The 285,357-nt window shown below is 45.8% G+C and overlaps 11 protein-coding genes and 1 long non-coding RNA gene across 27 annotated transcripts; 1 reads left to right on the top strand and 11 right to left on the bottom strand.

Annotated features, from left to right (window-relative positions):
- Positions 1 to 17,588: 17,588 nt before the first annotated feature.
- Positions 17,589 to 26,536, bottom strand: LOC125701433 (uncharacterized). The gene is made up of 5 exons (XR_007380243.1): positions 26,276 to 26,536; positions 25,842 to 25,899; positions 25,195 to 25,422; positions 24,207 to 24,364; positions 17,589 to 17,677 (listed from the first exon to the last, which is right to left on the bottom strand). It is a non-coding gene; the product is annotated as an uncharacterized LOC125701433 (long non-coding RNA).
- A 52,564-nt stretch (positions 26,537 to 79,100) lies between these two features.
- Positions 79,101 to 106,647, bottom strand: LOC125701421 (probable ATP-dependent RNA helicase DHX35). Of its 3 annotated transcripts, XM_048963466.1 has the most exons (23): positions 106,568 to 106,647; positions 104,846 to 104,979; positions 104,392 to 104,484; positions 103,556 to 103,633; positions 101,497 to 101,601; positions 100,222 to 100,283; positions 99,528 to 99,597; positions 98,891 to 98,950; positions 98,199 to 98,311; positions 97,091 to 97,187; positions 95,829 to 95,987; positions 94,345 to 94,555; positions 92,801 to 92,925; positions 92,010 to 92,064; positions 88,818 to 88,913; positions 88,302 to 88,396; positions 87,607 to 87,684; positions 86,545 to 86,674; positions 85,774 to 85,855; positions 85,202 to 85,273; positions 83,660 to 83,798; positions 83,058 to 83,158; positions 79,101 to 80,852 (listed from the first exon to the last, which is right to left on the bottom strand). In XM_048963466.1, exons 1-22 carry the CDS (start codon positions 106,605 to 106,607, stop codon positions 83,105 to 83,107), a joined length of 2,148 nt encoding a protein of 715 aa, XP_048819423.1. In that variant the 5' UTR covers positions 106,608 to 106,647; the 3' UTR covers positions 79,101 to 80,852; positions 83,058 to 83,104. The 3 variants fall into 3 exon arrangements, with proteins under 3 accessions (XP_048819423.1, XP_048819424.1, XP_048819426.1); XM_048963467.1 differs by lacking the exon at positions 83,058 to 83,158 and having other exon boundaries at positions 79,108 to 80,852; XM_048963469.1 differs by lacking the exon at positions 83,058 to 83,158 and having other exon boundaries at positions 79,114 to 80,852; positions 83,687 to 83,798.
- Positions 103,298 to 144,059, bottom strand: LOC125701432 (probable ATP-dependent RNA helicase DHX35). 5 transcript variants are annotated; one of them, XR_007380242.1, is made up of 5 exons: positions 143,935 to 144,059; positions 142,222 to 142,355; positions 141,768 to 141,860; positions 140,543 to 141,009; positions 103,298 to 103,390 (listed from the first exon to the last, which is right to left on the bottom strand). XR_007380242.1 is itself a non-coding variant. In XM_048963492.1 (5 exons), the coding sequence occupies exons 1-5, from the start codon at positions 143,972 to 143,974 to the stop codon at positions 137,190 to 137,192; spliced, it is 354 nt and encodes a 117-aa protein (XP_048819449.1). In that variant the 5' UTR covers positions 143,975 to 144,059; the 3' UTR covers positions 137,011 to 137,189. The 5 variants fall into 5 exon arrangements, 4 of the variants coding, with proteins under 4 accessions (XP_048819449.1, XP_048819448.1, XP_048819445.1 ...); XM_048963492.1 differs by lacking the exon at positions 103,298 to 103,390 and adding an exon at positions 137,011 to 137,198 and having other exon boundaries at positions 140,932 to 141,009; XM_048963491.1 differs by lacking the exon at positions 103,298 to 103,390 and adding an exon at positions 137,206 to 140,471 and having other exon boundaries at positions 140,932 to 141,009.
- LOC125701429 (protein FAM83D-B-like) lies at positions 106,942 to 110,979 on the bottom strand. Its single transcript, XM_048963486.1, has 4 exons — positions 110,501 to 110,979; positions 109,608 to 109,775; positions 109,078 to 109,202; positions 106,942 to 108,886 (listed from the first exon to the last, which is right to left on the bottom strand). The coding sequence occupies exons 1-4, from the start codon at positions 110,942 to 110,944 to the stop codon at positions 108,496 to 108,498; spliced, it is 1,128 nt and encodes a 375-aa protein (XP_048819443.1). The 5' UTR covers positions 110,945 to 110,979; the 3' UTR covers positions 106,942 to 108,495.
- On the bottom strand, positions 111,479 to 118,282 carry LOC125701426 (protein FAM83D-B-like). The gene is given in 5 exon segments (XM_048963483.1): positions 111,479 to 114,094; positions 114,454 to 114,578; positions 115,446 to 115,613; positions 117,718 to 118,170; positions 118,172 to 118,282. Coding segments are annotated over 5 exon segments (1,746 nt in total). The 3' UTR covers positions 111,479 to 113,205.
- Positions 125,821 to 130,378, bottom strand: LOC125701494 (protein FAM83D-B-like). The gene is given in 6 exon segments (XM_048963589.1): positions 125,821 to 127,765; positions 127,957 to 128,081; positions 128,487 to 128,654; positions 129,380 to 129,832; positions 129,834 to 129,948; positions 130,371 to 130,378. Coding segments are annotated over 6 exon segments (1,260 nt in total). The 3' UTR covers positions 125,821 to 127,374.
- Positions 130,061 to 136,778, bottom strand: LOC125701425 (protein FAM83D-B-like). Its single transcript, XM_048963481.1, is given in 5 exon segments — positions 130,061 to 132,576; positions 132,936 to 133,060; positions 133,928 to 134,095; positions 136,214 to 136,666; positions 136,668 to 136,778. Coding segments are annotated over 5 exon segments (1,746 nt in total). The 3' UTR covers positions 130,061 to 131,687.
- A 230-nt stretch (positions 144,060 to 144,289) lies between the features above and the next one.
- Positions 144,290 to 147,961, bottom strand: LOC125701431 (protein FAM83D-B-like). The gene is made up of 4 exons (XM_048963487.1): positions 147,778 to 147,961; positions 146,974 to 147,141; positions 146,444 to 146,568; positions 144,290 to 146,252 (listed from the first exon to the last, which is right to left on the bottom strand). Exons 1-4 carry the CDS (start codon positions 147,910 to 147,912, stop codon positions 145,862 to 145,864), a joined length of 819 nt encoding a protein of 272 aa, XP_048819444.1. The 5' UTR covers positions 147,913 to 147,961; the 3' UTR covers positions 144,290 to 145,861.
- A 2,753-nt stretch (positions 147,962 to 150,714) lies between these two features.
- On the bottom strand, positions 150,715 to 156,359 carry LOC125701427 (protein FAM83D-B-like). Its single transcript, XM_048963484.1, is given in 5 exon segments — positions 150,715 to 152,164; positions 152,524 to 152,648; positions 153,516 to 153,683; positions 155,795 to 156,247; positions 156,249 to 156,359. Coding segments are annotated over 5 exon segments (1,746 nt in total). The 3' UTR covers positions 150,715 to 151,275.
- Positions 156,360 to 156,504: 145 nt separating this feature from the next.
- On the bottom strand, positions 156,505 to 205,429 carry PPP1R16B (protein phosphatase 1 regulatory subunit 16B). The gene is made up of 11 exons (XM_048963485.1): positions 205,323 to 205,429; positions 190,285 to 190,685; positions 170,837 to 170,907; positions 168,550 to 168,695; positions 167,467 to 167,570; positions 167,049 to 167,173; positions 165,399 to 165,524; positions 164,985 to 165,060; positions 163,800 to 163,929; positions 163,088 to 163,256; positions 156,505 to 162,148 (listed from the first exon to the last, which is right to left on the bottom strand). The coding sequence occupies exons 2-11, from the start codon at positions 190,529 to 190,531 to the stop codon at positions 161,627 to 161,629; spliced, it is 1,716 nt and encodes a 571-aa protein (XP_048819442.1). The 5' UTR covers positions 190,532 to 190,685; positions 205,323 to 205,429; the 3' UTR covers positions 156,505 to 161,626.
- An 18,125-nt stretch (positions 205,430 to 223,554) lies between these two features.
- On the bottom strand, positions 223,555 to 234,282 carry ACTR5 (actin related protein 5). Its single transcript, XM_048963480.1, has 9 exons — positions 233,784 to 234,282; positions 232,942 to 233,171; positions 231,934 to 232,103; positions 230,885 to 231,102; positions 230,372 to 230,554; positions 227,259 to 227,381; positions 226,610 to 226,749; positions 225,190 to 225,322; positions 223,555 to 224,164 (listed from the first exon to the last, which is right to left on the bottom strand). The coding sequence occupies exons 1-9, from the start codon at positions 234,162 to 234,164 to the stop codon at positions 223,907 to 223,909; spliced, it is 1,836 nt and encodes a 611-aa protein (XP_048819437.1). The 5' UTR covers positions 234,165 to 234,282; the 3' UTR covers positions 223,555 to 223,906.
- Positions 234,283 to 234,345: 63 nt separating this feature from the next.
- On the top strand, positions 234,346 to 278,866 carry ARHGAP40 (Rho GTPase activating protein 40). Of its 10 annotated transcripts, none has more exons than XM_048963474.1 (18): positions 234,346 to 234,389; positions 235,390 to 235,422; positions 237,164 to 237,453; positions 238,479 to 239,534; positions 262,150 to 262,343; positions 266,124 to 266,341; positions 267,627 to 267,702; positions 268,355 to 268,506; positions 268,965 to 269,130; positions 269,479 to 269,570; positions 269,700 to 269,777; positions 270,003 to 270,162; positions 270,887 to 270,969; positions 272,143 to 272,349; positions 272,619 to 272,759; positions 274,155 to 274,315; positions 275,281 to 275,336; positions 276,121 to 278,865. In XM_048963474.1, the coding sequence occupies exons 4-18, from the start codon at positions 239,296 to 239,298 to the stop codon at positions 276,225 to 276,227; spliced, it is 2,130 nt and encodes a 709-aa protein (XP_048819431.1). In that variant the 5' UTR covers positions 234,346 to 234,389; positions 235,390 to 235,422; positions 237,164 to 237,453; positions 238,479 to 239,295; the 3' UTR covers positions 276,228 to 278,865. The 10 variants fall into 10 exon arrangements, with proteins under 10 accessions (XP_048819431.1, XP_048819428.1, XP_048819429.1 ...); XM_048963471.1 differs by lacking the exon at positions 234,346 to 234,389 and adding an exon at positions 234,662 to 234,742; XM_048963472.1 differs by lacking the exon at positions 234,346 to 234,389 and adding an exon at positions 234,796 to 234,814.
- The last annotated feature ends 6,491 nt before the right edge of the window (positions 278,867 to 285,357 follow it).

Here is a 285,357-nt window from a genome sequence, read left to right as displayed (position 1 = left end):
CAAAGAACATTGTCTCGCTCCAAATCACATGGCAGGAATGGAAGTGAAGCCAAGCCTGCTGGCCCTCATCACACCCTGATTCCTGATCTCCTTCATCATGACCTAAGGAATCTGGGGACTTTTTCCCCTTTGTTTCTTTTTCTTCCTGTACTCAGAATGTATTTATGTTTTATTCTAAACCTTTTCCGTCCAGCCCTTTAGGCTAGAACCATAACCACAAATACACAGCTCTGGAGTTAATGCTGTCCAGTGACTTCTCTAATTCTTACCGGCAGGATTGGATTGCACTGCAGCCTCTGTATTTCCTGATGATCTGAAATGCATACACAACAGGTAATGTGCACAATAACTCAAACCCCTCGATTAAAACAAAATGGCTGTGGTCCCACCAAGGTCAATTCAGATATGCAGCACATGTAATTCTATCTGTTGAATTATACTTCACAATAGGGCACTGTTGTTCCCTATTTCCCAGATAGATGTACTTTAGAAGACCTGGCAGGAGCCTGCTTTCTGCACCTTTATCCAACCAACCTTAACCAAACTGTTTGCATTTATCCCTTTCCAACAGAACAGGTTTGGACGACTCCTGATTTTCCAGAAGCATTCTTCTCACCTTATACTTCTCAGACAGGGCAGCTCACACTGCACACCCTTGCAAGATGTTTTCCCAATTTATCAACTTCTGTCCTTAAGTTTCTGTGTGCATGAGCTCCTCAACTCCTTCTGACATTGCCAGCCTTGGCTCAGGCCTTGGAACCTCCCACCTGAAGTGGAACACGGCATTTTTCCTCCTAAAATGAAGAGCTGTCTGTGCAAAGGACCTGTCTGAAGCCACAGCCAGTGCAGCTTTCCACATGGCACAGAAATGGAAGCACAGCCAGGAGGAGGGAGAAATCCAGCATTTGGAAGACTGCACCTTTGTCTGAGTATATAAATAAAGCAGGAGTTTATCATAATTTATTTATAAAAACTATTTCTAATCTAATTCTTCACATATTATCTGGGGGCAAGAGAGATGAGACAAAAAAAATGGCTCTTAATCAGGAGTTGCCACATGGAGTGGTTTTGATTAATATGCAAAACATAGATTATAAATAGATTTATAAATAAATGATCAACTACGGCTGCTGCTTTATTTATCTATGGACTTGCAGAAAATTTGAAGGCTGAATTCTGATTAAATGAGAATCACCACTAATGGCACACTGGCTGGCTCAAAGGGGCCAGTAAAGCAAAGTGAGAATGCATTTGCATAGCACCTTTGATTCATAAGAACTCCCAAATGCTTTGCAGAATTAATATTATGTTTTAGGGGTCACTTCATCCATTACTGAAATACAGCCTCTGAGGAGGAAAGGTAACTGTCTGCATGTATTCCCTCAAAGATCTCGAAGCACCCTGCACATTAATTAAGCCTCACATTGTTTCTATGTAATCCATCCCTCCAGCAAATTGCTAAGCCTATGCTACCTGAAGTACTGGGAATAAAACCAAGGGAAATTCATCAGCTCTTCCTTGGTCTGACTTCTCTTCAAGTCCAGATCATCTGGCTGATGTGATGTCAGTGGGCACCTCAAGGTGTTCCCATCCGAGTGGCAATGCAGATCCCAAAGCACTACATTCAAACAACTCAGACCCCTTTTGCTCACTGTTAGCCCAACCCAAATTTCACAACCAGTAGCAGTGTAGGACCCTGCTGCAGACAACCCTCAGCCCCAACATCTGCAGCTCTGATCTAGGAGTTCTCATCTCCAATTCCCACATTCCTCCTGCCACAGAGGCATGCACATCACTGTGAGGCTGAAGCTCAGCACAGCACCAGATGCCTCGTTCCATCCAACAGCACTCAGAGGGCACAGGAGAAGCACATACCTGCTGAATGTGCCCACGACTCGATTCAGCTGCTCCCATTTACAAAGCCTTTTAAAAAGAAGAAAGTCAAAGCATTTTTTTTTTCACATGGCAAAGCTGTCCTGCCAGTCATTTTTCACAGCTGAGCACTTCCCAAGGTGCCAGTTCTGCGATTCGGGGCTGGATGTGATCCCCTGAGCATGATGTGTAGCTGTAGGATGAAGACACAATGAGCAGTCCCAGCTGTGCAGGTGCACACAGATCAGCATGGCTGTACCTCTCTTCTTCTCCCATCCTGTGCTGGGGGAAAGTTCCAATGGCCAGGGAAGATGTGAGAGCCCACAGACATTGCTGGGGGCTCAGCCACATACAGGTCACACCTCACCCAAATGTGAGCCTGTACTTATTGGGACCAACAGAATTTCCTGTTACGTGGCAGGTTTGGAATACTCTTCTTCCATCCCATATTTTTGTCCACCTCATTGCTGATTTCTTCATCACAAAAGCCAACACTTTCCCCCTACTAAACCAATCCAACCTCCAAGCTTACCCCTCTTCCACTTCCCTCTCCACATTTCCAAATGTCCCTACAAAGGGACTTCATTCCAAACTGATTTGATTATTGACAGTTTCCATGCTGAGCCCAGATTCCTCTTCCATAGTTGGACTCCATATGGAAGAAAATATGTGCTGACAGGGCCCTGCTTCCTCTCCACCCAGCAAGTTAGCGACATGGACAATCTATTGCCTAAACACAAAGAATTTTACCACAGTGATAATTGTCTGTCTGGAGAGGACATTACCAGTCACTGCCCAATTAGAAGACTGTTGAATGCACGGAAATGCCTTTTGAATAAACACTTGATAACCCTCAATAAAACTGTAAGAGAGTTACTGCAGATTTACTACCCAGGAAAGAAAAGCTTTTCACGGCACCACTAGGAACTTATTGCTTCTATTTAATGCTGTTGAATGCAAGAGATTCCCAGTTCCACTGCAACCTGGGATAGACCAGCTTAGCAGGAAAATAAAATCAAGGTCTTATGATCTGCCCACAGAGAGATGGAGGAGAACTACATTGCCACCACATCTTCAAGTTGCATGTTCTGCATAGCACTGCATGCATGGGACACACTGTTCCTCAGGAAGCTGGCAGACACGTGGCTGGTGCAGATAGGTTTGTCCCAGGCCCTGCCAGAGCACAGTGAGCTTGGGTGGGTGGGAGCACCACAGGAGGGATCCCCATCCCTTGGTTTCTGTATATCGGTGGTTCTTCTCCAGGAAGCACAGCTGTGGCATCTGCAGCAGTGACAAGCCTCCTCCTGCCACCTCACATGAAGAAAAGGAGCACCATGAAAGGAGCCCAGTGAACAGCCCTATTGCCTCTGCTGTGGGGATGCTCAAGCAATGTTTGGATTTTCTAAAAAAATGTGACTGGCGAGGAGGAAGGAAGGGGTTGGCTCTATTTGTGCTAACCCATGTTTCCCAGCTCCCCAGGCAGCAGTCCTTCCTGTACCAGCTCAGTGGGGATATTCACAGCCCCGGGGAGGACACCACTGCACATTTGTTCCACAAATGAACCCTGACATAAAGGTCTTGCCCTTGCTGATGAGCACTGATGTACTGTTCTCTGTATTCACAGTTCTTGGTGATAGGGAAATATTTACAGGATAATTTTTTTCCCTTCTTTAAGAAAAGAACAGTGGGGAACAGCCCAGTTCTCAAAAAATAAACACTCAACCAAAATCATTACTACTTATCATCTTGACTTAAACATATTTCCTCCTTAGAGACCCAGTACATGTGTCTGACCCTCTGGGGGACACACAGGGCTGGGGTGCAGCCGTGCCCCACAGCACTATGGCCATCCTTGGCAGGACGAGGGGCATGCTGCCATTTCTAAGGCAGTCACTGAGATGGCACTGCATGGATGGAGTGCAAAAGAACCCCACAGTCCACTTCTGTGTCCTACATTTGCTCTAAACTACAGATTTCTTTTCATTGGGCATTTATACACAGGCATTGGAAAGATTTTGGTCTCCACCGAATTGCTCATTAAAGCGAGAGATCTAAATGTAATCACTTACGTATTCACCCTGCACACCCGAGAGGTCAGAAGCCCTACGTGATGTGTCCCATGTACCTGTTGCATGGCAGTGGATTGACTCTGGTGCTGCATTTCTAGACCAGGATTGGTTCTTTTCCAAGAAAGGGTCTGGGATTGGGCCAACAAAGAGCAGCCTCCAAGGTCCAGCCACTGGTGTATAACAGAGCCTATCTGGCCTCTTCAGCTGATGGCAGCTCTTCCCACAGCATGGCTGACAATGGCTGATATATGTTTTATTTCAGCAGTGGCTGCTGCAGATTAGAATTGAGCGAGCGGGTAAACAGTGCTTTGAAGACCTTCCCTCCTCATGTTGTTAGTGCTCCAGAAAGCAATCTCTGGGGTAATGGTAGAGGACGGGCAATGAAAATTTCCTTCTAGGCCACCACTATTATTTCTTGTCCAAAAATAATACTAACTGTGATCCAAAATTGTAGTAACTAAAGGAATAATGCCCAAACTTAATTATTGGACCCCTCACACAAGTAAATGGAATTATCTCCATCCATGGTGTTCCAGTCACTTGCACAGTGCAAAACCATAACAAACATCACTGAAAGGTGAAAAAGCTGAAGCTGTTTGAAATGACACTACAGGATTGCAGTGTGTCAGAAGGTGAAGCATTGTTACATAAGGTTGCATCAGTAGCTTCAAACATTTCCCCTTTTAAGTCTTTTAGTTGCTCTGTACAGTAGAGATGGAGCCCCGATGGTTTTCTATATGGGGAACCTGAGGCAAGATGAAGGAAAGAAAGAAGAATGCATCAGGATCATAAATGTGAGAACAAGATCAGATTCCTTGACTAAGATGGGTGCACATTTAGGAAGTTATTACCCATGTGGCTTTCAAAAGCTGGGGTGCCAAGAACAGAACAGCACTAAACCAAAACTATGACAAAGAAACAAAATCTCTCAATAATGAGTCCAATGGCGCTGGATTGTCCAAATTATCTAGTGATCATTTTCTGCTTCTATAGCAATGTGAGAGGGATGACAGCTCCTGTATCCCCTTCGCAATCTACATTTTGGAAAACACCTTCAAAATATAGGTCCAATTTTGTGTAAAAAGTGAAGATACCCCCTTGCAGCCACTTACACGTTCCTAGAAGGCTTTTGCAGCTCTTCATACTAATTCAGCAACAACAGTACATTAATTGGATACCACGTCAGTGTGTGATCAGACTGTGTATGCACTCACAGTGACAGTATGTCCTTTTACTCCCTCTCCTGCATCAGTAAATAGAAAGTAAAAGTCTGCTTTCTGTGGTATCAGAGCAATTGTCTTGTTGAGATCTGAAAACAGGAAATGTTCAGACACCAAACTGCCATGAAAGCAAAGGCTGTCAGACGACGATCTTTGATGCTGACATTTAGGCTGGAATTGGTTAAAAAGCAGAAAAAATACAGAACTTCTATTTTCACAAAAACTAAAACACACATCCAAACTGAATTTGCAATGCTTTCAATTAATAATATAAAATACCCCTCTAGGCTCCCACTGTTGTTTCTTGTCCAAAAATAATATTAAACATGATCCAAAATTGCAGCAATTGAAGGAATAATGTCAAATTTAGTTATTATTGGACCTCTCGATTTCAATTAATACTATAAAAATTCTGGCACTGGTTTTAATTTTTTTTATTATATTGTGGATGCTGAATATGGTTCATATCTCACAAACAGGAGAGGAGTCAACTCTTCACAAGGGTAGATAACAGCAGAACAAGGGGAAATGGTTTTAAGTTGAAGGAGGGAAAATGTAGGCTGGATGTCAGAGGGAAGTGCTTTACTATGAGAGTGGTGAGGTGCTGGAACAGCTGCCCAGAGAGGCTGGTGATGCCCCGTCTGTCCTTGGAGGTGTTCAAGGCCAGGTTGGATGGGGCCCTGGGCAGCCTGGGGAGGTTGGTGGCCCTGTATGCGGTGGGGGCATTGAAGTTTGGCAATCTTTGAGGCCCCTTCCAACCCAAGCCATTGTATGATTCAATGACTCTCTTCTTTCCCTTCACTGAGTGCAGTAAAGTAACTGTTGTCCTGGCTCTTGGCTCTTGCCCTGTTTCCCCTCATCTAGAAGGACTTTTTTTTTCCTGCACCATTTCTCTCAATGCCAAATGAGGTTTTAAAAGTACAGGAAGTTTTGAAAAGATATTGATGAAAGAACAAAGTGTAAAATGGGGCAGAAAAATGGAGTAACGCCTGACAACGTTATTTCAGTTGAAGGGAAGAATATTTGGACAACGAAGGGAGAAAGCCTGTAAGCCCTTCTAGTGGAGTCTCTTGCTGTTTTGCAGAAATCTCTCTAGAAGAGCAAAAAAAGAACACGCCCTGGAGATACGATGCAATTTTGGTTTAGAGATATGCAAACATTTTTGTTGCAGAGCAAATTTTATAATTTAAAATATTTTAAAGCATCAGAGCCAGAATCAGTTGGGAACTGCAGTTTGAGATTCCTTCTGCAGTTTGGTTCATTTCGACCGAAGCAGCAAATGTTGCAGTGGACTCTCACTCAGCTCCACGCTGCAAGTCTCTCATTTTGTTTTAAACCTTCCTCAATCCATGACCCTAACTGAATCTTCTGCTTGAGAAACTGGGGCAAAGATGAAGAAAAGAAAAAAGGATTCATCAGAATGATAAAAGATCAAGCAGGACCAGATTTCCTGACTGAAGATGGATGCAGATTTAGGAAGTTATCACCCAGGAGGCTTTCAATTGCTGAGGTGCTTCCTCATCAGATGTCTAGCACATTCTATTATTCCTATGTCCACATTGCAAAAGATGCAGTTTACAGTGAGCAAGTTTTTATTTCTCATGATCTTTATCTTCAAAGATAAAGACTCATCCCAGAAAAGTCAGACAAAAAACAGGCAAAGGGGTACAAGCTCTGCATCAAGGCAATACTACTCTGCACAGCCAAGGAAGTTACTTCTCCCTTCCACTTATTTATTCCCAAAAAAGCTGCAGTGGATGCTGCCACGTTTGGAAGTACACAGACACTTGCTCTCACTGCCAGTCAATGAATGCTGCAGCTATGCAGTGGACCAACACACATCACCTATTTCAGGAGTACACATCCATCCCAGCACTCCTGCATGCATTAATACAGCATCTTGGACAACAGCGCAGGATCCTCGTGCTGCAGAAGGGCAATATTAGCTGCCCAAAGAGACAGATTGAGAGAAAAAGCAGCAGCTCTTCTCAGCTCATAGGCTGGGCAACGGGGAAGAGGCTTGATTTCACAAAGAAAGTCTTCAGGAGGGCTATGGAAAAGCTGGGAGTGGGCTTCCTGTCGGCAAATCACAGCGTAAGCGTTAATTGGAAAACTGGCTAGCTTAGGATTGTACATAGATTTCATTTGATGAGCCAAATTCTGACAGTTTGTTCATCAGTGGAGCTCCTGCTCTAAATTACCAAGTGCTCAAGGTAGGCAGTACAACAGTAACCATGGATTATTGGAAGGTCCGTCTCACAAAGTCTACGGAAAATTTGGCATGTAGGGCAAGGAGAAAAAAAAGCTGCATCCGTAGGAATCATTTTGAGCTGACACAGTGCACTGTGGTGGCTTTTTCCCTTCGCAGCTTGTGTACAGCAGTTCAGCTCATTCTGTTTTCCCTACCAGCTGCTCTATGAACACTGCCCCTGTCAGCGGGAAGTTACAAAGAAATGAATGAAGACTGATGATTAACGAAGAGAGAGGGTGAATATTAATCATGGAGTCAACATTTGATGGGAGCACTGATGGAATAGTGGTCCCACTGGAAGTTGTTAGGAGTTGATTTTTATGCCCCTGGGCAGTGGCTTTAAACCACGACTCATGATGGAAGAGAGGTAGCTCATAATGTTTTAAACAGGCCATGGTGGAAAACATACCTTCTCCCTCCCCTCCTCAGCTCCTCTCTTTGTTGTGCTACAGTGAGAACAGAGGTCCACCGTGCATCCTACATTCACCCAGAACACCCAAACTGTACAGATCAAACCTTTAAGCAGGTTCAAAGAGGGAAAGGACGTTTCCATTTTTCCTTGCTGTTATACCAGAAGTAGTCTGTGACAACATACTTCATAGCTAAATAACTGAAGAATGAATTTTGGCTGTTTGCAACATGATCCAAACCTCTTTGAAGGCAATAGGAATCACAGCTCCACTACTGAGCAAAGCTCTCCTAACCTTGGCTGGAATTTCCTGTACCACACAAATTAATGAGTGTGCTTGCAATCAATACCATATATGAAGTGCACAGCTGATACTCTCTTTCTTTGATATTGTACAAAATCATTCATTATACCAGATCATTCATTTTTCTGATGAAAAAAAACAACTTGCAGATGCTGCCTTCAGGCAAGCTTTATCCACATCCCAGACCCCACTGCTAGAATCCTGATGCAAAATAGAGATATCAAATACTGTATGGATACTGCAGATTTACTGCACGCATCAACTTTAAGTGAACAGTCAGAAAAGACTTGCAAAGTCACTCGAGTGTGGCTGCAGCCCAAAAGTGAAGTTAATGTGAGTTGGATGCACACCAACATCCAGCTCTTTTAGCAGTCCCATCATGCAAAATATACTACATGCATTTTACAATTTCTCCTGCAATTGTTTCAGGGGGTGTTTTGGAGGGGTGGAGAAAGAGCAAGAAAGGAAGAGGTATAATCAGAGCTGATACTAAATGCTGTAATTCTGCTGAAGTTAACAGGATACTGATGTGTCACTACAACATCTTTTCAGCTTTTTATGTGGTCTTCACTAATCTGAGCTCTGTCGGTATTCCAGAAGAATGCAGAACTCATCGCACATGGACTCTTCCATGAACTCTGCTCTACAATGGAATCTGTGCCATAGGACATTGCATCCTCATTTGGTCATTCACCAGCAGGTGTGTAAAGGCCAGGTTATTTGTCCAGAGAAAGTCCTGGATTTCAAAACAAGCAGCTTTCCTACTTGCAGCAAAATGCCAGGCAGATGACATTAGAAACCTGATGGGGTTTGCATACATTTTTCTGGAGATTTAGGCTGTGGTCTCTTGCCATTCAGCAACAATTCATTCAACAATTCCCAAAATGAAGTGACTGTTCATAGGATGGCTACAGTTCCACTTACGTGTCCCACAGGAAGAAGGACAAAGGCAGAAGTGCCCCTTTAATTTCAGCAACAGTAAAGACAGAAGTGAGCCACAGCACAACTACTCCCAAAGAATCTCAGCAGAGAAAGTCTTACAAGCGCACTGAGGCCATAAGGAGCTGAACAGTAGAAATCATTTAATCCTCAGTGCTGCATTTTATCCACAACATTGGGCCTTCAACAGCCCAGAACCCTTCAGGTGAATTTCCAGAGCTGGTTACTGCTGTTCCAGGCAGGCAATCTGCAGACACCCAGGTGATTTGTTGGGAAGCTGCCTGCTGCTGCTCTGGGACCCTGCTTCCTTTTTTGCTTTTCAGTTCCCAGAGCATCTTCTATGAGCTAAAAAATGCTCAACGCTTCTCCTCTTGCTTTCACAGCAGCTGCTAACAGAAAGCCAGCAGTACAAGAGGCAGCAGACACAGAGGCAGCCTTTATTCTAACACTCTTGCAAAACTGGGTGCTACCTTGCAAAGGGTACAATGCATCGCAGCTCCCCTACATAAATAACTTTTTAATGCACCTGTCATTTCAGATGTCACACCAGAGACAAGGTCGGGCTCGGAGAGAAATCAACCTGCTCCATCCTTGACCTGTCATTCATCATGGCATTTGTCCACAGCCAAGCAGCCCAGCTGGTTAACAGAGAAAAAAGCCTTATCTGAGCTCTAAAAGGGTCCCATTTCTGATAGGAAGAACTTATTAATAATACTCTCTGGAAAGCAGCAGGAGTTCTGATGGACAGCTTTGCAGGGACATTTTTCAGTAGAGAAGCTTAAAATCCTATATCTATGCACCAGATCAGCAGGCTAGAGGAGATGAGAGGTTAATTTTGCAGACAGCAAATGGTGACTGTTTGTAAGTTATTAGAGAGGGAAATATGCTTTCAGTGTTATGGGGATATATGAGCCTTGCCTTCACCTTTCCCCATGTATCATGCTGCGTGTCATTTCAGGCATGTTAGCACATTGTGCAGGTCCCCTCAAATCACTGGGCAATAATTAGCATTGCAAACTGCTGGTTCTTACCTCTGCTTTCACAGGAATAAGTGCCATTCTTAAAACACGCACCTCCTGAATTCCTGTTAATTTGGGGAAAAGATTCCTAGGTCCTGTGGATTTAAAACTAAAAAAAAACTTCTAAAATTGAAGCTTTGTCCATAACGCAGATAACTGTGTGCATACAACAGACTCAGAAGCTTCTGGCATTTGTGCGAGGGTTTGTGATTTTGGGGTATGTGAAAGGAAGGAAAGAATGAGAAAAGGGAAAAGAGAAAACAGGGATAGATTTGCAGCACCTGAAAGAGCACTGACTGTGTGCTCACCAGCTCACTGACCTCATTGCAGCACTGAATGCAGGGCACAGGAGCCACATGGATTGGGTGTGGGTTCAGGCTGACCTCTGCTCGATTCCTTTCCCCTGAGAAATCTGCACTTGCAGCATTTTGAAAAGTGATCACTGTTAGACTCACAGACTGAGGCAGTTCATGGGCTCAAGTACATGCAAGCAAGTTCCCATGGCCTAAAAAGTTTCCAAATTGCATGGTGAAGGCTCACATATGAACAATTAAGCCATGGCAACACTAGAGTTTTCCACTTAGTTCAGCTTTCATTGCAAGCTGAATTAAACTGCTGTATTACGTTAGCAGATGTACCCTAAAGAGCACTGCAGACCCTATCTACAGCTCACAGAACAACGCTGGGCTGGTTGATGTCCACAGCATTGCCTTCTATCAGCTTTAACATGGCTCCTGATATGGAGGTTGGTGGCCCTGCCTGCAGCAGGGGGGTCAGAGCTTGATGATCCTTGAGGTCCCTTCCAACCCAATAAGCCATTCTATGGTTCTGAGGGTGGGGTGTTACATGTTAAACGTGTCTGACTGTCAGCGCAGGGAGGCAAACATTAGGAAGATATATGCAGTGTTACCTCTTGGGCATGATGAGAGGATCATGGCCATGCCCTAAGGACCTCTTTGGTCCTCCTGTGATCAGCTGCCAGGTTTCACAGGCTCCACAGTGCTGTGCCACAGTGGTGAAAACATTCATTCATACATGCACATGAGTTGAGCTCTCCCAGTATTCCAAGAAACTGTATTTTGAGATGCGGCGTGACCATGTCTTATGACTACCTAAGACACTTGGTATAAGGATGTTAGCTGAACTGGCATTGAAGAATATGTCTTCTGCTCTGCTTACTTAAAAAACAAGTTCTCACCTTGCCAGTGCAGTGCAGTTATTTAAACTATGGCTGGGATTTTCAGAGACATGCACTAGATCCCAAACTCCCCATGGATGGCTGTATACATGGCAGCCTCTTTTGAAACCCAAGGCCATGCACAGAGCCCTGCCTCACTTTCAGGAGAGCCACTCTCGCCCTCCAGCACTTGCTACCCCCAATCTTTTCGCATTCCTCGGCTCAGCTCCCATCATCGCTCTCCCTGTGCCGACTCAGCGTCTCCCTTAGCACTCATTTGTTTGCTCCGAAATGCCTTCCTCTGCTTTGTTTCCCTGGACCTAACATTTTTATTTTTTTGCCTCCTTTCTCCCTCCACAGGGTGACAGCTATTTTATCACCTACAACAAGAAATGCTGAGCCTGTTGTGCAGGCAAAACATTTGCAAAGGGGCAGGGGGTACACAGAAAGCAGTAGGAAATTGATAAGGGTTGTAAAGTAGCTTTATAAAAATGCCGACAAGCCTGCTCAGGGCACAGAGCACCTGCACCTCTGCCCCCGGCAGCGCTTCCTTCAGATGCTCCTATTGTTTTCATTACTATTTGTGACTTGATCATTAATAAATTACTATTTTTTTTTCCTGTTGGCTCCAGCCACCAAGGGAGCCAGCAGGTGCACCACTTTTACAATTAGCCCTTCGTAATGCATGGTTGGCAAGAAAAGTTGTCCACAAGCTGCAGAGTTTACCAACTGCTTGATGGCCGCAGCACTTGGCACAACTAGAGGACAGTGTGCAGGAAAGCACCTTCACGTGTCAGCTCACGTGGCCAGAAATTCTGACAGAGGGGTTCAATCTCAAACTTGGGGCCCTGCTTGTGAAGGTGGGTGTACAGACAGGGGAAGAATGTGCACAGGCCATCTATGGGGTAATGAGAGCATGACAGGTCTTACTGAAACCATTATTTCCACCATCTAAGATGCTACCCTGGCTAGAGGCAGCAGTACTACACATTAAACTGTTTGGGTTTTGTTTTGAGGAGGAGAAGTTTAGCAGTGAAATCAGAAAGTTGCTTCACTCCATCTTTAGTAAGATCAGGTTCACTCACATGTGGGGCTCTGACTTTTCAGGTCAGTGCTGTTCTCTGCGTTTGTGTTGGTAAAATTACAGTTATGCCAAATTCCCTTTGTGATAGAATATCATTTCCTTAAACGCCATCATAATTGCAATATCCTTTCCAGCAGCAGCTAAGTGGCACAGGCTGGGTGTTGTTTCAGGTCAGTCACATCAGCGACTAACAGCACATGAAGTGTGCTGAGCTATTATGTAGTTTTTCCCCCAAAAAAGACAGTGCAAAGCAGAAGGCATACATCATTTGGTGATACCTATTCAAGGCAAATGAAAAGTGAAAAATCCAATGCAAAGTAAATGACCACAGACCTCAGATCAGGCATGCAGCTAGCAATCCAGGGAAGTTGTGCATCTTTATCTCTGAGGCAGTTTTCCTCCAGTCCCAATGAACTCAGGTGTTTCACATAGCTCTGATGAACAAGCAGGTTGGCAGCTCTCTTACAGGAAGTCAGCTGGAAGTCAAAACTTCTAAAAAAAGAGGAAAAAAAAGTATACATTTAAGATGACATGCTGCTGAAAACGATCAAACTCAGAGCTTGCATTGAGCAGACCAGTTTCTACTGAAGCTGCTGTTCTGCCTTTGATAGCAGCTATAAAGGGTGCTCCTGTATAGAGAAGAAAAAAGCAGCAACCCTGTGACAGTCTGCCCCTTCCACTGCTGCAGGCATAAATCCAATCTAGAGACTGATTCATGCTTTGAATCACAAGATTAGAAGTTTTCTCCAGAATTTCCTTCCATAGAAGGAAATCTAACATTTCCATAAGTGGCTTCCAAATGAACAGCGAAACTCCTTGCACCCTGCTAATTTGAACTGGACATCAAGCCAGCAGCCAAACAGAAAGATTTGTTTTTCTCACACTACATAGTACCACAGCAAGAATGCATACAATCAAAAAAACATTTCCTAATAATGTCTTAACTTGCAGACACAAGTCACCATGAATTGACCATAACAACTGCGTGAGACATTGAAGACTCCTCTCCAGTGGCTCTGAAGGTCCAAGTCTCTAATCGAGATCTTGGTCACTGTATTATCAGGTCATTGCAATCAAACAAGCATTTCTGAAAGAGCAGAAAAGCTAACAGGAGAATGCTGTCACGTCAGTAGCTTTTCTAGTGAGTGTAATGAATGGAGACAACACAAGAGTACTTTGACAGAGGAATCCCATCTGTGCCTAACCAGCATATCCATGCCTCTCAGTTTGCATTTGGTGCGGCTTCTGTTACCTTCCAGAGAAAAAAGCACATCAGGAGACTCGAGGTAGAAACTTTAAGGCAGAACCAGTTGGGAAGGTCTTTTAATAGGAAATCCACTGCACACTGCAAGTCACAGAATGAGGAATTACTGAACTGAGGTCAAACTGCTGCCTTCTGGATGGCTGAGCCACATCCTGGCAGAGCTGTGTGCATCACGGTCATGTCCTGCCCACTGCACCCCCTGTGTGCCTGTTCTCTGGAACCTCCAGAACAAATCACCAGTGAAAAGCAAGTTTTCTACAAGGAGATTTCAGTCTGGGGTCCTTAGTGCTGGCAGTACCACTGGCATTAAGCAATCCTACATATAAGGTAGCTCTCTGCACCAGAAGGATCAGTCTAAAATTATTTGACAAATACTTTACCTTAAGACATGACTTGTTTATAGCAACATACAGCCTCATTCAGAATAAATACGAAAGCTCAAGGCAGATTCTCTTGTCCCAGTTGTTGTAATACATATTATAAATTAAGATCTACAGGTATATACGATGGCATTTGTGAAGGTAGAGAGGGAAAAAAAAAAAAATCACAGTGGATTTAGATACAATTAAATATGTTACATAAAGGGCACAACTTAAAAAAAAAAAAAAATGCAGCCTGAAAACTTCAAAACTGAAGTGTAATGAACAGTAGCACGAAATGTCAGAATTGAGCTAAATCTCAGGTTCACAATAGGTCCTCGATTCAGCCAGAATAAGTTACCCAGCCTTCATCCTGCCTAATCTACATGGTTTGTTGAAGTATGCAACTCAAGAAGTTAAGACCAAAAGCTACCCCTCTCCACTGCGGCTCAAACACACCATTCTCCCTACTGAGAAAACACCAACGTTTTCTGTTTTCTCTTGTTCCCTTCCAGATTTATTCTTCCCATGCCCAGCTGTGAGCAGGGCAGTGGGCAGGGGGTCGGGGCTGTGCAGGCTCCACGGGGCAGACCGGGCACCAGCTCCTGTATGCCTTGTGCAGACCCCATACCATGAAACCATTAGAATTCCTCCTGCAAGCAGCATGCTGAGTCCCTTAGCTCCTTCCTTTCACTTGACCTGAACTGTAGGTTCTGCTAGTTGTGAGCTCAATCACTGTCCTCCCCAGGTCTGCTATTAAACCTTGGCTCTAAGAAACCAAGAAATTAATCTCTGGTGCCTGACTTTCTGCAGCCCAGCGTGCTCTACAGCAGCTATGCACAACCTCTGATCCCCAACTGCACGGCCTCATCCATAAACAAAGGTACCTTGTGGTGTCTGGTGAACCCAGCTGATCCCTCACTAATATCTCCTGGTGCAAGCAGAGCGCAAAGCCTTCCAGCTTGGAAGTTTTGCATTCTCGTACTCTTGGATGAAAAAATAAAACAAATTAAACCAGACCCCCAAATGCCTATGGGCTTCATTTTCTAGAGCACACCTATTTGTGTCCATTGCAATAGGTGAAAAGCACTGCTTTTGCCAGTTGCCAGACAGCGTGTTACTGGGTGAGACAATGCCATGCATCCCTGTGCACTGCAGACCCAGAGCGTGTCACTGGCAGTGCAGCAAGGAACAAAGTCACCGTGCATTTGTTAGCCTGTCATTCACACTGACAGCCACGGGCAGGGGACAGCCACCAAACCACAGCCAGCAGCACAATCAGAGCGGAGCTGAAGCACCGGCACCTCAGACAGGTCAGGCCTGTCTGCAGTAATTTCGTTTTGCTGATAGTTACAAGGATTGCTGCAATATAAATTCCGTACAGAGGGCTGACAAAGGAACGAGGCCCCACTGCACCAAGTGTGGTGTTAGATAGGAAGAGATGCCCATGTAAATAAATGGGGCACAAAGGAAGTATTTTTCCCAATTTTACAGGTGAGGAACCATGTCTGAAAGCCATAAATCAGTTTTATTGAGGGGTTGCAGGGTATTTACAGGAGAAACAAGAACTGAGCCTCAAATCTTTATCCACTGCTCAGTCCCATTTTGTTCCTTTTCTGCTACGAGCACCAGCGAAGCCCAGCAGAACCACCCCTCGTGTCTCTCTGTACAGGATGAAAACGACCTGTTTTCATCCTTTGCATGGATAGTTCACCTGCAATAAATGCTAACCCTGAGCACAACACAGGCTACTTTAGCACAGCTAACCGCTCACTTCGGGATCAACGCAGCCTAATATTTACTGCCTCTTTATTTTTTTTTTCCTAACTGCAAACAATAGAAGAGCTCCCTCTGTTCTGTAAGGCTCTCTTTTCTTCTCCATATAAGCTGTTCATCAGTCACCACTGTACCATTTTGTAAATTTAATAATCATCAGTTTATCTTTCTTCATTTTCACGGGTTCTCTGGAGACCTTTCCCCTCTCACCAGACATGAACACACAAGCGGTAGATTTGGCATTTGCCACAAGTAAGGAAACAAAAGTCTCCACTATGGGAGAGAAAGAAAGCATTGGGAACCCTGTTGGGACAGCTCCACTCCCATGTGCTTCTATCCCCTCTGAATTTCCACCTCCCCTCTTGCACTGGAGGCTGCACCAACTGCTTATATGGCTGTGCTCTGACCCCGAGGGCACAGCGGTAGAAACAATAAGCCAAGTTTTACTTTTTTTCAAGTCAAACATCAATTGTGCTTACAAGGCAAAAAATCAGCAGTCCTTTTCCTTCTGTCTTTATACTCAGAAATTCCAGACAGAGAACTCACTGCCTTGCCTCCCTACCCCCATGCTGCACAGCAGTGCTCTCGCAGCGGGGCTGCAGGTCTCCAGCAAAGACTCAATTCCAGCAAGAAGATCCCAGCCTCAAAGGGCATTTACAAACCCAGAAGGGAAAAGAGATGTGAGATCACCAGCAGAACTACTTGTGCAGTGCTGCTGCTTTGCCATCTAAAGAGCAGCCTTCAGTAAATTCATTCCTTTTGAGGCCTTTGTCCTACGAGTTTCCCTCCTTGCAGCCCCCATCCAAAAGCACATGGAGCCGTGACTCTCCATTGCAGAATTGCTGTCCACAATATTCCCACTCAATAATCCTTGTCACAGACTTGAGACTATTTTTGGAAGCTTTAAAAATATCTAAGGGGCACCTTTTCTTTTTATTCAGACACAGCATCTTTTTATGTTTAATACAGATTTGAAAAAAAAATCTGCTTAGCATCAACATGCCTTTCTATTAAAAATAAAACAGCTGAGTAAGCAAGATGACTTGGACAGGAGAAAACTCTATTTATAGAAATGTTTACAACGGTTATCACAGGGTGATTGGGATGACTGTTCACCAAAGGCTCTGCTAAGGAGTAGGGCAGTGATGAACCAGTCACAGGAGGAGGCAACACAACGCAGAAGGGATCAACAGCTTCTGAGGTCATGCATAGACAAGGACATTGGTGTGTGCTGTGGAGCATGGAGAAGAGTAGCACTGCAGGAACCCAAGGAGGTTGTGGATGCCCATCCCTGGAGGCATTCAAGGCCAGGCTGGATGTGGCTCTGGGCAGCCTGGGCTGGTGGTTGGCGACCTGCACATAGCAGGGGGTTGGAACTGGATGAGCATTGTGGTTCTTCTCACAGAATGGCCAGGGTTGGCAGGGACCTCAAGGATCATGAGGCTCCAACCCCCTGCCACACGCAGGGCCACCAACCTCCCCATTTCATACCAGCCCAGGCTGCCCAGGGCCCCATCCAGCCTGGCCTTGAACACCTCCAGGGATGGATGGGGCATCACAGCCTCTCTGGGCAGCTGTTCCAGCACCTCACCACTCTCATAGTAAAGAACTTCCCCCTGACATCCAGCCTAAATCTTCCCTCCTTCAGGGAGGCCTTTTCAACCCATGCCATTCTATGAACACTCAGGATCTCTCCATGCTCTTCCCCAAATTCAGCAAGCCCAGGAGCTGCAAGAATCAGTATTAATTCCTGTTCCCCTAAGTCACACTGCCTCTCTCTTGCATTTTAAGCAGCCAACTAACAGAAAACTATTTGTGCTGCTTTACCTGCAGGTACAGCTGCAGCAGGGGAGGACATCTGAGAAGCTCTGCAAGGAATTCACTTTCTTGGGAGCATCCACTTTTCTTGTGCAGCACACCAAGCCTTCTCCATTCTGCATCAAAAATTAGAGAAAATTCAGTATTTCTGAGTTATTGGCAGTGAAACTGGGGGCAAAAAAGGAAGAGAAAATGCCTTTTTCATTTTTCTTCCCGTTATAGAGTGCTACAAAATTATATCCTCAGAGCCATGAACAACAGGAAGGTAGGACAAGGTCTGATTTGAAACAGTAGAGTGAATAAGATAATAACACAAGTGAAATAATGACAGGGATGTTGGAGAAGTGAGTCAGATCAGTCGGATTCTCTTCCAAGCCCTGCCACCAGATCACTATGTGACCTTGCACAAGTCACTTCATCTGTTTGTGCTGAAAGTGGCTCATCTGCAAAACTATATTTACCTTTGTTAGAAAATGCAGGGATTTATAGATACAGAACGCTGAACACGAGCCAAATACTGCTGCCATCTTGCTACTCCTGGCTTTCAATAAACATGTCCCTAAAAGGATAATCAAGTACCTGATAGACAATGTTCAGAAACTCTTCTAGAAGAAACTGGACCAAATATTGACTATAGAGATCCTCTCGACTCCAGTGGAAGCCAAGTGTTATTTTGCAAAAATATTCATGTTAAAGTTGATTTTATGTAAAGCTGATGCACTTTTTTGGGTTTTTTAGTTTCGTTTTATAGTTGTTTTTTCCCCCCACAACATTGAGCAAGAAAGCAAGATGTGAAAAAGAGCAGCAAAGAGAAAGGGAGAGGTAATCAGAGACAAACATTTAAAGTGCCTTTTCATGGGATTTCTCATTTCTGGATTCCTTACACAGTTGCCCTTTCTTTGACTACATCATCTGGTAGTTTTCCCACCCTTAATAGTCAGGGGTGCTTTTAATGGCCTGTTTTCTCCAGGTTTTTTTTTTATGGCATCTGTATAAAACAATCCAAGGAAACTACAGAATCATCTCTCCAAATTTCTCATCACGTCATTATACCAAAATCAACAGAAGCATTTGCAAGCAGGTTGGATTCAAAGCCTTCCAGAGAGGTCCCAATGTCCCACCTGCACCATCACGTCCCTGCTCTGCTGCTCAGGAGTTCCTGCACACAGCCATACCACTCTACAGAGTTCTTGAAATCGTCCTCCTATATTTCTCTGAAAAATGACCATTCCCTTAAAATACGGCACCTCCTCTTGTGGCACACTGTGATGTGACTCAACGGCACCAGAGTCGCAACTCATATTTCCACAGGGTGCCAGCATCTCAGCATCAGCGTGCTGCTGGCGCTGGACTATCATTTGTGCTGTAATTAAATTGAATCCACTCCTTGGCTTGGCTTTATCCCTGAACAATACCAGCGTTTGAGTAATACATTCTCAGGGCAATAATACATCACCTGGGCGAACCCTGGCCGTGATGTATTGGCGCAATACATCAGAGTGCACTCCCGCTATAAGGATCTATGGGCACCATACATCATCAAGGTGAGGCTGAGTGGTGATGTATGGCTCAGAAGATGGTACCGTGCAGCAGTGGACCAGGCCAGGACCAAGGGGATAAAGGTTGGCACAGCCATTAGCCGATTCTCCAGTGCTATAATGCTGGCACTGACCCAGTGTCTAACTTTAGCTCCTTATTTATTTATCTATCCCAAAGCATCCTACCATTGGAAGCGCCTCTCCTCGGATGCATCATTCTCACAGAGGTCTCAGGGGACTGCTGGTACACAATTAGCAAGAGTATATTCTCAGCTTGATGTGGAGAGGTTTAGCCCATTAACACTAATGGCAGCTGCAGCACCAAAGCTCTGTATATCACAGGAGACACGGACACACGCGCACGCTAAGCTTTGTGCACATCTCACCCATTCAAGAGGCACCTGCAGATTATTGGGAATAAAATAACCACAGAAAATTGCTGGAAGCAACCACTCCATTGTTTTCTGATAATTACTTTCAAAAATATAAAAATCGAACATATAGAAAATAGAAACACAAACCCATCCAGCACACGGAGGCAAAGCCTTGGCCAGCCTGTAGGACATGAGGGGCCATGCAGAGCTCATTGCAAAGCATTGCTGGAGTGCCTGGGGGCACGATCAGCTCAGGGAGTAGTGCTTTAACCCACTGAGGCAGAAAGGAGGCAAAGCAGCATTTGCTGACAGAGTCCTTCCCTTCACCCCTTCATTTTACAAGCAGCAAAATGAAATTTAAGTATAGAGCAATATAAGGCTCAGTAGAGACACTTGGAGATGTTTGCTCAGGAGAAAAATGGCAGAGAATATCCCTAAATGAGCCCCAAACACAGCTCTTAGTAAGAACTCGAGGAAGATGCCCTTGCCATGCATCACTGGAGCCTGCACCTGGGCACAGTCATCCAGTGCTTTGGACAGCAATGTCCTGGGGAGCAAAGGTGGCTAAAACCAATCTCTGTGCTCCATACAGAGTCACTCGAGGTCTCACATAAAGCAGACTTATTGCCCCCATGAAAGAAATAATGGAGCTAATAAAATACTTACATCCTGGCCAACACCTCTGCCCAGCCTGGCGAGCCCCCAGGGGCAGTGAGTGGACAATGAGGCCAACTTATAATGTGTCCTCCTACCCCTCCAGCTCTGCAGCATGCAGCTACTGCCCCCAGAGACCACCACAAGGAGACCATCCTCACAGCACACAGACATGAGACTGGCACGGCCAGGGCTGCTGCAATTTGGGCACAGCCCTGTGCAACTGGCTGCCTGGTTGGTAGCACGTGAACACCTGCTTTGCATCTGCATGAAGAGTTCAAGGCTGGCAGTCATTAAAAATATAAGCACAGCTGCTTCCCTCCAGAGATATCCTCAAATCAAACAACCAAGATAACTTTCTGAAAGAAAAGAAAGGAACGAGCTCTCTTAAGGCACTGAGTGAAATAATTTCTCAAACGCTCAATCTAGTTTTTGAAACAATCTGGAAATGACATTCTCATTAATTACACACCATGTATCTGGAAAATGACAGCACTACTGAGCTGACAGTGACAAGAAATCAGAAAATAGCTTGTGCAGGTGAAACAAGTCACAGACAAACCTTCACCTCTATATGGAGGGGACGGCCAGCACTGCGAGGGGCAGCACTGCAGAATGCCCAGAGACCTTTTCTGCAGCAGATCACAGTGGGTAAAGGCACCATCCTGACATGCACAGAGAGAACTTCAAGCAGCATTTCTCCTTTAAAACCCAAGACAAGCTCAGCCCGGACAAGTCATTCATCTTTGCTTACTCCTTGAGCTGCTCTTGGTGCAGTGATTGCTTGCTGGGGCTGGGAGCCTCCCTGCCATGCCATAGACCAAGAGAAAAGTCAGAGGTCTTCCCTGGGCTGACTCCTGAGTAAGTCAGTGGGAAGCAAATGTAAACCATAAGCACTGAAGTAAGTGGAAAAAAACTGTTTGGTGTATGCTTCCACAACGACGGAAGTCTTTGCAAATTCATAAAATGGAGAACATGAAAAGCAGCAAATCCTCTTTAAAACAGGAAGGAAACCAGCTAGGTGAGCAGGAAAAACACCCCAGTAGTTAATGTGCTAATGTAGGACCTGGAAAACCTGAGTTTACAGGCCTGCAGTGGACCCATAAACTTCTACATGCTATCATTGAAACTGGAGAACTGCACTTACCCCAAAAAACTCAGGAATTGCTTACAAGAACTTTAGGAATTGGCTTAAATCTCACCAAAAAGGGAAAACATGCCTGTTTGATGGAAGCCAACAGCAGAAGGCAGGAAAGCTCACATCACCTGAAACCACAGCTTGCAAGGAACCCGAGCTGCCCAGGAGAACCAAGCTCACAGCTCCATGCAAAGCAACCAGTCCCTTTCTACTTTCTCAGCATACAAGAAAACAATACTCTGACCTACAGTAACAACTAAAGTTGCATCAAAAAACTAAAGTGACTTGAGAGCCATTTCTCTTGCTCCCTGGAATAATTTACAAAGGGATTTTTGCACCCAGGCAGAGCACGCAGGCAGGTGGCTGTACCCAGGAGCAGTCCATGCAGCCAGAGTTTGTCTTGGCAGGGAGCTGCTGGCTTCCTCTGCACACAGGGAGCGACCTGGTTCCGCTCAAGAGCTGCTTGGTTTAGGAACACACACCTTAACAGGTTGGAGCCCTGCAGACAGGCTGCTTTCGTGAGAGAGGGCGTGAAAACAGATCAAAGTTTCAGAAGAAGTTTATTTTAAAGTATTTCCTACAGCCCGGCAGATTATATTTTTAAAAGTTCAATTATCTTCTGATAAACTCACCAGCCAAATTAGGAAACTAAGTACAATTATTAAAGCATAAGAGAACAATTTCAGATTTGCTTCAAGTGCCAATTCAAACTTAACAAGCACACAGATCCTGCCAAGCAACTCCACACAGATCACTCAGCTTCATTTCAAACTAGAAGACCAGATGAATGCCTGGGATATGACTTACATTTATTCTCATGTTTTTAATCAAAACTTACACAGCCCTTTTAGCTGGCCAAACCCAGAACCAAGATTTTGTAGAAAGGTATTCAGTTTCTCTATGGAATTGGGGGATTTGAGCAACTCCGTGCTGAGCTATCAAAGCAGTGCACAGAGCTTACCTCCAGTGTGCAATGCAAAGTCTGAAAACTTGGAAGAAATATTCCACATACTGCAGCGTTTTGCAGAGCAATCTTTTATCCAGATGCTATCCCAGCAGCTGGACTGATCTCCTCAAGAACTCTAGTACAGTTAGTTGGGTTTTTTTTCCTGAAGAGAACTTCTAAACTCACATCTTGTTGGCTAAGAATTCCAAATTCCCATTCACAAAGCAACCAGCAATGCACCCTGCCATATACCCTATGGCCATGCACCCAAGTGAGCATGGCAGCTAATGTCCCACTGCACACACACATTCATCAGAAGGGAGAAGATCACAGCTGAGGTTTTTCAGGAGTGGAAAATTCAGTACGCAACAGTGCTGCAGGTGAATTTTCATCAGACACATTTAACCTTACATATCTTTGCATTTTCTCTCTTCCTGTGGGCAGTGTGGGCTCCTGGACATCACACCTCAGTGGCACTAAGGAGGAGCAGTGCAGCTGCTGACCACCAGTCATGAGAAAATGATATCTAACAAAGGGAGTTAGCTCACCAGCTCAGTTTGTGGATTACTGATACCATCACGTTTAAAGGGCAAAGGCCAAAAAGTGCGAGCACTTGCCTTTAACAGGGCTGCCAGATATACCCAGAATAAAACATACTTTTTAGCTGCTTGCCTTTATTAATTTTTGAGGCCCATATTCCAAGGAAAAGGAAAACGTTCCAAGCTGACAACTCCTCCCAGCAAGTTACAGAAAGGAGGTATTTAGGGGAGAACGTGAATTCCAATTCCTGCTGGAAAAACACACTCCTCTTGCAGCGATCTCTGTTGTTGTATTTTTGTATGGGGGTTAAAAAAGGTTTGATTTTGCAGTTTAGCATGTTGAGGCCTCTCAGTGCTCGCTGTCGGAGGGTGCCGACTACCCAACTTCATTCATCAAAGTGTCACTTTTCTGACAGCCATTAATAAATATACTGCCAGAGCCCCTCACACCTGGCAGCCATGGCACACTGCAACACACCGCTAACCTAATTTGCTAATTGCTGCTTTCCCCATTAATTTTAGTCCTGTCTTGTTTGGTGTTGACATGGAGGGAAAAAGAAAGAAGAGTGGGGAAAAAAAGTAGGCAAGAAAGTAAGTGTTGGATGATTCCTGATTATTTCTTCACTTATTCTTCCCCCTCCATCACCATTTACTTGGGGATATCAGCTTCCTATTTATGCTTGCCCTTTTGGAGAGGACTGGGAACAATGGCAATTTGGGCACTGCAGTGTGAGGACTTCACAACCTGCACACCATGTGTTACCCACATAGGAGCCCAGACTCTGGCTCTGCATTTCTCCCTGCCTCCCCCTCCCCCCAGCCCCTCCAGAGCTCCCAGCCTATGGCTGCATAATACTGGGGCTTTGGGTGCTTTGTCTCCCAGACATCATCGGTCTCAGCTTCACCACACTTCACACCTGCCAAAATCCCTACTCTGTTAATTCAATTCCTGGCCACTCTCAAGCGGACATCACTCTGTTCCATTAATCATGTGATTTTCTGATAAATATCCTCTTCAAGGCCCAAGTACAGCCCAAGTCCTTTGTGACTAAGCTGGACTGAAACGCAGGTCTCCAGCCGAGGTCAATTAAGACAAGGAGTACCAGACCCATCAAGCCTTCAGGCAGTGATGAATTATTGTTGCAGCGCTAGTAAAAGTCTCCCTGCAGGACACTCACCAAGCTGTTGTACTTGGACCACACATTGGGGTCCATATGCTCCAAAGCTTTTCCTTGCCTGATTAGGTCTAGTGACGACTGCCCACACTCACTGCTCCAGCTCTGCCTCCCCTTCTCAGGAGCAGAGTACCTGGGATACTGGGTAACTGGGGGACAGAGTTGCACAGCCATCGCTTGGCCACCAACGCTTGGTTAAGGACACAGACACCTGCGTTCTGAGGAACTTTCCAGATCATTCATCCTTTGCCCTAATTAATGCAAGAAAAAGGTGCACTTACCCCATAGGTAAGGCCTGGGCGCATGCTCCTGTCCCCTCAGCCAGGCAGCTTAGGTCCTTCTTTTTGGGTAACCAGAGCTTCCCACAGCCAAGGCACTCAGACCACAATCACGCAAATTGAGGAATGGTCCTGAGTCTGGGACAGCATCCACTGCCAGCCTGTGCCAAATACAAGAATTTTGAATGCTTCCTTAGCACTGGCAGAAGAATGAAAGTGCTAATGGTGGCCAAATTCCACCTTCAGCAAGGGATTGCAGTCTGCTAAACCCACAGTGAATAACCCAGTCTCAGCACAATCCAAACACAGGGTGTGTTTTAAAATTGCTTGCAATGAGACAATAGTAGATATGAACAGAAGTTATACTTCTTCTGAACAGACTTTAGTGCACAACGCATGTTTTTCCCTAAAAGAAGCAGAAGGTTTAAACAGTTTTAAATCAGATAATACTACAAGAAGGGTCTAAAATAATAGCTCAGACTGTTTTGAAATGATGAGTTGACAGGAAAACCCTTCTTTAAATCAGGATTACTATGATGATACCAGGGGATTAGCACAGGTCTGGAAGCAGGATGCAAGCAAACTTGCCAGTTCCGGACATCAGACATTTTGATGCCTTTGAGCCCTTTAGCTATCTGACACTTAAAACTGTGCTGCCCTGGCACAGCTCTGCTCCCAGCAGTTTCCCTGAGTTCTCCCTGAGCCACAGGTGAGATCTGGCTGCATTTCCTTTAGCCCAGAAGGGCCGGGCTGGCTCACCTCACCCTTATGGCTCTGCCAGGAGCAGGCCCCACAGGCCGGGCCTTCCACTTCCAGGGGCCTTACAAGTCAGATGCACTGTCCTGTTCCAAATGGAGTTAAAAAGGCCCGGTAAAAAGTAACAGCACTTCAGCTTTTAGCCAAAAGCTTTCATTCACGGCCCTTTAAAGTTAAATTTACTGTCTGCATTTAGCAATGTCCCTCGAAACTCCCTCCTGGCTCAGAAAAAAACCTGTGTGCAGTTCAGCTGTGCTGCGGCAAACAAAACGCTTCATCCCACGGATCCAGCTATGCATCTGTCTGCCCTTATTTAGGTCTCCGCGTCTCTTTATTCCCTTCAGTGTTCAAACAGCTCCAAGCAAGCAGACAGCACAGCTCGTCCTGCTCCCCACTGCTCAACTTCCTGCAATTGCTGAAGAGCTGATCACAAGCAGGAAAGCCACCAACACGTCTTTTTCCCCTGTGACAGGAATGGATACAGCTTTATAGAGCTCCCTGGGCTGCGTCTCCCACTGCAGGCAGATCAAGAAAAACTAGACAGCACAGAGAATGAGTAAAATGATCAATGCTCTACCCCGGAGTATGATAACTCCCATTTTTCAGAAGTCAAGGTTAGCTCAGGGCTTTAACTGCTCTCAGGATCACCCCTGCCCTTTGAAGAACCAATTCATTTCCTTGCAAAAGCCTCAACGTGCCCTGACCCATCACACCACTGCATGTGCTACATGCTTTCTGCACACACACAGCCTTCATGCTGAAGCCAAGAAGGTTTTCCCCAAAGAAAGTTTTATCAGAGTGAGTACATTTGCTGTTAAAAAAAAGTTTAGAGCATTTCCTAACGAAAGAGAAAATAAAGGAAAACATTCTGTTGAAAAATACCAGGTCAAATGGAGAGGGAGTCCTTTCATCTTCCATGCTCTGGGTTGGTTTTATTACACTGTGAAGCCATTTTACTGAATTAGTATCATAATCATGGCAGTATAATGGGGGTATGGAGCACTGCAGCATGAGCCAGATCCCTCAGCTGGTACAAACCAGCATGGCTCCATTAACTTCAGTGGAGCCAATTTATATCAGCTGAGGATCTGCCCTTTAGTTTTTACTACAGGAAAGCCAGACTACAAATGGGAGAAACCTATATTAAAAACAAATATCTTCAATCACAGCAGCAAGAACGCAGAAAATATTGGCTGAGTCAACTTTTATAGCAATATTTTCTTTCACTCCCAAGTGCTCAATTTTGAACACTCCCCTATAAAATTTTCCAAGCCTAGAGCAACTTTCCTCCTTCCTTTGGTTAAAACCCACCTCACCTGATGGAGGCAACAAGGCTCTGGAGATGCTCAACTCCTTTCCAGAGCAAAGCAGGGCTTAGGGAACTGGTAGCATCCCTGCACTGAGCCATCTCAGACCTGCAGCCAGCCAGCAGGGCAGTTATGAAAATGGAGATTGGGCCACAAAACATCTGCTCTCGTTGAGAAGCGTGACCCTTCCCACAAGGAGAAGGTTACTTTACCAGCCCCTTTAGGAATGCCACTGGGTCCCTCAAATGAAAGCACACTGAAGAGCTCAGGGCCCCTCAGCAGCCTTACTGTAAGCACCTTTTGTTCAAAGCCCAGAGCTGTTAATTAAAGACTGGTGATTAATGATTAAACTCCACGTGGTTCCCATCTCAGGCTTAAAAAGTCCTCAGGATGCTGACTTTGCTGAAGGTTTCAGTGTGAAGTTCTGGGATGCAAGGAGCTATTTATAGAGAAGTCCATCAGAGTGCTGAAAGGAAGTGCTCCTTCCACATAATTAAGAAGGAAAAAAAAAAAAACAATTTCCAAAAAGCATAAAGGTCAAATATTTAGATTAGGTAAAGATTAGGTAAATAAGCCAGTAGGAGCTGCAGCCAAAAATGAGAGACTGTTTGTGTGTGTGCTTTCCCCAGCTGGGCACGTTCAGCTCTTGGACTCGGGTTTCTATAGCAAGTATTCTCTCCCAGGGAGTTCTGAATTCATTGTCCATAAAGATCATGGATCCTCATGCCATATTGCATTCATGAATAATGAATACAAAGGATTTCTACATGCAGAATCCGACACGTGGGTAAGGACAGCATTTACTCAGCCTGTTTGCACCCCAGCCTCTCAATGCACCCAGCACAGCCTGAGTGGCACAGGCTGTGGAAATGAGAGCTGGAGATCTTGGAGTTCTACGTTGTTGTGGATGAATGCTTTTGGAAGTTTTGAAAACTGTTTGAAGTTTAAATTATTTTAAGACTCTGGTAATATAAATAATTTGGGTTCCTAGTTTTTGGGCTTTGCTGACCCATGACAGGCCAGGTTTCTTTCCTGATTATAAACTCTTTCTCTGACCACATTCAATTAAAGAAGGTTGATTTTTCCTATGAATGTTTGGAAAAAACCTCTCTTCTTACAGAAATGTATATACTAGAACTTTCCCAAAACCTAATAGCTCTTCATGGCACTGAATAGCTGAGTACTGTACCAAGTCATACAAATGTTTTCACAGCTCCTCATCTGCTTCAGCTCAGCAACCCACAAAATGTAGGAAATGATGGTTGGAAGGGCTCTCTGATCCCACCTGCTGCTCTGAACTGTTGCCAGCATTAGGCCAGGCCAGGCCATGGTTTTGGTTCCACAAATAAGATGAGCCACTTTGTCCTGTGCTACACTCATACTGTTATTTCTTAATCAAAGGCAGCTGTGCTGCTCAAGCATGATCTACCCTTCTTAAACCCATGCTGATTTTTTCTGATTCTCACCTTGTCCTTTCAAACCCACAGGTTTGAAGCTCACCTTTGGGTGGATTCTCTCTGATCCCATAAATTCAAATACTTCTCTGAGAAGTCCCTAAACATTCGTTCCTCCTCTTTTGGCTGCCCTTTTCCTTCCCATGATGGTTTTGACAATGCACCTTTTCTTTGGTTTCACAACAAATGTATAAACAATAAACCCCTGCTGAAACACCGTATTTTCAAAATGCAAGTTAAAACAAATCAATGTCTGCTTACATAAATATTGTCAAGTCTGAGTCCCACTGCCACCATTTTACATTTTCAAGTGTCCCTGTGGAGCAAGAATTTTTAATTGTGGTTTTGGGTGTTATCCTTCCCTGGCTTTCAGTCATGCTTATGGGATGCACGTTAGACATATACTTCCATTGAAAACTTAGGTAGGAAATCTCAGAGCTTAGTTATGCCATATCACAGCACTGTATATCCTAGATAGCTTGCATAGGTTTCAAGAGATTGCAGATTATTTTTATCCCCTTTTGTCCTCGATAGTTAGCCAAAAAAAGTGGGTACTTGCAAGTTTTTCTCTAGCGTAAGGGGAAAAGAACTGACAGTGGAGTCAAGGAGCAGATCCTGGCTGTTCACAAAGGACATTGGAAGTGCCTTGCTCTCTTCCATGGCATTAACTGTGAGAAAAGATTGCCGTGCAGAGCTGCTCACACCATGGCTCTTCTGATCAGCACTCACATCCAAATCCTCCCTCTAGTTTTTCTGACAAAATTATTTTCACAATATATTTTGCAATGCTATCACTTTCCAATTTCATGGTCTTTCTACAAATATGGTTTATAAACCAGTCCGTAGCTTTTCCATATATTCCACATGTGCCTGTTTCATATGCAGAAATATTTTGGGGTTTTGGCTGGTGGCTGCTATCATTTGAGCTATGTGGTTTCAAAAATGTCTTCTCACAACTATCCTAGTAAAGGAGTGGCACTTCTACTTAGTCCGTAATGTTACATGACTGGAATTCATTATATGGTTTTCTCTGCTTTGCTTTAGCTTGTGAAAGAATGCATTTGCAACACAGTGCCCCGGGCAGTTCATCAGCACCAGGGCTCAATCCCAGCATGACAGACATTACAGAGTCATGGAATATTCAGAGATTATATTAAGGTTACAGACGCTGTGTGTATATCCTTATCCGTCCTAGTGATAGTTCTCCTGGCTCCATGATTAAGATAAAAAGTGCTTCCAGGGATAGGAAAGGAAGGAAAGGTGCCGTTCGTGGTTAATTAATGCAAGTCCTGAATACTAAAATGGGATGAGTAATGTGTCTTTTGAAGTTCAGCCACACGGAAGGAGAAAAATCTCACATATGGGTTTGTCCTGGTTCAAAGCTTTAACTAAAAAAAGGCCTAAAAAGACATGAAATAAAATCCCTGGTCTAGATAAAAATGGCCATTTATGTTTGATCTAAGATGTCACAGGTCCAAAATTAGGCTAAGGAAGATTCCCTCTCTTTCCAGTCCTCCAGGACATATGCAGAAACTGAAGTCCTCACTGTGTGGTGGAAAACAGAAGAGTGAAAACACAATCAAGCTGCTCATTTTTCAAAATAGGTTCGACTTGAATTACTCCTGTTTCCAACAAATAGCTCTGTACTGTCAACAGGCTGATCTGTGACCACCCTTTCTGTGGACCCTACAGGAGGACAGCAGGTTTCAGAAGAATGAGGAAGAAGATCAGGCTCTAAACCTATGTTTCACTCAGACTGGGTGTTTTTGAGTACGGTCCAAAAATGTCAGAAGAAAGGTAACCTACTGAGCAAGTCTGTTACGTTTTGACAGAGAAAACTATCTGCTACTACTAGTGCAAAGATTCAAGAGCTTTGCATGACCCACAGAGCCAAAGAAAGCAAGCATAAGTTACATTAAAGATCTTAAACTGAGTGTAAAAGAATAACACTTCACATCAGACATATTCCATGGACATGTTCCATGGACTGCCATTCTGAAGTAAATCCAGCAGCTCTTTGGAAATCAGTGGGTTACTCCTTGTTTAACTGAAAGAAAAGTTTTGCCTGATGCTCTTAACAGTTGTAGCGGAACACAGACATCTGGGTCCAACTCCCCACTGATAGCAGCCCTTAGTTACCACAACTGTAAAATACCTATTTCACAAGAAAGTTAGAAAGCCAGCATGAAGTGCTTTTTTGTGCTGACAAATGCCATTACAATGAAGTATCACCTAAACTCAAGTCTAGCCAATTCCCTTTGTTTCCAATTTTCACACACACCAAAGACTTAAGCAAAACAAGTCAGTAATGTGACAATGGAAGATAAATGTGTAACGCATGAACACCAGAGGAAAAGAGTTAGAAAGCAATTGCAAGTACAACGAATAGGTCCGTTCCAGAATGGGAATAATTAGCCCTTTAATTAAACTTATCTTGCTGCTAGACAAGAGCAATGCTCAGCAACACCTGGCCTGGAATGTTCCTGTCTCTGCAGGCAGCAGATGGAGCACGCAGACATGATCCACCTCCCTCCTACCAGGCCCACGGTTGCCTGTGCCAGCAATTAAGGTCTGGGACAATGTCTGAATTATTGTGAACACTGCCAGATATTTCCTTGTCTGATTTGTTTTCGGTAGGTAAAGCAGGTCTTTTCTTGCTACTGATAAGTCTCCTCTTCCTTCCCCTCCTTTCTGAGACACACTCCTCTTTTCATCCTTGGCAACACAAATACAAACTCAGATTTTGCAGCAATTCGCATGCAAGTATTTCTCAGAGACTTCAGCAGGACTTTGCTGGAACAAACCTATCCAAATGGCAGCCAGTGCAGTCCTGAAGGTGTTAACCTCCAAGTTAACTGCTTCTTTGACCCTTTGATACACTGATGGGGAAATCATTGAGATGTCAGGCCTTGGGAGGTCCTTTTCATGTCCCTCCTGAAATCATTACAATTAATGACAGAAGCAGGGCAGCTAAAAGCCTGCCTGCTTCTGTGACCTTCCTCCAACAGCAGCCAGCCTGGGAAAAACAAAAAGTAGGAGCAAGTCAAGCAGCCTTAGCAAGATACATAACAACATATTTAGTATCTAGTGATAACATTATTTCCAGGTATCAGGATATCAGAACCCAGGCAAACTTCCATCTTCCAGTACCACATGGCAAATAGCTCCTTAATGTAGCCATATGTCATGTGAAAAAGTATCATCTTTTGTTTATATTAAATTTGCAACCTGATAAATCATTATGATGTTTTTCGTTTTCTCTTGTGAGAAACACAATGATCAATTGCTCCCTACGTGCTTTCTCCTGGCAGCTCAGACTTTTATTCACTTCTATCACAGCAGGGATTCCTTTTCCAAGCTGAAGAATCCGAAGTTCACATCTCCATACAGTGTGACCAATTATTTTGTATTTTTGCATCACCTTTATTTCCCTTTGCTCTACCTTTTCTATTCCCAACGTGTATTTGAGATAGGAGGACAAAAACATCATGGTCTATTCAAACTGGATGCACCCCAAAGATTTCTACTTTGAGTTAATAAGACATTTCTGTGAAAATGCCTCCCAGATCTCTTTCCAGAGTAGCAACATCTTGTTCACAGCCCATGACCAAGCATACAAAGTTAGGATTATTTATTTCCCCCATTTCCTTTTCTTTGCACTTAACAACTTGAAATTGTAGCCACCTCTTCATCACCCACTCAGTGTCCACAAGTTTCCCAACTCTGCCTGTGTAATGCAGCAGTTAATCTTAGCACATTCTCAGCCCTCTTGCTTGGAGCTGGCAGTGCTGACCGCTGACAAAACAGCTTTCACAAAACAAAACTCACACTGATTCAAAAACTGAAGGTCACATTTTAACTGAAAATTTCATGTAATATTTTAATTTCATTGACTCGGAGTTCATTGTGGGAGAAGCTCAGCAAACTGTAGAGCACACTGAAGTGTGATGGATTTTAACCTAAAACTACCCGAAATTTAGGCCGTAGCTTCCCTTGTACCAGGCACAACCAATGCATGTTTTTCTCCCTAAGACACGCAGCTTGGAAAGGCTTCCTGGTTGGTTTGCAGCAAAAACCTGCGTGAATAATCCATCCAACAGATCCAGTTTTAATGAGTAATGTTCTTTATCTGAGCATTTAGTCAAGAACCAAATAAAAGATTCATCTAGCACTCTCAGTATAATAGTTTTGCCTATCCCATGTATCTACAGCATCCATAACAGGGGGACTTAAGATTAAATGGCACAAGGAAAGTGCTTTCTGTGATAGTACCATCAGCACACAGGGGACTCTTAAAGTCCCGAAAAGCCAAAACCTGCTGTTTTTAAAATCTAGGTTGCAAAACCAATGAGAAGAAAAAACGTTCTGTAAGGATAAGGACAGAGACACTGGGAAATGTAAGGCTCACACTAAGGCATTAGAACTGGTTGAATAATAATAAAACTAGACTCATTAATACGTTCACAAATAAGCATGCCAGATTTCTGGGGTGACATTAATCATGGCTTGCAATTTTTCTCTTGAAAAATCAGCATGAGAAAATGAAACATGATGTTTCATCCATTTTAGTACACTTTCACTCTGTGAAAATTCGTACCAGAATTTAGTGACTATTATTCTCGTGTTAGGAAAGGTTCTCTCATCCTATGCAGCAACATAGATTTGGAGTCTATTAGAACTAACCAAAAAAGAAAAAACAAAATAGTTTTCTTACGTGAGCTCATCCAATTGCAAGAAAAAAAAGGCATTTTAATAAATTAGAATATTTACCTCTAGACAGAACAAAGCGACTGAATTATTTGGAGCACTATGTATTTTTCAAGCGTGAGACAATCATTGGCCATAAACAGGAGTGTAATGGCTAACAAAATGATCTGTAAGTCAGCTGTGTCCATTTGTTAGAATATTCTGGTTTGTTACATCCGTTGTTTAAAGGAAGGAAGAGACAGATAAAATAGAAGTAGAGAAAGGCTCTGCACACAAACCGGCCAGCTGAAGGGAGGTGGCTGATTTTTATACTGAACTAAATTCACCATTTTGTTACCGTGATGGAGATATTTGCAGTTCAGTTAACATTTGTGCACCAGCAGCTGCTAATACTGCACCCCAAAGCCCACAAACCCCAATATTTTCAACTGTCCAACACAAGCATCTGCAAACATGGTGTAGTTGGGAACAGAAGTTGTTAGGCTTTAAGAGAGAAATGCATTTTTTTAAGAATTAGCCAAAGGTGACTTTATTCACAACAAAAAAGGAGACAAAATCTCAAAACCTACATCTTTCTTCCAAAGTATTTCTGACAGTATCCTGGAATCATGATCCCTGTCAGTGGTGTATGACCAACGTTCCTCAGGGCGCAAAAGGAGAGCCGGCTCTATATTTATATTATATCCAAAATACCAGTTGTGTATCCAAAATACCAGTCAGGAGACAAAAGCCAATACTGATCACCAAGCAATAAGGAGACCATAGGGTGGAGGGAAGCAGATGGTCCTACCTGAGAAAAGGACACAGCCCTCACAAAAGCATCTGTTGGATCATGGATCCATTTGCAGTTCAGACCTCGCCTCCAGCCCCATTCCCCTTGCAGCGATGCAGACGTGCCTGGAGAACAGCTGTGCCTAAAATACAACCAAGGAGCAAAAGAGTGGAGGAGCAAACACGGAGCTGATGTGAATATGAGCACATCTCTGGTTTAAGCAAAAGGTCATATTTGAGAGCAACGGCTGGTTTGCCCAAATCCCAGTGGTGAAATGGGGACTTGCTCCCACTCCATGCCACATTTCCCTTCTTTTGGCTGTAAGAGCCTGCAGCAAACCCCAGCAGCCCAATGAGACACTCTGCCCATAGCATCCACAGTCTGGCCACTATTAGAAACACAACCATTACGTCCTTTATTAATCTACTCTAATTTTTATGATGTGAAAACACCTAATTCCACTGCTTTGGCTACTGGCCCCAAATATAACAAGTTACATGGGACTTGTCTCATCAAAGTATCATCATGTCTAAATAGAGGATCTGTCTGAACCACAGTGAAAATGAGTAATGATCACAATTATGGGCCGTATAACAGTCCAATAAAATCTAATTAAAATGATCCACATCCCATCTGCCAACAGCACATAAGCAACACCAGTCATGGGGGGGGACAAGGGGGAAAGTAAATAACACTGTCTTCTTTTTTAAAATACCAAATATTTCAAGATGAAAAAGCTACGTATATTTTATCACCAGCGCCAAACTGTGCTGCCACAGAACTTCTGTGATGATTCAGAGCAATTCCTTGCCCTACAATTATGAGATATTTGGGGGCAGCTTCTTGAGCGAGCATCCCATGAAGAAGTTCTTAAAGACAAACTTTTCAGCAAGTCTGTGCAGTTTGAGTCCCCAGGCATATTTTCAATCAAATTTAAGCACTGAGAATCCTGGCTTTCAGTAGATCTTAACGACATAAGTACATCTGTACCAGAAATGACTTTGGGGCACCATTCCACTGGTTGTTCTATTCTCAGGACAGCAGGCAAATAAAAATAGCATCATGTCTTACTTTCCATACTTAGCGCATCTCCAAATTTGGAACCTTCCTGGGCTTTCTACAGCCGGTAATAAATACAGTTCAAGTGACTTTTCACCTCCCTTTCTCAGGCATCTGTTCTCTGTTTTGAGTCTGTGAAGCTAATGCTATGCTTTCTGATTACACAAACTATGAAGTTACCAATAAGTTGTCAATAGGCAAAACTGTACCACCTTACTACCCAAGAGCAGAAAACATTTAGACTAACAACATGTTCCACTTTCTTCCTATATGTTTAAGGAACCAAGAACCAAAAGAGAAAGTACTGAAGTTTAGGGAAAAAAAGGGTGCTGAAGTCAGATTTAAGATGGAAGCTAAAATAAGTTTTCTCACTCGGAAGTGCTATGAAGTGCACTACAAAGACATGACTGGAGAGAAACCAAGGTGAGGGTAAACAGGGAGCAAGTTGGAGACCAGGAAGGGGAGGTGCTTCAGATGACACCCAAAGGTTACACCCAAAGCAGCACTCAGAGTTTGAATAGTTTTACATGTAGTAAAGATGCAGCCCATCCCAAACCACATGCAGCAAAAGCTCATGGTATGTTTCAGCATGTTTGTCTGATGCAGCTTGAGCTTTGTTACAAGAAACCAACCAGCTTTGGATCCAGCTTCTGTCTAGAACCCACTTTGCAACAGACTGAGGGAATAGCAGCAAATGTGCACTGCTTTAGCTGAGCTATTCGCCAATGCCAAAAGTTAGGATCACTCTTTTAATACTTAGTTTAATTGCATTTGTGTTCTGTAACCAATAGTTTGATAGAAAGATGAAAATTTCTCCTTTTCTCCATAATGTGGCTGGTCTTTACAGTTGGCTTAGGCCTTGAGGAGTAGATGGTTCCTGGTGATTTGATCTGCACAGTTGACCTGTTGCTGATACCAGCATTCATCCAAGCATGGATGACAGTCTGCAGCATTGGTTCCTTGAAATTAAACCATTCTGAGCACACTCTGTGTGCTAAGTCCAAAAATATTGCTTTTATACTTGAAGTTAAGAATGTTATCTCTTGAAATTTTATTCAACAATCGATTTGTATATACAATCTTATGAATATTTCTACGACAAGATACCAAAGCCATCCAAAATTTTAAGTTTCCTGAAGAGGAAAGTGTCCAAAATAAAAATGAATTTTCTTCTAGCTGAATACCCCAAAGATGGAGTCTATTTTGGCATGATCTACTTTTAGTCTCCATCCATCCGCAAAATGTTTCTGTCACAGCTGCCCTGCTACTGCAGACTTTTAGCACCTTACTGCTTATTTATGATACAGGTATGATCCATTTACATACTTTCAGGCCAAGCTGAAGTAGTGCAATTTTCTTTTAAAGGATGCAGAAGGCTTCACAGCTTTGCTTTTACTGTGCTTGCTCAAATCTCTATAACCCCTGACTGACAAAGAAGTTCAAGAATGCAGAGACACAACAATGGTCTCCAGCATAAGTGTTTTGATAAAATGAAAGAGGGAAAATACATATTATACACATCACCTCTGGGAAACAGTAATCACAAAAGTTATTAAACATTCTGTCAAAGGCTCTGCAGACTCCTTTTCTCTTTTGGTTTTGTTAGCAATAAAGGCAGGTTGCTAATATTTGTCACTTTCAAATTCATAATTTACTACTCAAAAGGCAGCAAAGATACATTATATTTTCATAAAAGACTATGAAGTTGTCCAATTTTCCAGAGCTGCAGGAGGACTGAAACGCTGTACGGTGGCACAGGTCCTTTCATGCATTATGAATACAGCAATTTTACAATTCAAAGCAGCAGTTCTCACCTTTCCCACTGCCTGGCACTGTTTGGCAATGCTTTAGGAGGTGCTGAGTCTTTCAGGATCAACAAATGCACACCCCTCATGAAGGCAAAGGGACCGATGGGAGAACCGATGGAGGCACTCAAAATGTGTTTGAGGATGGAATCTGGTGCTTTTGCCCAAGAATCTCCTCTAGTAGGAATAGTAGTACTTCAGCGGTATCAAAAACTGTGTTGGAAATCACCGGGATCCAAGTTTTCACTGCTAACTCTGAGTAAGTAATCTTCAGCAGAGGCAGGTGAATTTTAGAAACTCTCTTAGTATACATTGGTGGCACAGATGTACAGGATTTGGCTACCCTAACTTCCATGGCCACAGCCTATTATCTTCAAGTTGCTCCACGAGTTACCACACCTTACAGATTAACATAATATTTTTGCATCTCCCCATTATAACATGCTTTAATTGTCTTCTGGTGAGGACATTCCTTTTGGCTTGGTCTCACGAAGCCTCAGATGTAAAATTAGGAGTTGCATCCACAATGCAGCTCTTTCTAGAGCTAGAATCCAGAACTCACCAGGCACCCTATTGCCATGAAATTTGAATCAACTTAATATCCTTCAGACCTACACACAGTACATGCTTAAAACAAGCTGAAAAGGATTGCCAGTTTGCCTACTGTCTGCGATCAAGCTTCAGCTTTTTCCAGTTCTTGAAACAAAATCTTGCATCTGCACATTCACTGAAGCCAGCTTTGCCTGACACATCAGAGCAGAGAGCAGAATTTCATTTTTTCCAAGCTCAATATAGACATAGAGCACAGTTTCTTACTATGCAGTTAACTCAGATTGGCTCGAGAAAGGTTTATTTAAATTCTTTTAGGGAAATTGGAACCCATAGACACTGAGTTTGCTATCCATATACATTCCAAGAGACACGCCAAGCCTCATCACATCCTGCAAAAAAAGCTCCCATTTAAAAATTAAAGACATGTTCTGAAAGCTCTCCCTTCCTGAAGCGCTGATTTTGCTACATAGTCAATTCTGCAAAATGTGAAATTTTACTCTCTGCTTTGATGTCCTTCTTGTCCTTCTTTTCCTAAAGCCTTGAAAATGTCCATTGACAGCCATTTGCGATGCTCTTTTTCACTATAAATTAAACCTTATTCCCTGTTTTCTCCACTCCCATTTTGAGAGAGTTTACTTCCAAAACTGTATTTGGTACACTAAAGAAACCTACAATAATTCTAGATCTTAAGTTTGGTCAGTAGAAATATTTATTGATGAAAAAGTTCACTGTAAATGGGTCCACCTACAGAGAACAGCAGCAAGCAAACTGCAAACATAGAATGGGCCATATGACAAACATGCATAATGGGAGGGAAAGCAGAAGGGGCTGTATTTGCAAAACAAAAAATCTGCATTTCCTATAGCACATGAAGGTCCCCACACTGCCACATAAGGAGGGCAGCGAATCCTTCTATGGCCAGAACTACGGGGGGGCTACAACCACATGAAAAGGATTGGAAAGACCAAGCAGGCAAGGGAGAAGGAAGGTTTATTATATCAAATGAGATTCAATACTAACACAGCTCACTGCTATAGATCCTGAATCCAATATCCTACATGAGACGGATAATGATATAGCCAGTGGGAGGTCCTTCCAAGAAGGGGAAATCTGCAGTTATATTCTTATATAAATATTTTTTATCCCTTTCTATCTTGAGCCTTTGCAGAGGAGATGGGACGTTTGTCTCATCTCTGCTTTTATCACACACACACAAGAGACCAAAGCCAGAAATCTACATGAAAGTGGCATTCTATCAGGAGCGTGAGAATCCAGCTAGGAAGAGGAAGCAATGACTTCCAAATTAATTCAGGTACTAAATAAGCATTCAGGTGTAAAGGGCCAAATTCCCAGCTTGTGCAAATGAAAGCTAAAATAACTGAAGTAAAATTAATTCCACTAATTAACACCTAAATCCCCTGATTTATTTCTGACCCATCCACAACATTACAGACTGCCTCTGCATATTCACATGTGCCTTTGCATACGAATAACAAATTCCCATTTTGTAACCATCAGGACAGCAGAGAGAAGATATCCTCAGGTCCTAACGAGCAATGTTAAGATTACATCTGGAATTTTGATAGATGCTGAAACAGGGTCCTTTGTGTACATTCCCATGCAGTTTCCATGTTGGCTCACTGCCACTTTGCAGAAAGCAAAAGGAAGATGGCATTGCTCTGATCATCAGCATGAGTTCAGCAACAGAAAGGCTCCAGTACTTCCCAGCACGGATCCAGAAGTACAGTAAATATGACTCAAGCAGTGGTTTACAAGCAGTTTCCAGGACAAGTGGATATATGTGTATGTATTACACATCAGTGGCTGGACTAGATGATTGTGGTGGTCTTTTCCAACTTTAAAAATTCTATGATACATTGGGAGCTAACTTAGCTGTGTTCTTTCTACTGTATAAAAATAATCAGCTCTAATAGCGAAGTCACATAACACAAAAAAGAAATTAAACTCATTAAGCCAGAAGCAAATTGGAACCCTTCCTTTTGATCAGTGCAGGCTTGTTTTAGTACAACATACTGATGTTGGTTTTACGTTTGGCATTCCCAAAAAGCTGTGTTGGGGTTGCTACTGCAGCAAGTTATATCAGCACAAACACGTCTGTCCAGTGGCACATCAATACAAACAGGACTTCTGGCCGCTGCTGTATGGGATTCTGCAGACACCATTGTGTGCAGAGCATAAATATTTATATGGAACGTGTTTGTGAATGCGTGTGCATATTCAGGACCAGCCAGACCTAGTTAATCAGCTAGTTTGAAAACTTCATTGCTTTCAGATAAAAAAGAAAATTGTATTAACATATCAATAGTACATACATGCTGAGAGAGTGATTACCCCTCACATCTTCTGGATATCCAAGCACCCAGACCCAGCTCCATTAAGGCCCTATCTTAGATGTTCTGTCTCGGCATCTCTCATTTCTCTCCCACTCTTTCTTCAGACTTTCTTCTCTCTTATCTGCCATTCCTCTTTACCCTCTTCCATCCGTCTCATTTCTCCCCTTCCACTTTCCTTGTTCACCCATCTTTCCCTTCCATCATTCATCACTCTCTTGTCCTCCTTTCCCTTCCCCCTTCCCCTCCTGCTCTCTCTCTCTGTTTCTCGCAGCCTCTCTTTGCTTGAAGTTTCCACCTTGTGGTTGTGTACTGCTGACTTCACATTTGCTGTGGTGTGAACTTCACATCTGTGAGTGGATGACAGGAAAGATTAATAACCCCGCGCTCCCCTTCTCCTTGACTGTGGGCCTATCTAATGAATAAATATATAAATAAATAACAGAGCTTAAAATCACTTAAATAGAGACCCAGAGCCTCGGAGAAAACAGCATTTTGCTGAATCTAGACTTTAAAACAAAAATAAAAACAGCACAAAAAACCCTGCAACCTCTAATGATCTTTAGTTTACATACTCTGCATTTTTTTTTCTGAAATACTTTATAGGGGAAAAAAGAAAAGTTAGAGGCAGTGGAACGAGCCCTTCCTCCTGAGCCAATTAAAGGAAGAGTGGTTTAAAGGCAATGATATGGAAGGTGTAGGAGAAGTGTGATAAGTCATCCAGATGCCCTGCAAAACACCGAGCTGTCACACAAGGCATCAGCTCAAGAGCCATCAGTAATGATGCACACTGCCACAGTGCTGGAACAAGGCCTTGCTCATGGCCAGCTTCTCCACGCAGGACAAAAAGTCCAGACCTGTTCACACCACACACAGCAATTTGTCCACATAGTTGTTTCCATTCATGGTTTAGGTTTCACTACTTTAGGGTCAATTCCTCATTTGTAAGTTGATCATTTGACTTAATTAAGCCTTAAAAAAGCCAGAGGTGGACAGAGCGAGGAGCTCAGCCTGCAGCCCCTCTTCAGAAAGGTTGGAGAGAACAGAATGGAGTTTTGCACCTAGCCCTTCCTACCTCATCCCTCACTCCTCTTCCAGGCTGCAGAAGGTCTTAACAAGATCTTCTGAGGGAAGGGGCATCCCACCAGAGGTTGATGTGGGAGCTGTTTTGCAGCAGCAGGGCATGGGAGCAACCGGCCAGCCTGTTTGCATCTACATCCTGCCCCAGCCCACAGGCAGCCCGCAGGTTTTGTGCTGCTGAGGCTGAGCTCTGGCTGCCCTCAGAGAGGCAGCAGCAGCTTCCTCCATCCCAGTATACCTCCAACTTTAATTCCTCTCTGAAGAGTTTTTACTCATACACAACCTGTCTTTTTTCTAAGTGAAGAAAATCCCCATTCTCCCTATTTTTAAGTATTACTCACTTTAAGTCTCACTTTTCATAAGTGAAGAATAATCAAGGAAGGCATTCTGGTTGAATGCTACACAACCTTTCTTACAAAAAAACCCCATCTCATCACCTGCTGGCCCCAGCCCCAGGCACAGAATCACCAACATAGGAAAAGACCTCCAAGATCATCTAGTCCAGCTGCCCACCTACCACCAATGTTTCCCCACTAAACCACGTCCCTCAGTACAACATGTCCACGTTTCCCAAACACCTCCAGAGACAGTGACTCAACCCTCTCCCTAAGCAGCCCATATCAGCACCTGACTGCTTTTCTGGAGAATAATTTTTCCCTAATATCCAACTTGAACAGACTGGGGGAATCCCCACATCAGCACCTCTTGAATATGTTGCGTTTTTTGGGGGTTTTTTTCCACAAGAGTGGTGGAAGGAGAACAGAGGTAGAAACCGTCATGTTTATGTATGGCCTCAAGAAACAAAAAGCCACTGCCTGAAAGTCCAAACACAGCTATAATTCAACCTCTGTTTCTCGCAAGTGCGCACCCTGTGTTTGCAGCATTACTGCCTCCTGACTCCCATGGAGATAGACCTGGCCTCGGTGAGCTGAGACCTGGGTTAGCCTTCAAGAGACACCACATCAGCCACCACCATCTCACCCCATACCTCTTGCAGCAGGCAAATCTCGTCATTCAAGTACCTGCCTGCATTACTGCAATAAAGGCTGCTATCTTTAACAGATAGCTTCTTAGCTGTAATGATAACAACAACAACAGCCCACGTGACAGACATAAGCCAACCTGCCTTGTTTAACTGCGGCGAGGAGGTCAACAGCTGTCCATAACCTGTGGCCTTCCAGAAGTCGAAGCACAGAGAAACGGACGCAGGGCACATCCCTGCCGACGCCTGGGGGCTTTCACTTGTGCAGATTTACCTGCTCAGTTTCTTACAGCCTGCTGGGAAAACCCTTAGAGAAAAGACAGATATCCTGTCATCTTTTCATAAATATGCATGCATCACACACGTACACGTTATTTAAATGCTACTTATAAAATTGCTGTTGTTAACGAAGAAAAATACTGGGCCTAATCCTGCAGTTTTCCTTTAGTAACACACCCACAGCCATGCCCTGCGAGATCAGGCTCCATGCACTTCATTTCAAAATTCTTTTCCTGTCTTCTAATTTTAAAATAAAGCAATTTTTCCCCCTTGCAATTTTGCAATATATACGAATAATAAACTGCTCCAAAATGATAGTGACCTTCAGGTTTTAAATTTGAAAAGAATTCTACATGGGAGAAGTAAATGCAGTGTAAATAACCATTGGGTAATTAAATTTATTTTGAAAAACATCAAAGTTCAGAAGAAAGAGAATAACAAAGAATCTCTCCTGCAGACACGCACAAAGGCTGTGTCTGTATAATTAGTTATCTAGCAGTAACCAAAGCCTTTTTTATACGGATTGATTATTTTTGAGATTGCATCTTGCAAATCTGAAAAAGAAATGCTTTTTGTGCAGTGTTCAAACATGAAGATGCCTTTGGTAACACTACAGGCTGAGGATCCCAAACAGATATTTAATTTAGATTGAGCAGGACACTCATGCCACAGCAAACAAATCAGTTTATTAATGAAAGTCTTTTCATTGATGTTTGATGGCTATAATATCTATGGAATTGCTGTTAATCCAAAATAAATGTGTTTAATAATCAATTGATAATTGTTTATCATGCAATAATTGCCATATTAGATCACAATTAAATGCCTGTTAGGATATGTTAAATTGAAGTGTAACTAAGACTTTTAAATAAGGGTATAATTAATAATTCTCTTGCTTCTTGAAAAGGAGTAACAAATTAATTGTCAAAATATTGTAATGTGTGTTGTGAAACCCCATAAACAAGGACTTTGAATTGTTAAGTACAAAGAAGGAATAAATGTTCCTAAGAGCAGATTCAAAATTCTACATGATAATTATTACATTTAGTAGATTTTCTCTTGCTGGATTTTAATAAAGTCTTTTTTTTTTTTTTTTAAATCAGACTGTTTGATGCTTCGGAGAAGAAGAAGAGAAGAAGGGAGATGGTAATTCCCTCGGTTACGTGCAGAATCGCTGCTCTCAGTCTGAGCGGATTTTTCGTTCCGAAGGCAGTTCTGTACTACTGAAAATTCCAACGTTTTTTCTTTCTGATTCCTTATAAAAGCAGGTTTGCTTTCAAAAGAAAAAAAAAATTAGTTAACTCATTGGCTTTAATTGCAAACACATCCCTTCCTATAAGCACAGCGTTTGATCGAAACGCCAGCAATAAACACGTGAAGGCATCCATCAGTTTCATGCCTCTGCTTTCCTGGTTTTTTATTGCTATTTTTTCCCCCTGAAGTTGCAGAACGCCGCTGTTCCCATCCTGAAGGCTGAGTCGGGCTGTGCTGCTTTCCGGCAGCGCGGGGCCGTGAGCAGAGCCGGCACAGCCGTGCGGGAGCAACGCAGAGCCATCAGACGGCCCCCAGCAGCTGGGGGACACAGCGGTGAGTTGGGGCTGGGGGAGCAGAGCCCTGCCTTCCACTCATAATGCTTGTCAGTCACTGGGACTGTCTGAGCACCCCTAGAGTGAAGTGAAGCTGTTTTGGAGATGAACTTGTGTATCACCAAAGACGCGCTGGGTTCCTGCGTTGCCCCTGGTGCATGCGGCCACGGTGCTGGCAATGGGGCGTAGGGCAAGGAGGAGGGCAGAGCAGCTCATTTTGACCTGACAATAGTGCTTTATAGGGGAACCAGAAAGTTGAAGGAAAATGATGCCTTTTTTATTTGCTGCTGCTCAGGAAGCTGCAGCCTCGTCCACTCCTGACGGTTCCCTCTGTGAGCCACATTTAGATCCTAACCTTGCTCTTTTCCCGAACACTTCAAAACAGAAGAAAAAATTAAGGAAAGGAATTCGGTGCATTTCCAGGTCCTTTCAGACAGCTGTTGGGTTACAGAAAGAAATAATGCCCACCAGTAAGCGGCCAGTAAAAAACAAAATAACCAAATCTTCCCTTGGCTTAGGAAGCCAAACTGAAACAAGCACGGCTCTTTTTTCCCCCTCACTATTTGTGAGGACTTTTAGCACAGGCGTCTCCTAGCACGGATTTTTCTAGGACCCACTGGTTTGGGTCACACTGAGCTGAGAACACAAGATTTCAGTTTACACTTTTGTCTCCAGGATAGAAAGCACTGGGTGACCTCTGCCAGCCCAGAGAAACAGGGCTGAAATGTTCAGGAAAAGGATCAGTCTCGGAGCAGCCGGCACATAACGAACGGAGAGGCACATACAAACAGCAGCCTGTTCTAACAGCTTGCAGATAGAAAGAGAATAATTTCTATGAGCAAATCATTCAGCTCTACCTCAGGCCAGATTTACCTTCCACTGGAGCAATTGCAGCTCCCCGTAAAGTTGAAGGCAATTCCAGCATCAGACTCGTTGCTGAGCTCATCAGTGCGGGTTACACCGGAGACCCACTGCTCCACCAGCCTCTGCCGAGTGGTTCAGGTTTCTAATAAAAATGTGAACTTCCACAAATGAGAAACGTACATTTTTGGTAACCAACATTGCACACCCTGGCCCAGAAGCATTTCATAAAGCCATCAGAAAATGTTTGCTTGTGTTGGGTAAGTAATTAGCAAGCCATACACCGCGAGGCTGTCAGCTACCACAATCTCATTGTCCTCTCTGCGTGCAAAAAATACATTTCTTGCCACTTGAAGCTGCATGCAGGCACACTGCTTACAGCCCAACTGCAGCAAGTTGGATGAACCCCCGTGTCCACGCCATACAGTCACAATTAAGCACTCACACCCTGCCATAGCACAGTCAGCCTGCACAGCTCCGGGGCAGGCAGCACCTCGCAGGAGAGCGCACATCCTTCTCAGAGGGGAAGCAGAGATGAGAGGAAGGAGGAAAAGCTCTGATTTCCCACAGCAGAATATTGAATTTTTCGCTCTGTTGTAGATAGATAATTTAGGATTTTAAATGCTGTTGTTTAATTGGAGAATCTGCTTTTTTTTCTATTGCACCGCTGGTTTAAATTTTCCCAGCTAAGTGTTCATTGATCAGCACGGACGAGGGGCGCTCCAAAACATCCTTTACTTCCCCACGCATAGAAGAAGGCTGGGGCTCAATATCTGCGTACAGACCTGGTGAGGGCTGAGCTTCCCCACGCAGTCAGGTGTCATTTAGAAGAATTACACGGTGAGCACCGTCCCTGGGACTGCAGCCTCCCAGGAGATGGAGAAACATTCCTGGTACCGTCGTAAAGATAAAAATTAAAGTTCCCATCTTAAAAAAGTAAATACCTCTGCCTAGCAGCTGTAAATTCCGCTTCACAATTACGATGTCGAGAATGTTTACCATTTTTAAATGAAGGTAAAAACATATATATATATATTAAACAGAGTGAAAAATTAATAAAAACTGTAATTTCAAGGTCTCCAAACAGCTTTTTACCCGTGAATGCAGGCAGGCTCTCCCCGCAGCCCCAGAGCTCCATCGTGTGGCCCTGCTGCTCTGAGGCAGGCAAAAGAGTTAGAAATAAAAGTCATTTTGTTATTAAATCACTCTAAAATGCAATTCCTTTTGCTGGCATCCCATGCAGAAGCAAGGCAGAGAAGAAAAACGGCCAACAAACTGTTTTTCGCTCTATTTTTCTGTGCAATGTCATCTCCTTTTTGCTTAAGGAAAAACTCTCTACTTTTTCCTAACCCGCAACCCATTGCAAGACCATTGCCAACAGCAGGACCTAAATTAAATAAATCTGTGGTCTGCATGAGAAAGCTGCTGGGCTGAGCAGGGCACGTCACGGAGTGGGGAGCCCAAAAACATGCATGGAAGCCACTTTGGGGCTGTTCACCGCAATTGCTTCGCTTTGCACAAGCACTCTCCTTAATTCTGAAAGCAAAAGGGCCATTTTTTTGGGCCATTCCTGGGTTCTGCAGTCCTCATCTGCTTCTGTTATTTACTATTTTACAGCCTTTACAGCACGCCATGGAGCGTTTCTATATGCCAGCCATGGAGACAGCCTGCCTTGTCTCATCCCACTGTCCCATCCGCAGCACAGCTGGCCGTGCCCTGCTGCCATGGGAAGCTCCAAGTGAACGTGGAGATGCTGAGGGGAAAAGAGAGAGGTGACCAAAGAGAAATAAAAATTAAGAAGGCCCAACTCTTCCATCTGATGGAGAAAAACTTCTAACTCTGCCATCAAATGGGGCTGTTTTACTATCATGACATGCAGTTACACTGCAAATGAAGACCTTGCTTGGAGTTTACTCAGATTTGGGTAACACAGACAAGGCTACTACCGCAGACTTTTGTAATGTGGTTTTTGTTTTTGTTTTCCTAAACCAAGAACAAAGAAATCCCAACTTAATCGTTACTTTCCTACTCTGAAACAAGATCCTCCTTATGCAGTATTGATCTGTTTCCAACAGGATGCCATGCTCAAAATCCAGATCTGCACTCTGCATTCAGTGCCACCAAGGGGTGTCCCTGAAGATACAGTTTTGGAGGCTCATAAAGTTTTTGAGCCTCATTAACTTAAAATTAAGCCAAAAAAAAAAAAGTGAATTCTGTTAGAAACATCTCCATAACATAACAGAAGAGATAGCACTGGGCCTTTCGTGTCAAAACATCACCCATGGAAAACCAAATAACCCCCGCCATCACTCAGCCCCTAGCCATCAGCACCAGCCCAAGGGCGGCTGAACAGAAGCAGGCAGGCATCCCTGCTGTCCTTGGGAGGGCTGAAGGTTGTCCTGGGAGGAACAGCTGGGTCACCCACAGCTAAAAATAATCAGCATTTTCCTACATATGATAGGGATCTTAGGAAACGCATTGTCAAGTGAAGGGAAGGGCTAATGGGCATTTCTCCTTGTCCATTTATCTTCTGTCACTAGGTCATGCAACCTTTACTCACGCTGGCACAGGGCTTTGCTTCTTCAGGGCTTCCACTGGGACTGTTGTCACTCTCCTGGATTAAAATAATTATTTATATGAAAAGGAGGGAGCAAGAGAATGTTGGGATGCGACTCCAGAGATGGTGGAGGACATCCACAGAAAGCCCAGGCCAACTCACAGCTCAAAGTCCTCCATTAAAGATACAAGACAAGGAAAGGGAGAGTGCAGTGCAGATAGAAAGGAAAAGGTTGCTCTCAAAGAGGTGGGTGTTCTAAGGGAATGTTTCAGAGCTCCAAGGGAGAGGAGTGGAGGCAAATTTCAGGTAAATATGCACACAGATATGGATTTGTATCTCTCTTCTTCCTGCATTCATTTGTACAATGGACTGCGTATTTCAAAATACTTTCCATTAAAAACAAAACAAGAAGAGAAAAGAACAACAACCAAAGAAAAGCAGGGGGATACAGGAGTTGACTGACGTCTTATTTCTCTGTGTTTGCATTTTTTTGCCATGCAGGGCATAATCTGGTTCTTAGGGAGTTAATGCACCTGCCATTCCGGTGCTGACAAGCAGTTTTTCAGCAGAACATGGAATTTTATTTATTTATTTATCTAAGGAGCCCTGAAGATTGCACTCAGGAGACTCCTCGAGTACTGCCAATAACGCACAGGTACCAACACATGTACATTTTTTGACTGCGCTATGATTGATGGTGCTTATTTGTGGCTGGCTGCCTAAACCTCTCTTTTTCCTTTGCTTTGTATCTGTCTCCCTTATTAGGGCTTTTCTGTGTATGGTGGGTTTTTTTTAAATAATAAAGACACTTTAGCTATTCAGGCTGGAGGGGGAGAAGCAGGGGAAGAATGATTTACCTGGTGCTTCTGTTGTCTTTGAGCTGCTCTGTGGAGACTTTCAGAGCAGTGGGTGGTTGGTGGGGGAAACAGAGATGTCCTGGCAGGAGTGCTTTGGGCAGTGGAACCAGAGCTGGGGGCACGGCCTGGCCAAACACACACTATGGGCTAGGGGACAAAGAGCCCCTTGCTGTTGGACTTCTTCCACCCCTGAAGTCAGGGGATCTAGGCAAAATCAGCCCTTGTTTCCCTGCTCCTTCCCAGTCTTCACCTCCTTGAAGTGGTGAGTCTGGGGATAAGAAGCCCATGCAGAAGACAAACCAGCAGAAGCCTTTGAAATCCCACTAGAGCAGACACTTGGATCTGTGAAAGGTGGACAGACAACCATTCAACAACTGAGCCCTAATATTTCTGAGGCTAACAGCAAACACATGGGGACCATGGAGCCGGATGCTGCTTCTCCTTCAGTTCCACAGCTGCCCAACTGTTCCACCACCCTTCCCAAGCCCCTCTGCACCTGCTCAGCACACTGGTGAGAGGCAGGTGGGTGTTTTCCATTGCCTTGCATGCAGGTTAACAAGCTACTTCTCTTTCAAAGCAAGAAAATTGATCTGATGAGAGCTTAGGCATGAAGTGCCTGGCTCAGTGCCGCAGGGACCAGCTGCACAGCCAGATCAGAAGAGACAAACACCTTGTCCATGTTGCAGCTGAACCCTGAGCAGCTGCCCTCTCCATGCAGGATGGAGTAAAAGCGCAGAGCAGAGCTGAAGGGAAAAGTTGAAAGAGAGATCATCTCATACTTCATCAGCTTTAAGGGGACAATGGGACTTCAGGACAGAAATTCAGTCACAGGCAGAGGGAGGGAAGGACACAGTGCATCTCACTGCAAAGAACCAAGGACCTGTAGCTCTATAGTATCGTGCCCAAACAAAGGAAAACTGCAACAGATGGAGCAGAACCACTGACAAGGTATATAAGGCTGGGAAAGATGAAAACTTCTTTCCAGACTTTTGCAGGTCAGGAACAACTCCAGGGCTAGTGCCATGCCTTTAAAGCTGGCTGGTGAACAAGCAAAACACCACGCTGCCTATCACACAAACCTAACCAGAAGCACGAAGCACGCATATAAAGTTCTCACTGTCCTTTCTTGGCCTTGTGCTCCATTCATCTGTTCCCAAAAGAGATTAGACAACAGCCAAAGTCTCCAGAGCCCTTTCCCAGCTCAGAAGGCCACTGGGAGCTCATTAAACCCCACAGAAGCTCTGGCCATCCTCCCTTGAAGAGCTGTTGAATACCCAGGGGGAAAAGTTATTGCCCAGTGCCCCAGGCCACCTACTCCAAGGCTGCTGTTCTGGTAGGGGTCATGCACACAAATCCCTCCTGTACTTTCTCAGGGTGCTCCCCATGCAGATGGCCTCTCCACATCCACCCACTGCACTGGGTGTCCCGTGGGTAAGGCAACACCTTGGCCCTGCATCGAAGAGCAGCAGGTGCAGGGCCACATTCAGCCCTGCTGCTATGCTAGGATCTGTGCCCTGGCGTGCTAGTCAGACTTACCCGAAAATCAGCAGTTACCTGCAGTGGGTGGCTGCAAAATGGTCAAACAGTACCATCTGCAGGGAAGAGGGAAAGCTGCACGAGGTGCCTGGCAGCCAGGAAAGGTGTGACTTCGGCTAGAGTGGGTTCTCACTGCCCAACTGCCAGCTGGCATTGCTCACGTGAGAACAGGTTAAACAGAAAAGCTTCCTTGTTTTCGTTAAATAAACAAGTGGCAAAGCAATCTTTAAAACTTGCTAAAGCAATCCAAGTATCAGAAACACAGAGAGGCACAAGCAGAGTGCACTGCACGCTGCTCCTAGGAGCATGCAGAGGACCCAGCACACTCGTGGGAGATACAGTTTGCACAGCAGGTGAGGGCATAGCTGTGCAGGGAAAGATTCAGGGGAAGAAGATTAGAGACAGACTCACAGAGCAGGAGCATGAGGCCAAGCATCTGGCTCCCCAGCTGACTGCAAGAGAGGGAGGTTTTCAGAAGCACACAGATATCACCTGGGCTGTACACTGGCAGCAAAGGACTCCTGGGTTTGTTTGGTACCCACTGTCAAATTTCCTGATAGAAGACACCTCTTAGGTAGAGAACATAATATGAATACAGCCATAGCAAGGCTAGTTCATTACAGATGATGAGTTTATCCCATTAAATAGAACACTTTAGAACACTGATTGAAAGACATTTGTAAACTGCACACCTTATGATGTTGCAGTACCATCAAGGTGTGCAGCGAGGTGCCCACAACTCCCCCCAGAAATGAATCTCTTGCTCACCTGGTTTGTTTCCTCCTAAGAAGCAGCAGAAAGTAAGCAGAGCCAAGCCTGTCACCAGTCACATCAGCTCGCCCAGAGCCCCAGAGGGCTCGCTGGGAGCCATCAGTAGCTGCCAGTAACCTTCAGAGAGCACACAGCATAGAAATCCCACTGACGGGACACAGAGACGTCAGGGTGACCCCATCTTCCTTCTAAGGCCACAGACACTACCTGCTCTGTGCAACACATGTAGGTGATTTGAAAAAGCTTTTTCGAGGGAAAAGCTGTGTTTTGTCAGATTTACAGTATTTTAGCAAAAACAATCATCTCTAATTAATATCTGAATAGCAAAAACATTTACTGAGTTAAAAGCTAAGGCCCAGGGAGGTCAGGTTGTCTATCCCAGCACTACCTGGGATGGGACCCAATGTGATGCAGCACACTGAGAAATGTCTCCAGCAGTAAGAGGGAAACAGCCCTGCAGCAGATCTCTCTGTTGAGTCCTTTAATCATAAACATGTGTTTTCTTTCATCCTGCTGATTTACGCTGCACAGCTTACCTGGTAGGGACACACCGCCCTGCAGTCCTCCATATCCTCAAGTCCTGACCTCAGTGGCTCTGTGGTCCAGGCTGTGTAGGCAGAGAGCAACCAGTCTGTGAGCTAGTGGGAGAGCCAGAGCCCACACTGCTGCTCTACCTGGGGAACCTGCTAAGGAGGAAAAGGACACACATGCTTCATTTGAAGAGGTGAGCAGAAATAGGACCAGGTACAGCAGTGATGCCCCGCAGCCAGCAAAGCACTGTTTAGGAATTGGGCAATTCAAGTAAAAGGGATGTGTTTCTTAAGCTGTTAATTTGTGGTGCTTCCCCTAAAACCACCGCTATAATAATCCTAAATAGCTGCAGCCACAGCATTTATTGCACATTATGGCATTCGAGAAAGTGCTGACAGGGACAGCTGACAACTGCTCTGCGATGTAATTCACACCATAACATCAGCTCCCAGGCTCCTGGATTTCTCATTGAAAAATTATGTGATGCTTTTTTGGAAATTCACTGCCATTTTACTGATACAGAGCCTTGCACCAAATAATGAAGCCCCCACCAAATCAGCTAAAATAAAACCAAATAAAAATAAAGGTCTGTTTCAACTCCTCCACTCAGAGTGTTAAAAGTGAATTAACTCTACATCTATAGGAAATATGTTGTTGGTTGTTCTTTTTCTACCATCTACCTCTCCCCACGTGAGTAACTCTCTCTCTATGCAACACTGCCTGTTCACTCTCTGATTTCCGTCCTGAACATTTTGATTTCTCAAACTTATCCCAAGCCTTAGCACACAAAGACTCTAACTCCCAGCAAACTCTTTTTTTGTTTCTTTCACTACATAAAATGCATCTGCAGGTGAGAGCCTATCAGAGATTGACCTTTTTACTTAATAGATAAACCTGAGATATTCTTTACATCACATACTTTATCTAGTCTACAGTCTCTTTGAATCAGAGACCATTCAGTTGCAAAATACAACCCTTAATGCTGGCTTAAGTTCCTGAGCAGCACTGCTTTCCCCATATCAAGCCCCATATAGGACCTGCCACATCAAATAGTCTTTTGTTTCATTGGATTATAAATCCTACACAGGCAACATGGTGCTGCAGGCACCTCAGAAAGCCAGTGACCATTGCCCTCCTTGTCCAGCAGCACATCCAGAGCTGAGATCTGTCCTACTCCGGTGCACCAAGTTACTAACACGATGGCTGTGAAGTTATTGAGGAAGAGACAAGAATGGTGATCCTGAGATCAAGTGTAACCTGTACTCATAGCATCTCTGCCTTTCATCTTTGTGCCTGCACACTGACCAGGAATTCAAACAGCAGTGCCCCTGTTAGACACAGCTTGGGCTTCATTTTACTGAATTTCATGTGAACAGCAAAGGGTTTCCCTTAAGGAGCACCTTGCCAGAGCTCACGAGCTCTCCCCTTTTACTTGTCACAGGAGCCATCTCCTGCGGTCGGCTGGGAAATCATGCAACCAGCCCCAGGAGACAAACAGGTTTAATTCATCCACAAGTGAACAGACTTCTCCCATATCTTTGTACCAAAATCTGCTTCAGTGTCAGCCTGGTAGAGTTCTCGTGTACTTAAGCTCAGCTGCTCCTGTTAATTTTAATAACAATAGGGAGAGTTTTCTGGAGACAGTATTAGATACTGTGTGCTCAGCTGCAACTTCAAGTTCTGCTCAGGAAAAGGCAGCTTTACAAACCCAGACAGACACCTCTTTCAAAGCTGGAAATCACACCTGAATGCATTTGGGAGGAGCACCTGGGCTGATGGTGGTGTGTCACAGAGCATCATGACCTGCTGCCTGCTGAGCTGCTGCCCCATCACACAGTAGCTGCATGGCACTGGGCTGGAGCTGCACTTTTGGAGGCTTCAAAGCCCACAGCAAATTTCCCTTGCACATGGAATGCAACAACTTTGCAAAGCACGTGGAGATGGTGATGCAAAATGGACAAAGAGCTCTCAATGTCCTCGACAAGAAAACCAAGGCACTGAGTGGGATCTGTGCTCCATGCTGACTTCTAAGGGCTCTCTCCCACCAGTTCATGCTATTCTGACACAGTTTTATTTTTGCTGCTGACAATGACAGCTCCCTATATTGACACTGCATAGTATATTTATTCTAGTTTAGCACAATTGCTGGTCCACAGCATCTAAAGCTACAGTCCGTGTTCAATCTGTATCAGTTTAACATGCCACCACCATATGGCATCCTATAATCAGCTGCAGCATTGTACTTCAAACCCACTGCTGCACTTATAGTATTATTGGTGTTTGTGCAGCATACAATATTTAGAAAGAAAAATGTCCTTTTTATTGGACTCCTGCTGATATCCCAGCTGTGAGCCAACACACGCAAAGAGTTTCTCTTTTTTTTGCAATCAAGAAAGAGCCCGAAGCATTTGTAAAAAGTCTTACATCTGAGAGGTACATTTTGTCCTGCCCCAGTAGGTCTGTATGACTGAGTTAAAATGTGCTTTTTTATTAGATGAATTGCATCATTAAATTACATTATAAAAACTAAAAATGCACCATTAATTTTCAAAAACAATAGTAAATACATCTCATTTCTGATACATGATTCTGCATTTAATTTTTGCCCTGGGCCACATTTTTGTAACGGGCTCACTGTCTCCCATTATGCAGACTATACAAATGGAGCTAAATTGCTGAAGTTGGGGGGGATCTGTTCACTGGGGGCAGGGAGGTATTGGCCAAACGTCTAATGTGAAAATAAATGAATTTCTAATCGGCTGTTGCAAAAAGAAAAATTACTTTTTGATCTCGGCTCAACCAAGCAAGAACCTCCCGAGCTCAAGTAATAAGATGCAATGGCATTGTGTAGGATGCAGAGAGAGACAAAAGGCCAGACAGAGAGACAGACAGACATGGCAGTAAATTAGGTTAGCGCATTCAGTTCTGTATGAGTAGCATTTCTTAATTAAATGGACAGAAGTTCCACGGAATTCGAGCCTCATTGCTGCAGGGTCTTCCCTGCTAATGTAGTTCTGACTCTGAGCACCCATAGATCACTCTCGTTGGGGAGAGAATTAGAGGCAGCACATCTGTCTGCATGCTGGCATGTGAGCAAGGGGGCAGGAGCGGGAGAGAAACAAAACTTTCAGTTGTGCCACAAACAGGGGAGACAAACCTCACAAGAACTCTCCTAAGCCCACAAAAGGCAGAGGATGTGTTTGGTTGCTGTGCTCTGCTGTAACAGCATGCACGGGGCCATTCGCTGAGACGCTGCCTGCCAGCTGCTGCCCCTGGAGAAAGCCATCCGTCAGAATGGAGACTTGAAGTGCACAAGCAGCTCCCAAAGCACATGTAACCAAAAACATTCTTTTACTCTGTTGCCATTAGGGAAAGACGAAGTGCAGTGTTTCCTCTGGCTCCTTGTCGTGTCACCATCCCATTGCCTTGCTCAGCCCTACCTCCCTGCAGCTGCTTCACAACACCCCAAAGCTCCCCCCAGTCCTCCCCACCCACCTCTGCACCACAGTCCTGCAGGGACATGCTACGATGCACGGCCCAGCAGCAGGGATAAGTCTGTGCTACGCTGCATGTTACCTCTGAGGCTGGTGCTTTCATGGCTGAAGGTGAACTGCACCAAGCAGGGCCTAGATGGCCCCATCAGATCACCAGCCTGGGTCCAGCTCAGCAGGTGATGGCCCCATCCCAAAGGGACGCGTCTGTACAGCCAGAGAAGGCAGACCAAGGGAAGAGGAGCTGCAGAGAGAAAATCCTGAGGACCTGGCATCCACACTAGCCACAGCTCAGACAGGGCTCTCCTCCAGATGAGCCCCAGCCTGGCTCCACAGACTAAACGCCCCTTGGAGGCTGCAGCCATTAGCCATGCTCCTTGAGAGTGTTTTCAATTTCAGCTGGTTTTAAAGCAGCTTAGGCCAGGCACGCCGAGATGTGACAGCCCCCTGTAACCAGGAGACGTGTTTCAGAATCACCTTCCTGCTCCAACCTGCACCCCAGCCAGACAGCCCCTGAGCACCAACACCCTGAGCTCCTAAATACAAAGGAGATGTTATTGAGCCGTGGGGCTGAGAGCTGAGCATCCCACAGAGGACAAGCAGGGAAGAATCAGACCCTGGGTTTATAAAGCCAAGTCCATCAAAAGAGCTTTATGAGCCATTTCTCCTGCTGCCACCTACCCCTAGTAAAAATTACTGTGTTCTTTATGGTAAGAATGAAACCTACCTAGTAAAATTGACAAAAGCTGTGGTGTTTAGGACTGTAACTACAGAATAATGCAGCAATATTATAAGGTAGTTATGGCTCAGAATCGTTTTACACATAAAGAGATTGAATCCTGCTTTTCGTAGGAATTGCACACAATAACTGCACAGAATTGTATCAGTCTGAATTTAGCACTACAGTAAATAGTTTACAATTTATATTAGCAGTCTTTTTTATTAGGGTAGTGATGAGGGGTCAGTGCAGAATGAGGTCTCATGCAGTTTCCTCTCCAGACTCGACAGCCAGGTCAGAGCACTTGGGGGAAGGCAAGGAGAGCACAGACTGTGCGCAGGTCACCACCCACCAGCCCAGGCTGCCCAGAGCCACATCCAGCCTGGCCTTGAATGCCTCCAGGGATGGGGCATCCACAGCCCCCTTGGGCAACCTGTGCCAGTGCACCACCACCCTCTGAATGAAAAACTTCCTCCTAACATCCAACCTAAACCTCGCCTGTCTCAGTTTAAAACCATTCCCCCTTGTCCAAGCATTATCCACCCTTGTAAACAGACGTACCCCATCCTGTTTATACTCTCTTTTCAAATTCTGGAAGTCAATGTGCAGCAATCTGATGTAAAAACTCTACATGAGTAGAATGGTGTAGAGGTGGGCACACTTACCTTGTGAAAGTGTTCAAGGTTAAAAGAAGAAAGCCTCCTTAGTACTTGGGTGAGAGAACTTTAAAAAGAAGAAGAAAAAAAATTGAACTTAATGCAAGTTATCTCTAAGAAACATTCCACTCAAAAGGATCCATTCCTGGGAGAAATCCATGTTATAAGCTATCAGCATTTCCCCCAAACCAGCTTGGGTCATGTTGCCTCTGACCAGCTGGAGAAGTGATGGAGCTGATGGCTGCCACAGGTGTCAGCAAGTCCAACTGCAGTGCCAGCTGGGCAAATAGACCACAGACAGCTGTAGGCAGCTGGGGATCTGGGGGCCCAGGGCTTCTCATTCTCCTGCCCTGACACGGGGCAGTAAGGCTGGCAGCGAGCTGCACCAGCACTACTGCAAACCCAGCTCCTCATCTCTCCATAGAGAGGCACCTTAAACACAGCTTCTAAGCCAAATGCAGAGGGAAAGCAGCCTCTCTGCTTTGGAAAGTGGCTGTGAGATCATCTCAGCCCTCCTGTGCGTACAAGCTGCCCTAGCAGATCACTCCTCAAAATGCACAATTTCAAGTCGATGGCACCTATTCATTAGTCATTAGTGTGACAGCACATGTACCACCCCTCTTATTTCACAAGTGTGAAAGAATATTAAATATGTGAACAAATATATATGTTTTTTTAATGAAGGAAACCAATTCCAACTGCAAGGCTCCCCAGGAGCAGGAATGGCACTGCAGTGAGACACGAGTGGATGCAGCACAGCAATGCACTTGCAAGCATAAGTCTGATCCTCAAATGGATTTTATTTTATTTTTGAGCAGACTCTCTATTTTTAGGATGCATATTAATAACCCTTAAGCAGGTTCAAAATCAACTTGTTTATTATTTCTTTGAATCCTTAATGGCATTTACAGGCAAATAAATCCAGTTAATGCAATAAAAGGATTTATTGTCACCCAAATTTACGCCAACAGTTTAATCATAACACCTTTCCATCTGACAGACTTTCTTGAGAACAATTTGCCCCACAATTTGTCAACAAGAAAATGGCCTTGTATAAATGCTGGAAGAAAATAAATGCTAATATGTGGCACAGTCTTTCATTCTTCTAATAGCCCAGGGAGTTTGAGGAAGACAGACTTATTTACTCACAGTAGGAAGTGTGCTGTAATAAATTATCACCATTATGGGCCTAAATAAGTCTCTGACAGTGATAGAGCCAAAGGTGGAAGGGAAGTGAGGGGGGACGATGGCATCCTGAAAATTTACATGTTGCTAAATGGCTGTGCAATGGCATGTGTAGCAACAACAGCACCAAGGGATTAACATTCAGGATCCATAAGAGAGCACTGCAAGACACTCCTTGCACTCTAAAGGGACTTTCAGGGCTGTCTCTTCTAAAGAGAGGCCATTACATGTGCATCCCCCTTCTTGCATTGCGTGCCGGCTGCAGGAGGCTGACCTGCATCTGGAACCTGCATCTCGCCTCCTCCAGCTGCAGCACATCTGGGATCCCACTGCCTTCAGGAACAGAGTGAAGGCCACCCTCCCAAGACCAGTTGTGCCAGTGCAGCATCCTCCTAATGCCTGGTGGCAGCCAGGGCAGGGGCAGGCCTGGAGAAGCCCACTTTGACCCCCCAACATGTGACCAATGCCAGATTTGAAAGGTGAGTAGCCCTGTCTTGTACATCCAGATGTTCCTATGGACTTCTCAGTAAGTTTAAGTGATTGGCTTGAAAATCTTTTCTGCCTGCCTGTAGCCAGCACAGCCAGTTCTTAGCTCTTTCAGAAGACCCCTAGACACATAAATAACATAAATAACCCCTAGACAACATAAATAACATAAATAATAATTACCTGAAGGGAACCTACAGCCAGGAGGGGAGTAAACTCTTCAAAAGGGCTGACAACAGCAGGACTAGGGGAAATGGTTTTAAGTTGAAGGAGGGAAGATTTAGGTTAGATGTTAGGGGGAAGTTCTTTACTAGGAGAGTGGTTAGGCCCTGGAACGGGCTGCCCAGGGAGGTTGTGGATGCCCCGTCCTTGGACGTGTTCAAGGCCAGGTTGGACGGGGTCCTGGGCAACCTGATCTGAATGTGTATGTTTGGTGGCCCTGCTAGGCAGGGGGGTTGGAACTACATGATCCTTGGGGTCCCTTCCAACCCGGGTGATTCTGTGATTCTGTGAACAGGAGATGCTGGGCAAACCAGAGGAGCAACAGAAAGGAGCAAACAGAAAGGCAGCATTCCCATCCCCAGACAACTCCTGGGGACCCTCATTGGATGCAAGGCACAGACAGGAGCCAAGGACCCCCAAGCCCGTCCTTGAAATGAGATTTGCTATTGCCATAACAACAGGCTAGCGTTACCACAATAAAGACAAGCTTTGGGCTCTTCCTCCCTCCTCCCCTTATTATTATTTCTTTATTTTCACTCTTTTTTTCTTTCTTTTTTTCCTTGTGCCCCTCTCTACAAAGAACCCCTCATTTCTCTGAAACAAATTGCCCACAGCTTGCTTTCCCATACATCACAGAGTGAGGACCGGGCCTTATCAACATTGCTCTGCTTTTCCCATCTATTACCCGGTTTGTTTGCACTTTTATCCCATCGTCCTTGCACAAGGGAGAAAACATCCATCATCTGTACATCTGCCAGCTGTCACGGGGCTGTCAGCACTGTGACAGCCAACATGACAAAACTGTTGTAACGCTGCAGTGGCTCTGGGACTTTGAGTTGAGATTAAAGATTGTGCAAGAGAAAAGGGAAAAAAAGAAAAAGAAGAAGTAGTCATAGCTATGGATGGCAAAAATAAATAAATTAAGAACTGCATTTTACGTAAAGAGGAGAAGGGAAAAAAAAACAGTGAAGAATGAGCTGAGAGGTAGTGCAGCGGGCTTTATTTTCAAAGAGGAGGTGGCAGAGGGCCGCCTCTCAGAGGACAAACCACACTGATACAAACCTTTTAGTCCAGTTCAGCTACACCCCAAATTTCAGAACTACTGTACATCTGTGTCCTGTTTTTAAACAAACTTCCCTGAAGGGACAGACACACTGAAAAGGCAGACATGCAGAAAAGGCTTTCTTTCACTCATTCATTATACCACAGGCCTCCCTCCCTACTTTTCTGCCCAAAAATCTAAGTTAGGCAGCATCTCACCTCTATCACCCAATTGGCCACTACCTGAGTAGATACCAGTTACAAATCCTCAAGATGGATGATGGCCACAGGATGGAGGTGGGAGAAAAATCACCATACAATAACCAGCATATGACAACCAGACCCTCAGGACATTCACGACCTGCCCTGGAGAACCCAAACACCAGGGGCAGCTCAGAGGGAAGGCAACATGACTGCCCTGCTGCAAACAGACAAACCAGCACTGCTGACAGCAGCCATCAGGCAGCACTCATAGCCAGTTTGCTTCCAAACCTGTGGGTCTCTCTTTTAAAGCTAATACAAAAATAGACCTTGAAAAATAGCCAACATTACAACAGTTGCTGTTGCAGCCTCCCACATCCACAGCACGTACACCAAAGCCCTTTGGGACTAGCACCTCCATTCCCTTGGACAGTTGTTTGTTGAACTAACAGAAGTACACCAGGGTTCCTTAGACCAAAGACAGGGGCCAGAGAAAGGCAGATGTCTTCCAGGTCCTGGGCACCACAGGGCAGATCAGTGGGCAATAACAGTTCCCAGGTGCTCTGAAGGAAAAGGTAGAGCATGAGGTCAACAGACAGCCAAGCAGCAAGTCTAAAAGTAGGAAAATGGAGGCATCTTTCTATCACACAACATGTGAAACAGTGGAAGTTATTCCCATATTATACTGTGGAAGTCACAAGCATGCATACGTTCAACTCAGTAAATTCAGAGGAAAAATCCATCAGGGGCCATTAATAATTGTGTTCCTGTTGGCTCATGAGGTCCTACATAATAGACTGCTGGAAGGATGTACCAAAAGAAACATTATATGCATATAACACTTACGCTGTTTCACTTCCAGCCACAGTGACCACAGCTCTGAGAGAACAGCCATGTTTGGGTTATTTTTCAAACTTATTTCCATTATCTCTTCAGAAAATCATTTAGAAACAAAAGCAACTCAATTTATTTTAAAAGTAGCATTTCTTTCATAAAATAAGTATTTAATCAAAATCTTCTCAGACACTTTAATATTTTAAAGTGCTATTAAAAACCAAAGTGAAAAAGTTGTTCATTGGAGATGGCAAAGGCCATGTCAGAACTGGATGCAAGCCTGTCTGTCTGCACCCATCAGTTTTGCAGTTAAGAACGTTCTTGTTTAATGTTTCTACCCAGGCAAGACTGTCTCACCTACTTTTACTTTCCTATATTCAGAGACAGGCCAGGCACACCAAGCAGTCCATCTAGAACAAAAAACCTGGTTTACAAAAAGTTAATTAGTTAACCAGCTTTTATCATATGATGACTCACCCTACTCAGATATAAGTCTAGAAGGATTGGTGGCAAAACCTGTCACCAAAGTGTATGGGCAAGAGAGAAGAACACCATGGCCTGGTGCCACCGCTTCCTCAGCATCCAGAGGAGCAAATCCAGACAAGGTGCCACACAAACTCAGATCAGAGTTAGGGGTTGGGGACTACAACTATTGTAGTTTAGCCAAACAGATGCCTGACGTGGTGGCTCTGTAGGAAATAAGGATTGTTATGGTTAAGAACGCATGGAAAAGCTTGTGTGTTCCTTTCCCCAACAACTTTTAGTGTTTCTGCTAAATAAAAATCCATTTTTATTCTTAAGGGAGCTGAGCAGAGAGATGTTGTTTTACGTCCTGGCTTTTGCCATGATGATGTATGTCCCTTTTACAAACTTATCTCTGGGTTTTTGCTCAGTTTATAAGCTAGGAGCAATCTTTCTTTCCTAAAGCTTCCTTCTCTCACAGTCTGGAGGAACCTTGAGATTTCCTGCTGGTGATTTAAAGGGCTATAATACTCGCAGGCTAGATTTGTTTTAGTGTCCATAAAACTCAAAAATTTCATAAAACAATTGGTGAAAATAAAATTACCAAAAAATGATGTACTGCCAGCAGACTGTATAATAGTTACGGGGGAAATGGAGAATATGATTCACTGGGGTATAAAAATGACAATGTATTTATTGCAGCGCAGTGACAAGAAACTAATTTGTCCCTTTTACTTTTCAGACAGGGCTTGAATCCCGATTTTTCTCCTCTAGTAGCGATGTGCTGGCTACAGCCACTCAGTTGCGGGGCAGATGCAAGCTATCATGTTGCTGCAAGAAGAAACAGCAGTAAGAACTGACACTGCAGAGTTAAAGACTCGCGAGAGCTGCAGCTGTAGCTACAAACAAACAACTTGGACTAAAATAAGAAGGCTTTCCAAATAAAAAGTCCAGTCAGCCTTCTTGGATGAGTGAAAGAGAGTTCAGCTAACTCTCCTCAACTCCCCTCAACTCTCTTTCAATCTCTCTTAAGGATTGGACTTAAAAAAAAATTATTTAATGGACACAGAAAGTTCAAACACCAATAAGGAAAACTCAGTGCTGGTCAGTAAGAATGCTTGGCACAATCAAGCCAATGGTACAGGGCACACCAGCTTCAAATTCCTTCTTTGGGGGGTATTTTCAGGTGACACTTGCTCTAGTTGTTCTATCAAATGCTAATACATTCAAAGGCCCTGGAGAAGGGGTGAGTATTTTGATGGTCCGTACAGAAAGGTTCTCTCTGCCCCACAGCAAATATTTATGTCTACATATTTGCTTCCTATCAAACATAGCAATATGTATGTGAATGCAATAGCCCTGGTCTATGTCCCTTTGATCATTTAGTCCCATGCCATAAAGTGCTTCCACTAGCAGGCCCTGTTCTTGAAAACCCCAGAACAGAGCAGCATTGTGTCCAAGAATGTATAAACGGGGTTTTGTGAGGCAAGTGAAGTGGATAAACACATTGCCCATGTCACTGTCCTAAAATACACCATAAAAAAGCCCTAAATTATCTGTGTTTTGGGGATGGAATGAAAAGTTTACATTTTCTTTCCTGCTTGCTCAGGTCTCTGAAGTTAATAAGTTCCTGTAGATTATAAAACCCCAGAACAGGATTTCAGTGCAATTTCAATTTGCTGTTCCATTCTATGCCCTTAAGTATATTTGGTTTTATGAGCCCCCGTACTCCCTTCAGTCCCCAAAGCATTGGGCACATCCTGCTGTTTGGTCCTGGCCCATAACACTGTGAGCTCTCTTGGGCCCCACCAAAACCTGTAAGCACTCCTGTGTAACTCAAGGCAGCAGACCACCTCTGTGTGAACTGGTTTACAGGCTGATATTCTGGAGATAGCTCTAAAAACATGATTGTAAGCTAAGAAAATATAACTGGAAGAGGCCCTGCACACCAGCCTGGTGAGCAAAGTCTTAATCCACTGACCCAAGAACCTGGTGCTTGACATCACCTGCCTCTGCTCACTGGGGCTCCTTTCCTCCACAGCATCTTTCCTCATGTGAATGACTGCAGGTTTTCCAGCTAGAAAATTGCTTACTAGATACATTCATTCAGTTGCTGTCCTTGAGATTTTATTCATTTATCTGCTAGTTTTGATTGTTTCCCACCATAGCCCTAAGAGAGAAAAAATGTAATTCAGGTTCTGCATAGGCTGTAACCTGATGAGAGAGCAGCTCACATTTGACATAGGTTGCTATTGCCAGAAGCAAGATATAAACCTGGGGGAGGCCAACAGTGCTACTGAACAGTTTGTGTTCTACCTGCCACCCTCACTGCTAACGGATACCTGGCCTAAAATCTAGGAAGGAAGGGAGCAAGATCTTAAAATTAGTTAATTCAGGTACAATTCAGGTACAATACACAGAAGGCAAAAGTCAAGAGTTTGAATATTACCTGCAGAGAATGGGCCCAGGTACTGCTGATTCCTCCCATGTACTCAACAAGCACTCTATGGCAATTACAGAAATTATCTAAAAGCATCTACTCTCCATCTGCAATAAACTGTGCTTCTAGTACTTCAGGTATTCAGTACTACTAAGGCAAACTCCTTATACACCTAGAAGAAAGGCAGGAATTGCTTTGTGACTGTTTCTAACCAAAGGAGAGATCCAGGCAAATAGAGTTTTGCTGTTCCCCGTGAAAAGGTTAAGATGGCTTTACTTTGGATTTTATTTTCATTTTTTAACAAGTGCTAAATTACAGCTGCATCATAGAATCATGGAGTGGCTGGGTTGAAAGGGCCCTTACAGCTCCCCAAGTCCCAACCCCTGCCCTGTGCTGGCTGCCCCCCAGCTCAGGCTGCCCAGGGCCCAGCCATGGCCTCAGGTACCTGTGGGGCACCCACAGCTCTGGGCAGCTGATGTGAGCAAGCAAAACAGTTCAGACAGGGAAAAAAATCCCTATTAGTCTCCCTCTGTTTCACAGACCTGACACAAAAATACAGCCTGTGAGTCCATGGTGGATGTCCTCTCCACAGAGTGCTGCGATGGTGAAGCTCTCCCTGTGCTCTTGCGCTTGGCCACCCTTTCTTCCCCTCAAAGAGGTTTCTCCTCAAATGTTATTGTATTTGCATTATTAATGTCACCGTCTGAGTTCCCCAACCTACTTAGGACAGCCCTTAAATCCCAATTTATTATCCAAATGCCAAGAGTCTCATTATCACAAATGAACTTTGGGAAGAAGGAGAATACATACACGATGATCTGAGCTTATTTACTCAGCTGGCATCTTCTAACTAGTGAAAAATCTTACCTCTCTAAATCATGTGGCCCCAGATACATCTGTCTGCTCACAACCTGGTAACTTCTGAAAAAAGGGCTGGTGATCCTCCCCAGTTGTGGTGATCACAGCTGATGGCCTCTGGAATCATGATCCATAGATGAATTTCCTAGACCTAGGATACATGCATATGGGCTTCAAGATTAGCATGCTGTTCTCCTTGCTGCCATCCAACTTCGCTCAAAGAAAGGAATAGTGTGTTTTGATTAGATAATTAAACAAACTACTTCATTAATTTAACGTATGCTACTGTACAGACTGCAATACCGTGACATATGGAGCAACTTTGTGATCAAACAGGTCAGTAGCAGATTGGATGTGTCACGTCATAAATATTAGTGCTGGTCAAAAACTGTGAACGTAATACTTTGATTCACACATGCAAACTATTAGTTTGGGTTATGGAGTACTGCTGCACACAACCTTAAACTTTATAGGGAAAAAAAAGCTTTCATACCATCAGGATTTTATAGTCCCAAGTTTCCTGGGGAGTACTTGATAGAAAGGCGTGAACACAGCTGAAGCAAATTCACTAAAGATGTTACACACCTCCTTAAAACTGCATGTGTTTGGGAGTTCTGTGCTGGGCTACAGACCGAACAACAGCCCTAGAAATCCTTGTTATTCAAACTGACATTTTGCTTTAGAGAGTTTTGGTCCATCCACTCATGGCTGGTGATTCTGAAAGAGATTTGCAACGTTGGAGCTAAGGTCCATCACAAGCATCTCATGTCTCGTTTGTGGACAAGGCCAGCTGCTATCAGGCAGACGCCAGAAAGATGGGGTGCAATATGGACTTTTTAGATGATGACATTCTCTCTCCCTTCTTTTCTGGTCATGTCTCTTAGCAGCTGGGACACTCACCACCGCCCAAATCTCCCATTGCCACATCACATCCTGTCCCTTCAGAGCCCGAAGTTCATTTCCTTAATTGTTGCAGAATTTCTTACAGCTGCTTCCAGCTTTTCAAAGTGGAAATAAATTCACCATGAAAAACTACTTCTGCAGCCCAGGGTTCTGCTGCTTTGGCTTGCATTGGAATTGCAGCAAGTGAAGCAACACTAGAGGAGGAGAGCAGTTTCAGATATTTCTGTTGTAGCTGATGGCAGCTGTTCACCAATGTCTTACTTGGACCTAAGTTTTAGAGTGATAAAAATACAGGTCAACATCTCTGGACAAATAGCTGAGTGATTTATGCACAAGTCCCCCACAAACAGAAAATAGCACAAGTAGGTAAAAAAAATAAAATTGCTTTTTTTTCAAACAGAAGTTTTTATTTGCCTTCTAGTTCCTGAGTCTTTACAGCAGAGCCAGATCACGTTTAAAGACATTCTCTTGAACCACAATTACTAGAAATGCTTTAAAACAGAAGCCAAGATTCTCCAGCAGCCATTCGCCTCCAGGAGCTATAAACACGAGACCAAATATCTTAGGACTCAGTAAAAGTACAAGAGCAGGCAACGCTGTCTCCATTCCAAAACTTTAAAAGGTATTAAAAGCTCTGATCACTAGAGGATGTAAACCAAATACGAAAGGATCTGTGACTGGAGATCCTATTACACAAATTGATCTGCCCAGCTCTAATTTTATGGATAAAGCTCAAAAAATAAGTATGCCATGTAAGGGGCTGTTGATCAGCTTACCTGGGGCAAGTAATCCTTGCATTGATGGGCACAGGCAGAGGCCGTGTTTGAGCCGTGCGCCAGGTCAGCGCAAACCCCAGCAGCTGGATTGGGCTTCATGGCTGTGAGATCCAGGCAGGTCCTCTGCTTGACTTCATGGCCAGATCTAAGAGATTCTGCCTGCTTTTTCTCTGTTTCAATGCTCTTGGAAGGGAATAATAACAAGAAGATGGAGAGGGGAAGTTGGCTTTACTGTGACAGTTTCAGACCCAAACCATCTGAATGGTTCTGCTCTGTTTGCCAAGAATATTGATTTTTGGTCCGTCCAAAACTCCTTAACGCACCAAAGCGCCACAGAAAGTTGATGAATTAATTTGCAGTTCCTCACCTGGCCTTCGCTCTGACACCTCACATACTCAACAAGAGGAAAAGATTTCCTCTTGCAGGGCTGGTGTGCTGTGAGGAAAAGTACATTAAGATGGAAGGGTTCAGGATGAGGAGATGAAGGATCAAAGAGCTAAAGGTGCTCAAGGGCAGGAGGTCCTTGCCCAGAAGCCCTGTGGACTTTTAAACGAGGTAGATCCAGAAACACTTTGCACAAGTGCAGTGGCTTTTCTCATTTCTTCTCATCTCCTTCTGCTTTTAAACTGTGTGCCATTCATATTCACCCAGTAAAGAATGAGCAAAAATACAAGCAACTAAACAAGGAAATACATCCTGTAGGAACATCTCAACACAGATAAATGCAGGCTGAAGTCCTTTTATCTCCGTATATCGAAGAAGCATTCAGAAATTCTCATCCTTGGCCTTTTAACAGAGCACAAACCTCCCCACTCCTGGGTCCCAAATCCTCAGAGCTGTACGTATGTCCCTTCATCACCTTATAGTTCATATACCAAAATAGTTCAGCTCATTTATTGAATACTAGTTACCTTTGCAAATCATAACACCAAGACATAGCCAGTCCCTGAGCAGAGATGCTCGAATTTGCAGTGCATTCATCTAAGTTGTAACTTCAGCATCCTTGGATGAGGAGAATATAGGCTGTGTACTCACAGCTCTTCCCAAAATATCATTCAATTGAATTAGTAAAGGACTGACTCATGTTGTGCACCAACCAATCTCTGTTTTTAGATAGAAGAGAGACATTACTGATGAAGCAAAGGACAGAGGACTCAGTCCAGCTAGTTATGGAAGTCTGGGAGATCAGCAAACACTTTCAGCATGCCATACTGCTGTCCTGTTGTGCGTGCTGAGAACTGGAGCAGACAGAAAGCATTGCATAGTGAAATCCTAACTGGCTTTACTTTCCCACTGATGTAGCATTAATTACATCCTGATTAATGGTTGACTTTAAAGCTATCTTCTCTAGAAGTTCTCCAAGGGCCCTGCCACCACTCAAAGATTTTACACGATTTCTCCATACTGTTCTATGAAGAGCTAGAAAAAAAAAGCTGGGGGGATGCTGGGACCGTAGGATGGCATAAGGGAAAGAACCTTTGCTCCCAGGTCTGTACTGCACGTCAGGACTTCTAAAGCTCAGCTCATGGCACTGAGAATAAGCAGCCAGCCAGTCCGCTTAGGTTACCCCTGTATGCACTCAGAGTCCTAAAAATAAATCTGCAAAATAAAAGCTCCCGCCTGCTGCACCAAAACACAATGGGCATCAAATTGCATTAGAATGTTTATATTGAGGAAAATTGCATCCTGCAAACTTAAATTATCTCTCTCCTCCCTCTCCCCTCCCACCTGCCACGGCCCATTTCCTATTATATTTTTCTAACAAACCAATAGATGCTTGAAATCACGGAAAGCCATAAAGAATTGGAATCAAATTAAGTCTACATTCTAACTGCATTAGGTGCTGTCAAGCATAGTTTACTCACTTTTCACAGTTCTATCTAGAGGCTAAACAATTTTGTACCCTTTCTCTACTAATCAAAACTGATTACTCTGATAATGGACCCCTGACGCTGAACACTTTATGAAGGTAAATTATGCCATATCGAACAGGAAGGGGAATGGAAAAATCACCCAGAGATAAATAGGCCTAAAGATGCATATATTGATCTCGCACTCACTCTTTCTCTCTCTTTCAATGCCTGCAATGGCTAAAGGTTTAATCAATACTTTCAGAGCTGTAACGCCATCTTTTATAATACCATCATAATTGGCCGTTACCACAGTTTGCCCTTAGATTGGCTTGTGCTGGGGCCTTTCAGAGCCAAGCTCTTTTGTTTCTTCCCTTCCAGGGCACATAACTGGTGGGTGGGTTGAACACAGTCCTGGCATCCTTCAAGCTAAGCCCTCCTTGTGCAGCAGGGCAAGGAGAAAAGAGATGCTCAGTCATCAGCTGAAGCTGCTGAGAAATTCAGCCGACAGGCATCTTCTAATTCACTTACCAAAAAATATTCCAAGGAACAGAAATCATGATCAAGCACATGGATTTTTGACTCTGAAGGCAGAATATAGCTTCACTATTCTGGAACTTCAAAACTCTTCCCAGCCCAAAAAGAAAGAATAGCTTTGGTTTATGAGACCTTCAGCAGCTAATAGGACAGTTGGCTCAAGGGAAAGAAATTTTGATTAGGTGTCTGTGTAGGATGAATTTCAATAATCCTGGGCTATTCTGTCAAAGAACAGAACTGTAACCCACACCCATCCCAGCAATTACCAGCTTAGGTTCCCAACATGGTACCTTGGTGCCTTTCCCTGGTGTTGTGAAGGCCTCACCTTGCTGAGCACAGCTCTGCACCAGCAATGGAAGCCTTTGCTATTAGAACAGCTCACAGAAACCTGCAGCCACCAACAGCAATACAGGCATGAAATTCTCTATGACCTCAGGATAGGGCATGATATGAGCTCGTACAAACTTGAAGAGACCTCTTCTTGGAAATCAGTTGGGGAAAAAAAAAAAGTAGATAGAAAAATAAAAATAAATCTGCTGGTTGTTCCAAGTGTATGCTCCAGGAAATAAAAATGAATCCTGATACAATTCCTGTACTATGGCCATAAATATTCCATGAGATTCCTTCATTGCTGCTACAGATAACCCTCGTTTAACTCCCGTCTGTGAAAGAACAAAAGCCAGACAGCATGCACATGAGCTTGTCTAGTTGTAGGTATTTCAGTATTGCTCAAAAGAAGAGGGGTGGCACTTCTTGCAGCAAATACAGGTCTACTACAGAATGTACAATCTGCTCTTTACTACATGGTTGTGGTCAGGAAAATCCAACTTCCACACCCATGTAATCATTTAGGGTACTTGTTGCAAGCGTGCAGCATTTAAAGATATCACAGTTTATTTGTGTGAAATAAATAAAAATATTCAATTAACAAAAGTGTATCTGTGCAGATATCAGACTAAGTTCTATTTCCACACATTCAGATTTCTCACTTACATACGTCTCTGTGAAGCAGAGATTAATGTGCCTTTCTCTACCCTTCCAAAACACAGTAAACCTCAAAGAGGCAAGATACTTTGCACTCCACTGAAACAGGATAACTGGCTCCAAATCAGACTGTAGAAAACCACAGCAGTGCTCCCACTGGGAGGTCTGCAATACCAAAAAAAAAGCACCAGGGGTCTGTTTTCCACCCACTACAGCTGGCTTAGACAAGAACATAGACTATCCAATCCAAACTACTGGGGCAACTGCTTTGACGTAGTTGCCAAAGTGCTTGACCAAAGGAAGGCTTGTCACAAAGCTACAACCCAACTCAGGCAAACATTTCTGCCCCAGATAATCTCAAGTCACCTTTGGCTCTGGGAAGAAAAAGCGACTGTTAAATGTGGTTGAACTCACTGAACTATAATGCAAAACGAGTGATTTGAATTAGCAAGAATGAGCACAACAGCTTGGATCAAGACCAGAAAGCCTCCAATGTTTACGGCTCCCCAGTGTCCCAAAGCTGGCTTCTCTCAATACAACCAGCTCATTGCCCAGCCTTGACCAATGCAAACACAGACTGCAGCATCACCTCAGCACCCAGCCAGACATCTGCAGGGTGACCCCCACGCAGCTCTGACGGCCAGGGCTGCTCAGAGGCTCAGCAAGATAAATGCCCTTCTCCATGAGATGAGATACCCCTCCCACAAATCACCACTCTCTTCCCCCAGCACCTTCCCTTCCCTCTAACCCTCTTCCATTACTCATCTACTGGAAGCAAATGCGAAGAGTAATAATAATTAGACAAGTACAAATAGCCGAGCTGTGCCATGGACGGCCGTTGCCATACCAACGGGTGGGCCGAATGCTGCTCACAGGCACTCCGGCAATGGCACATCATCTGTTATCCACTGCTCGGCCTGGCCTGGCCCACAGGGCACTGCTGGGTCCCTTCCAGCTGGTTGGACCTGCTGCCTCTTACAAGTGATGTGCTAGAGGTCTCTGTGCTGGCTGCGGGTCAGGCCACAGCTCAGCTCTGCTTTGAAGGGGGAGGATGGGGATGGAATAAGCCACCGAGCTGCTCCTGGGCTGTTCGTGTCAAAAAACTTTAAAGCTTGGTAAATAGGGAGGGTGGTGTGGGAAGAGCTGGCCAGGGCATCCATATGGCGTTGTCCTGATTGGCTGGAATGCCCAGGGAGAGATGGACCTCAGGTCCAGAAGGGCACATGTCACACGCACTGTCTCACCTGCACTTCCCAATACCTGTACACAGACTGGACAGACGGGGTCTCTCACAAACAGCCAGAAGTTGTAAGACACTGTAAGACACTGATGAATCGGCAGAGAGAAAGCTGGGGAAGGATTGATGAGCTTGGCCTTTGAGACAGCAGAAAGTCTGCTAGATTCCTCACACTGCCAGTCATGGGTCCAGCACAGAGATCTTGCTGAAAGCTTAAAATGCTTCATTATGTTGCAGACACGAAAAAGGAGATCAAATAATGTTGGCTGTTGGATCTCTGAGCCCACATAGCTAAATAAAAATCATACGAGGTTGTGTTTGCAAGAACTCAGCCACACAAACATGTGGATGCTCTGGAGGAAAGGAAAGCCTCTGTTTTAAAAGCAGACATAACGAGCTTTCTCTGTGATCCTGCTATTAAAGTTAACAACAAATCAAGTTCAGATGGTTTTGGAAGAAGCCCCTCGCAAAGGAATGATGCTCTCTGAAGGTCAGTACACACCTCCTCACGTGTGCGATGCTGCAAGGCATCCCAGCAGGCGCTCCTGCTCCTTCTGAACTTTTCCTACCTGCCCAAGTGTCTCAGTTAATGCTTTCCAAGGACATAAGAGCATTAAACCCATCAGGTCCAGCAGATTACAATAGCTAATGGTGCCTGCAAGAAATACTTGAGCGCTCAGAATCTGCACACTCAGGATCAGCAATCTTTTAAAAATCTTGATAATTGTGCCCAGATTACATAATAAAGCCTGAGACATCATTTAAAAAGGTACAATTGTCCCTTTCTGGATGGACAGAAATTCAAAGGCTCAAAGGGGAGGGGTTTGTCCCTGGAGGCACACAAGGTCAGGCAGGACAGGGCTCTGAGCACCCAGATCCAGCTGCAGGTGTCCCTGTTATCACAGAGGAGGTGGACTTGGTGACGTTTAAAAGTCTCAAAAGACCCCATGATTTTATGATTCTTCTGTGCACCCTTCAATGCTGGACAGCTGACAGCAAGAGGAAAACCTCTGAAATCCTGGTTACCAGCTTTTCTATCATGCAAAGCAACACACAACGGAGAGAGGAAGAAGTTAAACTATTGAATTTAATTTTGTTAAACTACTGAAAAAGTATTTTGTGAACAAACAGCTGTTCCATCTCATGGTCTGTGAAGGTAATCATTTTTTTCCTCCCGAAGTTTTTATTTAAGATTTTATTATGAGGCTTAGAGTTCACATATTGATTTAATTAATTTAATCTCTCTTTGCTCACTGATCTGTCCTTGCTGCACGTAAAATAGTCAATGTCCCAGTTGAAATTTGCAATACATTTCCAATGGTAATATTATCCACCACAATAAGCACTGTCTTCTGGTTTCAGGGCCTTCAAACATGAATTTAAGGTGCAGCTGTTTCTAGTATCATGCAGAAACCTGATGAAGAGAGTAATTAAGTTAATCTTTCTTCCCCATAGCTGAATAAATTCCCTTCTCTGTCAGCTTCCTTCCTTTGCGGTCTCTTCTCTTCCCCCACTACAAAACTTCCTCAAGAGAACCTGGCAGTGTCTGTGCTGAAATTACTCAGGGTGCACACACTTTTAGGATGCTTCATCATCATGACAACAGAGATCTCACACACACCTTCAGCGAGAAAACTGGCATTTGTTCTGCCTTCCTTTCCTTCTTCACTCTGCAAGGGAGGTGGGCAAAAGCCAGCAGTAGCATCACCAGAGCCAGGGAGAAGGAGCATTGCAGGAGCACTTGTTTTGTTTTGTCTCAATCCTGGGCATGATTGCGGCCTGAGATTGCTGAGCAGACCTATGTTGGCCCTATGGAGCCCCACAGCCCTTCCACATGCAGCCTGATGAGCCATCAGCCCCCACAGGCATCACTCACTCCTTGCTCCCCCCTGGAACAAGACCCACTCAATTTGCAACCCCCCTTTTAACACCGTAGCAAACCTTCATGCGTTCAGCTCCCCATCTGTGCCTTTCCTCAAAGCTGCCTCATCCCCTTTGCACTGAACGAGACAAAGAAGATGGTTAACAAGAACTTTTGCAGATACATTTTATTTTTACTTTTAAGACCCTCGCAAACCAACTCATCTGCTCTCACGGGCTCCTTGCTGATACGTCTCACTTTATTAGTGACTTTGGCCTTGAGCGTCTCAGCTGTTTGATCAATACTGCAGGAGGTCAGTGATATTTTCTCACTTTTAGTGGCTCGCTGCCTTTAACTTTGTCACCTGATGAACAGCACTACCCCTGGAACGCTTATCTCGTATCGATTTTCTCCAGGCTCCTGCTGCATTTCCAGCCATCCCACCATTTCCCCCCCTGTCACCGCACGCCCATTTAATGTTAACTTATCCCCTTTCTCCCAAGCTCCTCGTTCTTACAGAGGATTTTTTTTCCCCACACACACTCCAGCAGATTGTAAAAAAAAAAAAAAAAAAAAAAAAAAAAAAAGCAAAAAAGCAAAAAAGCAAAAAAGCAAAACCAACCTTTCCTTTTTCCACCTGACTCATCGTTATCCTTCAGCCCATGGTTGTTTGCAGTCGGACACCCACAGCTCTGCACTGGGACGGTCCAAGGAGAGGAGCAAAGGTCTCAATGGAAACCCCACATCCTCTGCCTCCCCAAGGTGCACGCCTGCCCTCAGCTGAATAGAAAAAGACTGTAACCAAAAGTTTACCCTCCTTACCCAGAGCAAAACCTTTCTGCTTGCCTCAGTAGCACAGAGTGCAAAACAACACGTGTTTCGTGTGGGTTGGAAAACCAAACAGCCCTGCCAGCAGCTTCCAAATGCCGCTCACTAAAACAATGTTGACTTAAACCAAGTCCAGAGGAGATACTGGGGAGCCCCACAAAGTGCAGGGCATTCAGTCACACCATACACACACTGCTCTGAAGCAACTGGAATATGGGAAAGCCTCTCCAGTCAGGTCACCGGCAGTATGCAGCTGGTTGTAAAACTAGCCTGGTGCTGCCCAAGGAGAAAGCTCGTTCCATGTCCAGCATCAGGGAAATAACGCAGGTACAGAAACCACTGCCCCCTCTGTCCTGCCTCATTTGCAGGGCTTGACGGCCCCTGCTGCACCAGCTCTAGCAGGTGGTAAGGACACTCACATCACAGAATGGCCTGGGTTGCAAAGGACCACAATGCTCATCCACTTCCAACCTCCTGCTGTGTGCAGGTCGCCAACCAGCAGCCCAGGCTGCCCAGAGCCACATCCAGCCTGGCCTTGAATGCCTGCAGGGATGGGGCATCCACAGCCTCCTTGGGCAACCTGTGCCAGTGAACCATTCTCAGCTGAGAAGTGATTTCTGCTTAGAGATGGAGAACTTCAAAACAGCTCCACTTACAAACGTACCTCCATTTAAAATGAATTAAGAGAACAACACGATTCACCTGGAGTAAAAAATCAATTTAAAAAACCTGTAGTATCCATAACAGTATCAGTGATTTTGCATTCCAACAGAAAAATACAAAACAAAGTTATTTCCTTTGATATTTAACTTTTAAATTTTCAGCTAATCTGGAAAAGCAAAACAAACCCCCCCCCCATCCCACCTCAATGATTTACACAGCTCTCCTTCTGCCCTGTTAGAGCCACAGCAGTGCGGGGAGCCCTTGGATTTCACTGGACCTGATCAAACAACGTTCCACAGTGCAATCCTACGACTGCTACTGACCTGTGATTGTCAGCCATTAGAAGTCATGAGCTCAGGGATGGTGAGAAGTGATTGCTTACCTTGTTCTGTTTTTACGGCAGGCCAATGGCTTGAATTCCCCTACTTTTAGGCAATTAGCATGGTGAATTTGATGGGAAACACTATATTAATAAGGACAGTGAATGCTGCTGTGCTGTACAAAAAGAACTAAAACCAGTCCAGATGCTCAAAAGGAAGGTGCTGCACTGGGCAATGGCTGGGGCCAGATAATCCCCAGCCTGGGAAAGCCAGAAGGGAGAGCACACATACAGGGCATCCAGCCAAGAGCTCAGCAAAGAAGCAGAAGCTCAGGGCAGCAAGCAGGAGTCACAGTGAACAATTTCTAGCATTGAAGGGTTCAGTGAAGCTTCAGTTTCCCATTGTAATGAGTGGGAAAGGAATCAGAGGCAAAAAGAACCCTCCATGCCAACAGGAAAATCAGAGTCCTCAGGAGTGGAAGAAGAGAGGAATGGCAGATGGTGACAGAGGGCATCTCTCCTAACACAGAGATGTTTGACAGAGTCTGCCCTCCCAGCTGGCTGATGCCACTCACTCCCTAACAGTTACGGACAGTCTGTCTTCTCTCACTTCGTTATTCCTGGAGCAAGTTACACCACCACACAGGGCAGCTGGGCAGCTCATCCCCCTGCAGCCTGTAAGAAGCTTTGAAACCCTCCAGGTCTCCAAACGTCCCCTACCTGCCACACTAGAGGCTCTGCTTGTCTTTCAAGCAGCTGTACCCACATTCCCATCCCTCGGTGAGGTGTAGCCTTCTCTCCCCAGCATTAGACTCTCAGATTTAATGTACACGTGCTCTTTTATTCATCTAACAAGTTTATTTCTTTGTCAGGTGCAGTCTCATATCAGAGGGCCGTGTCTGAGATGGCTACACAGGGAATTTATTGCTAGAACAGGTTTATTCTTACAACACCTACTCATTTATGCAGACTCCCTCCTGCTTGGCATCGCTGTGCATAGCAGCAGCTCCCAGCAGCAGTGAGCCTGCATTGCCCTCCTGCGGCCAGCCAGCTCCAAGAGCCCGCTCATTAATCACAGCAGCAGGAGTGTAAAATTCAATTTTACCTCTCCATTCATTCTGAGATGAGTTGAAGGCCGGCCTTGTACATATAAACCACACTTTACTTCATCAGAGCCCCGGTAACAAATGGAGTGTCTTCTTCGGGGAGTTTAACCATCAAAAAACACCGCGCCATTTAATTCCACGCGTGCCTAGGGTCAAAGCAGGAGCTCTTGGCATCAGCAAATGCTTCAGCCCTCAGCTGTGCAGTAAACTATGTTTTAGAGATTGTTCCTCAATACGAAATGATCAGTCCATTTATCTGCTCAAGCAGCCTGTCTCTTTGTTCGGTCTCCCAATATTTTTTCCGCTGACCTGATCTGGACAATAAACCAGAGTCATCTTAAGATATTCACTGTTCAATTTGTTACTTGAGTGCCCCTGAGCCCGGCTGTCCCTGCTGCCAGCACCGCACACTGCCCAGCACCCGCTGCCACGCCAAGCACCCATGCTGGAGCCCCCTGGCCCACAGGGGGAACAGCAGTGACACTGCCCATCGTGCCCAGCTTATGGGGACGGGCTCCTCAGTTGCAGTAATTGCACAGCCCCAGCCCCTGCCACATCCCAAAGCCTGCACGTGATGCTCTTCTCTCTGCCTTCCCTCTCACACTGTGTACACAAGCAGCACTCACTCAGAGGATGGGGACCCTTTGCTCCACGGGGAGCTGCTCACAGAGCTGCACTCACACTCCTTCCCCAGTGCATGTCGGCTATCTGCTACAGGAGAAGCAGACCTGTATGCAGAGGATGCAGTGTCCCTCTTTATCTTTGAGCCCCTCCAGAGGCAGTGAGTTTTACCACCTTCTACCAAAGAATTAGAAGCCTCACTGCAGGCATGGAGCCATCACCCAGAGCAGGGATTTACTGCCAGTGCATCCAATCCTATAGACATAACGATGAGTCTTCCAGCAGTGTGGTGCTGAGGTACCACAGGCTAAATCCAGCAAGTCTCCCACGTCCTTACAGATCTCTGTACATCTACTATCAAAGGTCAATAACATGGTGTGACCATGTTTATCTGCCTCAGAAAGGCTCTGTAACCTGTGTGCACAACTGTATCTCTGTTGGACATCAGCATGCCACTGGCGCCTGGACTTCCAATTTTGGAGCTGGTTCACAGATGTCTTTATCACCTTACTGGAAGGGCTCTAGAAAATCAGTACCAGAAGTTTTCACAATGCCCCAAAAGCTGAACTCCCAGACTGACTACCGCCACAAACTCACTTTTCCTTGGCTGTCATAGGTGGGTTCCCTCTAAGTGGGCTGAATGTCACCAGCCTTCTCCTTTGGCATCAGCAGTCCCTTTGCATTGCACTGAGGATTAGACACCTACACAAGGCTGTGGCGTCCACTGCAGGAGCCAGACATGCCCAAGTCAGACCTTACAGATCCCTGACTCACCCCCAGAGCCCTTTCATGCATGTAGCTGTAAATAACTAATGCAAGTTTACACTACAGTGATGGAGGGATTTAATCTTCAGAGATGTAAAAAGTGCATCCAAACCACAGAACCCTACTTGCTACTCAGACAAGAAGTTTCTTAGGGAAGCTGCTCCTCATAATCATTAGTTTTGATTCACTTGCCCTTTTTCATTACACATTTGCCTCCATGTTGCCCCACTGAGGAGTCCCACATTGCCTGTTTGGCACCATGCAAGCACCAAGATGTTCACAGCAGCCTGCTGATAGCAGGAGCTTTCTCAATGCTTCCCACCTCCATTGCATCACACCAAGTACTTCAACCCAAGCAACACAGGTGCAGCAAAGCAAACAAGTCATGCCTGAGGCCTCACACACGGGTGGCACTTTCATTGCCTAACAAAGGGCCAGGGGCTGGAGTGCTGTAAGCATGCAGGTGTGCGCACAAAACAGCCACAGAGAGGAAGCCTGAATGGCTGCACAGTAGCAGAGAGGGCCACAACTGGTATTCTTCCATGAAGCCCAGCCTGTCTGTGCAAAGAAGTACAGATCATCTGCATGCATGGGACCCAATGGCCTTCACCAGGCTGGACTCTGGCAGTGTGAAAATCCACGCTGATCCAACCAGAGCTGAGCAGCCCAGAGGATCAGACACGTGTAACTGCTCCCATAGTTGCAGCACATGGGATCACGGCTGCTGAACACAGTAAACTCTTCATCCCCCAGGACCTGTATAATGTTTTCTTCTTTCTTTTTTCTGCCCAGAAAACTGTTCATTTGAAGGGTTTGGGACCTTCTTAATTTTTTTTTTCCCCTCCTTTTTGGAAGATTCTAAAGCTTTATCCACATTTTGAACTTAAGCCTATCTGTTTCTGCCATGAAAAAAGCCATGGGGGAAGAGAGATACATGGCAAGCTGCTTTCTCCCACCTGGCCACATTGGGAAAAGGAGAGATGGAAGCTTTGCTTCCTCTACTACTTTTCCTCCAGTGACCACAAAGGGAATCAAATGGTGACAAGTACAATAAATAAATGCAATCATCTAAAACAGAAATTGAAGAGAAGGAAAAAGTGCTACTCAAACCAAGCGTAGCTCATGAAGATCATTCAGCACTGAAAAGTACCAGATGTCAGCAATCTGCTAATTCCTATTTCAGAAGAAAGACATTTTCCTCAAAATGTTTCAACCTGCCTCGGATAGAAAACAAACAGCGTGCAAAGCCACTTCCCAAAAACATTTCTGCATTCCAGAAGACATCATATTGGTGGGTGTCAGTGCATCTGATATTACAACCTCATAGTGCTGCAGGAGGTACAATTTCACCAAGGCTTACACTTCAGTAAAATGAAAGACAAGTGGATTTACTGAGAGACAAAGCCAACGCCAAAACTCAGATGTTCTAGTTCTAGTCCAGTCTAAGACTCCAGAAAAAAGAACAACAACAAAAGCAATAATAAAAGACATTTATCCTCTAAGTTCGGTAAAAAAAATAAAATAGAGAGAACAGCCCACTACACAGCAGTCTGCAGTACTGCTGGACTCCATGAAGGAATGTCCTCCTTGACATTCACCCTTGGGAAGCCCAGCAGCAGTGCTGAGCTCAGGCTGCCTCTGTGAGCTCCACAGAGTGCCACCAGCATGGCTTTGTGCTGAACAAAGCTTTGTTAGCTCAGCTCTACTCTTCCTCCCCGGCAACTGAACTAGGAATTATGGTCCAATCCAAAGTACCTGTCTTGCCAGAAACTACTGCTCATTTAGGTGCAAGGGCTTCTGAAAAGCTTTCCAATGGTCACTCAAACGGTGAAGGACTGAGCAGCCAATTCACTTATACTGGAGTTATGAAACTATGCTGACAAACACGAGTTCCGAGCTGCCTTCAATGAAGTTACTCAAAAGTGATAAACTTTTGAGTTCATGCATGTGCATATGCATGCAGCAAATGACACCAGAATGATGGGATGCCAACAGTTCCCCATGCACATTCCTGTTCACAAGTAGAAAAATGACAGCTAGTTTTAGTTGGTAAAGAAAGAAGTTGAAACATAAGGAATGAAACGTAGAGTAGAATCACCCTTCAGATCCAAAGACAGCGCACAGCCCCGATGGTTTCCACCTGCAGCATGGCAGGGTGGATTCTCACATCTGTGTTTGTGTCAGCAGCAGTCCAACCCGCAAACAAACAGCACAGCCCTCAGCTCCAAGAGTGCAGGTCAGTGATACTTTCACAAGATACAAACACTGCACACAGGGGACACGCGGGGCGATGCTCTCTGCTCATCTCTAATCAGCTTACAGTAGTTCAGTTTCCCACTGAACAAACCAGCAGCTCAGCAACCAGCAATAGGCAGAGGAGCAAACAGGCAAGGCACTGCTGTGAGTCACTACGTGAGCCAAGGATGAAGTTCTGCACTTATCTGCACCTTCCTGCACATCTCTCTGCTGCTCTGCTCTTTTCCCTCTCTCCTTGATCAAGGTTCTCCCAAAAGGACCAGAGAAGCAGCACACCTCTGCAGTCAAAAATACCCCAGAATACAGCCACAATTACTGAAAGCATTCTAGCATGTTGCAGCCATCTTCCCTCGTGCACTCTCCCATATTTACACCCCTGCCCTATTTCTCCATTCGCTGGAATAGGAAGCGATTCACCGTTTGCACTTGCCCACAAGCTAGAAAATCACCAGATCTAGGCTGAGTCACATGGATCTCTGACTCTGATAAGCTTCTTTTCCAGTCCAAAGACACACACACAGGCTGACTTACCGTTTTCCCATGCTTATCTGCAGGATGCTTATTGCAACATACATAAAATTAATCCATCTTAAAAAATAACTTTTGTATCTTGAAGTTCTGATAACATGCATGCAGCAATAAGAGACAATTATTCCACTGTATGTGCCACTACTAGTATTCTACTACACAGGTATTTTTATCATAAAGGACTGAGAAGTGCATATCCCTAAACATTTGATTTAGTTGCTTAAGGACTGGTCTTTCTTCAGATTAAAGAAGCAGAGCTGTGACTGTTTTCCTATCCACTTAACTGAATTCTTTTTGATCTATAAGAAACACATTCCAAATAACAGTTTTAGTTGAATTTCCATTCAAATTCAGCAACATCTCTTTTTACTACTGACAATCCCAAAGTCACAAGCAGAAACACTGAGTGCACTTTCTGATGGGTTTCTGGAACATGGCTTTTTGGCCACAATAATTTGAAACTAATAGCTTGTAGGCTTAGATTTGAAAAATACTTACCTCCTCTTCAGTGGTGGCACAACTTTTTTTCAGACAGCATTTTAATTCCAGACTGCAGCACTTTAGCATCACTCCCCAAAGGCCAGGTTTTAAATCTTTAAACTGTTCCATAAACTTCTTTTCATTCATCTTCAAATGCCACCAACTTCTCCCACAGTAACACACCGACTGTTTCTCCATCAGAGTGCCAACAACAAGGCAGGTACCCACCTCCTCCATCAGATATTTACAGCACAGAGCTATGTACAGAACTAGCAGAGAGCTGCAGGTCACAGCTGTAAAAAGATTCTTAGTCCTTTCAAGCTTTGGGTCTCTGCCTTGAAGCACCTTCAAAGGGTGCACATTTCTGATGAAAGCAGTGCTTTCTCTCTAATGACACCTTATACAGATACTAAAAACATTTCCTCTTAGCCTGCATCTCACACATAAGTTCTATGCATTCTATCTGTGTGTGCACCTCTGGCAATGCCCACAGTGAATACAAGCCTCCATTCCTGCTTTTGTTTACAAAGACCTGCTGTGCCCATTCTTACACCAGTACAGCTGCTCTCAGCACGGCATGGAGCTTTTACATCCCTGGCTGTTCAGCTTGGCAAGAGTAACAACCATTGCAAGAAAAAAAAACAACCAGATGTGCAGCTTTACAGGCAGGCAGAAACACACCTGGAGAAGAGAATCAGCCAGATCAGTCAAAATTCCCCAAAGCAGCCAGTGACAGCAGCCACCCACCACGTGCCCATCACCAGTACTGCCGTGCTAGGGAATCACCTCTAGTCTTGCTGAAGTGAGGCACTCTCAAGCTTCCTTGATTCAATGCCTTTATTTTTCTTAAAAATATTTCCAGAGGACGGAGGGACACAGACGTTTTAAAAGTCTTCGTATTCAGTTCTTTCTCTGAGCCTTTAAGAGAAAAGAAAAATAACAAAAAACTGTAAATTGAATCTTTTTAGTAAGCGCCAACAGTGCTCTCAGCTCTGGTTGGGAGACAGTCCCTGCCCCAAAGAGCTTCCATTCTAAAAGAGAGTAATACAAAGGTGAGGCTCACAGTGAAAATGACAAAGAAGGTGATGTTGTTTGTAATGCTGCTGGTGCCATCCACGGGGACCAGTACATCTTTCTGTGCTGGCCATCATGGAGGCACTGCACACTGCACATGATGGAACATGCTTTCTGCAGTGGTTGGACAGGAGAACATAAAGAAAAATCCAGGAGAGTTTCCAAGGCAGTCCTGTAATAAAGGAGGCATTTCACTTTATGTAATTTGTGTCTATTTACATACTTCAGTCTCTTTTTTCTTAATTAAAAAAGATCATGGCTAACATGTCAAAAGCATTCATCAAATCAACTGCTTTACAAAAATAAAGTTTTTAGACATGTTTCTAAAATAAATATTGATAGAAAAAAATAAATATATGTATACATGCTGTCTTGTTGAAACACACTAAAATACAGCTCTTTACTGAAAAGTAGCCATGGAATCCCGATTAAAGAAGCAAATGTTCAGAGCATTCTTCTCTTACAGAAACACATGTGGTCCCAAGCAGCAAGGGACAAATTCTTCATTAGAAAAAATACAGAGGACTGTGGTTTTATACTTTCCTAAGAAGAATATTTTCATCTCTGCTGAACAAGAGGCCAAAACCAGTGCTCTCTGGTTTCCAAGCAATGAGAGGTTAACAGCTTTTCTTATCAAGGGAGAGAAAAAGAGTAAAGTCTCAGCAGTGAATTTGAGTAACTGTGAACATGTGTGATTTCCCCTGATTGAGGAAAAAAGCTAATCCTCTCAAAAAGGTTGAGCTACTCTCCCTCCCCTTCCCCAGACAAGGGCTCTCAAATATTACTGTATGGAATTGAGACGTTATACTTATTGAAAGACAGGGAGCAAGAGGCAGCTCAGCATCAGGCAAGAGACTTTTACTGCTTGGGAGCACAAGCTGCACCACTTTGCTATGGTCCAACATGAAAGCAATGTTTCCATGGCAGTCCCTTGCATTTCAAGGGTGGTTCATTGCCCTGAGCTACCTGCTGTCAGGAGTCAGCCTCAGTTTGGCTGGCAGTAGTCACAGTGCTCTAGGTAACAGGAGGCAGGGTACCCTATTCCCCACTCTCATAAGGCAGACATCACTCCAGGAAATCCATTTCCCTCTTGAAGGATTTTTTTTTTTATCTTTTCCTTTTTTTGTGGTCCTGCATGTCCTCTTTTTTTTTTTTTGTCTATCTATTTAAAAGGAGCAACATGCCTAGATTAACAACAGTGGTCAATTAGGCAAAGAATAAAATGTCTGCAATGCAAGCTCTACATAGGTTTATAGTGTACTGGTCATGCACAAATCCCTACAGGTCCTGGCAGGCATTTAACATTTAAGTTGATGTAAGATCACGTTGGCAATGAACTGGCTGCTGGGTGGACTGTAGCCAGCTCCAAATCACTGGTAGATTCAGCGTCTGCCATCACAAGGCTTAAGTCACATCAAATCAGTGGTCGTCTACTTTAGCCCTTTTGGCCTTCAAGGAGAGATGCTGCAAGGAGAGAGAAAAAACACTCAGCATGTGCACCACAATTACAAAAAAGTTCAACTGGAATGCTTCCACTCATTAATCCAAATTAAAACAAATGCAAACATGTCAGACCACCCTTCCCAAGCCCCTGCTTATCCTTGATACAGCTGAGATAAAGCCATGAAATCAAACAGCCTCCATGCATCCAAAAGTAACACCTTGGCTTGGTGTAAAATATCTTCAGGTACTTTGTATTAACTCCAAGCACAGCAACAACTCAGCACTTGATGCAGCTTGTCAACAGGTAAAAATGCACTGAGGGGTACATATGTTCCCAACACAGACACCAGGAACACGTGCATAAAGAACAAGATTTTAACAGATGCATTAAGGCTGCAGCTATAGTTTCATTGGACCTTGGAACCTACATGCTCTGAAAGAAAAAGGCACACAGCAACATGGAATGAAAACATGAAAATCATCTTCTTAAACCACTGCAGAAGTTGAAAAGAGACAGAATTGTCTAAAAACATAATCAAATTGTAGGAAAAAGTCTTGACAGAGAATCCTGTTCAGGTTCAATTGGTTTTGTTTTGTTTTGTTTTAAAACCTGATACAGGAATTCAAACGATCCTATTTCAGGGATACATCAGCAAAAGGATGCGTCCTTCAGAAGAAAAAGGGTCTGAATTACAGTACTTTAGCAGTGAACTGTTTATTCAAAAGTTACAAGTATAACTCCAGTTTCATTTCTGATTTTCAACACTTTTATCGATACACCTAAGCCTCCTGACTGATGAGGATAACTGGCTAAACCAAAAGAGGTGCTTTCCCTCAAAACTAGCTCTACCTCCAATAACTTTCATCTACTCTAGGATGAAAGTAATGCTTCTGCCCTGTTGCAAGCTAAGTACAACTGTATTGAATCAAAAAGGCTGCAAGCATGAGAATCAGCTTCTGAGGTGATCTTGTAGAATATCCACAACAGTCGCAGCACTGCCTTGCAAAAACTGAAGACAACTCTCCTCTTCCAAAAAGCAATTCCAGTTCTGCCTGAATGAGTCACCAAATCACATGTCCCAGCACCACCTATTTAAAGGAAAACCTCACACCACGCTGTAGCCCACGGAGAGGTTCTATGATAATAAGATGCTGTGTTACCTATGGGATGTTACAACATGTAAATATGTGAGTCAAAAGGCGAACTGTTCCAGTAGCAGATTTGATACAACAGGAACGCTGCCTCATCCTTCATCACCACACCTGCAGAATATATCTGCAGCTAAAGGCTCAAGGATGTATCCTGCAGTCATTACTACCTTTGTCAAAGGCATTAGAGTAAAAGGCAGAAAATATTCAAGTACTTTGTAAAGGTATTTATAGCTGGCAAACGAGTACACAACTGAGATGAATGATCAAAGCTCAGCATCTATTAAACAAAAAACCTCTCCCAGGTCAATTACATGAACACCAGTGTTCTTATATACTGTAGCCACATGCATACATTTTAAGATGCTCCATGCAGTACAGTGTTTTTCTTTTTTCCAAAAACCCCAGGAAGTGAAAGCAAGCAAGCATGAAATTCTTACAGAAGTCCAATAGTGAGACAGATCAAAATACAGATCAGAAACAGTATTTTTTGCAATATGGCTGCTCATATGCTAATAGATCTCTTGTTTTGCATCAGTCTGCTATTCAAGTGCCTGTTTCCCCTCAGCATTTTGGAAATAGTCCACTAATTCATAACATAAAGCTCAATAATTATTAATATCTCATGGGAAACTCACATGCAAGATCAGTTTGGTAATCTTGTCTGTATTTACTTACAATGCAGTATCTGCAGCTTCAGCATGACTAATATTTAGGTAGTATTTATTGCCAATCCAGATCTCTCAATTATCAGAAGGAATAAGACTAAACTGATGAGTTTGCATGGGACAGAGTTGATAAAGAACAGTAGAAAAAAAAAAAAAGATGGCAACTGTTAAAAGATGAAGTGAAGAACAGAATCACAGGGTGGTTAAAGTTGGAAGGGAGCTCTAGAGGCCATCTGGCCCAATCTCTGCTCAAGTAGTGACACCCAGAGAAGTGTGCCCACAACCAGGTAGCTTCTGAAGATCTCCAAGGAGACTTCATAGTGGGCACCTCTGCCAGTGCTCCATCGCCTGCACAGCAAACCAGTGCTTCCTGACATTCAGATGGAACTTCCTGTGATACAGTTTGTACCTGCTGCCTTTCATGCTGGCACTGGGGACAACCGAAAAGAGCCTCACTCAGTCCTCTTTCTGTCCTCCCTTCAGGTTTTTGTACACTTTTCTTTCTTCTTCCTCTAAGTATGTATACTGCACAACAGAACTTGCAATAAAGGTTGTACAAACAGCAGCTGTCCCTTACGTTTCATGCTTTTAACAGATCAGAGGTGACTTTTTGGAGTAGATAATCAAAAACAAAGGGCTTGGGATTTGCACAAACATTTGCAAATGATACAAAGACTCTTGTGAACGATTGTGCAAACTGTGACACTGTCAGTCACAGTGATGCTCACAGAAGAAACACCAAATATCCATATTTAAGTGCAGAACAGCTGAAGATTTCATCTTTTGGAGGGCTATGTTGTTCTGTAATTTCTCAGACACATCTGTTGGTTGGATAATAGGGCAAAAAGCTGCCATGCATCAATTTACTATTTTCTTTCTTTACAGTAAAATGCCTAAAATGAAAAAAAAAAAAAAAAGCCTACTTTTTTTCCTACTATTAAATAGATGAAAACAATAACAAAAAAATCACTGCAAAACTCAGATACAAAGCTGTTAACACAGCAGTGGTACCGTTTGGGCTTTATGCCGATTCCGTACCGTTCCTTGCTGGTAAAAATGAGGTGCCAGCTCCACGAGCCATGCAGATTCAATGGCAGTCACATCTCTCATGTAGTACTTGGCGGTCTGTATGACTTCGTTGTACACTACCCTAGGAGAAGGAAAAGAAAAACATGTTTGTGCTGTAAGGAGACAAGGGAGAGAGGTGATTAACACCATATTAAGGTACATGTACAAGCTGACACAGAATATTCACAGCATGATAAGAAAGTCTGTAGATTATGCAGTAAGCTCTTGCCTCTTTTTTCTGGGTTGTTCAGAGTACTCTTAATTAATTAACCACCATTAAAAACAACTTCACATACTATTAGGACAGACCACAAGGTATAAGAAGAGATAATGGGACTAAGGGGATTCAGCAAATCCCCTACAGCAAATACTTTGGAAGAGAATGTTAGTTATTCTGTGCTGTCATGAGAAAGGATGTCAAAGACACCAAAAGCCTGGGTCCACAACAAGCTGGGCTGAAGTTACAGCACGAACATCTCTCATGCAGACAGAAGAGATAATGATTAGAGCAAGAAATCAGCTTTAGCTGCTGCCAGGACATCCTCTGGAAGAGATTCAGAAACAGCCAGCTATATGGACTTAAACATCCATGCCCACAAGAACAGAAAGGACAACCTAACTCTGAAGACACCCTAGTGCAGGGAAAGTCTACCAAGGGAGTGCAAACCCACGCTCTGAACAGTTAGTCACCAAAGCCATAAGTCATTATCAGCCTCCTATACACAGTAAAGCTGCCACAAGGTTTGTGGTTTCTCATGAATTGGGATTTTGCTCTCAAAGCAAAGGAGTACAAACATTTCTTTTCTGCAAAACGGAGCAATACAACTAAAAACAAATCTAAGAAAAAGCAAGAAGAAAAAGAACAGATTTTATACACATCTGAAACAGATGGAGAACTGAAGCCCTCCATACAGGAGATGCTCCCAAGCAGTTGGAATTAGGGTTGCCAGGTAAGGTAACCCACAGGAATCGTACAGGATTCCATGAGAACAGTGTTCAGGCTGGCAGTGGCGATCCTATATGGCCTTGAAAGACAGCTCCAAGCAATAGTGCTGCCATCAACACCAAACAGGTGGTTTTCAGAGATTTTGACCATGAACTGCATGCACATGCCCTCTCCTAGGAAGTGGCAGCTGCTGGACAGTACATTTCTTTATTAGGTCTAATAAAGCCAATCCCAGCTCTATCTAGGTACAGAGACTGCTCACAGACCAAGCTATAGTACAAGACACCTATTAAAAAGGGTCAATTTGCTCTACAACCTCTCCAGGCTTTCTGATAGTTAGACATCACCATCTTTCTTTGATTTACTTGGATACTGCCTACCAAGTGTTGCAAAGGAAATACCATCTGAATTCTTCCTGTGGGAACCATGACTTTCTATGTTTATTCCTCCAATGATAAAGAAAGACAATCATAAAAATGTCTGGATGCCAGGAATGCCTTACAAAGATCACAAAGCAAGCACAAGTTGCTTTAACTTACCAGCGTGGAGGTTTCTCTGCATACAGTACTGAAGTAGGGTGGATATGAAGTTCATGGTCATCACGGATAGTCCTTAAAAAGATTTATTATTTAGAATTTGATTCCTTTCATCCCCAATAGGAATGTTAATAAAAGGCAACAGTGAAAGAATTGGAGCAAATTTTAAAGACTTCTATTTAATGAAGAAGCTTTCAGTTGAAACCAGGCTTAAATCCTGGTCAAAGAAACAACTGATAATGTAATGATCTACATGAAATGAAGAAGCAGTGTTTCAGAGTTTTATTCAGTTCACTGGAAGCAATAGAACAAATGCATGGTGCTTGCTTGCATTAACATAAATTAATTACTGTTAGTAACAGATTCCCCATTATCAATAACTTATCTGTATTTGACAAAGAAAAACATCACTGCAGTTTAAACATACAAACCTCCAAAGATGTAGTAAATCAATCACCACGTGTTCCTTAGTGCAAGCATCCAGAAGCACACTCATCTGTTGGCTGTGCTTAGATTTACCCAATCAAACAAGCTTTTCAACTAAGCAGGAGTTGTAATGAAACTACTTATATTACCTGTAAGCTCCAGTAGAGTGGAATTTAGCTGCGTTAGCAAAGAATCCAGAAACTATGCATCTTAGAACAGGATCTGGATCACCTGAAGAAAAGAATTTTTCTGTAAAATTAGTCAATGGAAAGGTAAAAATCCCTTCAGCATCATTTGATCATCTCAGACAACTTCTCACGCTGCGTCAAGCTCTGAGAGCAAATAAAGACGAGTCCTGCAATCTCTTGTAAAAAACAGAAGTTACTGAAGCCTCCAAGATAGATACAAAGTCCTTAGAGCAAACCTGTGTGACAGCTAAGCATTAAGGTCTGATTGTTCAGAGCTGCTAGAAATGAGTGCTGAAAACCAGTCATGGCATTCATGTCCACACAGCAGCTAGCAATCAGATCTCAATGTCTATATACCATTATGAATACAGCAGAAAACTGGCCTTTTGTAAAGGACAGAAGAAGAAGAAATGTTTCTTTGGAAGAAGAAATGAGGTGACGTTCTTATAACTTCTTTGTAAATTTGTCCTTTAAATCCAAGATCAAAGGTGATGATCTCTTATTGGAAACGTAACTAACGAAGGCTGGACTATGTGTTAATTGTAAAAAATACACTAATTTGCTCATTCACAGTCATTTTTAGGAAAAAAAATATATGGACTTAATTAATGTTATTTTTAGGCCATGAAAAAATACAAGAAAGGCAAGAAGCACACTGGCAATTTAGAGTCTACCCTCAAAACGTGCAAAAGAATTAAAAGAAAATGAAGGAAGAAAGAAGGAAACTTTCACCTTCACTGGACTTCTTTGGCACTTTAAAGCGTACAAGAAGCTTTTTGAGCTGCTCCCTTACAACAGAAGCTCTAACAAGTCCTTTGTAGTTCAGAAAGTGTTCCTGACACCACTGAGAGCTTTTGCTGTGCTGCAGAGTAAGGAGAAAGAAATTACCACGAAAAGCCACCAGTAAAACAACGATCAATCTCTTCTGGGTCACAATCTTATTAAGTTTTCTTTTGTCTTCCACAATGCTACTTATTGTCCTTTTTGCTGAAAATCTTCTTACACAGCAGCTATCAAGTGTAGGTAGCAACAGTAATTACAGAGCACGTTTCAAACAACCTCTAAATGGCAGACAAATGCATCATATCAAAAATGGGTCTGTTTTTAATCTCAAAATGTAAACAACATTTTCCTTATACTGTTTTCATTGGTCTCCTTCTCTAGAAGCCAATACTTCATTCAAGAATCTGCATTCAGCTGCTTTAAGAGATGTGCAGAATCAAAATCTGATGGGCAAAGTTTCATTTAGTGCCTGATTGCTTTGGGAATAGGAAGAGGAAAGTTTTCTTTTTAAATCCTAGAGTGGTTATATAGGTTCAACTCAAGACTTTAACAAACACGTTGTTATAGAAGTGCTCCATACCAGCAAAATAACGAGGCAGTGTTTTACGGAAAGATTGCTAGAGTTGGATGCAGTTTATCATCAGTACAACTCAAATATTTCTATAAAAAGTTGTAGAAACACAAATTTCAATCAAAATTTGAATACTTGTTTTTTTTATTAGACCCTTCCAAAAATCCCCATCTCTCTGAAAATACAGTTACATACAGATAAGAATCCTGGGCCATATCTGAACTACAGAATTTTGTTCCATGATCAAATGAACTACAGAAGATCTGTGGCAAAGTAAGGCCAGAGAATCTTTTAATGCAGAACTATCTCACAATAGACTTGGCAAGTCCTTGGCTTTGAGGGTTCTATATCCAGAAATTCCAGAACCAGAACAGGGGACACCCAGGTTCTTCACATTCCCACAAATCCACTCGTATTGACTTACACTTGTATTGACTTACTTTGACAAAGGCTTCATAAACATTAAGCATAGTGAGATGATCTCCTTCCTCCACAGCAAACTTTCTGTGTTGCCTGGCCTGGAGGAAGATAAATGCATTTTAAAAGCAGTCATGTTTAATGACCTCAGTATTAAACTGGTGTATTTCCTGGTGACTATCGGAATTCTTACCATAAAGAACAGTTCTTCAACATGACATCTACATTCTACCACACACATATATTGAGGTGGTGTTCTTAAACTTGAATTAGAAAAATGACCTGAAAATAAATCCCACAAAATCTAAGAGACACCCATTAAAATTAGGCTCCTGATATCTATCAAAAGCTCAGTATCACCTAATACTTTCTTTTCTGTTCTCTGAAAAAGAAGGAGAACTTGTGGAAGTTTGCTTAGTTGCTCGGCTTGTTTTTCTATTTCCCTCCCCCTTCTTTAACATCCTCTCATGCTGGCCAATATTGGTTTATAACCCTTCACATTTCTGCTCCTCAGAAGGAGTCAGCTCATACTAGCAAGGGACACATGGACTCCACCATTACTCAGTTTCCCCTTTTACCTAGAACCACTAGGTACAGTTCAAAGCTTTGCTTCATTCTCAAATGAATTTGCAATCTGTTGCACACACCAATAAAATACTTGATGGAAAACTAAAAATATAGAATGTACCAAAAAAAAAAAAAGTGTGACTGAACTTACAGCTTGAGATTTTTGATTCGGCGGGATCAAAAAGATGTTCTGAATCTGCATCATTGCAGCAATTGTTAAAATCTCCTGGGAGCAGCCAAAATTTCCTGAAAAGCAGGTGGAAAAATTCAGAAAAGGAAATCGTCTTCCATTCAACTTACCACCACACAGAATAGAATTATATATATATATATAATATAAAATATATTATATATTTTATATTACTATATATACTATATATATTTATAGTATAACAACACAAAATATCTAACTCAGATTTTTTTGCAAATATGAGTGAATGTTTTCATGGAAAATTAAGACAGTGTATTAATCTTAATTATTAATGTGTTAAATGTTGGTCACTATTAGAGAGGCCCATGAGTTTAATGGCTTTTCCTACTCAACACTATACCAAGACAAAACTTGCTGCAAGTTTAGCCTATATCTAACAGCATGCTACTATTGCTAGAGCAATATCCACTACTCATCACAAGACTATGAAGAAAATTTTGTTTTTTCCCCACCTACCTGATTCCAGAAGCATCTTTGCAAACATCGGATTCAGAGGAAACTCTGCTATTCTCATTCCCAGGGGCTCAGTTAAACGGCAGTGCATATCCAAACCTGCAGCACATTGATAAACGTATTGGTGATGCAGGTAAAAGTAGCACAGAAAGACTTCTTTAGAATTGTGAGCTAAAAATACAGCAAATACACCTAGGAACACTGTCAGTTTTCTGAGTTACATCTGTTTGGGTCATAGAGAGGTAATTTAATAGCATCTAGAGAAGCACAAATGATAAAGATTGCCTGCCTGGTGCATCAGCAACTGAGCTGCCAGCCATATTCCAGCTGTAGCCTTTTTACTGGAGCTGGAGTGGTACAGGATGAAGGCACAGCAGCTTGGTTTGCAGAGCATGAGAGAAACCACACAAGGACAAACCGATTGGAGCAGTGCAGCAGACACTGGAGCACTGCAGACTGTATAAATAACCATAACCAACCAGAGCACAGTGAGGAACCAACGGTGGCCCACACCATACATAAACATGCTATTTGTCAGACTGGGTGGTGGCAAAAAGCCACACAGAGAAAACCCAAACCACAAATGAAGTCAAAGGAGGACAGCACCAACAACTTACGTCAGCACACCTAACGCCACAGCTATCTCTCAAATGTTTACTTTCCTTTATTACTTGATAAGACCTTTAATGAACTTTTTATGTTTCACTTTTTATGTCACATACCACACCCCTATTCTAACACAAGATACTGCACCTAATGTAAAAAAGTTATCCTTGGAGACAGTTACAAAATGCATGCTGTGTATAGTGATGAAATAATATATTTAAACATGCAGTCAGAGAAACTGAAAAAATTAAGGTATGATTAGTTACCATTTGACCAAGGCTTAAGTGCTATCTTAGAACATGGAGCACCTAACTTAAAGAATTTCAAGAAACAAAACTGGGTTCTGAAGTGAGGAGGAGGAGAAATCATCATCTTTTTTAACTTTCTACAGGTATATTAAGCCATAGGCTATTGGCTTCTGCTGAATTCTGTGTCAGTGCAATTGTATATGGATATATACAGCTTGTGTGCAGATGTCTTTGTAGATGTAAGCCTGCATTTACAGGGAAGAGCTACAATGGACACAAGTTTGGAACAGCTTTACTGAAATTACCTTAGAAGCAACTGCTGTATATAGCTATGAAAGCTTAGATAAAGATATTAAAAGATTACTAGTGAGCATGCTTCAACACCTTGTCACTAAAAAGCTTCAAGTGCAATCACTAGTCAGTGATGGGTTAAGGGAGGAGGACATCCGATTTTAAACCCGGACAGCAACACAAAAACAAATCTTCAACAAAACACTGGCTCTGAAATGAAGCTATAAACAAAGTCACTTCTTGCCAGCTTATCTGTGCTCCTCTAAATTATGCTTAAAAATAATAAACTCCAGCTGACAACTCTGACTTTCAAATGGGCATCAAAGGAGAAGGCTGAGAAAAGGTCCTCCTGATGAAATCTGTTTGCGTCACTGCAAAAATAATCAGTCTGAGAACACTGATGTGTTTATTCAACAGAACTATCTCAGTCTGCACAAGTTGCTCCGCAGGGTCCTGACCCTAAACTGCACATTTACATGATATTACAATGCAAGTGTTGAAATAGAGGTTCATACTTGCATAAGAGAAATACAACCTTTACTGCACTTGCCAACTCCTGGGCAGCTTTATCTCTGGAAAAAAAAGAAATCTTCACAAAACTAGCAAAAACCTGAAACTTCAGCAAAAATCTCAGAGCTAACCTGTATCACAGGCACGCATGCATTCCTTCCTACCTCAAACACCAACATCAGAGCTTCTCTGTCTTGCTACAAAAGCTGGACAGCCAACAGAGTAACAGCTCCATGCTCTCCCGTGAAACTACCGTGAGCATAATGCTTATGCCAAAACAGCAGACAGCTGATCAGTGAGTCTACTGACCTTTCCTCTCAATTTCCCTAAGGTGGCTTTGGCTGCAAATCCATCCTTGCAACACGCTTCAGAGCCAGCACAAAGGTACTTGTTCCAGGCTGAAATGGCTGCCATTAACCCAGTGCCTCAGGTGGAACCCTGCTTTTCAAGATGCAATTGAACCAGCACAGAACAAAATCCCAGGCAACGAGCTACACAGCTCCACGAGAGTAAGAATCACACCAGCTGCCACAAATTATAACACAGCATTTGTAAGTGATGTAAAATATGGCCACAGACCACTGGAAGCTTCCAAAACTTACACAAACTCTTCTATACTACCTTTTTCCTCTTGGTTACATTATCACAGAATCATAGCCTTCAAAAAGCCTTCAACATCTTACCAATGAAAGGCTACAAAAACTAATAGGTGATCTCTGTTTTCTGAGCTATTGGGAAGCAGACTTTGCTAGATCTTGATTCCAGTCTTTGGTGACTTTCTGCTCTCAGACTCAAGTATCAGACTGTACTTACAATGCACAGCAGAGTCAAGATCAGATAATGAAAGGAACACGTTAACAGAAAAACTGAAAATGCTTTCTGTGCTTCTTGAAGTCCAATCAAGGAAGAAATAAAGCAACAGTTATATTGAATATGATAAATTCTGAATTATTAAAATTAGTCTGACCACAAGAGATGTCACACCTTTACTCCCAACTTGTTTTATTCTTGTTTATACTTGAACTTTCCATCACTGGTATAGTAACACAAAATGAAAGACTGAATATCCAACAACCTATCCAAATGCATGTGAATTTAGTGTCTTACGTACTGGTCTAATTAGTGACCTACCTCCTTTTATAACTTTGTAACTTTGTTCTTAAAGAACTGGAGAAACACAAGATCTGCCTGAACAAATCAAGTCAACACTGTCATCAGCTCAGAATCCTGTTCCTAGCAATGGCAAATACTTGATTCCTCTCACGAAAGCACAAGTTAATGCACAGAAGGATGGCAGTAAAATCTGCTTTTGCATAATCAAAACAGATACACTCTAGTTTATACGCTATGCAGTTTTCTAGATCCTCCCAGAAAGTCATTTCCTTTGCTTTTCCTTTGCTTACCTGTGTGAAGTAACCACTGAACAAAAGAAAGGAAATTCTGAGGAGGCTGAAGTACGTTAAAAAAAAAACAACAAAAAGCTTCAATTGAACAACTCCCTTAAGAAAACTGTAGGTAAAACGAAGTATAATATTCTCACCTCCTAAAGCATACAGTAATTCTAAAGCTTGTACCATAGACTGTGCAGGAGGTGGCTGTGGAAAACAAAAACACGGATTGTTTAAAGTTCTCATCATAAAACCTAAAAGTTTTCACAGAAGTTCCTAGATCTTCTTCACAAAATCATTCTAATGATCTTTCCGCACATACAAAATGAAAAGAGTTCTCAGAATCTTCCTGTCAACCTTTCATTGACCACCAGTGCTGCAAGTCAGAGCCATCTCAACAGGTTCAGGATCATCACTATGACTCTCTCAAGATCCTATCAGTACACAGAATTAGGCCAAGCTCTCTTTATTCAAAGGCAATTATGACATCAATTACTTCTCAACTTTCTCTTCTATCTTCTCTTTACATAAGGGTAGCTAGAAACTTTAGAGAAACCTAATAACTGCTATTGCTCTTTTTAACAAGGTGGACAAACACAGGTTTAGTTCTGTAGATTCTTCCCCCCCAAATTCAGTGCAAATCAAAATCAAATTAGCTATAGTTTCACAGAATCCTAAGGACTTTTTCTTTCCAAACTGCTCTCAACTGCTCCACACTTGTAACAGCAAACTCTAGAATACAACAGCTGTTGTTTCTGTTGTCACATATTACTTGCACTAGCTGATTCCCAGGAGGATACTCTGCCACCTGATAGTGGTCAGTGAGGTGTAATTCCCAAATTAGCAAAGCAATAGTTACTGGTTCAGTGGGTTACCAACAAGTCACCCAGTGATCACTGTTGGCATTAAAGGAAGATGACATGCTTCATTGCATAGGACTCACCGAAAGGAAGGGGAACCTGAGCACGTTGTCAATTCCCAGAGCCTTCAGCTGCAAGATGACAGGTGCAAGGTTGCTGCGCTGCATCTCAGGAACAGTGGACTTGGGCAACTTCTCAAAGTCTTCCTCTGTTACAGGAAAGCAAAGATATTTGGGATCGGGTTTCAGCTCTTCCTGTGTGCAAGTCACCACGATAAAACTACCCTTTTCAATTTGAAACTATTGACTATGAACACTTCATAGGTGTTAAAAGAACTCTTTCTCAAAATGACATTATTTTAATGATTGTATTTTCAGTCACTTTAATGTGAAAATTCTATGTTTATCACACATGTACTTGACCCACATTTTAACTTGAAATATAAATTCTTCACAGAAATCTGGAAATACTTTTTCTTCCAATAGTTTGATATTTTTAAATCAGAAAATTCTCTAAAACACCAATTTGAAAAATGCTGCAGATCATTTTGGGGGAAGGTGCTTTATTTTACTTCATTTTCAAAGGGTGCAAGACCACACTTCTGAAAGACAACTAGGAAAAAAAGATTTTTTTTAAATTCACAGTGTATCAGCAATTGCTCCCAAAGCAGCCAAAGACCTGTCCCTGTGAAACACAAGCACATCTCACACAGATGAGTTTTCACTCTGTCACCCAAACCCAATGACAAATTGTTAACCTCCATGATCTAGTAAGCATTTCCCTTAGTCTGCAGGCTCTTATAGTCCATGGAAAGGTCTGTTAAATTTAAAGCAAGAGCAATTGCATTCACTCTTGAATCTTTAGTATAAACACACAGATTTAGGGAACAAAGCATGTCTGTCTTTAACGTAGCAACTGCTGGCAAGCACATACACTTTTCAAAGTGATTTGCTTGATATCTCTAAGTCACAAAGCTTGATAACATCAGATGGAACCTGAGGCACACATATGCAACTGCAGTGCTCAGCTGTAAGGCCTTTCCTATTCAACAGCTGAGAAAAGAGGCAGTTGGATTGCAGCATTCTGAGCACTGCCGAGTGGCTGACAGATTCATTTGTAACAGTTATTTTTGTACACTGCCAGCTTCAATATTTCAAGGCAGCATTTGAGATTGGCACCTATTGCTATGAAGACCACATCAGGACGTTTTCCTCTGTCATCTTACAGACGTCTGCAATCCTTTGTCAGACGCACGGTTAGCAGATACTTCAGTCACAGAAGAGTGTGGCACAGGTGGCTGCTGTTCAGTGATGCGAATCTTTAAAAATCAAACTCACTGAAAGGCAGAATTCTGTGCAGAGCTGCCACTCTCAAAGTTGTATCAACACTGCAAGTTGGCAATTAGTGAAACTTCCCTGCTAAGCTCATAGTTCTGTTTCATAAAAGGATCCCATTTCTGGTGCTTAGCAGGTATGAACAAAGCACTTCTAAATAAGCCAGAGGAGTAACTATCTCTTGCTGAAAGAAGATGCAGTTTTGTTCTCCTTACACCAATGCTAAAGCCACTGTAAAACAAAACGTAAGTCATGTCAGCAAGCTCACCTTCCCAACACACGCCATTACTGACCTGTATAGAGCCTGTAACACTTCCCAGAGCGGTTCCGGCCTGCACGTCCTGCTCTCTGGTTAGCTGAAGCCTTGGACACTGGTACCACCACAAGGCATTCAATGGCTGTTTTGGGATTATAGGCTCGAAGCTTCACAAAACCACAATCGATTACATACGCAATGCCATGGATGGTGATAGAAGTCTCAGCAACATTGGTGGCTACTATCACCTGCAGATATGGACACAGCCATGACACTGTGAACCCTGCAATCTCAACTGTGCTGGCACTAGCATCAGTGCACCAGGGCTCACATACAAGATACTTAAAAGATCCCAGATACGACAGTTCCAGTAAATGCACTCTGGAGTACAAAAGGATACAGTAAAAGCAGCAGAAATAGTCCTCAACTTGATGTAACTATTTTTTACAGTTTCACAATCTATTTCTTATTCAGGTTTATCTCCTCTTCATAAACGCAGAAGAACTTGGTGTGTTTGCAAAGAAAAACGTTATCTAACTGTAAACCAAATGTTCTTAATTAGTGAACTAAAATATTGAATTTATGCTTCTCAGTTATACTGAACTTGTAACACAGGAGCAGGGCAGGAGACGGGGGAGGACAGAGCTGATTAATTGTCCACGTTTAGTATTCCTGCTCTTGTATACTTATATATGAGTCCTAGAATATTAAAAAAGAATTGCTGCCAAGTGACAGAGGGAAATTTAATCCTTATTTCACATGAAAATAAAGAAGTAAATCTCAGCAGTTAATCCTCCTGAAGAGAAAAGAAGTATTTATCTGTCAACAATCTCCAGCATGAGATGAACAACTTTACCCATTAGACTCCAGCAGGCACAAGAAGTATAACAACTCACTCCATGTAATTGTCAGTTTATCTCAGCCCCAACACAAGCTCTGCTCAAGTAGAAAGCACTAATCATGACCAATTAGATGACAGTTCTTTGATGTTAAACATCTAAACAAGGCTTCCAGAAGTCAAAACAAAGCTTTTTTTTTTTTTTAAACTCAAGTCAAGCAAGGTTTAACTTCTTTCTCACATGCAAATTTACCCACTCTGTCCTTAATTTTTCTTTCTTGGTACTGAACAGCTTAGTCTAGGTACCTTGTCCACAAAAAGGAATGATAACAGGTGAAAGCAGACTTCAGAGTGTAACAAGCTACATCTGGACATAAGCAAAAGCTGCAAATGGACAAAGATAAATACGTGAGGTATGTAAAAAGACTCCCAAAGATTGAGAAGCTGAGGTAGAAAGGAGAATTGGAACTAACATATCTTGCACTGATAGATGATCAAAAGGGAAGGCAGAGAAAATGCTCTGGGCTCACAGTGTGAAAGATGACAGGCACTATTAGGAGATGCAAAAAGTTTTGCTCTGTAGGAGCTCACAACAGTCTCACAATGTGAACATTCTTTGCATTAAGCTGCAAAGCACAGGCAGCCTTCTGGATGGCAGAGATTACATTAAATTAAAACTTTACCTTCCTGACACTGCGAGAAACTCTCTCAAATACTTTCATCTGATCAGGAGAAGGCAGCCCAGCATACATGGGGAGAACACGGAGGTGCTTTTTCATTCCAGTGCGAGAAAGGGCCCGAGCCTGTTCTATAAGCATAGAAACTACAGTCTCCACTTCCTCCTAGAAGCACAGCAAGATGAAAGAGCGTGAGAGAGCTTTCACTTACAAATATCCTACAGATATCACCTCTATGAGACCTGCACCAAAATAATCCAAACACAATTTTAATTTTTCAAAATCTAGAACCATCTGACCAGGTCCCTCAATTTTGCAATATTCTTATATTAATTACTACTTATATTAATGTTGCTATTTATATTAATTACAACGGTTGTTGTTCAAGACAGTGTCCCACCACAAATATATGAGAAAAATCATGAAAGATGTGCTGAACAAAGTTCAGTAATAAAGAAAAAGACCCATTTTCCTCTGCATCTCTCAATGTGTGAGATCAAAATGAGGGGCTGATCTGTTCTGACTGTGCTGTAGGCCTCGGTCTAGAATGACATAGTAACAGCATTAACACCTATTGCTCAACTTTGTGTTTCATCTCAGAGATCAGCTGTGGCTCTCAAAACACAACAACAAAAAAAGAATAAGGTTTAGATATATTCTCTTCAATTCTCTCTTTCAAAGTCAAATCAATTATAAGCATGAAGAATTTCTTATAGAAACATGCAGGATGCTAGTGAGGCCATTCAAGGTAGTCTGTTCTGCTCTGTGGAATTGTAAGCTATCTCTAATTTACTCTTCCAGGCTCCAAAAGTAAGCTAACTGATACATAGCAGAAAAATACACTTGTTTTTTTTTTTAATCTAATCATATAGCAATTTGTTTCTCCTGTCAAAGACTTCAGATTTTAAGACTATTATATGTAAAATTCCATTTGCACTAATTATTAATATGACTCACTGTCAAACTGAGAACTTTGTAGGTGTGACTATCACTAAAAAGCACACTGTTCATGTATTAACAAGGCCAAGCCACACAGTATTAAATGAGAAAAGCCATCCTTATCAGCTGTGATAAATTCAGCTCTGATAAATTCAGACCATTGCATCAGTACATTTTCTGGAAGTCCTTGGGACCAGTCTAATTCTGCTCTCATTGACAGAAAGGTTCATCATCTTAATGACAGTGAAGAAAGGAAAGCAGGAATCTGAAAAGGCTTCACAAAGTCAACAGTACAACACTGTCGAGCAAAAAAGTACTGTTGTCTATACCTGGCCAGTCAAAAATGCCAGTATATCACCATCATTCTCCATCTGGTGAATTTTCATTGCAGTTTCCACAGTTGATTTTATATAATCAGGAACAGGACTGTGGAGAGAGAACACAGAGTATTGTTACTTAGGGTAGTATGGTTAGGTTGTGGTTGGACTCGATGATCTTTAAGGTCTTTTCCAACCTGAGCAATTCTATGATTCTATGATTTTGTATCTATTTGCTTTTTAAAAGATAATAAAAATTTAAAAAACAGCAACTCATTTTTTTCCTTGACACTGCTTTGAGTTTAAAAAGTCATTCTGCACATGTTCTGCTGCTATAAGCAACATCCCTCCACTTCAAGAGCTTTTTTAACGTCATTTTCTCAAGCAAATATTCTAAAGCGCATACTTCAAATATAACTCATGACCATGTGTCTGCTCTAAGAAGAAAAATGTAATTTTGAGGTTTTACACATGCTATTTTATTTTTTCCATATGATTCATGTACCAATCATTAGAAACATTTCCCAGCACATGCAAGGGTAGCATCTCCCAATGGGAAGTGACACAAGTAGAACATGATTTTCATTTGTACAAATGTGAGTTCACATGCACACATTTGAAAGTTCTTCTGAGAACTCTGTTCTAATGTTTTCCATTTATGAAACTGCCTTTAAAATCCTCAGCTCCCTCACAGAAAAGCAGAGTAGAAATTGGAAGGAACTTTCAAAGATCATCCAGACCAACTGCAAAAGAACAAATCACTTGCAGAATGGAGACCACTAAAAACTAAAGCTGAGGAGGTTTTTGACAGGCTCTATGCATCCATTTCAAAATAAACTCGGGTGAAAAAAAGTTCCTTTAATTTGTCTATAGCTTACGATGTTTCATCACCTTTGTACTTAAATGCATTCCTGCTGCTCACAGAAGTGGAAAATTCATTCAATTTTGTATCTATACTTATGCCCTTAGTTTCTTGGTACCAAAACTATGAAAGCATTTTGAAAGAATGGCTATGTTTGCCAAACTGAACGTTACACCTTATTATAACTGATCTGGTACGTTATGGCACCACAAGTTAGACATTCTTAATCACCGCCGAAAAGATCAAACAGAAACACACCTCTGTATGTAAAAGATGTCAACTGGAAACGTCCTCCCCTCCACAGTAAGGATCACACTGGTATCTTTGCTGGGGTCACTGGTATCGTTTTGGTTGAAGAAATCCTTGAATTTCTCCATTAAAATAAAGACAAATACTTTCAGTTTGAAACTTCAAAGAATTGAGGGGGAAAACTAACGACATCAAGAAGTCAAATTATTATTACTTGAATATAGCTTCCATAAATTTGAGTCTTTTGATAAAGTTCTACTTTAAAAAACTTAAAAGTTGGATTTTGCTGCCTCAGATTCAGGCAATGAGCACCTCCAGGGATGGGGCACCCACAGCTCTGCGCCTCCTGCGCCAGTCTCACCACCCTCTTAGTAAAGGATTTCCTCCTCACATCTTCCCTAAACCTCCCCTCTTTTCATTTAAAACTGGTCCCCTTGTTCCATCATTATCTGCCCATGTGAAAAGTTAGCCTCCCTCCTCATTATAAGCACCCTTTAACTACTAGAAGGCTGGAATGACGTTTCCCCAGGGACTTCTCCAGTCTGAACAAGCCCAGCTCCCTCAGCCAGTCTTTGTAGGAGAGGTGTTCCTCTCTTCTTCAGCACTCAAACAAGAGCAGCACAGAGGACAAGCTCCACATGAACACAAGTGGAGCTGCCACTTAGGGTCACTTCATTTTAAACCAAATTTGGGAGATATACCTCTGCATCCAAGGTGGCTGAAGCCACAATCAGTCGAAGATCTCCACGCTTCTTTTGAATCTAGGATCAAAAAGACAAAGAACATCTAGAGTAAAGACTGTCTTCAGAGCTATAAGGCTAGACCCAAGTTTCAGAACAGCCAGATTACCAGTGACTTCTCTATAAAAATAGTTTGTGATCAAGACAGCTGATGAACTGCAGCACCTGTATTGCCCTGTGACCATATCAACCTGAGAAATGCATGTGGAGCTTTTTATATTTAAGGCTAAGAAAGAATTGAGGGTATTCGAAAGGAAATCATAGTTTACTCTCAATTTCTGGTGGAAGTCAGATCACTGATGGCTTTGAAGTCAGCAACTCCCTGCAAGGTCACTTCTCATACTCATCTTCAGTTGAACAAAGACTGTCTTTTTCCTTATGTAATACAAAGATAAAATTCAGCCTCGGGGAGGGAAACAGAGGGTCCCAAGTGTCAGATGTGTAAAGTAAACAGCTGATACATACAGTGAGCTGTGGGATAAATGAAGAACTAGAAATCTCCCTCTCTCAAATGAGTTTACTAACAAAACATCAGGAGCAGAAGTTTAGTAAAGATGACGACAGCAGAAAATCTTGCAGACCACATCAAAAAAATAACCTTTTTTAGTAATCCAATGGCAATATCTGTATAAAGAGTCCTTTCATGGGCTTCATCCAGCATGAGAACACTGCAAATAAAGCAGAAAGATAAGATATATAAATGGATTGAATGATGCTAGAATCGGTATCTTCCTATGTTAAATATCAGTGTTTAAATTTGTTACTGAATTATTGCTTACATTCATTTAGAAAACCACTGAGATAAAACAAAAAACAAAAAAACAACAACAAAAAACCAAAACCATAGAAGCAAACAAGAGAGAAAAGGTAGATAACAACCAACAAGCATGCAGTACAAGCAGAGCTTTCTTTATTCAGGTTGTTTTGGAAAGGGATGGAATAACCAAGGTTTATTATTTGCATACTGCAAATGTTTTCTATATATCAGAATAAAGCCTGCTCATTGTTGATTGTTTAAATTAATTAAAAAAAGTTTAAAACTAGCAGATGAAACAGTTCAGACTCCACAAGGCCCATTTATGTTATACTAAAAAATCACAGCACCAAATCCTGCTGGGTTTGGCACTGCAGCTATCAATTTTCTAACAAGTTTCAAACATACGAAGGTCAGAATTCGGAATAATTTTCACATTTTTTAACTTTAACTTCTACTAATCATACCTCAGCCTAAAAAAAACCCCAGTTGTTTACCAAGATGCACTTGAGCAAACGTTCAGCCCACGTTTCCTTACCTGTATCTTGTTAACAGAGGATCAGCCATCATCTCCCTTACCAGCATACCATCGGTTAGGAACTAAAAGTGAACGCAAAGAAAAATGGTAAAAAGTCAAACAAACAAAAAAACCAAACAGCAAAGCCTAGGAGGTAATCCTAATTACATGTGTCATTTATTTACTTGAATCATTTTCTATGCTTTTGCCTAAATTTTTACTCGTTTTTCATTTTCTAATGATCTTTGAAGTTGTTCTATTTCCAGCTATGGAAGCTAAGTACAATTCTGAGTGCTATCCTGGAGATAAGCAGAGAAACTGGTACTTTTCATATTGGTTTTTGAGAATTAGTTGTTCTTCACTGAAAATCACACAGACTGGCAGCACTGGGATGTGGTAATAGAAGCTTCTTCACACTTGTCTTAACATGACTGAATTTCTCTACAAGTAACATTCTCTGTATCAGTATAGCTTAGATTCTCTCAAGGTACTACTTAAGATCTCTCTCACATCTCACCAGAACACAAGACTTAACATTACAACTAATTCAATGTTTTAACTTAGTAATTTTTTTTATTTCTAGCCAGTAGAAACCCACCAGCTTTAATTAGCCCTCAGAGTATGACCTGGGACTATAAATTTAATCAGCAAGAACTGATTTTCAAGATAAAAATCCCAAAGTTTCCAACCTCAAACAACGAATCGGACTCCAAAACATCTCTATTTCTTTCAGTTCTAAAGTGTTATTAGTCTCAAAAAAAAAAAAAAAAAGTAAATTGTTTCATTCATCATCATTCCAATCCCAACATAACTAAAGCAAACCCTTGTCTGTCCACAATACAAACAACATTAATATCATTCATAGGGCTAAAGAAGAGCTGCAAAGCTTGCTATTAAATCCACATCAAATTACTCTCAGCCTGCCCATCTTCTGTTTTCTCTGCACTTCAATCAAAATCTGTTTTTGGGGTGGTGAGGATACTTCAGCTTTGATTCACTGCAGGCTTTCACAATGACTTTGAGTCAGATGGGGTCACATCAGCGCTGTACCAACAGCTGGCAGCAACTAACTTGAAAATCTGCTTTAATTTTACAACAGTGGCTGTCAGAATAGCACAGTGAAACATCCTAGTTCTAGATAGCCACAACCACCTCAATACACTCCTAGGGTATCCATCTGGAAAACCAAAAAGCTATCTACTCTCCATACCGGGCATCACAACTTTCCCACTGATTTTGCAAAAGTGCTGTAGGAGTTTCAGCTAACCTTCCCAGAATGACCACACACTATTTCACCTTAATTCTTGTAGCCTGTGGATCCGTGCAGTCATCAAAACGAATGCAATATCCAACTTCATGACCCAACACTGCACCCCTTTCATCAGCAACTCGGCCTGCAACCTGACAACAGAGATTCATGTCAACAAAAAGCAGCTAATAGCAAAATTCCTCATTGCACCATTGTTTTGTCCGTAGAAAGTCAGCATCAAAACAGAAACAAAGCTACTGCTTCTGAAGTATGACTTGATCTTAAATACAAAATTCTGTTTCATGTCGTAGTGCGTGCTGAACGTGCAAGTGGTAAATAAACCTTGAAGATGCTTCAGCATAACTTAATCTGCTTCACACTTCTTCAGACAGGTTTTGAAGTAATTTTCTGTGAAAAGTTCTGTCAGACCTACAAAGGTTGTCCTTCAACCAGTCACAAAGCTGGGGAAAGACCACACGTCAGTAACTGAGAAAGTACAGTTTCAGAACACAGCTGGCATGCAATAAGGAGGAGTACACACACGTAGCATGCAGAAGAAGTTATTTGTTAAGCTGGTATGCCCCTGAATTTACTCAGACTTTGACTTTTTTTCTTGTTATCTAATGATGCTAGTCTCCTTCTCATAACACAGAAATTTCAATGTAGAAAACAGAAAACTGGCAAATAATTCAAAGCAGAACAATTTTTGGAAGACAAATGCCCTGGATCAGTTTTAAGCCAATGGCTGAAATCCTGATTTACTACTCTACAGAATATTAGGTACTGGCAGGCTATGGTTTCAGCAAACTACAACACAATTAAAAAGCTACAGTCAGAATAAAACCCCAGAACACACACATTAGTTCTATTAGAATAACAGCAGTAAGCTTTTCCAGTCATTCAAATGACAGCCTAAACCATACGGACATTTATCACTTTCAGGCAAACGTTCAGAGTAACTGTCAGCCTGGGTAATGCAAGCAGAACTTCAGGTATTTCTTAACTAAGCAACCTTGGCCAACTACTGCTCTTCACTTGGGACAACCTCCACATTATACCTGAGAAAGTAGGTAGGACATTAATTAAAATTAAAAAGTCTATTTCAGCTCAAGACAAAGCAATAAATCATCATCTCTCACCTCCCAGCAATAGTTATGTGATGCAGGCAGTTTCATTCTCAAAGAAAAATCCTCCTGTGACCACACACTAAGACCTAGCTGAGTAATCCTATTTTAGACTTAAAAGCAGTATGTTAAGACATCAAGGGAAAAGAGAAACACATCTGTTGTGAGAGAGAAATCATTGCAGCATACGCAGCATCTCCTGTAGAACTGCTCAATGTCAACTGAATGTTCTTTGAAGGGAAGAAGGAAGGACACTGCAGGCAAACTGCCCAAAGCACATGCTGCAGATCACTGCTACAGGCTGTTTCTTTAATGACAGTGGATGTAGTAAAAGAACACTGGGTGAGGTGAACCTTTAAAGTGGACAACTGCTCAATCTACAACACTTTTACCAGAAGCGTGCACTGACACACTGCAGGTACAGTTAAACATCATTAATTTAAAAAACAAACCGAAACAGGCAAAATGAGGATTACAAAAAGGCACCTCAATTTACTGTAAGAAGAGGAACTGGCAGCAGAAAAGCTTCAGCCCACCTCTTCAGTGCTTGGTGGCAATTATGAAAACAAGCAGCACTGGCTGCTTTCTGTGCATATTATTAACACAGAGTGCAAGTTGTTGTCCTCAGCATCCCTCCTCCCTCTCCTAGTACACCTAACTTACAATATGTGCTCCTAGGCATATCAATTAAATGCAAAGATGATAAAATTGGTTTCTTCTTTTCCCCCACCCTCTTACCAGGGGAAACTGTAAAAAAAAAAAAAAAAAGTTCAAGAAAATTAGGCATGAATTGCTAGAAGGAAAAGAAGTATACAACCTACTCCACTGGCCACGTTCAGCATGCAGTATCAGAAATTCTGGAGGGAAGGTAAGCATTCATTCAGGAGTTGAGTTGCCATTCCTGTTATTCAGCAAAAACCACTAATAAATGGAGAGTTATAATGATAATTAAGTGGGAAAATCTGGACATGGAGAAACTCACTGAAACAGCAGCAACTCGACGAGGCTGTGTCACCCCAACCACTCTTCCTTCAGCTGTCCAGCCAGCTTCTGCTAGGTACTGCAAACAAATATTTAGGGAAAGAAGGCGTTGTGATTAAGAGGTGCTAGCTCTCCACACTGCTTGGTTCAGACACAAGCTTATGCATGATCTCCAGAAGACCAGTTACTTTTTGTGCATTATTTGTCTCACCATTAAAGACAATTTAGGTTTCTGTAATTGTTTTTAATTAAGAAAAATATAGTATGATAACTACTTCTAAGAACATCAACTGTCAGAAGGTATGCTAAAAGCAGTTGTTTGAGTCTCAAGTATTAATGTGAATTGCTTCATTTTTTATTTTCTTTCCTTCATTTTATAACCACTTTGAAGACAAGCAGCACAAGTCAAGTGCTCACACTGAAACAGGTGGCTTTCATCATTAGCTTGCAGTCATTTAAGTTAAAATCAAGAATCGTTTATAAAAAACTTGCAGGAAACCCACACTTCCTTTCCTTCTCAAAATTGTGTTTTCAACAAAATTTTAAACTTAATTCTGATAAAGTTATAAAAGCCTTCACTTTAGCAGAGTAATTCTTTGTATCAGCATAAATGTAGGGTGTGTTCCTTTCCAGGAGTGAAAGAAGGCTTTCTGTCTCAGATACGCCAGTTCCTGCTATCAAACATGAAGCTTTACTTTTCTCTCCTTTTGGTCATGCACACACACACAACACTGGCAAATTCCATTCTTACAGCATAGCTCTGGGATGCTGGTTTAATATTTCATGCAAAATCCTCTGAGGGAATACCAGATTTTACCAAGCTGAACACACACTTACCTGTGGAATTTGCGTTGACTTCCCACATCCTGTTTCTCCAACAATCACCAGAGTCTGATAGCTCTCCACTAGATAAAGTATGTGATTTCTTAGCTGAAAGACATAACATTTAGGCACCAAAACCAGATTTGAACAAAAAAAGAAAGCTAACATTAGTGTTTACCTAAGCAAAGTCATTTTACAGAGAATGTACTGTCAAAAGTTAAGAGAATCTTTCAAATCTACAAAGATTATGCATACAAAATACAGTAACTAAATTAAACCTACAAAGCCCATAAAACTGTTGGCAACAGCTGTCAATGAGAACGATCAGTTTCAGCAAATAAAGAGAATGAGATCACATAACTGTGCTATGTTGTAAAGGGTTTCCATACTGCTTTCTCAAATACAGACAAAACCACAAAAGCCAGGCACCATCTAACTGATTTAATATCCCCAGAAAGAACTCTTGTACCTTAAAAACGGGCAGCTTTTGTCTTTGTTGTTCAATAGACAGAGAAGCATAAGGATTATAGATGACTGTTACACCACTGCTCTCTGCAGGGCTCTGCCTCTCCTCCGAGACGCTGACGCCAGGACCTTCTGTGCCTACATGACAGCAGTTAACTTTTACAACACAACCAAAGTCAAGATGCTCCTCGCAAGGAGGAATTGCATGCATCCTAGCATATATCAAGAGACCGATTTTTCTAGAAAATTAATCAAAAATATTCCATACCTGTAAACAAGCAAAAATTGTGTCAAATCAAACGTCTTTCTCCTGCTATTAAAAACCTAACATGAATACATACTAATATGAATTTTTAAAGGAAGATAAAGGAGAAAAAAAGCACATGGGAAAAATAAACAGCAAGTCTTAGGACTGTTATTCTTCCATGCAGCAGTTCCGATATAGCTTCAATATCAATCTCAGAAATAAGGCCACGAGTTTCAAGCCAGCCAGCCATGTAACAGGACTCCTTTGGACTAACATGAACCACAAAACTGCAGCCTTGCCTACTGATGAGATACACCACTGCAGCTCTACATTTACCTCAGTATCTGAAATTTGATTTGTTTCTGCTGCTGTGTTAAAATAAAAAAAAACTAGGGACAACTAAAAATTCCAAATAATGCAGACAAACCAAAAGCAAAAACTCATCTCAACAAAGGAACGTATTGTCTTCAGCTGCAAATTCAACTGGAAAAATCTGAGAGCAAAGGGGTTTCTCCTGTTTTGTAGGACTTGCTCATTTGGGGTTTTTCCCATTGTTTCTGCTGTTTAAATCAACTCACCCCAAGTCAAAACTGCTAAGTAAGTTTCACAGCATACCGAATCAGTTTTAACAGCAATTAGCACTGACTCTGATAACTATCCACTTCCAGAATGGGTAAGGTAAGAAACAGGAAGATCCAGGAGCCCACTGCCACTCAGAACATAGAATTATTTGAGATGAAAGGGACCTAAAAGGTCATTTATGCCAATTCTCCTGCAATGAGCAAGGACACCACAGCTCCATCAAGTGCTCACAGCCCCATCCAGCCTGACCTTGAATGTCTCCAGGGATGGGGCATCCACCACTTCTCTACACATCCCACATCAGTGCTTCATCACCCTTAGCATAAATAACTTCTTCCTTATATGCAACCTAAATCTCCCCTCCTGTAGTTTGAAAGCTTGCCTTTGCCCTAACGCAACAGATGCTGCTGAAGTCTGCCCCCATCTAACAGCCCACAGAAACACCCCTCAGCCCCCTCTCGTCATGCCTGACCTGCTCCAGCCGCCCTCGTGTTCCACTCTCCGATCTCATTCACGGCCCTTGCCGATCGCGCTGCTTTAAGCCCACGTCTGCGTGATGCCGGGAGCCCCCCAAGCTCCCGACGCAACCTCAGGAGCGCTGCAGGGCTGCTCTCTTCCCCCAGTTCTCTCTCAGCGTAGCCCCCGCCACTCCCCAGCTACAAGGGCACACGGTGTCCGCTGGCCGCAGAGCGCCCCCGGCACCGAGCAGCGCTCACAGAGGCCTCCCCTCCCGCACCGCCGCCGGCTGAGGGGCAGAGCGCTCCTCCGGCAGCGCAGCCCGTGCGGTTCCCCGCCACCACCGGGGCCAGAAGCGCTTTAGCTCACGGAAGAAAGGATAAAAAAAGGGAAAGAAGGAAGGCGCAAGCCTCCCCTACCACACAGACGCGCCGCCCTCACCCGGCTTCCAAAACTTCACCGGTCCCACGGGCGCCGCCATCTTGGGGTGAGAAGGTAACCGGAAGCGGAAGTGTAGAGCCCACATGGTTCGGCGCCCGTTGCCATGGCGCCGGCCCGCCCCGGCGCGCGTTGCTGTGGGCTCGTGAAGTGAACGGGGCGGGGCCTGGGGTTTAACTGCGGGCAGGCTCTCACCCCAAAATGTCTGTCGTTAATTAGCAAAGCTAATTGCTTCCTCACCCACCGTGACGGGTGCCACCGCGCTAGCAGTGTTGTGGTGGCTACAGCAGCACACGTCGTAATGCTATAACTCCACAGGCACTCGCTGAGTGTCTGCATAACCACCCGATAAGAACGTTATTCAGTCATAATTAGACACGCTACAAAAATTTATTTCAATGTCCTTGTTAAACGACACCCATCCTATCAAAAATAAGCTCTACTCTTATCGCAGCACCATCACTGTATCAGGCGCTGCTGAGAAGAAAATCCTGCTGCTGGGACACGGAAATGGAGTCCTGTTAACATCAGGAGATGAACAACGAAGTTAAAAACCTGTAATTGTGATAACAGACACACGGGGGATCATCACTGTGAGAGTACGGTCACACAAACAGCATTTTGCATAGAGTACAAAACTGCCTTCTTAAAGGGTATTAATGGCAAATGTCCAAAATAAGAATAAAAATACATATTTAAATTTGCTTTCATCAGGATAAAAGTTAACGCTATTAAACTATATAAACTATTGAACATTTACAAATCAGGAATCAAAACTATTACACTAGCACGGTTGTAAGCAGAGAAGAAAAAGGACACGTTGGCACGATGCACTGGCAGGAAATACCACTTCTGTAAGATCCACATGTCCACTTTGATATTCTCCCACTGGCGGATAGCACAGATCCACATGAACTTCCCCAGCTAAGTATACAGATTCCCCTTGGAGGCCCAGAATCCACAAGCACACATATTGCTAAGATTTCTGCTGCAGCAGAGTCTTAAGAACATCTACAAGAAATGGCTCTATTTCTCACTACCATGAGGCTGCCTGTCAGGTGGAAGCTTTTTAAATTAGAAGCATCTTCGCAGATTTCAGATCTACTCAGCTTTTCCTATAAGATCAGGCAGCGGTAGCAACCGTAAAACATATAATGCAGAAAAAAAAAGTCTTTTTTGGCTTTGCTACTAATATTAGTAGGTTGTTAGTCATATAGCCCCTTGACTTCAGGCATTTAGAATGTGTTTATTGTGATGGTCACAATCCAAGTGATAAGAATTATCACTTTTTTAGTGATTATTTGAAAAGATTATTTGAAATTAAGTCATGGCAGAAACATTAATCTGATACATTAAATCGTTCTGCCTAGCTGCTCAGCTTCATGTAAACAGTACTAGAAACCAGGTACTGACCTAGTTTCTAGCTTACAGCTACTCCCATCCAGTTCTGCATCATAGAACTGTTTGTGGAACACAAGACTAAGCTCTGACTGACTTCAGAGCCATGCAGCAGTCCTGCTATCCATCTTTAGAATCTTAAGGAATGTATTTTTTAAGGAATCTACATATAGAAAATGAGATTTGAGCTACTGAACTAAGACGTCACCAACCCGTTACGTTAAAATAATCAGAAATAGGTTGAAAAATGAGAAACTGACAGAACACCAGAAATCAGTAATGGCTTCTCAGGTATTAAAGAGTTTTGTTTTGTTTTTCAAGAGCACTTCTGCACGTAAGACAATACCATAATTGTGTCTGCTGAATGACATGGCAGAGGTGTTCAACTGAACTCACAATTCCGGTATTTCTTTCTCTCAGCTTGAGGTTGCCTTCCCAGCTGCTTGCACAGACACACTGTAAGGCAGTACAGGACATGGACCACAGGACATGGCTTCTGAGGTTTTGCATCTTGCTCTGAGTGAACGTGCAATTCATCTCTCTATGATCCAGTGTGGCCTCATAACTAGAGAGCCATTCCTCTTAGTCAGTGGTGGAGAAACATGCATTGCATTACTTGACACATAGACTGCTTCCCTTGAGGCATGCATCCAGTTTCGCTTCCTTTTTAGATTTCCTACAAATGCTCTAAGATATAAAAACTCCATTCTCAGAAAGTTTTCCCTGGTTAAGTCTCTAGAAGCCACTGTAATCCTGACCAGCTCATCAAACACCTTATTCTTCTCGCTGCCGGAGAACTCTTTAAGGTCGACAGGCTTTGAATGTGCATAAAGAGTCCGAAATTCCTGGTCAAAGTGTGCAACTGCAGGACCCGACAGGATCAAAATGTTACTGCTGTTCAGCTTCCCATCCATCCATGTAAAACTAGCAAAAGAAGGAGAAAGTTCCAAGTTAATTCAAAGTAATAACAGATATCCAAGCACTAACTGAAAATTCTCATGGTAGTGTGCCTTATTTTGAGGCCAAACATTACAAGCAATGTGCTAGTAAGGAAAATGGTTTTAAAATGTTACTGTTTCCTGTTTAAAGAAATCATATAAAAACTCGACACTTACCTATAGGAACCTGTTGTCACTCTAATGCCATCAATTAGCATGAACTTTTCACGGACTTTTCCAACAATTTTGGCACCTGACCTTGTGTAGTATGTGTTCCCAGTGATATTTCGAACTCTCATTAACTGTTAAAAAGATACAGAAGGCAATACATGAATTTCAAAGTTATATGATTGTAATACATTTAAAGAAGCAACACATGACAGTAAAGATCACTGATGAACTAGCAAAGGTTACTGTACAGTGGCAAAGGATTCACCATCTAGAAACAGTTTTGAATTGGCTTAGCCCACAGAGACAAAACTCACAAAGGGGCAGAGCTATACACTGATGGTGCAGAGTGCGGCTGTTAAAACTGCTGTCTGATCTCAGAGGGACTCAAACTCCAGAGAATCTTGGGAACGTGCCTCCCATCAGCCTTCGCAGTCTCAGCAAGCCCGAGCAGTTCCACATGCCCTTTTACATACTGGACATTCCCCCTTCACTTTCTTGAGCAGTACTTTTGTCTCTAGAAGCATTACAAGGCTTACCTTCTCCTGCTCCAGATCAACTCCTAGATCCCTGCACATTTTCAGAAAGTGGGAAAATGAAGACTGATCCAGAAGGATATATGCTTTGACTTGCCGCTGGCTACAAGCTTCCAAGAGGTCCGTGAAGATATCAGTATCTGTGAAGGAATCCATGACCAGGGCAATCATCTGCAACAAGGTTCAGAAGAAATCGTTAGGTTGTTTCCACAGTATCCCAAGGGAGATGGGAGGAATTTGACTTTCAATTTAAATATTTCCCCACCCCCCACAGCCCTTTTTTTCCCTCCTGGTCACTGCACATGCTACAGTCCTCTGCAATACATCCTTCTGTTCTTCAGAGAACGAACGGAACATTTAAAAGACGTGTAAGAAAGTGAAGAGAAGGGAACAATAACTGTGAATGGACTAAAGATCTGAGATGAGAATCGCATATTGATACAGATGATTACAGCCCACAGCTCACCAACACACATCACTTGTTGTTATCATCACTTTTTCACATCCCTGTGTTGTTAATTTCCCCTGAACTTATGGACAGAACCCACTGTTGTTTGTCCCTATTTTAGTGCTGCTTGTTTTATTTATAGCAGATAACAGCGCTCAGGATTTTCTATCATCCCCATGTGGGATTTTCTTTCACTATTTCAGTGGAGCACTACGAAGCTCACTGCCTGGACACGGACGGCTGGGTGCACTGGTCGCAAGCAACGCGCCTGCAAGCCTATCGCCGAGAGCACCGTTTATCGACAGCAAGAAGCAACGCTCTTTATCACACAGCCTCGCCTTCAGGGCACGGCGACACAAATCTGAGCGCCTCTGCCTTCCCCCCACCCCTGCGGCACTCGGGAGGCTGCGGCGGGCACAGAGGACGTGCCGACCCACGGGGCACCCACCTGCCGCGCGGAGCGGATCTGCCGCCGCACCGCCTCCTTGCAGCCGTACGGGCTGTCCCCGCCGCCCGGCTGGAAGTGCGCCTCCACCCGCGTCAGCCCGCGGAACGCGCCGCTGCCGAAGCCCGGCCAGCCCAGCTCCAGCGCCGGCGGCTCCGCGTCCGAGCGCTCGGGGAAGTAGGTGAGCGACGACGCGTCCAGGGACGCCTCGGCCGCCGACTCGTCGGCCGCGGCGGGCGGCACGGCGCCCCGCGCGATGGCCTGCACCTCGGGCTCCGACAGGAAGGGCGGCAGCCGCTCCCGCCGCAGGAAGGCGCGCAGCGCCTCGGGGCCGCCCGCCACCAGCTCCTCCAGCGCCAGCCGCTGCGCCTCGCTGTACGGCCCGGGCGGGCGCGGCGGCCATTGCCCGGCGCCCTCCTCCAGGCACTGCGATGTGTTGGCGGCCATGGCGCGGGAGGGCGGGCGGCCGCGGGCAGCGCCGTTACGGCGCCTTTATAGCGGGCGGCCGCTCCCCGCCTCCCGCCCGGCCCCGCGCCCTCGCACCGCCGCCGGCCGCCCCCCCGCAGCGTCCTCTGCGAGCAAACCGGGAATTGAACGGCGAGAGCTGCGGGCTGCGACGCGGGGTGTCGGGGTGCCCGGTGCCACGCGAATAAAAGACGACTCACAAAATTTCAGAGCCTCCCGGCAAAGTGAATTTATTTGTAAACAGCGTATCGCCCCTATCAGTACCAAAACAATCCTACAGTGCAACAACGTTGAGGAGTACGCAGAGCAAAGGTTTTCGAGTTCATTTTACAGGCATTCAAACGCTGCCCAATGCCAGCTCTTAAACACAAAGCCTTGTCAGAGAGGCTTTGAGCACTGCTTACTGCTCCTCCAGGGCAGGGGAAAGGAGTGGATCATCTGACAGCCTACAGCAGCAGCCGGGCCTTCACCAACGCAGCCTGAAAAGATGGAAGTGCCACAGCCGACAGGATAAAGCATGTCTGCCTACGCTTCCATTGCAGCCCAGCTGTTTTGGGTGTTTTCCCACTCATTCATTTCTTCTTAGGGAAATGAACTTAACAGCTGAAATGTGCCATCTACTGGACAGATGCTCCCATAAATAAGGAGGAAATACCTTATCCAGACTGGTTTCACTGTAGAATTCAGTCTGGTTAGTTACCAACGTAATGGTATTCAGGTGTAAAGCAGCACAGGTCAGACCTCAGAGAGGTGATCCATCAAGCACAAACACACATGCACCTGCTGCAGACATTCAGGCAGTGTCTCTGCAAAGTGACTTAACCCACAATCCATGTAGTGTTGAAGGTATTTTCATAAGCTCTAGTGGCTCTCTGGTTCCCCAAACCAGTATCAGTGGATAAAATACAGACAGAGCAGGAAATACAGAATAAATTCTGAAAGCCCAGTTTAAAGAGAGAAAAAATTATTTGTAAAATAGTCATGGCAAACAACCTATAATATTTTTGTACTTTCTTTGAGCAGAGACTTTGTCATGTGTCCTTGGGGATCATCTCACCTCCAGCCTGACTCCAAGGCAGGCAGGCACTTACAGGTCTCCTACCAGAACTAAGACACACGTCCCAGTTCCAGCTGAGACAGTTCATTTTCTTCTTAGCATCTGACATGAAGCTACCTTTAGATTTAAGAGAAAAAACTGTTGGTAACACAGTTATGTTACCGTTGTTACGTGCACACCTTACATATAGCCATGTAAAGGCATATGAGGACAATCAAATTGAAGACCTAGTTAGATCAGAACCCACAGCTGTTCCAACAGACCTTTCACAGCTTCAGAGATGAACACATTTTACTCTTCTACTGGAGTGAGAATGAAGTTATTTTCCCTCATTCTGAACATGTAGTGAAAATAAAACCTATTATTAAAAAGGGGAAATAAATATTACCATTCTGAGCAAGATCTGACTCATATTTTTCCAAGTTTAGAGAACTTAACGCCAGAGTGTTAGCAATCCTAAAAACAAAACTTAAATGCTTTCTAAGTCAAATATTCAGAAGTACAATAAACCTATACCACTAATGTGTATAAGGGAAACATGCAAGTGGTTTCAGTACATGTGAAAAATCTCACTGACTGAATTGCACAGTAGAAAACAAAGTGCTGGACAGTGACGTGTGTATGGGAACTGCTGAGTCACGGCCTGAACCTCTGATTGATCACCTGAGGTGAGCCATGAGTCAGCCAGAGGAGCACAGGTGAAGGTCCAGCAAGTCCACCCCTCCTGGACCTATTGAAGAGCTGGCTACCAGAGGGGAAGGATCTCTTCTGGAGATCCTCCTCTTTGATATCTTCTAGTGAGCTCAACCCAAGGGTAAGCTCTTCCACTTATTCTCTTTTGTGATCCTTGTTTGCTTTGCCTCACTCTTTTGATTCTATTGCAATTATAACATCTTGGTTATACAGCTTTGCCTTACTCTTTTGATTATATTGCAATTATAACATCTTGGTTATACAGCTTTGCCTTACTCTTTTGATTATATTGCAATTATAACATCTTGGTTATACAGACGTGTGCATGTATTAAAGAAGAGTAAAAGTACTAGAAGGAATTACAAGAATCAGCAGATGTAAAGTGCTTGCATTTTGTGACCAGAGCTTTCAAGCTCTGCATTCAGTGCAGCATTTATTCAGACAAGAGTGAAACATCTCAGAGGCTGTGCAGGCTGGCACTGATGTCTCACCTCTACTTCAGGTTGTACCTTCCCCTGCAGTGGTTCACGTAGCTTTCAGGAACACGTCTTCTCCTGGACAAGATACCCACCATGTGGCTAAGCTTTGATCTGATGGTGGAGTAGTGGAATTGCCTCTCCGTATGCAGTTTTTGGAAATACTCTGCCCTGTGAACACTAGGGTATTCAAAGGACCTAAGAGAAGACAGCGAGCTGGTAGAGCTCGTACGAGACAGGTGGGATGATGATGAAGATAGCGACCGCAGGCTAGAATTTGATGAAGACTTTCCAGGTTGAAAGGATTCTTCTTTGGAAAACTTCCTGTAAAGCAGAGGGGTTTCCACATACGCATCTTCCCTTGTCTGCATCACTGCAGCCTTCAGCAAAACTGAAGTCTGAGTCCCAGTCGTTCTTGTAGCAGTTGAAGTTTGAGTGTCAGCTTCTTCTGTTAAAACATTGGTCTGCATGCCAACATTACACACGGCCACTGCAGGCTGCTCTTCCCATAAGCCAGTTTGAGTTGATGCATTCTTCTGTCCCACTCTGGCCTCTGGATCGCTGAGCCACTCCTCTTCACTGAAGTGAGAATGTCCCAGGTCATGAGGTTTGCGTCTTGGAGTGTCTGCAGCCACATCTAGTTCTTTTAACAGTTTTTTTGGAGTACTAGACAGCCTGGCAAATTCTGCCCTCAAATTGCTCTCCACAGTGTATTCTTTAGAGGACTCTCTTCTTTTCTCCATGTGATCAAATATTCCACTGTTCCTACAGCTTGATCGGCACTCAGGACTGATAGGGTTTGACTGGGCATAAAGAATTCGAAACTGCAGGTCAAAGTGTTCAACAACTTGACCAGACAGTAGCAGCAAGTTACTGCTGTTCAGCTTCCCGTCAGTCCATGTGAAACTGTTGAAAACAAACCAAGATTCACAATTAAACTCCAGTGCACTTCAACACGTAGTAACAGACAGCAAGACTCAGCCTGGAAGCGTTGTGCGTAAGGAAGGCATAGACCTGATCAACTGTTCACTCGCTCCTTCAGGAAAATCTCTGCACAGCCACAGCCAGGTTCTTTGCTAATGCCAAGACATGCAATACAAGTTTCCCAAAGGTGCCTCCTGTTCTGTGTTAGTCCCACTCAGGTACCCACTTGATATTTATTAGTAACAGCAAACACAACACAATCTTCTTTAACACAATCTTCTTGCAGAACACCCCCCTGCTTTTTTTAGCATAATTACACACTAATGCATTCCAGTACTTGCCTGTAGGAGCCTGTTGTCACTCTCACGCCATCAATCAACATGAATTTTTCATGGACTTTCCCAATAATTTTGGCACCTGATCTCGTGTAGTAGATGTTGCCAGTGAGAGTTCGAACCCTCATCAACTGTTTCAGGAAAAAAAGGGAAAAAACTAGCATCAAATTTAAGTTTACGTCCAAAAAGTTTTGATCATTAATTCTGCTTAAAAGCAACAAGATTAATTGTGGAACATAGGAACGAAACAAGCTTCCTCAAATTGACCTGCAACTAAAGTCTTACTGGTTCTGTAGTGCTAACTTTCTGTTAGATCATAAAAGGCTGTAGAGAGTTAATCTGGAGAGAATGGGGAGCACCAACTAATTACTGCCCACAGAGCTAGGAGTGCCTCCCATCCAGACAAGCACTCACTTGGGTCAACATAAGCCAGGACGTAACACAGTCGTGTCAGCTTACATTCAGAGGAATCAAGTAAGCTACCTGGGTCACATCCTCCAAATCCTGAAGATAAAAGATGTTCCCAATGCCACACCACCCTTGAGCTTCCTGTTTGCTTTCCTTAGAGTTATTTGCCTTGGCAAACAGTTCCTTGAGCCACAGAATAAAGTTACTTAGATCTTGCAAAATTAAACGCTTGGAAATAGCCACTTCTCCAGCAGGGATCACAGGGATCCACCCAGCACGCCGGGGAGCTGCACAGCATGGCTGTCATTCCTACATGCAGACATGTGAGGTAGAAGGAAGTGTGAAGGTAAACGTGCCTTTTCTGTGTGGTTTTTGATTACGTTGTAAGAAATTTCACCCCTTTGGGTAGAGACTGTACTGAAACCATCAAAATGGGCCATAACCTTCAGCACCCTCTTATTTCAGTGTCCAAACAGACAGGGTGCTTTAGACTTTTAGGGAAATCTGAGGATTTGCAGAAAGGTGTCTCTGATGTACAAAACCAAAGCAGAACCACAAGAAGGAAAAACAAAACCACTTTTAGTACTTACACTCTCCTTCTCAGGACAGACACCCAAGTTTTTGCACATTTCCAAGAAATAAGGTAGAAAGTCCTGGTCAAGAAGGATATAGACAGGGACCTGGCGCTTGCTGTAGGCATTCTGAAGGTCACTGAAGATATCAGTATCTGTGAAGGAATCCATAACAAGGGCAATCACCTGTAAAGAGAGGCAGCAAGAGTTCCAGAGCTTTAATTCACACAGGACAGAAGTGGCTCAGAAGGCCTCCTGCACAGCTCAGCATCTACAAACATTCTCTGTTTTCTCCTCAGGCCACCTGATAGAAAGGCAGCACCGTCCCTATACAAATGACCAAGACAACAATCAACTGGATATATCTCCTAAGAGCTGGGAAGAGCACATTCTGGGTTTCCATCCAACACCTTCACAAAAAAAACTCACAAGCAGATGCAAATTCGCCGTGAGAGTTCTTTTGAACAGACAAGCCCAAAGATGGAAAGATTCAGCGGGCCACAGACAAAACGTTCTTACATTTGTAAACAGCCTCTCCATTCAGAGCAACACCACACAGCATTGCCCAGAATCCCAGCCCTTTCAACCTGGGAACGCACAGCTGCGTGGGTGCAGACACAAAGCTCTGGCTTCATGACTTACTGCTGTCCCACCAGATGTGCAACAAGAGCTGTTGCTCTCACCTGCTGTCTCAGCTCTCCTGGCACACACCCCCTGCTGCACAGGGCCCGGGCACACAGCACAGCTGCTCTGTGTGTGGCACTGCTGGTGCTCACAGGAAACATTTCCCACAAGAACAGTCTCAGCTCTGCATTCCCACCTGAGCCCTGCTCCTTACAGGGTTAGCTCTAAACAGGCCATTTCTTAGTTATAGAACACATTTCTAGGCTACATTTCTAGAAGAAGTTAGCTTATGCTTGTGCTCCTCTTGTAGTGCCTCTGGTCTTCTCACTCTGCCACTTCTCTAAGTGCCAGAGCAAGATGGAGAAAATTAAGGCACTGTTGATGAGGTGAATAAGAAATTAACCCCTGAAAACAGAACAATAGGAACACAATTCCTTGGAAATACCGCTGCCTTCAAACGGCCGCTCAGTTAGCAGCACATGAGCTCTAATCCCAGTATTAGCAGCTGAAAAAGACAGAAAAGCTGTATTCAAACTAAACAAAACAGTTATAGCAGATAGAGAAAACTCTCTTCTCTGTACTGGGCTCTTCCAGATGCGCAGACAAGGCAGCAACTGCACCCACCTCAGTCATAGAGCATCCTAAGCTGGAAGGGATCCTCAAAAATACAGCGCCCAACCCCCAGCTCCACACAGCAGCACCCCAACCCAAATCCTATGGCTGAAAGCGATGTCCCAGCCCTCCCTGAGCTCCAGCAGCTGGGGGCCATGCCCACTGCATTCTGGGGCAGAGCCTTTCCCTGATATCTCTGCTGTCACAGCTCCATGCCTTCCCCTCAGCTTCAATTGCTGGTCACCAGAGGTCAGTCCCTCAAGCTGACAGGGAACTCAGCAGCATCTGAAGCTTTCCTACTCCCCACGTTAATCCTAAGGATGCAGACATGACCAAGCAGAACATCAGTCATTAATTTCCAGGGGTCTCTCTGTTTTTTCACCCACAAAAGCACTTCCCAGGCCAGCACCTGGCAGCGAGCAGAACAGCGCGCCTGGCTGCTGCCTTGGCCTAAAGAAGATAACAAAGAACAGCTCTTGGGAAAAACAGCCGTTCGATGGTGCAATTCGATGAATCACCAGAAACCTTCGGAGCGGCTCTTCCTGCACAGCAGCCGCCCAGCAAAGCCCGTGCCATCCTCACTCGCTGACAGCCTCACCTCGGTGCCACGTGGGAGCACCGGGCCGGGGCCGGGGCCGCCCCACCCAGCAGGGAGCCGCGCTTTTCAATTTCAGCGGAGCCGACGGGACCGCGGTGGGAAAGGAGCTGCTGCCGGGCACAGCCACTACGGGCGCTGTGCACGATTAATGCAACCGCTCACACGGAACGGTCACCGCTCCGCGGGGCGTTCGGACCGCGCTCCGCATCGGCCCAGAGCCACGTGCAGCCACGGCACGGTGCGCGGCCAGGGGCGGCTCTGCGCTGCGCTTCGGGCCGATTGGGAAGAAAGGAGAGTGCGGGCACGGCGCTACCTCTGCACGTAGCGCCCTTCTGACGAGGCAGGACACAAGAAAAGCTTCCACGAGGAGGCGCCTACGAGCGAGCCTGGCTCGCAAAGCCACGAACCCGTCCTAAAGCGGCTCGAACCCGGCCAGCGGTCCCACGGGGCACCCACCTGCTGCGCGGAGCGGATCTGCCGCCGCACCGCCTCCTTGCAGCCGTACGGGCTGTCCTCGCCGCCCGGCTGGAAGTGCGCCTCCACCCGCGTCAGCCCGCGGAACGCGCCGCTGCCGAAGCCCGGCCAGCCCAGCTCCAGCGCCGGCGGCTCCGCGTCCGAGCGCTCGGGGAAGTAGGTGAGCGACGACGCGTCCAGGGACGCCTCGGCCGCCGACTCGTCGGCCGCGGTGGGCGGCACGGCGCCCCGCGCGATGGCCTGCACCTCGGGCTCCGACAGGAAGGGCGGCAGCCGCTCCCGCCGCAGGAAGGCGCGCAGCGCCTCGGGGCCGCCCGCCACCAGCTCCTCCAGCGCCAGCCGCTGCGCCTCGCTGTACGGCCCGGGCGGGCGCGGCGGCCACTGCCCGGCGCCCTCCTCCAGGCACTGCGATGTGTTGGCGGCCATGGCGCGGGAGGGCGGGCGGCCGCGGGCAGCGCCGTGACGGCGCCTTTATAGCGCCTTTGAATCCAAACGGCGCCGCGCAACGCCGCCACTGGAGGAGCTGCGCTCCGCCCCCCGCCGCCATTGGCCGCTCGTCCCGCCCCGCCCCGCCTCCATTGGCCGCTCGTCCCGCCCCGCCCCGCCGCCATTGGCCGCTCGTCCCGCCCCGCCCCGCCGCCATTGGCCGCTCGTCCCGCCCCGCCCCGCCGCCATTGGCCGCTCGTCCCGCCCCTCATTCGTTACAGCCCTCAGCTGCGAAGCCCAGAAGAACCAACGGCACTTTCTATGTTATTAAAAGAAATTTAATATATATATATGTTTTTAAATTAAAAAATTCAATCTCTCTATTAAAGACGCAGGTCAGGTGCTAATACTGTCAGACATACCCTTTTGGCATGAGTTTTACATAAAATTTAAGATTTTATGCATTGCTTCAACACGTTAAGAAACCATCTCTTCATACTTACAGTAACAATAAAGTCAGCTCCATACAATATCAAATATCCTTTAAAAAAAAAAAAAAAGTTTTAAATATATTAGACTCTGACTGCCAAAATGCCATTTTATACACAAAGCTGCTAATACAACAAGCAGTCCTCACGTTCTTTCTCTCACATAAAATACACCTGGTCGGCTGGGTCTGTACGCTCTGCAGGATGGGGTGAGGGTTACTGCAGAAGGCGCCCTGTGCTGCAGTGCCAAGGCTGCTCTTGCTGTAAAACCCGTATCTGTCTCCCGGTGGAGGTCAGTGTGTTGGTGAGGTCAGAACACGCTCCTCGAGCGTTGTCTCCTCTACCACAGCTGGAATGCAGCACGATGTTCTGGGTCAGACGTTGCCTGAAGAGCCCCGCGGTACCCGGATGATGAGGGGGGCCTGCAGCCCAGTGCCTGCTTGGGCAGGATGAACACAGCCAAAGAACAACCGGCTCTGTTGTACGGCCGCAAAGAAAACAAAACTCCAGATATTAACGGCACTCTGAGCACGTGTTGGATTCTGCCTCGGGAGAGCTGCTATACCAAAAGAGGTCAAAAAGATTTGTTAAATTATCCTGATCATTTTCATTCTGGGTATTATGAAGGGAAACAGTGATCGTGGGAGAAACAAACAAAAGCTTCGATGTCAGGCTCTGAACTGCTTTCCCTTGCAATAGCAAACAGCACCGCACAGCACTGCAAGCACTCCAGAGACCAACAACAGAGTAATTTTAGCAAATATAAGGCACAGAAATACCCAGACACAGGGAGGACACCTTCCAGCAGATGCACAACAGTTAATCCACGGCTCACCACAGACCAGTACTGTTGCTTTCTCAGTTAAGTTATTCTTATTTCAGGATACTGCCAGCTGTATTTCAGTGTGCAAGATTTGGGTGACCAGAGGTCCAAGATTAAACCAAAAGCACACCGAACAAAACTTGTAAAGCCAGCTGGGAGATCATAAGTGCTTTCATCTGCAACCCCATGAAATAAGACCTTGCTGAGTGCACCAGAGAATTCAGTGCCTCTGCCATGGACTGCACCGATTCCTTATTGCCACTGCCCTGCCATGCTCTGCTCCTTCCCTACCGGGAGTTCCTCAGTCTCTGGTGCCCAACCACACCTGCTACAGCATCCCGCCAACTGGACTCCAGTTGGAGTCCTTTCTTGGCTGAACAGAGGGTTGTAGGATTCCAGAGCACCACAGAAGTGACACTGAGCTAAAATCACATCACTGGGTATGCCAAGCACAGATCCAGGCCTGAAGTCACACAGATCCCAGCAATAGTGCTTGAGCCCTTATCTGACATTTCATTGCTGGGACTTCCTCGGTTGAGCTTAGTAAAACAGAGATGCTATTCTGAGAGACGTTTCTTTTTGCAGTTAAGTCAAGTCTTTCGACGTAGAAAGCAAGGAAGATTCTGCAAGTAGGGAGGTCATTCCCACATGCAGCTCCACCTACAGCAGGCCAGCACTGCACTCCCCACATCTTTGCATAGCCTTCATGAACCACCACAACCTTAGGCTACTGCTGATGCAAGTGTGACCCTGATCTGACCTTGAATCTGCATTTAGAGTATTAACGAACCTAGAGTCACTGGTTATAGTGTAAAACCCCTATATCTTTCTCTCATAAGCCAAGTGCTTGACATGCCAATCAACACAATTCACAGCGTCCACGGCTGTTCAGCAAAACGAAGATCTAGTGAATTAGCCAAAGCGCCTCCTGCTTTGTACTTCAGACCATTCCACTAGGATAGCCTTTACTCAAACACAGATACAGAAAGCACTACTGTTACAACACTGCTAAGTTTTACAATTAAGAGCCCTGCTCCTAGAGATGAGTTCTGTCAGACCTACAAAGGTTGTCCTTCAACCAGTCACAAAGCTGGGGAAAGAGCACACGTCAGTAACTGAGAAAGTACAGTTTCAGAACACAGCTGGCATGCAATAAGGAGGAGTACACACACGTAGCATGCAGAAGAAGTTATTTGTTAAGCTGGTATGCCCCTGAATTTACTCAGACTTTGACTTTTTTTCTTGTTATCTAATGATGCTAGTCTCCTTCTCATAACACAGAAATTTCAATGTAGAAAACAGAAAACTGGCAAATAATTCAAAGCAGAACAATTTTTGGAAGACAAATGCCCTGGACCAGTCTTAAGCTAATAGCTGAAATCCTGATTTACTACTCTACAGAATATTAGGTACTGGCAGGCTATGGTTTCAGCAAACTACAACACAATTAAAAAGCTACAGTCAGAATAAAACCCCAGAACACACACATTAGTTCTATTAGAATAACAGCAGTAAGCTTTTCCAGTCATTCAAATGACAGCCTAAACCATACGGACATTTATCACTTTCAGGCAAACGTTCAGAGTAACTGTCAGCCTGGGTAATGCAAGCAGAACTTCAGGTATTTCTTAACTAAGCAACCTTGGCCAACTATTGCTCTTCACTTGGGACAACCTCCACATTATACCTGAGAAAGTAGGTAAGACATTAATTAAAATTAAAAAGTCTATTTCAGCTCAAGACAAAGCAATAAATCATCGTCTCTCACCTCCCAGCAATAGTTATGTGATGCAGGCAGTTTCCAACTACATTCTCAAAGAAAAATCCTCCTGTGACCATACACTAAGACCTAGCTGAGTAATCCTATTTTAGACTTAAAAGCAGTATGTTAAGACATCAAGGGAAAAGAGAAACACATCTGTTGTGAGAGAGAAATCATTGCAGCATATGCAGCATCTCCTGTAGAACTGCTCAATGTCAACTGAATGTTCTTTGAAGGGAAGAAGGAAGGACACTGCAGGCAAACTGCCCAAAGCACATGCTGCAGATCACTGCTACAGGCTGTTTCTTTAATGACAGTGGATGTAGTAAAAGAACACTGGGTGAGGTGAACCTTTAAAGTGGACAATTGCTCAATCTACAACACTTTTACCAGAAGCGTGCACTGACACACTGCAGGTACAGTTAAACATCATTAATTTAAAAAACAAACCGAAACAGGCAAAATGAGGATTACAAAAAGGCACCTCAATTTACTGTAAGAAGAGGAACTGGCAGCAGAAAAGCTTCAGCCCACCTCTTCAGTGCTTGATGACAATTATGGAAACAAACAGCACTGGCTGCTTTCTGTGCATATTATTAACACAGAGTGCAAGTTGTTGTCCTCAGCATCCCTCCTCCCTCTCCTAGTACACCTAACTTACAATATGTGCTCCTAGGCATATCAATTAAATGCAAAGATGATAAAATTGGTTTCTTCTTTTCCCCCACCCTCTTACCAGGGGAAACTGTAAAAAAAAAAAACAAAAAGTTCAAGAAAATTAGGCATGAATTGCTAGAAAGAAAAGAAGTATACAACCTACTCCACTGGCCACATTACTGCACACAGATTTGTACCACTACTTTACTCTGGGAAACAAGTTAGAGACCATACAACCATAATCCTAGCCCAGAGTCAATCACAGCTCAACCTTGCACAACCTTGCACAGTCCTAAGTCCCTGTATAGTTTCTGCTGATGCAACTCAATTTTATTTCTAAGCTTCTCCATCTGCTATTCTGGCCTTGAAATTGTTGGCAAAACCGATTAATCATGCTGAATTCAGCATACAGTATCAGAAATTCTGGAGGGAAGGTAAGCATTCATTCAGGAGTTGAGTTGCCATTCCTGTTATTCAGCAAAAACCACTAATAAATGGAGAGTTATAATGATAATTAAGTGGGAAAATCTGGACATGGAGAAACTCACTGAAACAGCAGCAACTCGACGAGGCTGTGTCACCCCAACCACTCTTCCTTCAGCTGTCCAGCCAGCTTCTGCTAGGTACTGCAAACAAATATTTAGGGAAAGAAGGCGTTGTGATTAAGAGGTGCTAGCTCTCCACACTGCTTGGTTCAGACACAAGCTTATGCATGATCTCCAGAAGACCAGTTACTTTTTGTGCATTATTTGTCTCACCATTAAAGACAATTTAGGTTTCTGTAATTGTTTTTAATTAAGAAAAATATAGTATGATAACTACTTCTAAGAACATCAACTGTCAGAAGGTATGCTAAAAGCAGTTGTTTGAGTCTCAAGTATTAATGTGAATTGCTTCATTTTTTATTTTCTTTCCTTCATTTTATAACCACTTTGAAGACAAGCAGCACAAGTCAAGTGCTCACACTGAAACAGGTGGCTTTCATCATTAGCTTGCAGTCATTTAAGTTAAAATCAAGAATCGTTTATAAAAAACTTGCAGGAAACCCACACTTCCTTTCCTTCTCAAAATTGTGTTTTCAACAAAATTTTAAACTTAATTCTGATAAAGTTATAAAAGCCTTCACTTTAGCAGAGTAATTCTTTGTATCAGCATAAATGTAGGGTGTGTTCCTTTCCAGGAGTGAAAGAAGGCTTTCTGTCTCAGATACGCCAGTTCCTGCTATCAAACATGAAGCTTTACTTTTCTCTCCTTTTGGTCATGCACACACACACAACACTGGCAAATTCCATTCTTACAGCATAGCTCTGGGATGCTGGTTTAATATTTCATGCAAAATCCTCTGAGGGAATACCAGATTTTACCAAGCTGAACACACACTTACCTGTGGAATTTGCGTTGACTTCCCACATCCTGTTTCTCCAACAATCACCAGAGTCTGATAGCTCTCCACTAGATAAAGTATGTGATTTCTTAGCTGAAAGACATAACATTTAGGCACCAAAACCAGATTTGAACAAAAAAAGAAAGCTAACATTAGTGTTTACCTAAGCAAAGTCATTTTACAGAGAATGTACTGTCAAAAGTTAAGAGAATCTTTCAAATCTACAAAGATTATGCATACAAAATACAGTAACTAAATTAAACCTACAAAGCCCATAAAACTGTTGGCAACAGCTGTCAATGAGAACGATCAGTTTCAGCAAATAAAGAGAATGAGATCACATAACTGTGCTATGTTGTAAAGGGTTTCCATACTGCTTTCTCAAATACAGACAAAACCACAAAAGCCAGGCACCATCTAACTGATTTAATATCCCCAGAAAGAACTCTTGTACCTTAAAAACGGGCAGCTTTTGTCTTTGTTGTTCAATAGACAGAGAAGCATAAGGATTATAGATGACTGTTACACCACTGCTCTCTGCAGGGCTCTGCCTCTCCTCCGAGACGCTGACGCCAGGACCTTCTGTGCCTACATGACAGCAGTTAACTTTTACAACACAACCAAAGTCAAGATGCTCCTCGCAAGGAGGAATTGCATGCATCCTAGCATATATCAAGAGACCGATTTTTCTAGAAAATTAATCAAAAATATTCCATACCTGTAAACAAGCAAAAATTGTGTCAAATCAAACGTCTTTCTCCTGCTATTAAAAACCTAACATGAATACATACTAATATGAATTTTTAAAGGAAGATAAAGGAGAAAAAAAGCACATGGGAAAAATAAACAGCAAGTCTTAGGACTGTTATTCTTCCATGCAGCAGTTCCGATATAGCTTCAATATCAATCTCAGAAATAAGGCCACGAGTTTCAAGCCAGCCAGCCATGTAACAGGACTCCTTTGGACTAACATGAACCACAAAACTGCAGCCTTGCCTACTGATGAGATACACCACTGCAGCTCTACATTTACCTCAGTATCTGAAATTTGATTTGTTTCTGCTGCTGTGTTAAAATAAAACTAGGGACAACTAAAAATTCCAAATAATGCAGACAAACCAAAAGCAAAAACTCATCTCAACAAAGGAACGTATTGTCTTCAGCTGCAAATTCAACTGGAAAAATCTGAGAGCAAAGGGGTTTCTCCTGTTTTGTAGGACTTGCTCATTTGGGGTTTTTCCCATTGTTTCTGCTGTTTAAATCAACTCACCCCAAGTCAAAACTGCTAAGTAAGTTTCACAGCATACCGAATCAGTTTTAACAGCAATTAGCACTGACTCTGATAACTATCCACTTCCAGAATGGGTAAGGTAAGAAACAGGAAGATCCAGGAGCCCACTGCCACTCAGAACATAGAATTATTTGAGATGAAAGGGACCTAAAAGGTCATTTATGCCAATTCTCCTGCAATGAGCAAGGACACCACAGCTCCATCAAGTGCTCACAGCCCCATCCAGCCTGACCTTGAATGTCTCCAGGGATGGGGCATCCACCACTTCTCTACACATCCCACATCAGTGCTTCATCACCCTTAGCATAAATAACTTCTTCCTTATATGCAACCTAAATCTCCCCTCCTGTAGTTTGAAAGCTTGCCTTTGCCCTAACGCAACAGATGCTGCTGAAGTCTGCCCCCATCTAACAGCCCACAGAAACACCCCTCAGCCCCCTCTCGTCATGCCTGACCTGCTCCAGCCGCCCTCGTGTTCCACTCTCCGATCTCATTCACGGCCCTTGCCGATCGCGCTGCTTTAAGCCCACGTCTGCGTGATGCCGGGAGCCCCCCAAGCTCCCGACGCAACCTCAGGAGCGCTGCAGGGCTGCTCTCTTCCCCCAGTTCTCTCTCAGCGTAGCCCCCGCCACTCCCCAGCTACAAGGGCACACGGTGTCCGCTGGCCGCAGAGCGCCCCCGGCACCGAGCAGCGCTCACAGAGGCCTCCCCTCCCGCACCGCCGCCGGCTGAGGGGCAGAGCGCTCCTCCGGCAGCGCAGCCCGTGCGGTTCCCCGCCACCACCGGGGCCAGAAGCGCTTTAGCTCACGGAAGAAAGGATAAAAAAAGGGAAAGAAGGAAGGCGCAAGCCTCCCCTACCACACAGACGCGCCGCCCTCACCCGGCTTCCAAAACTTCACCGGTCCCACGGGCGCCGCCATCTTGGGGTGAGAAGGTAACCGGAAGCGGAAGTGTAGAGCCCACATGGTTCGGCGCCCGTTGCCATGGCGCCGGCCCGCCCCGGCGCGCGTTGCTGTGGGCTCGTGAAGTGAACGGGGCGGGGCCTGGGGTTTAACTGCGGGCAGGCTCTCACCCCAAAATGTCTGTCGTTAATTAGCAAAGCTAATTGCTTCCTCACCCACCGTGACGGGTGCCACCGCGCTAGCAGTGTTGTGGTGGCTACAGCAGCACACGTCGTAATGCTATAACTCCACAGGCACTCGCTGAGTGTCTGCATAACCACCCGATAAGAACGTTATTCAGTCATAATTAGACACGCTACAAAAATTTATTTCAATGTCCTTGTTAAACGACACCCATCCTATCAAAAATAAGCTCTACTCTTATCGCAGCACCATCACTGTATCAGGCGCTGCTGAGAAGAAAATCCTGCTGCTGGGACACGGAAATGGAGTCCTGTTAACATCAGGAGATGAACAACGAAGTTAAAAACCTGTAATTGTGATAACAGACACACGGGGGATCATCACTGTGAGAGTACGGTCACACAAACAGCATTTTGCATAGAGTACAAAACTGCCTTCTTAAAGGGTATTAATGGCAAATGTCCAAAATAAGAATAAAAATACATATTTAAATTTGCTTTCATCAGGATAAAAGTTAACGCTATTAAACTATATAAACTATTGAACATTTACAAATCAGGAATCAAAACTATTACACTAGCACGGTTGTAAGCAGAGAAGAAAAAGGACACGTTGGCACGATGCACTGGCAGGAAATACCACTTCTGTAAGATCCACATGTCCACTTTGATATTCTCCCACTGGCGGATAGCACAGATCCACATGAACTTCCCCAGCTAAGTATACAGATTCCCCTTGGAGGCCCAGAATCCACAAGCACACATATTGCTAAGATTTCTGCTGCAGCAGAGTCTTAAGAACATCTACAAGAAATGGCTCTATTTCTCACTACCATGAGGCTGCCTGTCAGGTGGAAGCTTTTTAAATTAGAAGCATCTTCGCAGATTTCAGATCTACTCAGCTTTTCCTATAAGATCAGGCAGCGGTAGCAACCGTAAAACATATAATGCAGAAAAAAAAAGTCTTTTTTGGCTTTGCTACTAATATTAGTAGGTTGTTAGTCATATAGCCCCTTGACTTCAGGCATTTAGAATGTGTTTATTGTGATGGTCACAATCCAAGTGATAAGAATTATCACTTTTTTAGTGATTATTTGAAAAGATTATTTGAAATTAAGTCATGGCAGAAACATTAATCTGATACATTAAATCGTTCTGCCTAGCTGCTCAGCTTCATGTAAACAGTACTAGAAACCAGGTACTGACCTAGTTTCTAGCTTACAGCTACTCCCATCCAGTTCTGCATCATAGAACTGTTTGTGGAACACAAGACTAAGCTCTGACTGACTTCAGAGCCATGCAGCAGTCCTGCTATCCATCTTTAGAATCTTAAGGAATGTATTTTTTAAGGAATCTACATATAGAAAATGAGATTTGAGCTACTGAACTAAGACGTCACCAACCCGTTACGTTAAAATAATCAGAAATAGGTTGAAAAATGAGAAACTGACAGAACACCAGAAATCAGTAATGGCTTCTCAGGTATTAAAGAGTTTTGTTTTGTTTTTCAAGAGCACTTCTGCACGTAAGACAATACCATAATTGTGTCTGCTGAATGACATGGCAGAGGTGTTCAACTGAACTCACAATTCCGGTATTTCTTTCTCTCAGCTTGAGGTTGCCTTCCCAGCTGCTTGCACAGACACACTGTAAGGCAGTACAGGACATGGACCACAGGACATGGCTTCTGAGGTTTTGCATCTTGCTCTGAGTGAACGTGCAATTCATCTCTCTATGATCCAGTGTGGCCTCATAACTAGAGAGCCATTCCTCTTAGTCAGTGGTGGAGAAACATGCATTGCATTACTTGACACATAGACTGCTTCCCTTGAGGCATGCATCCAGTTTCGCTTCCTTTTTAGATTTCCTACAAATGCTCTAAGATATAAAAACTCCATTCTCAGAAAGTTTTCCCTGGTTAAGTCTCTAGAAGCCACTGTAATCCTGACCAGCTCATCAAACACCTTATTCTTCTCGCTGCCGGAGAACTCTTTAAGGTCGACAGGCTTTGAATGTGCATAAAGAGTCCGAAATTCCTGGTCAAAGTGTGCAACTGCAGGACCCGACAGGATCAAAATGTTACTGCTGTTCAGCTTCCCATCCATCCATGTAAAACTAGCAAAAGAAGGAGAAAGTTCCAAGTTAATTCAAAGTAATAACAGATATCCAAGCACTAACTGAAAATTCTCATGGTAGTGTGCCTTATTTTGAGGCCAAACATTACAAGCAATGTGCTAGTAAGGAAAATGGTTTTAAAATGTTACTGTTTCCTGTTTAAAGAAATCATATAAAAACTCGACACTTACCTATAGGAACCTGTTGTCACTCTAATGCCATCAATTAGCATGAACTTTTCACGGACTTTTCCAACAATTTTGGCACCTGACCTTGTGTAGTATGTGTTCCCAGTGATATTTCGAACTCTCATTAACTGTTAAAAAGATACAGAAGGCAATACATGAATTTCAAAGTTATATGATTGTAATACATTTAAAGAAGCAACACATGACAGTAAAGATCACTGATGAACTAGCAAAGGTTACTGTACAGTGGCAAAGGATTCACCATCTAGAAACAGTTTTGAATTGGCTTAGCCCACAGAGACAAAACTCACAAAGGGGCAGAGCTATACACTGATGGTGCAGAGTGCGGCTGTTAAAACTGCTGTCTGATCTCAGAGGGACTCAAACTCCAGAGAATCTTGGGAACGTGCCTCCCATCAGCCTTCGCAGTCTCAGCAAGCCCGAGCAGTTCCACATGCCCTTTTACATACTGGACATTCCCCCTTCACTTTCTTGAGCAGTACTTTTGTCTCTAGAAGCATTACAAGGCTTACCTTCTCCTGCTCCAGATCAACTCCTAGATCCCTGCACATTTTCAGAAAGTGGGAAAATGAAGACTGATCCAGAAGGATATATGCTTTGACTTGCCGCTGGCTACAAGCTTCCAAGAGGTCCGTGAAGATATCAGTATCTGTGAAGGAATCCATGACCAGGGCAATCATCTGCAACAAGGTTCAGAAGAAATCGTTAGGTTGTTTCCACAGTATCCCAAGGGAGATGGGAGGAATTTGACTTTCAATTTAAATATTTCCCCACCCCCCACAGCCCTTTTTTTCCCTCCTGGTCACTGCACATGGTACAGTCCTCTGCAATACATCCTTCTGTTCTTCAGAGAACGAACGGAACATTTAAAAGACGTGTAAGAAAGTGAAGAGAAGGGAACAATAACTGTGAATGGACTAAAGATCTGAGATGAGAATCGCATATTGATACAGATGATTACAGCCCACAGCTCACCAACACACATCACTTGTTGTTATCATCACTTTTTCACATCCCTGTGTTGTTAATTTCCCCTGAACTTATGGACAGAACCCACTGTTGTTTGTCCCTATTTTAGTGCTGCTTGTTTTATTTATAGCAGATAACAGCGCTTAGGATTTTCTATCATCCCCATGTGGGATTTTCTTTCACTATTTCAGTGGAGCACTACGAAGCTCACTGCCTGGACACGGACGGCTGGGTGCACTGGTCGCAAGCAACGCGCCTGCAAGCCTATCGCCGAGAGCACCGTTTATCGACAGCAAGAAGCAACGCTCTTTATCACACAGCCTCGCCTTCAGGGCACTGCGACACAAATCTGAGCGCCTCTGCCTTCCCCCCACCCCTGCGGCACTCGGGAGGCTGCGGCGGGCACAGAGGACGTGCCGACCCACGGGGCACCCACCTGCCGCGCGGAGCGGATCTGCCGCCGCACCGCCTCCTTGCAGCCGTACGGGCTGTCCCCGCCGCCCGGCTGGAAGTGCGCCTCCACCCGCGTCAGCCCGCGGAACGCGCCGCTGCCGAAGCCCGGCCAGCCCAGCTCCAGCGCCGGCGGCTCCGCGTCCGAGCGCTCGGGGAAGTAGGTGAGCGACGACGCGTCCAGGGACGCCTCGGCCGCCGACTCGTCGGCCGCGGCGGGCGGCACGGCGCCCCGCGCGATGGCCTGCACCTCGGGCTCCGACAGGAAGGGCGGCAGCCGCTCCCGCCGCAGGAAGGCGCGCAGCGCCTCGGGGCCGCCCGCCACCAGCTCCTCCAGCGCCAGCCGCTGCGCCTCGCTGTACGGCCCGGGCGGGCGCGGCGGCCATTGCCCGGCGCCCTCCTCCAGGCACTGCGATGTGTTCCCGGCCATGGCGCGGGAGGGCCGGCGGCCGCGGGCAGCGCCGTTACGGCGCCTTTATAGCGGGCGGCCGCTCCCCGCCTCCCGCCCGGCCCCGCGCCCTCGCACCGCCGCCGGCCGCCCCCCCGCAGCGTCCTCTGCGAGCAAACCGGGAATTGAACGGCGAGAGCTGCGGGCTGCGACGCGGGGTGTCGGGGTGCCCGGTGCCACGCGAATAAAAGACGACTCACAAAGCTTCAGAGCCTCCCGGCAAAGTGAATTTATTTGTAAACAGCGTATCGCCCCTATCAGTACCAAAACAATCCTACAGTGCAACAACGTTGAGGAGTACGCAGAGCAAAGGTTTTCGAGTTCATTTTACAGGCATTCAAACGCTGCCCAATGCCAGCTCTTAAACACAAAGCCTTGTCAGAGAGGCTTTGAGCACTGCTTACTGCTCCTCCAGGGCAGGGGAAAGGAGTGGATCATCTGACAGCCTACAGCAGCAGCCGGGCCTTCACCAACGCAGCCTGAAAAGATGGAAGTGCCACAGCAGATAGGATAAAGCATGTCTGCCTACACTTCCATTGCAGCCCAGCTGTTTTGGGTGTTTTCCCACTCATTCATTTCTTCTTAGGGAAATGAACTTAACAGCTGAAATGTGCCATCTACTGGACAGATGCTCCCATAAATAAGGAGGAAATACCTTATCCAGACTGGTTTCACTGTAGAATTCAGTCTGGTTAGTTACCAACCTAATGGTATTCAGGTGTAAAGCAGCACAGGTCAGACCTCAGAGAGGTGATCCATCAAGCACAAACACACATGCACCTGCTGCAGACATTCAGGCAGTGTCTCTGCAAAGTGACTTAACCCACAATCCATGTAGTGTTGAAGGTATTTTCATAAGCTCTAGTGGCTCTCTGGTTCCCCAAACCAGTATCAGTGGATAAAATACAGACAGAGCAGGAAATACAGAATAAATTCTGAAAGCCCAGTTTAAAGAGAGAAAAAATTATTTGTAAAATAGTCATGGCAAACAACCTATAATATTTTTGTACTTTCTTTGAGCAGAGACTTTGTCATGTGTCCTTGGGGATCATCTCACCTCCAGCCTGACTCCAAGGCAGGCAGGCACTTACAGGTCTCCTACCAGAACTAAGACACACGTCCCAGTTCCAGCTGAGACAGTTCGTTTTCTTCTTAGCATCTGACATGAAGCTACCTTTAGATTTAAGAGAAAAAACTGTTGGTAACACAGTTATGTTACCGTTGTTACGTGCACACCTTACATATAGCCATGTAAAGGCATATGAGGACAATCAAATTGAAGACCTAGTTAGATCAGAACCCACAGCTGTTCCAACAGACCTTTCACAGCTTCAGAGATGAACACATTTTACTCTTCTACTGGAGTGAGAATGAAGTTATTTTCCCTCATTCTGAACATGTAGTGGAAATAAAACCTATTATTAAAAAGGGGAAATAAATATTACCATTCTGAGCAAGATCTGACTCAAATTTTTCCAAGTTTAGAGAACTTAAAGCCAGAGCATTAGCAATCCTAAAAACAAAACTTAAATGCTTTCTAAGGCAAATATTCAGAAGTACAATAAACCTATACCACTAATGTGTATAAGGGAAACATGCAAGTGGTTTCAGTACATGTGAAAAATCTCACTGACTGAATTGCACAGTAGAAAACAAAGTGCTGGACAGTGACGTGTGCATGTATTAAAGAAGAGTAAAAGTACTAGAAGGAATTACAAGAATCAGCAGATGTGAAGTGCTTGCATTTTGTGACCAGAGCTTTCAAGCTCTGCATTCAGTGCAGCATTTATTCAGACAAGAGTGAAACATCTCAGAGGCTGTGCAGGCTGGCACTGATGTCTCACCTCTACTTCAGGTTGTACCTTCCCCTGCAGTGGTTCACGTAGCTTTCAGGGACATGTCTTCTCCTGGACAAGATACCCACCATGTGGCTAAGCTTTGATCTGATGGTGGAGTAGTGGAATTGCCTCTCCGTATGCAGTTTTTGGAAATACTCTGCCCTGTGAACACTAGGGTATTCAAAGGACCTAAGAGAAGACAGCGAGCTGGTAGAGCTCGTACGAGACAGGTGGGATGATGATGAAGATAGCGACCGCAGGCTAGAATTTGATGAAGACTTTCCAGGTTGAAAGGATTCTTCTTTGGAAAACTTCCTGTAAAGCAGAGGGGTTTCCACATACGCATCTTCCCTTGTCTGCGTCACTGCAGCCTTCAGCAAAACTGAAGTCTGAGTCCCAGTTGTTCTTGTAGCAGTTGAAGTTTGAGTGTCAGCTTCTTCTGTTAAAACATTGGTCTGCATGCCAACATTACACACGGCCACTGCAGGCTGCTCTTCCCATAAGCCAGTTTGAGTTGATGCATTCTTCTGTCCCACTCTGGCCTCTGGATCGCTGAGCCACTCCTCTTCACTGAAGTGAGAATGTCCCAGGTCATGAGGTTTGCGTCTTGGAGTGTCTGCAGCCACATCTAGTTCTTTTAACAGTTTTTTTGGAGTACTAGACAGCCTGGCAAATTCTGCCCTCAAATTGCTCTCCACAGTGTATTCTTTAGAGGACTCTATTCTTTTCTCCATGTGATCAAATATTCCACTGTTCCTACAGCTTGATCGGCACTCAGGACTGATAGGGTTTGACTGGGCATAAAGAATTCGAAACTGCAGGTCAAAGTGTTCAACAACTTGACCAGACAGTAGCAGCAAGTTACTGCTGTTCAGCTTCCCGTCAGTCCATGTGAAACTGTTGAAAACAAACCAAGATTCACAATTAAACTCCAGTGCACTTCAACACGTAGTAACAGACAGCAAGACTCAGCCTGGAAGCGTTGTGCGTAAGGAAGGCATAGACCTGATCAACTGTTCACTCGCTCCTTCAGGAAAATCTCTGCACAGCCACAGCCAGGTTCTTTGCTAATGCCAAGACATGCAATACAAGTTTCCCAAAGGTGCCTCCTGTTCTGTGTTAGTCCCACTCAGGTACCCACTTGATATTTATTAGTAACAGCAAACACAACACAATCTTCTTTAACACAATCTTCTTGCAGAACACCCCCCTGCTTTTTTTAGCATAATTACACACTAATGCATTCCAGTACTTGCCTGTAGGAGCCTGTTGTCACTCTCACGCCATCAATCAACATGAATTTTTCATGGACTTTCCCAATAATTTTGGCACCTGATCTCGTGTAGTAGATGTTGCCAGTGAGAGTTCGAACCCTCATCAACTGTTTCAATAAAAAAAGGGAAAAAACTAGCATCAAATTTAAGTTTACGTCCAAAAAGTTTTGATCATTAATTCTGCTTAAAAGCAACAAGATTAATTGTGGAACATAGGAACGAAACAAGCTTCCTCAAATTGACCTGCAACTAAAGTCTTACTGGTTCTGTAGTGCTAACTTTCTGTTAGATCATAAAAGGCTGTAGAGAGTTAATCTGGAGAGAATGGGGAGCACCAACTAATTACTGCCCACAGAGCTAGGAGTGCCTCCCATCCAGACAAGCACTCACTTGGGTCAACATAAGCCAGGACGTAACACAGTCGTGTCAGCTTACATTCAGAGGAATCAAGTAAGCTACCTGGGTCACATCCTCCAAATCCTGAAGATAAAAGATGTTCCCAATGCCACACCACCCTTGAGCTTCCTGTTTGCTTTCCTTAGAGTTATTTGCCTTGGCAAACAGTTCCTTGAGCCACAGAATAAAGTTACTTAGATCTTGCAAAATTAAACGCTTGGAAATAGCCACTTCTCCAGCAGGGATCACAGGGATCCACCCAGCACGCCGGGGAGCTGCACAGCATGGCTGTCATTCCTACATGCAGACATGTGAGGTAGAAGGAAGTGTGAAGGTAAACGTGCCTTTTCTGTGTGGTTTTTGATTATGTTGTAAGAAATTTCACCCCTTTGGGTAGAGACCGTACTGAAACCATCAAAATGGGCCATAACCTTCAGCACCCTCTTATTTCAGTGTCCAAACAGACAGGGTGCTTTAGACTTTTAGGGAAATCTGAGGATTTGCAGAAAGGTGTCTCTGATGTACAAAACCAAAGCAGAACCACAAGAAGGAAAAACAAAAGCACATTTAGTACTTACACTCTCCTTCTCAGGACAGACACCCAAGTTTTTGCACATTTCCAAGAAATAAGGTAGAAAGTCCTGGTCAAGAAGGATATAGACAGGGACCTGGCGCTTGCTGTAGGCATTCTGAAGGTCACTGAAGATATCAGTATCTGTGAAGGAATCCATAACAAGGGCAATCACCTGTAAAGAGAGGCAGCAAGAGTTCCAGAGCTTTAATTCACACAGGACAGAAGAGGCTCAGAAGGCCTCCTGCACAGCTCAGCATCTACAAACATTCTCTGTTTTCTCCTCAGGCCACCTGATAGAAAGGCAGCACCGTCCCTATACAAATGACCAAGACAACAATCAACTGGATATATCTCCTAAGAGCTGGGAAGAGCACATTCTGGGTTTCCATCCAACACCTTCACAAAAAAAACTCACAAGCAGATGCAAATTCGCCGTGAGAGTTCTTTTGAACAGACAAGCCCAAAGATGGAAAGATTCAGTGGGCCACAGACAAAACGTTCTTACATTTGTAAACAGCCTCTCCATTCAGAGCAACACCACACAGCATTGCCCAGAATCCCAGCCCTTTCAACCTGGGAACGCACAGCTGCGTGGGTGCAGACACAAAGCTCTGGCTTCATGACTTACTGCTGTCCCACCAGATGTGCAACAAGAGCTGTTGCTCTCACCTGCTGTCTCAGCTCTCCTGGCACACACCCCCTGCTGCACAGAGGCCCGGGCACACAGCACAGCTGCTCTGTGTGTGGCACTGCTGGTGCTCACAGGAAACATTTCCCACAAGAACAGTCTCAGCTCTGCATTCCCACCTGAGCCCTGCTCCTTACAGGGTTAGCTCTAAACAGGCCATTTCTTAGTTATAGAACACATTTCTAGGCTACATTTCTAGGCTACATTTCTAGAAGAAGTTAGCTTATGCTTGTGCTCCTCTTGTAGTGCCTCTGGTCTTCTCACTCTGCCACTTCTCTAAGTGCCAGAGCAAGATGGAGAAAATTAAGGCACTGTTGATGAGGTGAATAAGAAATTAACCCCTGAAAACAGAACAATAGGAACACAATTCCTTGGAAATACCGCTGCCTTCAAACGGCCGCTCAGTTAGCAGCACATGAGCTCTAATCCCAGTATTAGCAGCTGAAAAAGACAGAAAAGCTGTATTCAAACTAAACAAAACAGTTATAGCAGATAGAGAAAACTCTCTTCTCTGTACTGGGCTCTTCCAGATGCGCAGACAAGGCAGCAACTGCACCCACCTCAGTCATAGAGCATCCTAAGCTGGAAGGGATCCTCAAAAATACAGCGCCCAACCCCCAGCTCCACACAGCAGCACCCCAACCCAAATCCTATGGCTGAAAGCGATGTCCCAGCCCTCCCTGAGCTCCAGCAGCTGGGGGCCATGCCCACTGCATTCTGGGGCAGAGCCTTTCCCTGATATCTCTGCTGTCACAGCTCCATGCCTTCCCCTCAGCTTCAATTGCTGGTCACCAGAGGTCAGTCCCTCAAGCTGACAGGGAACTCAGCAGCATCTGAAGCTTTCCTACTCCCCACGTTAATCCTAAGGATGCAGACATGACCAAGCAGAACATCAGTCATTAATTTCCAGGGGTCTCTCTGTTTTTTCACCCACAAAAGCACTTCCCAGGCCAGCACCTGGCAGCGAGCAGAACAGCGCGCCTGGCTGCTGCCTTGGCCTAAAGAAGATAACAAAGAACAGCTCTTGGGAAAAACAGCCGTTCGATGGTGCAATTCGATGAATCACCAGAAACCTTCGGAGCGGCTCTTCCTGCACAGCAGCCGCCCAGCAAAGCCCGTGCCATCCTCACTCGCTGACAGCCTCACCTCGGTGCCACGTGGGAGCACCGGGCCGGGGCCGGGGCCGCCCCACCCAGCAGGGAGCCGCGCTTTTCAATTTCAGCGGAGCCGACGGGACCGCGGTGGGAAAGGAGCTGCTGCCGGGCACAGCCACTACGGGCGCTGTGCACGATTAATGCAACCGCTCACACGGAACGGTCACCGCTCCGCGGGGCGTTCGGACCGCGCTCCGCATCGGCCCAGAGCCACGTGCAGCCACGGCACGGTGCGCGGCCAGGGGCGGCTCTGCGCTGCGCTTCGGGCCGATTGGGAAGAAAGGAGAGTGCGGGCACGGCGCTACCTCTGCACGTAGCGCCCTTCTGACGAGGCAGGACACAAGAAAAGCTTCCACGAGGAGGCGCCTACGAGCGAGCCTGGCTCGCAAAGCCACGAACCCGTCCTAAAGCGGCTCGAACCCGGCCAGCGGTCCCACGGGGCACCCACCTGCTGCGCGGAGCGGATCTGCCGCCGCACCGCCTCCTTGCAGCCGTACGGGCTGTCCTCGCCGCCCGGCTGGAAGTGCGCCTCCACCCGCGTCAGCCCGCGGAACGCGCCGCTGCCGAAGCCCGGCCAGCCCAGCTCCAGCGCCGGCGGCTCCGCGTCCGAGCGCTCGGGGAAGTAGGTGAGCGACGACGCGTCCAGGGACGCCTCGGCCGCCGACTCGTCGGCCGCGGTGGGCGGCACGGCGCCCCGCGCGATGGCCTGCACCTCGGGCTCCGACAGGAAGGGCGGCAGCCGCTCCCGCCGCAGGAAGGCGCGCAGCGCCTCGGGGCCGCCCGCCACCAGCTCCTCCAGCGCCAGCCGCTGCGCCTCGCTGTACGGCCCGGGCGGGCGCGGCGGCCACTGCCCGGCGCCCTCCTCCAGGCACTGCGATGTGTTGGCGGCCATGGCGCGGGAGGGCGGGCGGCCGCGGGCAGCGCCGTGACGGCGCCTTTATAGCGCCTTTGAATCCAAACGGCGCCGCGCAACGCCGCCACTGGAGGAGCTGCGCTCCGCCCCCCGCCGCCATTGGCCGCTCGTCCCGCCCCGCCCCGCCGCCATTGGCCGCTCGTCCCGCCCCGCCCCGCCGCCATTGGCCGCTCGTCCCGCCCCGCCCCGCCGCCATTGGCCGCTCGTCCCGCCCCGCCCCGCCGCCATTGGCCGCTCGTCCCGCCCCTCATTCGTTACAGCCCTCAGCTGCGAAGCCCAGAAGAACCAACGGCACTTTCTATGTTATTAAAAGAAATTTAATATATATATATGTTTTTAAATTAAAAAATTCAATCTCTCTATTAAAGACGCAGGTCAGGTGCTAATACTGTCAGACATACCCTTTTGGCATGAGTTTTACATAAAATTTAAGATTTTATGCGTTGCTTCAACACGTTAAGAAACCATCTCTTCATACTTACAGTAACAATAAAGTCAGCTCCATACAATATCAAATATCCTTTAAAAAAAAAAAAAAAAGTTTTAAATATATTAGACTCTGATTGCCAAAATGCCATTTTATACACAAAGCTGCTAATACAACACGCAGTCCTCACATTCTTTCTCTCACATAAAATACACCTGGTCGGCTGGGTCTGTACGCTCTGCAGGATGGGGTGAGGGTTACTGCAGAAGGCGCCCTGTGCTGCAGTGCCAAGGCTGCTTTTGCAGTGCTGTAAAACCCGTATCTGTCTCCCGGTGGAGGTCAGTGTGTTGGTGAGGTCAGAACACGCTCCTCGAGCGTTGTCTCCTCTACCACAGCTGGAATGCAGCACGATGTTCTGGGTCAGACGTTGCCTGAAGAGCCCCGCGGTACCCGGATGATGAGGGGGGCCTGCAGCCCAGTGCCTGCTTGGGCAGGATGAACACAGCCAAAGAACAACCGGCTCTGTTGTACGGCCACAAAGAAAACAAAACTCCAGATATTAACGGCACTCTGAGCACGTGTTGGATTCTGCCTCGGGAGAGCTGCTATACCAAAAGAGGTCAAAAAGATTTGTTAAATTATCCTGATCATTTTCATTCTGGGGATTATGAAGGGAAACAGTGATCGTGGGAGAAACAAACAAAAGCTTCAATGTCAGGCTCTGAACTGCTTTCCCTTGCAATAGCAAACAGCACCGCACAGCACTGCAAGCACTCCAGAGACCAACAACAGAGTAATTTTAGCAAATATAAGGCACAGAAATACCCAGACACAGGGAGGACACCTTCCAGCAGATGCACAACAGTTAATCCACGGCTCACCACAGACCAGTACTGTTGCTTTCTCAGTTAAGTTATTCTTATTTCAGGATACTGCCAGCTGTATTTCAGTGTGCAAGATTTGGGTGACCAGAGGTCCAAGATTAAACCAAAAGCACACCGAACAAAACTTGTAAAGCCAGCTGGGAGATCATAAGTGCTTTCATCTGCAACCCCATGAAATAAGACCTTGCTGAGTGCACCAGAGAATTCAGTGCCTCTGCCATGGACTGCACCGATTCCTTATTGCCACTGCCCTGCCATGCTCTGCTCCTTCCCTACCGGGAGTTCCTCAGTCTCTGGTGCCCAACCACACCTGCTACAGCATCCCGCCAACTGGACTCCAGTTGGAGTCCTTTCTTGGCTGAACAGAGGGTTGTAGGATTCCAGAGCACCACAGAAGTGACACTGAGCTAAAATCACATCACTGGGTATGCCAAGCACAGATCCAGGCCTGAAGTCACACAGATCCCAGCAATAGTGCTTGAGCCCTTATCTGACATTTCGTTGCTGGGACTTCCTCGGTTGAGCTTAGTAAAACAGAGATGCTATTCTGAGAGACGTTTCTTTTTGCAGTTAAGTCAAGTCTTTCGACGTAGAAAGCAAGGAAGATTCTGCAAGTAGGGAGGTCATTCCCACATGCAGCTCCACCTACAGCAGGCCAGCACTGCACTCCCCACATCTTTGCATAGCCTTCATGAACCACCACAACCTTAGGCTACTGCTGATGCAAGTGTGACCCTGATCTGACCTTGAATCTGCATTTAGAGTATTATTGAACCTAGAGTCACTGGTTATAGTGTAAAACCCCTATATCTTTCTCTCATAAGCCAAGTGCTTGACATGCCAATCAACACAACTCACAGCGTCCACGGCTGTTCAGCAAAACGAAGATCTAGTGAATTAGCCAAAGCGCCTCCTGCTTTGTACTTCAGACCATTCCACTAGGATAGCCTTTACTCAAACACAGATACAGAAAGCACTACTGTTACAACACTGCTAAGTTTTACAATTAAGAGCCCTGCTCCTAGAGATGAGTTCTGTCAGACCTACAAAGGTTGTCCTTCAACCAGTCACAAAGCTGGGGAAAGAGCACACGTCAGTAACTGAGAAAGTACAGTTTCAGAACACAGCTGGCATGCAATAAGGAGGAGTACACACACGTAGCATGCAGAAGAAGTTATTTGTTAAGCTGGTATGCCCCTGAATTTACTCAGACTTTGACTTTTTTTCTTGTTATCTAATGATGCTAGTCTCCTTCTCATAACACAGAAATTTCAATGTAGAAAACAGAAAACTGGCAAATAATTCAAAGCAGAACAATTTTTGGAAGACAAATGCCCTGGACCAGTCTTAAGCTAATAGCTGAAATCCTGATTTACTACTCTACAGAATATTAGGTACTGGCAGGCTATGGTTTCAGCAAACTACAACACAATTAAAAAGCTACAGTCAGAATAAAACCCCAGAACACACACATTAGTTCTATTAGAATAACAGCAGTAAGCTTTTCCAGTCATTCAAATGACAGCCTAAACCATACGGACATTTATCACTTTCAGGCAAACGTTCAGAGTAACTGTCAGCCTGGGTAATGCAAGCAGAACTTCAGGTATTTCTTAACTAAGCAACCTTGGCCAACTATTGCTCTTCACTTGGGACAACCTCCACATTATACCTGAGAAAGTAGGTAAGACATTAATTAAAATTAAAAAGTCTATTTCAGCTCAAGACAAAGCAGTAAATCGTCTCTCACCTCCCAGCAATAGTTATGTGATGCAGGCAGTTTCATTCTCAAAGAAAAATCCTCCTGTGACCATACACTAAGACCTAGCTGAGTAATCCTATTTTAGACTTAAAAGCAGTATGTTAAGACATCAAGGGAAAAGAGAAACACATCTGTTGTGAGAGAGAAATCATTGCAGCATATGCAGCATCTCCTGTAGAACTGCTCAATGTCAACTGAATGTTCTTTGAAGGGAAGAAGGAAGGACACTGCAGGCAAACTGCCCAAAGCACATGCTGCAGATCACTGCTACAGGCTGTTTCTTTAATGACAGTGGATGTAGTAAAAGAACACTGGGTGAGGTGAACCTTTAAAGTGGACAACTGCTCAATCTACAACACTTTTACCAGAAGCGTGCACTGACACACTGCAGGTACAGTTAAACATCATTAATTTAAAAAACAAACCGAAACAGGCAAAATGAGGATTACAAAAAGGCACCTCAATTTACTGTAAGAAGAGGAACTGGCAGCAGAAAAGCTTCAGCCCACCTCTTCAGTGCTTGATGACAATTATGGAAACAAACAGCACTGGCTGCTTTCTGTGCATATTATTAACACAGAGTGCAAGTTGTTGTCCTCAGCATCCCTCCTCCCTCTCCTAGTACACCTAACTTACAATATGTGCTCCTAGGCATATCAATTAAATGCAAAGATGATAAAATTGGTTTCTTCTTTTCCCCCACCCTCTTACCAGGGGAAACTGTAAAAAAAAAAAACAAAAAGTTCAAGAAAATTAGGCATGAATTGCTAGAAAGAAAAGAAGTATACAACCTACTCCACTGGCCACATTACTGCACACAGATTTGTACCACTACTTTACTCTGGGAAACAAGTTAGAGACCATACAACCATAATCCTAGCCCAGAGTCAATCACAGCTCAACCTTGCACAACCTTGCACAGTCCTAAGTCCCTGTATAGTTTCTGCTGATGCAACTCAATTTTATTTCTAAGCTTCTCCATCTGCTATTCTGGCCTTGAAATTGTTGGCAAAACCGATTAATCATGCTGAATTCAGCATACAGTATCAGAAATTCTGGAGGGAAGGTAAGCATTCATTCAGGAGTTGAGTTGCCATTCCTGTTATTCAGCAAAAACCACTAATAAATGGAGAGTTATAATGATAATTAAGTGGGAAAATCTGGACATGGAGAAACTCACTGAAACAGCAGCAACTCGACGAGGCTGTGTCACCCCAACCACTCTTCCTTCAGCTGTCCAGCCAGCTTCTGCTAGGTACTGCAAACAAATATTTAGGGAAAGAAGGCGTTGTGATTAAGAGGTGCTAGCTCTCCACACTGCTTGGTTCAGACACAAGCTTATGCATGATCTCCAGAAGACCAGTTACTTTTTGTGCATTATTTGTCTCACCATTAAAGACAATTTAGGTTTCTGTAATTGTTTTTAATTAAGAAAAATATAGTATGATAACTACTTCTAAGAACATCAACTGTCAGAAGGTATGCTAAAAGCAGTTGTTTGAGTCTCAAGTATTAATGTGAATTGCTTCATTTTTTATTTTCTTTCCTTCATTTTATAACCACTTTGAAGACAAGCAGCACAAGTCAAGTGCTCACACTGAAACAGGTGGCTTTCATCATTAGCTTGCAGTCATTTAAGTTAAAATCAAGAATCGTTTATAAAAAACTTGCAGGAAACCCACACTTCCTTTCCTTCTCAAAATTGTGTTTTCAACAAAATTTTAAACTTAATTCTGATAAAGTTATAAAAGCCTTCACTTTAGCAGAGTAATTCTTTGTATCAGCATAAATGTAGGGTGTGTTCCTTTCCAGGAGTGAAAGAAGGCTTTCTGTCTCAGATACGCCAGTTCCTGCTATCAAACATGAAGCTTTACTTTTCTCTCCTTTTGGTCATGCACACACACACAACACTGGCAAATTCCATTCTTACAGCATAGCTCTGGGATGCTGGTTTAATATTTCATGCAAAATCCTCTGAGGGAATACCAGATTTTACCAAGCTGAACACACACTTACCTGTGGAATTTGCGTTGACTTCCCACATCCTGTTTCTCCAACAATCACCAGAGTCTGATAGCTCTCCACTAGATAAAGTATGTGATTTCTTAGCTGAAAGACATAACATTTAGGCACCAAAACCAGATTTGAACAAAAAAAGAAAGCTAACATTAGTGTTTACCTAAGCAAAGTCATTTTACAGAGAATGTACTGTCAAAAGTTAAGAGAATCTTTCAAATCTACAAAGATTATGCATACAAAATACAGTAACTAAATTAAACCTACAAAGCCCATAAAACTGTTGGCAACAGCTGTCAATGAGAACGATCAGTTTCAGCAAATAAAGAGAATGAGATCACATAACTGTGCTATGTTGTAAAGGGTTTCCATACTGCTTTCTCAAATACAGACAAAACCACAAAAGCCAGGCACCATCTAACTGATTTAATATCCCCAGAAAGAACTCTTGTACCTTAAAAACGGGCAGCTTTTGTCTTTGTTGTTCAATAGACAGAGAAGCATAAGGATTATAGATGACTGTTACACCACTGCTCTCTGCAGGGCTCTGCCTCTCCTCCGAGACGCTGACGCCAGGACCTTCTGTGCCTACATGACAGCAGTTAACTTTTACAACACAACCAAAGTCAAGATGCTCCTCGCAAGGAGGAATTGCATGCATCCTAGCATATATCAAGAGACCGATTTTTCTAGAAAATTAATCAAAAATATTCCATACCTGTAAACAAGCAAAAATTGTGTCAAATCAAACGTCTTTCTCCTGCTATTAAAAACCTAACATGAATACATACTAATATGAATTTTTAAAGGAAGATAAAGGAGAAAAAAAGCACATGGGAAAAATAAACAGCAAGTCTTAGGACTGTTATTCTTCCATGCAGCAGTTCCGATATAGCTTCAATATCAATCTCAGAAATAAGGCCACGAGTTTCAAGCCAGCCAGCCATGTAACAGGACTCCTTTGGACTAACATGAACCACAAAACTGCAGCCTTGCCTACTGATGAGATACACCACTGCAGCTCTACATTTACCTCAGTATCTGAAATTTGATTTGTTTCTGCTGCTGTGTTAAAATAAAACTAGGGACAACTAAAAATTCCAAATAATGCAGACAAACCAAAAGCAAAAACTCATCTCAACAAAGGAACGTATTGTCTTCAGCTGCAAATTCAACTGGAAAAATCTGAGAGCAAAGGGGTTTCTCCTGTTTTGTAGGACTTGCTCATTTGGGGTTTTTCCCATTGTTTCTGCTGTTTAAATCAACTCACCCCAAGTCAAAACTGCTAAGTAAGTTTCGCAGCATACCGAATCAGTTTTAACAGCAATTAGCACTGACTCTGATAACTATCCACTTCCAGAATGGGTAAGGGAAGAAACAGGAAGATCCAGGAGCCCACTGCCACTCAGAACATAGAATAGAGATGAAAGGGACCTAAAAGGTCATTTATGCCAATTCTCCTGCAATGAGCAAGGACACCACAGCTCCATCGAGTGCTCACAGCCCCATCCAGCCTGACCTTGAATGTCTCCAGGGATGGGGCATCCACCACTTCTCTACACATCCTACATCAGTGCTTCATCACCCTTAGCATAAATAACTTCTTCCTTATATGCAACCTAAATCTCCCCTCCTGTAGTTTGAAAGCTTGCCTTTGCCCTATCGCAACAGATGCTGCTGAAGTCTGTCCCCATCTAACAGCCCACAGAAACACCCCTCAGCCCCCTCTCGTCATGCCTGACCTGCTCCAGCCGCCCTCGTGTTCCACTCCCCGATCTCATTCACGGCCCTCGCCGATCGCGCTGCTTTAAGCCCACGTCTGCGTGATGCCGGGAGCCCCCCAAGCTCCCGACGCAACCTCAGGAGCGCTGCAGGGCTGCTCTCTTCCCCCAGTTCTCTCTCAGCGTAGCCCCCGCCACTCCCCAGCTACAAGGGCACACGGTGTCCGCTGGCCGCAGAGCGCCCCCGGCACCGAGCAGCGCTCACAGAGGCCTCCCCTCCCGCACCGCCGCCGGCTGAGGGGCAGAGCGCTCCTCCGGCAGCGCAGCCCGTGCGGTTCCCCGCCACCACCGGGGCCAGAAGCGCTTTAGCTCACGGAAGAAAGGATAAAAAAAGGGAAAGAAGGAAGGCGCAAGCCTCCCCTACCACACAGACGCGCCGCCCTCACCCGGCTTCCAAAACTTCACCGGTCCCACGGGCGCCGCCATCTTGGGGTGAGAAGGTAACCGGAAGCGGAAGTGTAGAGCCCACGTGATTCGGCGCCCGTTGCCATGGCGCCGGCCCGCCCCGGCGCGCGTTGCTGTGGGCTCGTGAAGTGAACGGGGCGGGGCCTGGGGTTTAACTGCGGGCAGGCTCTCACCCCGAAATGTCTGTCGTTAATTAGCAAAGCTAATTGCTTCCTCACCCACCGTGACGGGTGCCACCGCGCTAGCAGTGTTGTGGTGGCTACAGCAGCACACGTCGTAATGCTATAACTCCACAGGCACTCGCTGAGTGTCTGCATAACCACCCGATAAGAACGTTATTCAGTCATAATTAGACACGCTACAAAAATTTATTTCAATGTCCTTGTTAAACGACACCCATCCTATCAAAAATAAGCTCTACTCTTATCGCAGCACCATCACTGTATCAGGCGCTGCTGAGAAGAAAATCCTGCTGCTGGGACACGGAAATGGAGTCCTGTTAACATCAGGAGATGAACAACGAAGTTAAAAACCTGTAATTGTGATAACAGACACACGGGGGATCATCACTGTGAGAGTACGGTCACACAAACAGCATTTTGCATAGAGTACAAAACTGCCTTCTTAAAGGGTATTAATGGCAAATGTCCAAAATAAGAATAAAAATACATATTTAAATTTGCTTTCATCAGGATAAAAGTTAACGCTATTAAACTATATAAACTATTGAACATTTACAAATCAGGAATCAAAACTATTACACTAGCACGGTTGTAAGCAGAGAAGAAAAAGGACACGTTGGCACGATGCACTGGCAGGAAATACCACTTCTGTAAGATCCACATGTCCACTTTGATGTTCTCCCACTGGCGGATAGCACAGATCCACATGAACTTCCCCAGCTAAGTATACAGATTCCCCTTGGAGGCCCAGAATCCACAAGCACACATATTGCTAAGATTTCTGCTGCAGCAGAGTCTTAAGAACATCTACAAGAAATGGCTCTATTTCTCACTACCATGAGGCTGCCTGTCAGGTGGAAGCTTTTTAAATTAGAAGCATCTTCGCAGATTTCAGATCTACTCAGCTTTTCCTATAAGATCAGGCAGCGGTAGCAACCGTAAAACATATAATGCAGAAAAAAAAGTCTTTTTTGGCTTTGCTACTAATATTAGTAGGTTGTTAGTCATATAGCCCCTTGACTTCAGGCATTTAGAATGTGTTTATTGTGATGGTCACAATCCAAGTGATAAGAATTATCACTTTTTTAGTGATTATTTGAAAAGATTATTTGAAATTAAGTCATGGCAGAAACGTTAATCTGATACATTAAATCGTTCTGCCTAGCTGCTCAGCTTCATGTAAACAGTACTAGAAACCAGGTACTGACCTAGTTTCTAGCTTACAGCTACTCCCATCCAGTTCTGCATCATAGAACTGTTTGTGGAACACAAGACTAAGCTCTGACTGACTTCAGAGCCATGCAGCAGTCCTGCTATCCATCTTTAGAATCTTAAGGAATGTATTTTTTAAGGAATCTACATATAGAAAATGAGATTTGAGCTACTGAACTAAGACGTCACCAACCCGTTACGTTAAAATAATCAGAAATAGGTTGAAAAATGAGAAACTGACAGAACACCAGAAATCAGTAATGGCTTCTCAGGTATTAAAGAGTTTTGTTTTGTTTTTCAAGAGCACTTCTGCACGTAAGACAATACCATAATTGTGTCTGCTGAATGACATGGCAGAGGTGTTCAACTGAACTCACAATTCCGGTATTTCTTTCTCTCAGCTTGAGGTTGCCTTCCCAGCTGCTTGCACAGACACACTGTAAGGCAGTACAGGACATGGACCACAGGACATGGCTTCTGAGGTTTTGCATCTTGCTCTGAGTGAACGTGCAATTCATCTCTCTATGATCCAGTGTGGCCTCATAACTAGAGAGCCATTCCTCTTAGTCAGTGGTGGAGAAACATGCATTGCATTACTTGACACATAGACTGCTTCCCTTGAGGCATGCATCCAGTTTCGCTTCCTTTTTAGATTTCCTACAAATGCTCTAAGATATAAAAACTCCATTCTCAGAAAGTTTTCCCTGGTTAAGTCTCTAGAAGCCACTGTAATCCTGACCAGCTCATCAAACACCTTATTCTTCTCGCTGCCGGAGAACTCTTTAAGGTCGACAGGCTTTGAATGTGCATAAAGAGTCCGAAATTCCTGGTCAAAGTGTGCAACTGCAGGACCCGACAGGATCAAAATGTTACTGCTGTTCAGCTTCCCATCCATCCATGTAAAACTAGCAAAAGAAGGAGAAAGTTCCAAGTTAATTCAAAGTAATAACAGATATCCAAGCACTAACTGAAAATTCTCATGGTAGTGTGCCTTATTTTGAGGCCAAACATTACAAGCAATGTGCTAGTAAGGAAAATGGTTTTAAAATGTTACTGTTTCCTGTTTAAAGAAATCATATAAAAACTCGACACTTACCTATAGGAACCTGTTGTCACTCTAATGCCATCAATTAGCATGAACTTTTCACGGACTTTTCCAACAATTTTGGCACCTGACCTTGTGTAGTATGTGTTCCCAGTGATATTTCGAACTCTCATTAACTGTTAAAAAGATACAGAAGGCAATACATGAATTTCAAAGTTATATGATTGTAATACATTTAAAGAAGCAACACATGACAGTAAAGATCACTGATGAACTAGCAAAGGTTACTGTACAGTGGCAAAGGATTCACCATCTAGAAACAGTTTTGAATTGGCTTAGCCCACAGAGACAAAACTCACAAAGGGGCAGAGCTATACACTGATGGTGCAGAGTGCGGCTGTTAAAACTGCTGTCTGATCTCAGAGGGACTCAAACTCCAGAGAATCTTGGGAACGTGCCTCCCATCAGCCTTCGCAGTCTCAGCAAGCCCGAGCAGTTCCACATGCCCTTTTACATACTGGACATTCCCCCTTCACTTTCTTGAGCAGTACTTTTGTCTCTAGAAGCATTACAAGGCTTACCTTCTCCTGCTCCAGATCAACTCCTAGATCCCTGCACATTTTCAGAAAGTGGGAAAATGAAGACTGATCCAGAAGGATATATGCTTTGACTTGCCGCTGGCTACAAGCTTCCAAGAGGTCCGTGAAGATATCAGTATCTGTGAAGGAATCCATGACCAGGGCAATCATCTGCAACAAGGTTCAGAAGAAATCGTTAGGTTATTTCCACAGTATCCCAAGGGAGATGGGAGGAATTTGACTTTCAATTTAAATATTTCCCCACCCCTCACAGCCCTTTTTTTCCCTCCTGGTCACTGCACATGCTACAGTCCTCTGCAATACATCCTTCTGTTCTTCAGAGAACGAACGGAACATTTAAAAGACGTGTAAGAAAGTGAAGAGAAGGGAACAATAACTGTGAATGGACTAAAGATCTGAGATGAGAATCGCATATTGATACAGATGATTACAGCCCACAGCTCACCAACACACATCACTTGTTGTTATCATCACTTTTTCACATCCCTGTGTTGTTAATTTCCCCTGAACTTATGGACAGAACCCACTGTTGTTTGTCCCTATTTCAGTGCTGCTTGTTTTATTTATAGCAGATAACAGCGCTCAGGATTTTCTATCATCCCCATGTGGGATTTTCTTTCACTATTTCAGTGGAGCACTACGAAGCTCACTGCCTGGACACGGACGGCTGGGTGCACTGGTCGCAAGCAACGCGCCTGCAAGCCTATCGCCGAGAGCACCGTTTATCGACAGCAAGAAGCAACGCTCTTTATCACACAGCCTCGCCTTCAGGGCGCCCTGAAGCACCTCGGGCTCCGACAGGAAGGGCGGCAGCCGCTCCCGCCGCAGGAAGGCGCGCAGCGCCACAGGGCCGCCCGCCACCAGCTCTCCAGCGCCAGCCGCTGCGCCTCGCTGTACGGCCCTGGCGGGCGCGGCGGCCATTGCCCGGCGCCCTCCTCCAGGCACTGCGATGTGTTGGCGGCCATGGCGCGGGAGGGCGGGCGGCCGCGGGCAGCGCCGTTACGGCGCCTTTATAGCGGGCGGCCGCTCCCCGCCTCCCGCCCGGCCCCGCGCCCTCGCACCGCCGCCAGCCGCCCCCCCGCAGCGTCCTCTGGGAGCAGACCGGGAATTGAACGGCGAGAGCTGCGGGCTGCGACGCGGGGTGTCGGGGTGCCCGGTGCCACGCGAATAAAAGACGACTCACAAAGCTTCAGAGCCTCCCGGCAAAGTGAATTTATTTGTAAACAGCGTATCGCCCCTATCAGTACCAAAACAATCCTACAGTGCAACAACGTTGAGGAGTACGCAGAGCAAAGGTTTTCGAGTTCATTTTACAGGCATTCAAACGCTGCCCAATGCCAGCTCTTAAACACAAAGCCTTGTCAGAGAGGCTTTGAGCACTGCTTACTGCTCCTCCAGGGCAGGGGAAAGGAGTGGATCATCTGACAGCCTACAGCAGCAGCCGGGCCTTCACCAACGCAGCCTGAAAAGATGGAAGTGCCACAGCCGATAGGATAAAGCATGTCTGCCTACACTTCCATTGCAGCCCAGCTGTTTTGGGTGTTTTCCCACTCATTCATTTCTTCTTAGGGAAATGAACTTAACAGCTGAAATGTGCCATCTACTGGACAGATGCTCCCATAAATAAGGAGGAAATACCTTATCCAGACTGGTTTCACTGTAGAATTCAGTCTGGTTAGTTACCAACGTAATGGTATTCAGGTGTAAAGCAGCACAGGTCAGACCTCAGAGAGGTGATCCATCAAGCACAAACACACATGCACCTGCTGCAGACATTCAGGCAGTGTCTCTGCAAAGTGACTTAACCCACAATCCATGTAGTGTTGAAGGTATTTTCATAAGCTCTAGTGGCTCTCTGGTTCCCCAAACCAGTATCAGTGGATAAAATACAGACAGAGCAGGAAATACAGAATAAATTCTGAAAGCCCAGTTTAAAGAGAGAAAAAATTATTTGTAAAATAGTCATGGCAAACAACCTATAATATTTTTGTACTTTATTTGAGCAGAGACTTTGTCATGTGTCCTTGGGGATCATCTCACCTCCAGCCTGACTCCAAGGCAGGCAGGCACTTACAGGTCTCCTACCAGAACTAAGACACACGTCCCAGTTCCAGCTGAGACAGTTCATTTTCTTCTTAGTATCTGACATGAAGCTACCTTTAGATTTAAGAGAAAAAACTGTTGGTAACACAGTTATGTTACCGTTGTTACGTGCACACCTTACATATAGCCATGTAAAGGCATATGAGGACAATCAAATTGAAGACCTAGTTAGATCAGAACCCACAGCTGTTCCAACAGACCTTTCACAGCTTCAGAGATGAACACATTTTACTCTTCTACTGGAGTGAGAATGAAGTTATTTTCCCTCATTCTGAACATGTAGTGGAAATAAAACCTATTATTAAGACTATGAAGTCTTGGAAGACGGGGAAGGTGCCTGAAGACTGGAAGATAGCCAACGTCACCCCGGTCTTCAAAAAGGGCAAGAAGGAAGACCCAGGCAATTATAGGCCAGTCAGCCTCACCTCTGTCCCTGGAAAGGTGATGGAACAGCTGTGCTGGATGTCATCTCCAGACAACTGGAAGAAGAGGAGGTTATCAGGAGTAGTCAGCACGGGTTCACAAGGGGGAGGTCGTGCTTGACCAACCTGGTAGCCTTCTATGATGTTGTCTCTGGCTGGGTGGATGGGGGGAGAGCAGTGGATGTAGTCTACCTTGATTTCAGCAAGGCATTTGATACTGTCCCCCACGACATCCTTATAACAAAGCTGAGCAAGTGTGGGATACATGAGTGGACAGTGAGGTGGGTTGAGAACTGGCTGACTGGCAGAGCACAGAGGGTCGTTGTTGGTGGTGCAGAGTCCGGTTGGAGGCCTGTAACCAGCGGTGTTCCTCAGGGGTCTGTGCTGGGTCCGGTCTTGTTCAACATCTTCATCAATGACCTTGATGAGGGGATAATGGCCACCCTCAGCAAGTTTGCCGATGATACGAAGCTGGGAGGATTGGCTGACACGCCTGAAGGCTGTGCTGCCATTCAGCAAGACCTGGACAGGCTGGAGAGCTGGGCAGAAAGAAACCGGATGAGGTTTAACGAAAGCAAGTGTAGAGTCTTGCATCTGGGGAGGAATAATTGCATGCACCAGTACAGGTTGGGGGATGAGCTGCTGGAGGGGAGCTCTGCGGAAAGGGACCTGGGTGTCCTGGTGGATGACAGGTTGGCCATGAGCCAGCAGTGTGCCCTTGTGGCCAAAAAGGCCAATGGCTTACTGGGGTGCATTAAAAAGAGCGTGGCCAGCAGGTCGAGGGAGGTGATCCTCCCCCTCTACTCTGCCCTGGTAAGACCTCATCTGGAGCACTGCGTCCAGTTCTGGGCTCCCCAGTACAAAAAAGACAGGGATCTCTTGGAAAGAGTCCAGCGGAGGGCCACAAAGATGGTGAAGGGCCTGGAGCATCTCCCCTATGAGGAAAGGCTGAGTGAAATGGGTCTGTTCAGCCTTGAGAAAAGGAGACTGAGAGGGGACCTGATCCAGGTCCATAAATATCTAAGGTGTGGGGGGCAGAATGGCGAGGCCGGACTCTTTTCAGTGGTGAGTGGAGACAGGACAAGGGGAAACGGCCAGAAACTGCAGCATAGGAAGTTCTGCACAAACATGCGCAAGATCTTCTTTACAGTGAGGTGAGGAGCACTGGAACAGGCTGCCCAGGGAGGTGGTGGAGTCTCCTTCTCTGAAGATGTTCAAGACCTGCCTGGATGCCTACCTGTGCTACCTGGTGTAGGGAACCTGCTTTGGCAGGGGGTTGGACTCGATGATCTCTGGAGGTCCCTTCCAACCCCTACAATTCTGTGATTCTGTGATTAAAAAGGGGAAATAAATATTACCATTCTGAGCAAGATCTGACTCAAATTTTTCCAAGTTTAGAGAACTGAAAGCCAGAGCGTTAGCAATCCTAAAAACAAAACTTAAATGCTTTCTAAGTCAAATATTCAGAAGTACAATAAACCTATACCACTAATGTGTATAAGGGAAACATGCAAGTGGTTTCAGTACATGTGAAAAATCTCACTGACTAAATTGCACAGTAGAAAACAAAGTGCTGGACAGTGATGTGAGCATGTATTAAAGAAGAGTAAAAGTACTAGAAGGAATTACAAGAATCAGCAGATGTAAAGTGCTTGCATTTTGTGACCAGAGCTTTCAAGCTCTGCATTCAGTGCAGCATTTATTCAGACAAGAGTGAAACATCTCAGAGGCTGTGCAGGCTGGCACTGATGTCTCACCTCTATTTCAGGTTGTACCTTCTCCTGCAGTGGTTCACGTAGCTTTCAGGAACATGTCTTCTCCTGGACAAGATACCCACCATGTGGCTAAGCTTTGATCTGATGGTGGAGTAGTGGAATTGCCTCTCCGTATGCAGTTTTTGGAAATACTCTGCCCTGTGAACACTAGGGTATTCAAAGGACCTAAGAGAAGACAGCGAGCTGGTAGAGCTCGTACGAGACAGGTGGGATGATGATGAAGATAGCGACCGCAAGCTAGAATTTAATGAAGACTTTCCAGGTAGAAAGGATTCTTCTTTGGAAAACTTCCTGTAAAGCAGAGGGGTTTCCACATACGCATCTTCCCTTGTCTGCATCACTGCAGCCTTCAGCAAAACTGAAGTCTGAGTCCCAGTTGTTCTTGTAGCAGTTGAAGTTTGAGTGTCAGCTTCTTCTGTTAAAACATTGGTCTGCATGCCAACATTACACACGGCCACTGCAGGCTGCTCTTCCCATAAGCCAGTTTGAGTTGATGCATTCTTCTGTCCCACTCTGGCCTCTGGATCGCTGAGCCACTCCTCTTCACTGAAGTGAGAATGTCCCAGGTCATGAGGTTTGCGTCTTGGAGTGTCTGCAGCCACATCTAGTTCTTTTAACAGTTTTTTTGGAGTACTAGACAGCCTGGCAAATTCTGCCCTCAAATTGCTCTCCACAGTGTATTCTTTAGAGGACTCTCTTCTTTTCTCCATGTGATCAAATATTCCACTGTTCCTACAGCTTGATCGGCACTCAGGACTGATAGGGTTTGACTGGGCATAAAGAATTCGAAACTGCAGGTCAAAGTGTTCAACAACTTGACCAGACAGTAGCAGCAAGTTACTGCTGTTCAGCTTCCCGTCAGTCCATGTGAAACTGTTGAAAACAAACCAAGATTCACAATTAAACTCCAGTGCACTTCAACACGTAGTAACAGACAGCAAGACTCAGCCTGGAAGCGTTGTGCGTAAGGAAGGCATAGACCTGATCAACTGTTCACTCGCTCCTTCAGGAAAATCTCTGCACAGCCACAGCCAGGTTCTTTGCTAATGCCAAGACATGCAATACAAGTTTCCCAAAGGTGCCTCCTGTTCTGTGTTAGTCCCACTCAGGTACCCACTTGATATTTATTAGTAACAGCAAACACAACACAATCTTCTTTAACACAATCTTCTTGCAGAACACCCCCCTGCTTTTTTTAGCATAATTACACACTAATGCATTCCAGTACTTGCCTGTAGGAGCCTGTTGTCACTCTCACGCCATCAATCAACATGAATTTTTCATGGACTTTCCCAATAATTTTGGCGCCTGATCTCGTGTAGTAGATGTTGCCAGTGAGAGTTCGAACCCTCATCAACTGTTTCAGGAAAAAAAGGGAAAAAACTAGCATCAAATTTAAGTTTACGTCCAAAAAGTTTTGATCATTAATTCTGCTTAAAAGCAACAAGATTAATTGTGGAACATAGGAACGAAACAAGCTTCCTCAAATTGACCTGCAACTAAAGTCTTACTGGTTCTGTAGTGCTAACTTTCTGTTAGATCATAAAAGGCTGTAGAGAGTTAATCTGGAGAGAATGGGGAGCACCAACTAATTACTGCCCACAGAGCTAGGAGTGCCTCCCATCCAGACAAGCACTCACTTGGGTCAACATAAGCCAGGACGTAACACAGTCGTGTCAGCTTACATTCAGAGGAATCAAGTAAGCTACCTGGGTCACATCCTCCAAATCCTGAAGATAAAAGATGTTCCCAATGCCACACCACCCTTGAGCTTCCTGTTTGCTTTCCTTAGAGTTATTTGCCTTGGCAAACAGTTCCTTGAGCCACAGAATAAAGTTACTTAGATCTTGCAAAATTAAACGCTTGGAAATAGCCACTTCTCCAGCAGGGATCACAGGGATCCACCCAGCACGCCGGGGAGCTGCACAGCATGGCTGTCATTCCTACATGCAGACATGTGAGGTAGAAGGAAGTGTGAAGGTAAAAGTGCCTTTTCTGTGTGGTTTTTGATTACGTTGTAAGAAATTTCACCCCTTTGGGTAGAGACTGTACTGAAACCATCAAAATGGGCCATAACCTTCAGCACCCTCTTATTTCAGTGTCCAAACAGACAGGGTGCTTTAGACTTTTAGGGAAATCTGAGGATTTGCAGAAAGGTGTCTCTGATGTACAAAACCAAAGCAGAACCACAAGAAGGAAAAACAAAAGCACATTTAGTACTTACACTCTCCTTCTCAGGACAGACACCCAAGTTTTTGCACATTTCCAAGAAATAAGGTAGAAAGTCCTGGTCAAGAAGGATATAGACAGGGACCTGGCGCTTGCTGTAGGCATTCTGAAGGTCACTGAAGATATCAGTATCTGTGAAGGAATCCATAACAAGGGCAATCACCTGTAAAGAGAGGCAGCAAGAGTTCCAGAGCTTTAATTCACACAGGACAGAAGTGGCTCAGAAGGCCTCCTGCACAGCTCAGCATCTACAAACATTCTCTGTTTTCTCCTCAGGCCACCTGATAGAAAGGCAGCACCATCCCTATACAAATGACCAAGACAACAGTCAACTGGATATATCTCCTAAGAGCTGGGAAGAGCACATTCTGGGTTTCCATCCAACACCTTCACAAAAAAACTCACAAGCAGATGCAAATTCGCCGTGAGAGTTCTTTTGAACAGACAAGCCCAAAGATGGAAAGATTCAGTGGGCCACAGACAAAACGTTCTTACATTTGTAAACAGCCTCTCCATTCAGAGCAACACCACACAGCATTGCCCAGAATCCCAGCCCTTTCAACCTGGGAACGCACAGCTGCGTGGGTGCAGACACAAAGCTCTGGCTTCATGACTTACTGCTGTCCCACCAGATGTGCAACAAGAGCTGTTGCTCTCACCTGCTGTCTCAGCTCTCCTGGCACACACCCCCTGCTGCACAGAGGCCCAGGCACACAGCACAGCTGCTCTGTGTGTGGCACTGCTGGTGCTCACAGGAAACGTTTCCCACAAGAACAGTCTCAGCTCTGCATTCCCACCTGAGCCCTGCTCCTTACAGGGTTAGCTCTAAACAGGCCATTTCTTAGTTATAGAACACATTTCTAGGCTACATTTCTAGGCTACATTTCTAGAAGAAGTTAGCTTATGCTTGTGCTCCTCTTGTAGTGCCTCTGGTCTTCTCACTCTGCCACTTCTCTAAGTGCCAGAGCAAGATGGAGAAAATTAAGGCACTGTTGATGAGGTGAATAAGAAATTAACCCCTGAAAACAGAACAATAGGAACACAATTCCTTGGAAATACCGCTGCCTTCAAACGGCCGCTCAGTTAGCAGCACATGAGCTCTAATCCCAGTATTAGCAGCTGAAAAAGACAGAAAAGCTGTATTCAAACTAAACAAAACAGTTATAGCAGATAGAGAAAACTCTCTTCTCTGTACTGGGCTCTTCCAGATGCGCAGACAAGGCAGCAACTGCACCCACCTCAGTCATAGAGCATCCTAAGCTGGAAGGGATCCTCAAAAATACAGCGCCCAACCCCCAGCTCCACACAGCAGCACCCCAACCCAAATCCTATGGCTGAAAGCGATGTCCCAGCCCTCCCTGAGCTCCAGCAGCTGGGGGCCATGCCCACTGCATTCTGGGGCAGAGCCTTTCCCTGATATCTCTGCTGTCACAGCTCCATGCCTTCCCCTCAGCTTCAATTGCTGGTCACCAGAGGTCAGTCCCTCAAGCTGACAGGGAACTCAGCAGCATCTGAAGCTTTCCTACTCCCCACGTTAATCCTAAGGATGCAGACATGACCAAGCAGAACATCAGTCATTAATTTCCAGGGGTCTCTCTGTTTTTTCACCCACAAAAGCACTTCCCAGGCCAGCACCTGGCAGCGAGCAGAACAGCGCGCCTGGCTGCTGCCTTGGCGTAAAGAAGATAACAAAGAACAGCTCTTGGGAAAAACAGCCGTTCGATGGTGCAATTCGATGAATCACCAGAAACCTTCGGAGCGGCTCTTCCTGCACAGCAGCCGCCCAGCAAAGCCCGTGCCATCCTCACTCGCTGACAGCCTCACCTCGGTGCCACGTGGGAGCACCGGGCCGGGGCCGCCCCACCCAGCAGGGAGCCGCGCTTTTCAATTTCAGCGGAGCCGACGGGACCGCGGTGGGAAAGGAGCTGCTGCCGGGCACAGCCACTACGGGCGCTGCGCACGATTAATGCAACCGCTCACATGGAACGGTCACCGCTCCGCGGGGCGTTCGGACCGCGCTCCGCATCGGCCCAGAGCCACGTGCAGCCACGGCACGGTGCGCGGCCAGGGGCGGCTCTGCGCTGCGCTTCGGGCCGATTGGGAAGAAAGGAGAGTGCGGGCACGGCGCTACCTCTGCACGTAGCGCCCTTCTGACGAGGCAGGACACAAGAAAAGCTTCCACGAGGAGGCGCCTACGAGCGAGCCTGGCTCGCAAAGCCACGAACCCGTCCTAAAGCGGCTCGAACCCGGCCAGCGGTCCCACGGGGCACCCACCTGCTGCGCGGAGCGGATCTGCCGCCGCACCGCCTCCTTGCAGCCGTACGGGCTGTCCTCGCCGCCCGGCTGGAAGTGCGCCTCCACCCGCGTCAGCCCGCGGAACGCGCCGCTGCCGAAGCCCGGCCAGCCCAGCTCCAGCGCCGGCGGCTCCGCGTCCGAGCGCTCGGGGAAGTAGGTGAGCGACGACGCGTCCAGGGACGCCTCGGCCGCCGACTCGTCGGCCGCGGCGGGCGGCACGGCGCCCCGCGCGATGGCCTGCACCTCGGGCTCCGACAGGAAGGGCGGCAGCCGCTCCCGCCGCAGGAAGGCGCGCAGCGCCTCGGGGCCGCCCGCCACCAGCTCCTCCAGCGCCAGCCGCTGCGCCTCGCTGTACGGCCCGGGCGGGCGCGGCGGCCATTGCCCGGCGCCCTCCTCCAGGCACTGCGATGTATTGACGGCCATGGCGCGGGAGGGCGGGCGGCCGCGGGCAGCGCCGTGACGGCGCCTTTATAGCGCCTTTGAATCCAAACGGCGCCGCGCAACGCCGCCACTGGAGGAGCTGCGCTCCGCCCCCCGCCGCCATTGGCCGCTCGTCCCGCCCCGCCCCGCCGCCATTGGCCGCTCGTCCCGCCCCGCCCCGCCGCCATTGGCCGCTCGTCCCGCCCCTCATTCGTTACAGCCCTCAGCTGCGAAGCCCAGAAGAACCAACGGCACTTTCTATGTTATTAAAAGAAATTTAATATATATATATGTTTTTAAATTAAAAAATTCAATCTCTCTATTAAAGACGCAGGTCAGGTGCTAATACTGTCAGACATACCCTTTTGGCATGAGTTTTACATAAAATTTAAGATTTTATGCATTGCTTCAACACGTTAAGAAACCATCTCTTCATACTTACAGTAACAATAAAGTCAGCTCCATACAATATCAAATATCCTTTAAAAAAAAAAAAAAGTTTTAAATATATTAGACTCTGATTGCCAAAATGCCATTTTATACACAAAGCTGCTAATGCAACACGCAGTCCTCACGTTCTTTCTCTCACATAAAATACACCTGGTCGGCTGGGTCTGTACGCTCTGCAGGATGGGGTGAGGGTTACTGCAGAAGGCGCCCTGTGCTGCAGTGCCAAGGCTGCTTTTGCAGTGCTGTAAAACCCGTATCTGTCTCCCGGTGGAGGTCAGTGTGTTGGTGAGGTCAGAACACGCTCCTCGAGCGTTGTCTCCTCTACCACAGCTGGAATGCAGCACGATGTTCTGGGTCAGACGTTGCCTGAAGAGCCCCGCGGTACCCGGATGATGAGGGGGGCCTGCAGCCCAGTGCCTGCTTGGGCAGGATGAACACAGCCAAAGAACAACCGGCTCTGTTGTACGGCCGCAAAGAAAACAAAACTCCAGATATTAACGGCACTCTGAGCACGTGTTGGATTCTGCCTCGGGAGAGCTGCTATACCAAAAGAGGTCAAAAAGATTTGTTAAATTATCCTGATCATTTTCATTCTGGGGATTATGAAGGGAAACAGTGATCGTGGGAGAAACAAACAAAAGCTTCGATGTCAGGCTCTGAACTGCTTTCCCTTGCAATAGCAAACAGCACCGCACAGCACTGCAAGCACTCCAGAGACCAACAACAGAGTAATTTTAGCAAATATAAGGCACAGAAATACCCAGACACAGGGAGGACACCTTCCAGCAGATGCACAACAGTTAATCCACGGCTCACCACAGACCAGTACTGTTGCTTTCTCAGTTAAGTTATTCTTATTTCAGGATACTGCCAGCTGTATTTCAGTGTGCAAGATTTGGGTGACCAGAGGTCCAAGATTAAACCAAAAGCACAACGAACAAAACTTGTAAAGCCAGCTGGGAGATCATAAGTGCTTTCATCTGCAACCCCATGAAATAAGACCTTGCTGAATGCACCAGAGAATTCAGTGCCTCTGCCATGGACTGCACCGATTCCTTATTGCCACTGCCCTGCCATGCTCTGCTCCTTCCCTACCGGGAGTTCCTCAGTCTCTGGTGCCCAACCACACCTGCTACAGCATCCCGCCAACTGGACTCCAGTTGGAGTCCTTTCTTGGCTGAACAGAGGGTTGTAGGATTCCAGAGCACCACAGAAGTGACACTGAGCTAAAATCACATCACTGGGTATGCCAAGCACAGATCCAGGCCTGAAGTCACACAGATCCCAGCAATAGTGCTTGAGCCCTTATCTGACATTTCGTTGCTGGGACTTCCTCGGTTGAGCTTAGTAAAACAGAGATGCTATTCTGAGAGACGTTTCTTTTTGCAGTTAAGTCAAGTCTTTCGACGTAGAAAGCAAGGAAGATTCTGCAAGTAGGGAGGTCATTCCCACATGCAGCTCCACCTACAGCAGGCCAGCACTGCACTCCCCACATCTTTGCATAGCCTTCATGAACCACCACAACCTTAGGCTACTGCTGATGCAAGTGTGACCCTGATCTGACCTTGAATCTGCATTTAGAGTATTATTGAACCTAGAGTCACTGGTTATAGTGTAAAACCCCTATATCTTTCTCTCATAAGCCAAGTGCTTGACATGCCAATCAACACAACTCACAGCGTCCACGGCTGTTCAGCAAAACGAAGATCTAGTGAATTAGCCAAAGCGCCTCCTGCTTTGTACTTCAGACCATTCCACTAGGATAGCCTTTACTCAAACACAGATACAGAAAGCACTACTGTTACAACACTGCTAAGTTTTACAATTAAGAGCCCTGCTCCTAGAGATGAGCTCCTACAATGCACATATAAGAATTTCTGCACGTTTTTTAATCCCCCCCAAAGTCAGCTCTCCAAAACACGCTGCCAGAAGCAGGCTGAACACCCGTTTTACACAATCACTCATCTCAGACCTACAACCAGCAGCTCTGCAGGCAGAACTGTCAGCCTTCCCTGAGCTTATTTGGCAGTGCTCCGCAGGCACTGACCATTACATCCAGAATGTCACTGACACAAAGGTGCTTATCTACCTTAGGTCACTGTTCCACAGTCCTCCCAAATCCTACCCTGATGCAACTTCTGCCCAAAGCCAGAGGAAAATAAAGACTTGGCTAAGAAACAAATCGTGGAGCATTTCTTGATGACTGACTGTGCCATCTAAAAGAGAATTGATTCCATCCAACCAGACAGCACCAGACTTCAGTGAGCATGTTACCTTGCAGTGGTAATGCTGGAAGAGTCTATTATGGCCAATTTTACAATTGCAACACAAAGATCAATTAAGTGGATGATGAATAATCTAGAACCTGTAGCATCTTTCTCCTGACAGTAAATCAATTGCTGGTTTGCTCTAGATCACAGTTAGAATTAAGAACTCCCGCGGTTTCACATATAAACAGAGTGAAATAGCAATTAACTGAAATCCATTGGTCTAAAATGGACTGGCTTCCTACAGCTTTAATCTATCAGCAGCTCTCAGAGAAAGCAAACCTCAAACTACTTTGCACTGTTGCATTCAAGCGCCTCGTTTTCATTTGCATGGAGTTACGGAGGATTCAATACACTCGATGGTACCAAACTGCTCTGAGAAGGAGAGTGGCCCAACAACGAAGGAAGGCATCAGCTGGGCTGAATTTGCACCATGTATTTTGCACCTAGTGAGTAGCAGCACCAAAAATTTGTACACTGAGTCCAGAATTCTCAGAGGGATGGATGTGAGGAGACGACCCCCAGCACCATGCGAGAGCAGAGGCACCTGAAGGATCATCTTCCCCCACACAGTGACACGCAGCTACACTTGATACCATCTCAGATGGATTTTCTCCAGCTGATCAGAGACCCACCTTTAACGAAACACAGATGCTGAAAAGTCTGCCCAGTTACCAAATTACCCTCTTTTTACCAGAGAGCAGCTTTTAATTTCCCTTGAAGTTAAGCACAAGAAGTATTTTCTGGTCTTATATTGATGTGTTCCAGTCACAGAGGAGCTCAGCAGTGCAAGCTGACTGGTGCTGTGTTAGGAAAAGCCCAACTTCTCTGTTTCAAACATACAAAGAACCCCTTTGCCTTTAACTGAATGGAAGTTCAAAAAAGAAAAAAAAAAAGAAAGAAAAAGAAAAAAAGATGTCAGACCAACTGCTGCAATTTTCCAGTTTGCTCCTAAAGCTGTGGAGGGGAGGAACGTTACACTGATGTCTAACAACTGCAGCTAAAAGGCTGATGGGTGGAAGCTGCATTTTCTGTTGCTTGGCTGAAGCACAACAGCATCTCTGCAAGCAGGATTCAGTCCACTGCTGGCTTACAGAGACCCAGACAGGCTGTGCTCAACCCGGGATTTCAGCTGCCCAAGGCAACTCATACTCAGGCAGGCAAACACTGATGTGTGCAATAGCTCCTCTGTGCAGAAAGAGGGTTGAACGTTTACAAACAACTGCTCCTGCGGATGGAACTCGTTAGCTCAACTGTGGCCATTTTTCCTCCACCCCCACAAGATATGCCAAAACTTCCACTTGCTGGAAAAGCCAATACCAAAACTGCACATTATACCACACAGGAGTTTCTCACGTGTGTCTGAATTAACATGAACTGCATGTTGGTGTGCCCACCTGCCTGCAGCAGAGGCTTCGCTCAGTGCTGCATGCTGACTCCCTGACACGCAGAGGCACTCAAGCCTTGTTCTGATGGATGCTGATGACTTCAGCATGGAAGCTAGAAATAAAGGCAAAAAAGTTTCCTGTCCCGCTGCAATGTTCAACTACCAAAGCAATGATTTAAGTTACTCATCAGCCAAAGACTTCAGGTTAACGCAAGGTAACACCTACAGAGATTAGAAATGCTTTCAGGCTTTTCTGGATTAGTGTAGGCAAGCCCTTCCTCTTCAGCCCTCCCAAGCCCTGTGGTTCTGGAAATCCAGAAAAGGCAGAACATAACGCACACCGCCCCAAGTATCTGTGCTGAGCATAGAGAGTAAACAAACAATCAATACGAAAGTGAGATCAGCAAAAGTCCTTTCAGTTTTAAACAAATTGAAGTCTAAATAGTACAAATAAGTGTTTTAAATTACTTATCCCAATATAGACCTTTGTCAGTATTTTATTGCAGTAAAATTCTATTGCCAGGGCCCCTTATTGCAACATCAGTTGTAAAGCCTGCTGAGTGGCGCCTGCTCCAGGAAGAGTTCTGCTTTAAACCTGATGCAGTCTGCAGCGTGAGTTTTGATGAGCAGAACAGGACCCAGCCAGCGCGTAGTTTCTGATGGTGAACTGTCACTGCAAGGAGACACCTTGCAAACTTCCTACAGCAAGTATAGTATCTACACGTAGTATCTACACTTGCTTGTTGCTCAGCCCCTGCAGACGCAGGATCCAGATGCACGGAAATCAGCTCTGTCCACTTGCAAACCTCCCGTAGGGCTGACCTCCCCCTTGCAGGAAACGTGCATCACTTAAGAGTGAAAATTCAGGTCTGAACTGTTACCCTCAGGAAGCTCGGTTGCTTGCAGCAGCAAGAGGCTCAGATGCAAAGATTTTAATTCAGATCGCTGCTTCTTTCCAAGCCATCCCATGACTTCCCAAGGATGGGGAGACAGTGCACCACACCTTCTTACCCAGGGAGAAAGACGTAGGCATCTTTATTTTTTGTTTTTGTATCATACCGATGCGTATCCCTTTCTCTCCTGAGAGCCTTGCTCCACCTGCATTACTCATTTGACTTCAATGGAAGTAACTAGCAGGGTAAAGTACAATTCAAGATGAAGGAGACTGCTTCAGTCAGGATGTCCATAACCAGACTCTCCCCTTGGAATGCAAACAACCTGGCCGTGGCGATAGATCCTACCAGCCCACTCCCTTCTCGTTTCCTCCGAGGCGAGTAACAGGTGGAACTAGGAAATCCTGCAGCACCCATGCACCTTCTCTTCCATTTCCTCCATGGGAGCTTTGAATTTCAAGAGGGGCGGCTCCCCACTGGACACTGTGTAATACACTGAGGTCCCATTGGAGCTGTAGGGAGAAGTCCTGGATGCAATTAGGTGCGACTTGGCCTCGCCCCCGTTCTCGGCGACTCCCCCCGCACCACTGCCAAAGTGAGTGCTGAGGAAGGGGTGGTTGAGGAGCTTGGCTGCAGCCCGCTGCCGCTTCAGTTCAGAGAGCGTCTGGTGGCCCTGCTCCTTGTAGGCACCCCAAAACTGCTGCGCGTCGGGGAGCGCGGGGCTGCCGTAGGGCAGCACGTGGCCTGGGTTACCATCAGGGTCGGCGTGCATGCCCCACACATCCCCGTTGGAGAAGGTGTACGGGTAAGTGCTGGCAGAGGCCATGAGTCCATTCTGGAGGGGGATTTCAGAGTCACACTGGGTGCTTTTGTTTGCTAACTCCGGAAAGAGGGAAGAGCTCTCCAGCAGTGAATTCTGCAACGAGAACACATCAAAAAAGAGCATCTGTCCCCTGTTCTCCATCATACGGGTCATCCCTGTGACAACTTCCTAAGCCAGCTCACACTCACTCTTTCATCCAGAGGTAGTGCAGCAAAACCACTGAATTCACCCACCAACTCTAAACTGCCAGGAGCCCCAGCCAGGAACACGGAAATGAAAAGGCAGCTCTGGAGAGACCTGATCCTGGCTTTTCAGTATCTAAGTGGGGCTGTAAGAAAGGGGACAGACTCATTAGCAGGGTCTGCTATGATAGGATAAGGAAAAGTGCTTTCAAACTTAAAGAAGGGAGATCTAGACAGGTCATAAGGAAAAGTTTCTTACAACAAGGGCAGTGAGCACAGGTTGCCCAGAGAGATGGTGGGTTCCCTGTCCCTGGAGACACCCAAGGCCAAGGGACGTGGCTCTGAGCACGGATGGAGATGTGGGTATTCCTGTTCACTGCAGGGGGCCGGACTGGATGGCCTTTAAATGTGCCTTCCAACTGAAACAATTCTATGATTCTAATTCTATGTCTGCATGGAAGGACTCCAAAAAAAAATATGGACTGAGAGATACACATGTTAATATAACACAATAAAAACTGAACTAAAACCAAATAACTGCAAAGCAAGATAGCAGTTCTTCTGTGATTACCAGTTTGTTAGCTCTAAGGAGAAATGCGTGTGTCACAATAGACTTCTGTTTCTTCTGGACACTGTGGTTCACTGGGGCCATATTTCAAACTTCTCTATGCCACTGTAAATCCAGAGCAGCCTTCCCACTGGAGTGGGATATCCCACTTTAAACTAAAATTTGGCCTTTTGCTCAGATCTGACACATGAGGCTTAGGATTTTTTTTCAGCCTCCTCCCATCCCAGGAGCAGCGTTACCCACCCTCTGCTGTGACTCCCTAAGACAGAAGAGATTCCTTACGGGGTCTGTGTTCTCCTGGTCAGACCGAGTCTCCCCAATTTCGCCAATGAGACCCGAGTTCCTTCCTTCTTCTGCTGCCCCCAGCTGCTGCCACACGATGGCCTCTTTCTCGCACTCCTTCCTGTAGAGGTTTGTCCGGTCGGAGAGGCTGGCTCTCCTCACCACCTTCCTGTTGGGCAGGGGGAAGGAGCACAGAGCTGTGAGCAGGGCATGCAAGTTCTCCTCACCCTGTAGCTCTTCTCAGCCTCTCCTCGTGCTTCCTAGCATCTCCCACTGGAATGTAACGTGAATTTAGTTTCCTGGTACCCACGCAAAGCAGACAAAGGCACTTGTGTGGATATTAAAGGTGGGAGGAATTTTAAAGAGTTTTAAAGTAACACTGCAAAGGTGGGTGATTTTCAAGAAAAGAGAAAGTGAGAGGTTTTCAAGAACCACGGAGATGTGGCACTGAGGAACATGGTTAGTGTGCATGGCAGGATGGGTTGGGGTTGCACTTGGTGATCCCAGTGGTCTTCTCCAACGTTAATGATTCTGTGATCTCACACAGCTCATCTAATGGATCTGCTCTGCAACCAGTGGAGTAAATACAGAGGGCAAAGGCCCAGGGTCTGCTTAGAGAGCTCTGTGGTCAGCAGGACTGCTTTGATGTCTAGAGAACACCTTATAAAGACATTTGCAAGCAGTGTCTGAAGACAACATCTTGGCCACTCACCCCCGGCTGCCAGTGCTGGAGGTTCTTCGGCTCAGGGAGGATTTATGCCTCATCTGAGACTTCATTATCACATCGTGCTTGTGTTTCAACTCCAGAAGTAATACTTTGAACTCCTCTTCCTCACACAGATCTAAGGGACACGTAAACCAAGGCACTAGTTAGAGCAGTCAAATGCGGTGCCGTTAACACCATGTTAAAGATTATGCCTTCCTAGTAAATAAAACTCCAAATGCTCAGAGGAAGGAGGGAAATTTAAGCAAAATATGCTTAGGCACATTTGTCTCCAAACAAACGGTGGTAGGGACGACTAAGTGGAATCAGAAAGCAAGAGCTCTGTGGCTCAGCTTTGCAACGATCCAGCTATTCAGCCAGGCTTCATCGTAACTCCGGTAGCAGGCTGTGCCTTCTCCTGTGAATGGGTGAAAGAGACATCAAGCAGTGTCTCAAAGCTTCAAGTGGAAGGAAAATACATTTCCCTAATTATCAGCCCGTACCTCCCCTGAGTGCAGCTTTTTATAATTTCTCCAAAATTAAGGAGAATAGACGAAAGCAGAGCAGTCGTGGTAGGAGACAAGAACTTCTATCCTTCAAAATGAGAACACACGGATTTTTCAGTTAAGACTCAGAAAACCTTTTGGCAAAAGAAAACACGGCATAAGATTGTAATACTCTTGGCCAGGTGCTAGCACTTTGGCACTTCTACTTCCAATCTGTTCCAGGAACTGTGTGTGTTTTTCTTCTCCAGCCCCAACAGGTTCCCACACTTCATTGCATCAAGGCAGAGCTGGAGACATCTAAGTCTTAGGGCTGCACTCAACAGTTTCAGAAGTGGTACTGCAAACCCTGCTGCTTGGGGCACATCCAAGACCACAATGAAGGAGCGGGTAGACTCCAAAGCACAGGAATTGTGGGATGACATGAGCGCAAAAAAGATAAAAACTCAGAGCTCAAGAAATGAATTTTTCTTTTTTTTCTTTTTTTAAATGAGTAGGAGGAACTATTTTTAGAAATAATGAATCAGGCTCTTTAAAACTTCAGTCCCCCAGCTTTGATTCTAGACATCTGAAAAATGAAAAGCTAATGCTTCTGAAAGCTCCATCTGAAGACCCAGTAAGCTTAAAGCAAAGAGCTTCTGAACGCCTTTCTTAGTAACTTTGATCTGCTTTCTAATGTTAGTCAACTCACCTATTGGCATCTCATCCAAAGATGTCCTGGCACTCAGGCTAGCCCCATGGGACACGAGTAACTCAGCCATCTGCATCTAAAGGAAGGGAAACAAAGCCAATTGACAGAAGTATTTGAGGCAAACCTTTTCTGCCTCAAAACTGAGAAGAGGCAATGGCATGCATACTCAACTCGCCTCAAATTATTCTGGTATGTACACAATGTTAAACACAGTTCCCACCACTCACCACACAGACATACTCTCCCAACCTTTCTCAGCAAAAGGTTCTTTCTGGAGCTCCAGGGCTATCATCTGCCACCGTGCAGCAAGCTCAGTCCTAGCACAGATTGCTCCCATTGGCAGAGTGCTCCACGGTCTGTCCAGGCAGAAAGCGACGTCACCCTCGTAGCTGACATTTGCATCAAAATCCTCACCTGTCCCCAGAAAGCTGCAGCATGAAGAGGTTCCCAGCCGTCCCAGTCCTTCACATCCAGGCTTGCCCCCTGATCAAGAAGGACTTCAGCTGCGTGCAGATACCCATTGGCTGCGGCTATGTGCAGCTAGGAGACAAGGAAGAGAGCATGAGCCACCTGCAAGGATCATGAATGGGCATTTTTTACAGCAAATTTCAGTGGAATTTTTGTGTAGCATCTGAGTCTAAATTTACACGGGCAGCACATTCCAAATTTTGCAGATACATTTCAGGTCAAAAGCATCTTGTTTCCATGACTGAAACTTAGTGCAACCTGCATGTAATTCTGTTTGGAAAGGCAAGTGCTTCAGATCACTTACATACATGGGTTAAAAGTATACTGTTTTCTATTTTAAATCAAGGTCTCCTAAGTACTTCCCAGTCTGTAAGCCAACAGCACCATCAAACTGCAAACCTGCAATGGCTCCAAAATCTCCTGCTGTGAACTCTGCACTCTCCATGCCAGCAAACATCTCCTCTTCCCCACCAAGGGCTGCAGATGTGATTTGCTGACCAACTGCCCAGCCTGCTTTAGTCAGTGCTCCCTTTGTGCGAGCGCACTTCCAATCTCTTCTGATTGCTTTCACCATTTGAAAATCAGAAACATTTACATCTGTGGCTACTTTAAGTTAAAGGAATCTGACTTTTTCAGATCCCAGCCTCCAGCTACACCCGTCGCTCTGAAGACATCAATAATAGACTCCCATTCTCCACCACATTTTGTGCCTCTGAAGGTTTTCACAACTGCTGCCTGCTGCTGCCTTTCTGAGCACAGCACTGACCTGGGCACTGTTCTGAAGGCACCAACTCCACTCAGAGCTCATTCTTTTTCAGCTGTGCTGACAAGAAGCACAAAAGCTTCTTTTCAAGGTTTTCCCACATGGATTCCACCACAGGAAGCTATACACTCATCTGGAAAAAAATTCTAATGCTTTCTGACCATTCAGTTGATTTTTACATGAATTTTATGGCACTGGGTCCTACTCTCTAGAGGTCACGTGGCTTAACAAGGAGTCAGTTACCACTCAGAAGCAGTCAGACAAGCAAATGGGGGCTTGAATCATAGAATCGGCTGGGTTGAAAAGGACCACAATGCTCATCCAGTTCCAACCCCCTGCTATTGGTGATTGGTGTTGCCAATCAACAGACCAGGCTGCCCAGAGCCACATCCAGCCTGGCCTTGAATGCCTCCAGGGATGGGGCATCCACAGCCCCCTTGGGCAACCTGTGCCAGTGCATCACCACCCTCTGAATGAAAAACTTCCTCCTAATATCCAACCTAAACCTCCCCTGTCTCACTTTAAAACCATTCCCCCTTGTCCCATCAGTATCCACCCTCATAAACAGCCATTCTCTCTCCTGTTTATAGCTAATGATAGATAACTTGTTCCAAAAAGGACAGGGATAGGCAGTAAGCTGTGCTGGCTTTGCTCATGAGCTGTACTCATTTATCCTACATGTCAAGACCAAAACAGAGAGAACAATCCAAACAGCTTCCTCGCTCTTCTCAGTGACCTGTCTGTGTTGCTGCTGTACCACTGCCTGCCACAGGGCAGGTTTCATCGCCCGCAGGCTGCAGGAAGGTGAGATGAAGCCATGCAGTTTCACTCACCAGCGTGGCACCTTGGGCATCAGTCCTGTTCAGGTCCTGGCCAGTCGCAAGTATGTCATGAATGTCACAGATCATGACCTGCTCCGGGGCAGCCCGCATCTCATTGATTTTTTCCTGTGTAATTCCTGTTAAAATTCCAGTTAAAGAGTTGGGAAGGGTCTTTGTCTCCAGTGGTTGATTAAAACTGTATTCATGACTCCTGGCTGGTTGGCACGGCCTCAACGTCCTTTTCAGAGGTGAAGGGACTTCACCATCATCATTGTTTAGGAATCAGAGAAACTAAACAGAGGCAAGCGCCAGAAATCTATGGCAGGCACAGCTCTCTGCTTTTCTTGAGGGGCCAAACAAGAGCTGAGAAGGTAATTTTTAGCGCTACGTGGGCCCACTTCTGTCTTTTGCACATTCTCAATCTCCTTACCCTGATAGGCCATGCACGTCTCAATGACATCCAGGGTTGGCTCATCCTCACAGAGGTCATAGGGCATGTTGCCATCCGCGTTCACTGCCAGCAGGTCTGCTCCGCTGCGAGGGGAAAGAGGCGTTAACAGAAACGACCCGGGACATCCAAGAGCTGGCAGTCCAACACTGAGATAAACACTTACTAAACCCTGGCTGGTTTTTGCTAGCTGCACAAATGGCCCCAACCTTTATGTCAGTGAAGAAAGATTTAAAACAGCCAAAGAGCTACAGATGGGGAAGACAAATTCCAAACGTGGATGAAAGGCAGCACCTCCTTCATGGACTGGGGGAACGTGAGGCACTGAGCTGCTCCTGGTCCTCGCTCTCCTCCTGGCACCAAACACACCATCAGCTTCTCAGTGACAGAAATCATTCATTTGCTGAGTTTCTGGATAAGCATGCCAAGCAATTACCAGGTGCTTGTTACCTGGGCATCTGGCAGTCCTTGAAAGAAAAGTTCACAAGGAACAGAGAAGCTGTAAAAGACAAGGGCTGAATGGCAGAGGGAGCCTTGTGTCTAACCAAAGGACCGTTGGCAAAACCAAAAAAAATGTAGAAAAATCACCCAGTGCCAGGTTTATTTTTCTGATTTTCCAAATGCAATTCCCTAAGCCTCCGTATCAACTCTACCCCACAGGGTAAAAAACTTCCAGCACCCTCTGAACCACATCATTTTAATTATCTATTAAGTGGTCCTTAGTTGACCTCCGATCTATCTGGCCAGTTACCAGCACTGGAAAGACAGTATCCACCTGCATTTAGATTTCAGGTCCTTTTTCTTTTTTACCCCAAATTTGGCCAATTTCAGTTCAGTCCCAAAAGCTTCATAAAACTGAGTCAAGCCTACTGGGGTTTTACCGCGTTTCCTCAGCCCTCCTGCTCTTCCTCCTCCTGTTCCCCAATGCAGGAAGGGTTCTCATCAACAGCCTGGGAGCAGGCAATTACCATCTCCAAGAGGTCCCAAACAGTCCCAGATTCCACCAACAGAAGCTGTGGGTGAAATCAGACTTGCCAAAAGGGACAGACATAACAAGCCACCTACTGCTGGATGAGGATCTTCACCAGGTTGATGTGACCACACGTGGCTGCTGCATGCAGGGGAGTCCACAGCTCGTTGTCCTTGGCATTGACATTGGCCCCATGGCTGAGGAGGAGCTTAACAATCTCTTCATAGTTGTCTATGCAGCACTGTTGAGGGAGAGATGGAAACAGATTGGTTTGGTTTTTTACTTCAGGAAGCAGAGGGCTCATATCTGCTCAGTTGCACCTGGACACAAGGACCTACTCTATGCTGCAGTGTTTGGCAACAAGCATCTCCAACATCACATTCAGCACACCCAGGTCAGAAAGACACTGTGCAGAACACCTATGATGGATGGACTGAAGGTCACTGATGTTCTACAGGACCTTGTTTGGGGCTGAAGCAGTGGGGGAACAACAGCACATATATATACAGCTGCTCCTCAGGGTCTTCCATATTCAAGAGCAAACACAGCAGAAATTCAAGGTAACCAGTATGGCCACATACCAAGGGATGAGCTGACAAGCCAACATTCCCTCTTCTTAGGGAAAATCCCCCACAGTGGCATATGATGAGCAGCTCATAAGCAGCTCGTGCTTCCCACCAATGTCATCTGAAGAGACACAAGCTGGATTCCCAGAACTATGAAGGACTCCATGGGACATCTTTCCTGGAAGACTTGATGCATTCACACCATAGCCCAGAGGCAACCTGCAAGGGCCCTGGCCGTCTTCCTCTGGGAAAGGTGGAATTTGCTTTGATCCACCTCGTGCTCACTCTGTGACTTGAATGTACCCATGAGACACCAGAACAAGATTTGTCCTTGTGCAGACAGCCTGCTCGTTGGCTGTGTGCTGCTGCAGACCCACGCACTGCAGCACAAGGCTGCCAGGGGCTGATCTACACCCACAGCAAGCATCTCGGCAGCGACAAGCACCCTGCGTGTATTTCTATTTCTGTTTACTATTTATATGGGAAAGTGAGACTAAAATCATGCCTGTCAAGCAGCCAAGTTATCACAGAAGCATACGCTGCATCCTCTCCTGGAAGCCACTGGTAATGGGCATTTGTGATCATTTGGCAGCTTCTCCCTGCTCAGGGATTCAATTAATTCTTGTGAAGGCAAAGCTCCACCTTGATCACCAAATGAACCTTTACCAAAACTGATCCTTTAGTAGACAAAGCACTTCAGGGCTTCAGCAGCCAGCGGTGGGACACCTCTGGGTGCCCTCTAGGAGCCAGCTAGCCTTTTCAGGCCAACATCCATCCAGCTCTGAGGACAAAAGCAGTGTGCAGAAAAGATGAAAATCCCAAGTCAGTAGGATTGTTTAAATGGAGAAAAGTCACATTCCAGAGCTACACCATTGCTTTGAGAGGAGGTGGTGGCTTCCAGGCACAGCCTGGGGACTGTCCCAATGATGGCTCCAGAGCTAATTAACATTTTTGTCTGGCTGAGGCATTCAGCTCCAGGTTGCAGCTCTGCTTTAAGTTCCAGATGTCCCGCTTACTTAGAAAAAAAACAATCTTCCTGAGATGGAATGATTCTCTTCAAAGATCCAAGATTGCCATGAATAGGAAACAAGGACAGACATCCTTGAAATGAGGCACAAGTCCAAAACAGCAACAAACCAGAAGGGACTGGGTGTCCCTGTACCCAAACATGGATAAAGCGAGGAGTGGGACACCTCCCCAAACAACCAAAGACCCCCACATAAGTGCAGAACGCTCAAATATGTTATGTACCCATGCATTTACATAATGCTATGAATATGCAGTAGGTAGGTGTGACTTAGGTAGGTGTGCACTGAAAACCTTTTGGACTAGAAATAGAAGCCAGTGCAGAAATTCTGCACATCTGATTTGTGCACTCTACGCAGAACAAATCAATGTCTCCTCTCTAAAGACTTGGCTTTTTGAACATGTTTGGAGAGATTTAAAATTGATGACACTGAGGCTCTGGTTCTGTGCCCCACGATTCACAGAATGGGGATGGGGCTATAGGAAGAATAACAAACCCTCATGGCAGGAAGGCCGCAGCCTTGCAGCAGGATGACAGCCCTGTGCTTTACTGCCATCAGCTGTGGCCCTCACACAAACCAGCCCATGTCCCTGAGCCAACAGAGAGCTGTGGGGGCTCCTCTGACACCTCTTCCATCATTTATTTAAACCCATTCCAAAGCAACGGTCAGTAGTCTACCAATGTGAGTTAACATGCTGGATCTCAGCCCACAGACCAGAGCAGCGTGGCAAAGTGACCCAGCTCTGAGCAAGCAACAACGCCTGGGAACACTCCATCCTGCAGCCTCACCTGGTGCAGTGCGGTCAGTCCGTCCTCGTTGCACAGGTCAGGGCTGATGTTGCTCTTCAGCAGGTAGCACACTGCAAAGAGGAAGAGGAGAGCAAGGTCAGAGCAGGCACCCACTCCCTCAGCAGCCCTGGGCATCCTGCTGGCTCCATCCAGCAGAGAGCAGCAGCACACAGCTTTCTGCCCAGCCTCCATCCAAAGGAGGCTTTATGACAGCTCCCATTTCCATGTGGGTGTGCAGAACAATTCACGTTTTCATCTTTTGCTTTGCAACCTCTGCATACTGCAAGGGCTCTGAGGTGGTCAGAGAGCCTAAGGGTCTGGGTTTCAACCATGAGAGAGATCTCACTGTGGGAGGATGAGGTATTGCCTCCAGAAGCCATCAGCCTGGTTGGTACAAGGCACCCAATGCACTCAGGGGCCCTGGCACATTAAAACATACCAGGGTTGCTCTGGACCCTTTGCATGAGTGGTTGGGTATTTGAGGAAAGCATGCCAGAGGCTTAACTTTTTGATTGCTGCTTTGGGGGGTAAGGATAAGATTTATTCCATTAAAATGCAAATTTTGGAAGCACATAAAAAGCCATTAGCCCTTAGGTAAAAGACAAAGTTTGCTTTGAGGTGCAGCTCCTCCATGGGGGTAATAGCAATAAGGCAGAGGAAGCAATCTGACAGCAACAGCAGGACCTCTTCAAATTCAACTCCACTGACAGGTCGGGATGATCCACACCCATCTTCTGTTTGCTTTCTCACTCCTTGCTTTTTCTCCAGAGATTTCACTACCTAGTGCTTTTCCCACCCCAGATGTCAGTGCCAGCACAGGCAGAGCAAGAGCTCGTAGCTGCTCCCCTCGGGACCAACACAGCAGCAGATGGTGCAACCCCACCTGATCTGCTGGCAAGGAGACTGAGCAAAACCAGAGCTGCAAAGTAAGGAGCAGTAAAAGGGCAGTGAACTTCAGTGCTGGCAATGATAACCAAGAGCAAAGGCAGTGAGCCCTGCAGCCCCACGCAGCTCTGTGCTGCAGCCACGAGCAGTAGTGATGAACAAAGCTCTGTTCAGCTGAAGGCACACTTACAAGACAGTCAAATCGAAACCCAAGTGAAATTTTGTGTGGATGCCACCAGTCTGAGGCATGTTTCCACTTGCTGGAAACAATACGAAGGCATTCAGATGTGCAAGAGAAAACCAATACCAAATAAAAGAGAAGACAGCAAAGAACAAAACTCACCCCACGCAACTGCAAAGCCCGAATCCTGGCTGTTTTTTCCAGCTCAGAGGCAGTGCAGGAAGCCCACATCCATACCCACGCACCCAGCTGCAATAAAAGCCCTGACCCCACACATCCATGCAGTGAGGGCTGACGATGGGCAGCTTCCCCACAGCTCTGCTCAGCTGTTACTTACTGTGGATGCTCTGCCATTCAGGCTTTAACTCAATCTGAGCCATTGTGGAGGCCCTGTGTACTGATGACACACAGCCCCATAATCACGTTTCCTGATTACGGAGATTTGGACAAGTAGATGCTGGCAGATCAACCTGCAAGTGCTGCCCCTCTATGGGGAGGATGTGGTGGCATAAATCCCAGCTGGCTATGGAGTAGCTTTGTGTGACTCAGCCCCTTCCCTCCCAGCTCTCGGCCCATGCCAGGCCACACAGGCAGGAAACCCACATTCCAGCTACAGGGACATGGATAACTTGACAGCAGCTGGTGGCTGCTGGATGGGGAAAACCTCAGCACATTGCAGGTGTGAACTCCTCAACCTCAACACTTCTGATTAACTTCTTGCAGGGAGCTCTGTGCTGAAATGCTGAGCTCCTTCAAACCTGTCCTTCGTGTGGGTGGGGAGAAGGGGCCACGTGTGGGGATTTGCTTCGGTACAGGTTGTGGGAAGAGCTTTCAAAAGCGCAGCAAATGAAGGCCTGAAAATGATCACAATGAGAGTGGGGTGAACAAACTGCTGTGAATAATTCATTGCAAATTACACTACCCGAACCATCACTCAAATGCATTTTCCATTATTCTGCCTGCTCTGCCTCTAATTGAGCCTCTCACACACCAAGGTGGAGTGCATCAATCTTCAATTTATATTTGATCATTCACATCTGTGCTGAGTTGCATGGAAACCGTTCCCACAGCAGCTGTGAAAATACACCCGGAGTGGATCAGGCTGTAAGCTCCTTTGTCACACGTCCTGGGACAGCCTGGGCAGCCCCCTGAACACAGCCAACCGCTTCTCACAGCCTCACTTCATGCCACAAGCCCATCCATCAGAGGGAAAGCAAAAAGCCACTGCAAAGCCCCCCCCAGGGCAACGGGCTCTCACCTTCCGAGATATCACAGCACCATCACTGGTCATTCTGTGAATTCCTGCAGAGGTTATAGCAGAAACAGCTGTTCCAGAAAAGTTCCTCAAGCAGACGGAGGCTTTCCCATGGAGAAAAATGCCTCCATCAGCACAGATCCCCCTACACCAGTGAGCTGCACCATCCAGCTCTGGGTGTGCTCCCTTCTGTACCTGTTGCCTGCATACCTCAGGTATTACTGGCTCATAAAATAAAAAGGCAACTGCCGCTGTGGAGGAAGGGAAACAAACAAACAATCACACAACACCAAAATACACTTCTTTTGATGAGATACCTCTCAAAAATGCACAGTGGCAAACCGTCCAGCTTAGGACCAACCTGTGTGCTCCATGCACGGAGCCCTCCACTCTTACAGATCCAGGCTTACATTGGTCCTTTGCACTCAGTGACTTCTTTGTGAAAGTGATGCTGAAACTCCTCTATTTCACCTTCCGGCTCCTAAAGGTCACTGTTAGAAACTGCTGCGCTGAGATTTCAAAGGCAGTGGAAAGATTCTCAGACGTTCATGCCTGCTTTTACAGAGTAAATGCTGAGCTGTTTCACCTGCATGGCTGCGCGCTTCTACACTCCCACCCAAACGCGGCTCCAAGCACTAACACTGCTCAGAACTGCTCCCTGCACCATGTGGGCAAAGGTCCCAACCCTGAGCCTGGCTGAGATGTTTGCTGTGCAGGGGAACCTTTGCCAGAAAGACAGCACTGAGGCAGTGAGCGCTGTGCCAACAAAGCATCCAGCTTCTAACACAGCACACTGTGACACTCCTGTTTATGAGCACTGCTAAATGCAGAGCAGCTACTGGATGAGCTACAGGAGCATCACCCAACTCTCCTGTAACACACACTGGGAGCCCACCCCAGGTCGGGGACAAACCCCGCAGCTCCCTGAGGCTTTCTGAACCATCAAACGACAGTTTGCACACCTAAAAATAAACACGGCCCATTTTGTCTGCTGAGCTGAGACATCCATTGCAGCTCAGCCTTTTCAGGAAGGCTCCCAGCCTGCACAGACATCTCCCACCTGGTTTACAGCCGGGCACACACATTCCTTCCAACACCCCCACAGAAGCAGGGAGGTTTGGGAGGAGGCCAGCAGAGCCCTGCATGCCTCGTGCCACATTCACAGAGCAGTGGGGCAGCCACCTCTGTGCAAATGCACCACGGTCTGCTTCCCAGCCAGCCTTCATTCACACCAAGTGAGAGCTGCTGACAACTTACACGTTTGTTTAATGCATGCAGTCCAATACTTTCTCCCCCTCTTAGTGTCTACTTCAACCATTTCTGCACCACGTTTGGACTCCTATCCATCATCACAGTACCGTGCACCGAGGATAACACAGTGCAGGGACTAATGCCCAAAGAGATAAAGCACTGTGACCATTGGGCCACTGGCCAGGCCCTGCTGCAGACCACATTTCTCTTGTTCTGTGTCTTCAAGACTTCAGGCTCACAAAATCCATTCAGCACTAGTGATGCTGAAGCATCTTTCTTTTATGGCTGCCATCCACCTGGGATTATTCAGATGAGTAACGCTATGCAAGCTACCCATCTGCAGCCAGCACTGCACTGAGGATACAGCAGAAACAAAGCCAAATTCATTCCAATAGAGAAAATAAAAATTACAGGATGCTGCTGTCTGACAAGCCCTCCTAAGGATGCGGCATCACATGAAAAAGCATCCCCTCCTCCCTTCTGCTCACCCTAACTGTGACATTGGTCCATGCTGGACATACTAAACACATAAAGGGAAGCTGAATTTATTTGCTTGGTTCCCATTCCTCATCTGTTATCAGAAGAATAAATAAATCATTTTGGTATGGTTTTTAAACAGACGATGAGCTTGAAGGGATGAGTGTTTTATATAACCCTCAGGTTCAGCTGCCTTCAGCAGGATTGCTGCGGGCAGGCAGCCAGGAAAGCAGATTCCCCAATATCATTGTGACAGTGACACCTGGGCTGCCCACGAGCCTCTTCTCTCTCTAAGAGGCATTTTGGAGTATTTTCGAAGAACTGCAACTACCTGAAGAGACCTTAATAAAAACCTTTAAGTCAGATTTACAGAGCTACGGGTCAAGGAGACCAAGGTGAAGTTCCCCATTAGTAACTCAGAAGCTGCAGCGATGAGCTGAGCAGTGCAGGGCTTTGGGGTGCTGCGATGCTCAGCACGAGGCACTGCACAGTGTGCAGGTGGGACTGGCCCCCTTCAGGTTGGATATTAGGATAAATGCCTTCTCAGAAAGAGAAGATGTAGTGGCACAGCTGCCCAGGAGTGGTGGGGTCACTGTCACTGGAGGTGTTTAAGAACCATGGAGATGTGGCACACAGGGATGCAGTCAGTGGGCATGGTGAGATGGACTGAGGTTGGACTAGGTGATCCTGATGTTCTTTTTCAACCTATGATTCTTTTTGGAGGGTCTTTGGAGCCAAGTGAGACAGTAGTGTCCATATGGAGCTCCACAGGAAGCTGCAACCCACCTGCAGCTGGCTCCTTACACACTGGGTTCAGTGTGCTGACCCCTCTGCTTCAGGCAGAATTAGCTGAAAGACCTACAGAAGCAATAAATGCTTCACCAGAACTTTCTCCTCTCCCACTGCTCTGGGCTCTTCCAGCTTTCTTCCCCCCAGAAATTCTTCCTGAAGCCATGATGCCAGCACAAATCCATCCAGACAACACAACATTAAAGACTTTCATCTGAGCAGCACAGAGGATCCCACTTAAATACCTGTTCAAAGGCTACTTCTGATGTAAGGGACCAAAACCTACCTACTGAGATGTGCAGCAGGCATTGCCTGTGAAGTCCATACTAAGCTTATTAGAAAATAAATCTTCCAGGGCACAAACAAAAGGCGGTAAAAAAATTAATTGGCTTTAATAGCAATTACAGCTTAGGAAGTGTTTCAATAAAAGGGAGCAGAGGTGTCAGGAGGTACATTCCTCCAGCTGTCCCAGAACACGAGGAGCTCTCCATTCCATTATCACAATAGACAACAGGCAACAGGGCCAAGGGCAGAACTGCACAACCACCCCATGCTCTGCACACAAGCAGCCTGCAGGACTTGCAACAGGATACTGCAACCTGCTCTGTACAGCAGGAAATAGTTCCTATTGCTGTTTTACAGCGTTATTAGGTTCCAGAGTCAACAGCCCATTCCCCAGCTCGTGTTTCAGGCATTTATGGGCTCAGCTCAGCAGCTGTACGCTGACCTGAGCAACAGGAATGCCTTCAAGAGGCTCAATTATAAAACAGGAAACATTCTATTTGGAGTAACAGAAAAGAGGTTGTGCTGGAGGGGAAGCATCCCTGTGCTTTTCAAGCTATTCTGCATTAGCACAGAGCAATTCCCCACAGGGAAAGCTGCTCCCCAAGCTCAGAGTCCCTTTCTGATGAGTATGTCCTGCCTTCCTCTGCCTCTGGCTTTTTTTGCACCTTCTTCACCCTTCCCAGCACCCGCAATGACCTTGATTAGCACTTCTGGGTTTTTTTCTTCCTTCAAAGTTGCCTCCATGTACTACAGGATACCTGGAATGAAGATCCTGAAGACACTCAAGATCAAACCCCACACTCATAACACAGTCGCTGCAGTGCCTGCCCTGTGCAGTGTGCTGGGATGTGCAATGCCACAGAGCCCTCTGACCCAGCCCTGTGCCATGCAGCCACAGCAGGAGCTGCAGCAGCCCCGTCCCCCTGCCCCAGTGCCACCCACTGCCGCCTGCACAGGGACTGGGGACACAGCAGGAGTTACAACCTGCTGCATCATCACCCCACCTGACAGCACAGCTTCTTACTGGAAACGCTACACTGCCGGAAAGGAAACGGCTCAGTAGAAAGTCCTTTCTTAAAAAAAAATAAGAAAAAAGATTGTAGTTTCCTTTTAAGAAGCAAGCACTACAGAAAGAACACTTTCACACAAGTTAAGCAGTGCCCTGAACCGCACCAGGGAAATACCGGCTGCTCCTCTGCAGCCCTCCTGCTGGAGCAGCCTGCAATTATTCAGCAGCAGATTTAAGTGACGCATACATTTGAATTTCAGCAGAGCTCTCATCCAGAGAGCCAGCAGCAAGGAGCTCCAGGCCCTCTCCTGGGATTTTACCACCAATGTTTGCCTTGTTTCACAGATGTGACACCTCAGCCTATGTTAGAGCAAAGGCTCCAGAGGTTCGGCTTTCTCCAGCAAGGTCACAGTGACAGCCCACGGCACGGCTGTGACAGCACCATGAGCCCCAGCTCCAAGCATGGCAGTGCTCCTTCTGTCCTCTGCTGTCCTCTCCATCAGTCAGCCCTGAGAACTGAGTGAAGGAACTGAATTTGTTGTGCTCACAGCAACACAGCAGCCTCACTCTAGCACAGGCAGCTGCCCCAGCCACCAAGCAGCTGCAAAGCCCCCAGCCACCCGAGCAGGACCTGGCCTGCAGGCACAGCACAGCTTTGTAATGCTGTGCACCCAGCAAGCCTAACTCCAGGAAATATCTGCACAGCCTGCCTCTTCATGCTGCAGGCTTGTTTTCAGTGCAACCAAACCCACTACTAACTCAGCACATCAGCACACCACTGTTGGAGGCTATGGAAAAAGGAAACAGTGGGAGAGCTACAGGGACTCCTCTCTGAGCCTTTGGCAACCACAAACCACTGTCAGAGCAGTCAGAGATTATCCCTGAAGAACATCGACAGAGGTAATCAGTGCTGCATGGAAACTGGTTCACATGTTTAAGAGTTGAATCAGAAATTAATACCCACGCTTGGCAGAAACGCAGCCCTTCTGCAGCCATTGGAGGATTTGCAGTGAATGAGACAGACCTGGCAGGAGGCTCACAGAGAAACCTGGCTGCTGCACACAGGGGACACGGGTAACCCAAGTGCAGGGCTGAAGCTGGAGACCACTCGCCTTATGGACCCCAAACCTGACCCTGCTGAGGATGCTCTGCTCAATGAAGACCACAGTGTGAACCTGCTGCAGGTTGCTAGCCCTGCAATCCACCTCTAAGCTCTGTTATTTTGAGTATCAATAGGAGAAAAACTTCATTTCCTTAGCATTTCCTAATTTCTTTGCAGAAGGTTTGAACTCCCCTTACATGAGCCCTCAGAGTCAAAGACAACAAATCTTCAGGTTGTCCCGAAACCAGCAGGCCACCAGCTGGGCTGGTCTCTAATTGACACGCAGAGCTCTGCATCCAGACCAGCTCACCTCATCTTTGTGCCACCTGCGCACAGAACTGAGGACCCTCTTGAACTCCTCCTCTCACAAGTTTTATCTGAGTTCTGCTCCCTACAAAGTTAATAAGCATAACATGAGTGCTCCCAGCAGGGCTGACGCATTACAGCTCTGTGGCCTCCAGGAAGTGAGGCCATGGGGAAGCAGCCTCAAGTCAACTGCCTTCTATTCCCTCTTCAGCAAAGAGTAAGCTCAGAGGAATGATCATTTTCCTTTCTGCAACGGTGGAGGAAAGCTTCAGTTAGCCAAAGTATGCTGTGTTTCCCAAGAAGACACAATTTTCAAAATAATTAAGTCATTAAAATTCCCCATCAGCTTTTGCCATTAGCAACAGCAAGACCATTCTCCTCTCCACACTGGTGGAAGAACTTTACTAACTGCTCTATTAAAACCAGCTTTGTTAATGAACCATTTTATTCTGCTCCTGTTTGCATATAAGAAAGTTCCTTCACCAATGGATTCCCCACGTCAGGGAGTTCTTCATTACGTGTTTAATGCTGCAATAACCCAGGAGCAACAGGCCCAGCTGCGTGCCTTTCAGCTGTGGCAATACAAGAAATGTGACAACGAACAGCAGAAGGCCCTGTGTGCTCCCTGCACCTCTCACACCTGTCTGGAACGAACGCTTCTGAGATGCTTCCCATGTTCTACAAAGACTGAAGGAAGTCCCATTCTATGCCTCCATTCCCATCCCAGCCGGTGCTGCAGTACAGAAGTCTGTTTCCTCCTGTGCACCTCATCACAAAGCGCTGCTCCAGGGAAAAACAGCCAACCAGACCAGGGCACCCAGCAAGGCTGCTTGTCACGCGAGCAGCTGAAAGCCGTACAGTTGTGTAACGAAAACCTGATCTACAAATCTCAAATTCTAGCTATTCCCCTCTGAAAAGAGGATGCATGCAGCTGGAGCTGCCCCACACACTTCTGCTGCTGCCGGTCATCGGAGCTGCGAACACTGCACAGCTCCAAGCCCCACCAGCACATCACCTCTCTTCTAAAAGCGCAGGGGACACTTGAGAAGAAGCAGATTGCCAGCAAAGAGTGAGCGAAACTGGGCCCTGACTGCACAAGGGAAATGCATGCAAGCTACTGGCAGTGGATGGAGCACCTTGTGCTGGCAGGATTGGCACACATTGCTGTGTTCTTTTGGTAAGGGCACAAGGAGGACAGGCAGCTGCAGTGCTCCCTTCCATAGTTTGGATTAGGGAGCACTGGAGCAAGGGCTGATGTCCCAGCAAAAAGCACACGGTCCTCACTGACAGGCAGTGCTCTGGCACAGAACAACTGCAGGGCTAAAAGCAGCGAGCTGACAATCAGGCTTGGCATGAGCCACATGGTCGGTACAGCCCACATTAACCTCTCTACTGCTGGAGACTCGCAACCCCACAGAGCTGCTCTTCATGAGGGACATTTCTTGAAGCTGACCCCAAGAAATCCAACTGGTAGAGCTGCAGCAGTCACTGTGGGGAAGACAAGGGACAGGGCGAGAGACAGGGCCACCTCCTTTGCCAGCACCAGGCTGCTCCTCCACCAGCTGCACCTTGCTGCTTTGTGCCAACAGCAGCAGGAGGAGGGTCTTGATGGAACTGCAGAAGATGCAGAAGCCTGGATAAATCACAGAATCATAGAATGGCTTGGGGCAGGTGGAAACTTAAAAGATCATCCTGTTCCAACCCCTGCCATGGGCTGGCTGCCCCTCATCAGATCAGGCTGCTCAGGCCCCATCCACAGCCTTGGGCACCTGCAGGGATGGAGCATCCATTTCTCACTGGACATCAGGAGGCGTCTGGTGCTGCTGAAGCACATCCCCAGAACGAAGAGCAGGGAGGAGGGCAGGCCCATTGTGCAGAGCCACCAACTGCTCCCACCCACTGCTGCACCACACAGAGCAATGAATGCACCAACACTTCCCCTCTGTGAGTTTGATAAAAACTGCTGACTGCTGCTCACAAGAGCAAAACAAAACGACCAGGCGGCAGGAAGCGGCTGTGTGAGGCTCTCTGGAAGATGCCCTCTCTGCATCTGTGTCACAAACACCAGGAGCACAGCGAGATGGGTTCGAGATACCACACGTGGCTGCAGCCAAGGATAGCTCATCAGAAACCTGATTTATTTAACAAATACATGAGCAGCTTTTCTAAGCCCAGGGACACACAGGGAAGTGGTGCTGCTCTGAGCGACGGGAAGCGCGGTTCGTAGCCGAGCCCCATGGGAGGCACCGCAGCTGCATTTCCCCCAACTGCTCTTATCTTGTCTCACAGGAACAGGAGGCTTGTTCTGAAACTCAGCCCTATGCAAAGCAAACAAACAGCCCACCGCATTCACCAAACCCTGCTGCGTTCAGGAAAGCACAGCAAATCAGTGCACATCAGCACTGACTTCACAGCACATCAGCACAGACACTTTGGTGCTCCTAAAGCCAGGTGATTTAAATTCTGGGCTGTCACATGTTTTAACCCCAAGCTGGGTTTTTTTTCTCTTTTAAGCACAAAGATAAGTCCCCATCATCAAGAGAGCAGAACTCATAGGAATCAGACTTCCCAAAGACAGAGGATGAGAAAACTGTTTTCTATGGTAAATCAGTTCAAGAGAGGCTCAGCAAAACATGATGGATAATTAGTGTTTTCCTTCTGACAGCTAGGAGCAATTGTCATCTCTTTAAATCTAGTGCACCTCACCAACATAAAACTAAATTGTCTGAAAATGAAACAAAACACCCAGCAAAAAATAATCCCAGTGAATACTAGCTAAGATGTACAAAGTCATACAGCAGACTGTCACCTGCGTGAGACAGCTCAGCAGTACTGCAGGTAAAGCCAAGATGGAAAGAGCCATCAGCTGAATGAGCGTGGATGGAAATAGAGCCCCACCAGGCTGGGTTTCTCCTAATAGAGTAGAGCAAAAGAAAACTAACCTGATTAGGAAGGGGAGGGAGACTGATCCAAATTCATCTGGCAAAGCACTCAGCTATAAAGTGACATTTATTTGTCCAGGAGCATAATATACGTGCAGCAGCAGCACTGCCCTCAGCAGGGAGGCAGATCCCAGCACCAGCACTGAGAGCCACTGCCTCCTCCAGCCAACCTGCACAGCCCCAGGTGAGCTCCCCACTACTCACAGCCAACACTTTTTCCCAGGGGCTGATTTGGGTTAAGTGTAACCTCAGTAACTTGCTGGGAGTCCCGAGTCCTGCTCCACTGGCCCATCATTAACAACACTAATCACAGCACAGCTGTGGCGCTGCCCATTAACACAAGAAGGATTAATGTGAGAAGCACCAAGGTTGAACAGTCCCTGCTCCCAAACCAACGGCTCCCTCCCCACTGTCAGTCAGACAGTGGTCTCAGAGGATGCTGCTCTGCCCATGTCACATTCATCCCTGCCTGTTCTGCTGCTTTCTGCAGCCATGCCCATTCCACGGGATGCACAAGTGTCCATGGCACTAGGTTTGCAACTTAGAACTGGGGAATGGCACAAGAAACCCACAGCTGGAAAGCTGCACAGAGGAAAAGGAACTGCAGTGATGGTCCAAACCCTGAATCCATGCTGCAGCTTCAATACTGACCAGTGCTGGAGTGAGAGCTCTCTTCACTCCGAGGAGCAATGGAAGACTGTCACAGATGAGTATAATTTGTGGCAGAAGGGAGAGCAGCAGCTTATCCATGACATTTCACAGTAATGTGATTGAAGTTATCAGAGATTGGATTTGCCATGAAAGCACACAGGGAATCCCTTCCAGTTGCCCTTTTACATAAAGCTCTATAACCACTGGCCCATCTCACAGGAGCAGGATGGACCGCAAGCACCCGCAGCCCGCCCTTCCTAAAGGCTGCTATTTCAGGCTACCAAGCCAAGATTTGAACAAAATGAAGAGTCCCATTTAGTTTCTGAGGAGTCCTGCTCTGCCCTGATAGCTTGCTAATTAAAGATGCTCTATCTGAAGTGAAAGAAAATAAACCAGGTCAGAAAAGTTCGAAAGCTACAGAAAGCAAAGTAGGTTGAAGCCAGCTGTGTGCAGAAGGCCGTGTGCCTGGCCTCACCTGGTCCCTGCACAGCTCACAGCCCCAGGGCTCGGCTGCAGCCCCCAGTTGGATCTCTCCTCTCCCCATTGACAGTGGAGACGCCTTGGCACAGGAAAACTGCTGTATGAATGTTTTCATTCAAGAATATTTTCTTGGTAGAATTTTGCTCTTTTGAAACAGACATTTTTGACAGTGAAGCTGTGGGTGCCCCATCCCTGGGGGTGTTCAAGGCCAGGCTGGATGGGGCCCTGGGCAACCTGGACTGGTGCAACTGGACAGCCAGCCCACAGTCAGGGTTGGAAGTGGATGATCTCTGAGGGCCCTTCCAACTCAGTCATTCTATGGAAAGCTGGGCAGCCAAGGCCCACCATTAAACAGGGAGCCCAGGTCAAAGCTTGAAAAATGTGGCTGCTGGTACAAAGTGCACATTGAGCATAAGAAACACTGACGTTAGCCTGTTTCCTACATGAATAACACTTACAGCCACTCTGCCTCATGCCATCTAGGGGTGCAGAGGCCAAACTCAGCAATAAGCAGTTGCAAATTGCAGTGGCCTCAGTGGAAACTGCATCTGCTTGCTAGGAGCTGCACATGGGCTCTTGTTCCCCGAATTAAAAGGAGTGCAGGGTGCTTGATTGCATCTCGGCTCTTGATTACAAAGGCATCAGCAGACAGAATTAAACAGCATCTTCCTGGCCTATTTAGCATCCTTTGGGCGACGGGTTTGAGAGCAGCAAGGCTTAGGATATTTTTAATGGTTGTGCCAGAATCTGATTTCCTTTCGTTTTGTCAAGGCATTTGCAGTGGGTGATAAGGTTTCCCAAAAATCTGGCCAGGCTCCAGAGGAAGAACCAAGCAGTGGGAGTGTATGCAAAAGCCGTTCTGCACTGGGTCATAAGGCACTGCCTGCACCAGCTGCCATAGCAACTGCTGAGAGAGAAAGAATTAGAGCATTCTTCACGGAAGTAGGAAAACTCACAGTCAATACACATAAGGATGGGATGCAAAGCAAAATAAAGAGGATAAATAAGAGCAAGTGAGGAGAATACACAGAGCTGAGCGAGAAGCAAGAGTGCATGCACAGGTATATGCACTCCGGTGTTGTGCAGGTGCCTATAAATACACTAAGATACCTAACCCCAGCCTCATTAGCAAGCATTTTAGATACAGTTGATCCTGCCGAGGGGCACGAGGTGGATTACATGACCTCCCAGGGCCCGCTCAACCTCTATTTTCCATGATTCTAGGAGGAAGAAACCTACACCAGCTGAGCAGCGCTGGCCTCAATCCAGCAAGCCAGGAATTTAAATCTGGAAAAAAAATAGATTTAATCCACTTTTAAAGTTCTCCTTGACCAGGAGAGGAAGCAGAAAGCAGAGCCTGCAGCCACTCATAGCCACAGCTTGCAGCAAAGGCTCTCCTGCCCATGCATGTTATCCACATATCATGTTCTCAAGTGCAGCAGGATAAAGCAAGTATCAATCGTGAATGGCTTGGTCCTGCAAGAAGGCTTCACCTCCAAAAATATTCATTTCCCCACCAACATTCATTTGCAAAAAAGAGCTGGCTATGGAACTGTGCCTTAGTCCAGACCCACTGACAAACACAGTGATGCCGCAAAACTCCAGGTACCAGCGAGGGATCGCGCTGACGCCTTGCATGCTTCCGACAGAATTGGATTAGATATCAGCACAGCTCTGCAGAGCCTTGGCTGGGGAGGTCACAGCCAACGTGGGCAGAGAGCCGACATTTCAATCCAGGTTGCTGCTGCTTATTACACAGAAAATAGCAGAGGTCTCTGACTGAGCTGTTATCCACGCTCTCTTATTTCTTGTTACTGGAGGGGGACAAAACACACAGTTATCTGAGCATAGGAAACAGCACACACCTGGAAGGCAGCCAGGCAGGTGATAAATGCATCAACTGCAAGATACCCCACGTCACAGCACCGGAGAGCCGGGAGCTGAAGCAGCAGCCCCTCAGCCTCACCCTGTGGAAGTCAGACGTGCTGTGTGGCACGACCCATTCCAGCAGCCATACCCTCAGCAGTCAGCAGGCAGCAATTCTTCCAGGGAAATCACAAGGACAAACAGGCTGGGAAGTCACCGGCTCAGAACAAGAGCAATAGATGAGCAAATATTAATGGGCTCAGATACGGAAGTTCAGGCTTTGACATTTGGCAGTCCACAGATAACAACTACAGCGCAGCCACCCAAGGCTGCCCTGCCACAATCAGAAGCAGAGCAGCTAGGAGAGAGAACAGAAAGGTTAAACATAGGAGAATCGGAGCTCTGCTGTGTGCACGAGCACCCCGAGCCCCAGCACAGGCAGCCCCAATTTGGCTGAGCAAGGCTGGAGGGCAGATGGCGATCCAACATGGCAGACCTGCTGCACCATGCATGTGCCAAGAGCCCCAGCTGCTCCCCACCACCCGGACCTCCTTCAGAGCACTCCCTCCTTGCAGGTGCACGAAGAAGCAATACCAGCAATACCATCAGCAGCACCAAAGAGCTGTGCCAGATTTAAACACATGGGCTATGCAGCTTGGTCTGGCTAAGAGCCATTCACTGCCAGGAAACTGCCATTTTTAGCATGTTTTCGTAAATAAGAGGGGCCTACAAGCAGACAGCCTATAAGTGAAACCAAAGAGATGGTTCTGACTTCCACCTCCAGAACACACTACAGCCAAATTTTAGAAGCGGATTAAATGATTTAAACTACGTTCAGGAAGAAACAATTCATCAGCCAATCCCACCTGGATTCAAAACGCCTTGAATCCAAACAGAACCCTAGAGAGACAAGTAGTTCTGATCCAATGCTGGGTGTTCATCTTGTAAGATCGTTGCAGGATATATAAAAGAAAGACTTCCAGTGGCATCAGAAATGGTAGAAATGCTGAAGTGTAAAAGCCAGGAACTGAAGGAACATGTAAAAATCACCCATTTCCCTGTGCCGACACAGTGTGAAGGGGCAGAGGCACCCCGGGAGGTGAGAGGGCAGGCAGCACGCACACATCTGGGGGTTTCATTTTGGACAAAAATAAAAATAATAACAAAAATCCCAGTGAGGCTTCCTATATCACTGTACCCTAGCATATCCTAGCAAGGACAGCCAGGATGCGTTATTACAGAGTACTTTTGCAGTTGTGTTTTCACCAGGAAATACCACGTGCTATTGATACTCTAGAACTATAGAGCAAAAACCCACAACAGATAACGTGTGCATTTCTGCTCATGTCTTAAACCTGGATGAAGGGGATTTGAAACAAAACATTTCTGTTGACTCTGAAGTTGGAGAGGCGGAACCACCCCAGGAAACCCAGAGATGGACTTTTAAGCACCACCAAAAAATAACCCTTTGGAATTCCTAGCTCTTATGGAAATACTTCTCCTGCTTTGTTGAAATTCCAGAAAGTCATGAGGAAAAAAATAAATAAATACAGAGCAGCCATTTGTTGTGATAACAGAGAAAGGCACATACTCAATATTGCCTGTGCCCCCGGATGCCATCTCGTCGGCTGCCATATGTGAGCCGCCCCGCCTTGGCATCAGGTTGGGAGTGTGTGAAAAAAGCCCAGTTAAATGTGGCCAACTGTGTGAATCTGCTTTTGGAAGACACAGCAGCCGGCATTAACAGAATTAACAAAATCCCTGACTGCCAGGAGCTCCCACGCAGGGCTCCTCGAAGGAAAGGGGTTTCATTTCCACGCCAATGGAGTTTAAAGACTCAAGAAACACTCTGTTATTGTGCAGAAGCTCTACATTTCTGACTCTAATCATTCCCCAAGCACACAGGTATACAGTCAGACTGCTGGCAATAAAAGGCACTTTCTTTCAATGCTCTTCAAAAGGCACAAAACCCAGGAGAAAAATCTTCCGAGACAGATAAATGCACTTGCTCATACACTTGGACACAGGAACTCCATGTAAAAAGCTTCAGGAGACTAATAATGTGGGTGGAAAATTAAGGCACCTCATAAAAGGTTTTTAGTAACAAGGGAACAGATCGCATCAGCTAGGAAAGGTTAACGAAAGCAATTTATAGACACTAATTAGGGCCTCTCTTTAAAGTGCCTTTGCAATGACAAGGTTGGTTTTATTCCAAAAAGGTGGAAAGGAGCTGCCTGGGGAGGGCTGTGCTTCTCACACACAGGGCTTGTCACCCTCGGTATTACTGAGCACTGAGGAGATTTAAGGGTCATTATGAAGGGAAACATGGGGGATGTGCCTGCACAAATAAGCTGTGCAATACTTATACCCTCCCAGGGAAAATCTTCTCAATGAGATGAAAGCCAACCTCAGCCTGCCCTGCACAGCTCCAAACTGCCAAGCAGTGGGGTGAGGGAGGACCCAGCAAACCACAAACTGCAAATGGAAACCACTCTGCTGGACGCCAGGACCAACACTGAGCTTCTGGGGCATCAATCATGAGCATGTGCAGGATTAAATTCCTCCAGAAGCGCTGTTTGACATAACTCTCTGCCCCGACTGAGTACTGCTTGCAGGAGGTGGGAGCTGAAGGACTCTGATGCTGCCTGAGCTGTGCCCATGGGAACAAGGGCCCATGTTGATGGTGGCAGGAGAAACCAGGGCACTTTCAGCACTGCAGGAAGGTGAAGCTGTCCTCTGGGTGCTTTATTTTGCAGTTGGTTCCCCGAAAGGAGCACAGCCTGCCCTCAGCTAGGGCAAACCTTCCAGTCTCCGCCGTTGGGTTAGAAGCTCCCTCTGCATACGGGCTGTGTGTGGAAAAGCACTTCTAGGCAGCAAATGCCACACATTCCCCTAGGCAGCCTCTGGGAGCTCCATCTTCCATTTACAGATCACCAGCCCCTCTCCTGCTCCCCAGGACCACTCCCGCAGCAGTTCAGTGATGCAGAAAGCCTGACACGACAGCCTGGCAGCAGCCACCAACCACCCTGGGACAAGCCTCCATCCGTCACCTTGCAGACTTCAGAAGCCCTTGCGATTTCTTGGCAATTAGAACAGTGGCTTGCAAAGCTTTATTGCATTATAAAGCATTTCTCCTTCCTAACTATTTTAACAGAAGCTAAGCACAACACTGCTGCAACACATCTAGCCTGTGCTCCTTTCCCCCAGGCTAGCTTTGTCCGTCCCCAGCCATCTCATGTCCCACAGCAGACAGAGATCCTTCCGGATCTCCCATGACCCCCTCACCCATCCAACCCATCTATGCCATCATCCTGCAGACACATCAGGCTGTGCCTCGGGCTGGGCTTGGGGCTTCAGTGTACTGTCAGTTAGAATGGCTATGGACCGTGCTGCTCCTCCAGAGAATGGTCTTCCCAGCTCCTCTGTAGGGGAGCATGGAGTGGGTCCAGAGATCCCTATTCTCCCCTCAGAGCTGTCCATAGGTCCTTCAGCTTCAAGCCAAATGCCCCAGTCGAGGCAGGTAGCAGCCCAGGCCTGGTTCTGTCAACAGATCCCAGCGAGTTGTTCACAGCAGCTTGTTTGCTAAACCAGGGACTTTTTGACAGATCTGTTGCAGGAGATGCTCACGGCTCCTGCCCACACTCCTTGTCAGTGTCACCTCCTTTAGACCTGCTTCACCACCCTGCTGTTCCAAAATGGGAAGCATGGTGAATTGGTCCTTGTCCAAACAGAGCAGAGATGAGGTAGATGACTGTAGGCACACAGGAACCCACTGCAGTGCCTGCTGTGGGGCTCCCCGAACCCTGCTCCACACAGACCTGCAGGGCTCCTTCTCCAAGAACTGCCCCACACAGCCATGCTGTATCCCACAGCTGGCATAACCAGGACTCGGGGCTATTCCAAAGGGCAAGGTTGGGTTTTTCCTTCACAGTCACCACCCCACAGAGCTCAGTCCTCCAGCCGGAGGCCATGTCACAGCACAGCGTGCTTTCCTGACAGAACCCTAACTGGCTCTTCAGCTCCACTCATCCCAAATTCACTGCACAGTGCCCATGTCACCGCTTTTCCACCTCTGGAGTGAGAAAGTTAGAAAGTTATAAATAGAGAATATGAATAAAGGATGGAAATTGCACGCCCGCTTGGAGGTCGCTCAAGAGATGACGAGCGCTAACGGCACCCCCAGCTCTAAACTTTCCTCACACGAGCTTCTCAACTCTTTAAATCATTTATATTTCTCCTCCCCCTCCTCTTCCCACATGGAAACAGAAGATGATTCATATGCTGAAATCATCCCCAAGGACCTCCAGAAGGCCAGGAATTCACTCACTTGGCCTCCAGCATTCGGTAAGGAAATATTCCCAGTTTGACATCTAGGTTTGCTGCCATCTCTTCCTTCCCTTTATACCAGCGCCGCAGCACGGAGGGACAGAACCTGCCTGCAGGCTATTTGGAGTTTAATAAACTCGAGGCATCTGAGAAATCCAGCTGGGCAGGGGAATCACCCATGGTTATGGCCTACAGCCACCACCTGGGCCCACTGAGGGACTGGCCCTCTGTTTCCAAGCAGCGCTGGGATATAAGGGCAGGTGTGTGAAAGGCCATCTCAGAAACAAGGACATAACTCTGGGGAGATTCCTCACGAGGCCCGGTTCTTGCTGTCCCTCCGTATATTCTGCTTCTTGCAGATGATGGCAGAATCCAGAGCAACGTTCCCTAGCAAAGACACAACACAACTGTAGGTCCCTTTGTCTCTGCAACACCAGTGGATCTAGAAGAACACATCAATTTCAGTACCTGGCAGCAATCCCAAAGACTGCTCCAGGACTTCCCTGAGAAATATTTTTACCTCTCTGTGGAGCATTTGCCCTCAGTTTCCAGTAGGAAGCCCACTGTTTTGACGTGGACTTTATGACACACGGTACACAGTGACTTGGTTGTTAGGAAAGCAGGCAAGGACAGTGCTAATACCCAAGATACAGAGGAAGAGGTGAGGCAGACAAATCCCTCTCTTAAAGGTATCTTTACCTTTAGCAAAGCAGGTGGTTGGCCACTGTGTGTAACCAGTGACTCAAGCTCTCCTCCCAGGGAAGATTCCTTGTTAAAATAGCTACTGTGTTGGAAGTATTTTGGAAGTTGGAAGTTCTCTATTTCATTTATTAAAATCACAGGAGAATTGCAGCGGCCACTATAGGAACAAAGACCCAATTCTCTCATTTGGGAGAGTAAGAGGCCTCTTTTGCTCTCCCTCCAAACCCAGCAGTAGTGCTGGTGGCATCAGCAGAGCTCAGCTCAGCTGCCCCGCTTCCAAACAACTGCCAGAGCCCTGGTTTCCCAGAGCTCACAGGTTTTCCCCCGTGCAGTGCTGAGGTTAATTGGGATTGGCTTTTAGGCATCTTTTTCTTCCCTTCATTTTAAACAAAAACAGAAACGGTGTCATTAAACCGATTCCTGAAAAATTTGGAACTTTCTCTTCCACGGGAAGCGTTAAGCAAAGAAATGATTTTCATTATGTTAAATAGGGAAAAAATCTATACACCCATGTAGCTCTCAATCAATCTCCCAAGCAGGGAAGCTGAAAAGATTTACACTGACATGTAAATCCCCGTGACAGACTTCTGAAAAGCCTCTAAAATAGACACATCCAGAAGGCAAAGAAGCGTTTCTCACCTTCTGTACAAGGAAAGCGTGAAAAGGAAAGAGATGAAAGCCGCCTTCCTTTTCCCAGATCTCGGTCATAACTCCTGCCCCATCCTGTCACTTTGCGCCCACTCCTGGTGTCATTCTAGGTAACGCTGGTATCTCACATTGCTTTCAATGCCCCAGCCTATAGCTATGCCAGAGATAGCAACACTCTAGAGACCAGTCCATGCCAAGGGCAGTCCGTGGATGTCAACACAGATTCGCACTGAGGAGCTACATGGATGTCACAGGTAGCCAAACAAATGAACTGCCAGATGTAAGCTCCCTACCTTCCTCCAAGTCATTCCTCAGAGAAGCCTCCAGCAGGGCAACACTGGCTTCGAAAGACACTTTCTTCCGGTTAACAGCGTTTCTCTTCTTTTCGTGCTTCCGCTTCTTGTGCTGCATCTCCTTCTCGTACTGTGCCCATTTTTTCAGCTGCTGAGCCCTCCGCTTCTGGGCCGCCCGCAGCCTCTCCAGCGTGGGCACCTTGTCCAGCAGCTGCAGCTCTGTCAGGAGGTCCACGTGGGCATCCATCGCTTCTGCTGGCAAAGAGGGGCCAGAGGACGTCCCGGCTGGAAATGGTGTCCTACCACAGGTCCTCGGGATCGTGGCTGCCTGGTGCTATACCAGCATCCTGGGGCCAAGCTGGGAAGGGCCCATCGTAGTCTAATGAGAAGTTGGTGGAAGCCTGAAATGAGAGGTAAGTATGAGGGATCAACTCTCACTGCCCCATGCAGACAAATGATTATGATCAGCCCACTGGAAAACTCAACAGGCAACACCTACCATCTCAAAAGAAGGTTCATTTAATTGCACTTTCAGCAACTCGCTTCTTCTCACTGACCTTTGTGATTCCACCTCCAACCCACTTCAAATACCCAAGCAAAACCCTCTTGACTAAGTAGCAGTTCTAACATACAATACACTCATGACTGAAGTTCAAGGTAGCCCCCCTTTATGAGCAGAACAAAGCTTAAGTGAACTAACAAGAAGTTCTTCCATAGCGTTTCACAGACATCATTCCCTAGACAACTCTGGAGAGACACATCCCCAGGCAGGTTTCTATCTGCCACAAGCATCGCTTGTACCCCATTGGCCCTTCTTACTCCAGTCTTAGCCAAGGGCAGACAGATAGGATGTGGCTCCCACGTAGGCATTACCAACACTTTAACCATCTCAGCTACTTAAAAACATGGGGTTTGGTGTGCCATTTTTTTCCCAGACATTTTCTCCATGACGCTGTAGACCATTCTAGTTCTGTTGTACAGCCTCCATGCTCACAGCAGTAAGTACAGTGATAGTGCAGACCCAGACTCGTGGTGCAACCACAACACCAGACACCACTGAGCAGCAGCACCACAGAGCTGCGAGCTGGGAGGCCCACAGACAGCCACCATCATCTGCTGCAAAGCAGAAGGAAGCGTGCCCCAGATTTATGGGTCAACCCAACAGGGAAAGATGCACAAGAAATAAAGTCAGTGCCACAAGTGAACCGAACAAGTCCATTCCAAATGGACCCACTGAACGTGTACCACGCCAAATCGAAGCAAGCTACAAATAGTCACATACAATATCAGAGCTCCGAGGAGCTGCTGGGAGATGTCCAAACCGTGCAGTACATCCGCTGCATCTCAGTGAATTGCACAAGGCACAAGACATCCAGTCCTTTCAAATATTGCCACACTTTCCACCGGGGTCTGACCTCACCTATAAATACCGCGGTTCTGACAGCGAGGCACGCCACTTCCTCCATGAGATAATTGGTTTGAAAACTGAAAACAAACAAACTCAGCCAGAGAACACAGGCAGCTTGCTTCATCCAGCCAAGAAGGCCAAGGGCAGCTTCAGTAGCCCCCACAAACCTTATTTTGAGAATTTTAGAATAGACGTGAACAAAAATAAAACTGTTTACGTCCCACGAGAACTCAAGATTGCAAAACTAAATTAATAATAATAATGTTTCAGTTCCACGCAGGTACAAACCCAAAACCTTGCTAAGTTTTTCCTTAGAGATCCCACCAAGCAATCCAAGGACTTGCCCAAAACGCCCTCCAGAAGCAGCTCCACAGAGCGGGCATCAACACAGCCCTCTTCCCAAAATGCCTTTATTTGGAGACCCGACACCCCTCCCAAGCACAGCATTTTGCTGGGAAGCTCTTCCCACCTCCCGTGAGCCCAGCTCTGGCCCACACGGGCGTTCCTGCAGGTATCTTTTCTGGCGATCTGCACTGCAGTAACACGGGCTGCAGATCTGAAGCCCGCTGACAATACCTCGAGTGGCAGAGATAAGGGCAGGAAATGCCTCTCAGCGTAGCGCATCGGCACTCCCACCCAGCTCCTTTCCCAGCCCGCTTCCACCATTGTTTGCTGAAAGAGGACTAAATACACCCCAAGAGACACCTGAAGTAGAAATGATGGCCTAATTCTGTAGGTTTTTGGAAGCATGTAAACTATGCCTGCGTTTCTCTGACTGCCTAAGACAAGTTGGAAGTTTTCCTTGTGGACCAAATGTGAGAGGTGCAGCAGGACACCAAGTTACAAGGCAAGGAGAAGCATGCCTTGCTCTGCTTACCCACGTTTCAGCTTTCACAACAGGAAAAATGGGGAGAGATGAGCTGCCCACAGAAAGGAATGAACGAAATGGCAAAAGGGGGATGAACACCAGGAGGTGTCTGCTGCTCCCATCAAGGCCACTTCAGCACCAAGAACCAGCCGGTCCTCCAACCACCCAGCCAACCTCTAAAGGAGCAGAGAGCTCCCCAGGGAGGGATATACAGCTTGGCTCCCAAACTTCAGCACAGGGCATCGAGCATCTTCCTCAGACAGAATCACAGAATCCTTAGAGTTGGAAGGAATTTTAAAGCTCATTTGGTCTAACTCCCCTGCACTGAACAGGGACATCCGCAGCTAGGAAGGTTGCTCAGAGCCTGGTCCATCCTGGTCCTGGGTGTCTGCAGGGATGGGGTATCCACCACCTGCCGGGCAACCTGTGCCCGTGCCTCACTACCTTCACCATAGAAGACATTTTCCTTATATCCAACCTAAACCTCCCCCCTTTAAATTTGAAAGATCCCAAAAAGCCCCACAAACACCTCAGCCCCATCACTGGTTTCCAGTGACCTGGTTCCCTTGCTGTACCAAAAAAGTGGTATGCTGACATCTCATCACACATGCAGCACAGTCCAATTACAGCAAACTTACAGGCCAAGCATTTGTTTACCTGCAAAGCGACATAGAAGCTGGCTGTGTGGGTGGCTGCGGTTTTCGAGGCAGTGCATTTTGGTTTCTGTTTTATTTAAAGAAAAGGGGAAAAAAAGAAAAAGAAAAAAAAAGAAAAAGACAGCACTTTGTTGCATGCTGTTTCCGTGAGCTCAGCAGCTCAGAGCCGAGCACATCCTGCGAGATGTGGGGCAGCAAGGGCGGCCGTGCCAGGGCCAGGAGCAGGGTGAGACACACACTGCTATATTGCAGCCACAGGAAGGACCTGCTCCAGCAGTGTCAGACAGTGGTGCATGCAATGGCATGCAAACACAGCCTATAAAAAAAAAAAAGTTTGTGCTTCCTGTATAGTGTGGCTCACTTGCATCCAAGATGCATCTCACTAAGTTCAGGAGGATTATTTTAGGCATTGGTCTTACCTGCACTACAGAAGACGCTGATTCTCCCTTGAAGAGAGCTTGTAAGGAGGAAGGGGACTGGTGCTTTACATGGACAGACTGTGGAAGGACAAGGGGAATGGCTTTAAACCAGAAGTGGGGAGATTTAGGTTAGACATTAGGAAGAAATTCTTCACTCAGAGGGTGGTGAGGCCTCAGCACTGCTGCCCAGAGCTGTGGGTGCCCCATCCCTGGAGGTGCCCGAGGCCATGGCTGGGCAAACCAGCAACCACAGGGAGTGGGACTGGATGACTTAAGGTCCCTTCTAGCCCAACCATTCTATGATTCCATCACGCTGACTTCAGCTGCCAACCCTGTGCACTGCACCCCCAACTTGCCTTCACCTCCTGTATACAAACATTTTCCCACATCAGATACAGCGGCTGCTGTTCACACCCTGGAAAGAGATAAACAGAGCACACTTGTTTTCCTGTTCCAGGGCTGCCCCCCAGTCCATCCTACCAAGCATTCAATGCGCAGACATGTGGCTGCAGCGCTGCTGAGGATGAGGCTGGGTCCATGAAAGCAGTCTGTCACCAGCAGTGGGGCAAGGCAGAGCTAAGACCTGCAAATCCCCTGCCACATCTCCTCAAGGGGCTGCTTAAAGCACAGCATGACACCAGCAGAGTGCACACACTTGCAAGAGCCCTTCATGTAAATGTCATCAAGCCACTTAATTTTTATTCCACTTTAATTTTTTTTATTTTTATTTTTTTAAGAAAAAGATAAATATAAACACACAAACTCTGGCAGAGCAAACAGGACACAAGGCAGTAGTTTGACAGGCAAAGAATTCCTTTAAGTTGAGCACCTTTCAAGCGAAGGCAGAATGTACAAGAGCAGCCTCTGCTGATGTGGAAATGATCGTTCCCATTCACTGGACTATTTGAGGGAAGACACCTGCAGGACTGGGCCCAGGACTGGATGAAACATCTGCATTCACAGCATAAAGACAAGTCAGAGGCGTGAAAAGCGACAGAAATAGCCCTCTCCTCCACACCTCAAGTTAATCTTCTCTCAGCTGGAACTGGAAACCAAGCACGAAAGCCTATAGCAGGGACCAGAGCACATAAACAGCCTGCAGCAGAGGCAGCTGCCCAATTATTTACTTTGTGTGCATCAACTCTTGCAAGGAGCAGAATTCCCCCTTCACCTTCCCAACAGGACTTAGGCTCAGCTGTGCTGTTACAGTGACCAGCCCATCACAACCTCCAGCATCCAGCAATGAGCACCAGTGAAGAACTCACAGGCTCCTTTTCCATGCATCATCCCCAGCACTGTCCCTGCTCATCAATACAAGGTGTGTTCTGCACCATAGCTTAGGTGACCAGTGAGGTTGTCCACACAGCTGGAGAAAGCAGAGCTGTTCTTCATCACTAGCAAACAGCATGCAGAGACAACCAGAGAGATGCCAGAAAGCCACCAAGAGTGCAGGGTGACGGACTGAAGGACCAAGGATCAAAAGTTTTTGTTTGCTGTTTTTTTAAATAAGCACAGAATACATCAAGACAAGAGGGTTTTGTTAGGATGACCAGAGCCCAGAACTGAGGGTTTCTTGCTTTCTTAGAGCACTGCATGTCTCACCACCCATGTTTGGGGCAAATGGTTCATCAGAGCATTGCCAATAAGGATCCGTGCCAAGAAATACTGCCCAAACCACTGCAAATCTCACATACCTGTACAGCGAACTCAGCTGCTGGGTCTGCCCGATGACAGAGGACAGACGACCTGACATCAGAGGCCAGGCACTGGACTGGGAGTTCAAATCGCCCACTGCTAGCACAGAGATGCAAGGCACCTCCAAGGAATCCCAGCCCCAAATGCTTTCTTCCCCGTGCAATGCCACAAGAAAGTCATATTTCCTACAAAACCACAGGGGAGAAGGATGCCAGAAAGCCTGTGGTGAAAGGCTGCAATGCAGCTTCCAAGCCTCACAAGGGTTTCTATTTGCAACTGAAATGTGCAATTCTCCGATATCACACCTCGCCAGGCAGGCTGCACCCTGACCCTGGCTGGATCTGCAAGCAGTGACTCAGGTGGAAAGGCAGTGGCAGAGAAGTTTTGGTTGCTGCATCCCTGGAGGTGCTCAAGGCCAGGCAGATCGGGCTTTGATCAACTCAATCTGGTTATGGCTTCTGATAGCTAGTTCTTCTCACAAGCACCACGCAACTCCTGCGAGCCCCACAGCACCTGCAGGGTAACCACACAGAGCACTGAGAATAGTGAACAGCACTGCTACATGACTTCATTTCACTGCTACCTCAGAAGCAAACTGCTCCCTTCCTCACTCAGCATCTACAGCGTTTTAAGCAGCACACATCTAGCGTGAGCAAACAAAAGGAAAATCAAAGCAGTGAGAAATGCTATTTGAGAAACATAAAAAGATTCCACCAAGAGCCCTAAGGGACACAGCTCCTCCGGGCTGCTCCAAAGCCCCAGTGAGGAACAGAGGGAACACGTCCTCTGGGCGAGAGATCTGATCAGAAATCGGGAGTTTCAGGAGAGATCCTTGGCTTTCCCACAGGCTCCTTGTATGCAAAGTGAGTAACTTAATCTGTGCCCCAATTACCTTCTTGAAGCTCAGAGACTATTCTACCTGTTTGCAACAAGGGAAGTTTGGCAGTGAAGGTGAATCAATGTAAGCTGTAATTCCTTACTGAACAGGAAGCTCGAAACGTAAAACTCAATTCTTCCTTGGAGAATTAAAAATGTTTGGCTTTGGGCGCTTTATTGCTGGTTCCAGATAATCTCTCCCTCCTCAGCACGTTCCTTGCGAGCAGTGGGAATGAAATCCGAGTAAGGAGGAAAACAGAGAAACAGCAAGTCCAAAGATCTCCTTTGGAGCTGATGCTGGTAACTGAAAAATGTAAGCACCTCATTCTCTTCTCCTCCCAACTGTTCCACCCTTAATAACGCTGGCGCTTGTTTGAGGAAAGTCCCCTCAATATTTTCACCACATAATTCCCTTGAACACCCATCCCAGCATAATATACATTCTTTTTTCCCAGCAGTATTTCAATGCAGGCTTATTTTCTGTGCTTCCTTCAGAAAGGCCCCCTGTGCCGAGCAGCGCTCCCGTGCCCGAGGCTGCATGGGGACACACTGCTCCTCAGCAGCAAGTGAAACAAGCCGCCCCGGTCCCCAGACGTACACGTGGTGGCCACTGAGCTCCTACAGGAAGCCAGAGCTGCTCTGCAGAGCTTCTCCCTCTGCTCCTTGCAGTGCTCCCAAGGCTGCAGCTGGAGCAGCCCCCGCTGGCCCTGCAGTTTGAAATGCCAGTTGTGCCTTTTGCTCTCAGGTCACTCCAGGCTCCAGCCACCAGCTTGGAGCAGGGTCGGGGACACGTCAACCAGCTGGAACAAGAAGAACTGAGCCAGATTGGAAACCAGCTCAAATGAGAACTAAGTCCAAGGGCTTGGTTTCAAAGCACACACTGAACAAGCCTTGTGTAATAGAGAAAACTGTTCAATAGCCTGCAAATCTTCAGGGACCACGCACTAATTGCATCGATTTGTCTTCTCTGATTAGAGCTGCGTGCTCTGAGCCACGAGCAAAGCCCCTCTGCCCGCAGCCAAGCCAGGGCAGCACGTCACAGCCCCAGAGGATACGACGCTCAGAGACAACGAAATTGTATTCCTTCAGGAATTCATTACACACACCACTCCCCTTTGCTCTCCCAAAAAAGAGTATCTGCTAACAAAATTTATCTCCAGCATCAGAGGAGCAGCGGGATCCCTGCCCCCAGGCACAGAAAAGAAGATCAGAGCGGGACTTCTGTGTGCAAACACAAACCCAATCCCAGCTGCCCTCGCACCAGGCAGACCCAGCCCTGAGCCAGGCAGCTGGCAGGGAAGGAAAAGCACGCAGCAGCGCTGATTGCATGGAACGGGAATTAATTGGGGGCATAAGTCTCCCATTCGGCTCTCCATTTATTTTTCCACAGCTCATGATATGCATGCAGGTGGAAATGTGGGGAGCAGCCCGGCCCGTGTGTGGCAGCAGTATCACCGCCTCCCATTTGTTTCCCTGGGAAAGCTTCCGCTCCGCACCAGCCCTGCAACTGGAGGATGCACGCAGACCTGCACATCCAGATCCTCCTCACTGACATCACATGCTACCAACTTGGATTACTTCGAGCCTGAAAGCAGCAAGTGCCCACAAATCAGGCTTCAGAGTAAGATGTGGATTAAAAAAAAAATAAGGCTAATTTCCATCAGGACCTCAAAAGCGCCACTGCAGAAGCCCACACCCTTCCTGTAAGATACAGAGTGCTGTTTGCCTGCATGCTGCACTTTTTGACCAAAGTCCTTTTATTGTTTAAAGCCACTTGCACACATTTTGGCAATGGGGAAAAAAAAAAAAAAAAACACAAAAAAACAGAGGGAACTGCCCTTCTGGGGTACAGCACCAGGTCAGATAAGGGAATGGATTTTCCATTTGCAGCTCCTCTCTGCCCGCAGCCACATGGCCCTGGGAGCGTTCAGAAAGAGGCAAGTGCTCCCTGCACATCAGCATCCCCAGCTGCAGGATGGATGGCACCCCGTGCACAGGCAGTGACAGCAGCACCCCGTGGGATCAAAGCAGTGCTGGGGTGATGCAGTGCTTGCAGCTGCTCTGTGACTGGCATGGATGTGACTGATGGGAGCTGAAGGTGCCTGTTACACACCTGCCAGGAGGACTATTGATTCTGCGGGAGACGTAGGAGAAGATGCTCTTCCCCACAATCTGATTCATTCCTTTTAAAGAGCAGTAGCATTTAATTACTATTAACCAAATGCCTTCAGCTCTAATGCTGACTGACATTATTGAGCTCATCTATAACCGTTACGATGACCCTCAAGAGATCTCAACCACACAACACCGAGGAGCCCATCCATCTCCTGTTTGTTGGGGCAGGGGGGTTGCTCATCCACCTGGAGCCCGCAGGCCAGGCTCTGCCAGGAAAGAGATTTGGGGAAAAACAACCTATTCACACTACAGTGCACAAAATGTTGCTCCATACAGTTCACTCATCTGAGTTGGTGGCCTACGGCACTGCCCTTATGCCCTGAACTCCATGACCTATTTGTTCCATTACTAAGCCACGTGCCCACTGTTCCTCCATGCCAAAAATTTCAGGCCCTTGTCCACCTCTACAACCCAACACCCACAGCAGTCAGGTTTCACTGCAGTAACGTGCAGCAGCTATAGGTATCAACCCGTGCACAACAATGGCAGTGAGGATCAGTACCAGCTGATACTGCCACCACTGGGCAACCGTCCCCTTGAAGCCCACAGGAGCATTTCAGTGCATCTCTCAGAAAGCTGCCCCATAACACTTCCAGGGGACGAGGGCTCCTTGGCATGCAGACCAGCATCAGCGCTGCACGAGAAGCAGGACGCTGCTGGCCTCGGCCAAGGGAAAGCATCTCCACCAACAGCCCCACCACTGCTTCCCACCTCAGCTCATGCCCAGCTCGTTTTGTCTCATCTCAGATGCAAACCATCAGATTTAAACAACACACAGCCTTCTGCAGCGCCAGCATCACCAGCTTCAGTCCTCAATCAAACACCCGCCTTGCTTGCCACTGCCTTGCTTGCGAGGCAGATTTTATGTTTCTAAAGTACCTTATTTTTAGGCGCAGTTATCAACCCGTACGTCACCATACATGCCCTACTTTTCATGTTTTCTGCATCTACTCATAGCCACAATCAGTGATGGCACATTGGCTTGACCTGTTGCACTCACAATATGGTTGCTCTTACACAAAGTTTCATCAAATGTTTATCATTTATTAGTCTGCAAACATGACTTGGGATATTTTTCATGCACTGAGTTGACTGCCATCGCTGTACCACAACTGCCTCATCTTCAGTGGTGTTGCTGTTACTTTGCTTCTGCCACTTCTGTTGTTACAAGTATTAGGGCTCCCTGCTCATAGGTCCCTCTCCTCGTCCATCCATGAGCACAAGGCTCAATCACTGAATATTCCAAGTTGGAAGGGACCCAGAAGGATCATCGAGTCCAACTGCTGGCTCCACAGAGGACCACCCAAAACCTCAGGCTACACGTCTAAGAGTGTTGTCCAGATGCTTCCTGAACTCCAGCAAGCTCAGTGCCATGACCGTGTTCCTGGAGAGTCTTCTCACATGCTCAATACATGGCTATGCCCTTATGTGCAAACAGACTTCGTAAGGAGAGGAAGACTTCCCCAAAATATTGAGATGGAAGGGCCAGAACCTCTGCTGGGAAGAACTGCTGCTCAAGGGAGATTTTCTGCAGTTTCCCAGATATCCACCCTACCATTTCATCCCTACCTCAGCTGAATGCTTTGCTCTTTGAAGCTGTTTTATTTGGATGGCAGAAAAATCCAATAGGGAAAGCCAAATTTAGGCACAGGATTGTTCTAAAGACTGCAATCTGATCCTGCAGATGGTGGAGATGGTCCTTCTGTATCCCACAGACATCTACAGCATGGCTCCCACCAGCAGCCTCAGTGAATTGGAAAAGTCAACTAGCAAAGCCCTGTACAAGGCTTTTGTACAACTGTACAAGCCCTGTACAAATTTCAGCTTAGTAATAGATAGAGAAAACAGTGGTGGCTTCTCAGGCACTATGGGGCACACATCGTCCTTCGTGCTTCTCCTCTGACAGTTATTTGACCTCTGAACTACCCAGCCAGGACTTCACACCTGTGTGATGCTGCCAGCATCCCCTATTGCTATGTGGAACTGCTGCAAAGCAATGCCTCATCCTTGGGGTTTCCCCATACAGACCATTAGAGCTGCCATCACTACAGCACAGTGTCATACATGCCATCTGCTACAAAGGGAAGGCAGCTAGCATGGATGAGCAGAGCTGTGCACCTCCAGCCTCCCGTCCTGGCTGACCTCTCTCTCCTCTCCAGAAAGGATGGACTTTCCAGCTCAAGGGCAAAGTGATGCAGGGTGCTGAGCAGCCCCTCACCTGCAGCACGGCGCTGAGAGCTAACGAGCAAACTCTCAAGGGAGATCTCTTGGCAACACAGGGTGAGAGAAAAGGAGGGGAAAATTGCTGCCAGCTTGTTTGTGTGCACTTAGGGTGGCATTTCCAACCCTATAATTGTTGCATAATGAATTTAGCAATGGAGTTCAAGAGCTATGATTCATCCAGGCCAAAAAAACATGAGTCAGCCCCCAAAGAATCATGAGATGTTAAAATTATATACATTTAACTTGAGCTTGACAAATCCAAAGGAGCAGTGTAACAGCAGAGCGTCTCAGCGCAACTCAAAACACCATGCGAAGATCTCCACTCCTCCCAGCCAACACGAGCTGAGCACAGCAAGCAGGTCTGGCATTGCTAATAATTTACACCCAGCCCCAGCGTGCAGCTCAGGTTATCAGCTGGATATGGGCACCTGATGCTGTGTGAGCTGTGCTGCAGAGAGGGAGTGCAGATCTCTGCAGGGGGCAGCAAGAAAGAGGGCAGATTTACTAGGGAAAAGGATGCCTATGTTAGAGAGCAAGCAGCCAGGAGGCAATGAAGGGAAGACCTCAAGAACAATAAGATATTTTCCACTGGTTGCTTAAAGCATGCCCTCTATTACGTGCTTACAGAGCCTTCATATATATGGAAAGAAAAGTCTTTCTGAAATGAGAAAGGGTGCAAAGTCAAAGCAGAACAACTATTCTGGGTTACCTCCCCAGGTGACTCCTTACTCTAGAGTGACACTGCCTTTTTCTAGTTTAATTCACTTTAAAAATAGATTAGGCCAATGGTTCCGATCTGCAAGGCCATGGTAGCCAGCCCACCGCTTTTAGAGCATCCTTAATTAGAGCCTGGATATGGGGACAAGCAGGTGTGCGGGTGCAGATCTGATGACCCAAATTTGGGAACATTAACCTAGAGCAGAAAAGAAAGCAGGAGGGTCTGCCCAGACACAGGAGCTGCTGTACAACGGCTGCCCCTACAGCGGCCATACGGACATCCTTCAGCTTCTCCTCCTGCTGTACAACAGAACAGCCCATGCTGCACACTGCCAGCTCCCAGCCAAACAGCGCTGCAAGAAACCCACAATCTGTGCTTTGCATGGAGCAAAGCCACCTTATAAAGCCATTTCTGTTTCAGGTTCATTGGAGTTTACCACTTATCAAAGTTCTGTTTAGCCTCATTAATCACAGCCTATCAAGCTCTTTCAAATGCAAACAGAAAAGAGTACCCAACAAGCACACTTCGTGTTTCAGCCCTCTTCCACTGAATTACAGAAAGGCATGGAGCTGGAATGCCCACCCACCCGCCTCCTGCTTTGCAACCCCTTCCCAGGAGATTCCATCAGCTGACTATTCTGGAAAAAAAACACATTATCTCTTCCTCTCCAGCTAGCAATATTCCAAGGCAGCACCAGCATGCTGTGTGGGAGGAAGGGCAAGGAAAGGCAGGGGCACCACTGCTGGCTGCAGGATTCAGGGCAGCCTCTGTGAGCAGGGGTGGCCACAGAACCTTTGTCAAAGGCCGTGAACTTGTTACCCAGGCCTTTAGAGCAATCAACCCTGCAGCTCACCTAATCACATCAACTGATATATGTGTTTGCTTTGTATGGGTATCGAGGCTCAGCGTTCCTGGAGCTATTCGTTCTTCTAGGCGCCTACGTGGCTCTGCTAGCCACTGTATTTACACATTGCTGTGAGATTTGCAAGAAAGGAAGGGTGCAGGAAGAAATGCATCACCCCGAGAAGCAGGACATGCCCCAGCAACGAGGGCTGCCAAGGGCTCCCGATGAGCTCAGGCTGACACTATACCTGACACTGAGCAGCCAAGCAAGACCCAACACAGGAGCAGACATCAGGCTGCTCACCTTCACCCCAGCGATAAAAGCCCCAGCATCGCCTTAAAAATAATACAAAATTATATCTACAGTTATTTGTATGTACTTATTATCAGGCTTTATTTATATTTATTTTTATATTTGCTATACCAGTTGTATGTCTGCATAGATACATAGATTATACCTACATAGATAGCTATAGACATAGATACCCAAGTAGATACAGATCTCCCTCTCTATACACACACACACACACACACATAGACACACATACAGCAAACACTACGTTGGAGAGCAAGCAGCAGCAGTGTGCAAAGCAGCAAACCCCAAGCAGCAGCAGGGCAGCAAAGCAGCATGGATGTGTAGCAGCCGGCAGAAGGGCGCTGTCGAGATGAATGAGATAGGAGCACGTGGAGGGGAGATGAGGAGACCATAGATTAACAGAAGAAGACAGATTTCTAGTAAGATTGCAGTAAGCCTCTTTAAACATCCCTGAAGGAAGAGCCAGCTGGCAGGGCTGCCCACAGAGGTGCTGTAACTCAAGCAGCAGCACACAGCAAGCGGCTGACCCCGCTCGCACATCCCTGCCCACACCTGCAGCTCTTGGGGCAACGCAGCGCCCCTGAACCCTGCCATGCTCAGCACAGGGTCACATCCTCCCACTGCACAACATCACCTGGAGGAGGAGGAGGAGAGGCAGAGGAAGGCACTGGGATTGTAGCACTTCCAGCTCGTACCCTCAGCTACGGCTCACCAGAAGAGCTGATGGTGTTCCATTTTCAGTGTCATAACAAAAATCAGGGGAATTGAAAGCAGCAAGAGCAGCTGGGCCAGGAGAAGGCTTCTACATGAAGAATGCAGGGAACTGGTTTGATAGCAGGCAAGATCTGCTCCTTAGGGCAATGAGCCGGGATATGATTGCCCACTGCATCGCCTCTGAGCAGTTCCAAGGGAGACTGACAGCCTTCCCCTCCTGCAGTGGGCCACCCCAAGCACAGTGCTGACAGCACAGGATCTGCCACGTGGGAGAGGGCAATTCACTGCCCACAGAAAGGCTGACCTCTCTCCAGCCAAGGAAACGAACCCCGTGCAGATGTAGGCCCTCCATCTCCTATCTTCACTTATAACCACTGAACACATGACAGCTTCCAAACTTGAGCCACGGGCAGATAAAAGCAAAGGAGACTCACACCCAGCATCAGGTTAAGGAAGGTCACAGCTAAACTCCCCTTCGCCTCAAGAGGAGAGGAGACATTTTTAAAGATGGGGATAAGAAGGGAAGGACATCTCAGAAACCTTTCAGACAAATTCTGCTCTTTCACTCATTTACATAAGATAAAAACAGGACATCCCTCCATCCACAAAGGCTCCATTATTTGTCAGCCTCAGACTCTGCAACCAGTATTCCACTAAGCACTGATGGATGTTTTTCTTCTTACTGGATGAAATGTGCCTGGAGGCAACAGGCATTTATAAATTATTAAACCCAGAGAAAACGAAGTCCCAACAAAGTAGCTGCAGAAGCGATGCGGGGGCACAGGGAGCCGGTACCATTGGTACCAGCACACTCACACAGGGCTGCTTTCCAGCTCAGAGACCCAACAAGACAACATTGTTAGCAGTGGGCAGGCCAGGCACGCGCCCCTGATGTCAGAAAGCAGCAGCAGTATCTCAGGGTTTCATCGCATCCAGCACAGATATCTAAAGTTCAACACTTCAAACCTCGGTTCGGTTATGAAATAATCATATGCATCTTACAGGCAGAAGGAATACAGGCTTTTCAACCCCACCAGAGATCTCAGAACACAAAGCAAAACCCATAAAAATAACTGAGGAAAAGGGTTTACAGCCTCACACACAGCTTTGGTTCCAACTCTTAGCACAGAGATAAAGCAAGGGCAGCACAAATGCAAAGAAGCTCCTCACACTCAGGTCCAGCACAATGAACATGGCATCAGCCCCTTCAGACAGCTCAGTTTGGAGCGAGGGCACCGTTCTGCTCTGCCTGCAAGGAGCACCAGGGCAATGCAGGTCAAGGTGAGCGCGAGGGCAGCTCACCGAGCTGCTGCTCACCGTGCTGCTCTCAGGGAGCACAGGAGGCCCCAGCACAGACTGCTGGTTCCCAGCTTTGTGCTCCCCTCAGCAACGCTGTACCTAGAAACATCTTTGTCCTCAAGCAGAATCGCCCTGGTGCAAAAGAGATCTTTCCACAGTCACTAAGCAGAGAGCTGAGCGAGAACTCGTTCTCTTGTCAGTCAGAGTCACCCCAAGCACATCACACACGGTGCGGAGGGGCCGATGCTCACAGCTGCCGGAGCCCCGCAGGACTCACACCGACAGCCACAGCCAGCGCCCCGGTGCCGTTCCAGCAATTACGGCTGTTTACAATGCCTCCAGAACATTGCATCCACACCTGAATTATGCCAAAGGGGAGCAAAACCCAACAGCAAACCAAGGCAAGGCGTGTCTCCTCAGCCCCTCGGGTTCCGCAACACGACCCCCCGGTACGAAGGCACGCTGAACGGCGAAGCAGGTCCCCCTTAGGAGCAAACTGCCTTAAAGAGGTAACCGCGCCTTCATCATCAGCCGCGTCCAAGATAAGGTCGGACAAATTCACCGAGGAATTACCCGGAGCCCCCGGGCCGAGCGGCACCGCGCCGTTCCGGCGCCCGCTCGGCCAGCCGACTTCCCCCAACTCCGCGCCGTGATTGCGGCCACCGCTCGCGGAGCCCCGGAGCCGGTGGGACCCCTCGGCCCTGCCCCGCCCGCACCGCCCCGAACGCGCTCCGCAGGGGCAGCCCCTCTCCAGGCGGGGGTGCGAGGGGCACCCGGCACAGAGCGCTCCCAGCACCGCTCCCCCAGATCGCCCCGCTCCGCACTCACCCGCGGCGGCTCCCGAGGCCCAGCGCCGCGCTCCGAGCTCTCCGCTCTCCGCCGCTCCGGCTCCGCCCCGAGGTGGGGCCGCGCCGCGGGGGCGGGGCGGGGATGGGGGGAGCCGGGGGGAACCGGGGGGAGCGGGGCGAGCAGCGCTGCCCGCCCCTGGGCCGGATCTTCCCGGCAGGTGCGGGGCTGTACCGCTCCTCTTCGCTCCGCCCCGCAGCGTTCCGGAGAGATGCGGTGCGTGGGGCCGGTGGGCGATACATCGCAGTTGCCTTTAAGGGTCTTCGGGTTTTGCTAGGAGAACGCAGCCGTCCCTCCGTCTTCCTGAGGCTGCCGAAAGTGGCTGGAGATAAGGGGAAACCCCGGCTGCTGAAGTTTGAAGGGCCGCGAAGGATATCCGGGTTAGCAGCCGCTTCGCTCCTTTTTGGTCAGCAGAAGCAGCCGAGCGCGGCAGCGGTTCCTGTTTGTCACAGCGATGCAGGAGACAGCGGTATTTTTAAGGAGAAACTCCAGTGCAGCGTTCACGTCGAGCTTGTAAGCACTGAAACTGACTGATGCCGAGCACAAACACCCCTCCTTTCCCAGACAAAGTGAGGCGGGTCAGAGCCTTTGCTGGTGCCCTGGGAGCGCAGCAAGCAAGCACCGTGCTGCCCAGTTCAGCTGCAGGGCTGATGCCTCATGCTTGTGTCAGATCCGGCCCCGGTGCCTTCTGCAGGGCAAAATGGGTTTCGGTAGGCTTGGAGGATTAATCACCATCAACCCCATTTCCTTCTGGGAAGCAGCCTCTGCACGGCTGCAGGTGACAGGCAGGAGATGGCTCTGATCGGCGAGCTGTGGGTGTGTTACAAGGCCTAGTGCAACAAACAGCCTCGGATTGGGATTCACTCCTTTGAACTGGACAACGAGGGCTGAGTGCTTACGGGTAGTGAATTGGTGTCTCTGCAGCTGTACTGGGATCTGGAGGAGCATCCAGAGCATGGAAGTGCTTTAAGGTGGGAGTCCCATCTGATGGCATCTCACAACTCCCGTACTACAGCCCAGCAGAGCTGCATTTCACCAGTCACAGAATCATTAGGACTGGAAAGACCCTATGATCCCCAACTCCAACCCCAACCACCCCGCCATGCCCACTGCCCACGTCCCTCAGTGCCACATCTCCATGTTCTTGGACACCTCCAGGGGTGGTGACTCTCCCACCTCCCTGAGCAGCTGTGCCACTGCATCACTGCTCTTTGGGTGAACACATTTTTCCTAATATCCAACCTGAACTTCCGCTGGTGCAACTTAAAGCCATCACCTCTTGTGCGAGTCACCAGTGACACATGGAGAGGTGCCTTAATCATACAAACTCATCTGATGGATGCATTTATAAATGCAAACATCTGGAAAACAAAGCTAACGAGAAGGAATTACAACTATGTCCTCCTCCTAAGCATCCACAATGGTGCTGCAATGTTCAGGCAGGGTGAAGGTGAGTAGTGGCTCTGGGAGCACCCTGAGATCCCCAGCTGCCCCAAGGTTCAGGACTGTGGGATGCTCCAATGCCAGCAGCTGAGCCCCGGGCTTCAGGAGAGCTAGGAGGCTCAGGATCACGCTCTGAAGCCCATAATTCAGTTTGTTTATTGAAAATGTGTTGTAAGCACAGCTGCTTTCTGAGGCACGTATGGTAATGATGGGAGAGTCATATAAATAAACTGGCTCCGGGCCAGCGCAGTGAGTCAGTGCGGAGAGATGAAACACATCTGAACAGTTGACAGGACTGAAAACACAAAGATTCATTTTCTGTTCTGCAGTGGGGTCTGAGCACTGCTATCAGGAGGAGAAGGGCAGCACTGTGTCTGCAGGGCCTCGCAGTGCCCGGAGCTGAGAAGGTGGAGCAGCTGCAGGGCTGAGGGAGGATGCTGCTCTGCCCCTACTGCTCGCTGCAGATCAAAGCTCTCTGCTCATTTGCCAACGTGAAGATTTGGAGATAGAATAGAAATGCAGCTGTTTATTTTTTAATGCCATCCAAATTCCCTGGGTCATGTAATCTAATGTTTGCAATGAAAAAAAAAGAAGAAAATTGCAAAGATTTTGGTTTTGCCTTGAGCCCTTGAGTTTCTTTGCTTGGGTAAGTTCATTCTGTGCTGGAAAGGTCTGAGAAGAGGGCTTTCCTCTCATGCTTTTATGACATGCAGGCTGCTCAGGGAGCAGACCAGGCGCCAGCATCCAACTGAGTCTTTGGGAGAAAAAAAGCTCGGCAGAAAGCTGCAGCGCTGCGGCAGCGGGTGGAGGGCAGCAAGCAGAGCCTGCAGCACACACAGCAGGAGCTGCCAGCCCTGTGCTGAGGTCAGAAGTGTAGAAGTGAGGGCATGGTAAAACCCAGCCCGAGCTCCATGTGCGTGCAGAGCTGGCATGTTTGTTGTCACTGCATTGCTGTACACTCGCACAGGAACAGCTCGTCACAGCAGGGAGCAGCCCCACACCCTGGAACCCACAGTGCACCATCCAAAGGCATTGCCCTGCGTTCCCTCTCCCCTTTATTTTATGATTCCACGACTACAGGTTTAATCTCCTAGCCAAGTTTTCTTTTCACGACCTTCCAAGGTCTCTTGATGTGTTATTCCAGGTTGTGGGCGCTGTCACCACAACTTGAGGCTGATGGTGAGAGGTCCTGAAAAGGCCTCCAGAAGCCCCACGCAGTTGCTGTCTATTCTAAAGCCCACCCTGGCTGAGCACAAACCTCTGCAATGCTATGGGAAGGATCTTGGTGTCTTACACAGAGAGATGTGGAACAGCCAGGGCTTGACTGCAAAAGGAGAATTGGAGGAAGGAAATCAGTAGGAGACAGGAGGCAGGAGAGCACTGAGGAAAACCTGAAAATGACAGCAGAAATACAGACTAAGGCAGAGAGGGGCAGGTTGTCTGCCTGCATCCATCTCTCCTTGTTTCTGCTGGCACAAAGATCAGCTCTCTGTAAGTAAAACACTTTGTACCAGCCCAAGGCAACACTTCTAACATCCAGCATTTCCCCAGAGGAAGGGCTACTGCGGGCACAAAAGCCTGGAAAGGGCCAAGAGTAAACTTCTCCAAAGCAGAGAGCCAGGGCCAGGCTGACCTGTGCGTGTGCTGGAAGATTTCACGCCCTGGCAGGAATGAAATAGCAAAGGCCCACAGCCTGCAGGGTCTGAGGAGCAGAGCTGTGTGGGGCAAGCACTGACCTGAGCAGTTCTGGGGGAAGACCAGCTGGACAACACCACCATGATCTCTCTGTTTCCAGCATGGTTCAAGGACTAAAAAGCTTTTGCATTATAACAGCTTTGCATCTTTTTCCTCTCCTCCAATCCTCGGGCTGCAGTTAATGCCTATTACTTACCTTCTGCACAGCAGGGTGGGAAGATTAATTAGGAAGATTGTCTCGAGGTGCAAACTTTGCATCTGGCTGGAAATTTTGAAGGTCAGAAGGAAGCTTGTTTAACCCGGTGTCTGTGTGCCTGGGAGAAAGGCTTTAAGGGTTACATCCAACTTAAAGTCAAGACAAAGGCACGGAACGCTTCTGGTGCTGCACAGCCTCGTGGCACTAAGGTTAGAGGCTGTTAGCAGGGAATTTAAGATGACAGCTCCAAAGTAGCCTCCTGTTGCAAAGGGGCTTTGAATCGGGAGGAGCCTCTGGGCAGCCCAAGGGTCAATGTGTTTTTAGGGAAGAAAGCTCACACTAGTCAAAGCAAGGTGGTGGATTTACTGAGGGATGGTTCAGCTTTGAGATAAAACAGTTATTTTCAGCTGTGTCCACTCCCTTCTCTCACTGAAGCAAGTCGTTGTCCCCGATAACGGCCTTGAATTTCTTGGGTTTTGTCCTTGAAGAAATCATTCTGCCCACTGTTCTCCTTGTGGAACAGGGGTGCTCAGTATGATTTTGCCCATAGCTTTGCTTTGAGGCTTTCCACCCAACTGACCTCACTAAGAGCCATCCCTTCTCCTGCCAGACATCTATTGATCAGCAATTTATTAAACTATCTCTGTGTGCAGCACTTGGACCTCATAATTGTTCTCATCCGCGAGCCTTCTCCCCAGTATAAGCAAATACCGTCGATAAGCTGTGTACACAGAGTGCACGGTGTTTAGCCATAAAATCCCCAGTGGCACTCAGATATTTGACAAGGCTGGACGTTTAAGGGCGTGCCCGACATTTGTTTAATATACAATAGTTTAATGAATGCCATCTGAACTTGGCCTCAGAACCTCTGGGAAGAGAGAAAAAAAAGGCAAGCAGGTTTCCTGAAGCATAACCTAAGCACTGGCTTTTGGCAGACACGTGCTGCAGACCCTCCGATGGGGCTGCACGGGGGTCCCATCCCTCTGGAGCAGCAGAGCACGGGGAGCAGCCAGGGCTGGAGCCGGGCAGCACGCGTGGCCATCAGGAAACGGAGATCCCGGCGGGCCATGCAACTTTAATGCTGCTGCTCAGCAGAGCGCACATTTGATAGCTGAAGGCATAAAAGCCTCCCCAGGAGCAGGCGTGTCACAAGTCTTTGTCTGTCTTTTAGGGCCAGATCTGGTTTCTGCAGTTAATGAAAGTCGCCCTATTTGTTCTAGCAGGATTTGAATCAGGGCCCGAGCACAGGGAGCTGCAGCTGGGACAAAACAGGGATCGCATCTTTGGGGTTTGAATGCACGTTCCATGTTCAGGTGCTCCTTCTCCCTAAGAACGGTGGCCCAGCTGCTCAGGTACAGCAGAGGCAGCAGGAAGCCTGCATGCACGTGGATGGCTGCTGGAACACACACCTCGCTCCTGCCACCAGCTCAGCGATTGTTCTGCAGCACCTCAGCCTTCTTGTGCTTTCACTGAGCTTTTAGCAATAGCACAAAAGCAGAAAGTTACCTCCTTTCCCACTGCAGTCAGCCTGGATGTGGCTCCAGTACGGCGGGCTGAGTTACAGTACCTCTGCTTCCATACCCTGGTTAACTGGGTTTGTTAATGTCACAGAAGAAAGAAAGACCATCTTTCAATCAGATCCTAATGAGTAAGCAAAACCCCCAAACAGCTGTAACAACAAGTGCTAATGACAACATACACCGCGCTGTAGCAGTTGCAATGAGAAAAAAATTGTTTCTAATCAATATTAATGGGAAGTTTCCTGCTCTGAGAGCTTGAGTGCCTGTTAAGCATCTGTCTCCAGCTGGACCAACAAGGTGATAGCAGACACAGCTCTCCTGCAGAGCGCCCTTCTGATACATTCAGGCAGAAGGATGGATTTCACAAGGAGGAGAAATACCAGGAGGAAAGGAACGAAGAGCAAGTTCGTGGCTCTGTCACAGGTGGGTTTTGCTCCCACACACCTCATTTTGCCAAGACAAACCTATAGCTCTAGTTCTCCTTAGAAGATTTGCTGTGTGATCTGGAAGGGCTTCGTTCCAAGCGTTCACTGACACACACTGCATCCCCTCTTCCCCGCAGGGAGCAGCTCTGCTGGCAGCAGTGGGGTTTCATCGTGCAGTTAGCCAGCTGCCACAGAGGTGACTGCACAGATGAGAATTCACACCGCCAGGGATGAATTTATCCAAACTGAGCCACTTCCACTCACTTTACCTAAGCACAGGAGCATCTGTCATTCTGAGGGTGCTGGAGGTGCTGACACGTTAGCAAGGAGATAAGCAAGCGGTTACTGAACTGCTTGGCTTCTTGGGAAAACACAAGGGCAGGAGGGAAGCCAGCGCTACAGAAACACAAAAAGACTTGGGATGGGTTATTGCAAAGCACATGAGAAGCTTCTGAGTTTTGATAACCGCTTGGCATTCCAGTTCTTTCTTTTAATGCCACCAACAGGCAAAGGGATAAAAGCCCCAGCTGGAGAGCCACGTCACCCCCTGAGCTGCCAGTGCAGGATCCCAGCTGCGTTACTGCTGCAGGCTGGCAGTCCTGAACTGCAGACGTGCAGCACTGAGCACAGCCCCGAGGCAAGTGGTCAGCTGCCAGCCCCTGTGAGCCCAGCCAAACCACACCTTCCCGAAGGGCTTTTAAGAGGGATTATTCTGGAGGAGAATGAAAGAAGGGGGAATTTGCAGCACCTCACCTGGGTGCACTTAATTTCTCAAGGAGTTACAATATGTTTATATCACCACACTCAAGAGAAATCCCACTCTGCAGCTTCTCTACCTTGAGAGGGCTCAGGAAGGTTTGGGTGTTTCTGCCTCTCCCACCAGCCTGCACAGTGATCCCCCCTGTCTGACCAGATGCTCTGCCATCAGCGTTGCGCTGCTCTCCAGGGGCTCTTGCAGGACTTGAAGCAGATGGTGGTTCCCTTGTGCTGAGGGACCCCCACATACAGCCTTGTCATCCTGGACAGATGCTTTCAAAACCTTCCAAAGTATGGAGATCGGGTGACCCAGCTCCTCTGCAGAAGCCTTTGCTCAGCATTTCAGGATTCTCACAGATAATAGAAAATACAACAGCTAAGCTTCTTTGGTGAGGTCTTAAACTGTCGTGGTGACAGGGGCACATGGAGGGGCTGAAAGGTACCAGTGAAGTCAGAAATGCAGATTTATATTCAGTAAGCCTTAAATGATACTCCAAGAAAAAGCAGCAATACCTGGGCTACAGCAGTGTGATGCTGCAACACTGGTGCCAGGGGAGGGCATTCCCAGCCCTGCAATATGGTTCTCCTTGTGAGCACCAGGACCCGTGAGGTGTGCTGCTGTCACTTAGGGAGCGTAGCAAAGTGTGAAAAAACTCCTCCTGGTTCTTTTCACCAACCTGAGCAGGCAGCTCTTGGTTTTGAATGAGTTCAAATGAAGACCCTTGAGAGGTCCGCACCCCTTGGCTCACAGCCTTTGTGTGCTCTGACCAGTTCAGCCCGATGCCACAGGAAACCTGTTTGCTCTGGATATATATATAACCCTGAGGACTCCTCTTCAAGGCTACAAGTGCTGGAGTACTGCACAGCAACAATAACCAAGGCTCAGCTGCATAACCAAGGCTCAGCAACAATAACCAAGGCCCTCTGCAAGCCAGGCAGTGCCTCTCCATATCTTCTCTGCCATGAGAATCTTTCGCTTTCCCCCCTTTCAAAGTCTGAAGTCTCTCCATACCACACTAAGGGCACCAAATCAGATCTGCAACTTAAAGTGCTAACACTCAGTGCCCTGTCACCTCTTCCTGAGATCAGAGCAGGGCACCTCCAGCCTCAAAGCTGCAGCAGGACGTGCTGCTCTGAGCACAACTGCCACCAAAAGTGCCCACAGTCAGACATGTCTGTGTAGGTCAACACAGCATACAGACCACAGCCCATCACCAGCAGAAAAAAATAACTTGAATAGTTCGTTTGTGTCCTCTCCGGCTTCACCCTTCACGTGCATTCATGCAAGACAACAGTTCCTTGCCCTTGGCAGCATCCCCAGGACTGAGGCAGCCACTGCCAGGCTTAGGCTTGGCAGAGCAGTGAAGGGAAGGACTCATCTTTGGGCTGTTAGCGTGCCTGAGTGATCCCGCTCAGCCCGCACTGCTCCCCATCCCACAGCTCCCAGCAGGTCCCTGCCTGGCACCCAGCCCCAGCCAAGCTACAGCAGTGCTCACTGCTGTACAGACACTGATTCCTTGCAGGCTGGGGCTGCTGAGACATTTCCCCTCATCTCCTTTCCTGGAAGGCAGAAAACGCTGCCTGGGAGTCACTATTAAGTCTTTTGATAAATTCAGTTATTGGTTTGCGTACACTTGCAGCTTTCTCTCCCATAGCTTTCTGTCTGGAAGCGTGTGGTTCTTACCTAAAGAAAAGCAGAGGGAACCCACAGCCACTGCAGGGTTGCTGCCAGCAGCTCTGCAGGGAGGGGAGAGCCCAGTGACACCCACCTGGCAACCACACCTGGACCCTGCACCCATTGGTCCCACAACACATAACCCACGCTCAAAATCAAACCCTTATGATGTGAAATTCATTACTTAACATTACCAACAGCACACGTGCCCTTTTCCCCATCCTAAAGCTCCGCTCCTCACGGCACCACAGCCAGCAGCCCCAGGACTGTCCCCACACTCAGGGCCTCCACACACAGCTATGTAGAGCTGGGCTCAATCTCTTCTATTCTACAAGAATTAGCAATGCCCCAATCAAGCAGGCCATCTAATTGCTGTAGCAACATTTCAAAGCAAGGCGGAAGGCTGAGCGGCTCATGCTGCCTTGCCCAGCACTGGGTGGTCAGTTACGTTCTTGGGTGACTTTCTTCCCCCTCTCTTTTTTTCTGTGACAATTTCAATTTGCCTTAAGGCAGCAGCAGCAGCAGATAGCGACCTAATCCCTCAGCAGCCCGGGCCTGACCTGCTGCAAATGTCTGCGTCTGTCAGCAGTGCACAGCCACATTCCTCTCCTGAACAATACAAAGGCACAGGGATCCACTTACCTTCAAGCCCTGCTTAAAACCTGTGCTGCAAAGCTCTTTATATAATCACGAACCAAAAGTCAAATCTGTGTGAACCAGCAGGTGAAAATGCATTTTACTTGTTTGGCGAGCCTGGAGGAGCATTGTTAAATATTTTCTATAGTTCTTCCTTTAAAGGCTTACAGTTTTTCCTTCTCCTCCCTTTCCCTGCTAGGTTCTTAAATCCTTCTTGCTCAGCAAACATTAATTTTCCTTTGTCCCAAAGTGCTAAAATTGACATCTCTGTTACTCCCACTTCCTGGTACAGCTCATTGACCATTACTGCTAATAGTGCCAGCAGAGCTGGGCGGGATGCTGGGCGCTGAGGGACCCAGTGAGCTGCTGCAGACAAACATGAGTGTGTTTCTCCATTGGCCCCACACAACTGGAGCATATTCTCCTCCCCCTGTGTTTAGAAGTTTAAGCAAATAATCTGGAGGTCAAGTTCTCAATCATGTTACGTCAACGCCCTCTCAATGACTCCGTGCTGAGCTGTGTGCTCCCAGGGGTGAGATGTCAATACGGAGCAGCCTTTCTGTGAGGGGTAGGAGTGTGTGTGGATGGGGTGATGCAGCATCAAAACTGTGGGCTGTAGCTCTGCACTGAAGCAAACCAGAGACCTGTGGACAGGACAGCAGTGCCCAGCACTGGGGCGAAGACAGAAGCATGCTGGGGTTGCTTCAACATTTCCCTGCTGAAGTCATTAGCATTGTGTTTCTTCATGAGAAGATAAAGTCCAGGGCCTGGACAGCAGGGGATGCGCTGCATGGGAGATAAGGGGGTATGTGCATGGTCCGGGACTTTTGTAGGATCACAGAATGGCCCATGAGGATCACACAGCTCAGCTCCTGGCTCCACACAGCACCACCCACAGCCTGAGGGCCCACTGCCCTGTGCAGCCTGTCCCACCACCCTCCAGTGCACAGCCTTGCCCTGACCCCCACCTGACCCTCCCCTAACACAGCTCTGTGCCATGCCCTCGGGCACTGCTGTGGTCCCCAAGGAGCAGAGCTCACCTCTGCTCCCTCTGAGGAGCTGTGGCTGCCATGAGGCCTCCCCTCAGCCTGCTCTGGGCCCAGCAAACACAGCGACTTCAGCCGCTCCTCACACAGCTCTCAAAGCACTCCCCAACTTCACAGCCTCATGTCAGAACCCACAGGAGGTATCACAGCAATGTGGCAGCTTCCCCGTGGGGCACAGAAATGCCTGTGGCACGGTACAGGAGCTGCCATGACACACGAGCATGGATGGCTGCACGATGCTGATGTGCATCGTGGTGTGTGGAAATAGCTCCATGCATGGAGACTTCCGTGTTTCACAAGCACCCTCTGAAAGGTGCAGGTGCTCCAGCTGTGGGCTATTCCCCAAACAAGCCTCCATGCTGGGTCAAGGCATGGCAGAGCACGTCAGAATTAGCAGCCAGGTGCTGCAGTCACACCAGGAAGGGCAGAAGGAACCAGCTCCAGCCATCAGCCCCAGGGGCCAGACACAACTGCACAGAGATTCATGTTTCTGTATACGTTTTCTGCTTCCCAAAATAGCTAGTAAAGATAGGTGAAAATGGGAGAAGAAAAAGAAAAAAAGAGGATTTCCTGAGAGCTTTGGCAATCTAAGTCTTTTCTGGGTACTCCATAGAAAGGTGCTGGGAGGAGGAGAAGGGACAGATGTGACACAAACAGTTCTGTTACTCTATCCAGGAACATCACAACTGGGAAAGGGGAGTACGAGGGAGCAGAGAACGGGTCAGCCAGCTTCCACCTCTGCAGCAAAGCATTTTGCATTTCAGGCCCTGCTTCAATCCTATCTTTCAGCTTAAACTCCTTCTTCCCAAAGCTAAATTATTACCAAAAGCCTTTCAGTTTTGTCCTTTGAGGAAGTTCTCCTTACTATGGAGAGAGAATTCTGTCTTTATGCTTGGTAGGGAAGGAACTTAAACACCATCATATCCATTGTGGCTCTGCATTTAGCATAAAGCTATAATCAAATTACATATATGTTTTAACAGTCGTTGCAGTGGTATTAAGAAATTATGGCATTAAAGGCACGTGCTTACATTCAAAATGCTTAAATTACACAGCTCACAAGAAGCTGATGCCACACTTAGAGAATTACAAGCTTTTATTTTCAAGTAGGAACACGAATCCCAAGTGGCAGAGCACTTGAAAATGTACACATTTTGACTTATTTGTAGGAAAGTCTTTAGGATGCCTAAGAAACAAAACTATGGTTTGTTCTCAGCCTAGATTTAAGCCTTCTCTGAATAGGAAGGAAGACCCTGGTTGCTCATCCTCTGGCACAGCATGGGAAGAAAAACAGAGCGGGAGCAACCAAACTCACTGCTCTTGGCAGGACTTCACTCACTGGGATTCCACTGGCCTGACAGGGATGTCTGTGCCGGCCCCAGGCTTGAGGAGCGACTTCCTGAGCCAGAAACCTGGAGCCTTTCTGTGCTCATTTCAGGAAAAGACTTCCTTCAATTCAGGAGGTGGGGCGGCTCCAGCACCCTTCTGGAAAGGAGACAAATAGAAAGCAGTTGGTGCATCTGCGAGGGTTCTTTCAGTGCAAAATACTGGAGCCAGAGCCCTGGTATTCTGAGGTTTTGTTCGTTTGTTTTGGGGGGTTGGTTTGTTTGGGTTTGCCTTTATAGCATCCACTTCTTAGAGGTTCAGAGATATTCAGGTTGGACCCAGCTCTGCTTCCATGCTGGAAAGCACCTGCACAAGGCAGAACTCAGCTTGAAGTGGGAACAACATACCAAACCCATCCCACAAAGCCCATGGCCTGAAACAAACCCCTGCCCTGAGCTCCCATCTCTGACTGTAGGGCTACATTTGATACCTGATAAGAGCTCTTCTGCCTGACAGCTGGCTCCTGTGATTGAGTTGTCAACTGCTCATAGAAACAGCACCGAATTTGCAATTAAAAGCATCTCGAGCCTGTGTAAGGCAGACAGCATAACCAGGGCTTACACGTATTCCAGATTCCAGCACATAAAACAACCAGCAGAGAAGGTTGAAGGGTGACACAATATTATAAAGTGCATGTTGAGTTGTGTAAACAAGTTGAGGGTTTTACAGCTTCTGGGAATTGTCCTCTCTGATGCCTAGGGAGCGTGCTGTGCTGTGGAAAAACAAAACTCACCGGGGTTTTTAAAACATACCCCAGAGAAAAGCAGTCATGAGTGTGAGCCGTCCCTGCCAGCTCTGCCTTGCTGTCCGCAGGCCATCGTGGATTCACGCCGTCGGCATCTCCCACCTGCAGCAGTGACCCCACGCCTTGAGCACAGCGCTGCAGCTCTGCAGCCTCCCGGCTCTCCTTTCCTAGGAAATCACACCCACAAGCAGCAGATGCTGAGCACGTCAGCACCCCAAGGACAGCCCGTGATGGCACACGGCTCAACTGCCCTCCCCAGGGCACGGGGAGCTCCATCCGAGCTCAGGGGCACCTCCTGCCAGGCCGCAGCATGCAGTGGGCAGCCAGGCTTAGCTTTTCCAGCTTCTCCCCCGAGCTGCATATCAAAGCTGCTGTGAACAATATCAGCCAGGGAGCACAAACAAAGCCGGAGGAGAGGTCACAGCCGTTCCCACAACAACTTCCCAGTCACAAAGGATAAAAGCAAAGCAGGAGCCCCCGGCCCCGATTCCTTCCATCCCGAGCACCGTGGTGTCCATCGCTGGGAATCAAAGCTTTCCTCCCCCCCGTTCCTCCTGCAGCAGGACACCCGTGGCCGCCTGCCGCGTGGAGCAGGATGAAAGCAGCCACAGCCCTCACACCCCGCGGGGCTCCACAACAGAGCTGCACAGCACAGGGCTCATCACAGCAGCGTCCTCACAGACTGCAGCACATTCACAGCACCTCCGTGGCAGAAGCTCATGGCACAGCGTGGTGCTGCCACTCCAACATCCACCTGCACGCTGAGCTCTGTGATTTGTATTCTTTAATCCATCCTGACACGTGGGACAGGGCAGAGCCCTGTGATGGAGCTGGATCCCACGCAGACAGCTCTGGGCACACTGCATTTCCATGCCTCACTGCTTACCCAGCATCAGCCAGCTGTCATTATTGGCAGCCTCCTCTTCCTGTTGTACACACACCACTCCTGCTCCATCCCTACAGGGATGCAAGTGCTCCAGGGCAGTCCTGAAACTACTCCAGGCAGCTGGGACCACTGTCACTGCTATGTGTGAACATGTGGAGCCTCCCTGTAGCAGGGACTGAGCATCTCCAGGTGGCTGCAGCACACCAGCCTCAGCAAGGCCACCATCAGCGAGCGCTGTGACAAACAGTGTGCTCCTGCTGCCGTGGGACACCACTGCCCAACGCCTCCTGGGTCAGCAGCAGGAAACTGGTCCAACGCAGCTTCATGATCCGTAGAGTAGATTCATGGCCAAGCCTGGAACAAAACTATTTTCATTTGACAGTGAACATTTTCCACATAGACAAGGCAAAATAAAGCAATAGAGAGTTTGGGCAGATCGCAGCACCCAGCAGGAAGGCCGAGTGCCAGCAGCAGGAGGTGCCCAGTGCCCTGCCTACACAGATAGATAAGAGCTCAGCCTCCACCCAGCAGCTCGCTCCATCACAGCAATACCTGCAACACAATGATCGAACAAGGAGCTAAAAAACTGCTTGCCACTACCAGCAAAAGCAAGGTTTGCCACGTGAGGCTATCTTCTGGAGAGATTTATATCCTAAATGGAGCTTTTCATGAGAAATCCACTTAGTATTCCTCTAAAATTCCAGGAGGGTGAAATCCCCCACTCCCTCATCTCATTAAGATGAAGGAATGCCAGGTATGTGGCAGGAATCTGGGGTGAGAGGAGGAGTGGGGTATATTTTAACCAAGCTGCAGCATGGAAAATGAAATTATAGTGATCTAAGGGTCAGGGCTGGAAATGCATTTTGCAGTGGTGAAAAACAACACCAGCCAGGAGCATCCTGCTAATGTATGTGTTCAACCCAAGGCACATAAAACTGAGTGTAAAGATGACCAAAAAAAAGCAGCCCTACCACATTCAGCAATCAGAGCTGCTTTTCCTAATACTCAACAAGCTATGCAAGAAGCTTACTGACTGCTCAAAGCCAGAGCTGGCAGATGGAATCTACCTGGTAACACCCTCTGTGAACCTAAAAAGCCATGGCAGAATCCATGTTCCTGTGGATACAACCTATAAAACAGCTGGGGACATTGAAAAGGTATTTTGCCTCTGGAGTGCTGACAACAGATTATAAAGACAGAGAGCAAACAGAATTATGTCTGGAGCTGTGCAGGGAGCAGCGCGCGTCGCTGCCAGCCCTCAGGGCACCCCCAGGGCTGCTCCTCACCTGATGGGTCAGGCTGCTGCTCAGGCTGCAGAACAAGTGTCAGTGAGTCAGGCTCCATTTCCTGCTTTATTACCATAAATAAAGTTCAGGTATCACATCCTCCAAGCACAGGGAGCTTCGATGTTTTCAAAAGGTCTATTCTCTGGAATTCACTGGGTCTGAATGAAGCCAAGAGCAGCGCCCCGAGCTTCCTCTTGGTTTAACAGCCTGAGCTGAAAGCGCAGGAGTCTGATGCCTACAAGGAGCCTCACTGACAACATGAAAGATGTTTTCCCCACCAGCACATAGCTTCTATTCATTTTACTTCCTGGCAGATAAAGATAAAACACTTTGTTCTTCACCTCACACCTAACATAAATTAACAGGTAAAGAAACCCTGTCCTGCACAAGATCAGGAATTCTGAGAGCATAAGTTTTTGAGTCAGACCATAAACCCAGTTTGTTCCATATTCTGACAGTGCTCAGCAGCAATTGCTGAAGAATAAAAGAACACAAGTACAGAGTGATTCCTGCACTACTGCATACCTCATCCAGCTTCAGGCAGCAAGTGGTTTTGAAGACTCCTACCTGCACCTGGCCCAGCTGAGCATGAAGCACACATGGACCTACTCCCCTGGGTTTTATCTGACCTCCCTCCTTCCCTGCAAACCCCTTTTCAGCCTTCCCACCACCCTTACTGTCTTCTGCAGCTGTTACACAGTGTGAACAGCCTCTACCAGCATGACTCTTGGGTTCATTCTGCTGTTACAGATGCTGAGGCACAGGAGCAAGGTCAAAGCTAACAAGCACAAACTAGCTTGTCAGGAGTAAATAGAGATGAAAATGAAGGCAGGCCTCCTGGCTCTCGATCTAGTACTCTCATAATGGTCTCTACTGCCTTAGGAAATGGAAAGCAAGCCCACTGCTCAAAAAAAGGGAAGATCCCTAAGGATATAGAAGAAACAATGCAATTAAAAAGAAAATAAAAAAAACCATAAAAACTGATGGCACTTTGATGTCCTAAGAGCCAAGGCTGGGCTCAGAAGTGAAGTAAAAGGTGTGCAGCAGCTAACCATGGGAAGCTGAGCATCTGCAAAGAGAGAGTAAAATGCAGCGTGGAGAATTCTTGGCAAACCGCACCGGCAAGCCGCAGTCTGAACCACTCAGACCATTAGACCAGGCAGTTTTGTTGAAGCTCATGTGCAAGGACTGGCAGTGGGAGTGAAAAATGGGACTCAGAGCAGCTGCTCTGTGCCTGATGTGTTGAACCAGGGTGGAAATCCCACCACCTGACTTGGGGGATAACATTAAATCCATTACAGCAGTCTGCCTTCCCCTGCTCATCCCACACAAGCTTCAGAAGTTCTGCTTTACGCCCGGCTGCTACATGATCATTGCAGGCTGTCACCGGAGGGATAATCCTAAATTTTAAGTGACAGTTCACAGGCATCTCCTCTTTCTTCTGAAATGCTGTCTTACCCAGCACATCATTAACTATTTTGGAGATTAATAATTGCAGCAAAGAGTTCCAACCTTGGTGTCCTGGCGGAGATTTAGCAAAGAATGGTTTGTGTTTGAAGTCGTCGTGGCACAGGAAACATAAGAAGCCTTGAAGACCAGCAGCAAGCCCTGCACACAGCCCAAGCAGAAATCTGGGACGTGGGACACGTGCCCCACGTTTAGTCTCCAGGGCTCATCGCTGACGTGGTGTTTCCACTCCAAGCAGATCTTAGGGACCCTGTGAAAGGTGGAACCCAGTTTGAGCTCCGTTTAGATTAAATAGACCAAGCTCACCAAGCCTGACAAATTGCAACTTGTACTTTTGTATTCTTTGACCTGAATTAGGCAGTAACTCGGTTGCATAATAAGGTTGTGGGCTGCTTTAAACCTCAAGTACTGAGGACCAGCTACAGACCACTCCACCAACTCAGGCTGGCAACCTCACTTGTCAGCTTGCAGGACACCTGTGAGGATAAACACACTTCTGAGCACAAGGCTGCCTACACAGCAGCTCTACTCAGCCCACTGAGCACTTGCCAAAGGCTCTCACAGTGACATCACCTGCACTTTCCTGTCCACAGAGCTGTATTTTTTCCCCTCCAGTAACAATTCCTCCTACAGCTCCCCACGCAGCCAGACACCCATCAGAAAAAGCCAGGAAGGCACCTTACTGGCCTCCTCCTCCTTTAGGTGGCGTAAGCCAAAGCACAGGAGGAAGGTTCCAAGCCCCCTCTGGGTTTGGTGCACCCTACATCAGTGATATGGAAAACTGACACCAAACTCTTCACACAGGCATGAGAAAACCTTGCCACAGAAACATCACCACGGTGGGCATCCAGGAGAACTTCAACTAACAGTACTGCCAAAACCAACACTGCTTCCTCCTGCCCTCAGCACCACACACTCATTCAACCTTTGTGCCACCACCACTCACGCAGCACCTCAGCACAACAAATCAGGGAAGCAAACTTCAGCAAGTAAAATCAACCCTGTTTTCCAACGTCCACCCTTTTAACATTGCTACTCCAAGCAATTAAGTGACACCAGCATATTTTGCACAGCTTGTGACTGCAATTGTATTGCCCAAGTTCATTAGATACTCCAGTTATTACAGGGATAAAGTAGCAAATTAATAGCTAATATTTAGAAGATTATAAAATCATGCTTCCTTGAAGCAGTCAAAGCAGCTGACTTGGCAACTCCTTACTGCATTAGACAGCTCTACTTTCAATTAATAAGCAGAATGGTTGGAACAGTTTGGCCAAGCATTTAGAGCAGTGTTACTACTCCAGATATCGAACATCATGAGCATTGTGCCTATCACGATAGCTAGAGATGGGTCAGAAAGGGGTCAGACAACAATGGGACACCACCCTGCCCAGCTCACTGACACAAACAAAACCAAAAGAGGCCCTTTGGTGGGGTGTAACATTTCTGCATTTCAGCACAGCATGCTTTTCCACATTCTTTGAACACCTCGAACTGCCTTAATGTTCCTGAAAAGCAGTAGGCCTGGAGGCAGCTAGGGATAGCCTCAAATCTGGATTGCTGGTCCTAGCTAGAGGCAGCAGGTTTCTTTTTCCTCCTCCCTCCCTCCAACCAGTTGAGACCAGAGGGAGAAACCAGTGCCAGGTGCCTCAGGAACCAGGCAGCAGAGCAGCTCCATACCACTTCCCCCACTACACTCCCTGAGCAATATATGAACATGTGTAACTTCTGCACACAGCTGCGACCTCAGTGTGCAGGACCTCAGAGCTGGACACTCACCTTCTCTTAAAATCACGTCTGGTTGAGATTTTTGCTATCAGATGTGTGTATCACATCCTATGGCAATAAACTCAACACTTCAACATCAACCCTCATCTCGCACCCTTTGTTTTGGCTCAGCAAGATAACTTATCTCAATGCTCTGCAGCTCTCACAGGACTGACTGTAAGCCACCACCTGCTTACCCTCCTGATACCAATTATGGCCCGGATATTTTCCTCATAGTCTTACTTTTTCCAGCCTAACAGTTCAGGGCTCTCACTAAACTGCTGGTGTCTGCTTAGATTTCAGTCCAGCATTTAGCACTGATTATTCTTTTGGAAAGCAACAGCAAGTTGTTCAGTGTGAGAAACAGATCTTCAGTTACATTTCATCTGGAGTATGTTGTGCAGGACAGGGGCCTGGCTGAAAAACACAACCACTCAAATACATGCTTATTACTGTACTCGTTAAAGAGCTCAGATCACTGAAACACATCAGTGATAAAGCAAGAAGTTCGCTTTATTGCTAACAAGTCTTTCAGTGACCACCCCCTACTCTGATTTAGTCACACTGCCAGCAGTTCAGAAGCACTTTAAGTCAAAAGGTAAACCTGACCCTCAGAGGCATCTAACAATCCTGACTACACTCATGTTGGTCCCCTTTCTAGCACTGTGAGACCACATTAGGAGTGGCAAGGGACTTCTGCTAGGGCATGATCTGTCCTCTTTCCCACCACTGTAATAATATGACCGACACTAATGGTTTCAGGAGAACGTGCTACCAAGAGTCTTCTAATGGAGAAACCACTGCACTGTGTATCATGAAATACAGCTACAGATCAGCTGCAACATGCTTTGTAATATGCAGGTGCTCCCAGCCAGCTTTCAAAGAGCAGAGCCACACCTGTTGAGAGCTGCCCTGCTCAGCCCTCACTCCTACAAAATCACATACAGACTTCACAGGACTGCATTCCTCCTGGTCTGTGCTTTAAGGAGAGCTCTTTCTTTACAGCTGAGCCATGCTGTGTGATCAGACCTCTACTTTTAACCAAGATGCCAGCAGCTGACAAATTCAGAAAGTGTCTGAAATCCCACTGATCGTGCAGTGGTTTACCAGAAGCAGGTAGCAAGATGGACATCAATGAGGCCGAGCCCAGAGGGCCTCAGGAGGAGGCCGAGCAGCCCCTCCAGCACAGCTTCGCAACAGCTCTCTGCAGCGAGCAATGGAGACACCTGCTGGGCTGACTCGTGTAATACAAGCCCAGCTTCTGCACTGTGCAATGAGAGCAGTATACAACCAGTACATTTTAATTAAAAAAATCCACAAACATTTTCAAATAACCCCGAGTCTTATTATAAAAGTTCATAAGACAGTATTCTCCTCTGGAATGTATTTTTCCTGCGTTCCTCCTTGTTGACTCACATCCCCGTGCTATGCAGAAGCAGCACAATCCTTTACAATCGCTCCAGCTCTAGAGCAGTACATCTCTTTCAAGCAACAGATGAGATGCTTTGCACTCTCAGAGCAGCCAACAAGGCGAGCCCAAGGCCTTTGCTCCACACACAGCTCAGGCTGCAGAGCATTAGCTTTATTCCTTGCACTGTTACCTCCACAGGAGGGACTGTGACAAAAGCTCATCACTGCTATGCCTGCTCACAAGGATTGCCTGTACCAGCTGCCAGGGCCCTGCTGGGTGCTAATGCCTCTGTAGTCCTTGGGGCCTGCTTTGGAAGGCGAATGGGCACGTAGACATTGGAGGCACAGTGCTCCTTGAGGTATTCTCCCCCTTTTTCTTCATAGTCTTTTCTGGTAATCCAACCTTCCTCATGGGTCATGTGCTCCACTGCCCAATCCCGAGCCCCGTACCAGGCATCTAAAATGGGACTGGAAGCAAGGTGAACCTGGAAGGAAAAGACAACAACATCAAATGCAGGACAATCCCAGCTTGTTTAAGATCTGAACACAGGAGAGAAAAGCTCTTTTCACCCCGGTTACAATGCAAATCACAATTTCTAAAGTTTGAGCTGGTAATTCAATGCTTCTGGAAGCAGTGTTAGGAAATGGTCTGAAGCATGTTTTCTCCTTCAGATCAATCCTCCACGAAACTGCTGAGTTTCTACAGCTTCCAGAGCACACGCATGCATCACGCTCACAACCAACAGCACTAGCAGCTCATGGTAATGCAAAACAAGCATCAAGTGCTCAGCAACATTTCCTACTTGCCTGAAGTAGCAAGGTGGAATTCTGCAGGCCAAGAAGTCACACTGTGGGAAAAAGACTACACATGTGCTTTCCACGTGCTCTTTTTTCTTCTGGAGGAGATTCATGCTCCCATTTAAATTATTCTTATTACTGTAGCATAAAATGCTTCCTGCTGCAGCTATAAGCTGGCTGAACTAGGCAATCTAAGCACCATAAATAATATCTGTGAAATGACACATTTCTGATAGAACCACAGCACAGAACATTTTAATGGAAAGAAAACTCTTATTTTTCATAGGTTTTTAGGACACTTTTCTTGCTATTCCAGATAATCTTTAGATGTAAGTATACCAAGTGACTTCATTTTCAAATGAGCACACTTTTTCCCAGCAATGACTCCTAACAAAGGCTGCTTGTTTCAGAAAGTAACAGCCCCAATTTGCAGACATTTGGCCAAACGTGCTTTCTTGTGGGTGCACAGCCCTTCAGCTGAAGAAACTTTTCCAAGGCAATTCTACTCTTCCTAACGTATTCACAAAGACCAAGTGCATCACTCTTCCACCCTCATGCTCTTAGGTCAAAAGCTGCCATCTGCCTCGCCATAAAACAAGTGTTCTCCATTCCCATGCTCTGAGGACACCCGCTCTGTACTTCTCCCAGCCTGAAATATTTTTTAACACAGATGAACAGGATGTTCATGAAAACATTCTATCAGTGTGCATACCTGAAAAGATGACTGGAATGGCCTCATTTCGAGGAGTTCTTTCTGGACTCTGGCCTTTAGTCCGGGGTACATTGCATTTCCACCAGTAAGAAAAACATTCTGCACAAGAACAGCTTGTTGCTCTTTTGAATACCTACAAGGAGGAAAAAAACCCACAAATTCTGTCTTTTTTCAGGAACATTACTTCTCTGAACTGAACAGCTACTAGGGAGAAACAGTTTGTCTTCAAGATTCACACTTTGAGAAATTTTCTGCACCTCACAGGCATGAAACCCTGTGTTCATTAGGTTTCTGTAAATTTAGGGGGTGGCAGAAGAAAATCCTCAAAGCACTCTGAACTGTATCCTCATAAATCAACACTTCAGTAGAGCTGGAGTTCTTTCTTTCCAGAAAATGTAATCTCATATACTCCTAGAGTTTGATAACTTACAAACATCACTGACTTTGGTTGTACAGAGACTGATACCTTACGTTGTAAGTGATAGGTATTTACAAGGGTTCTTTGTTTAGCCCACAATAATTTGGATCAGAGGTCTTCAAAGCAGGATGTGTGCAGGACAAAGCACTGCTGCATGGGAAGAAAGTCATTTTCACAGAACCATAAGGATCTCTTCCAAGCTCAGTCATTTTACCATTATCAAGTCCAACCATCAGCCTAATACTGCCAAGTCCACAACTAAACCATGTCACAGAACCACAGAACGGACAGAGGAACGTGGAAGAGACCTCAAGGGTCACAAATCTTCAACCCCTGAAGCACAACATCCACACATCTCTGAAGTACCTCCAGGGATGGCAATTTCACCAGTTCACACAGTGCCCCAATGCCTATCCACCCTTTCACAAATGAATTCTTCCCAATATCTCATCTAAGCCTCCCTGGCACAACTGCAGGCCATTTCTTTGTGTCCCACCACTGCTGCAAAACAGACCAACAGCCCCCATGCTGCATTTTATAGTTCCTTCACCAGCTTTGCCACTCTTCACTGAATGCATTGCTTCAACTCAGTATCTTTGCTGTAGAGAGGGGCCCAAAACTAGTTTTTGTAACACTGATATTCAACCTCTGTCATATCCTTTTTCAACTTCTACTTTATTTTACAATGTATACATGCTAGTTGAGTAGCACATGTATCTAATTTATAAATAAATACACATATATTGACAGTTTAAAATTTTTAATAAATATGAGTGAATGCCTGAAAGAGTTTGAAGACCACTGACTCAGATGACCAGAAACTCAGATGTGGTTTTCAGAACAGAAAGGCATCTCTAACCCTCATCTCTAACCTCAAGCCTGACAAAAAAGAGCTACTCAAACATACTTTCTCAGGGCACTGTTAAATAACAAGTATTGCAAAAGCTGGTATCCAAACAAAGGCTTGTTTGAAGAAGGTGCCCAGTATCTCTGTGAACTCACCTTTCGAGGACATACTGCATCGTTTCTGCTATACCAGTTTGGTCTTCTCCTATCAGGGAGGGCTGGAAGATGATCTCTGGAGCCCTTATTCTCTCAGTGCCAAGAAAAAGTTGGTGGTATTCTGCCAGGTTAAACACGGGCTTTAGAAACAGGAGATTGAAAAGTAGAAAATTACACTAGAGAACAAAGGAAGCAAAGATTCCAAAGAATTCTCTACTAAAAAGATCATGATATTCTCTCATAGAAAATACCATGCTGCAAAAGGTTCCAGAAGGATACAGAAAATTGACTTTTTTTTTTCTTATTTGTTACCACTCCTAAAGCTGATTTGTTACCAGTTCTAAAGCTCAGTTTCACAAACTGAAAGTTTTGCTCACACTGGAATGCGATACAGGCTGTGAGTCACACACAAAAGCTTAAGCAGGACTGCTTCCCTAAGAACATGGCACTGCTACAACGTGCAGAGAGCTGACTGGGTGTACTCATGCTCAAACCATCAGTCATAACTGTGAGGACTCCTGCCTTGTGCACAGTTCAGAGGGTTAAGAATCTCTTTTACAAACAGAAAGCACTGTTTGTATTTGGAGAAACAGTCAAACAAACAGCAGGCAGCAACCCCTGACATAAGCTGTAGGTATTGAAGTCAAACCTGCACCGCAGCAACAGGCTTCTCAGCTTCAGGTTGTTCCTCAGCAAATAAAGGTTCAAACTCATTAATACTTTCGACATCTTCCAGTGACTGCTCGCTGCCGAGTGGATCCAAGTCAGGGGTCTGGAAACAGAATGTTCAGATCTGTTAGCCCAGATGAGCTAAGCACATGCACAAAACCAGTTCTGGTGACACGTTCAGAAAATTACCCCTGATTCCTGCACATCCAAACTCTCTACCATGCTTGAAAATAAGTGTTGTTCTTCAGCACTGAAGACAAAGATCAGAATGATGACAACCCCTAAAACACGAGTGGAAAACTACACTCAAAGAATAAAAACCAAGCACTTTCAGACTTCTTTATTATTTTACCTTGAAGCCAGCTCAGAAATTAAAAGCTTTAGTCAACAGGTTGAATGCCAGGACCCTGTTAGCATAATAACATATTAAAGCTTATTAAAATAGCTTTTAAAGTTGGCTGAAACTTGGTGCTCTCCCAGCACCTCTAACCATTCTATAATTATCACTTAATTCCCTGCTTTGCTTGTGTGGGACTGGAAAACAAATATTTGCTAGCTAAAAAGCTAGCACGGTTTTTGACAGTTGCCTACTTGTAACTGGTTAGCATTTGCACATGGGATATAAAAAAAACTCCTTGCATTTTACACAGACATGAAAGCTGCTCCCAAAGCTCCTTCCTAATGAAAAGCATCACTCCAGATCACAGAACACTGTTGTGAAGGAGCAATTATTTTATTATCTCATTTATTCCTTCATTATAATGAAGTAGATTTTTAATTTCATCACTAAATATCTGGTTTTGCCTTTTAAGGTAAACATTTGTTACAACATTTAGAAAGCAATAGCAGGATGAGATAAAGCTAGAACATTTAAACCTTCTGAACATCTCATTTATCTCATTTAAAAGACAGGCAACTACTCCAAATTGAAGATGTGTGCATTGTGAACACAAACTAAAGAGATTATTTCCAACATTTCTGTCCTCTAAAGAACAAGAAATAACAAAGAACAACAACAGAGAGAAGCAGAATACAGCAGAAGAGCTGGCGCAGACCCCAAGACAACAGAATTAGCTTTTAGCTCCTTCACACAGCCACAAAGATGGTTTATCTTCACAAATGGATTCACTGGTAGCTGTAAGCTTTCTCACAAAGCCCAGACCAAACAAAAAGGGCTTGCCAATTCATTCCAACATTTGAGACTACACCTTGTAAACAAGAGGAGCGTCTGATCCAAAACAGACGTGTTGGAACTTAGACACAGCCACCTGGCAGAGCTACAAGCAGCCCACTGACATTCACCTCTTTCTAGAATGCTGGTGAAATCCACTATAACCCCATTTGGCTCACATGCATTCATTCTGATTCTTACACAAACTTTCTTGATAAGGATAGAACACAGAAGAACCATCTCACTGGCTAGTTTTGGCTATGTCCCAGGTTCTATATAAAACATGGGAACTGCTCTTTCTGGCATCACTCTCCTCCATGCTTCATTCTTGTGTTTTCTTCTCCACCTCTTCCTGAGCATAGACAGATAAAACCAAAAATGATCTTCTGTGACTTGCAAGGCAATTAAAAGCAAGTGTAGAAATAGATTGAAATAGATACTGGGGAGTCCAGTTCTGGGCTCCCCAGTACAAAAAAGACAGGGATCTCTTGGAAAGAGTCCAGCAGAGGGCCACGAAGATGGTGAAGGGCCTGGAGCATCTCTGCTATGAGGAAAGGCTGAGTGAACTGGGTCTGTTCAGCCTTGAGAAAAGGAGACTGAGAGGGGACCTGATCCAGGTCTGTAAATATCTAAGGTGTGGGGGGCAGAATGGCGAGGCCGGACTCTTTTCAGTGGTGAGTGGAGACAGGACAAGGGGAAACGGCTGGAAACTGCAGCATAGGAAGTTCCGCACAAACATGCGCAAGAACGTCTTTACAGTGAGGTGACGGAGCACTGGAACAGGCTGCCCAGGGAGGTGGTGGAGTCTCCTTCTCTGGAGATGTTCAAGACCTGCCTGGATGCCTACCTGTGCGACCTGCTGTAGGGAACCTGCTTTGGCAGGGGGGTTGGACTCGATGATCTCTGGAGGTCCCTTCCAACCCCTACAATTCTGAGATTCTGTGATTTGGACCAGCCCTTAGAAGCAGCTGCTATGTGCTGGGCCTGTGTTAGTCTGGCAAAACAGAAAGTAACTTTCTCTTCTCAGAGAAAACTCCAACAACCAAGCCTAGCACACAACCTTTTATATCTGAGTAAAAAGAATAAAGCATGCTGCTTGACTGCACCAGAACCATACCCTAAACAAACCAAAGGGTTGGCTGCTTACCATAAAGTTCTCCGCATCGGAAAGCAAAGAACAGAAAGGCAGACAAATATTTTTTAAAGCCTAACAGTTCCATACCTTTAATGCTACATTACAAATATTTAAGGATAGTCTGACCTACTACCTGTAACAACTTAAAACTCAAGTACTTACAGTCCAATGTCATCAATTTTCTTAAAAAAGCAAAAAGTGGACCTGATGCATTATAGATTATTTCAGCAAAAGTAATGCAAAAGTAAAGACAGGAGTTAGCTTGCAGTACAAACAAGATCAATATGTTACCTGCTGCATTTACAACCCTGTAAGCAAGCCATCCTTCAGCAAGAATGCTGACTTGCATATGCTGCCAGGAATAAGTACAAATGGAAGCAGTTGTACCTTCAGATGATCTTATCTTTTAGGGCTGTTTCCTTTCTTCCCCAGTTGAAGTCTTTGAGGAAGCTTACTGACTTTATATAACTGTGCACTTTAACCAATGTCAGCAAGCCTAGAGATTATGCTTAGAATTGTAAGACATCAAACTGTAAGATATATCCCAGAACACAGTGCAAGAAGGGTTACTGATCTTGGGCATACTCTTAAACACTCATAACTCCAAATTTCTGTAACTGCATTGGAAGGCCCCAAATGGGAGGAGCAGCTGCCAAATCAGCAAGAATCATGTTAAAGGGAAACTTTAACCCATCAATAATACAGATACTTACAGATAGAGAACACTTTAAGACAGAAACTTAACTCTCACAGAGATTAGAATCAGATTAACTTGGAGAAAACATACCTCTGGTTTGCTGTCCACAACATCCACTTCGATATTGACTTCTGCCTGTAGGATTTTTTGTTTTGTCTGTTCAATGGCCAGGCTCAACTTGTTGATGTAAGACTGAAGTTCCTCTGCAGAGTCCATGTTCAGCTCCACTAAAGCTTTGTGGAATTGATCCATGTGACCATCTTCCAGAAGTTCCTACAGACAGATCAGAGCAGGCTGTGATGGATGATACATGGTAATCAAACACACACTAGCTACATATGCATACCTTGCCCTTGTTATGGCAGACTCTGAATGTGCAGGCTCTGCAGCATCCAAAATACCTCACCAAAAAAGCACTATTCAGAACTTGCAGGTATCTCCTGCATCAATTCTTTTTATTCTGTGAGTAACCTCAGAGATCTCCTATCAGAAAAGGCAGAGGATGGTTACAGCTTCTTTACAGCGATGCAGGACTTTCTAGAAAAGCTGTGAGGGCAGCCTGCACATCTCCCAAGAGACTTGACAAAAAACTGCCATCATTACCTGTACATAGAGCAGCCTGTCCAGCCTCTCCTGGTCCAGCTGCAGCTTCTCTTCTCTACGACGTGCATTGAGTTCCTGAAGTCTACGTAACTGCTGCTGCCGCCTCTCCTGCTTTTCTTCTGATGTCAGAGTGCTCCCCAGGAGTTTGTTAGAGAAGGGCAGCTGCATCTTGTGCACGTTGTTCTCATAGTACTCTGGTGAGCGCCACTTCTGTAGTTCTAAATATTTGAGAAGTAAAAGAACCATTTTGGCAGGTTGAACAGGATGATTCACACTCTGTACATGCTCCAAGCCACGTTCAGACTTAGGAGAAAGCAGGCAACAATCCAGCCCAGGATTCTGCCCACTTCTTGGCAGTCACTCCAAGAGTTATTTAGCTGCCTCCTCAGAGAACTGCCTTTAAGTCACACTCAGCACAAACGGTTCTCAGCACTCTCTTCTCCAGGATGAAGCAAAGCACTGAGAAGTGGTAAGCATGCAGCCTCTTTTTCCAATTTGAGAGCTCTCACATGTTTAAAGCCACCGCAGGCTCTTTTGCATGTGATAAATTGAAGAAAACACTACTCTGTGGCCACTACTTGAAAACTGTCATGGAGATTTTAGAACTTCATTAATTCACAAAGAAGTCATGAGAACTCTCCTCAGCAATTTTGGAAACCTTAAAACAGATATGCAAAAACACCCACAGGGGAGAAACGTGGTCAGAAACAATCCCAACCGTCTGAGCTTTCTGTTGGAAGCACAGAGTAAAATTAGTAATAAAATAAATTCATTCTGACATCTGTAGAAATCTATCACTCACAAAGAAGTCTGAACTAACAAGGAACAGATTTCTAAAATTCAATCTTGTTTCACAAACTCCTGCAGAACTCAAACTGCTAATAAGCTTCTCACACGTAATGGATTACAGAACCCTCCTAAGAAAAATAAAACAGCAGTGGAGCTTTTGTACCTGAATCCAAGTAGAACCTGAACAAGGGATAAAGGGGCGCAGAACCAAGGTTCAGTGAGCACTACTGATCAGTACAAGAAGTTACAGCTGGTTCTACCTTCTGTATAGTCCTCCGCAATGTAGCTGTGCTCATGAAGTATTTCCTCCATGCGACTGAGAGTGATGGCAGCAAAGTGCCCGGGGTACTTCAGCTGGAGGAGGCGCTGCAGGTACACAGCTGCCTGACAGCCTCCAAGATTGATACGCTTGCAGTTTTTAGCATCCAACCTGGAAGTCCAAGAGAAACAACCAAAATTGAAGAGCAGTTCACTGTGAAAGAGACCTCCTGTTCTATTCAGCACTATCATTTTAACATGGTCAAGTGGGGAGATACTTATGAATAAATATTTTAAGAACCTGAAAGTCTTAACACATCTTTTGTTTTTTTCAGACAGCAGCCCTAAGCGCTGCATTATTGCTTGCAGATGCAATTCTGGAAGGCTCTGTTTTAAAAAGCAAACAAATTAACAAACAAGAAAGCAAATAATTTTAGCTATGGCAACAAAAAGATATTGTTCTACTTTAAGAAGGGAAGCTATGATTCTGGGAAGCTAAAAGTAGCCTCTCTGGCCTATGTATGATTCCCAGTTGGCTAGGTCTGAGCCTTACAATTGGAAGCCTTTGCCAGATGTCATCAAGCCTCTTCCTGCAGTAAGGATTACAAAAAACAAAGCAAAACTAAGCAAAACCTGAGCAATGGGGCCAAATAACCAGAATGATGAAAGTCTGGAGGACTGTAGAAATCTCACAGAGTGCTTTTTTTTTTTTTCTTTTTCTTTTTTTCCAAAGCAACTTTAAAACCTAACACTTTTTTTTGTTGTTGCCAGGTCATACTTAGGACAGATATCCTCAACTTTTAAGTATGAAACTAAAAATAAAATACACACCAGGACAGCATTGATTCTTCAATTCAAAATTCAACTGGAGTAGTATATTACTCTTCAGTATAAATTAGGACCTAGTAAGAATTTGTACTGCAGGAGCTGTAAGGCTGAATGCCAGAGGAATAGGTATTTTTACCACTGACAAAATGAACCTAGTAGGCATCAGGACACTAAGAACTCACCTCCCTTCTAGGACTGGCAAAATATGTGTACACTGATAGCCTGAAGATATCACCAACCCACTGCAAGGCCAGTTCTGCCTCCTGTTGTGGTAAAAGCTGTACAAGCTATCCACACCATAGGACACTTTAGGAACTTGATAGCATTCAAAGAGGAGCTCTGACATCATTTGCCTTGAATACAAAGGATTGCACACTGCTTCTGTCAAAACTATTGGATGATCAACGCAACCCTGTAAGAGACAAGAGAAAAGGAGGAAAAACAAGATAAGATGGACAGAAAAATCCAGAGATACCTTTCCTCTTTTATAGATCAGCTTCAACTCCTCCGAACAGCAATGAGCACAGGCTTTATGTGTGGGCTACTGAACACTTATGTTACACCCAGTGCTCAAGGGGAGAGTACTTGCCTACAGGTGGGTTCCCCCTACTAATTCAACCAAGGTATAAACTCCAAAATGTGAAGAAAAATGGATTTTAAAGGTATACTGAATAAGTGGAACACGGGAAGCTCCATGCAAACACATGAAAGAACTTCACCATGAGGGAGCAGGGCCATGGGACAGAGCCTGCTTTCCACACGGGTTGGACTCCAGAGGTCCCTTCCAACCCCCACAGTTAAAGACCTAATTAACCAAAATCTATACAAGGCGGAGGCAAAACATGACTGGAAACTGCATTCAGTCCAGCCCTAGGTAAAGCTTTTCCATTATGTGGCTTCAGCAAGCCACCTAGGCACACAAAACATTTTCAATGGAAAGCGAACACATTTCTAGTTAAGGAAACCGCATAAAGTCGTCAACGTTTCATCTCTGTCTCAGGAGGCGATCCCCGATGGCTGGTACCTGCGAGGAGACCCCCAGGCGCTGGAAGACGTGGTCGAAGAGCAGCTCCTGCAGCTCCAGCTGCACGGGCACGTTGCGGTCGAAGGGCGAACGGAGCAGCCAGCGCAGCGGCTCGGGGCTGCCCAGGTCGTTGCCCACCTGCGTCTCGGCGCCGGCCGCCCCACGCGCCCCGCGGCTGCGCGCCGCCAGCGAACGGAACCGCAGCAGGGGCTCGGCGGGTACCGAGGGGTCAGCGGCGGCCCAACCCGCCCGCGTCTGGAACGAGCCGTTGTCGATCACCAGCGGCACCGGCTGAGGACTGCGCACGGCCGCGCTCGGCGCCAGCACCGGGTCCGGGGCCCAGCGCGCGTCGCGGAAGGCGAACACCCGCCCCGCCGCCATCTTGGGCGTCCGCACCGCTCCGGGCGGCAACGCGGGCCGCGCTCGAGTTCCGGGCTCTGCTCTGCTCTGCTCTTCTCTCAGAGGAGGACCGAGGAGGGACTGAGCTGAGCTACAGAGCGCGCTGAGTGACACAGCAGGATCCCGTACCGTCACAGTTTGCAGTAGCGCTAAAAACGAGGTCCCAAAGAAGCAGCGAGGCGAGGTGTGGCCACGCAAAGCCCACAGGTGGATGGAACAGTGCTGATCGCTGCTTGCTTGTCCTCACCTGGTGATTTGGAGGGCCCTCGAGCTCAGCTTTTGTTCATCACTATTTATTAAGGAATTTTAGCATCTTCCATCATGTGCAGTTTAATTTGACCCATAAACCTCTGCTGCTGTACAGAAGTTAACAGAGCAGCACGTCTGTGTGCTCGGGGAGAAGCGATGAGCACCAAGTTATCAAAGCCACCTATCTGCTCCTAACTCAGCTCCCGCTGGGCTCCTTTGTGAGGCAGTGTATACAGAGATGCGTGTCCTATGAAGCATGCTAGCTTGCCTTTCTTGGAGTGAAGGGAAACAGGAAGGCAATTAATGTTAAAGTATATTTTCCCAATGGATTCGCTAATAGATTGAAATATGCAGAGAAGGTTAAAAATGGGATCTGTGTTAAGGTGGGAAGTACATGTACTCCATGTCAGACAAGAGCACTGGGATAAGCATTTTTTAACTAGCTAGTAGTTATGTTCTAAATCTCTGCAAACCTGATTCTGTGTTACTGATTTCTCAGAAGTTACCTTCACTACCAGTTTCAAAGAGCAATTGAAGTGCTTGGTTATACCCCTGTATTAGAAGATATAAGAATCCCTTTACCTACCATTTTAACATCAGCCTTGAAGGCTTTCCAATTTATTCTTATCCTGTAATTACCAGCTGAAGCAGTGACAATCAAATCAGATGTTTTCCCAGGTCTCCTTATCCCGTGCTTAATCCGTTTCACCCCCTCCCTGCCCTTACAGGGCTGTTCCTTTTGCAATCCGTGCTGAGGATACCAGTGGTCCTCTTGTGATTAACATAGTGATGCAATCAGAGTTATAAAAAGGTAGTTAGTAAAGAACAAGCAAGCTGCTCTAAACTTAGATTAACCTGAAGCTAGCAATGAAGTATCCTCCGGTTCCTTTGGTGACTGAGCTGACTTTGCCTGTTTTCTTTTGCCTTTCTTTGCCATATGTGCTAACACTGGTCATAGCAGTGATCTGGCTACGGCTCTTACTTAATGAAGGTAAGTTCTGCAGCTGATTGGATGCATGCATCTGTAGAAAGGCTTTGTCTCTACTAACTTCATCTGTAAAGCATTCTGTGAGCTACTTTTAGCCTAATGCCTCTCATCACAGAGGGAAAATAAGTGTGGTTTTTGTTTGTTGGTTTTATACTTTTGGTGGCCTACAAAAAATCAAATGATCACACTTTTCTGTTAAAATGTTTATAAGAACACTAACTCCTGCTAGCTGTTTTTTTTTTTTTCCCTCAGAATTAATTTAATTTAAGAAAGATAAAAGTCAAATAACTTTTGTAGATTTCTATTTAAAAGAAATGGTTCCTAATAATTCAGCATGGTTTCAAACTCCCGCATTATAGTTCATCTCTGTGTATTTTGGGGAGGGAGTGGATTTTATCAGGGGAGTTGTTAAGGGCTTCTCTTATTAATGCTGAGTTTGATTTAAAAAAAAAACAACAAAAAAAAACAACAAAAAAAAAAACAACCCAGTTTCTTAAAGAAGCAGGATGTGCATTTTCATTTATTTACTTTGTATCTCTGCTCTACCACTGCTCTTAATTCTAACATGTCAGTAACTAATAAGAAGCTTTGGTTTAGGCTAATAATAGGCTTGCTGATGTGCTCCTGGGCATAAAGCTTGGCTGGTTTTGCAAATCCTGGAACATAAGCAATTGCAGCCGAGGAATCAATCGTAAGTCAATTCCAATCAGAAGCAGTAATTCTGCCTTTTATGGACAACTGTAGGAAGGAAAATAAGAATAAAAGCTGCCTTCAACAAGTCAGGTTCTTACTTAACGTTGTGGTAACCTGTTCTATAACAGATCCTACAGGAGACAACCAAATGATTCCTTTGGACCCACAGGCAGCAGTGGAGCAGAAAGCATTCACCACAGCTGAGGCTTATGTTCTAATCACCTTTCCTGCCCTGTCTTCGTGTACTCATGCATTTTCTGACTCTCTGTGCCTATTTTTCAGTTTTAACGTACAAGTGATGCTCAGAGAAATCTCTGCTTGTTGCTAGCTGTTTCTCCATACATCCAAGTGCACTCTTGTGGATAAGCAGTGACAGTGACAAAAGACTGTAGGCTCTATGGAGCTATGATCATGGTACAAACTACCTGAGTAGCATAGGCACGGCTCACTTCTAATGTCTGAAAAGCAGAATAAAATGACCACGTGAATTGTGTAGGTAAAGGTTAGCTGTGCCTTGTTCTAACATTGAGTTTGGCTGTCAATTTTTTCCTGGGCAGAGTAACTCTGAAATATTTTGATGCCTCTATTGATGTAAATTTTTTTCAGGGTACGTGCACTGCATTTACCTTTATAATACCAGGCCCCAGGATGACCGTTGTTTGCATCAGGCTTCCATGATCTCAATTCCCTTTCAATCAGTAAGACAACATGTATCACTAAGCTTTGATGTACTCTGTCACTCTTAAGAAACCAAACAGAGCAATGCTTTTTTTAATGTCTTTTTGACTAATTAAGTCATACCCACTTGTTTTATTCCCTACTCGTTCCTAGTGTAAAGTGGCATAAAATAAGTGCATAACTCAGCTTAGACTTTAATGTAGTTGCTGATTAAAAACTAATTGGTTAAAATCAAACACTTGTATAGGCTTCTTGCTGCCTAGCTGGGATTGAAAATCCTTAATTCCAGGTAAAAGGGATTCAGAAGAATTTTATCCAGCTCTTGGATAGAACTACTAACTGTAATGTAACAGATTTCAAAATCTATTTCCAGAAGAGATGCCTCCTGCAGAAGAAACTAAGAAACAATCTCTGATTGCTGATGTGTCTCATTCTGAATCTAAACTTGAAGATGAACCAACAGATGATGAAAGCCAGGATGACACAGCAAGTCCAGAATTTAAAGAGGACAAACAATCTAGTGGCCCTGTGGGACAACCAAGGCCCAAACCTGCTTATCTGAGTTCAAAGCCAAAAGCAAACTGCCATCTCAGAGGGCTGGTCCCAGAACCAAAGATAAAACCCTCCCATGTGGGAAGGAGCGTTCTCTGTAACATCACAATGGTGAGTGCATGACCAGACTCTCTCTTTGCATATCTGTTGCTTTTCTGCCTCAGCTCGTATTATTATTTTGTTCCATCTCTGCCTGGGATATCTTCAAGACTGGTTTCTGCTTGGTTAATGAACGAGAGGTTTTCTCTCCCTGTCATCCCTATTTGGAATGATTCCTGTTGTATACCAACTGCAGGGAATACAAAATTGATCAGAGTATGTACAAAATTGAACCATACGTATGTATAAGTGTGTGTGTATTATGAAGGTATGTATACATATTTGCAAAGTGTTTTAGAACTGCATGCAGTTCTTACAAATCCCAAAAGGTATGTCCGAAAAAGTGGAAGAGATCAGGGTTGTGTGTGGCTTCTTTCCTTGCTCTTTGTATGCCCTGCTGCAGCAGGGGCTCACAAGGGAAAGCTAGTTCCTGCCTCCTCTGTCTCTGTTCTGTCCTCTCTACTTACATTGCCTGGAATTTTGAATTGCAGCAACAGTTACCTATGTTTACTTCTACCAGCTTGGCTGGCTGCTTTGTTAAACTAGAATTGTCAAGGACTGGTATTGTCTTAAATTGCTGTATCTGTTTGACTAGCACACCCAGAAGCTGACCTTTAGCATGGAACCAGGAATATCTCATGCTAAACGATCTTTGACATCACTAATGCTAACAAGATAGAACAAGGGCAGTGTTGTAAGATTTGTTTTTAATTATTATTTTTCCATTATCGGTACTCAAAAACTAGAAGAAAACATGCTAAGAATGAGCCTGGAATTGCCTAGGTTACCTCTCGGCTCTCCTATAACTCTTTGCATGTGCAAGCATTCACTTATTCAGAGCAGTCTGAAGAACTGGAGTTTAAACTTGTCCCTTGTAACATAAGACCTGTGACACCAACAGGCTGTGTTGGTTGTGTTGGGTGGACGAGAGAAGGGATAATCGCATATGGTCTCGCATTATTTATATCCTACTGAAAACTGAACATCTTCCAAAAATGTGATTTCCATGGCAATTCTCTTCCCCTTTTCTTCACCAGCTGCTGTGCTCCATGCTTTGTTCTCTCACCTGGACTTTTCTCAGCCATTTGCTCCAGATCTGTAATGTCCTGAGGATTCAGCTTCTGCCATCCTCTCTGGTTGTCGATGCAGCTCGGCTTTGTGATTTGCTGCGTGGAAATGTTGTGAAAATCCTGGGCTCCCCAAGGCTACAAAGCAGAGGGCTGTTAACTTCAATCTTGGGGATGAGATACAAGAAAACAGAACAGAGTGCAGCTCAGAGGACTGCCTCGAGGTAGAAATGAAGCCGGTAGTTCTATGACCGTTAGCAGCAATCCTGTTCAGCATCGGTGAAAGCTACTCCAGCATGGCAGGGAGAGGTTAATTCCCTAATAAAGAAATGCAGTCTGGACTAAGCTGATGCACTCAGGTCACAACAGCTAATTTCCAAGTAACCAGTATTGACTGGTTCTGTGTTATTAAATGGACCACAGCAAGTAGTATCTTACGTAGAGCTTGGAAATGTGCTCTGCTACTCTCCTACTGCAAAGTACAAATCACTTTCAGAGTGGCTAAACACCCTTAGCATGTATGGAGCTGTGCAAATACACCCTTTTCAGCACGTGAGGTTGGATTCCACTGCCACAGACGGTCACTGCCAGCTCCCTGGGGCCACGAGGGGGCTATGCTGTAGTTCTGTCCCCTAAAGGTTCTTGAGGGGCCGTTTGCCCGTTGCTTTGATGCACGCGTTGCACAATTCGTCTGAAAAGACAAGTTGAAAATAGGGAGTCACAGCCCGGGAAGCGCGCTGCCGTTTGTCCCTATTCCTGAGGTGAAGGAAACTCTCCACAGCCCTGCATGGGGAGACTGTGTAACGGTTCTGCTGCCTGTAATTACGAAGCACGCCTTGTTTGCGTTTGCCTTTCCCACAGATGTCCACGCGTCCAAATATTTATGCAGGGCAGCATGCTTTTAAATAAAACTTGTTTGCTCGCTGTCTTTATATCCGTGGTCATTTATTTCGAGGAGATATATGCGGATACGCCATTCATCAGCCGTTTGCTGAGCAAATCGCCTTTACGCATCCGCAGAGCTGGGTACCGCACCGAGCAGCGCGGCCGGGCCGCTGGGGGGGAGCCGGGCGGGGCGGGGCGGCTCCGAGGGGCGGGACGGAGCGGCGGGTCGCGGCGGGCGCTGCGGGTGACGCTCGGGGGAGCCGCGGCGGTGCGTGAGGGAGGGGCGGGAGGGGAGGGCGGCTGCTGCTGCTTTCGTGCTCTTCTTTCTCCGTCTTTCCTCGCCTTGCCCGCTATTGTTTGCAGAGCGCGTCCGGGCGACTGAGAGAAGAGCGCCGGTTGGTCTCCGTGTTTCTTTCCCCTTTTTCCACGCGGTCGTCGTGCGCGTAAGGGCAGCTGCTGAGCGCGGAGCTGCTGTGTGCAGGAGCTCGGCTCCCGCGGTGGGCTTTGCTCACAAAGGAGCCGCAATGTGCCGAGGCAGCCGCCAGCCCGCGGGGAAGGAGTTGGGAAACTGAGATGGGCAGGTAACCGGTGCCTGAATGTTACTGTTCGCGGTGATGCGTTAAAGCCCGGGAACACCAAAATATGTGTTTCGAGCAGTATTTAGGCTGTGTAAATACTCCCGGAATAGCATTCTCGCGGCCGGGCCGCTGGCGCTCCCGGTGTCCCCGTAATAGCAGCGGGGTCGGTGCCCGAGGAGCTGCCCGGGGAGGCTGGGGGCACTGCGGGAATCACCGCCCGGCTGAACGTGCCGGTGGAACCGTGCGGCTTCGGGGTGTGCAGCCTGCTGAGAGGAACGCGGCCGGTTACTTCTGGGGAGCGAGCTTTATTTTTTTGCACGGGGCGAACGGTGTGTGAGTGTGACACGGAGGTGAGTCTGAGCATAGAGGTGGTTTGAACACTACAGCACAGATGCTGCGGTTCCTCTCTGTTAACGCGGTCTGTTTCTCCCAGACAGGCTGCAGTGCCTGCCCCTGGGGCTTTGTGCGGTGTATGGAGCTCCCAGTAGACGTGGTGTGATTCCTCAGTTCCCTCATGGGCTGCAAGTACCTGAACGGCATCCATGAATTTGTGCTTTGGTTTCCCTTTGTGTTATGAGCAGAAGCTGCTTTCTGGGCATCAGGAGTGCTAGAGCACAGAGAATTTGGGCAGCTGTAGAACTTCTTCCAGTGTTAGCTTGTTGGCAATGATTGCAAATAGAAGCTTCTTTGAAATCAAGGCTCCTCTGTGGGTTTGGGTTCAATTCACCATAAGGACTGTTCACCTGGGGCAGCACACCGTTTTGTATGCACCCAGCAGCCTTGGTCCAAGGGCACTCCTATTTACTCCCAAGTACGTACCTTCCTTCTAACAGAGTTCCCTCTCTCAGCTGTGTTTCAGCAGTTTCTTCTGACTGAGGCAAAGTCTCCAGGGAGCCAGAAGCCTGCGCTGCTCTACACCAGATGTAGGTGTGTTATGACCTTTTGCGCATCACTCAATCTCCCTCTTTTTTTTTTTTTCTTCCTTCCTTCTTATTTGTAAAGCATTTACTTTGCAGGCATGTTGCAGAGGTGGGGTTGGATAAACATTCTTAAAACTCCATCAGGAAGCATTGTGCATTGAAAAACTTAGCAACCAGTTTTGCTCTCCACTGAGCTTCAAAGTCTGGAAGAAACTGCCGAAAGACCCAGACTCTACTTTCATGTAAACTGAAGTGACATAATGTGTTTTGGTGGATTTACGTGATAAATGTGTCCAGAAAGCAGCATGTCAGAGCACTTAGGGGTAAGGCAGCTGGGTGCTGCACTGCTGCTGGTTGCTGCCTTCTCCTGGAGGAGTCCTGGGGTGATTCAGCTGGGCTGACATCTGCTCTTGGTGCTGAGGAATTGGGGTTTGTGTGTCCAGCTGCGTGTTGGAAAACAGTGCTCAGGATTTGGCTCGTGCCCCAAGAAGATGCAGCAGCACTGTGCTTGGGGTGCTCAGGAATTTGAGGTTGTGTTTTTACCAGAGATGTTGTTTTCCAGTGCTTGACATCAGTTGTCAAGGCATTACAAATTAAAAGAGGTGATGACCCAGCGTGCCACAAGGAAAGCTATTGCTCCCTGTGAGTACACGGGAGTGCTGAGATGCAGCCTGCACAAGTGGCTCCTTCACATGTCCCAGCTGGCCAAAGCCCTCCACGTCCTGCTCTCACTTCAGTGCTGACCCTGCTTTAAGCAGGGTGGGGAAGGAGATGGTGACCTGAGGATCCTTGCAGGAGATGTGATGGTTTGGAAGCTTGCTGTGGCTGCATGAGGAGGGAGGATTCTTTTTTAAATCTTTTAAGACTTGGAGGTTGCAACATAAGATTGATATAAGGTTGAAGTTTAGTCTGCGTTTGTACATCTTCTAGGCTCTTTGTTTAGTGAAACTCTAGCTTACTTGGGGAAGTCATGACCCACATGCTTCTATTTGAGCAGTTGAAGTGCTGCATAAAAATGTCTTGGTCCTGACATAGTGTTTGAGCTTTCCTGTTGTGAATGTAAAATCCATATGGTGTTGCTTCTTAATTGAAACCTTCTGGAGTTATTTTTAATCCTGAAACATGTTATATGAAATAGTCCTCATGCAGCTGACTTGAAAGGATTGCTTGTAATTAGATGTTTCTAATCAGTTGGTATTCCTTTCTGTAATGCTGTTTCTTTCTAACAAAAGTGGTTTTGATTTGTTTACTAAAAAGCAGCCTCCAGCTCACCAGTGCCAGGCAGGAGTGCGAGTTCTGCTTATCAGTGAAATATTAAATAAAACAAGAAAATAATAACTAAAAAAACTTCCTATATATCAATTATGGCCTGTATGATTTACTCATTACGTTATGCCCCAGGCTTTAGGTAGAAGTCAGCAGCATGGTTAATCATGTGGATAAGTCCTTCCAGGTCTGTTGTGCATTGAAAAAGCTTGTCTGAACTCAAAACCCATTGCCTGAAAATGTAGGACTCTAACTAGGTTTTAGGTTTGGATGTTTATAATACTTTCTGGTATTTGCTGTTTGGTAAGACCGTTAGGTCAGCTCGCAGGGGAGCGTGTTCTGTGATTGCAAAGAAGTTTGGAGAAAGAAATACAAAAGCTGATGTAGCTTAAAGCATATTCCCCAAAGCAGATTACTCCAGGAGTCTGGAATGTGTTGGTGGGAGGTTATTCAGTTTTAGTGAAATGTTGCTCTGTGCATGCAGGAGTTCTTCCCCTCCTAAATAATTGTTTCCATCTGCATTGCATGTTCCACCGGTGCCTGGGCTGTTGAGCTCTGTGCAAAATCTGAGGCTCTTGTTAAAATGAGTGTCTTTGTCACTAAATCTTCTGTGCTAGCTTTGTACGAGTGAAATGTTGGTATCGCATGGAAAATTAGGAGGGCAGTCCTCGCTGGGGGGCCTCTTAAAGTAAGCCACGTTCTGGTCTCTTTTTCATGTCCTCTTAAAATTTAGAGATTGGAGCTCTGGGACCCTCAAATCCTCTTGCATAATGCCTGGCAATACTAATGTTAATTCACTGGTCTGAGTTAGTCATTTAGTTTTTAATTAATATGAAATTGTGTCCCTTTGTTATAACTGGAGATGTCCCAGACTACTTGAATACTGTGGCTGCTGATGTATGAGCGTCCACCTGAACGAACACACTGCCATCCTATGGCAGAGCCCGGACATAGGAGATAATCCTGACTGCTGTATGGCTGGGACCCAGCACTTTTGTAACGGCTTGGCTGAGACCCAAGCACGTTTCTACTGCAGGAATTCCTATTTGTTGATTGTTGTAGTACTGAAGTGCTGATCTCTGTGTTCTTGTTTGCCCTTGTGCGGAACACGCCTCCTAGGATGATGGACTTGGATAGAAGTGGAGGACTGCACCAACATGTTACTGTTAGGCGTACTGTTAGGAAGTATCAAGGAGGTGAGGAACACAAAGGCAGGGTCCTGTCTGACCATCACTCTCTTACTGTTCAGTACTAGCTCAGTGAGCAGCCAGGGCATTGCTGGAGTAGTGACAGCAAGTTCCTGATCAAGTGGTTGTGTGTTGGGTTTTTTGCTTTTTTTTTTTTTTAACAGTTATCCCTGCCAGGTTACCTAATGCAGCACCAGAGACCATTATAACTAAGAGCCAGTATAATGACATATTATGAGTGTTCATCATTCCTTCAGCTGAGAGGCTGTATCACATCTGCACTCTTCTCTCTGAAGCACCTCAGTTGATGGCAATTAGCTGAGGTCCAGTGAGTGCCTGTTTCCTGGAGGAGGTGGCGTGGCAGATGTCTTCATCTTCAGTTCTTGCTGAACCTTCACTGGCCTTCATCTGCCATGGAGAGCACCTGAGAAGTCTGCTTCCTTTGGCTAGCCTGTGGTGTGTGGTCTGTGGGATGGCTGAGCAGTGGTACTGACCTGTTGCCTTGGTTTAAACCCCAAAGGGACTGCTGAAAATAATCCAGGTTTCTTGAGTGTCTGTTAGGCCTTGGACCTAAGGCAAAGAGTAACACTCACAGCTGGGCATTGCCAGTGAGAAGTTGGTTCCCTTGCATTGCTGCATGGGGTGACTTCATAGCACAAAAGAGTGGTTTCCTCGTTGGTGCGGTGGGGAGGGAGGCTGGGTGTGATATCCAACAGAACGTGCAGCTGGCTAAGGTCATATGTCTGAAGCTCGAAATGCTGCTTCATTGCAGGGCTAAAATAATTGAAAATATCCTTTATCATCCAGGAGGGGAGATGACTGTGTGCATCGTGAAGGTGGTGTCTGTTCTTTGTCTGGTTCCTCTGTAGTACAGGAGGAGTTAATGTAAGTTCTTGAGTGAACAGGAGCCTGTAGCTCTTGGTAGGACCATAGCAGGTGGCCAATATATAATGGAACTGGAAGGATATCCTCTTTTGGCAGCAAATAAATACAGCTTTGCTGATGAAAGTTGTTTTTCTCTGTCAAGGTAAAGCTCAGACAATGTTAATGTCTGAAAACAACAGGGCTGACACAGTGGAAGGAAATCCTTTCATGCCTCATAGCGGAAGGTAGGCATGATGCTGCAGTGTATACATCCCTGCAGCTGATATGAGATACAGTTGTTTTGGCCAAATACTCTACAATCCTGGACTGACTCCAGCTTGTGTGTAAGAAAGGTAAAAGTAGATAAAGGTGCCAGCTGTATTTAGATGGAGTATTTCCTTTGATTAACAGGAGAGGAAGAATCTCTCCTGGGAGCATTCATCCTAATGCTATCCCTGATCCAAGAGTTCATTCACTCAGCACTTCCTACATTCTCTTGGCCAGTGTAAAGCAGGCATGGAGCTGCCGGATGTTTGCAGGCCAGGAAGAGTTTGGAGCAAGCACAGAGCTGTAAGGTCACTTGGGAGAGCTCAGGGCTTCTTTAAATACCAGGACGTGGTGGAATTATGTATCAGCTAGGAAAAAATATGAACCAGGATGCAAATGAAGAAGTAGAACCAAAGAGAATTTCTTGTTTAAGTGTTTTCTGTTAACTCTGAGTGAGGTCTGTGCAATTTTGGCTTATGTTGTTAGTGTAAACAAAGCAGATGGCAAAGAGATGCCAGTCTTTGTGAAGGCTGAGAAGCTGCCACTTTGTTGCAGGCTGTGAATCTATGAATGTCACTTAACCCTGTATTATTTCTGACATTAATACTGAGCCAAGTATCATGGTTTGTTTAGACCTCTCCTATACAGAACGACTCACCATACGAATCAAACTTCCATGTCATAAGCTCTTTTGTTGAAAATTAAACAAGGACTCAGCCGCCTTTCAATAGACTGGTTAATTTCCTCATTCACTGTTCCATTAATTCACAAAATCACTTATTTGTGTGCTTATGAGCAATTGCTTTCCTAGCTGATGGTGGGAGCTCATCCTTGCTCCTCTGTTGTGGTTCAGTGCCCCTACATCAGGTGGGTGTCCTGAGAGCCTCAGCCATAAGGATGCTGCAGCGTCTGCCCTGGGTTTGCTTGAAAGGCTTTTGGGGTAACTTGATGTATTTATACCTTCCAGTGTGGAAGCTGGGGCTCTACCATTCCTTGTTCCAGATAACTTTGAAGAGTTTCTGTGTTGTCAGAAAGTGCCCACCCCCTGCTTCTGCACAGCTGCAAGGGCGGTGTGCCTCATCTCAATGTGCTGAGCATCTGTGGAGTTCTCAATTTAGGTTGGTGGTGCAGCTCCAGCACTGGTCAGGTTGAGCTGTGGTGGCTGTGCACTGTGTGTTGGGCCACAGCCTGAACTGTGGGAGCAGCCATAGCCAAGAAATGCCTTTGTTAGAGAATGTTGTACAAAGTTGGGTTGCTTAGACCAGCCTGGTTCCAATGCAAGTCTAGAATGTCAGTTTGGTTATAACAGTCCATTGGATTTAGTAGAGATGCAAGGTAATATGTAGTTGCTACAGTTTATCTGCTTGCATATATGTCTTTAGATTTACCTTTATGAAATGTTCTTAGTTTTCAGTTCAACTACGAGTCCAGATTGAATGTGTGATCCTTAATTTGTTGTACTTGACAGTGTTTATTCAGTGGATCACAGAATCACAAGGTTGGAAACAACCTATAAGATCATCCAGTCCAACCGTCTCCATCACCATTGCCACCACTAGCACTAAACCACATCACGCAGCACGTCATCCAGATGCCTCTTGAACACTGCCAGGGACGGGGACTCCACCACCTCCCTGGGCAGCCACTGCAGTGCCTGACTACTCTCTGAGAGAAACAGTTGTTCCTTATGTCCAACCTGAACCTCCTCTGACACAACTTGTAGCCATTGCCCCGTGTCCTGCTTGTTGCCTGGGAGAAGAGGCCAAATCCCTCTTCACCACAACCTCCCTTCAGGAGGTTGTAGAGTGCAGTGAGGTCTCCCCTGAGCCTCCTCTTCTCCACACTGAACAATCCCAGCTCCCTCAGCCTCTCCTCATAAGGTTTGTGCTCCAGACCCCTCACCAGTTTCATTGCCCTTCTCTGGACATGCTCCAGGATCTCAACATCTTTCCTGTAGTGAGGGGCCCAAAACTGAACGCAGTACTCGAGGTGCAGCCTCACCAGTGCTGAGTACGGGGGATGATCACCTCCCTGCTCCTGCTGGCCACGCTATTTCTAATGCAGGCCAGGAAGATGATTTCATGATGTTGACTTTTTGCCTCTGAAATAGCGCTGTATTGTTCTGAACTTGTACACTGGGTGTAAACTGAAGAATGAGAGTCCATCTTGCACCAGCACTCGGTGTTGATATGAGAGCTCTGATCTCTTCAGCCCTGCAGGCAGAGCAGCGAGTCTTTGTATGACAGTAAGCAGCACATGGGGTTTGTTTGTAGCACTGTTTGGTCTCCCACTGACCTTTGGGACGGTCAGTGCGCAGTTAACCTGCTCAAATCCTGATTACAAAGCTGTCTGCTAAGGTCTGCAGCAAGCTCTTCCGTTCCCCTCACTGGCTCTAAAGTCCCAGATCATGTCTGCAGTCTTATGGTTTTCATGAAGACACATAATTACATTTGGTCATGAATATTTTGGAGAAACAAATCCACCCCTAATGAGCTAATGAAATCTTGACTACTAATAGTTCTGAAAGAGCTGCTAGCTGCGTTGTGAAATCAGTTTCAGCATTCCCAACAAGTCCTGCTCCAGCTGCTGCTTCGTTTATAGAAGAAACTAGTACAGACAAGCTCCGTGTTGACTGCAGAGCGAGACTCTGGTGTAGCACAAATGGTAACAGCTGCCATTATTTTTTTTAACTTCTCTATTTCTAAAGAAGCATACCAGTTCTGTTTCTGTCCCAGCTCTCTTCTAGAGGACAATCAAGGAGGATGGCCATAAAAATAAATCACGGGATGCTTCTGATCTCTCCACACAGAAAAGTTTGAATTTCTCCTAGGGATCTGTTGAAGGGATGATAAAGTAGAACAGAAGCCTGTTAGGATAAATGATGATGGCACTTCTAAGTACAAACACAACTGTTGCTTATGAGTAGAGTAATCGGCCCTTACTATTGTCTACCAATTAAAAACATCTGCTCCTAGGCTGTATTAAATCTTATTTTGGAGATAACTGAGTAAGAAGGACCAGTAAAAATGCTGCTCCCTTTGAAAGAGCCGTATTGCTGTGTCCTCACTGCCCTCAGCAGGGCTGGCAGTCGCTTGTTCTGCAAATGCAGGGACCGGCTCTTATGTCTGTGCACTGGGAGAGGTTCCCAAACCAATGGGGAGAAGGTGGATGGCTCAGGGTGGTGCAGGTTTCCAGCCCCACTGCATCTCAGGAGACAGAAACCTGACTGCATCGTTTGCTCTTTGGAGGGAGACCCACAAATGAGCAAAGCGGTGTTTAATTCCCAACAAAATGCTTGGTATTTCTGTATCCTTCCTGTGGAAGAACCTTTGTGGGGGCTGTTTTTCTCTAGATCTTTAGATCTTGAAACAGTTTGGAATACCTAGGTAAGTGGATCTAGTTTTTATTAAAATCATCCAACAAGACAAATTGCAGTAAGACAGGATGGATTCCAATGTAGTATATGAAATAGTTTCAGCTAGTCTCACCCAATGTAAAACATCTGAGCAGATGTAATGTGTTTAAAATACTAAACTAAATATTCTTCCACCCCCTCAAAAAAGTAAGGAGCCAACAAAACCACACACACACACACAGAAAAGACATAACTTGCTAAACTTCATTTGTATTTTGTCCAGGCTTGGACCTGTAGAATTTTGCTTTTAGTCTAACCATCGTAGCTGTGTAGCTATGATGGTATCACTCCCATATTATTTCTCCCACTGTCTTGTTGTTCTTGCTTATCTGAGGCAAGCTATCAGTAGCTGCTGTTCAGCTGTCTCATAACCTCAGTAGCTCTAAAGCATTTGTGCTGATCATGGAGCCATGTGCATGACTTCTAAGAGAGTGGATGCTTGGCATTTTTTGGGCAGTAACTTCTATGGGATGCCCAAAAACACACTGACTCATGGTGAGTTCAGCCCGTGGAGCCCATCCCACTGCCTGTGATTATGGTGAGGAAACAAACAGGGTGATGGCCCAGTGCATCACACCTCTGGACTGGGAACTGGGGCAGCAGCTGCGGATAGGAGGAGTATCAGAAATGAGCTATTTGTAGCTATTGCCCCATCCATTTACCCAAAGGGAAAGGGAAATCCAACTTTCTGAAATCAAAATGAGGTTTGTGAAAGGGCTAGGGATGAACACTTTGGAATTTGAGCTCTTCCCTCTTCTTTTTCATTGAAAATAAAGGAGGTGCAACGTGCTCACAGTGCAGCCTCTGGCAGAGATGACAGCGGTGCTGGGCGAGCTCTGCCATGGGAATCCAGTCCCTGAGAGCTGGGCTGACCCGGCTGGGCTGCCATTTGCTGTGGTGATTCATTGCAGCCAGCAAGGTCCCAGCTGATCCTCTGCCCCTCCTGCCTCCCTCCATCACACCTTACACATGGTGCGTGGCACTCTGTCAGCTGGTTGCAGTCACTGCAGGTCCCTGTGTTTAGAGGAAGTGAACAAGAGCCAGGTGGTCATTAGTCCAGGACTGTACTACATGTCACTTTTCTGCCTTCAGCATCCCACAAGAAAGACATGGTTTTTGCAAGACCTGGCACCAGCAAGTGTTCAGGCGTGTGTTTGAATAGGGAGATAAACAAGGTCATCCTCAGAAATCCGCTGTGGTTTCTAATTTTATCCAGTTGAAAATGCCCAGAAGGCAGAAAGATGTTCAATGTATGTCGGTAAGTAGGTCTTGGTTATTCATCAGAGTAAGTGTTTTTTTTCTATTAAGAATAGCTGTTGTGTCTTAGCGCTTCCTTCCATTGTCACAGCTCTTCCTTGAGCAGTGGAAAGGTTTTGGGTGGTTTAAATTACATTTACGGTAGTAATTAGGTTTAAACCACTTTGCAGTTCACTGATCTAAATATACATATGCATAAACAGCACTGGATCTTCTCCTTCTTTCCCCCAAGCCACAGCAGCACCAAGCAGACAACAGAGCACTGCCTTCTGTTTGCCTTTTGCCTTCGTCCAGTGGCCACGAGCCTCAGGGCAAGGCAGTAAGCTGCATGCAAATAATCATTTGGGTTTTGGTGTTTGCAGTGAGTCTTATTTTTTTTTTATGCTTCAGTGTTTCAGTTTCTCACAACTAAATTATTATGCACCATTTAAATGTTTTTTTTTTCCTTTGAATTTTTTATTTTTTAACATGAGATTGAAAACCATTTGCGTGCCCACAATCTCTGCTTAGGATTCATCTGTTGGTGCTGTTTGCCCACCACCCAACATCCTAATCCTCTGTTACAACTCCTAGGCACAGTAAAGCAGATTATGTGCTCTGACACAGAGCTCGTGTTCTGTTTTAAGCAGGGTCTGACCTGTATGCTGTCGGGTCTGAGCCATCCTCACCATGCAGGGCAGGGAGGGTCAATGGGTGATGCTGCACGTGGTGCTTTGCCTCCATTCTCGCTGGATTGGTACAGACACCTGGGGGAGCTGGGGTTTCTTCCCAATAGCGTGACAAATTGAGTCTTGCACTGAAGGGCCTGAGAGCTGCTGTTTCTTGCTGGCTGTTGAGCCAGGAGGTGCCAGTTGGGTCTTGCAGGGCAGAGCAGAGAGCCTGTGTGCCTGTTGCATTGTGCTGTGCCCCGGGCCATGGCCTGGGTGCTGCTTCTATGGCAGGCTGGGAGCAAGCTGGGGCCTGGGTAATCTCACTGCCTTGGTGACTCCAGAAGCTGTAATCTGTTAATCTTAATGGCTCCACGTGATGGGTAGGTAATGCTGTTTGAGGATTTTCTTGGTCTGTGATGGAGTGGAGGGGGTGCAAATTACTTTTGAGCTTTTTTTAATATTCAGTATTCCTTAGAAATGAACCTTTCTAGAGGAAAAAGAGTTGGAATGGAAGGGGGTTTGAGCTACATTCAATTCTACACTCTACTCCAGATCGCAGTGCCATTCTCTTGCATTTGATTTTCTAGCTAACAAATCACTTTGGGGATGCCTAGCAAATGAAATGCTTCCTCAAGGAGCTGAATGCAGGGCCTGGCCACTGTGCTCCATCCAACCCACTGCCACTGAGCTCTGCTGGGGCTGTGTGCTGGGGCACTGACAGTCCCTGCGATGGCAGAAGGACCCGGAGCCTTTGGGTCTCCAGACATCGCGTGTTTTGCCCAGCTGAAATTCCTCGCTGTCTAAAAATGTGGGGGGTTATTTTACCCTCTCCTTTTTGGTCCTGAAATAAAATAAATAAATCAGGCTTCCTGAGCAAGTCAAGACACGTAGGTTTGGCAGGATCCATAGATACCTTCAGGAATAACTCATGCGCTAAAGCCGTGACGTTGGCAGTGCTGGGCTGGTACCAGTGATTCATGAGAACAAAGCGAGTGCTGGGAGTGCTGGCATGCCTCTTTGTCTCTGTATTTGAGTAAGATGAGCTGGTCCCTGTTGGCCTGGCTCATCTCTAGTGGAGGTCTCTCCTGGTGAATTGAAGCTCAAAACCGGAGTTGGGATATTTATCCTGATTGAGTCTGTCCTCAGTTAGAGACTCGCTGTGCCTCTCTGTTCAATTCCTCGTCCTGTCCTCTCAAACCGGGAAATGAACTTGATGATTATTCCCCTGAAATGTCACAAATAACCAGGCTGGTGTAAATATGCACAAGGCTCCAAGTGGAGAACTGCTGTTGCATGCACCTCATTATCCAATTAGGCCTTGTATTTTCTGTAATGCTTGCTTACTGGCTTATATGAGTAATTAAATGTACTACTAAAAAATTCTGTTTTCATTCTGAATCCTTTAATTTCTGCCTTGCCTTGCAACAAGCCTGGCTGAATTATTGCTGTTGCTGTAGGAACCTGTGACTGTGCAGCTAACTCATCCCTGTGACTGTCTCAGTCTGTCTGAAAACCTAACAAAAAATCAAAGCAACTGGATGGAGTTAGCAGAGGAAATGGGACAAGAATTAAAATGGCTAAGGGATGAGAGAAAGGCAGTTATGGGCTGTTGTGCCCATCTACATCCAGACGTGGCAGCTTTTGTGTAACCAAGAAGGAACAACCTGAAACATAGCTGCTTGTTTTAGGGCAAGGTGTGCTTGGTGTGAAGCCTTCTGGAGCCAAACGTGCTCTCAAATGTTTCTGGCTTTGCTGCTGCTTGATCTCTTGTCTCTCAAAAGCTGGGCCATCTGTGGGGTCATGTGGAATCATGGATTATCTGAGTTGGAAGGGACCCCTGAGGATCATCATCTCCAACTCCTGACTGTATAGAGGGAAATAAATAAATATAAGAGTTAAACCATATATCTGAGAGCATTGTTCAAATGCTTTTCTTCACTCAGAAGACAATGTCCAACAGAATATGTCTATTTTGATGTATATGCAGTGCCTTATGCTTCTGCCAGGTGTGGCTCTACAGCAACTCTTGTCTCATGTACTTGACTGAAAGCATGAGAACAGCTTTGAAGGCTTTTAGTATGTCAGTAAGGTCTTTAGTGTTGGAGGTGTTCTGATAACGTGCTGCCTATGTATATTCAGAGCTACTGTGAAAGCTCATGGATGGGCTTTCTTTGTAAGTGTGGATTTCACAAGCTGAGACTCTTCCAGGCTGATGTATTCAGTTGTTTATCTTGGTTTGGGCTATACATAGGGAAGCTACATGGATAACCCGGACTGTGAACCTGATCCCTGATGATACTCATTAGGAATGTGAGATAAAATGTAAATGCAAGGACTGTGGAACTGCTGGGGTAGCTCAGCTGTCTGGGATAATCCTCCCCTAAAATGAGTCTGTCTGAAGGGACGGGGGTGGATCTGATGGGGTTTCGGGCAGTTGGGTTGTGTTACTTGTGGGACGAATAGGGTGCATGCTTGCAAGGTGGGGTTCCATGGCTAAGCTAATGCCGTGGCCGGGAGAAGGGCTGTATTAATGGGTAGAAAGAAACTGAGATTGCTTCTTTGCATGCTTTCATGAGGGATTGTCTCCAAAATAGCTGTTGCTTCCCTTTTAAGCCATCGCAGGCAAAGCAGGCTGACCCATAGATCCAGTCTTACCAGAGCATTGGAAACGAGTGCAGTTATTACCTGTGCCAGAGAAACTTTGCATGCCTTCGTTAAGGAAAATTTAAACAAATGACTTATTTGTAACTTGGACTTCAGGATGGAGAAGAGTAAATGTTAAAGGAAAGGGAAGTTACAGGAATACTGTGAGAAGAGATTTGGTGGCGAGAATGGGAATAGCAGAGAGGATGAGACCTATTAGTTACAGCAGAGAGATGGGGGTGTGCTTGTCTTAACCCTTTGCTTGCTCACATACTGCTTGTTGGTGAGGTGCTAAAGAAGAATCTGGATCTTACAGAATGCTTTCTGTAGGTGTCATGGGTTTATGCTGCTCTTTCAATACCAGTGCCTTCCATAAAACTGTCTTACTCAGTGCCAAACGATGGCAGGGTATGCTGGATTTGCTTTTCTAATAACTGCTCTTTTTTGTGGTTGTTGGTTGCTCAGTGTGTTTTGTTTTGCTTTGCTGCCTCCTTCCCTCCCCATTCCCTGCCAGATGCTTTGGTTTTTCTCCTGTCTCCAGAGAAGTAAGATTTTGAGGAGCAAATACACCAACTCCTCCTCCCCAGCACTGCCTGTGGGAGTTACTTTTTCAAAGAGCTGAGACTCAGTGATTATCGAGCAAGCTTTAGCTTGGGCGCAGGCTTGGAATTGCTTCTTGCTGTTCTCCAGTCCCGAGTGCTGGACGCTGGCCTTGTGCCTTGTCCTTCAGCTGTGTTCCAGGCAGGGAACTCAGCCCTGGCAGGGCTGCCTTGAAGTCCCAGGTGTATTTACGGTGACTCCTGCTCCATTCTGGGGAGGGCGGATGGGGAGGGAGGAGAGGACGTGTGCAGGTACCCAATCAGCTGCACACCTGCCCGGTGACGAGGAGCAGCCCTTGGCAGTTGGTTGCGGGCTCCTTGGCTCGGCAGCGGCGCTTGGTGCGGTGCGGATGGGCTGACCGCCTCCCCCTTCCCACCGAACATGGACAAGCTCGGAAAGAGGGGCTCAGGGTTTGCCAGGACCCGGATCCCGCGGCCCCAGGTGGTGCTGCAGCCGATGCCGCCGGCATGCTGCTCCTGCAGGTACGGGCTTTGGGCTGGGGCACGGCTCTGTGCGTGTTCACTGCGTCCAGAAGGCAGGGGGGAGGTAAGGGCAGAGACCTGAGGCAGGGAGATGGAAAGGAGGTAGATTTCCAGAAGCAATCGGGTTGCGATATTTTCTCTTAAACTGTGCTTCAATTGCCTTAATTGTGAAAATCGAATGTACTGAATTTTCCTGTTTTGTATAAACCTGATAATTTTGTCCATTGGTGCCAGTGCAGCAAAGTGGGGCTGGGAGCTGCAGGAGTGTGTTTGTGTTGGGGGTGGTGATGCAGGGGCTGCAGTGAGCATCGTGTGCATCTTCTGAGGTGGCAGTGAAGGTGCTGTAGCAACATGTGTGCTTTTAAGCCTTTCTGGTGACTTAAAGAGCTGTTGGAAGGTCAGAACTGCTTAATTACAAACAATCTGCGAAACTTGTGTGCTGAGAGGTACGACTGCAAACGGAATGACTTCACTTTACAAACACCCTTCTCTCTGTGCTTACTGGACATCGGCTTTAAGACTGCATCTGAAGTCTGTTTGCATCGGCTTAAAAATTGTGCTAAGTTTCTGAATGTCTCTCTGCTGCACTAATGGACGCATGTTGGTTTTGTGTCAATGCAGCTGCTGCACCCTCCTCTGAGTCCCTCTCTGGCTTCTCACTTTTCCTGGCCTGTTTTGGCTGTGTGTGTAGGAGCAAGAAAGGGCGGCTTGAAAAGGTCCTGGGCAAAGTTTGTGATTAAGAAAAATAATAATAAATGTTGAGGGAAATGACATAGCAATAATATAATAAGTTACTTAAATGTATCTACGCATAAAAGAACTAGACTTACACTTGAAGACTATTCCAGGGTTTCTTTCTCCTGTAACAACTCCAGTTTTATGCCAACCAAGCTGGATTTGTTCCAATGTGTGTGAACTGGTGCCAGAGTACCTCTGCGGTCAGATCTGAGGAGGTGCAACAGTGGAACACCCCGTTTGCTCACTAGATTTGACCAGGACGTTTAACTTCTAACCAGTGGCACTTTGCATCCGTTCATCCAGCACTAACAACAAGTGAGATACATCCCAAGCTTAGCCACACTCCTGCAGCGGCACAGATGTGACATATGCCTGCACGACGAGGTGGTTGTGAAATGGCGCACGGAGCATCCTCGTGGTCTGATTAATTGCCTTTAACGACTATTTCGGTAGCAGTCACTGTGGGATGCTCACTGCCTTCCCATTCAGAGAACAGTGTTGTCACATCCCCAAAGATCTCCTGACAAAAGGCAGCTGCTGCCCCAGCATTCCCCATCTGAGCGCTCCTGGTGCTCCAGTGTAGCACAGTGTGGGTGCAGGCTTTGCAGGCAGTGCCCAGCTTGCTGCTGCCGTGGGGGGTTCCCTGCCCTCAGCAGCTGCTGCAGATCCGCTCCCAGCTTGGCTGCTGTTCTTGGCAGGTTTGCTTTCTGCACAGCCAGCGTTTCTTCCTCTCACTACTTGGCCTCCATTTAAGTGCTATTTATAGGTCATCAGCGAGTGGAGCCTTTTCATGGCAGTGTAATAGCCGAGCAGTTCATCGTATGCGTTATAACTCCTGTGAGCAATCCAAGTGAGGGCTTTGTATCTGGTTTTCCCAAGTTCCAGCACCCCTAGGTCTCTTATGGACAAAGGGTAGCTCGATTCTCAACCCCCCTCATTCTGTGCTGGCTAGCATCTTACTCTTGTCTCCTTTTTGTAGTCCCTTACCTGTTTCCAAATATTGGAACAACACACTATCATTGCTTGTTCTTTGCTCTAGTGTAGGCACAGCTGGTTAGGATAGGCTGTATCATGAGAAGAAGTTCAACATTAATGCAGTTGTAAGATGTTTAGGTAAATCTGTGCTTTTGTAAAAACTCCTTGTTTGAGTGAGAAATCTCAAAAACAAGTCGAGAATGTTGTTTATAAAGGATCCAGACATGCTCTGAAAGCTACTTGGCCACCGTCCTGCTCTTCCCTGAACGTGGGAAGCTGAGGTGTACAGGTTGAGCATCTTGCTTAAAGTCACGGGTGACAGAAGTAAAGGAAGTGCATCTCATCTGATGTAAGGTAGCAGACACGTGTTTTGAGGATGGTTTTGGTAACTGGGAGGCAGTGACTCATTGCAGCCTTGCTGAAGTCCCTGGCACTGCAGGGATGTGACAGACAAATCACCAACGGGCATGAGTAGCCTCTTAGTTAACGAATTTCACATGAATGTACAACAGATCAGTCCAAAATGGCATTGAACACTGCAGTGCTGCTAGCTGTTGTTCTGCCTGTGCCCCTGTCTATCATCAGGATGTCCATGCAATCAAATCCTTTCCTGTTTGGGGCACCTTGGTGGGGCAGGGAAGGTGAGCAGTGGGCAGGGACCATTATAAGACCTTATGGGGAGACAAAAAACTGAGGGCATGGCTTGTGGCTTCTGAGGCCAAGGCAAATCTGAACATGATGCAGCAGGCAGCCAGATAATAGACTGAACTAAACGTGGCTTTAGGTATTTTTGATTTGTCTGTATCTGCATGGGCTTATCAATCCCATGTTTGTTCTGCTCTCAGTTTTGGGCTGAGAGACCTCCAGGCAAATCTGTAATTACAGGCAAATTTTGCTCTTCCTTGGCTTGCTTATTTAGACACCTACCCGGGAGAGTGGAGATGAGCCTGTTTCAGATTGAGGGCTGGGGTGTGTGTGTTGAGATGGAGTTTCTTTGTTTTTAAGTGCTTATTTTCAGATAAATTGCAACCTGTGCTTTATTTGAAACTTGCAGTGCTGTGTTGGATGTTATCTCAAGAGCTGAAGCCCCAGCACAAGGCGTGCTGAGGATGCTGTGCTAAAGCAGTGCCTTGCACAAAAGGCCCAGACCTGAAGGATGTCAGTTCCTTCACTGCTGGGCAGATAATCATTGTTTTGTCTCTCTGGTATCACTTGGGATGTCCGGACAGGAGCTGGGGAGTGGCTGTGTTGTTGTTGTGGTGGGGGAAAGCTGGACCTGCTCTCAGTGACTCCTCCACGTATGCAGAGCCGTCCGGCATGTCCTCGTTATCGCTTGCAGAACAGGCTTCTTCAAAACAACCTTAAGTGACACTGCTCCCAGAACTGCTTGCATAATGGGAGATCTTGATGAACTGATTGCTGTGTTACTGAAAACAAGCTGTAATCTTATTAGTAAATTATAATAGTGACATCTTAACTATTCTCACTTGCGCTGTAGATACCTTCAAGTATGTCAGCCCTTGGATAGGAAGTCCTTCTGAAAGGCCTTAGTACAAACACAGGTGGGGTTTGGCAGCAGCACAAAGCGGGCTGGGCGCTGTGGCTTTGTGTGGGGGTACCTCTGAGATGGGCTGTGTGTCAGTGACAGCTGTATGAGCAAATCCCCCATGGGCAGAGTTGCACAAAGATACGCCAGCAGTGGCAGTCTACTTTGATTCTGGTTCTTCTAAGCCTTAGCTTAGTTAAGCTAGTGAAAGTAAAGCATGCTGGCTGTTTATTGGGTAACTTTCTGTTCGTCTTTGCCACAGTAATTTGATAATTAGTCTGTCTTTACTTTTCTGGTCTGCTCTAAGAAGCTTGAATAGCACTCCATTGTTGCTCTTCCACTCCATGGATGGAGGGGGATGGAGCAAGTTGGCAGCTTGTGCTGGAGAACTGCCTACAAAGCCTGGGGGATTGAAAGGATGAGAATCAGTCTTTAGAGTTGGACTTTAAAGATTTGCAACCTTTGTGTGACTTCTGAACTGATTTTCTTCTGTTTGTAGAAAAGTTATGGAGCTCATGCCCACCAGACATCTCTTGTGTTGTATTTGCTAACTGGAAATTGTAATTCTGAATGGCATAGCTAATTGTGCATGCTTCATCTGAGCTTTTGGCAAATACACTGATGTCTTTCAGCCAGGTTCTGCTATCGTATCAATATTTATGTATTTGAAAGAAAGACCGAGATTTAAACTTTCAGTTCTTTAAGTAAGATCTAAGTATACCAGTCTGTAAGACTTGTGGATTTTGTTTTATTTCACATGCTCCTGTGTGTTGTTTCTTAATACCTTTATCCTACTGCTTGACTTTAAACAAGAAAGTCTGTCACATTGTGAACTGTGATGGTCTGACCTTCCAAGTTCTTCAGCTGGATTTAAACTGCTTGCTCAGCAACTTGCAAGCAAATTAAAGAGGGGCTTTTTCCTGCACGTGCATACTTTCTGGTTTTGTTTTGTTTCCTTTAATCTTGTGCTCCTTGATTGTTTTTGACCTTGCAGTAAATTGAGAGCTGGTAAGATGTGCGTGTTTTCTGACGTTAATGTATTTTTGTTCTCCAACTCAGTTTCTTTATCTGTCGAAGTATTGCAACAGTTGATGAAATAATTTCACACTTTTTTTCCTTTCAGAAGAGTTTGTGTTTGGTGCCAGGGATCTGAAGTGCACTGGTGTGACTTGGTGTGCTGTTTCTGTCTTGCTCTTGAGATTAATTCAGACTCCTTCCATCTGTTTCTTTGTTTCATGTGTATCTTTGTTTGTACTCCAAATCTTTGGAAATGTCCTTAAAACTTGGTGCTTGTGTGCCTTGTATAAACTTAATCCAGTCCACGTTGCCTTTTTTTCATCCAAGCTTTTTCTGGAAACAATATGAAAGGAATTCTGCTTTGTCACCTTCTGTTTTGGGTGAAATACTTAGAAAGAACCTTCTGTATTTGTTCATCTGCTTGGAGGCATTTCGGTGAGGGAAGGAGGCTGAGCAGTCAGTAAAGCAACCTAGGCAGCCACAGATCTTAGAAAAGGTCTCTGATGGGTGTGATTCAACCCTGGAATGAGCAAATGCATAGCAACAGTGTTTATTTTATTTTGAGATTCAAGAGGTCCAAGAGTTGCATGAGTGTTTACAGTATATTTGCGGTGTGTTGACAGTATCTAGGAACAGATCAAAACCTACTCTGAAATTCTGCATTGTAGTCCAGGACTGGTGAGCTCAGTTGGCCTTTATGAAGGGCTACCGATACTCCAAATGTTACAAAGTTGGATTTGTAGAAAACGTACCATAAGAGCTCAGTGCCAGTCTAGATTCATGTCCCATAACTGCTGGTAATATTGTTAAATCAGGGGTGGGGGGTTAGGTGAGATGAATGAATTCGGAGCCCCGCTGCGATGAGTGCCTCCAGCAAGAGCAGGGTATTGCACTGGGTGGTCGGTCCTCCCAGAGCTGTTCCTTTATGGGTGCCCTTAGCTGGATCCTTCTACCCAGTTCATTTTTTCCTGGGTTAATTTTTAAAACTTCGTAATGTTAAGCTTTTTTTTTTCTGCATTTGCAGTGCATCTGAATGAACTTGATTATTCCACTTACTCTTTGCCCAGTTGCAACTGAGCGATTAACCTTTTAAGCCAACAATCTACACTTTAAATCTAAACTGTTGCTATGCTTATACGTCACAGATTGCCCTCCATTGACTTGGGAATGCAATGAGGAAGAACAATCTCTTAGGTGCACTGAATCTCAAATGAACCTTCCCCTTGGCTGGCTACGTTTGTAAAGCAGCATGTTCAGGAAAAAAAAAACATAAGCCAGAAAATAAGGCATTTTCTAGATTTCAAGGCCTGACTTTATGTTGCTCTTTAAGACTGGAACGATAGTGTTAGCTTAGGGTGTGTAGAGCTGGGTTTTGGATTCTGGTAATGCTGTGTAGAGCTGCTTTGTGAGATTAGCATCCTGCACGTTGGTGAAATAGATTCAGTGCATCACTCCACAGGGATGTTGAGAAAAAAGTTAAGATGGCTTTTGGATTATTCAACCTACAGGTAGTTCAGATATGGCTCTCCTACAAGAGATGCAGCATGTGGTTAGCAGGGGAGCTTCTGTGTGCAGGAACTGCCAGGTGATGTGAATTCCCAGCAGTAGAAGGAAGGAAGTTAACAGTGGATGGTAGAGAAGCACAGGATGGAGAGGACAGGAGTGCTTACAGCATCTCACTGTGGTCTGTCAAAACAGTCCTTGGACCAGTATTACATTGTACTGATACATATATGTCCATGATATATGGACAGAAAGTGCTGGCAGATCAGAAATAGCTGGTGGGTGGCAAAAGTATTGCCTGATGACCTGTGCTGTAAGGATGCTGGGACCCTTCTCAGACATACACCATGAATCTGTCCTAATGCTTGCTGTGTGACTCCACTCAGTCAAAGCCTTGGTTAAGCCGTGCCCAACATGGCTTACAGTGCTGGTAGATTTTTTTGTTTGTTTTTTTTCCCAGGCAGACCTGTGGCAGGTGCAGGGAAGGCACTGCCATAGCTACGTGTGCTGCAGGCTTCCTGCTGAGCAGGCACTTGATGCGAGCTGCTGCTTGGTTCTCAGGCAGGTTCTGCCAACCTGGATGTCAGTTCTGCTTTGGCCTGGAACCACGGAGATCTCTGGGATGCTAGATGAGCCTGCTCTAAGTGGGCTGAGCATGGAGGCAAAGCACTAGATGCAGCTACTTAGATCTATAAGATCACACCCACTATGGCGTAGTGCAGCATCTTATGACAGGAAGAGTAGTTATGTGCCTGCTAAATGCTTTTAGCAGAGCAATTAGGGCAACCTGTGAGACAGTTCCTTAGCCTGCTCAGTGTTATGCCCTGAGAGACTGCTCTTCAGTGCAAATTTGGCTGCCATGGTGCTTCTGGTATTGATGCTGGCCAAAACCATGTTCCTTGATATGATCAAAAATCCTTCTCCTAATGTCATGTTGCAAGTGGTGATTTCTCTTGGCTGCCATGTAACAACATTCTAATGGGATATCAGGCAATGTTACCTTGAAATGGGCTTTTTGATGGTGGCAAGGTGACTTTGTTTAAACCTAATCCTCTTCAGGGAAAGCTGTCAGCTACGCAAGGAGACACAGAGAAGTATTAAAGATGAAGAGTTAATACAAGCCAAGTGATCTAAAATTTTGATTCCTAATCTTAAGTGTAACATCTCCAAACTCCTTATCCTAATGGATGCAATTCACTTATCTTGAAAACTTGAAAGGGAAAATCATTATTTGTGATGGTAACTGTGAAAAATGGTTGTGAACTATGAGAGTTAAAAAGAAATAAAAATCTTGGTTGGAATATTGAAGTGCACTGCCAGGCTGTGGAGTGGAATCTCAGCTGCAAGGCTGTTATTTGGAGACCCAGGAGCGAGAGGGAAAAAAGATGGGGATGGATAATAAGCAGATGGGGCACCTCTGCCATCATCAGAGCTGGGCCGTGTGATGTAAGTGCTCTTTTCAATCTTTAACTTTTGTGTCCCTGTAAAACAAACAGCAGACTTCTTAGTTGTGTTCTCAGTGCTGTTGCTGGCTCCAGATGTTCCTGCAGTGATGGTTATCGCTTTTGGTTTGACCTTTAGAAGAGAAAGGCTGCTTACATGCTTGTAAGAAAAATGTAGGCACAGTATGCAGTCACACGTGTATCCAGAAGCACAGAGTATCCTACAGCATGTCCCGTCCAGTTGTCAGGTCTGCAAAGTTAGTATTTTAAGAACTGAAATGCTTCTTATAATTTAGTAGCAGAACTGCTGGTAATGGCTTTCCAGCACAAAGGGAACTTAAACTTTCCAGGTATTTTGCCACCAGTAGCTTTCTTGGTCCTTCTTGAGCTGGGAGGGGAAATTGATTTGGGTGGTGGTGTTGTCATCATGGTTTTTCAAGGCATAAGGCTTGATCTGTTCTTCTGCCATGCAATTGGAAAGCAGTTCTGATCTGTTTGGTGGCTGTGGCTGTTCATAGGTACTCCTGGCAACATTTTTCAAACCAGCCAGCATTGCTGTAGTGTGCAATTTCTTGAACTGTGTATCGTAAGTTGAACCATAGAGGGTTTACATAAGCAGGGTGTGCTTATCCTTTCCTTTTTTTTTTTCTCCCTTGTCTTTTAAAAAGCTGTACAGCAGGATTTAAATGAGTTACAGCCCTTTGAAGAGAATTAAAATTTGTTTTAGGAGAGGCATTATTTTATTAAATAATGAGAAACTCACAACTTCCTACAGAGAGGCTGAAAGCATGGCTGAGTCCCAGTCTGGGACTTTGGCTGGCCATGAATTAATCAGCAGGACAATAAGAAAATGCTGTACCTTTGTGTTTCTGAGGACTCTTCTACTGCTTTGTAGCTGAAAAATCTGGTCTGGGCAGGAAAAAAGGGCCTCAAACTTCTGAGCTGTTTATTGCATGAGCTGAACTGCAGTGTATGGAGCTGTGTCCATTTTTGCATACGGAGGACGAGCCTCCCGAGGTTGCTGTGCTGAGGCTGGGAGCTGTCAGACTCACCTGATAAGCAGAGCGTGTGTGTGTGAAGCTGGAAGCGCCTTGGCTGTGAGTGCAGAATGTCTGTGCAAGCTTTTGGGGCTCAGAATGGCAGGTGGTATCTTGGGCTGCTGGAAGGGCAGCACAGGAAAACTTGTGCTGTCACTGTGTCCTCCTGTGGGATGGGGCAGTAGGTATCTCCCCTCCTCTGGAGGATTTGATCTCAACCTTGTCTGTTATTGCCAAACACTAAAAAAAGAAGTCTAGCACTTACCTCTGTTTGGCTGCAGCCATTTAACAACGAAGATGGATGTATTGTGAATGCCTACCTGAATCACATGTATCTTAATCTCTCTTCCTTATCTCTTCCTCTCTCAGTACCAGAAATTGTCCTTGCAAAATGAACCAGCTTCCTCAGAAGAGCTCTTTGGCTTCCCCATTGTCAGAGGACATGACTACCAGGGTAGACAACTTGCCAATGGAGAGCTTTTGGCTGGAAGTAGAGAACATTAAACAGAGCGCTGAAGCTGAGCAAGAGGAATGCAGCCTTGCAGAAGTCAAAACACAAGAGGGTAGGTTGCCAAAAACACTGGGACTGAGGGGAGGAAGGAAGGTATTTGTCTACAAAAATTCTCTTATGCACCTGAGTGATTGAAAAACCTGTTGGCACACGGTTAGAATGTTACCTGTCAAACCACAGGCATATCTATATACAGATGTGTATTTTTTTTCATTGGAAGATGGTTAATTCCCTACAGAAAAGGAGTGCTGGCTTCATCTACTTTCACTTTCCAATAAGAAAAAGAAAGAATAAAAAGCTGACTCTCAAGATTGGTTTTAAATATGTTCCAATCTCCAGACTTTTTCAAGCAGCTGCCACTGAGTGCTGGTGCTCTTCTTGGGAGGTAGCTGTGTGGTGAGCATGCTTTGACAGCCAGCAGCATTTAGGAGGGGTTGTTTGTGTGCGTGGTTCTGAGACTTCACCACAGTGGCTTTTACAGGAGCTGCTGTTGTGGAAAACAGACTTCCTCCTGTGATTCATTGTTCAAAGAACCATAATAAATGTCCAGAATTACTTGGGTACATCCACATATGGTCTTGTTGATTTTTAAATTTTTTAAATTATTATTATTCTTTTAAAGACCACTTCTTGTACATTGGATGTTTCTAATAGGTTTTCTGTAGCATTGATGTGATTCCAGAATCCTGAACTAATTGGAATCTGGACCAATTGCCTTCTGACATGAGAAGTATATCATCCTGTGGTGCTGTAAGAGCAATGAACTATGAGCACCAAGTGGTCCCATGGATTGGGGTCACACATTGCCTGTGTCCATTCTGGGCTGTGACTGCAGCTGTCGTTCTGGCTCGGGGAGGATCCATGTATGTAATGGAGAAGTGTTTGAGTGGAAGTCCTACTGTGATGCCCTTGGGAAGGACAAACGTTTATCCTGGGGTCATAAAGGGGCCCTGGAGAACGGGGCAGGAAGGTTGTCTTTGTTGACCACATTGAGCAAGGCACTGTGAACTTCAAGGCTCACTGCCATTGTCCCTCCATAAAGGATTTAAGGGCTTCAGAACTGAAAGAGGTAAAGAAGTGACTCAGAAACTGAGTGCATCGGGGAGGAGGCTCTGGAGAAGCAGCCCCATGCCATTAGATGAAAGGCTGACTAGGATATCTGACATATGAATATCCAAAATATTCGTATTTGAAATAAAACAGAGGCAATCTGTTAGCTGCGTGTAAGCAGGGACACAAGGAAAAGTTTCCTTTAATGCTGTGTGTTAATCTCATAGGTAAGAGCTATCTGGTTAATCAGCAGTTGTAACTGGACAGACTCGAAATAATGCTCCGAGTCACGAAGCCTTCCTAGCAGGCTGGGGAAGAAGTGCGGTGTGCTCAGCCTGTGGGCGCCTTCAGGAAGGAGTTCAGTCAAATGTGTGTGGTGCTCAAAGCGTGAGTAGTGAGGGGAACCTTCAGGCTGGTGCAGGGAGCCGGGCTTGGCTGGTGCCTTCTTGCTTTCATGTCTTTGCAGTCTCCGGTCAGAGCGCTGGCAGGTGGCACTGCAGCATGGATGCTCTGAGCCAAAGGCGCTGTGGCTGTTTGCATACCGCCCGAGAAGCCGTGCCAGGGCAGCAGCTAGCAGCTCTGTCTGGAGGTGGTAAGGCTCAGTGTGACAAATCCCTGATTGCAATCAGAAAAAGGAGACGGCGTGGAGGCTATGTGGAGATAAGGCATTGCAAAAATGCTGACCCAGTTGGAAACGTTGGTCTCCTGCGTGAGCATTGTCAGGGGTGGCACAATGGGAAATTGCCTGTGACCAGTTGTTAGCAGAAGGCAGGAGTACAGCCTGACAGAACTGGGTCAGCAGAAAGGTTTTGGTATTTGCTGTTTCTGGCCTTCCCTACAAGCAAAAAGGAGCCTTTTCCTTTTTCCAAGAGCAGTGTAGTTCTTCCCTACCTGCCTGTTCCAGCTGGCTCCATGGTCTGACGGCACAGCAGATTGATAATGTATGCAGTGTGTGTGGTGGTGGCACTGAAATATCTGTTGTTACCCTTGTAATGTGTAGTCGTGTCTGAGAAGCGTCTGCGAACACTGATTCTCCTCTTCCTTTGAAAAACAAGTGGGAAGTTTCTCTTAATATTTTGTTTGATGTTGCATTCGCTTGGCTGTCATTCAGTTTCTCTGAAATGGAACATAATTACTGTTACAAATTCTGGTTTTGGTTAGCTCATGTTTCAAATAAGTTCTTGCAAATGGTGTTCTTTAGTTTTGCATATTTATTCCCAGTCGTGTCTCCCAAATGTTACTTATCTGGATCTCACAAAGCAAATATTAACAACCCTCCAGGCTTCAATCCACAGCCAAACTTCTGTGGACTTCTCAGTTCAGGCCTGCTCCACTCTGGCTTTCCTCTTCTCCCCATAAATAACCTATTTTAATTGTTTCCCTTTGTGCTACCGGTAAACATAATCAGGCCAAAAATACTTTAAGTTAAGTGGATAAATTAACATCTGAGGTGCTTTGGCATCAGCTGGGGCATTAGGCTCCAACGGATGTCCGATTTATGGTCTTCTGGTTGGTATTGTGTATTGCATTAGCTTCCTGTTATGACTGGATTTGGATATTCTCAAAACTTGCAAGCAATACACCAACTTCCTGTAGTTCCCAAGGAAAAAATAGCTGAGAAGTCTTTTGCACACTGAGCTTCTGTGAAATCACGGAAATAGGACAAAGATCTGTACAGGAGAATTCCTAAACAGGGCCAGGAGTCCAACCCTACACACGTGTGAGGAGCTGCACCCAGCCGAGCAGGACCTGTGGGGATGCTGTCAGCTTCTGTAGAAGTGGACATGATAAGTAACCAAAGTTTAAGATCACATAGGAAGGTTAGCCAGGTTGCTGCAGGTCCAGCTCTATTTACAGTGCTGTGATGCTGAACAGAGTTCTGCTTTCATGCAACTTGCAAAAAAGATGTTGTTGCTCTGCTCAACTCTTTTCAGCCTGGATATTTCCAGGTGCTGTGACAGAACATTGGTCTCCCCAGAAAAGTTAAATGATTTAATCTCACAGAAAGACCTATGTGGCTTCATTAGGGATGCAACAATCATGAAATCGTGCCTGAGCAGCTGTGATGGTAGAAGAAATACTTTCCTTCAGGAAGGAAGAATGGGAATGAAGTATTCCCTTTCAGTCAGTTCAGTTGTGATTTTTCTTTTTCTCACTATGACCTTGGAGCTGTGCTGGAGCTGCCGGCAGTGAATGAATGTGGTACCTAGAACTGAAAAGGGGCACAGGCCCTCTGGTGTTCACTCTGTAAAAGCTTTTCCTAAATTGCTGCTTTTATCCCTGGATTTCAAGTAACTGCCTTCTCAGGGCGCTTTCTCACTTGCATGAAAGGCACATCCAATAAGAGAGGCATCCTTCTGTGTTTGAGGTGCAGCTTTATATTGAAGAAAGGAGTGAAGCAAGCTTGTTAGAATAATGCTGCTGTTATTGTCTCCAGGCTTCTCACACTTCACTTTGGAACAGGAATGGTCTTTAATTTTAGTGGTGTTTTGAGTAGATGTGGATATAGAGTGAATGTATGGAGTAAGAATAATACTTCTGCTGTTGTTGAATGACCGTGTGGGTAGCAATGCACTTAAAAGTATAACACAATAAAGGAGTAGCGAGGTGCATACAAATAAAATGAGATCTTGGAGAACAGCCTTGGCATCCCCCAGAAGCCGTGACTTCCAGTGATGTCTCGCTACCCCTGGGGCCAAGCCTTCTGGTTTGCTGATGCTTCAAGCCCTCAAATTGCTTTTCTTTCTCTTCTCGCTCCCCCTCCCCATCCGTTGCTTCACAGAGGGAGAGGCTGAAGCAGAGTGGCTCCAGGACGCGGGGCTCTCAGACCTCATTGGGGACCATGCCTCGGAGAACGACAACGCGCTGCTCTCCACCCTGACGAAGACCCAGGCTGCAGCCGTGCAGCGAAGGTTGGATACCTACTCCCGCTCACGGAGGAGGAAGAACAAACCTCCTGTGAGGGATGTCAGAGACATTTTTGGAGTGGTCGGCTCTGGGGTATGTTGGCTGATTGAGTGGAAGCTCCTGAAATGCTCTGTTGCCCTGTTGCCCTGTGGCCGTCTGGGCCCAGGGCTGCTTTCATTTCCAAGGCTGACAGCTTCATCTTTTATGCTGAAATGGAGCTGAGATTGTGGAATTTCTGCATCTAGGTTGCAGCACTGAGAGAGAATTGCTACGAATCACACAGATTCATATCTTCTTAGAGACCACTGGGAGGCTGCACAGCTCCTCCAGCACCACAGCCTTGTGGAGCACTGATGTCATTTGGAGCCCTCTTGTGTTTCCTTTGTCCCAGTGACGTTTTATTCCAGCTGCAAGGCTGTCTTAAGTCCCTCAATTGAAATCTAGTGAGTTTCTAAAGTTGCACGTTAAATAGAAATCTGTTGTACCAGGTATCATATAGGCAGAGATTTCTGAACCCTTAATCTTATATGCCTGCTTGCTAGGTTGCTAATATTTGCACTTAAAAGTTAGAACAACTAAATCCAACCCAATGTTCTGAAGTGACTTTTTGATGCAACTCAGCTACAGATGCTAAATGAATTGGGAGTTCTTTCATGGTAAGCTCATCAGTTGTGTGCCTGCTCTAGGCATACAGTGCACCTCCTCTACAGATCAACTATTCTGTCAATTTGTGATGACTTATTGCAGGTTTCTCTTAGCTCTCAGTTGTCAGTCAACAACTTCTCTGTGTTATGAACTGGTTCACAGAAAGAGTTGCTTTGGTAACAATATATTTCCTTGCATTCTGGCTAGCTCCAGTGAAAGCAGGGTTTTTGTTAGTAGAGCTGACTGTCAAATGTCTCCTTAAGCATTTAGAAACATGCTTTAGACCTGAGGAGGTAGGTTACCATAAAGCCTTAATGGGAAGCTTTTAGATGCTGTTGTCTGCTTGTGTGTTCTTTTGCATGAAGGAGATCTTGTGGTCAAAGGCAGAGACCAGCTCCTGTGGAGTTTGGTTGGTACTGTTAGCTTCGCAATGCATTAATAAAAGGAAAGAAATCAGCTGCTGATTATCTGAAATTATAGATTAGTTTAATAGTGTGGGAAGTCATCTAGTCATCTGTTTTCCATCTGCCTTTCAAGTCACACAATTGCTATTCATTCAGTAATTGTTGATTTCAGAGCAATCTTACAGTCCTGAGTTTGAGCAGCATTTTCTTAAAGGTGTCTTTTTGTGTGTTTTTGTTTTGTTTTTCATTTTCCTCCCAAAATCAAATTGTTGTCATGATAACTTCTGTCCTACCTTGTTTAGATGAGCATGTTGTGGTTTACTTTCCAGGAGACGGTAACAGAAAAAGAGGAGCCCAGCCCAGACCTGCTGTTGCACAATCTGCGGACTTCAAATGTTCAGAAACGTAAGAAGGAATTTTTTAGAGTGGAGTAGGATTGAAAGGGAGGCAGGATCTGAAGCGGAGCTGCAGCTGGAAGAGAAGTTGTACTGTTTGGGCTCTGAACTTGAGCAGCTCTGTTTCTGTTTTTGAAGGCTGTTACCATTAAATAACGTGTACTACTTTATATAATGGTGCTTGCTGCCTTAGATTGCAGAAACATTCTGTTTCTCTTTTAAATGCATGCTTATCCACAGCTGTGGGTTCAGTAAACTTCTCCAGCACCTGATGTTGTTAGGAATTATCACTCAAGGTGATGCTAAATCATCAGCAAATCAATTAAAAGATGCAAACAAAATGATTCTGGCAAAGAACAAGTGAAATTCTATGAACAGCGTACACAATTGCACAAAGAGAAGTTAATTAAAGGCCATAGGTATGTCCTTTAATTTAAGATGATACTCGTATCTTACTGTTGACCTGATGATTATGTTTATGGCTTTAAACGAATCTTACCTTGTTGATCAGTCACAAGGCTGTGCTATGACAGCACTCTTTATGATCCTTGTTACCAAAAGTGATTATCCCTGAATCTGTTCAGAACTGCTAATTTAACGCATTCGTTTTCTAAGCTTCACCTTTTAGCTTTTTGAACTTCAAGACATTTTCTCCTCTGTAGCAGAAGCCCAGGATTACTCCTGCACAGTTCGAAACCCTGGAAAAGAGGAGATGTTCAACATGGATGTTGCCTACTCAGAACAAGCAGCTGTCCTGCTCAAGGGGTCATTCTTGACCGAATCTAAAAGAATAAAGGATGGAAATGTGCTAACTGTAAGTACAGGAATTGTTTGTGTTAAAGCTTTATTAGGTCGTCTTGCCTAGAATGGTGCAAGGTGTTTGATTCAATTATATATTGGATTTTGGGAACGTCCTCTGTGGTAGTGTTGCAATGGGTCTCTGTTGTCTTACTTGCCAAAGGTTTACCTTCTGCAGATGTACTGGACTGCTTGCAAGGTTCAAGCCAATAGGAATGGATATTGGGCTTTCATTAATTTAGAAGACTGGGATCTGAAATGTGTTTAAAGAGTAATGCTGACAAGAGGATGTGTTTCTCGAGCGGTGGGTTGAGTAGCAGTACAGGTCATTCTGGTTATTTGTCTAGTGCTGAAAATAGGGGAATGTGCAGGTAGCTGGTTAATGGTAAGCAATGGTAAGGATGCAACAGAAGCTGATAATCGGAAGGATCGGTAGTGCTGCTTGTACTGAACCTGTTGTGTGTTTTCCTTTAGAAATTTAAGATCCCCAAGGGCAGACTAGGAGTGACCAGGATTGGAGATCTATCTGCTCAGGACATGAAGAAGATCCCCACGCTGGCCCTTATTGAACTAACAGCTCTTTGTGATGTTCTAGGCTTTGAATTGAAGAGAAACAAGGCAGCAAAACTGAAAACAACAGGTCAGTTGAAAGTTGTTTTGAATATTTTTTTTCCTTCCATTTCGTGCCTTTTTAAACATTGGAGTTGTCTTATAAGTTAGGATTTCAAGTGTTAGAGCAAAGAGGGTATTTGATAAGAAACCTTGTGACAGTTGTTTTTGCCTTAATCAGTTTCTTCTGGAATTGCTGGGTTGTGCTACCAAGACCTACAGCTCCACATTTACCTCTATCACATCCACTTGTCTATCAAGTGTTCCTCTTTTTCTCCACTGCTTACAAAATGTGCTATCTTAGTCTGCAGTGCTGGCAGTATCAGTGACACTGTTATTAATGGTGGTACAAATTGAAAACATGTTGTTTCTGTTGTAGAGAAAAGGCTCTTTGGAGTTCCACTCAACACTTTGCTGGAAAATGACCAAAAACTGCTCCCCAACACTAAGGTCCCTCTCTTACTCCAGGCAGTAAGTTTTCTTACCGTTTCATTCGCAATTCTGATGCTCAGAGCCAGCAAGCCTTTGAGGCCCTCGATAAGGAGGGGCTGACTTCTCATCCTCTCTACCTAAGAGCTTTCTTTTTTCCTCTTTTAATAGCTGCTGTCCTGTTTAGAGAAGAGAGGACTTGAAACAGAGGGCATTTTGAGAGTTTCTGGGTCCCAGACTAGAATCAAGGTACGGAGCTCTTTACTTATTCTTTGAAAATGTTAAAGGTGATGAGGGAGCAAGTCTCCAGCAATAGCCTAACTCAGACTGCTTGTCTTCCTTCTCTGTACAATTAGAAATGTCCATTGCTGGGAAATCTGGGAGTATCTGCGGTCTTTTGACCTAACAGGTTCAGCTGTAGAATATAGAATGTGTTTTGAGGCATGTAATACTTCTTTAAATTATTACTTCTAGAGTCTGGAGCAGAAGCTAGAAAGGGATTTCTATAGCGGCCTTTTCCGCTGGGATGAAGTCCACCAGAATGATGTATCTGGGCTGCTGAAAAGATTCATAAGAGAGCTGCCTGCCCCACTGCTGACAGCAGAATATCTTCCTGCTTTTGCTGCTGTGCAAAGTAAGTTCCTCTTTGCCTGTTTTATGTTGTTTTCTGGGGAGTTTGTGCTTTTTCTGGCCTTGGGCTCTCCTGTCAGGTGTGCTGTTAGCATGTGGATTTGATGGCAGTACAGGGCAGGATATGCACTGTTACCATATGAGCTCACTTTGTGAGGTGTGACGTACTATTATGTGTCTACCTCAGAGTCTTTGTTGCTAGTGCTTGGGTATGTACACAGTTTTTGTGCAGGAATACTGTCCTATACAAATTACTTTGCTTCATTTGAGGCTGCAGTGTTACTGCATAAATTAGGCCAACCTGATAAATAAGGACATGAAGACTCAGCTGTGGCATCTGGCTGGAGTGCACGATCTTGGTCTGTCAGCAGCAGTCTTCTGCAAGAGTCTTATTTTGAGGCTTGTGCCTAAATCCTCAAGGGGATTTAAATGTGTTGAGCCAGCTGAGCATGCAACTTTTATTTTATATATTTTTTAAATAAAAAGTAGAAGGTGAAGTCTTTTTGATGAGCTGTTGGTCGGTCCTCTAGAACACAGATAATTCACTCCATAAGGGCTGTATGAGCTTAATTAACTTCTAGGATTTGAGGTGCAGTTTTACAGATGAAAAACACTACCATCCGTAATTGCCTTATCCCTGCTCTCAGCCTGTGACTTGGAAACACAGTTCTGTTTTCAGTCAGAGCCGTGTCAGAAACCTGAATCTTGCTGTTGCTTTTCCTTTGTAGATATTCCAGACCTGAAGCAAAGGTTGCAGGCTCTGAACCTCCTGATCCTGATTCTGCCAGAGCCAAACAGAAACACTCTAAAGGTGAGTCTGCTTATTCTTGATTTAACTGGAAAACCCATGTTCTTGTTCCATGTGTTCATTCTCAGATCTCTATCAGCTTTTACAAAAGGGAATATAGATAATGTACATCAAATTATTAGGTTTCATTTCACTGACTTGAAATGGAAAGCCATGATGGGGCAAGGGGGAGCTGGGGGCAGCAGGCAGGTCTCCAGGCTGGGCAGTGAACATAAACTGTAGCACATCTGCCTTCTGGGTGCAAACAGAACAGCAGTGGGAATCCGTGTGGTCTTGGAGGGATTTTTACACCGTGTTTGGAACTGTACTCCTCCTTCTCAGTGTACTAAAGCATTTCTATATGGAGTTGAAGGAGGAAGGCTCTTTTATTGTCTGTCATACACTAAGATATAGGAGAGGAGATTCAGTCTTCTGATTCATGCTTTGTGCTGTTGTTTTCCATCAAAGATGCAGTTTCCCTTAAAATCAAAAAATACTGTGTACTTTATAACTTCTTATCCTTTTTTTTTTTTAATCAGGACACACTTCAAACCTGTTTTCCTACTGCTTTTTGGGAGAGTAATTGCTGGTGGATCAGCTTTGCAGGCAGTGCAGGATCTCTTTGGTGCTGCATTGAATAAAAACTGCATGGCTTCTTTTCACTGCTGCTCTATTTTGCTAAGTAGTTCAACTTCTGGATAACAATGCCAAGGCTGACTTAGCACCCTGCACAGGTTAGAGAGCTGGAATATGGGATACCATCAAAGATGACCTGATGTCCATCGTAGCTCTGGTGAAGGTGTAGGGCAGAAGAGGTGTAATCCAAGGGGATTTTTTTTCCCACACCTGGGAATTGACTTGGAGGATACTGGAGGAAGAGAGGGTTGTCTTTGGATTCTATAACTTTTACAACTGGAGTCTGTAAATTGCCACTAGTTAAGAAATACGAACGTATCTGTTTCCCAAACATGCCATCTCTTCTGGTTCATGAGTGCTGGGCAAACTATCTCCCTGCTCAGTTTAGCTATTTGTTGTTATCCCAGTATTAGAAATTGGCTACCATGCTTCCTGTCTAGAGAACTGGATTTTCTCACAAGTATCTAGAAAAGATACTGTCTGTTCTCCTCAGCAATTGCAACTTTAATTTCTTGGGTGTTATTAGGAATGAATAACTTGAGTCTCTGCCCTTCTCTTCAGGCTCTACTTGAATTTCTCAGCAAAGTAGTCTCCAGGGAGAACAACAACAAAATGAATCTCTGGAACGTTTCCACAGTCATGGCCCCAAACCTCTTCATGCACAAAGGGCTGCCAAACAAGATTCCTGAAGGGAAGGAGAAACAGCTGGCAGAGGGGGCAGCTGATGTGGTGCGGATGATGATCCATTATCAGGATTTGCTCTGGACAGTGAGTTGCATCAGTGTTTTGCAGTATGATGCAGCAGTGTCTTGTTCTGGCTGGGACTGGGGTAGGGGAAAGGGTAGTATTGGAAATTCCAGAGGAGTTAAATGTTTGCAGACCAAACCTGTCCAAGGCTACCTGTTTTCAAGGTGTGCAGATGTTTTGTCTATTTAAGGAGCTTCATAAAATGATGACTAAGGGTTTTTTTTTAATGGCATTCACATCTCTGCTTGGCTTGTTTTTAATTCCTGTTTTCTCCCTTCTTTGCTGCTCAGGTCTCCTCTTTTCTGGTAGCTCAAGTGAGAAAACTCAATGAGAGCAATAGTAAAAGGTATCAGTTCTGTGACAAAAGGTTAAAAAATCTGCTGCGGAAGATTCATGCTGATAAAGACAAAGTGGAAAAGAATCAAGCAGAGGTGAGATAAGACTTGGAAAAACTGGTTCCTTTCGTAAGTGGCAAATATTTTCTCTTTAAAATCCTTTCATGAGAGCATGGGAAACTTTAAGGAGTGACGCTTTGTAAACAGCAAGAGGGAGAAAAGTCTGCAGAACCATGAGAAGAAGCTTCCAAACTCTTCAGCCCGAGTTGTACCCACCGAAAACTGATTCAGTGTGCCTGTTGTTGGGATACATCTCAGACTGAAAAACACCTAAGGGAGAAGAAGGGGAGATCTTTTGAATTATTTTGTTCCATAATGCTGCTTATCCGTATAGAGGAGTTAGAGAATGTTTCTTCTCTTTTAAGAGAAGTGAAACTGCTGTATTCCACCTCTTGTGTTGGTGCCAACTGAGGCTTTTAAATGGGTGCTGCTTCCCGATCTAGTTGAATATCAGTTGTTCTTTTTAATTGGCACTATTACTTGAATTAGAGTCAGTCTGTAACTGCTAGTTTACATCATGCAGTGCTGGATTTTAGGTATCAATAGCAGTGGGTGGTGATGATGGGACACCTAAGGATGTGAGAAAGATGAAGCCTGCAAGTAAAAGTAATACATGGAGGGTTCAAATCTACAGAGCTGGAGAATTTGTATTCTCACAGGCCAATACATCTGCCACCCTTCTGTACCACTTGGCAGACTGAGAAATATGCTCCCAATTAGCCTGGATAAAGGTGCACGTCACTCTTGAAGGTGCTGAGTGAAGGTGCAATTTAGGTATGCAGCAGATGACTGTGCTTGGAGCTGTGCTAGCAGTGCTTCCTCATTGTTTTGGTGTGCAGTGCTGTTTTTGCAGAAGATCTAGAACTGCAAAATTACCTTGCACCAGACCAGACCCAATTGGAATGGTTCCATGTTCTGTACAAAAGCTTTGAAAAGGTGGCTCATGGACGAGCTGATGAAAACGGTTTTGACAAAGTGACACACTGTTCAGTGCTTCCCTTCTGAAATTACCTTTGGTTCTAAAGTGCTCTGTAAGACTGTTCTGGTTCCTGAGCTCCTATTCCTGCTTTTAAAGTTTACAGAGAAATCTGTCAGGCAATGGGAAACAGGTATTCAAAACAGATTCTGACTGATCTAATTTCATAAGTGCCAGTACTGTATCTGAACAGCAGAGAGCACCAGAACACACTGATCGAGATCAGTGCTTTGCTCCCCAACCACAGCACTGATAAACTGGTTCCTTTATAATGCTCACCTTGATGCTTCCATTCTCTGCTGTGTGAAATAAGCAATCAGAAATGCTCTGAAAAGCTGGCTGAGTGCATTTCATTCTCCACGTTCTCCAGCCTGCTTTGAAACTTGATGTTTTTGCCAGTAACAAAGCACTTTTTTAAGCGCTTTGTTCTCTTTGGTTCTGCCTGCCTTGTTCAGCCTTCCAAGATTGTGAAAGTCCACGCTTCACTTCTCCTGAAGGATTCCCTAGAAGTTCATTTGAACAATGCTACCAGAGTTGCTGATGTCCTGAAGCAGTTTCAGAAGAACCTGTGCCAGAATGGCTGGAATATTGTTAACACGGTCAACTTCCTGAAATGGCAAGTGGCTTTTTCTCTGCTTATTAAAAATATGTAAGTGTCAGGTGATGTAGTGACTGCATTTTCTGCCTTCTAGTAGAGCTAATGTGGTGACACATTGAACTGTTAGACTGCTCTCTGTTTTATAAATGGTGTACTGGGTAGGGCAGGCAAATATTAGTTCAGCTGAGGGGTTCCATCACTGTGCTCAAGCTGACACCAGGGTGGTGGTCCTGCCTGCTCTGCTGGAAGGCAAGTGAGCTGCAGCAGTATGTGAAAAGCTATGTGGGGAGAAAGAAAAGTGGGATAACATTAACCCTGCAAAAGAAACCCTGGTAGCTCTCTTGGAGAAAAACATCACCTGGGCATATTACTTGCCTGCAACAGCATTTCCAGCATGCAGGGTTAATGTATGAGTTCCCTAAAGGGAGCTCTACAGTTCCCTCCTGTGCTCCAATGATGAATTGCTGAAATAATCCAACAAGTGAACAAAACAACTTCTCAAGCCATTGGGCATGCAGGCAGTGTTCAATAGGTAAAGTGTCAGTGCATCCCCTGACTGTGCCCCTGGGCAGCAGACATCTTGACAAAGAGAGTGTGTGGGGAGTTGGCTGAATATGGGTCAGCTGGTAACTGGGATCTCAGTAAGAAGATGCAGCAGCTACCAAAGTCTTCTGTGGAGCTGCCATTGACTCTGAAGGAATGCTGCCAATGAATGTTGGCATTTCTTATCTTGTTGAAAAGCATTTGTATGTAACATGCATCTCATTAGCAACAACATCTGACTGGTTCTGTGCACAACTTTGGGTGATAGCTGCATGCTTCAGGAGGACTGACAAGGCTGCTATATTGCATAGATTTGTAGCTTCCTTGACCATTGCTGACCTCTGCACTGGAAGCAGTTGCTTTGGAAGAAACATCACTGAACGACCTAACTTGCCTCTCACGGAACTTTGATAACTTCACTGTGTTTTTTCTTTCTGCAGTAACAACTCCATGGAGTGCACAAACTTGCTCCTATATGAAGTGGGAGGCAATATTGGTGAGTCTGGGTGATAACTGGAAGTAACCTCTTTGGCACCTGGTTTTTATGTCCAGCCTGTGGTAGGAGAGAGTTCTGGAAAATGATGAGAGTTGGAGGGGCCTTTGAAAGTTAGAAGAAAAGGGAACAAATGTGGGTTAACCTCACCTATGGCAAAGAGCAACTGTCTTCCTTTACAAAGCCAACATGCCTGCCTTTATTGATAAACTGTCTTGCAAAAGAATCAGCTTTGGTGGAAGCTTCTCAAAGTGAGTAGTTAAACAAGCTGATGATGTTCATTAGACACTGATTTCCTCTGGAAATAGGGTAGCATCATCAAATGGAAAGGAAATTTTAATGTGATTGTAACAGCAGCAGTTTAGGGAGGTCTGAAAGTAGAAGGGAATTCCTATGTCCTGTTACAGCTGGTTCCAAAGACTGTCCTCTACTGGAGTGAATTTTCCACCTCTTTGTATTTCTTGTAACAGAATCTGTGAAAGGAAAACTCCATCATACTGGAAACAGCTTAGTCTCAGCTACTGGATTTGTTCACATGCTGAAGTGATTGGGTATTAGAGTACCTTTCACCAATTTAAGCTTGGACTTAGTATAGTTTTAAGAAATGCACATCTATTTCAATATAAAGAACTGGAACTTTGTCAGATTTGTTGAAGCACTTCTGAATGGTTGTAATATTAAGATGAATGTGGGCAAATACCAGTTTTTAGGGGGGGAAAGTAGTAACAACGGGACTAAGGAGATAAGAAATGCTTTTTTTTTCTTTCTGTATTTCTTGTTCTTACAGGTGAACATTGTCTGGATCCTGACACTTACCTCTTAGACTTGTATCATATCAATCCACATGCTGAGTGGATAATTAAGCAAAACCCATCATATCCTCGGATGTTCTAAGGGAAACATAAGCAAAACAGCATTTGGCTGAAGTTTTTGGAAGGCAAGAGAAACCCATAAGATGCTCCTGGTACAGTCACAGACCTGGACGATGCTCGTGTTTTTGAAGGCAAAACCAATTTTATTTCCTACTTCCAGGACAGCTGGCTGTGAGTGCAAAAGTGCACATGTGAACAGGGGAGTCAGTAACAGGCATCAATTATCATTATGTAGTAGAATTTGTGGGATTATAATTATTCATAAATAAAAAGCTCTCCAAACACCCTGCAAACAAAGCTACAGCTGTTCTACAACAAAGAGGAGCAGCACCTCCTGAAGATGGTAAAACATTTGTTTCTCCTGGATTTGCTCTTTCTTTTGATCACATCTATGTTTTGAAGGAGAGACAATCTGGTGCTGCCATGGCACTAATCGTGCACTTCTGGTGAGATCCATGACTGGCTGTGGCACGTTACCAGCAGCTGTGATCCTTAGTTTCACTACTAAGACTGTTACGTACTGAAGACTGAAAAAGGATGCTTCCAAAAGTGGGACATAAATCCCGTATTTAATAACTGCAGTTAAACACATCTATGCAACACAAGAAAATGTCTTTCCCTGGAAAATAATATGGGATGGATAGCAGCCTTTCAGCTGTGCAGTTGGATGGGGAGATAGCTGTCCCTTACAGGACTGGTGGTAATGCAGGAACAAATGTGTAGGTTGCTGTTGATCAGAATAAAACAAGCATTCACTTTGTTGGACAACCTATATATCAAACAGTTAACCAAGGAAATGTTCTGAAGGATCTGAGGTTAGTAATCTGATCTGGCCACATGAAAAGCTCTTTCTGGAGGCATCTGTGTGAACACAACTGTCAAAGCAAAAATTAAGCTGTGTGGTGAAACAGGGGTCTGTGCATGCATCCATCTGGACACTACGGTGGCAGCAGACTGAGCTGTTACCGCTCTGTTTTCAGCCCACACAGTGTGGTCGCTGTGGACTGAAGAGAGCCAAAGGGAGAGCAGAGCATTGCACTGTGTCACTGCATAGCTGTCGTGTGACCTGAGCTCCAGTGAGACTGCACTTCTGGGAGACGAGTGCAGGAAGAGTTCTCCTTTGCAGCAGTGCTGAAATACCTCACAGGAGGGATCCTGCTATGCAGTCACAGGGAGCAGAACACGCACTGCTTCTGAGAATCCTGACATCCCTTTTTTATACTGTTTTTAAGCATCGTTGGATATTTATTCATGTGGCAGAAGCAGGGCTGCCCTGCAAGTGTGTACTCAAAGTATGTTGTTTGCCAATTCCTAGCTGCACTAGTGACAAGCTCCAGTGTTATTTCTGTTTAACTGAATTCTCTTCCAATTGCAGTCTGAGCTTTTCCACCTGTTTGTGTTTCTCAGGCTGATGTTTAGCTATCCCTGTTCATTATCGTATTCATTATCTCCAAACTTTGATTTTTATTGTCAAAGCACTTCATTTTCTGGCTTGTCTGTCTGTGTGGTTAACTTCTCCTGGCGATAAACATCCATGAGAAATGGGTGAGCCATAGGTTGTTCCTTCTAACCTGTTGTGAATATGGTGTATGTTGCTGATGTCTTGAAATTATGCATATATTAGAGACAGTCTGCTTGTTTTTTTCTGGTTAAGACAATGCAGGTGCACTGCCTAAAGGGGTCATCTTCATAGGGATATTTTTTTTTAAGAACCTAATAGTGCATAAAAAAGGAAAAAAAAAACGTTTAACCCCTAACCCAGAACCCCGGTGTCAGGGCTTCCTGAGATGCTTCTTTTTTCCTTTTATTGGTTTTAAATTGGCCCTAAAAGGCCCTGATTGTCATTCTTGAGCTTGGATGCTCCGTGTCTCTTGAAACATGGAGCTGCTTTAACATTGGGCATTAAAAATCAAAGGTACCTTTTCACCTGTTGCTTCTGGAAGTCTTTGTTGCAGTGATGAAGCTCAGTGCAGAGCAAATACCAGGGATGTTAGGAATTGCCTGCTGTGTCATAGCATCTTAAGAAGGACAGAAGAACCTGTTCCTGCTCAAAGATGCTTTGCAGGCTAAAATGCAGCCTTCCAAATCCTTGCATTTTTCTTCTCTTATCACGTGCTAAATTTTTGAAAAACATTTTCTACCATAACAGATGGAAAACACTGCATTGATGCTTCTGTGAACAGCAGTGTGGGTTTTTTGTGGCTTTACTTTCTTTTTTGAACACTAAACAGTGTGAATCAGTGCTGTGACAAACACGCGTGGAGAACCTCACAAGACAAACATCAGTTCTCAAATATACATGGAAACGTTTAATAATTAAACAAATAAACCAAACCAGAAAAAAAACCAGTAACAAAAACCATCTCTTGCCATGTGATGGATATCCTTTCTTTTTTTTTTTTTTCCCCTAATTTTGTACCAAAGAGCTGCTGTACAACCTGCTTCTGGACGCTGGCTTTTCATAACTTTTTGGTTGTTTTTTCTTTCTTTTTTTACAGATTTTCAATTCTGTATTTAAAATTCATTTTATTGGTGGAACAATAAAAATGCAGTCAAACTGCTTGGCTCCAGTTTCATTGGAGGAATAAGTTAGCCCAGTAAATGACAGCAGTCTGTGAAAGCCAGGAGGATTTGCCTCTTGCCTTAGGGGAGATGGACATACCTGGAGTCCATGTGACTTTGGCTTTCATGCTGCAGCTTCAGCTGAAGTTCCTGTTTGGATGGTCTGCGGGGTAGCTGTGCAAGGTAATCCAGGAGGAGGAAGAGGTCAATATTGGGTTCAGAAAGCGCAGAGGAAGTTTGTGGCTGCTCTCCTGACGGTGGGCTGAAGACCCTTCTGCAAGCTCTACATGTGAGCAACTTCTGAAGGATGAAGTTCTATTGTAAGGAGGGACAGGTGTCCACATGTCCACATCCCATGAGGGGTCTTCCACATTCCCTCAGTCCTTTCTCTGCTGATCTGTGCTCAGTTGCACACATACTTGAGGGGCAGGCCGTTTTGGCAGAGAAGAGCAGGAATCTAGCTGAAATAGTGTCGTTAGGTTATAGGTAACATTGAAGTGTTTGATATTCAGTGGTTTCCATCCACTGCTGTTTCTTTTAAAACGATAAAAATAGCATTCTGTCCAGTCTTACTGATAGGACAGTAGGACTTGCTGTGCTGTCTCAAGACAAAAGGAATGAGGGGAGGATCCAAGTGGCGGTAGAAAGCTTGCAAAGCAGTTATCTGAGGAAAACACCAGCTTATCAAGCTCATTTCTCCCATTCATCTTCAGTAGTATCAAAATGCTAATCTCTCTCATCCTCATGGGCATTTTTTGATTGATCATTACACAGCTATCTCCCCTGCTCAGAACAAAAGCCCAGTATTTATTCTGTGTGCAACTTAGTCGGGTGTGCTGAGATAACACTGCGTAGTAAAAAAAAGCATCTTGCCAATGCTGGTTCAAGTTAGCGTGGGTGAAGTGGAACTGAAACGCCACATCTCTAACAGTAAGCAGTTTGTGTCAGGAGAAAAGAAACTGCAGCGTTACACGATCTGTGCAGGAACAAGGGGAGTTTGAACACTAGGAGGGAAATGCCAGATGAGAACAAATAAATAGGCTTCCCAGAGCAAAGTAAGTAAATGACAGCAAACAGTTGAAAACAAACAAGAAGAGTTGCATTTGATTAAGTCCATTGCTTTCCTTTCCTAGTGCACTCTTTGTCTGTTGAAAACAAAGCAAATGGCATCTGTGTTTGCCTGCTGCATTGTGTCTGTGGGGATGAAACTTTCAAGCTCCCTACAAATCCTGTCTGGCTCTACACACCAGGGCTGTGTGCGCAAGCTAGTGCCTGGTTTGGAGACAGACACAGTTGGATGTGTTTACAGCGACATGGTTATAACTCAGGTTCTTACAGTGCATGGCCACATCTTAGCCTTGAAATGTTCATGTAGTCACTGCATTTTTAACCAAAGGGGCAATGGATGTGTGCTTGGATCTCTCTCAGGTGCACCACCAGTGTCCTGTCTCTTCTGCCTGACTTGTGGGGCTGAAGTCCCCCTGTAGAGCAGCTCCTTTTTCCTAGAAGGGTTCACCCGATTCCTGCCTGCCTTCTCCTTGGAGAAAGAACTAAGGCCATAGGTGAATATTTTGAGATATTATATAGAGAACTGTTTTCCCCCTTGGTTTTGTCATTGAACTCCATCTAAGGGAAAGTAAAAACAACAAGAAGTGGTAAAAATCCATTTTTCTTTAGCTCTTGGTAGGAAACCTGAAGTGGTGATGGATGCTGCCATGTGTCTTGTCCTTACTTGCCTGGATGGTATGTTCTGAAGAGGTAAACAGCAAATAGGGGATAAAAGAGGGAAAGAGGAAGAAAATGCATAGGAATGGAAGATGTAGCTGTACTTCTTGTAGCGTGCTTCTTTTTGTTGTTGGGATTTTGGTTGTTCTCCCTTCCCACCTCTGGCTTTGGAAGCTGTGTGAATGCATGTGAGTTCTGCTGTTCTTGCTTTGCTCATCCCAAGCCTTGTTCTGGACAATGGAAACCTTCTCCAATGCTTCCTTATCCTTTGCTGAAAACCAAAGGCAGGCTCCTCTTGCCTCCAGTATTTGCTACCTTGCAAATGAAGTCTAAGGACAGGTTCTGCTTGTGACCAGACAGGAAGCATAAGCAACTTCCATGGTGTTGGAGTAGGATGTTGGGACATTACCTCAGTGCAGCAGGGTCTTGCAGCTGGTAAGGCAATCATGCGAGTGAAGAACAGGCTCCTCCACTGCTAGAGGAGCTGAATCTGACTCTTAATGTGGTTGTAGGTGGACATGTGCTATCACAGTGACTGCTACAGAGGAGAAAGAGCACTGCTATATCCCCTGATTTGTGATTTGAGGCTCAGCCTCAGACTCTGACAGTCAGGGTTTGGTTTATGTGCAGAGATTACAACTGGTTTGTGGTTTTGATGGGAAAGAGATTTGGGCAGGATTTTTTTTGTTTGTGATCAGAAAGTATTCTTAGATGTAGGAGAAAGACCCATATATCTGAAACCGAATATTTGGAGCCTCATTTGGAATTTTAACAGCATCAAGAAGTGGGGTGGGGTGTAACCCACCTGTGTTACCTCCTGTCTCAGCAATTTGTATTTGCCTTGTCACTGCAAGCAGAGGAAGATGCTGTGCTGCTGATCATCTATGCTGATGGCTCAATGTTAAGCCATTATCTGGACACAAGAGGCAGTAAGAAAGTGGAATAATTGCTTTTTACTTATAACAAACCAGCAGAGCTGTCCCAGGGTTTCAAGAGAGACAATTAAAGATATTGCATTGTTTTCTTCAACAGGAGAAATAGACCTGGGGTTCCCTAATAGCCCTCCTGGTTCAGTGCTGTGCTCTGAGCGCGTTGTTGTGGGTTGCATTTATTATGAGCCACTTACTATTATCCCTAATTATTTAGCTGGGGGAGGTCTCTCTCAAACAGGCGAATTTGTGACTTGATGAACACTCAGCTGTCTGTATTTAAGATAAAATTACTGTAATTAACAAATCGATCAACCCTACTTTCACTCTGCTGGCTGGGACAGAACAAACGGGCTAAATGAGGCATATTTAGTACAAAGGTAGAGAAAGAGGTTTGCCGAATTCAGGATACACAGGCTTACAGCTTTTTCACACACTGCTTTCAATGATAATGTCACATAATTGTCTCTCGTTAGATAATTTTGTCTCCAACAAGAAAGCACTCATGCTGTGCTCTCTGCAGCTCTGCCCAGCGAGGCAATTGTGGCTGCTGCATGGCCAGCTGGGTTGTTTTCTTAAACCCAAACCTCGACAGGGCTGGGCTGGATTCTGTGGGTGCTCTCCTGTGCCTGACCTTCACACCCTTCCTCCCATTGATGTTATACCAGCAGAAGTCATCCCCAGAAGAGCTCTTCTGCAGCTGCAGGTTTGCCCTGGGTTTTGGTGAGGCTGCCCCTGGCACATCACAAATGAATCGAAATAGACCAGGGTGCAGGACAGTCATCGGGCTTTGTGATTTGATTCACAGTTGTTTCCTAATGAAAGCAAATGGGCTGGCTGCTGGAGGAAGGTTGCTTGGATGTGGGGAAACTGATACTTCTTCTGGTGATGGTTCTTGCTACACCCTCTCATCCAGCAGAAAAGAGGTTTGCTTGTATGTGCTGTGTAAGGTAGTTTCCATCAGACATATTCTGGCTGAGCTCTACCTGTACCTGCTGTGCTGTGGTGTGATAAGGGTGTTCTGTCCCATGGGTCAGTGGGCACCAGAGGAAGCCTGGCTTCATCTATAAAGCCGACAGTTCATCATTTGAAGGCCACGTTTCACGGTGTGCATGGCTGCCCTCCATTTTGGATGCTGGCTTTGTGTGCCAGGCATTTTGCCACTCTTTCCCATCCTGCCCATCGCTATCCATTGGGCGTTCCCTCCGTCCAGCTTCGGAGACGTCTGTGGCTGGAGGGGACATCGAGTGGCTGCTGTGACTGTCACACTGGCGCAAGGAAAACCCGCGCTGAGCCGTCAAAGGCATTGCCAAGAGCATGTGAAAGCTTCATTACCCAGGCTTTGTTCCGAGGAGCAGTCAGGCGGGTTATCAGCCTGGTGCAGGCCGCGGTTGCGTAGCAACCCGACAGGCTGCGGTCCTGCTGCTCCAGAGCAAGAGGAAATACTCATTTTCCTCAATTTAGAGGCACTGTAAACATGAATTCATCACTGATGAGAGATTCACTAGATTTTACATCTCACCGATGCAATGGCAGGCGGTGTTGGCCTCGTTTCGGCATCGTGTAGGTGCACACTCACAGGTTGAATGAAGATGGAACAATCTCAGATTGTTTGGTTGTGTTGTTGGGGTTTTTTTTTTGCTTCTTTTTTTTTGTCAGCTGGTTTTCATCTCTTTGGGACTCGGAATGAGAATGAGGTCTGGGAACTTCATTGCTACTTTTAATTTTTCAAGCATCGGCTTTGGTGTACATTGGGCAATGATGGCTGTGGGGGGTTGAAAGATCTCCGCCCTGACAGAGGAGCTGGGCTGCTGAGACCTCGTGTGGTCTGTCAGATTTAATGCCCCCAAGCCCACTCAGTGCAGGGCAGCATGCTGTCCTCATGCTAGTTAGCTCTTAACGTCTGCATTGGCAGAAAGAATGCTGTTTGTGTGTTATGAAGCTCCTTTCTTTCTTCTGCTTGATCCTTTAACTTCTCCCTTTCGATATTGAACCGTAATATATCTTCCCTTCTCATTAGCAATTCAGTCTGCAGACTGATTCAGATTAACTTGGACTTACACTGTATTAAACATTTTAAGAAAAAAGCAGAAGGGCTCAGGATGTTTATGAAAAGCAATTTCCTCAATGCCAGGCAGTTTAATAACTCTAGAGCCAGTGGCATCCAGGCTCATTTATTTTAAGTTGTGTTTCTAAACTGTGACGGGTCAAAAATAAGCAAGGCAGGGTGGCAGATTTGGCATAAGAGAGAGCTCATTTCAAAGAAAAGAACATATGGAAGTGCAAGAAATAACATAGCTTGTAGGGCCATGCAATTAGAGGCTCATTGAAAAACTTTATTTTCTTGTAGATCAATATTTCACTGCTGAATCATTGTCAAGAAGTGAACATTTGGAGGTGTACATGGCAAGGAAGAGAGAACTCTGCTAATCTCTTGTCCAGATTGCTTTGTTTCTTGTACTAGGAAGATTGTTCTGTGTATCAGCCTGGATTTTTTTCTTTAATCAAGTTCCTGGCGGAGAGGTGTATAACCCCAGGCAGTGCTTTGCACCTGAGACCCCAGACCTATTCAAGCAATAAATGCAAGCATTGCAGTATGTTTCAAAGGACTTGTTAAAAATATTGGAAATCGGTATCTTGTAGGAAACAAAGTGAGTTAATACTGTTTGTTGGAAACACCTACAAACCATATGGGACGCTGGGCAGGTCAACTGGAATGTGTGACAGCATCCACCTCTCTCCTGTTTATGGATGTTCAAGCACAGATGTTGGTGTTTTTGAGTTAGTGCAGAACATGCTGAAGAATGGAGCTGAATTGCTTTTGTATCCTGCTCCTCTTAAAGAAATGTGGGGCTCTACAGCCCAGGAAAGTCCACCACATTCAAGGTAGCAAGTCCAAATTGTAAAAAATTTCCAAAGAAAAAATGGAAGGGCCAGATTGTCATTAAGGTACAGGTCGTGGAAACTGGCTTCTGTTGGAGAAGCTTCCTTTCAGATTATTCCTTGGTGCACAATACCCCCATCTTTTCCCTATGGGATATGAAATACCACAAACAGTTCCCTGCTATTCAGAATATTAACCTTAATTAAAGTGTTATCCTTGCTAATATTTAACACCTATCTGTTGGATATCTCTGTGAATAATTGTGCTGGTAAGTTGTCTGTCATTTGTTCAGAACCAGCTGTGAAGGCAAGAGGCAGAGGTGGCTCTGCCTTTTGTTTGGTGGAACACAACAGTTACAAATCAGGTGCCCAGCAGGAAGAGTTACTTGAATCCTAACTTTTTCCTCATGATGCTCCTGAGTGCTCACTTATTGCAGGGCTCACACTGTGAATCCCCAGGAATTCATGAGATGTTTTATGTGTTTGCGTACTTCAAATGAAGCTTACGAATGCATGCTGCAGGCCCTGGGTTGTTGTCAGTTTCTCCTAATTATTCTAACAAGGAGGCTGCAAATAGACATCTGCTGCCTTCCTGTGACATCCTTCTTTTGAAAATTGTGCTGACGGCCATTCCTTTCAAACACTTTAGTCCAGAAATGTGCAGGGACCTGCCCTCACTGCTCTGTGCCAGATCTGTGACCAGGTTTCCCATGACACTCCTCACCTTATCCAGGTGACAGAGTGCACCACAGTCTAGAATCTTCAACCTGTTGATGAACTTATGTATGGGCTTGCTTGTTTGAAATGGGCTTCAGTGCCAGCTGGACTGGGTGGTGCTGGAGTTATGGGGGACATTTCTTCAGTGATGGCGTGGATAATGGATGAAGCAAACTGAAAAATATGTGAGAAGTGCTGTCAAGATCCATGACTGCTAGTCTGTGACTTCAGTCAATGTTATCCCAAATAATGCTTTTTATGTTGGACTGTATTCTGGTTGTGATGCTTGGTGTATCATTGCTCTACAAGCAAGGGTACCTAATAATGGTATCTCTT

This window comes from Lagopus muta, chromosome 16, assembly GCF_023343835.1.
Source record: "Lagopus muta isolate bLagMut1 chromosome 16, bLagMut1 primary, whole genome shotgun sequence".
Classification (NCBI taxonomy): Eukaryota; Metazoa; Chordata; class Aves; order Galliformes; family Phasianidae; genus Lagopus; species Lagopus muta.
Note: the sequence above shows the minus strand (reverse complement) of the source record. Positions and strands in the feature narration are given on the sequence as shown.

What these genes read in the sequence shown, in the direction of transcription:
- LOC125701421 (XM_048963466.1), bottom strand. Translation starts at nt 106,607, where the DNA reads ATGGCGGCGCCCGTGGGACCGGTGAAGTTTTGGAAGCCGG. An exon ending in GTCGAGTTGCTGCTGTTTCA is followed by an intron (nt 101,602 to 103,555) that starts GTGAGTTTCTCC and finishes CTCTGTTGTCAG; the next exon opens with GTTGCAGGCCGAGTTGCTGA. An exon ending in CCATTGGATTACTAAAAAAG is followed by an intron (nt 98,951 to 99,527) that starts GTTATTTTTTTG and finishes TTTTGATCCTAG; the next exon opens with ATTCAAAAGAAGCGTGGAGA.
- LOC125701429 (XM_048963486.1), bottom strand. Translation starts at nt 110,944, where the DNA reads ATGGCCGCCAACACATCGCAGTGCCTGGAGGAGGGCGCCGGGCAATGG. An exon ending in AGATCCGCTCCGCGCGGCAG is followed by an intron (nt 109,776 to 110,500) that starts GTGGGTGCCCCG and finishes ACCTTGTTGCAG; the next exon opens with ATGATTGCCCTGGTCATGGA. An exon ending in TTGATCTGGAGCAGGAGAAG is followed by an intron (nt 109,203 to 109,607) that starts GTAAGCCTTGTA and finishes TCTTTTTAACAG; the next exon opens with TTAATGAGAGTTCGAAATAT.
- LOC125701432 (XM_048963488.1), bottom strand. Translation starts at nt 143,974, where the DNA reads ATGGCGGCGCCCGTGGGACCGGTGAAGTTTTGGAAGCCGG. An exon ending in GGTGAAGTTTTGGAAGCCGG is followed by an intron (nt 142,356 to 143,934) that starts GTGAGGGCGGCG and finishes GCTGTCATGTAG; the next exon opens with GCACAGAAGGTCCTGGCGTC. An exon ending in AGTCAACGCAAATTCCACAG is followed by an intron (nt 141,010 to 141,767) that starts GTAAGTGTGTGT and finishes ATTTGTTTGCAG; the next exon opens with TACCTAGCAGAAGCTGGCTG.
- LOC125701431 (XM_048963487.1), bottom strand. Translation starts at nt 147,912, where the DNA reads ATGGCCGCCGCGCCCGCCAGGGCCGTACAGCGAGGCGCAGCGGCTGGC. An exon ending in CCTTCCTGTCGGAGCCCGAG is followed by an intron (nt 147,142 to 147,777) that starts GTGCTTCAGGGC and finishes ACCTTGTTGCAG; the next exon opens with ATGATTGCCCTGGTCATGGA. An exon ending in TTGATCTGGAGCAGGAGAAG is followed by an intron (nt 146,569 to 146,973) that starts GTAAGCCTTGTA and finishes TCTTTTTAACAG; the next exon opens with TTAATGAGAGTTCGAAATAT.
- PPP1R16B (XM_048963485.1), bottom strand. Translation starts at nt 190,531, where the DNA reads ATGGATGCCCACGTGGACCTCCTGACAGAGCTGCAGCTGCTGGACAAG. An exon ending in GACTGACCGCACTGCACCAG is followed by an intron (nt 168,696 to 170,836) that starts GTGAGGCTGCAG and finishes CTCCCTCAACAG; the next exon opens with TGCTGCATAGACAACTATGA. An exon ending in CTGCAGCTTTCTGGGGACAG is followed by an intron (nt 165,061 to 165,398) that starts GTGAGGATTTTG and finishes CCCTTCCTTTAG; the next exon opens with ATGCAGATGGCTGAGTTACT.
- ACTR5 (XM_048963480.1), bottom strand. Translation starts at nt 234,164, where the DNA reads ATGGCGGCGGGGCGGGTGTTCGCCTTCCGCGACGCGCGCTGGGCCCCG. An exon ending in GCCTGGGGGTCTCCTCGCAG is followed by an intron (nt 233,172 to 233,783) that starts GTACCAGCCATC and finishes TGTCTCTTACAG; the next exon opens with GGTTGCGTTGATCATCCAAT. An exon ending in CATTCCAGTCATCTTTTCAG is followed by an intron (nt 224,165 to 225,189) that starts GTATGCACACTG and finishes TTTTCCTTCCAG; the next exon opens with GTTCACCTTGCTTCCAGTCC.
- ARHGAP40 (XM_048963474.1), top strand. Translation starts at nt 239,296, where the DNA reads ATGGGGAGACTGTGTAACGGTTCTGCTGCCTGTAATTACGAAGCACGC. An exon ending in TTGGAGTGGTCGGCTCTGGG is followed by an intron (nt 266,342 to 267,626) that starts GTATGTTGGCTG and finishes TTTACTTTCCAG; the next exon opens with GAGACGGTAACAGAAAAAGA. An exon ending in AGGATGGAAATGTGCTAACT is followed by an intron (nt 268,507 to 268,964) that starts GTAAGTACAGGA and finishes GTTTTCCTTTAG; the next exon opens with AAATTTAAGATCCCCAAGGG.